This window comes from Aspergillus ochraceoroseus (genome assembly GCF_002846915.1).
Source record: "Aspergillus ochraceoroseus IBT 24754 chromosome Unknown P175scaffold_6, whole genome shotgun sequence".
Classification (NCBI taxonomy): domain Eukaryota; kingdom Fungi; phylum Ascomycota; class Eurotiomycetes; order Eurotiales; family Aspergillaceae; genus Aspergillus; species Aspergillus ochraceoroseus.
In genome coordinates, this window is record NW_024468481.1 from 19,512 (window position 1) to 259,990 (window position 240,479).

At 42.1% G+C, this 240,479-nt stretch overlaps 69 protein-coding genes across 69 annotated transcripts; 38 read left to right on the forward strand and 31 right to left on the reverse strand.

The window, feature by feature from the left end:
- The first annotated feature begins 21,289 nt into the window (after window positions 1-21,289).
- Window positions 21,290-22,552, forward strand: P175DRAFT_0502577 (uncharacterized protein). Its single transcript, XM_040897418.1, has one exon. It carries the CDS (start codon window positions 21,467-21,469, stop codon window positions 22,487-22,489), a length of 1,023 nt encoding a protein of 340 aa, XP_040750446.1. The 5' UTR covers window positions 21,290-21,466; the 3' UTR covers window positions 22,490-22,552.
- Window positions 22,553-22,663: 111 nt separating this feature from the next.
- Window positions 22,664-23,299, reverse strand: P175DRAFT_0461335 (LysM peptidoglycan-binding domain-containing protein). The gene is made up of 2 exons (XM_040894760.1): window positions 23,177-23,299; window positions 22,664-23,096 (listed from the first exon to the last, which is right to left on the reverse strand). The coding sequence occupies exons 1-2, from the start codon at window positions 23,285-23,287 to the stop codon at window positions 22,674-22,676; spliced, it is 534 nt and encodes a 177-aa protein (XP_040750447.1). The 5' UTR covers window positions 23,288-23,299; the 3' UTR covers window positions 22,664-22,673.
- Window positions 23,300-23,302: 3 nt separating this feature from the next.
- On the reverse strand, window positions 23,303-23,669 carry P175DRAFT_0440688 (uncharacterized protein; the record flags this gene model as incomplete). The annotated part of the gene is made up of 2 exons (XM_040894031.1): window positions 23,303-23,391; window positions 23,450-23,669. 2 exons carry the CDS (start codon window positions 23,667-23,669, stop codon window positions 23,303-23,305), a joined length of 309 nt encoding a protein of 102 aa, XP_040750448.1.
- A 111-nt stretch (window positions 23,670-23,780) lies between these two features.
- Window positions 23,781-23,984, forward strand: P175DRAFT_0441906 (uncharacterized protein; the record flags this gene model as incomplete). Its single annotated transcript, XM_040894092.1, has 1 exon — window positions 23,781-23,984. A coding segment is annotated over one exon (204 nt), but the record flags the coding sequence as incomplete, so codon positions are not given.
- A 7,101-nt stretch (window positions 23,985-31,085) lies between these two features.
- Window positions 31,086-31,555, reverse strand: P175DRAFT_0502579 (uncharacterized protein). Its single transcript, XM_040897419.1, has one exon. It carries the CDS (start codon window positions 31,469-31,471, stop codon window positions 31,217-31,219), a length of 255 nt encoding a protein of 84 aa, XP_040750450.1. The 5' UTR covers window positions 31,472-31,555; the 3' UTR covers window positions 31,086-31,216.
- Window positions 31,556-43,477: 11,922 nt separating this feature from the next.
- P175DRAFT_0481867 (uncharacterized protein) lies at window positions 43,478-44,472 on the reverse strand (the record flags this gene model as incomplete). Its single annotated transcript, XM_040895480.1, has 3 exons — window positions 44,009-44,472; window positions 43,722-43,947; window positions 43,478-43,669 (listed from the first exon to the last, which is right to left on the reverse strand). Exons 1-3 carry the CDS (start codon window positions 44,380-44,382, stop codon window positions 43,478-43,480), a joined length of 792 nt encoding a protein of 263 aa, XP_040750451.1. The 5' UTR covers window positions 44,383-44,472.
- Window positions 44,193-45,322, forward strand: P175DRAFT_0549059 (uncharacterized protein). Its single transcript, XM_040900425.1, has 5 exons — window positions 44,193-44,563; window positions 44,597-44,711; window positions 44,739-44,852; window positions 44,909-44,959; window positions 45,026-45,322. Exons 1-5 carry the CDS (start codon window positions 44,479-44,481, stop codon window positions 45,288-45,290), a joined length of 630 nt encoding a protein of 209 aa, XP_040750452.1. The 5' UTR covers window positions 44,193-44,478; the 3' UTR covers window positions 45,291-45,322.
- Window positions 45,323-45,403: 81 nt separating this feature from the next.
- On the forward strand, window positions 45,404-45,676 carry P175DRAFT_0440820 (uncharacterized protein; the record flags this gene model as incomplete). Its single annotated transcript, XM_040894042.1, has 1 exon — window positions 45,404-45,676. A coding segment is annotated over one exon (273 nt), but the record flags the coding sequence as incomplete, so codon positions are not given.
- A 1,191-nt stretch (window positions 45,677-46,867) lies between these two features.
- On the forward strand, window positions 46,868-48,767 carry P175DRAFT_0524674 (uncharacterized protein). Its single transcript, XM_040899383.1, has 5 exons — window positions 46,868-47,289; window positions 47,350-47,454; window positions 47,534-47,931; window positions 48,002-48,066; window positions 48,134-48,767. The coding sequence occupies exons 1-5, from the start codon at window positions 47,143-47,145 to the stop codon at window positions 48,538-48,540; spliced, it is 1,122 nt and encodes a 373-aa protein (XP_040750454.1). The 5' UTR covers window positions 46,868-47,142; the 3' UTR covers window positions 48,541-48,767.
- Window positions 48,768-49,396: 629 nt separating this feature from the next.
- On the reverse strand, window positions 49,397-50,423 carry P175DRAFT_0481874 (alpha/beta hydrolase; the record flags this gene model as incomplete). The annotated part of the gene is made up of 1 exon (XM_040895481.1): window positions 49,397-50,423. Exon 1 carries the CDS (start codon window positions 50,309-50,311, stop codon window positions 49,397-49,399), a length of 915 nt encoding a protein of 304 aa, XP_040750455.1. The 5' UTR covers window positions 50,312-50,423.
- Window positions 50,424-51,618: 1,195 nt separating this feature from the next.
- P175DRAFT_0502583 (uncharacterized protein) lies at window positions 51,619-53,984 on the forward strand. Its single transcript, XM_040897420.1, has one exon. It carries the CDS (start codon window positions 51,865-51,867, stop codon window positions 53,785-53,787), a length of 1,923 nt encoding a protein of 640 aa, XP_040750456.1. The 5' UTR covers window positions 51,619-51,864; the 3' UTR covers window positions 53,788-53,984.
- A 1,119-nt stretch (window positions 53,985-55,103) lies between these two features.
- Window positions 55,104-55,476, forward strand: P175DRAFT_0533483 (uncharacterized protein; the record flags this gene model as incomplete). The annotated part of the gene is made up of 2 exons (XM_040900060.1): window positions 55,104-55,232; window positions 55,285-55,476. 2 exons carry the CDS (start codon window positions 55,104-55,106, stop codon window positions 55,474-55,476), a joined length of 321 nt encoding a protein of 106 aa, XP_040750457.1.
- Window positions 55,477-57,404: 1,928 nt separating this feature from the next.
- P175DRAFT_0558640 (uncharacterized protein) lies at window positions 57,405-62,988 on the forward strand (the record flags this gene model as incomplete). The annotated part of the gene is made up of 6 exons (XM_040900856.1): window positions 57,405-57,480; window positions 57,549-57,876; window positions 57,955-59,902; window positions 62,114-62,284; window positions 62,346-62,594; window positions 62,656-62,988. 6 exons carry the CDS (start codon window positions 57,405-57,407, stop codon window positions 62,986-62,988), a joined length of 3,105 nt encoding a protein of 1,034 aa, XP_040750458.1.
- Window positions 62,989-63,688: 700 nt separating this feature from the next.
- On the reverse strand, window positions 63,689-65,609 carry P175DRAFT_0481883 (uncharacterized protein). Its single transcript, XM_040895482.1, has one exon. It carries the CDS (start codon window positions 65,475-65,477, stop codon window positions 63,846-63,848), a length of 1,632 nt encoding a protein of 543 aa, XP_040750459.1. The 5' UTR covers window positions 65,478-65,609; the 3' UTR covers window positions 63,689-63,845.
- A 207-nt stretch (window positions 65,610-65,816) lies between these two features.
- Window positions 65,817-67,002, forward strand: P175DRAFT_0502587 (uncharacterized protein). The gene is made up of 3 exons (XM_040897421.1): window positions 65,817-66,190; window positions 66,246-66,350; window positions 66,430-67,002. The coding sequence occupies exons 1-3, from the start codon at window positions 65,914-65,916 to the stop codon at window positions 66,588-66,590; spliced, it is 543 nt and encodes a 180-aa protein (XP_040750460.1). The 5' UTR covers window positions 65,817-65,913; the 3' UTR covers window positions 66,591-67,002.
- A 48-nt stretch (window positions 67,003-67,050) lies between these two features.
- On the reverse strand, window positions 67,051-69,569 carry P175DRAFT_0502588 (uncharacterized protein). The gene has a single exon (XM_040897422.1). It carries the CDS (start codon window positions 69,436-69,438, stop codon window positions 67,201-67,203), a length of 2,238 nt encoding a protein of 745 aa, XP_040750461.1. The 5' UTR covers window positions 69,439-69,569; the 3' UTR covers window positions 67,051-67,200.
- A 14,276-nt stretch (window positions 69,570-83,845) lies between these two features.
- Window positions 83,846-85,281, forward strand: P175DRAFT_0401515 (uncharacterized protein; the record flags this gene model as incomplete). Its single annotated transcript, XM_040892990.1, has 4 exons — window positions 83,846-84,454; window positions 84,524-84,742; window positions 84,797-85,105; window positions 85,156-85,281. Coding segments are annotated over 4 exons (1,263 nt in total), but the record flags the coding sequence as incomplete, so codon positions are not given.
- A 45-nt stretch (window positions 85,282-85,326) lies between these two features.
- P175DRAFT_0420266 (uncharacterized protein) lies at window positions 85,327-85,518 on the forward strand (the record flags this gene model as incomplete). Its single annotated transcript, XM_040893100.1, has 1 exon — window positions 85,327-85,518. A coding segment is annotated over one exon (192 nt), but the record flags the coding sequence as incomplete, so codon positions are not given.
- Window positions 85,519-86,955: 1,437 nt separating this feature from the next.
- On the forward strand, window positions 86,956-89,138 carry P175DRAFT_0524683 (Zn(II)2Cys6 transcription factor). Its single transcript, XM_040899384.1, has 4 exons — window positions 86,956-87,458; window positions 87,547-88,107; window positions 88,161-88,319; window positions 88,373-89,138. The coding sequence occupies exons 1-4, from the start codon at window positions 87,399-87,401 to the stop codon at window positions 89,114-89,116; spliced, it is 1,524 nt and encodes a 507-aa protein (XP_040750464.1). The 5' UTR covers window positions 86,956-87,398; the 3' UTR covers window positions 89,117-89,138.
- Window positions 89,139-95,757: 6,619 nt separating this feature from the next.
- Window positions 95,758-97,221, forward strand: P175DRAFT_0549094 (uncharacterized protein; the record flags this gene model as incomplete). Its single annotated transcript, XM_040900426.1, has 4 exons — window positions 95,758-95,788; window positions 95,822-95,888; window positions 95,964-96,661; window positions 96,699-97,221. 4 exons carry the CDS (start codon window positions 95,758-95,760, stop codon window positions 96,737-96,739), a joined length of 837 nt encoding a protein of 278 aa, XP_040750465.1. The 3' UTR covers window positions 96,740-97,221.
- On the forward strand, window positions 97,222-99,009 carry P175DRAFT_0285795 (uncharacterized protein). Its single transcript, XM_040892766.1, has one exon. The coding sequence runs from the start codon at window positions 97,488-97,490 to the stop codon at window positions 98,745-98,747; it is 1,260 nt and encodes a 419-aa protein (XP_040750466.1). The 5' UTR covers window positions 97,222-97,487; the 3' UTR covers window positions 98,748-99,009.
- On the forward strand, window positions 99,010-100,740 carry P175DRAFT_0285796 (cellulase family protein). Its single transcript, XM_040892767.1, has 2 exons — window positions 99,010-100,408; window positions 100,494-100,740. Exons 1-2 carry the CDS (start codon window positions 99,271-99,273, stop codon window positions 100,577-100,579), a joined length of 1,224 nt encoding a protein of 407 aa, XP_040750467.1. The 5' UTR covers window positions 99,010-99,270; the 3' UTR covers window positions 100,580-100,740.
- On the reverse strand, window positions 100,495-101,984 carry P175DRAFT_0502593 (uncharacterized protein). The gene has a single exon (XM_040897423.1). It carries the CDS (start codon window positions 101,937-101,939, stop codon window positions 100,902-100,904), a length of 1,038 nt encoding a protein of 345 aa, XP_040750468.1. The 5' UTR covers window positions 101,940-101,984; the 3' UTR covers window positions 100,495-100,901.
- Window positions 101,985-102,151: 167 nt separating this feature from the next.
- On the reverse strand, window positions 102,152-104,671 carry P175DRAFT_0558652 (inorganic phosphate transporter). Its single transcript, XM_040900857.1, has 3 exons — window positions 104,124-104,671; window positions 102,609-104,036; window positions 102,152-102,549 (listed from the first exon to the last, which is right to left on the reverse strand). Exons 1-3 carry the CDS (start codon window positions 104,200-104,202, stop codon window positions 102,260-102,262), a joined length of 1,797 nt encoding a protein of 598 aa, XP_040750469.1. The 5' UTR covers window positions 104,203-104,671; the 3' UTR covers window positions 102,152-102,259.
- A 3,447-nt stretch (window positions 104,672-108,118) lies between these two features.
- Window positions 108,119-110,240, forward strand: P175DRAFT_0517402 (MFS transporter). Its single transcript, XM_040898978.1, has 5 exons — window positions 108,119-108,550; window positions 108,615-108,728; window positions 108,785-108,917; window positions 108,973-109,399; window positions 109,461-110,240. The coding sequence occupies exons 1-5, from the start codon at window positions 108,211-108,213 to the stop codon at window positions 109,974-109,976; spliced, it is 1,530 nt and encodes a 509-aa protein (XP_040750470.1). The 5' UTR covers window positions 108,119-108,210; the 3' UTR covers window positions 109,977-110,240.
- A 339-nt stretch (window positions 110,241-110,579) lies between these two features.
- On the reverse strand, window positions 110,580-112,288 carry ayg1 (heptaketide hydrolyase ayg1; the record flags this gene model as incomplete). The annotated part of the gene is made up of 6 exons (XM_040898979.1): window positions 110,580-110,891; window positions 110,962-111,035; window positions 111,085-111,217; window positions 111,272-112,011; window positions 112,067-112,141; window positions 112,199-112,288. The coding sequence occupies 6 exons, from the start codon at window positions 112,286-112,288 to the stop codon at window positions 110,786-110,788; spliced, it is 1,218 nt and encodes a 405-aa protein (XP_040750471.1). The 3' UTR covers window positions 110,580-110,785.
- A 1,342-nt stretch (window positions 112,289-113,630) lies between these two features.
- abr1 (multicopper oxidase abr1) lies at window positions 113,631-115,344 on the forward strand (the record flags this gene model as incomplete). The annotated part of the gene is given in 3 exon segments (XM_040894045.1): window positions 113,631-113,966; window positions 114,042-115,140; window positions 115,157-115,344. 3 exon segments carry the CDS (start codon window positions 113,631-113,633, stop codon window positions 115,342-115,344), a joined length of 1,623 nt encoding a protein of 540 aa, XP_040750472.1.
- A 649-nt stretch (window positions 115,345-115,993) lies between these two features.
- ugd2 (putative UDP-glucose dehydrogenase Ugd1) lies at window positions 115,994-118,003 on the forward strand. Its single transcript, XM_040894761.1, has 4 exons — window positions 115,994-116,229; window positions 116,279-116,625; window positions 116,681-116,818; window positions 116,876-118,003. Exons 1-4 carry the CDS (start codon window positions 116,013-116,015, stop codon window positions 117,797-117,799), a joined length of 1,626 nt encoding a protein of 541 aa, XP_040750473.1. The 5' UTR covers window positions 115,994-116,012; the 3' UTR covers window positions 117,800-118,003.
- Window positions 117,878-118,687, reverse strand: P175DRAFT_0533502 (glycoside hydrolase family 75 protein; the record flags this gene model as incomplete). Its single annotated transcript, XM_040900061.1, has 3 exons — window positions 117,878-118,135; window positions 118,193-118,546; window positions 118,598-118,687. The coding sequence occupies 3 exons, from the start codon at window positions 118,685-118,687 to the stop codon at window positions 117,878-117,880; spliced, it is 702 nt and encodes a 233-aa protein (XP_040750474.1).
- An 891-nt stretch (window positions 118,688-119,578) lies between these two features.
- P175DRAFT_0481919 (putative rhamnogalacturonase) lies at window positions 119,579-121,446 on the reverse strand (the record flags this gene model as incomplete). The annotated part of the gene is made up of 3 exons (XM_040895483.1): window positions 119,579-120,544; window positions 120,596-121,173; window positions 121,239-121,446. 3 exons carry the CDS (start codon window positions 121,444-121,446, stop codon window positions 119,648-119,650), a joined length of 1,683 nt encoding a protein of 560 aa, XP_040750475.1. The 3' UTR covers window positions 119,579-119,647.
- Window positions 121,447-121,795: 349 nt separating this feature from the next.
- Window positions 121,796-122,371, forward strand: P175DRAFT_0533504 (uncharacterized protein; the record flags this gene model as incomplete). Its single annotated transcript, XM_040900062.1, has 2 exons — window positions 121,796-121,860; window positions 121,921-122,371. 2 exons carry the CDS (start codon window positions 121,796-121,798, stop codon window positions 122,369-122,371), a joined length of 516 nt encoding a protein of 171 aa, XP_040750476.1.
- Window positions 122,372-123,151: 780 nt separating this feature from the next.
- P175DRAFT_0549112 (putative amino acid transporter) lies at window positions 123,152-125,254 on the forward strand (the record flags this gene model as incomplete). The annotated part of the gene is made up of 4 exons (XM_040900427.1): window positions 123,152-123,559; window positions 123,623-123,803; window positions 123,861-124,324; window positions 124,379-125,254. 4 exons carry the CDS (start codon window positions 123,152-123,154, stop codon window positions 124,934-124,936), a joined length of 1,611 nt encoding a protein of 536 aa, XP_040750477.1. The 3' UTR covers window positions 124,937-125,254.
- Window positions 125,255-126,343: 1,089 nt separating this feature from the next.
- Window positions 126,344-129,840, forward strand: GbpA. The gene is made up of 4 exons (XM_040899385.1): window positions 126,344-127,161; window positions 127,233-128,129; window positions 128,184-128,864; window positions 128,916-129,840. The coding sequence occupies exons 1-4, from the start codon at window positions 126,789-126,791 to the stop codon at window positions 129,668-129,670; spliced, it is 2,706 nt and encodes a 901-aa protein (XP_040750478.1). The 5' UTR covers window positions 126,344-126,788; the 3' UTR covers window positions 129,671-129,840.
- A 243-nt stretch (window positions 129,841-130,083) lies between these two features.
- On the reverse strand, window positions 130,084-134,420 carry P175DRAFT_0558658 (uncharacterized protein; the record flags this gene model as incomplete). Its single annotated transcript, XM_040900858.1, has 4 exons — window positions 130,084-130,617; window positions 130,680-131,859; window positions 131,914-134,116; window positions 134,165-134,420. The coding sequence occupies 4 exons, from the start codon at window positions 134,418-134,420 to the stop codon at window positions 130,084-130,086; spliced, it is 4,173 nt and encodes a 1,390-aa protein (XP_040750479.1).
- Window positions 134,421-134,850: 430 nt separating this feature from the next.
- Window positions 134,851-135,707, forward strand: P175DRAFT_0533509 (uncharacterized protein; the record flags this gene model as incomplete). Its single annotated transcript, XM_040900063.1, has 2 exons — window positions 134,851-135,264; window positions 135,606-135,707. 2 exons carry the CDS (start codon window positions 134,851-134,853, stop codon window positions 135,705-135,707), a joined length of 516 nt encoding a protein of 171 aa, XP_040750480.1.
- A 169-nt stretch (window positions 135,708-135,876) lies between these two features.
- On the reverse strand, window positions 135,877-137,066 carry P175DRAFT_0441619 (uncharacterized protein; the record flags this gene model as incomplete). Its single annotated transcript, XM_040894080.1, has 2 exons — window positions 135,877-136,668; window positions 136,719-137,066. 2 exons carry the CDS (start codon window positions 137,064-137,066, stop codon window positions 135,877-135,879), a joined length of 1,140 nt encoding a protein of 379 aa, XP_040750481.1.
- Window positions 137,067-137,435: 369 nt separating this feature from the next.
- P175DRAFT_0502597 (HD domain-containing protein) lies at window positions 137,436-138,725 on the reverse strand. Its single transcript, XM_040897424.1, has one exon. It carries the CDS (start codon window positions 138,662-138,664, stop codon window positions 137,621-137,623), a length of 1,044 nt encoding a protein of 347 aa, XP_040750482.1. The 5' UTR covers window positions 138,665-138,725; the 3' UTR covers window positions 137,436-137,620.
- Window positions 138,726-138,805: 80 nt separating this feature from the next.
- On the reverse strand, window positions 138,806-141,200 carry P175DRAFT_0502598 (endonuclease/exonuclease/phosphatase family protein). The gene is made up of 4 exons (XM_040897425.1): window positions 140,489-141,200; window positions 140,064-140,432; window positions 139,559-140,004; window positions 138,806-139,486 (listed from the first exon to the last, which is right to left on the reverse strand). Exons 1-4 carry the CDS (start codon window positions 141,156-141,158, stop codon window positions 139,148-139,150), a joined length of 1,824 nt encoding a protein of 607 aa, XP_040750483.1. The 5' UTR covers window positions 141,159-141,200; the 3' UTR covers window positions 138,806-139,147.
- Window positions 141,201-141,890: 690 nt separating this feature from the next.
- P175DRAFT_0533513 (glutamine--tRNA ligase) lies at window positions 141,891-144,149 on the reverse strand (the record flags this gene model as incomplete). Its single annotated transcript, XM_040900064.1, has 7 exons — window positions 141,891-141,974; window positions 142,026-142,864; window positions 142,924-143,137; window positions 143,187-143,479; window positions 143,601-143,652; window positions 143,721-143,728; window positions 143,789-144,149. The coding sequence occupies 7 exons, from the start codon at window positions 144,147-144,149 to the stop codon at window positions 141,891-141,893; spliced, it is 1,851 nt and encodes a 616-aa protein (XP_040750484.1).
- A 774-nt stretch (window positions 144,150-144,923) lies between these two features.
- P175DRAFT_0502603 (uncharacterized protein) lies at window positions 144,924-145,886 on the forward strand. Its single transcript, XM_040897426.1, has 2 exons — window positions 144,924-145,489; window positions 145,572-145,886. Exons 1-2 carry the CDS (start codon window positions 145,000-145,002, stop codon window positions 145,796-145,798), a joined length of 717 nt encoding a protein of 238 aa, XP_040750485.1. The 5' UTR covers window positions 144,924-144,999; the 3' UTR covers window positions 145,799-145,886.
- A 3-nt stretch (window positions 145,887-145,889) lies between these two features.
- On the reverse strand, window positions 145,890-147,988 carry P175DRAFT_0558663 (Zn(II)2Cys6 transcription factor domain-containing protein). Its single transcript, XM_040900859.1, has 2 exons — window positions 147,763-147,988; window positions 145,890-147,695 (listed from the first exon to the last, which is right to left on the reverse strand). The coding sequence occupies exons 1-2, from the start codon at window positions 147,831-147,833 to the stop codon at window positions 146,108-146,110; spliced, it is 1,659 nt and encodes a 552-aa protein (XP_040750486.1). The 5' UTR covers window positions 147,834-147,988; the 3' UTR covers window positions 145,890-146,107.
- Window positions 147,989-148,568: 580 nt separating this feature from the next.
- On the forward strand, window positions 148,569-150,941 carry P175DRAFT_0502604 (cytochrome P450). The gene is made up of 4 exons (XM_040897427.1): window positions 148,569-149,616; window positions 149,675-149,796; window positions 149,875-150,275; window positions 150,346-150,941. The coding sequence occupies exons 1-4, from the start codon at window positions 148,711-148,713 to the stop codon at window positions 150,546-150,548; spliced, it is 1,632 nt and encodes a 543-aa protein (XP_040750487.1). The 5' UTR covers window positions 148,569-148,710; the 3' UTR covers window positions 150,549-150,941.
- A 214-nt stretch (window positions 150,942-151,155) lies between these two features.
- P175DRAFT_0510388 (putative nucleoside-diphosphate-sugar epimerase) lies at window positions 151,156-151,975 on the forward strand (the record flags this gene model as incomplete). The annotated part of the gene is made up of 3 exons (XM_040898506.1): window positions 151,156-151,376; window positions 151,458-151,668; window positions 151,736-151,975. 3 exons carry the CDS (start codon window positions 151,156-151,158, stop codon window positions 151,973-151,975), a joined length of 672 nt encoding a protein of 223 aa, XP_040750488.1.
- Window positions 151,976-152,016: 41 nt separating this feature from the next.
- Window positions 152,017-153,372, reverse strand: P175DRAFT_0510389 (uncharacterized protein; the record flags this gene model as incomplete). Its single annotated transcript, XM_040898507.1, has 1 exon — window positions 152,017-153,372. The coding sequence occupies one exon, from the start codon at window positions 153,370-153,372 to the stop codon at window positions 152,017-152,019; it is 1,356 nt and encodes a 451-aa protein (XP_040750489.1).
- A 367-nt stretch (window positions 153,373-153,739) lies between these two features.
- P175DRAFT_0441404 (uncharacterized protein) lies at window positions 153,740-154,957 on the reverse strand (the record flags this gene model as incomplete). The annotated part of the gene is made up of 1 exon (XM_040894071.1): window positions 153,740-154,957. The coding sequence occupies one exon, from the start codon at window positions 154,955-154,957 to the stop codon at window positions 153,740-153,742; it is 1,218 nt and encodes a 405-aa protein (XP_040750490.1).
- Window positions 154,958-155,889: 932 nt separating this feature from the next.
- P175DRAFT_0440547 (uncharacterized protein) lies at window positions 155,890-158,190 on the forward strand (the record flags this gene model as incomplete). The annotated part of the gene is made up of 1 exon (XM_040894024.1): window positions 155,890-158,190. The coding sequence occupies one exon, from the start codon at window positions 155,890-155,892 to the stop codon at window positions 158,188-158,190; it is 2,301 nt and encodes a 766-aa protein (XP_040750491.1).
- Window positions 158,191-159,770: 1,580 nt separating this feature from the next.
- P175DRAFT_0533522 (Zn(II)2Cys6 transcription factor) lies at window positions 159,771-161,403 on the reverse strand (the record flags this gene model as incomplete). Its single annotated transcript, XM_040900065.1, has 2 exons — window positions 159,771-161,286; window positions 161,351-161,403. 2 exons carry the CDS (start codon window positions 161,401-161,403, stop codon window positions 159,771-159,773), a joined length of 1,569 nt encoding a protein of 522 aa, XP_040750492.1.
- Window positions 161,404-161,864: 461 nt separating this feature from the next.
- Window positions 161,865-163,084, forward strand: P175DRAFT_0502613 (putative nucleoside-diphosphate-sugar epimerases). The gene is made up of 3 exons (XM_040897428.1): window positions 161,865-162,212; window positions 162,287-162,386; window positions 162,453-163,084. Exons 1-3 carry the CDS (start codon window positions 161,953-161,955, stop codon window positions 162,849-162,851), a joined length of 759 nt encoding a protein of 252 aa, XP_040750493.1. The 5' UTR covers window positions 161,865-161,952; the 3' UTR covers window positions 162,852-163,084.
- On the reverse strand, window positions 162,865-164,759 carry P175DRAFT_0524707 (LysM peptidoglycan-binding domain-containing protein; the record flags this gene model as incomplete). Its single annotated transcript, XM_040899386.1, has 5 exons — window positions 162,865-163,132; window positions 163,196-163,335; window positions 163,420-163,755; window positions 163,815-164,058; window positions 164,119-164,759. The coding sequence occupies 5 exons, from the start codon at window positions 164,757-164,759 to the stop codon at window positions 162,991-162,993; spliced, it is 1,503 nt and encodes a 500-aa protein (XP_040750494.1). The 3' UTR covers window positions 162,865-162,990.
- A 763-nt stretch (window positions 164,760-165,522) lies between these two features.
- Window positions 165,523-167,311, reverse strand: ste7 (MAP kinase kinase Ste7; the record flags this gene model as incomplete). The annotated part of the gene is made up of 4 exons (XM_040898508.1): window positions 165,523-166,134; window positions 166,186-166,723; window positions 166,793-166,950; window positions 167,024-167,311. 4 exons carry the CDS (start codon window positions 167,309-167,311, stop codon window positions 165,523-165,525), a joined length of 1,596 nt encoding a protein of 531 aa, XP_040750495.1.
- Window positions 167,312-168,296: 985 nt separating this feature from the next.
- Window positions 168,297-173,277, forward strand: spt6 (chromatin-remodeling histone chaperone SPT6). Its single transcript, XM_040897429.1, has 4 exons — window positions 168,297-168,675; window positions 168,751-168,930; window positions 169,002-172,659; window positions 172,717-173,277. Exons 1-4 carry the CDS (start codon window positions 168,493-168,495, stop codon window positions 172,965-172,967), a joined length of 4,272 nt encoding a protein of 1,423 aa, XP_040750496.1. The 5' UTR covers window positions 168,297-168,492; the 3' UTR covers window positions 172,968-173,277.
- A 318-nt stretch (window positions 173,278-173,595) lies between these two features.
- Window positions 173,596-176,707, forward strand: P175DRAFT_0502617 (oxysterol-binding protein related protein OSH3). Its single transcript, XM_040897430.1, has 2 exons — window positions 173,596-173,720; window positions 173,827-176,707. The coding sequence occupies exons 1-2, from the start codon at window positions 173,685-173,687 to the stop codon at window positions 176,629-176,631; spliced, it is 2,841 nt and encodes a 946-aa protein (XP_040750497.1). The 5' UTR covers window positions 173,596-173,684; the 3' UTR covers window positions 176,632-176,707.
- A 259-nt stretch (window positions 176,708-176,966) lies between these two features.
- On the reverse strand, window positions 176,967-179,163 carry P175DRAFT_0524711 (IFRD domain-containing protein). Its single transcript, XM_040899387.1, has 2 exons — window positions 178,565-179,163; window positions 176,967-178,495 (listed from the first exon to the last, which is right to left on the reverse strand). Exons 1-2 carry the CDS (start codon window positions 178,753-178,755, stop codon window positions 177,223-177,225), a joined length of 1,464 nt encoding a protein of 487 aa, XP_040750498.1. The 5' UTR covers window positions 178,756-179,163; the 3' UTR covers window positions 176,967-177,222.
- Window positions 179,164-179,463: 300 nt separating this feature from the next.
- P175DRAFT_0517424 (uncharacterized protein) lies at window positions 179,464-182,629 on the reverse strand. The gene is made up of 6 exons (XM_040898980.1): window positions 182,423-182,629; window positions 182,243-182,359; window positions 181,400-182,187; window positions 181,335-181,354; window positions 180,555-180,778; window positions 179,464-180,481 (listed from the first exon to the last, which is right to left on the reverse strand). The coding sequence occupies exons 1-6, from the start codon at window positions 182,518-182,520 to the stop codon at window positions 179,545-179,547; spliced, it is 2,184 nt and encodes a 727-aa protein (XP_040750499.1). The 5' UTR covers window positions 182,521-182,629; the 3' UTR covers window positions 179,464-179,544.
- Window positions 182,630-182,757: 128 nt separating this feature from the next.
- P175DRAFT_0502620 (putative RNA binding protein Rnp24) lies at window positions 182,758-184,261 on the forward strand. Its single transcript, XM_040897431.1, has one exon. The coding sequence runs from the start codon at window positions 182,865-182,867 to the stop codon at window positions 183,996-183,998; it is 1,134 nt and encodes a 377-aa protein (XP_040750500.1). The 5' UTR covers window positions 182,758-182,864; the 3' UTR covers window positions 183,999-184,261.
- A 479-nt stretch (window positions 184,262-184,740) lies between these two features.
- P175DRAFT_0461457 (uncharacterized protein) lies at window positions 184,741-191,599 on the forward strand. Its single transcript, XM_040894762.1, has 7 exons — window positions 184,741-185,820; window positions 185,956-187,283; window positions 188,337-188,548; window positions 188,803-188,949; window positions 189,142-189,943; window positions 190,007-190,218; window positions 190,272-191,599. Exons 1-7 carry the CDS (start codon window positions 185,162-185,164, stop codon window positions 191,529-191,531), a joined length of 4,620 nt encoding a protein of 1,539 aa, XP_040750501.1. The 5' UTR covers window positions 184,741-185,161; the 3' UTR covers window positions 191,532-191,599.
- A 469-nt stretch (window positions 191,600-192,068) lies between these two features.
- On the forward strand, window positions 192,069-193,710 carry P175DRAFT_0502625 (serum paraoxonase/arylesterase family protein). The gene is made up of 2 exons (XM_040897432.1): window positions 192,069-192,474; window positions 192,537-193,710. The coding sequence occupies exons 1-2, from the start codon at window positions 192,166-192,168 to the stop codon at window positions 193,500-193,502; spliced, it is 1,275 nt and encodes a 424-aa protein (XP_040750502.1). The 5' UTR covers window positions 192,069-192,165; the 3' UTR covers window positions 193,503-193,710.
- A 120-nt stretch (window positions 193,711-193,830) lies between these two features.
- Window positions 193,831-195,103, forward strand: P175DRAFT_0533533 (uncharacterized protein; the record flags this gene model as incomplete). Its single annotated transcript, XM_040900066.1, has 2 exons — window positions 193,831-194,922; window positions 195,092-195,103. 2 exons carry the CDS (start codon window positions 193,831-193,833, stop codon window positions 195,101-195,103), a joined length of 1,104 nt encoding a protein of 367 aa, XP_040750503.1.
- A 478-nt stretch (window positions 195,104-195,581) lies between these two features.
- Window positions 195,582-198,303, reverse strand: lreA (GATA transcription factor LreA; the record flags this gene model as incomplete). The annotated part of the gene is made up of 4 exons (XM_040898509.1): window positions 195,582-196,906; window positions 196,958-197,396; window positions 197,457-197,554; window positions 197,616-198,303. The coding sequence occupies 4 exons, from the start codon at window positions 198,301-198,303 to the stop codon at window positions 195,582-195,584; spliced, it is 2,550 nt and encodes an 849-aa protein (XP_040750504.1).
- A 1,373-nt stretch (window positions 198,304-199,676) lies between these two features.
- On the forward strand, window positions 199,677-200,982 carry P175DRAFT_0286597 (putative RAS small monomeric GTPase). The gene is made up of 5 exons (XM_040892769.1): window positions 199,677-199,687; window positions 199,719-199,900; window positions 200,004-200,052; window positions 200,105-200,121; window positions 200,187-200,982. Exons 2-5 carry the CDS (start codon window positions 199,846-199,848, stop codon window positions 200,804-200,806), a joined length of 741 nt encoding a protein of 246 aa, XP_040750505.1. The 5' UTR covers window positions 199,677-199,687; window positions 199,719-199,845; the 3' UTR covers window positions 200,807-200,982.
- A 215-nt stretch (window positions 200,983-201,197) lies between these two features.
- P175DRAFT_0533536 (uncharacterized protein) lies at window positions 201,198-201,555 on the reverse strand (the record flags this gene model as incomplete). The annotated part of the gene is made up of 2 exons (XM_040900067.1): window positions 201,198-201,299; window positions 201,433-201,555. The coding sequence occupies 2 exons, from the start codon at window positions 201,553-201,555 to the stop codon at window positions 201,198-201,200; spliced, it is 225 nt and encodes a 74-aa protein (XP_040750506.1).
- Window positions 201,556-204,342: 2,787 nt separating this feature from the next.
- On the forward strand, window positions 204,343-205,426 carry P175DRAFT_0510407 (Zn(II)2Cys6 transcription factor domain-containing protein; the record flags this gene model as incomplete). Its single annotated transcript, XM_040898510.1, has 3 exons — window positions 204,343-204,450; window positions 204,510-204,607; window positions 204,703-205,426. 3 exons carry the CDS (start codon window positions 204,343-204,345, stop codon window positions 205,424-205,426), a joined length of 930 nt encoding a protein of 309 aa, XP_040750507.1.
- A 1,863-nt stretch (window positions 205,427-207,289) lies between these two features.
- Window positions 207,290-208,399, forward strand: P175DRAFT_0440454 (uncharacterized protein; the record flags this gene model as incomplete). Its single annotated transcript, XM_040894021.1, has 2 exons — window positions 207,290-207,789; window positions 207,892-208,399. The coding sequence occupies 2 exons, from the start codon at window positions 207,290-207,292 to the stop codon at window positions 208,397-208,399; spliced, it is 1,008 nt and encodes a 335-aa protein (XP_040750508.1).
- Window positions 208,400-210,277: 1,878 nt separating this feature from the next.
- P175DRAFT_0286380 (nicotinate-nucleotide diphosphorylase (carboxylating)) lies at window positions 210,278-211,571 on the forward strand. Its single transcript, XM_040892768.1, has 3 exons — window positions 210,278-210,533; window positions 210,606-210,661; window positions 210,772-211,571. The coding sequence occupies exons 1-3, from the start codon at window positions 210,378-210,380 to the stop codon at window positions 211,514-211,516; spliced, it is 957 nt and encodes a 318-aa protein (XP_040750509.1). The 5' UTR covers window positions 210,278-210,377; the 3' UTR covers window positions 211,517-211,571.
- A 5,907-nt stretch (window positions 211,572-217,478) lies between these two features.
- On the reverse strand, window positions 217,479-221,982 carry P175DRAFT_0533541 (Sec7 domain protein; the record flags this gene model as incomplete). The annotated part of the gene is made up of 2 exons (XM_040900068.1): window positions 217,479-219,349; window positions 219,426-221,982. The coding sequence occupies 2 exons, from the start codon at window positions 221,980-221,982 to the stop codon at window positions 217,479-217,481; spliced, it is 4,428 nt and encodes a 1,475-aa protein (XP_040750510.1).
- Window positions 221,983-224,563: 2,581 nt separating this feature from the next.
- P175DRAFT_0517436 (unc-50 family protein) lies at window positions 224,564-226,128 on the forward strand. The gene is made up of 4 exons (XM_040898981.1): window positions 224,564-224,772; window positions 224,827-224,926; window positions 225,047-225,385; window positions 225,441-226,128. The coding sequence occupies exons 1-4, from the start codon at window positions 224,666-224,668 to the stop codon at window positions 225,750-225,752; spliced, it is 858 nt and encodes a 285-aa protein (XP_040750511.1). The 5' UTR covers window positions 224,564-224,665; the 3' UTR covers window positions 225,753-226,128.
- A 75-nt stretch (window positions 226,129-226,203) lies between these two features.
- P175DRAFT_0517438 (PDGFA associated 1 family protein) lies at window positions 226,204-227,672 on the reverse strand (the record flags this gene model as incomplete). The annotated part of the gene is made up of 5 exons (XM_040898982.1): window positions 227,537-227,672; window positions 227,213-227,403; window positions 227,081-227,148; window positions 226,521-226,959; window positions 226,204-226,478 (listed from the first exon to the last, which is right to left on the reverse strand). The coding sequence occupies exons 2-5, from the start codon at window positions 227,256-227,258 to the stop codon at window positions 226,204-226,206; spliced, it is 828 nt and encodes a 275-aa protein (XP_040750512.1). The 5' UTR covers window positions 227,259-227,403; window positions 227,537-227,672.
- A 374-nt stretch (window positions 227,673-228,046) lies between these two features.
- Window positions 228,047-229,510, reverse strand: P175DRAFT_0558691 (putative MFS monocarboxylate transporter; the record flags this gene model as incomplete). The annotated part of the gene is made up of 1 exon (XM_040900860.1): window positions 228,047-229,510. The coding sequence occupies one exon, from the start codon at window positions 229,508-229,510 to the stop codon at window positions 228,047-228,049; it is 1,464 nt and encodes a 487-aa protein (XP_040750513.1).
- Window positions 229,511-230,654: 1,144 nt separating this feature from the next.
- Window positions 230,655-233,944, reverse strand: orlA (putative alpha,alpha-trehalose-phosphate synthase subunit Tps2; the record flags this gene model as incomplete). The annotated part of the gene is made up of 3 exons (XM_040899388.1): window positions 230,655-231,158; window positions 231,223-233,452; window positions 233,477-233,944. The coding sequence occupies 3 exons, from the start codon at window positions 233,942-233,944 to the stop codon at window positions 230,992-230,994; spliced, it is 2,865 nt and encodes a 954-aa protein (XP_040750514.1). The 3' UTR covers window positions 230,655-230,991.
- Between the last annotated feature and the right edge of the window lie 6,535 nt (window positions 233,945-240,479).

The following is a 240,479-nucleotide window of genomic DNA, read 5'->3' on the forward strand; positions in this document are numbered from 1 at the left end:
AGTTATACTAGTATAATAGCCTGTTAATATAAATAAAAATAATAGGAACTAGTATATTTAGTATATAAGAAATATATAAATTATCTAGCTATTAAATAATCTTTACCTAGCTAGTTATTACTTAAGTAATAGGTTAATTATTCTATAATTTAAGAAAATATTTCTTCTATAGGTATATTATAACTTTCTTAAAATAAATATTATATTAGTACTAGTAATATATAATAATTTATAATATAAGAATCTTCTTAAATAGCTAATATTCTATAATAGAATATAGATAAGTAGTAGCTAGGTATAGATAAAAATATAATATTAGATAGGAAAATTAATAAAAATATTTAGAAAAATTAAAGTTTAATTAGGCTTTTTAGCTAGACTAGCCCTTAATTATTTAGTTTATTAATATAATTAATCTATTATTACTATATATAGCTATCTAAGTCTATCTCCTACTAAATCTTTAATAAAATCCTAATTAACTTTAATATACTACTATATATTTATCTAATATTTATAGGCTCTAAAACTTAGAAATCTATAATTTAAGTAGCTAATCTATATCTAGTAAAAATTTAAGCTATAATATATAATAGGTTCTATAAGTACTCTACTCCTAAAAATTAAGTCACCCTATAATAAGCTAACTAATCAGTGCTGGTCCTCCGCAAAACCCTAGAGCCACCCTAGTAGCCTTCCTCAACCCTTGTGGGATAGGAATAATAAAATTACTAAAAATAATAAAAGAAAGACTAATACTATTAATATAATTAAATTAATTATTTTATAAGAAAATATTTCTAGTATAGAAAAAATATTAAGGGGGTAAGGAAATTAAAAAATTAAAATTAATAATAATTAAATATTTTAGAATTCCTAGTACTTTACTAGAATAAAGAGATATTAATAAGATTTTTTTTAGTTACTATATCTATTCTAGTAGGCAAGAAATAGATTATAATAAGGGTACTTATAGATATTAGAGTAAATAAGGACTTTATTTTTTATTATTTCTTAGTTAAAGAAGGAATAAACTTTAATAAAATAAAGATAAAATAATCTATATATTTTATTAATAATTTAATAATATTATACTATATAAGATTTTAGGTAAAGAGCTAAATTATAAATAATTTTAATAAAATTAGAAAATTTAATATAGAATATTATATAATAAATTTAGAAAAAAAAAATATTAATTAATTTTAGGGTATAATTAGTTAAGTCTAGTTAATTTTAATATTTTCTTAATAGTAAATACCTAGTATTATTAAAAGAAAAAATTAAAGATTAAGATTAAGTTATTTAAGTAATTTAAGAGTATAATAAAGTAAGGACTTACTATACTAGTCTTAAATTTATTATATAATAATAATAATATAATAAGGATTCTCCCTAAATATTATAAAAAATAGAAATTAATATTTTTAAAGAAAGAGGTAAAGATATTCCCTTTTAAAAAAGCTAGTTATAATATATTATTAATTACTAGTATAATATTATTAATAAGCTAGCTATATAATATATTAAGAATAAAATTAATAATTTTAAGAAAATATATTAATTAAATATTAAAAAAAAAATAGATCTAGTCCTTAATAAATATAATAAATATACTAATACTTTTTATATAAAAAGCTAATAAATTATTATAGCTTTATATAGATTATAAGGGCCTAAATATAATTATTATTAAGAATTAATATTTTTTTCTATAAATTAATAAATTAATAAACTAACTAGTTAGAGTTAAATAATTTATTAAACTAGATTTATAAGATATTTATTACTAGATTTATATTTATTAGAATAATAAGTAAAAGATAATATTTTATATAAGATATAGATATTATAAATATTTAATTATATTTTTTAAATTATATAATATTTTAGCTATTTTTGTAAGCGTCTTGCTGGCAAGGCACTTGGGTATGGGTAGTATTAGTAAAGGAAGCAAAGCTACATGGAGTACAAGGATAGTAGGAAGGTATTAGAAGTAATAAAATAAAGTACTTGCCTCTTAGTACTTTAGGGGTTATTATATTACTATTTATATTATCTAGTTAAATTACTAGTATAGTATAGATAACTTAAATATTACTATTCTCTTAATTACTTTTAGTTACTAGGTATATAGTTTAATATATAGTTTAGCATGTGGTTGTATATTATATAATTACTATAATAATTACCTCTCTTTCCCTTAGTAGCACGTCCACGCACTACGTGTACTATATCTAATCTAGCTTAATATTCTACTAAGAAAGAGCTAGTCCTAGTTAATATAATATAATCTACTTTTTTATTTAATACTAGAAATAATAATAATATATATAATACTATCTTTATTAATTATACTTTATTAAATAAAATATAAATAGTATTATATTTTACTTTAAATAAAATAATAAATAGGAGTAAGTAATTTACTAGATATACTAATAATAAGTAAAGATATTATTATAATATAAATATTATAAGAAAATACTTCTTTATATATATTTCTTTTAATTTAATCTATATTCTAAAAAATCTCTCTTAATAAATTAATATATTATATTAAGTAGGTTATTATTATTTAAGTATTATAATAATAGCTAACTATATTATAGATCTTATAGCTTTCTTAAAGTATCCTTTATTAGGTACTATACTAGCTATATTTCTATAGAAAAGAGCCTATTTAGCTATTATTACTTCTTTTTTTATAAATATCTTTATTTTAGTAGTATAAATCTATTATATTAATTATTTATAAGCTTCTATAGTAAACCCCCCTATATCTATACTAATTATAGTATTTATAATTCTTATTACTACTAGTATATTTCTTATAATTCCTGCTATTATTACTTTATTATCTAGTAAGACTATATCCTTCTTATCCTCTATAGCTACTCCTAGTATTATAGTAACTCCTACTATCTCTTTCTTTACTTCTTTTACTATAGTAACTCTAGCTACTCCTACTACTATTATTATACTAGCTCCTATTATCACGCTAGCTCCTATTATTCCTACTATTATTATAGCTCTAGCTACTCTAACTATTCTAGTTACCTCTACTAGCCTAGCTACTATTATATAGATACTATACTACTTATATTATATTAAGTTTTAATAATATATAAATAATAGTCCTATAAAAGCTTATTCTTATATATATCTAAATCTAGAATAATAATATACTTAATATACCTACTTATATAAAAAGTACTTCTTTATTATCCTGCCTATATAAATTAGTCTTAGGAAAATTTAGGTAATATCTAGTAAGATAGCAGGTATAGTAGCCTGTGCCTGATAGGCCCATGCTACTAAGATTTTTATTTATTATCTTAAGACTAAGAACTAGATAAAAAGATTACTTTAGTTTATTAATTATAATATATTTTACCTACTTAATATATAGTATATTAGAGGCAGTATAATAGAGTTAGAGAATAGTAATAAAAAGATTTAGAATAATTATAATAATTAGGAGTTTACTAATATTATAATATAGATATTTTATTATTTTTATTTTTATATAATAAAATTAAGTTATTTTTTTAAGATTCTTTAATATCTATAGTATACTCCTATTAAATCTTAAAATCTAGTAGGAAAAAAAAAAAGAATAATATTATTAATATATTTTTATAATTTTTTTAATTCTTTAACTTTATTAATTTATTATTACTATATTTTATTATTTTATAATATTTTACTAGTATCTTATCTATATTTTATTTATATAGTAGAACTTATTTAGAATATTTTATATATTTTTTAAATCTTCTATTAATTATTAAGTATTCTTATATATTAGCTATCCTTTCTATTTAACTAGATATTAGTCTTTACTATATAATTTTTATTATATAATAATCTATTTTACCTCCTATTCTTTCTTATTATTAATAATAACTAGCTAGAATAGTACTAGTAAGTTACTATCTCTTATATTCTATTCCTTAAGAAGTAATATATAAAAGACTAGGTAGATTTTCCTATATAATCTAAATAATTATAGGTAGTATACTTATTAATCTATTATCTTAATTATTTTAAATAGCCCTTTATATTTAGTATCTAGCTTCTTACTAGGCCTCTATATATAGATATTTTTTATTAATAGTAGTATTTATTAGCCTATATAATATTTAATTAGATAATACCTCTTATTATAGCTCCTTACTTACTATTTAGTGGCATGGTATAGGCTCTTTTCTAGCTAATAATATTTTACTTATAATTAGTTAAATTATTCTCCTACTATTATAACTATGCTAGAGTCCCTAATATTAGCAAGCTTAAGTAATACTAGCTAATAATTATATTATACCTTATAAGAGGATATCTCTAATAATATATTTTTTATATTATTATATATAAATTCTATTATATCTAACTAGTTTATTTAATTAATTTATTAATAACTAATATAGGTTCTTAAATAGGTTTCTAATATCTAATTCTAATATTTTATTTAGTTATCTATCTATAGATAAAATATAGTACTTAATTATTCTTTAATTTAAAGCCCTTAGTATAGCTAGATCTAATATTTACTAGTAAAGAGTAAGCTATAATTACTTATTAGGTTTTTTAATACTCCTATTTTAAGTATAATCTCTTTTATAAATATATTAGCTAGCTTTTTAGTATTAATATTCTCTATTATTAGGAGGTATTTAGCTCTCTTAGTATATTAGTCTATAATTATTAAAATAGTATTATATATACGCCCTTTTTATATTAATAGTAATAAGCCTATAATAAAGTCTAGAATTAGGTCTTATTAAGGGTATTCTAGTATTAGGAGCTTTATAAGCTAGCCTGGTAAAAGCTATCTAGATACCTTTATTTTCTAGTAAATTAAATAGCTCTTTATATACTTCTTAATATTATATTATAGGATATTCTAGTAGAATTTTTATTTAATAAGATTTAATATCTTTTCTTAACTAAAATAACCTATATATAGGTTATTATAATATACCCTTAGTAATTTTTAATATATTATTTAATTAAAAGGGATATAAATAGCCTTATTATATTATACTAATCTTTTATTATTAATATATTATCTATTTTTATAAATTTATTTTTATTTAGTATTATTCTTAAGCTACTTTATTATTTCTTATTTAAGTAGTTTCTCTACTATTTAAGTATATTTCTAGCATACTAGATATTCCTTACTAGTATTACTTTAAATATAATTTATATAGGTATTCCTATATTATATCTCTTAAAGTAAGTCTTATAGAATAATTAATAATATCTTATAGACTTACTTATTACTAGTTACCCTTTATATTAATATTCTTTAGATTAAAAGTTCTAAATCTTTTAATTATATAATTAAGGTCTTTTAAGGAGCTATTATCCTATTCTTATCTTAATTATTCTATAAACTTTCTAACTTTACCTAAAGTATAGATAAGAGTCCCTTAGCTATATCTTATTAGGTAGGTTTATAATTCTTTTACCTTAAAAATATATTAGCTAGATTAAAGCTACTAGGCTAATATTTAATCTAGAAATTATATATTACTAGAAGCTTAGCCTATTTAGCCTAATATTAATTTAAAGTCTTAATAATATAAAAATATTTTAGATTTATATAATTTATTTATATATATATTATATATAGGTTATCTTTAAGGTAATAGTACTATATTTTAAAATATTTTATTATAACTAGTAATTCTTAATTATAGATTTTATATCTTCTCTTTATCTTAATTAACTTTCTTAAATAGAAGGCTATAAATTACTAAGTAGTATACTATATCTTTATAAACTAGATATTATTATATTATATTAGAATTCCTATAATTATAAAATCTAATATATTAATTACTAGAAATATCTTTTATTCTAAATTAAAATACTATAGTACTAGAAGTTTAGAGAATACCTACTTTAATATCTTAAAGATACTTTAATTATTCTCTATTATCTTAAAAAGGCTACTCTTTTTCCCCTTTACTATTCTTTTTAATATATTACTTAGTAGGGCAGTAATCTTAGAGTACTAGTAAATAAATTTTTAAAAATATCTTATAAATCCTAAGAATATTTAAATATTATAGAATAAGTATAATTCTAGCTAGTTACTTATAATATATACTTACTTAAAATCTATTTAAATTCCTTTAATTCTTATAATAAAATTAAGAAAATATACTTCTTTCTAGTAAAAGTTATATTTTAATAGTTTTATATAAAGATTATATTTCTAAAAATATAATAATACTTTACTAATATAATATTTATATTCTTTCTTTATTTATAAATAAATTAGAATATTATCTAAATATATTATATAAAATTTATCTAGGATCTTCTTTATTACTTTATTAATATATACTTAAAAAGTAGCCAGGGTATTATATAACTTAAAAAATATAATTAAATATTTATAATATCTATACCTTATATAAAATACTATCTTTTACTTATTACTCTAATAAATATAAATCTAGTAATAGGTATCTTATAAATCTAGTTTAATAAATTATTTAATTCTAACTAGTTAGTTTATTAGTTTATTAATTTATAGGAGGGAATATTAATTCTTAATAATAATTATATTTAGGCCCCTATAATCTATATAGAATTATAGTAACCTATCAGCCTTTTATATAAAAAGTACCAGCATACCTGCTATACTTATTAAGGGCTAGATCTATTCTTTTTCTAATATTTAATTAATATACTCCCTTAAGATTACTAACTCTATCCTTAATATACTATATAGCTAGCCTATTAATAGTATTATACTAATAACTAATAGTATATTATAACTAGCTTTTTTAGAGGGGAGTACTTCTATCTCTTTTTTTAAGAATATTAATTTCTATTCTTTATAATATTTAGGGAGAGCCCCTATTATACTACTATTATTATATAATTAGCTTAAGACTAGTATAATAAGTCCTTATCTTATTATACTCTTAAATTACTTAAATAATTTAATTTTAATTTTTAACTTTTTTTCTTAATAATGCTAGGTATTTGCTGCTAAAGAGATATTAAAATTAATTAGATTTAGTTAATTATACTTTAAAATTAGTTAATATTCTTTTTTTTTTAAATCTACTATATAATATTCTATATTAAATTTTCTAGTTTTATTAAGGCTATCTATAATTTAGCTCTTTATTTAGAATCTTATATAATATAGTATTATTAAGCTATTAGTAAAATATATAGATTACTTTATCTTTATTTTATTAAGATTTATTCTTTCTTTAGTTAAGAAGTAATAAGAAATAAAGTTCTTATTTACTCTAGTATCTATAAATACTTTTATTATGACTTATTTCTTGCCTATTAGGATAGTTATAATAACTAGAAAGGATCCTACTAGTATCTCTTTATTTTATTAGAGTACTAGGGATTCTAAAGTATTTAATTATTATTAATTCTAGTTTTCTAATTTTCCTGCCCCCTTAGTACCTTCTCTATACTAGAAATATTTCCTTATAATATAACTAGTTTAATTATACTAGTAATATTAATCTTTCTTTTATTAATTTTAATAATTCTACTACTCCTCCTTTAACTCTTTCTACTAGAATTTAGTTAGTTAGGAATTTATTACTTTATTATTATTTTTTTTTTTCTTTTTTAAGTTATCCTTTAATATATAAGACCCTAGGGATTAATTTAATTATATTTTATTTAGCCTTTTTTATTTCTCTTATTTCTAAAGTTTCTTGTATCTTACCCCTAGTTTAATAACTTTAGCTAGACTTTATAGTATTATTACATCTTACTAGATTTCCTTATATAATTCAGGCCAGGCTATTTAGATAGCTAGCTAGTAAAGAAATCTTTTAAAATTAGCTTTAATTATTAGAATAAACTCCTCTATCTAGGTTATTAAAATTTATATACTTTATTATAGTCCTTATCTTATATATAAGAGCTAGTAAGCTATTATCTACTTATAGTTTCTTTCTAGTTCTAGGAAGTTTTATAAGAATTTAGTAAATTTTATATAAGTAAGTTCTTTAAAATTTACTTTATACTTAGAGTACTATACCTACTTTATATTATTTTTTAGGTAATCTATAGTATAGCAGACCTTAATTATATTATTCTTATAGAATTTCCCTTATAATCTAAAGTAATCTTAAAAATCTTCTAGGAAAATACTAAGTTCCTTTAAGTTTTATATCTTAAAAAACTCAAGTTTAGGTACTTTCTCCTTATCTATCTATATAGCTTATACTATGTATTAGGCTATATACTATAGCTTATTATCTTCTATTAACTTAATAAGTTAGTACTAGAAAGTTACTAGTACTATTAAATCTTTCTTAATAATAGTTTCTAGTATTATAATTATAGATTCTATAGAGTTTAGATCTATTATTTCTTAGGAAGAGGAATAAGTAGTCCTTCTTATACTTATTATATTACTTTACTTAATTAAGAAAGTACTTTAAATTATAAGTATCTTACTAGTAAGGTACTTAGGTATAGATAGTATTAGTAAAGGAAGTAAAGCTATATAGAGTATAAGAGTAGTAGGAAGGTATTAGAAATAATAAAATAAAGTACTTATTTCTTAGTACTTTAAGAGTTATTATATTACTATTTATATTACTTAGTTAAGTTACTAGTATGGTATAAGTAACTTAAATGTTGCTATTCTCCTAATTATCCTTAGTTACTGGGTATGTGGTTCGGCATGTGGTTCGGCATGTGGTTGCATGTCACATGGTCGCCATGACAATTTTTTAAATATATATTAATAAAGTAATAAAGAAAATTCTAGATAAATTTTATATAATATATTTAAATAATATTTTAATTTACTTATAAATAAAGAAAGAGTATAAATATTATATTAATAAAATATTATTATATCTCTAGAAATATAATCTTTATATAAAATTATTAAAATATAACTTTTATTAGGAGAAAGTATATTTTCTTAACTTTATTATAAGAATTAAAGAAATCTAAATAAATTTTAAGTAAGTATATACTATAAGTAATTAGCTAGAATTATACTTATTCTATAATATTTAAGTATTTTTAGAATTTATAGAATATTTTTAAAAATTTATTTACTAGTACTCTATAATTACTACCTTATTAAGTAATATATTAAAAGAAATAATAAAGGAGAAAAAAAGTAGCCTTTTTAAAATAATAAAGAATAATTAAAATATTTTTAAAATATTAAAATAGGTATTCTCTAAATCTTTAGTATTATAATATTTTAATCTAAAATAAGAGATATTTCTAGTAACTAATATATTAGAATTTATAATTATAAGAATTTTAATATAATATAATAGTATCTAGTCTATAAAAATATAATATATTATTTAATAACTTATAGTCTTTTACTTAAAAAAATTAATTAAAGTAAAAAAGAAATATAAAACTTATAATTAAGAATTATTAATTATAATAAAATATTTTAAAGTATAATATTATTATTTTAAAAATAATTTATATATAATATATATATAAATAAATTATATAAATTTAAAATATTTCTATATTATTAAAATTTTAAATTAATACTAGACTAAATAGGCTAAATTTCTAGTAGTATATAATTTTTAGATTAAATATTAGTTTAATAGTCTTAATTTAATTAATATATCTTTAAGATAAAAGGATTATAAATCTATTTAATAAGATATAGTTAAGGGACTCTTATCTATATTTTAGGTAAAGTTAGGAGGTTTATAAAATAATTAAGATAAAAATAAGATAATAATTCTTTAAGAGATTCTAATTATATAATTAAAAGATCTAGAACTTTTAATCTAAAAAATATTAGTATAAAAGATAGCTAGTAATAAATAAGCCTATAAGATATTATTAACTACTCTATAAGACTTACTTTAGAAGATATAATATAGAAATACTTATATAAATTAAATTTAAAGTAATATTAGTAAAGAATATCTAGTATACTAGAGGTATACTTAACTAGTAAAGAAATTATCTAAATAAAAAATAATAAAGTAGCTTAAGAATAATATTAAATAAAGATAAATTTATAAGAATAAATAATATATTAATAATAATAAACTAGTATAATATAGTAAAATTATTTATATTTTTTTTAATTAAGTAATATATTAAGAATTAATATAAATATATTATAATAACCTATATATAGACTACTTTAGTTAAAAAAAAATATTAGATTTTATTAAATAAAAATTTTATTAAAATATCTTATAATATAATATTAAGAAGTATATAAAGAATTATCTAATTTATTAAAAAATAAAAATATCTAGATAATTTTTATAAGGCTAGCTTATAAAGCTTCTAGTACTAGAATATCCTTAATAAGATCTAACTTTAGACTTTATTATAAGCTTACTACTATTAATATAAAAGGGGCGTATATATAATATTATTTTAATAATTATAGATTAATATATTAAAAGAGTTAAATATCTTTTAATAATAAAGAATATTAATATTAAGGAACTAGCTAATATATTTATAGAAAAGATTATATTTAAAATAAAAATATTAAAGAACTTAATAAGTAACTATAGCTTATTTTTTACTAGTAAATATTAAATCTAGTTATACTAAGAGCTTTAAATTAAAGAATAACTAAGTATTATATTCTACCCCTAAATAGATAGCTAAATAAAATATTAAAACTAGATATTAAAGACTTATTTAAGGACCTATATTAATTATTAATAAATTAATTAAATAAACTAGCTAGATATAATAAAATTTATATATAATAATATAAAAAATATATTATTAAGAATATCCTCTTATAAAGTATAATATAATTATTAGCTAGTATTATTTAAGCTTACTAATATTAGAGACTCTAATATAGTTATAATAATAGAAGAATAACTTAATTAATTATAAATAAAATATTAATAATTAAAAGAGAGCCTATACTATACTACTAAATAATAAATAAAAAACTATAATAAAAGGTATTATTTAATTAAATATTATATAGATTAATAAATATTATTATTTATAAAGAATATTTATATATAAAGATCTAGTAAGAAACTAGATATTAAATATAAAGGGCTATTTAAAATAATAAAGATAATAAGCTAATAAATATATTATTTATAATTATTTAAATTATATAAAAAGATTTATCTAGTCTTTTATATATTACTCTTTAAAAAATAAAATATAAGAAATAGTAACTTATTAGTACTATTCTAGCTAGTTATTATTAATAATAAGAAAGAATAAGAAGTAAAATAGATTATTATATAATAAAAGTTATATAGTAAAGATTAATATTTAATTAAATAAAAAAAATAGCTAATATATAAGAATATATAATAATTAGTAAAGAACTTAGAAAATATATAAGATATTTTAAATAAGTTTTACTATAAAAATAAGATATAAGTAAAATATTAGTAAAATATTATAAATAAGTAAAATATAAAAATAATAAATTAATAAGATTAAAAAATTAAAAAAATTATAAAAATACTTTAATAATATTATTCTTTTTTTTTTCTTACTAAATTTTAAGATTTAATAGAGGTATTTTATAAGTATTAAAGAATCTTAAGAAAATAATTTAATTTTATTATATAAGAATAGAAATAGCAAGTACTAGTATTATAATATTAATAAATTTTTTAATTATTATAATTATCTTAAATCTTCTTATTATTATTCTTTAATTCTACTATACTACCCCTAACATGCTATATATTAAGTAGCTAAAATAAGTTATAATTAATAAATTATAATAACCTTTCTATCTAGTTCTTAATTTTAAGATAATAAATAAAAACCTAGATAATATAAATCTAGTAAGTATAAGTTATTATATCTACTATTTTACTAGATATTACTTAAATCTTATTAAGACTAATATATATAAATAAAATAATAAAAAAATATTTTTTATATAAGTAAGTATATTAAGTATATTATTATTTTAAATTTAAGTATATATAAGAATAAATTTTTATAAGGCTATTATTTATATATTATTAAGACTTAATATAATATAAGTAATATAGTATTTATATAATAGTAAATAAGTTATTAAAGATAACTAGAATAGCTAGAGTAGCTAGAGCTATAGTAGTAGTAAGAATAACAGGAGCTAGTATAATAATAGTAGTAGTAGTAGCTAGGGTTATAATAGCTAAAGAGATAGAAAGAGAGGTAGTAGAAGTTACTATAATACTAGGAGTAGTTATAATAATAAAAGATATAAGAGATATAATTCTACTAGATAATAAAGTAATAATAATAAGGACTATAAAAGATATACTAGTAATAATAGAAATTATAAATATTATAATTAATATAAATATAAAAGGATTTAGTATAAAAATTTATAAATAATTAATATAATAGATTTATATTACTAGAATAAAATTATTTATAAAGAAAAAAGTAATAATAGTAAGATAAGCTTTCTTTTATAGAGATATAGCTAGTATAATATTTAATAAAGAATATTTAAAAGAAGCTATAAAATTTATAAATAATTAATTATTATTATAATATTTAAATAATAATAATTTATTTAAAATAATATATTAATTTATTAAAAGAAACTTTTTAAAATATAGATTAAGTTAGAAAATATATATATAGAAGAGTATTCCTCTATAATATTTATATTATAATAATATCTTTATTTATTATTAATATATTTAATAAATTACTTACTTTTATTTATTATCTTATTTAAAGTAAAATATAATATTATTTATATTTTATTTAATAAAATATAATTAATAAAGATAATATTATATATATTATTATTATTTTTAATATTAAATAAAAAAGTAAGTTATATTATATTAACTAGGACTAGCTCTTTCTTAATAGGGTACTAATCTAGATTAGGTATAATATATATAGCGCGTGGATATATTATTAAGAGAAGGGGAAATAATTATTATAATAATTATATAATATATAACTATATACTAAACTATATATTAAGTAACTAAGAGTATTTAAAAGAATAGTAATAATTAATGTCATGGTGCGAAGCTGTAGTACCTATCTAGTTAGATTCTGCCTTGACTATCCACCCTTATTCCTATATTTAAGCCATATTATCCTTAATCCTATTATAGCTCTTTAAGCTATATCCTATTTATTACCTAATATCTATTATTCTACTATTTTATCTAGTTAGCTTCTAGTTAATAAATATCTAAATTTAATTCTACCCCCTGATATTATATAGCTTCTCTTTACTAGGAGTTAATTATTACTATTATGCCTGCCTTACTACTTATACTACCTAAAGATATAGAAACCCTCCTATATAATACTTCTAATAAATTAAAATAATATATTATTAAAATATACTAGTTTTTTATTACTATTATAAAAGAATTTTATAAATTATTTATTTTATATTTTATTATTACTAATTTTCTTAACTATATTTAATAAAAAAATAATATAATTAAGTACTAGAAGATATAAGTTAAAAAAATTTAATAAAAATTATTTAAAATACTTATTTAGAATAATATACTTTTTTAATTATTATTTTTTTTTAAAAAAGATACTAATATTATTATTCTTCTTATTATTATTATTATTTTTATTATATTTATTCTTACTATCTAAATTTCTAAATAACTTCCTAATCTTAATAAGTTTAATAATTAATAAAGTAATTTAAGATACTTTACTTTTTAAATCTACTAGAAAATAATTATAAATCTTAATTATTTTCTAACTCTAAATAATAAAATAACTTATATAATTAGTTATTTTAAAGAAATCTTATATATTTAAATCTTATTATATATTTAAGATAGAATTTATAAATTAAGTAATTATATTAAGATTTTAGAAATCTTAAAGAAAGTTTTTAAAAATTTAAATTTAAAAGTTAATATTTATATTAATTTATTTTATCTCTAATAAATTTATTATAAGTTTAATATTTTTTTTATTAAATTTTAATATCTTATATTAGAAAAGAATATAAATAAAGATATCTTACTTATAATTTTAAAATAGATTATTAGTTAAGAATTTTAAGAAATATTAATATACTTTAAAGCTTTATTATAATATTATAATTTTATTAATTATTTATAAAATCTAGAAAATTATTATTACTATTATATAAGTACTATCCTATCTCTATCTATAAAGAATTTCTAGCCTCCTTAACCTATCTTAAAGCTAACTCTTACTATTTAAATTCCTATAATTCCTATTAATCCTATTATTACTATTACTCTTACTAAAGACCTAATAAATCTATCTATTACTTATTATCTTGATTATTAAATCTAATACTTGTATTATTATTATAATAGTACTAACTACCTAGTAAGTAGCTACTTATACCCTAACTAAAGACTAACTAGTTATATCTCTATATTTACTATTAAACTAGACCTATACCCCCTATTAACTAGAATTCTACCTGCTAAATATTCTATATCCCCTAAATTAGAAAATAGAGTATCCCTAACCTAAGCTATAATTAGGTATACCTCTAGTACTCCTTCTACCTATTAAAGACTATAATAGCTAGAATAATAATAGAAGAGAAAAATTATTAATCTAAATTAATAATCTTATTTATTAATCTAGAAACCTTTAATAAGACTTTACTAATCTTTATTATAATTAACTTTAGAGCTAAGAATAAATATTTTATAAATTATAATTAGATTATAAATAACTAATTAAAGATATTATTATTAAGAAATCTTATTTTATTAAGGAGATTTAATAATACTCTAGTAAAATCTAGTTATATTATTTATTTTATTTATTTAATTTAAAGAATTTATAATTATATTAAAAAAAATATTATTTTTCTTATAATCTAATTTATATATTTTTTTATTATCTTTAGCTTATCTTAATTAAAGACTTATAATCTTTAGATTAGATTTATTAATTATACTATTTTATTTAAAAATTCTTATTATAAGAAATACTATAATATATTTCTAAAGTTTATAAAAATTTTAATATTATATAATATATTATTAAAAACTTTTTCTTAATATTTTAACTCCTATCCTAAATCTCTAAAGAATTAAGATATTACTAGAGTCTTAATTACTACCTATACTATATATACCTACTATAGATACTAGATATTTATTATTATTATTACTAATATTAAAGCTATTCTAAATCCTATTACTATTATTAAATCTAAGTTATAAGAGTAACTATCTCTTAAATTTACTAAATTTTATAATATATTCTTACTAAAGAAGGCTAAATATCTACTATTCTATTAATTTAATAATTATAAGATTAAATTATTACTTAAAAAAACTCTATTTTTTAAAAGTCTATATAGTATGTCCTAAGATAAATTAAAAATTTTAAAGGAATAAATTAAAAAAAATTTAAAAAAAGATTTTATTTACTTTAATTTCTTTCTTACTATATTCTTTATTTTATTTATAAAAAAACTTAAAAAAGGCCTATAATTTTATATAGATTATTAAGTCTTAAATATAATTATTATAAAAGATTATTATTTATTATTATTAATAAAAGAAATACTAAATAATCTAAAAAAAATAAGATATTTTTTAAAAATTAATATTATTTTTACTTTTAATAATCTATAGATTAAGAAAAAATAAGAATATCTTACTATTTTTTAAACTTAATTAGGCTTATTTAAATTCTTAATAATATTATTTAAGCTTACTAAAGCTTTAATATTATTTTAGAGATTTATTAATAAAATTTTATATAATTATTTAAATATTTTTTATATTATATATTTAAATAATATTCTAATTTATAGCTAAATCTATACTAAATATACTTATTATATCTAATAAGTATTAGAATACTTATAAGTAATAAAACTTTATACTAAATTTAGTAAATATAAATTCTTTATATATAAGATAAAGTTTTTAGAATTAATTATAGATAAAGATAATTTCTAAATAAACTCTAATAAAGTAAAAATAATTATTAAGTAAGAAATACTAATCTATTTAATTAATATTTAAGCCTTTATTAGCTTTAGGAATTTTTACTACTAATTTATTTATAATTTTTTAAAAATTATTAGATTATTAATTAACTTAATTAAGAAAAATATTAACTTTAACTAGATACTTGCCTACTAAAAAATATTTAAATAATTAAAAGCTACTTTTATAAATATCTTAATATTAAAATCTTTTAACTAGTTAAAAAATATAATTCTAGAAATTAATACCTTTAATTATATATTTATTAAAATATTATTATAATATAATAATAAAAATATATTATATTTTATTATATTTTTTTTTAAGAAATATTTTATAATAAAATATAATTATAAGATTTATAATAAAGAATTATTAGTTATTATTTATTACTTTAAAAAATAATATTCTAAATTAGAAAGAATTTTATTATTTATAAAGATTATTATAGATTACTAGAATCTAGAGTATTTTATATTAATTAAGCTATTAAATTATTAATAAGCCTACTAGTCTAAATTTTTATTAAGATTTAATTTCTAAATATATTATTATTCTAGGAAGTTAGATATTAAGCTTAATATATTAATTAGAAAATTAAAGAATTTATTTAAGAAGAAGAATAAATAATTTCTTTACTAGAGCTAGATTATTCTAAAATCTAAAAACTTACTACCTAAGACTACTACTAGTCTAAGATTAAATATTAATAACTAATATTAAGTATACTTTACTAAATAACTTACTACTAATAAATTAATCTCCCTGCTACTAATATTATAATTACTATTTAATAAAACTTATTTATAAGATAAAAGGCTCTAGTTTATTTTAAATATTTTAAAGAATAATTTACTAAAATATCCTAATATTATACTAGCTAACTATAGATATACTAATCTATATTTAAGATATTAAGACTAACTTTATATATCTAACTATAATAAGATAAAAATTAAAATACTAAGACTCTATTATAAAAATCCTATTATTAGATATTCTAGAAAAATTAAGATATATAAATTAATATTATATAAATATTTCTAGTCTAGAATTTATAAATATATTAATTAATAAGTCTAGAATTATTATTTCTATTATTAAATTATTTCTTTCTAAGAAATAAAGTAAGAAGTATTAAGATTTTTATTAATTTTTAAATATACTTAATAAAATATAAATATAAATTTTATTATATATTTATTATTAAGTAATAGTTATAATATTATTCTAGTTATAATTAATTATTTAATAAAGATAAAGTACTTCCTTTCCTATATTAGAATAATTAATATTAAAAGAATAATTAATCTATACTTTAAGTATATTTAGAAATTTTATAATATTCCTAAAATAATTATATTAAATTATAGAGTTTAATTTATTATTATTTTTTAAAAATATCTAATATCTTACTTAAAGATTTATAACTTACTATTTATTATTTATTACTCTAAAATTAATAGCTAAATTAAATATATTAATATTATTTTAGAATAATACTTATAAGTATATATATTATATTTATAAGATAATTAATTTAAATAATTATTAATAATTAAGTTTACTATTAATTTTATTTACTTTAAGTTTATAAAAGTATTATTATTTATAATTAATTATAAATTTTATTTAATATTAGAATTTAAATTAAGTTACTTTATTATTTATCTTACTAAAAAAATACTAAGAAGTTTATTAATATTATATATAAGATTTATAAATTTATTTATATTAAGATTTTATTTACTTAAATTTATTATAAAATATAAGTTAATTATTAAAAATAATTTATATATTATTATATTATAAAGTAAGAAATCTAATTAAATATCTATAATATTTAAATACTCTATCTATAAAAAAAATTAAATTAAAAAAATTTTAAATTATATTATATTAAGAAAATTATTAGCTTATATATTTATAAATTTAAATTATTTAAAAATATAAAAATCTATTTTATATTTAATATATTTTTATTCTATCTTACTATTAATAACTCTTTATCTAATTAATATCTTAATTTACTATTACTTATTAAAGTAAAAAAATTAAAAAAATAAAAAATTAAAAAAATTCTTAATTCTTAATAAATTTATTAAAATTATAATAAATCTAAATTATAATATATTATTAAGTAAATTAAATATAATAAATTAATTAAAGAATTTATTAAATATCTAGAAAATATTTATTAACTAGTAAATAATTATTATCTTTATTATCCTAAGAAACCCTAGCTAATTCCTCTCTAGTTTTAATAGAGCTTAACCTTAAAGAAGGGGGTACTATTATAGTGCAAAGCTATAGTACCTATCTAGTTAGATTCTACCTTAACTATCTATCCTTATTCCTATATTTAAGCTATATTATCCTTAATTCTATTATAGCTCTTTAAGCTACATCCTGTCTATTACCTGATACTTACTATTCTGCTATTCTGTCTGGTTAGCTCCTAGTCAATGAATATCTGAATCTGACTCTGCCCCCTGACAATTAACTTATCTATACTATACTAGTAACTTAACTAGGTAATATAAATAATAATATAATAACTTCCTAAAATACTAAGAGGCAAGTACTTTATTTTATTACTTCTAATACCTTCTTATTATCCTTATACTATGTATAGCTTTGCTTCCTTTACTAACACTATCTATACCCAAGCGCCTCGCCAGCGAGACACTTACAGTTAGAGGACCTGCCTAAAGAGGGGAATAAATAACTCCTTTACTAGAGCTAGACTATTCTAAAATCTAAAAACTTATTACCTAAGACTACTACTAATTTAAGACTAAATATTAATAACTAATACTAAATATACTTTATTAAATAACCTACTACTAATAAACTAATCTCCCTACTACTAATATTATAATTACTATTTAATAAAGCTTATTTATAAGATAAGAAGTTCTAGTCTATTCTAAATATCCTAAAGAATAATCTATTAAGATACCCTAATATTATACTAGCTAACTATAAATATACTAATTTATACTTAAGATATTAAGACTAACTTTATATATTTAATTATAATAAGATAAAAATTAAAATATTAAGACTTTATTATAAAAATCCTATTACTAGATATTCTAGAAAAATTAAGATATATAAACTAATATTATATAAATATTTCTAGTCTAGGATTTATAAGTATATTAATTAATAAGTCTAAAATTATTATTTTTATTATTAAATTACTCCTTCCTAAAAAGTAAAGTAAGAAATATTAAGATTTCTATTAATTTTTAAATATATCTAGTAAGATATAAATATAAACTTTATTATATACTTACTATTAAATAATAATTATAATACTATTTTAATTATAATTAATTATCTAATAAAGATAAAATACTTCCTCTCTTATACTAGAATAATTAATACTAAAGGAATAGCTAATTTATATCTTAAATATATTTAAAAACTCTATAATATCCTTAAAATAATTATATTAGATTATAGAATCTAGTTTATTACTATTTTTTAAAAATACTTAATATCTTACTTAAAAATTTATAATTTATTATTTATTACTTATTATTTTAAGACTAATAATTAAATTAAATATATTAATATTATTTTAGAATAATATTTATAAGTATATATATTATATTTATAAAATAATTAATTTAAATAATTATTAATAATTAAATTTATTATTAACTTTATTTATTTTAAGTTTATAAAAGTATTATTATTTATAGCTAATTATAGATTTTATCTAATATTAAGATTTAAATTAAATTATTTTACTATCTACTTTATTAAAAAAGATATTAAGAAGTTTACTAATATTATATATAAAATTTATAAATTTATTTATATTAAAATCTTATTTATTTAAGCTTATTATAAAATATAAGTTAATTACTAAAAATAACTTATATATTACTATATTATAAGATAAGAAATCTAGCTAGATACCTATAATATTTAAATACTTTATTTATAAAAGAAATTAGATTAAAAGAACTTTAAATTATATTATATTAAAAAAATTATTAACTTATATATTTATAAATTTAAATTATTTAAAAATATAAAAATTTATTTTATATTTAATATATTTTTACTTTATTTTATTATTAATAATCTTCTATTTAACTAATATCTTAATTTATTATTATTTATTAAAGTAGAAAAATTAAAAGAATAAAAAATTAAAAAAATTCTTAATTTCTAATAAATTTATTAAAATTATAATAAATCTAAGCTATAATATATTATTAAATAAATTAAATATAATAAATTAATTAAAGAATCTATTAAATATCTAGAGAATATTTATTAATTAATAAATAATTATTATTTTTATTATTTTAAGAAGCCCTAGCTAATTCCTCTCTAGTCTTAATAAAGTTTAATCCTAAGAAGGGGAGTATTATTATAGTATAAAGTTATAATACTTATTTAATTAAATTCTACCTTAACTATCTACTCTTATTCCTATATTTAAGCTATATTATTCCTAATCCTATTATAGCTCTTTAAGCTATATCCTATCTATTACCTGATACCTACTATTCTGCTATTCTATCTGGTTAGCTCCTAGTCAATGAATATCTAAATCCAACTCTGCACCCTGACAGGGGGGTACTATTATAGTATAAAGCTATAATATCTATCTAGTTAAATTCTGCCTTAATTATCTACTCTTATTCCTATATTTAAGCTATATTATTCCTAATCCTATTATAGCTCTTTGAGCTATGTCCTGTTTAATACCTGATACCTACTATTCTGCTGTTCTGTCTAGTTAGCTCCTAGTCAATGAATATCTGAATCCAACTCTGTACCCTGACATGATGCCTGCTAATACCTCCTTTAATATCTACTTTAATGCCTATTTTAATTCTAACTTCCATACTTACATTAATACAGTAGCTATCATACTATAATTAAGACTATACTATTAGTTTGCCATATGCCCCAACAAGCCGCCGAGTGTAGCGAGGATTTAAGGCTAGTTATACTATATCATTAGTAAGTAAAGGAAGGTTAAAACCCTATATTAAGGCCTTAGACAAGCACACAACCCCCCAGAAAATACACACGTCAATTCATTCGATCACCTGCTTCCATTGAGCTACCCCTGGGATCATTATATATCCGACAACTGTAGGGGTATAGCTGACTGACACGAACTTTTAGACCCACTGCTGCAACCTGCCTATTGTCTCCCACCTAAAAGGGGGGAACAAGCAAGCTCCACTACAACCAACTATAACTCATATGTACTTTCCTACATATAACTATTTAATTCATTCTTCCTCTTGTTTCTTCTATTAATTTAAATAATAAATATGTCCTTTCCGATCAATAATGGGGGATCCAACCCTCTTGACATCAACACAAACAGAATCCCTCTAACCCTTGACCAGTCAACACGCACCCTTTACAACCGTGCCATAACCAACCCCTCCTCACTAACAGATCAAGAACGGCGACTCATCACCCGCCGCCCCCCACCAGAGGAAGAAGACACCCTCTGTCGAAATGCCTGCGGGCTAAGCATGGCCGAGCTCATTGCTAAGGCTATTGATTTGAATGGCGGCCTGACGCATAAAGAAACCCACCTCCTATCAGCAGGTGTGGTCCCGGGTCAACCAGGCCGGCTCCTGAGCGAGGTGGTGCGACTCAGTCAGGAAGATCGCGACTTGACGGCTCGAGCTATGGCCGCGGCGACAACAGAAGACGTCAGGGCTGCCAGAGATATCGCATGGAGGATTGTGTCGCGATGGACGGCAGCGGAGCTGGCGGCGGCCGAGACGCTGAGTGATGACGATGCACGAAATATCAAGTATGGGATGCGGGTGCCGTGGCAGGAGTGGGGTTTGGCTTCATCAAGTTCAAGCTCAACCATGGACATCTCCTCAAGTGCAATGGGAGCTGGAACAGTAGACATGGGTTGCTTTGGTCTCGTGGTGTTCTACAATTTAGAAGATGCTCGTGTTCCAGATTTCAAAAAACAGATTGAAATGGCGGTTCACCATGGATTACACTATTTAGCGCACCGGGTTAAGGAGGAGACGTTTGACCAGTTCACCCTGTACTGGGTGGCTGTCCCGGGTGATAACTTGAATCCGAGTGCACTGCAGAATAGATTTAGCACCATGCTCCGGAGCCACGAAGTCCCGCTTGGCCTTCGACCGGATGCGTTTCTCTATGTGGATGAGGAGGCGTTATACTCGCGCGAGACAGCCAGGCCATATATCTGGTTAGCTGAACCTAAGTCTGAGACTGAGACTGAGACTGAGCCTAAGTCCAAGCCTGAACATGATGATAATACTGGGACTGGGACTGGGGTTGGACCTGAGGTTGAGGCTAAGGCTGGACAACCACTCAAGGTCGACATTAAGCATATCACCCCCGCGTTATTTGCGCGTTTGGTACAGCGCGATCTCGAGGGCGACGCGAAACGGAAGCCCTATCGGTATACCTCAGAGCTGATTATGTTGCATGCAGCTGCGGGACACTCGAGGGATGCACAGTGGGAAAGAGATTGGATCTGGCCGCCCCCTGCTCGATACATGTAATTATAACTATAGTAGATAGAGCTATCTTATTATCATAACTATGGTTATAGCATTTCATTCAAGATAAAAGAAAAAGAGTTTGTTTTGTTAACTAGCTCTATACTATTTACCTAGCTACTAAGTATCTAACTATTGCTATTTCAATATAGATCTATGCATGGACATGTATGTATCTATATAATGCTTACAACCCCACACAGATGTAGTAATCCGGCCACAACCCACTACAATCCCCATTGAGCGCCGGATTCCAGATATACAACTTGCCCAGGGCGATCCCATTATCTGCCGTGATGTCGTAGCAGTCGTCGCCGCTTTGGACAGAGTGGAAGGATGTACAGCCACTTACCATTCCTGATTGAGTTGGAATGGGCGTTGCAACCTCTCCTCTAGTTGGAGTCGTTGTTGTAGTGGTAGTGGTGGTTGTGTTACCGATCAGCCCGACACAAATATAATAGTTTGGGTATAACCCCGTACAGTCCCCGTTTAGTGCCGGATTCCAGATATATAATTTAACGATCGCGATACCGTATGACGCAGCAATATCGTAGCAGCTGTTGTTAGTTTTGACAAGATAGAAGGCACCGCAGCTGGTAGTCATTCCGTCCTAATTAGATTATATTAAGTTAGTTCTTGAAGGTGAATGATTTGCAACTAAAAAGAATAACAACTAGGGGATTTATATACCTGAATAGGGAGCGGAGTTAGCTGACCACTTAGAACCATGCTCGCGGCCTGTTCGCTAGCTGTTGTCCTGGATGCTGTTGTCGTCGTAGTGGGTGTAGCAGTGGGGACCATCGACTGGACACAGTACTAATATCCTAGTTTCAGTTGGCAGGTGTTGGGATCATTCTCGTTATAGGAGAGAGATAGATTCCATGAGACAAAGTCTGTCACGTCCGCTGTAACAAGGAAAGATGTTAGATAACCGGCTATAGAGATTTGTTTGACTATTCTCACTGTCATAAATGCTTGCCACGATATAGCACGAGTTGATTATCAAGGTATTCCGCACCGGCGCAATGTACTCCGTATAAGTTGAACAGTTGGACCAGGTCCTCGGAGCCAGCGGTAAAGGAGTCGGCTGGCGGGTATTAGTCGTGTAGGTTAGGAACGTCCAGGCAGAGTTAGTGGTTGTTACTGCGGTTGCTATGCAGCTAGATAGAAGAGGAATCAACATTACGCAGGGGTTGCTATATCCTCTGAAATTAGAATTGGGTTAGTGACCAAGAATAGAGTCAATCAAACAGGGGTATAGTAGGTAACACTGGAATTTAGCCAGTTTGTGGTTGTCTCTCAAGACCGGCATGAGATATACATCACATTTACAAAATTTGATGACAAGTATTTGGCATATCGCAGGGGAAATATCTTAGATCACTCAATTCCATCCTTCCTAAGAATGAAGGAATTCGGGCCGTGGAATACATTTAACAGGAAACATATCACTGATGTAAGTGCAATTTCATCTGCAATTACAATGCGTACATGGTAAGGGCTCAGTACATAATGGTTCGCTGTGAATAAATACATACATGGAGGTGGCGGCAGGTATACTCTATACATATAGTGTCAAAGCGAGGGGCCTAAGTATGAATAGCATCGCTGCCTCCTCGCATCCCATCGTCGTCTGCTCCAGCTTCAGCCCTTCTGTTCATCTCTCTTATCCCCAGAGCTTTAATTAGAATTTTGACGAGGGAATATGTCTTTGTCACTATTGAAAGTGAGGGAATGTGTAATTCAGGGGATAGGAGAAGGCCGCCCATTAACCAATTGCAGCCAAGCTGGATTGAGATACCTGTAATCCTTATTATACAGCATCAAACATTCCGTATTAGGTAGCAACAAGTACATACCTAGGTATTCACAACCCGGCGAATCATGCTTGAATGTACAGCTCGCCAGGTCGCCAGGTCGCCAGGTGGCTACCAAATTTGACAAGTTGGGACCAGGTAGGACTGGTAATGACCAAATTCTATTACTATATATAATAATACTAGTAGTAAGTCAGTAATATATTCTATAAAGCTGCAGGATTTAAAATCACCTATCTAATAGTACTAGTTATAACCAGTCATGCTTAATTTAAGTAGTAAAATACTACCTAGCAAGATAAGATTTAATATAGTATATTTTTTATAGTATAATATAGTATATTATTTCTAGTTAAGACTAGTTAAGACTAGTACTTACTTAAGTAAAATATATATCTAGATTAGATTATTATAATTATTTTTAAAAAAGAACTAATCTTATTAATAATTACTAGTAATAACTAGAATTTCTAATTTTATTAATATTTACTAATAATTACTAGAATCTTTAGTTACTACTATCTAGATAATAAGATATAGATTACTAGAAAAGATTAGTATATATTTATTTTTATTAATTATAATTAGAGGTTCTAGTAATTACTAGTAACTATTAATAAAATTAGAAATTCTAGTTATTACTAGTAATATCTAGTAATTATTAGAATCTCTAGTTACTACTATCTAGATAAAAGATATAGATTATTAGAAAAGATTAGTATATATTTATTTTTATTAATTATAATTAGAAGTTCTAGTACTACTAGTTATTACTAGTAAAATTAGAAATTCTAGTTATTACTAGTAATTGTCACGGCGACCACGTGACATGCAACCACATGCCGAACCACATGCCGAACCACATACCCAGTAACTAAGGGTAATTAGGAGAATAGTAATATTTAAGTTGCCTGTACCATGCTAGTAACTTAACTAAATAATATAAATAATAATATAATAACCCCTAAAGTACTAAGAGGCAAGTATTTTATTTTATTACTTTTAATATTTTTCTACTATTCTTATATTTTATATAGCTTTACTTTCTTTATTAATACTATCTATACTTAAGTATCTTACTAGTAAAATATTTATAATTTAAAGTACTTCCTTAATTAAGTAAAGTAATATAATAAGTATAAGAAGGATTATCTACTTTTTCTTTTAAAAAGTAATAAATTTAAATTCTATAAAATCTATAATTATAGTACTAAAAATTATTATTAAGGAAGATTTAATAGTACTAGTAATTCTTTAGTATTAATTTATTAAGTTAATAAAAGATAATAAGCTATAGTATATAACCTAATATATAGCACAAGTTATATAAATAGATAGGAAGAAGATATTTAAACTTAAGTTCTTTAAAGTATAAAATCTAAAAGAACTTAATATCTTCTTAAAAAATTTTTAAAATTACTTTAGATTATAGGGAAAACTTTATAAGAGTAATATAGTTAAAGTTTATTATATTATAAGTTATTTAAAAAATAATATAAAATAAATATAATACTTTAAATATAAAGTAAATCTTAAAGAACTTATTTATATAAAATTTATTAAATTTTTATAAAATTTTCTAGAATTAGAAAGAGATTATAAATAAATAATAGCTTACTAGCTCTTATATATAAGATAAGAATTATAATAAAGTATATAAATCTTAATAATCTAGATAGAGAAATTTATTCTAATAATTAAAGCTAATTTTAAAGGATTCCTCTACTAGCTAGCTATTTAAATAGCCTAATTTAAATTATATAAGGAAATCTAGCAAGATATAATAATATTATAAAGTCTAGCTAAAGTTACTAAACTAGAGACAAGGTATAAGAAACTTTAGAAATAAGAAAAATAGAAAAAGCTAAATAAAATATAATTAAATTAATTCCTAGAGTCTTATATATTAAAGGATAATTTAAAAAAAAGAAAAAAAAATAATAATAAAATAATAAACTCCTTGTCAGGGGGCAGAGTCGGATTCAGATATTCATTGACTAGGAGCTAACCAGACAGAACAGCAGAACAGTAGGTGTCAGGTAATAGACAGGACGTAGCTCGAAGAGCTACAACAGGATTAAGGACAACATGGCTTAAATATAGGAATAAGGGCGGACAGTCAAGGCAGAATCTAACTAGATAGGTACTACAGCTTCGCACCATGACAGTACCCCCCTCCTTAGGGTCGAGCTCCGTTGAGACTAGGGAGGAATCGGCCGGGGTTTCTCAGGATAACAGAGGTGGTAATTATTCACCAGTTGGCGGGCATTCTCCAGATACTCAGCAGGCTCTTCAGTTAGCTCATCATATCCAATCCACTTGACAGTGTATCGCAGCTTAGGTTCGCCACGGCCTCGACAAACCTATCAGGAATCAAGGACTTCCTTGACTTCCCATTCTTCTAATCCTTCTACTTTAACGGGCGGTGGCGGATCAGGGTATTGACCAGGCAGAGGATCATCAGCAGCAGGGCAGAGCAGAGACATGTTAAACACAGGATAGATTCTCATACTTTCAGGCAGTTCAAGTTCATAAGCATGCAGGCTAACAATCTTCTTAACACAGTACAGCCTGAAGTTCTTCCAGTCTAACTTCTTCTGCGGGCGGAGTATTCAGATATTACAGGCGTCTAGCCAGACTTCTTGCCCCACGGCATAGCAACGTGCGGGTTATCTTCAGCAGTTGGCTTGTACTTCGTAACAGGCTTGAGTGGACAGGATCTTAGTATGGATAAACTTGTAAATCTTATATATAGTATTGGCGAACTTCTCAGCATCTTTCTCAGCAAGGTGGACAGCAGGGCGGCTTGGTTCGAACCCTAATGTTGGGTGGAATCTGTAGTTAGCCATGAATGGTGATACTCCCATAGACTTGGAGTAGATAGAGTTGGCAGCAAACTTAGCTATTGGTAGCCATTCAGACCAATTATCTTGCAGGTACGATGTGTATGCTCGCAAGTATTGTCCTAAGATGGTATTGGCACGTTCAGTTTGGCCGTTGGTCTCAGGGTGATAAGTAGTGGACAGCAGGTTACAGATCTTTAGGCGGGATGTCAGGCATTTCTAGAAGGCAGCGACAAACTGGACTCTACAATCCAACATGATTGTTTTGGGGATACCATGGAGCTTCCAGATATGCTTAAGGAATAGGTTAGCTACCCCTTTAGCATTAATCATCCTGGCGCAGGGGAGGAAGTGCTTCATCTTTATTAGACAGTCAACTACAACCAGGATAGCATTATAGCTATTGCTTAGTGGTAAGTGCGTGATAAAGTCCATGCTTATATCTTGCCAGGCATGTTCAGGAATTGGCAGAGGCTTTAGTACTCCTTGCTTTGCTTCTCGGGAAGGGGTGATTTGGCGGTAGAGGTGACAGTTCTGGATCTATCAGTCAACATACTCATAGATCCCGGGCCAGAAGTATTTGTGTGATATCAGTTTGTATGTCTTAGTCCTTCTGGGATGTCCAGTGGCAGGATTTTCATGACAGAGTCTTAGTATTTTGGCTTTTGTCTTATCATAGTTAGGCATGTAAAGTTGGTCTTGGTATCTCAGGTATGGACCAACGCGTCCATAGTCAGCCAGTGTGATATTAGGGTGTCTTGGTAGACCATCCTTCAGGGTGTTCAGAATAGACTGGAGCTTCTTGTCTTGTGGATAAGCTCTATTAAATAGTGGTTGCAGTGTTGGCGGCAGGGAGATTAGTTTATCAGTGGCAGGTTGTTTAGTGAAGTGTACTTGGTGTTGGCTGTTAGCATTTAGTCTTAGATTAGCAGTAGTCTTAGGCAGCAGGTTTTTGGATTTCAGGACAGTCTAGCTCTGGTGAAGGAGTCATTCATCCCCCTCTTTAGGCAGGTCCTCTGACCTCCTGGTCAGTGCATCAGGCTTAGTACCTAACTTCCCGGGGCGGTAATATATTTGGAAGTTAAATCTTGATAGAAATTTGGACTAGCGGGCTTGTTAATAGTTTAGTAGCTTAGTCAACATAAAATACTCCAGGTTCTGGTGGTCTGTAATAACCTTCACGGGCGATGGAGTCCCTTCCAGTTCAGGGCGCTATTCTTTAAAGCAGCAAATAATGGCTAACAGTTCTTTATCATAAATCTTGTAATTATATTCCATCATAGAATGTTTCTTAGAGAAAAATGCAACAGGGTGTAATATGCCTTTATTATTATGTTATGATAGTACTCCAGCAGATATATAATCAGAGGCATTAGTTTCTAGAATTATATTTTTTGACTAGTCAAAAGGTTTCAGTATTGGGGCATTTATAAAAGCAGCTTTTAGTTGTTTAAATGCTTCTTGGCAGGCAGGTGTCCAGTTAAAGTTAACATCCTTCTTAGTCAGGTTAACTAATGGTCCAATGATTTTTGAAAAGTCATGGATAAATTGGTGGTAAAAGTTCCCAAAGCTAATAAAGGCTTGAACATCAGTCAGATAGGTTGGTGTTTCCCACTTGGTGATTGTTTTTACTTTGTCAGGGTCTATTTGGAAGCCATCTCCACCCATAATTAGTCCTAGGAACTTCGTCTCGCGCATGAAGAATTCGCATTTGCTAAATTTGGCATAAAGTCCTACTGCTCGTAGGTGTTCTAATACTTGTTGGACATGATAGGTATGTTTGGTATGGGTTTGGCTGTAAATCAGAATATCATCTAGATATGTAGTATAGAAGATATCTAGATAATCGTGCAGGGTTTTGTTAATAAATCTCTGGAATGATGCCGGGGCTCCAGTAAGCCCGAATAGCATTACTAAGGATTTAAACAGGCCTAACTGAGTTTAGAAGGCAGTGAGGTATTCTTGTCCTTTCTTAATCTGCAGATTATTAAAAGCAGAGATAATATTAATTTTTGAGAAATACCTTATCCCTTTCAGGTTATTTAGTGTCTCTTTTGTTAGTGGTAGCGGGTAATGATCTTTCACAGTGATTGTGTTCAGGGCTTGGTAGTTCACGCAGAATCACAGGCCTCCTCCAGGTTTCTTTACAAACAGGATAGGGGATGCAGCAGGGGAGGAACTAGGGTGAATAAAACCTTTCCTCAGGTTCTTTTTAATCTATTCCTTTAGAACTTTTAGTTTGTCTCGGGATATGCTATACAGGCTCCCAAAAGGTGGGGTTTTTCCAGGTAGCAGTTTGATCTCATAATTATTAGGTTGGTGGGGTGGCAGGCGCTCGGCCTCCTTTGGTGAGAACATATCATAGAACTTAGTAAACTCAGGGGGTAGTTGCTCTCGCAGCTCAGATTCAGTGACAGTAACAGGGTTCAGAGCGGCTTTAATATCAGCAACAGTGGCAGCAAACATCCAGTATCCACGGCGGGCATACGCGGCACAGGCAGCAACCAAGACTCTAGCAATATCTTGGTTCTTCAGAGGTTCAGGGCGGGGGTCAAGGCATCAGGGAGAAGCTTTCAGCAGTATATCATGTAACACTGAAATCTTCATAGGCTTTAGAGGCGTATTGTAGTGTTTCCTACAATAGGGGCTTTCAAACAGAACAGTATGATTGGCAAATCTAATCTAGGGGTTATGGGTCTTTAACCAAGGCAAGCCAAGGATAACAGGAAAGTGTGCAAGTTGGGTTACAAGGAAAGTAGTGTTCTTTTTGGCATGGTTATGGATTCTTTGGATTAAACAAACAAAATGAGTGATATTGCCAGACTCTGCTGGAGTACCATCAAATCCCCTTAGCAGGATGGGGTTCTTTAATAGTAGCATCTCTAGTTAGTTGTCCATGGCCCAATCGCGGTCTATGAAACATTTACCCTCGGCTCTAGAGTTAATCATAGTGAAGGTCAGCAGAGTCTTATCAGGGGTCTCCAGGTTAACAGGCAGGATTATTAGTTTAGATCAGCAACTTTCCTCCTCTACCGTTATTCTAGCTATCGCAGCCTTTGACAGGTAGAGGGAGCACCAGGGGTGTCCCTGATTGCGGCTTAGGTCAGGGACACTCTATTTTCTGATTCGGGGGACGCGGGGCGTTCGGCAGGCAGGGTTCTGGTTAATAGGGGGTACGGGTCCAGTTTGGCAGTAGATATAGAGGTACGGCTGGTTGGTCTTCGGTCAGGGTGCGGGCAGCTGCCTACTAGGTGGTCAGCGCCGCCGCAGCGGTAACACAGGCGTTGGGTTCGACGATCAAGGCGACGGGTGATAGACAGGTCCATCGGGTCTTCAGCGGGAGCAGCAGCAACAACGGGATTAACAGGGACCACAGGAATTTAGGCAGCGGGAGTTGGCTTTAAGATAGGTTAGGGAGGCTGGGAATTCTTTGTAGACAGGGGCAGGGCAGTACTCGTGTAATGGTAGTAGCAGTTTTCTAGATTTTGCAGGTGATTGGTAAAGTCATGGTATTGTGATGGGGCCTCAGAGTATATTAACATCTCTTGAAGTTCTTGGCTAATAGCCTGTTCCAGAATTGTAGGCAAGATATCTTCATTCATGTTCCCTTCTAATGCAAGGTATTGGAATTCAGCAAAAAAGATACTAAACTCGCGATGGGTTTGTTGGAGGCAGAACAGGTTGGCACGAGCATTAGCTTCTAGATTCAGGTCTCTAAAAGCTTTCTCCAGGATTTCCAAAATCTTAGTATAATTACTTAGTTCACAGATTCTGTCTCGGATATATGGCAAGATTTGGGCGTATGGGGTTCCTTCAAGGCGACTGGTCATGTAAGCTATTCTGCTATTTAGGGTTGGGAAATGGTTAAGGTTCATGGTCATCTTCTGGCGGATTTGAGAAGTGAAGCGTCTTAGGTTACTTTGTTGGCTATTAAACTTATTGGGGTCGGGAAGTCGTTTAGAGGTTTGAGTAGTAGGAATAGATGTGGTAAGAGCAGTAGCAGTAGTAGGGGGGGCAGTAACATTGGCATCTCTTTTGGAAGGAGATGGTGATTGAGAAGGCATGCTATTCTAAGTGAGTGCTTTAAATAGCTCCTGTTGGGTTTCTTTGGCTTGTATCTTCTGGTACTTAATCACACCATCTTTCTGTTGAATACAGTTGAGAAGGTTAGTAATAGTAGAGCATAGGGTAGATAATTCATGGAGTTCTTCCACAGCAGCAGTAGAGAACTGGTACATCTTGGTGATGTACTGTCTTAATTTATTGGGGGCATTATGCAGGAGGGTTTCCATGCTTTCGGGCAGCACGGGCAGCGAGGCAGGCATGATAGTAGCAATTAACTCCTAGTAGAGAGGAGCTACGTAATGTCAGGGGGCAGAGTCAGATTTAGATATTTATTGACTAGGAGCTAACCAGACAGAACAGCAGAACAGTAGGTGTCAGGTAATAGACAGGATGTAGCTCGAAGAGCTACAACAGGATCAAGGACAACGTGGCTTAAATACAGGAATAAGGGCGGACAGTCAAGGCAGAATCTAACTAGATAGGTACTACGGCTTCGCACCGTGACACTCCTAACTAACTAAATTTTAGTAGAAAGAATTAAAGAAAGAGTAGTAGAATTATTAGAATTAATAAAAAAAAGACTAATATTACTAGTATAATTAAACTAGTTATATTATAAGGAAATACCCCTAGTATAAAGAAAGTATTAAGGAGATAAGAAAATTAGAAAATTAGGATTAATAATAATTAAATATTCTAGAATCTCTAGTACTTTAATAAGATAAAAAGATATTAATAAGACTTTTTCTAGCTATTATAGTTATTTTAGTAAGTAAGAAATAAATTATAATAAAGATACTTATAAATATTAGAGTAAATAAGGATTTTATTTTTTATTATTTTTTAACTAAAGAAGGAATAAATTTTAATAAAATAAAAATAAAGTAATTTATATATTTTACTAATAATTTAATAGTACTATATTATATAAGATTCTAGATAAAGAGCTAAATTATAAATAGTCTTAATAAAATTAAAAAATTTAATATAGAATATTATATAATAAATTTAGAAAAAAAAAAATATTAATTAATTTTAAAATATAATTAATTAAGTCTAGTTAATCTTAATATCTTCTTAGTAATAAATATCTAGTACTATTAAAAAAAAAAGTTAAAGATTAAAATTAAATTACTTAAATAATTTAAAAATATAATAAGGTAAGGACTTACTATACTAGTCTTAAGCTAATTATATAATAATAGTAGTATAATAAGGGCTCTCCCTAAATATTATAAAGAATAAAAATTAATATTTTTAAAAAAAAAGATAGAAGTACTTTTCTTTAAAAAAGCTAGTTATAATATATTATTAATTACTAGTATAATATTATTAATAGGCTAGCTATATAATATATTAAGAATAGAGTTAGTAATCTTAAGGGAATATATTAATTAAATATTAAAAAAAGAATAGATCTAGCCCTTAATAAGTATAGTAGGCATGCTAGTACTTTTTATATAAAAGACTAATAAATTATTATAATTTTATATAGATTATAAAGGCCTGAATATAATTATTATTAAGAATTAATATTCTTTCCTATAAATTAATAAATTAATAGACTAATTAGTTAGAGCTAAATAATTTATTAAATTAGATTTATAAGATATTTATTATTAGATTTATATTTATTAAAATAATAAGTAAAAAATAATATTTTATATAAGATATAAATATTATAAATATTTAATTATATTTTTTAAATTATATAATACCCTAGCTATTTTTTAAGTATATATTAATAAAATAATAAAAAAGATTTTAGATAAATTTTATATAATATATTTAGATAATATTTTAATTTACTTATAAATAAAGAAAGAATATAAGTATTATATTAATAAAGTATTATTATATTTCTAGAAGTATAATCTTTATATAAAATTATTAAAATATAGTTTTTACTAGAAGGAAGTATATTTTCTTAACTTTATTATAAGAATTAAAGAAATTTAAATAAATCTTAAGTAAGTATATATTATAAATAACTAGCTAGAATTATATTTATTCTATAATATTTAAGTATTCCTAGGATTTATAGAATATTTTTAAAAATTTATTTACTAGTACTCTAAAATTACTACCCTATTAAATAATATATTAAAGAGAATAATAAAGGGGAAAAAAAGTAATCTCTTTAAAATAATAGAGAATAATTAAAGTATCTTTAAGGTACTAAAGTAGGTATTTTCTAGATTTCTAGTATTATAGTATTTTAACCTAGAATAAGAGATATTTCTAGTAATTAATATATTAGGTTTTATAATTATAAGAATCTTAATATAATATAATAATATCTAATTTATAAAGATATAGTATATTACTTAGTAATTTATAGCCTTTTATTTAAGGAAGTTAATTAAGGTAAAGAGGAAGTATAAAATCTATAATTAAGAATTACTAATTATAATAAAATACTTTAAAATATAATATTATTATTTTAAAGATAATTTATATATAATATATATATAAATAAATTATATAAATCTAAAATATTTTTATATTATTAAGATTTTAAATTAATATTAAGCTAGATAAGTTAAGCTCCTAATAATATATAATTTCTAGATTAAATATTAGCTTAGTAGTCTTAATCTAGCTAATATATTTTTAAGGTAAAAGAATTATAAACCTATCTAATAAAATATAGTTAAGGAACTCTTACTTATATTTTAGGTAAAGTTAGGAAATTTATAGAATAATTAAGGTAAAAATAAGATAATAGCTTTTTAAAAGATCTTAATTATATAGTTAAAAGATCTAGAACTTTTAATTTAAAAAATATTAATATAAAGGATAGCTAGTAATAAGTAAGCCTATAAGATACTATTAATTACTTTATAAAATTTACTTTAGAAAATATAATATAGGGATATCTATATAAGTTATATTTAAAGTAATACTAGTAAGAAATATCTAGTATACTAGAGGTATACTTAAATAGTAGAGAAATTACTTAAATAAGAAGTAATAAAGTAGCTTAAGAATAATATTAAATAAAGATAAATTTATAAGAATAAATAATATATTAATAGTAAGGGGCTAGTATAATATAATAAGATTATTTATATTTCTTTTAATTAAATAATATATTAAGAATTATTAAGAATATACTATAATAATTTATATATAAACTACTTTAATTAAGAAAAGATATTAAATTTTATTAAATAAAAATTCTATTAGGATATCCTATAATATAATATTAAAAAATATATAAAAAGTTATTTAATTTATTAAAAAATAAAGATATTTAAATAACTTTTATTAGGCTAGCTTATAAAGCTTCTAGTACTAGAATATCTTTAGTAGGACCTAACTCTAGACTTTATTATAGGCTTACTACTATTAATATAAAAAGGGCACGTGTATAATACTATCTTAGTAATTATAGATTAATATATTAAGAGAGCTAAATACTTTTTAATAATAAAAAATATTAATACTAAGGAGCTAGTTAATATATTTATAGAAAAGATTATATTTAAAATAAGAGTATTAAGAAGTCTAGTAAGTAATTATAGCTTATTCTTTACTAGTAAATATTAGATCTAGTTATATTAAGGACTTTAAATTAAAGAATAATTAAGTATTATATTCTATTTATAAATAAATAGCTAAATAAAATATTAGAATTAGATATTAAAGACTTATTTAAGGATCTATATTAATTACTAATAAATTAATTAAATAAACTAGCTAAGTATAATAGAATTTATATATAATAATATAAAAAATATATTATTAGGAATATTTCTTTATAAGATATAATATAATTACTAGCTAGTATTACTTAAGCTTACTAATATTAAGAACTTTAGTATAGTTATAGTAATAAGAAAATAATTTAATTAATTATAAGTAAAATATTATTAGCTAGAAAAGAATTTATACTATACTATTAAATAATAAGTAAGGAGCTATAATAAGAGGTATTACCTAATTAAATATTATATAGGCTAATAAATATTATTATTAATAAAAAATATTTATATATAAAGGCCTAGTAAGAAGCTAGATATTAAATATAAAGAATTATTTAAAATAGTTAAGATAATAAGTTAATAAGTATATTATCTATAATTATCTAAATTATATAAAAAAATCTATCTAGTCTTTTATATATTACTTCTTAAGAAATAAAATATAAGAAATAGTAATTTACTAGTATTATTCTAGCTAGTTATTATTAATAATAAGGAAGAATAAAAAGTAGAATAAATTATTATATAATAAAAATTATATAGTAAAGATTAATACTTAATTAAATAAAAAAAATAATTAATATATAAGAATACTTAGTAATTAATAAAAAATTTAAAAAATATATAAAATATTCTAAATAAATTTTATTATATAAATAAAATATAAGTAAGATACTAATAAAATATTATAAAATAATAAAATATAATAATAATAAATTAATAAGATTAAAAAATTAAAAAAAATTATAAAAATATATTAATAATATTATTTTTTTTTTTTTCTATTAAATTTTAAGATTTAATAAGAGTATATTATAGGTATTAAAAAATTTTAAGAAAATAACTTAATTTTATTATATAAAAATAAAAATAATAAAGTATTTATATTATAATATTAGTAAATTTTTAATTATTATAACTATCTTAAATCTTTTTATTATTATTTTTTAATTTTATTATACTACCCCTAATATACTATATATTAAGTAAGTAAAATATATTATAATTAATAAATTAAAATAATTTTTTTATCTAGTTCTTAATCTTAAGATAATAGATAAAAATCTTAATAATATAGATTTATTAAGTATAGGTTATTATACTTACTATCTTACTAGATATTACTTAAATTTCCCTAAGATTAATCTATATAAATAGGATAATAAAAAAGTACTTTTTATATAAATAAGTATATTAAGTATATTATTATTCTAGATTTAGATATATATAAGAATAGGCTTTTATAAGACTATTATTTATATACTATTAAGATTTAGTATAATATAAGTAGTATAGTATTTATATAATAATAGCTAGGCTAGTAAAGATAACTAGAATAGTTAGAGTAATTAGAGCTATAGTAATAGCAGGAATAATAGGAGCTAGTATAATAATAGGAGCTAGTATAATAATAGTAGCAGGAGTAGCTAGAGTTACTATAATAGAAGAAGTAGAGAGAAAAGTAGTAAGAATTACTATAATATTAGAAATAGTTATAGAAGATAAGAGGAATATAATCCTATTAAATAATAAAGTAATAATAGCAGGAACTATAAAAAATATATTAGTAATAATAGAGATTATAGATATTATAATTAGTATAGATATAAGAAGGTTTATTATAGGAGCCTATAAATAATTAATATAATAAACTTATATTACTAGAATAAAGATACTTATAAAAAAAAAAATAATAATAATTAAATAAGCTCTCTTTTATAAAGATATAGCTAGTATAATATTTAATAAAGGATATTTTAAGAGAGCTATAAGATTTATAATATAGTTAATTATTATTATAATATTTAAATAATAATAACCTACCTAATATAATATATTAATTTATTAGGAGGAACTTTTTAAAATATAAATTAAATTAAGAAAAATATATATAAAAAAATATTTTTTTATAATATTTATATTATAATAATATCTTTATTTATTATTAATATATCTAGTAAATTATTTATTTCTATTTATTATTTTATTTAAAGTAAAATATAATATTATTTATATTTTATTTAATAAAATATAATTAATAAAAATAATATTATATATATTATTATTATCTCTAGTATTAAATAAAAAAATAGATTATATTATATTAATTAGGACTAGCTCTTCTTTAGTAAAGTACTAAGCTAGATTAGGTATAATATATATAACGCGTGAATATGCTACTAAGAAAAGGAGAGGTAATTATTATAGTAATTATATAATATATAATTATATGTCGGATATATGATGATCCTAGGGGTAGCTTAATGGAAGCAGGTGATCGGATATATTGATGTGTGTGTCTCTTGGGGGGTTGTGTGCTTGCCTAAGGCCTTAATATAGGGTAATAACCCCCCCTTTACTTATTAAGTATATCATGAGATACCCCTTTAATTTAACACACCCTCTTAGGTTTAAAGGATTTTATCTAGTTTAAATCTATAATTATATAATTTAAGACGCCATTCTTATCCTAGATAGGTTTAAACTATATCTAGTAGTAAGTTATTTATTAACTTTAGTCTCTCTACTATCCCTAAATCCTTCATGAATGCCTCAAAACTTTAGTAGGGTAGTACCTTAGTTAACTTATTTATAATTATCTTGATAATAAGATAATATAATACTTTTATCCTTCCTTTCTGGGCTTCCTACCTAATCTAGTAGTTATAGATATCTATATAATATAGCTTTATATTTAGGTAGTTAATTTCCTTATTTACTAGTTAGATAGTTTATATATTATTATATTAAATATTAATAATTAGATTCTCTAACTCTACCTAGATTTTATCTAGTAGATACTTAGTAAAGATTCCTTCCTTTACTATATATAATAATACTAATAATTCTACTTTAATTATAGAAATTATTATGGTTGCCTACTTACTAGCTTTTTACTCTATTATACTTCTAAATAATTTTATAATATACCCCTGTAAGCTTCTCTAGTCCTGATTATCTGTAAATAAGGTATTATTATATAATAAGTAGTTATCTAAATCTTTAAGTTATAGGGCGAGTTTATTTGTTCTTTTTAAATATTATAGGCATTAATCTACTTTAGTATAGTATTCTTTGCTGGGATTTATAAGGTACTAGAATAGCTGGGATACTATAAATATAATATCTGGTTAAGTTATAACTATTATATATATTATAGATTCTACCTTTTATTAATATTATTAGATATATAAGCAAGATACTTTATCTTAATCTTTCTAGGGTACTATTTTTACTAATATAGGAGTAGTATCTAGACCTTTCTTTCTATCTACTAGGTTAGTAATCTTATTAATATATACTAACTAATCTAGCCAGATAAGCCTATTCTCTCTATCCTAGGTAATCTCTATTCCTAGAAACTATTATAAATTATTTCTTCCTATTATCTTAAACTAGTCCTAAAGCTCTTGTATAGTGGCCTGTATTTATGCTAATAATTTTTAGTAATAAGTAAATATAATATTATTTATATAAAAGAATATTAGGATCCTATCTCTAGTAATATAATATAATTTATATAGGATAGGTTTATATTCTAGTAATTTTAGGATTTTTTAGAGAGTTATCTATTATAAGTAAGGGGATTATTTAAGTTTATATAGTACTTTCTTTAGCTTTAATACTTTATCTAATTTTTAATATTCTAGAGGCATTTCTATATATATTTTTTTATTATTATCTATATTAATAAACATATTTATAATATTATATTACTTTAATTCTAGATTAAATTAGGCTATTACTACTAGGAAGGTTTAGAGGGATCTTATTACTAAAATTATAGTATATAGATTCTTTATTAAATCCTCTTATTAATCTTCTCTTACTACTAGGCGTGCTTTATATTTAATTAGGTTACTATCTTAATTACTTTTATATATATATACTTATTTATATTCTAGTACTTTTATATACTTAGGTCTATCTACTTCTACCTATATTTTTATTATTTTATGGCTGGCTAGATAGTCCTGCTCTGCCTTTATAAATTCTTTAGATAGTAGGTGGTTTTTGACTTGGTAGTGTGTCTTTAGAAGGGTTAGTAACTAATCTAGGTGGGTCCTAATTAGACTCTCTAGTTACCTATTCTATCTTTATATTTCTACCTTAGAGGCTAGTATTCTATCTTATTAGGTTAGTTATATTAACCTCCCTGCCATGAATGCTGATTTCTATGTAATTTAATAGCTTCTATTTAGCTTAGTTTCTTCTTTAGTTTTAGCTATCTTATATTAGTAAGCACCTGCTAATATTGCTGCTAACTATTCTAGGCTGCCGCCTGGTAGTGTTAGATAGGCTATTTACTTATTTATATTAGTATTCTTATCCTTATCCATAGCTTTAAGTACTAATCTTGATATTTAAACTAGATAATTAAGTAAGTTAAAATTATCTTCTAGAATATCCTCTATTATAGGGTGATCTATATTTAATACTTTTTAGGTTAGAATATAAGTTTTAACTTTAATATTCTTAATTATTTATTTAAATTTATTAATTTTAATTATTAAGAAGTTATCCTTTATTACTTAGATAAATATATTTCTATCTCCTGAGAAGAATTCTTTCTCATTAAATATAATATTTTTTATATAGATAATCTTCCTTTCCTTCTTTAGATTTTATATTTAATAGATATTAATAGATTTATATTCTATTATATATTCTATAAATATTCTTAGGTTAAACTACTTTCTATACTTTACTATTATAGTTACTTGTAGTTTAATTATTATAAATATCTTATAATTATATACCTTTAGGTAAGCTTCTTGGGGTTTCTTGTATTCTATTACTATTCTATTTTAGTAGGTAATATAGGTATAGAATTAATTAATTAGTATTTTTTATCCTGCCTGATATTTAGGTATTTAATTATATAGATATACTACTATATAGATATATTTAGGCTATAGAAATATAGGTAATTTTACTCCCTATTTTATTATATATGCCTTCTCTTTTATTATACCCCCTAAGTACTCTATACCTTTATTTTAGGCTAGTATATATAGAGTAAAATGGTTAAGTCTTGCTCCTTTAAATTATATAAAATCTTCTAACTATCTCTTTATCTTGCTATCTAATTTAATTACTTAAGGTTTGATATTATATTACCTCTCTAGGAGGGTAAATAAGTTAAGTAGGGTATTTTTAATTATCTCTATATATTAGTTTAAGAAGTAATAGTCCTATATAAAATCTAACTATTTATCTATAATTAATAGTAGGGCTTAGTAATTATCTATCCCTATTTTAAAGTTATAAAAGTTAATTACTAACTATAGATCTGGTTTTTCTGTAGTAATATAGTTTTTTTAGTTAATTCTTTACTTTATTTTTACTATACTACAGGCATTATATTCTATTATAGTGGGTCCTCTAATCCTTACCCCCTTAGTATTCTTAATTAGGTAATCTAATACCTGTAGTCCTAGATATCTAAGGCATAAATACTACTATTTTATATCTCTAATACTAGTAATAGTTTAGAATATTGCCTGGCCTATTATATTGTATAGTTTATTATTATATTTTATTATAAATTAGCTATATTTCTTATTAAGATAGGCTGCTACTACACCTTTAGAGGTATAGAGTAAGTTAGAGTTAGGATTATTCTTAAAATAGATATCTATTTAGTTTAATAATATAAGTAATACTAGATTATATACTATTTTTTTATAATAAGCTATATTTTTAAGAATTATATAATTATATTTTATATCTTTATTTTTTTAAGTTATAATCTATATACTAATATCTTTATATTCTATAATAAGTATTTTTAAGTCTCCTACCTATATATAGTTATCTTATATTAATTCTATATATTACTTAAATTAATATAAATTATTAAATATATAAATTAATAATCTTAAGTTAAGAATAATAGAGTATTATAATAGGTATAGTATAGTTTTAAATTAGATATTAAATAAAGCTTTAACTTTATCTCTATTCCTACCTTTTATTTAACCTACTTCTTGATTACTTCTTCCTTCTAGTTATTCTAAATCTTATTTATTTTATTCTTGCTCCTTTACTATCTTTTTGGCTAGGGCCTTATTTATCTTAAGTTATATATTAACTAGCTTTCTTATTATACTCTTTTTTTTAAAGTCCTTAGGTATCTTTTCTAGGAATAGATAAAAGTATTATATTTATTTATACCTTTAAAAATATATATTATATAATTAATATAAATCCTTAGAAGTACTTCTTTTAGAGTCTATTTTTCCTATACTATTATATCTATATTTATATTTTATTTTCTTATCCTATAGTAGGGATATTTCTTTATTACTAGTTATATCTATTATATCTTTAGTAGCAAATGTTAGTCTAAAAGCCCCTCTATTAGTCTTATTATACTGCTATAGGAATATATTAATGGTATTATAGAAGTTATTTACTATAGTATAGAATAATAGTATTCCTGCTAGTATCTTCTTCTTATGGTCTAACTAATAGGATATAGTCTAGAATGGAGCTAGGTAATATATTATATTTAGGAAGTCTTTTATCTAGTCTAGTAATAATATTATAACTCTAAAGTTTACTTTAATTACTTATTAAATAGTAAATTTCTAGTTATTTAACTAACTAACTATATTACCTTTTAGGGGTTAGATTACCTTTATATAAGTATTATAGGCTATATTTTAAATTTATCTCTAGTTAACTATTATATATTCTTTTAGTTTGAGGTACTACTTCTCTAGGGTTTCTATTAACTTGTAGTAGAAGTAATAGATTTTTAGAGAAATAGTATATTAGACCTAATTTTTTAGTTTCTTAAGTTCTATAACCTAATAGTTATACTTATTTATTTCTATTTTATAGAGTACTACTTTAGAGTTAAAGTCTTATAATAATACTATAGAACTCTTAGTATTATTTACTAGTAAAGTTTCTTTACTATCCCTAATTAATCTAGTAGGTTATTATAGATAACTCTTGCTACTTTCTATTATTTTTTATAGATTATTATCTCTCACCCGTACTTTAAATAAGGATTACTATATTAGCTAGTCTTCCTACTTAATAAGCCTTACTATATTATCTTTATTATTAGTAATTAGAGGTATTGCGCTCAGTATTTTACTAATTAGTAGGTTTAGTAGGGATTATTAGTATTTTAATAATTAGTAGGTTTTAGTAGGGGTTATTAGTATAGATTTACATGCTTTGAGTAAATATAAGACTCTTAATTATTAGATATATAATAATCCTAGGGGTAGCTTAATAGAAGTAGGTGATTGGATATATTGATATGTGTGTCTCTTGGGGGGTTGTGTACTTGCCTAAGGCCTTAATATAGGGTAATAACCCCCCCTTTGCTTACTAAGTACATCATGAGATACCCCTTCAATTCAACATTATATGCTAAACTATATATTAAACTATATATCTAGTAACTAAGAATAATTAGAAAAATAATAATATTTAAATTACCTATATTATACTAGTAACTTAATTAGGCAATATAAATAGTAATATAATAATCTCTAAAGTACTAAGAGGCAAGCACTTTATTTTATTATTTTTAATACCTTCCTACTACCCTCATACTCTGTGTAGCTTTGCTTCCTTTACCAACACTACCCATACCCAAGCACCTCACCAGTGAGACGCTTACAGTAATATCTAGAAGTTCTAGTACTACTAGCCCTACTAGTAATAACTAGAAATTCTAATTTTACTAGTAATTACTAGTAGTACTAGAACTTCTAGATATTACTAGTAATAACTAGATATATATTCTACTATAATATACCATAAAAAGTATACTATACTAAATCTTGTCTTGCTAGGTAGTATTTTACTACTTAACTTGGGCATAACTAGTCATAACTAGTATTACTAGATAGGTAATTTTAAATCCTGCAGCTTTATAAAATATATTACTAACTTACTACTAGTATTGTTACATATGGTAATGAAATTTGGTTATTACTGGTCTCAACTAGTCAAATTTGGTAGCCACCTGGCGACCTGGCGACCTGGCGAGCCGCAACCTCATCATGCTTTCCCCCCACAGAAATCTCCCCTTCCTGGCATGGAACCTACCATCATTGGTCGCATATACAATAATCCTTAGGGGTAGTGAATTACATAGAATTGCTTTGAGGTTTGAAGTATATGTTCTTGCTAGATCCTAACCCCAGGGCATATATATTGGCCACTTCGCTTACTATAGTAATTATTACAATATAAATATACTATATATACTGCAGGGATAGCTTCCTTTCGACATCATTTATAATTCCCTATGTTAGTAGATTCTACCCCCATTTACCCTGGTTACCCTGTTTACCCTCTTTTTCTCGTATCTCGACTACTAGAAAATTAAATACAGTGCAACCTGTTCATTAGCTATCAATCAACAAATTTGGTTTATATCCCACATGCACTTTCTATTACAGGTTTAAGTTAATGTCAAAACCATTTACTAGTCATCCAAGTTGTAGATGTTGTTTCCGGAACAACACTCGTCCATACATCCTAAGAGCCGCATCCCCATTATCAGACAGGACCATAGTATAATCCAGCCTAAACACCTGTTTCCATCAGAGTCTGGCCGCACGCGTCACCAAGCCAATACCGCGTCAGCAATTGTACAGTATCGGTGTTCTTTTGCGTGAAATCATAAAGCTTGGAAGCGCGGATGTTCAGAAACTTTCCGTCAAAATCAGCCTCCAGGACGCGACAATGGCGAGGACCCATGAGAGACACAACTAGCATCTACCAGAGCAAGGTTAGTAGATTATTTAGAATCCTCTATAGGGGGTCTTACTGGGGCAACTATATGCTGGCGCAGCGACTTGGTCTTCAGACGAGTAGCCATGATGTCGGTAATAGTCATGATTTCTCCGCGAAGCAGTCGATCATCCCCAATTGCTTCACTTTCCAAGATGGCCTTGAAGTGTGGGTAGTTTCCCAGGGGGTAATCAGTTACTGATACAGCATAGCAGTTGAACCCTATACACTCCAGGAGTTGGCCAAATTTGTAATCTCCAATTCTATCATTAACGGTCAGGAGGCCGACTTAAAAGGACAAGGCAGCTGTAAGAGATAACATACTCTCGATATATACCGGACAGCGGAGGGCTATGGGGGTACTTCTGCAATGCATATTCCCAGCAGTCATGAAAATAACGGGTGAAAAATATCTCCATATCACGAGTATCCCACATGATATGATCCGGATCGGGCTTAAATTTCAGCAACTTATCCTCTTTCTCCTTCTGCGGGAGAGGTAGTTCTCCTTGGTATGGTTTAAAGAAGCATGGATAATTTTGAGTATCCCCTTCAAGGGATAAAGGAAGGTGGCGGATACTGGCCGCCTTGAGGTCGTGGGATTCAACATGCTGATTCGGGGTTTGCTTGATCAAATTCTCAATCCTAGTTAACATACGGCGACGAGCAGCCCGCTCCTGTACGAGAGCCTCCTCCATCTTAAGTTTGAAGAGAAAAGATGAGAATATCAACCTTTTTAGATATTAGCAGAAAGTGAAGAGAGAGAATAGGGGATTAACAAGGTTGGTAGCTTGATGGGAGACGAGATGGGTTATCTGGATGAAGGCAGCAAGGGCAGGTTTTACTTGTTGCTTCAAGTTCTCTGGGTCTCAGTAACCGGTCGAGATCTTAGCCTAAAATAATTTGAACTAGAGACATGGAAACAGGAAGTGGATAAGCTACTTGCAACATTCCAATCCTGGACCAACTACCAACAAAGTTTCCGAAACGGCCCTATCCGTGAAGGGACATTTGCCTTAGCTAAAAGGTATTAGTTACAGGCTGCAGTATCCAGGGATGAGAACTTCAAATCAAATGTGGTATTCTCGCCCATTTCTAATCGCACACGTTCCAAGATGGGTAGCTTAGAGCAAAAACTGCGCGAAGCACAGCTTGAAACCCCAACAAAGTTAATAAGCAAACTGCCAGATTTATTAGAGATTGATGATACTCCAGATACTAGAGACTCGCCCTTTCATTCTCTAGGGCCTGCGGAGATTGCATACATCAGCTGATGTATCCATAAACAAAAGATGAGCAGATTGTCAACACTGCCCTAGTGGACTTCTTAAATGCGCTAAGCATGTACTTCCCCCAGGCAAGCGACTGGACCTTGCACCGCAAATCATTCAAGGCAGAGTTCAAACAGGCCTCTTTTGAAGCGCGAACAGATGGGTATCTTGAGGATGGGGGATCCTCAGAGAGGGTACGAGCATTGATTGAAGTAAAGCTAATGTTGAGGAGGAAGAAGCAGAATCCTATTCGCATGCAAGAGGCTGCACAGATGGTTGCGTGGCTAAAATCAGACCCTGATCCTACTGGCATTTTGAATCTCCCAGGCCAGTAAGTTGCATTTATTCCCCTTATCCTATGGAGTAGCTCTTATACTTTCCTATTTTTTATCTGGTTTTTTATTTTTGTCCTCAATTTACTTGGCTTTAATGCCTGGCTGTGTTACTTACGAGTTCTAGTCGTCTTCATGTGTCGCAGGACCGTCATCAGATATTCATCACCTTCGCGGAGTATGACTGTAATTATATTCAGTATCTTGACAATACACTCCCCCCGAATTCGCCCCGTCCATTTCTCAAGATGCATGAATTCGGACCTTGGAATACGATGATCAGAAGTGATATGGAAATTATTGGTAGCATTCTGCTGGCTATCTCCTTGCGCGCGTATTCTGATGCCAATCTGGGCAAACCATCCACCAGTGAGCAGCATAGTAGCTGAGCGCAGCAGTACAGCAGTTGTGATTGTAGCGGTGTTCCCAGCAGCTGCCATGAAATGCCTTCATTGCTAACACCTGAAAGCACATTTTCCTATTTTGTTTCGTCCCAGAAGATGATATTCACGTTCATTCTATCTGTAAACATGACCGCATTGTTATCTGTTGTGGTGTCCCTTTTTCATTTTTAGTCTACCAAGTCCTGTATACTCATTATCCTCAGTTGTATTCAACACTCATAATTGGTATTCACGAGGGGCATTAGGGTTGATTACAGCTGTTACAAGAGGCGGGAGGAGCACCATCATGGGAATATATGTTGAGGTGTTGACGCCTACATCCTGCCTATTCCATTCACTTCCAACCATCCAAACGCTGTCTAGCGACACATAGCCCACAGTATTTAATTCGTCAATTCGTTCTACGACTTCATGTTTCTTAGGCATCTTCATACCAATAGAATTTGCATGTCGTCATCAGAATTTGACGCCCATCAATATATTCTGCCGCGTACTAGTAGGTGTGAGACTGCTAGAGGGATACTGTAAACAAACTAGTACAATTTGACAAGACTAACAAGACTAAAGAGGGGAGAAAGAAAAACTAGATATACAGGGGCCTTGTCGCTGCCTAAATATCCTCCAAATGGCACGATGTCCCTCATGTAGAGCTCCCAGGCGGATAAGACTGTGAGTTCTATGCAGTTTATTTAGGTCATATAAGTAGTACATGTTATAGATATTCGATAACCCTAAGGGGTAGCTTAGTTGTAGAATCTAGTAATTAATCATATATATTATTATATATTAATAATAATAGCTTGCTTTGATCTTGGACTAAGCTCATGCAAAGAATATTCTGCTAGTGTTCTGTTACTAGGACTTCCAAGTTCCGACTCCGTAGATAGGTAGAAAACTAAGCAAGCTATTTAATAGTTATTATCTGCTAGTGCGTACATGAAAACTTTGTCGTTGCTGATTTGTCCTAAGGGTCTCCCGTAAATAGTACCTGTTAACTCTTTTCAGTTAGCCAGGGCGCTGTACGGCCTGTCATCGGTTGTACTTCCAACCAGAAGCCATGACCACCAGGTTTCCAGGGGATTTTAAATTAGGATCGTGCGACCAACTTGCGTTCCACGTGGTAGAAAGAACCCTCTAGGATCAGGACCTGGCAATGGGCTTCGTCTGTAATTACCGAGTTTTCGGTTATAGAACTTACTACTCCACCCAGGTACCTGGTAGGTGGTTCCCGGATAGCACGGTACGGCCAATCGGTGTATCCACGCGCGAAGCCTGTCGTCCAGATCTTGCCACTTTGTGCGATCGCAGACGGTCGTCAAATTTCTCTGGTTTTGGTCCCTTCTCTATGCCTGGGCTGAATTCCTCCCTGCTGAAGATGGAGTTTGTCACACTGCGTACTCTAGGTCAATAACCATCTCAGTTTGTGCGTCTCTGCCGAAGGCTTTGTTCTCATGGTGGTTGATCGCAGCCTCGCTGTCCGCACAGTCGCTGCCGTCTTCTTGTCCTTGGCCTGTAGTGCAGTCCTCCTTCGCTGCTATGTCCGAGTTCATGTTGTCAAGGCCTTTGGCTGGGACGATGGGATAATGGTGTTGGCAACAGTTGGTTTCCCTCGCGGCGAGTCAAGTATCGCATCCATCATTCACTAATTCCACTTTCAGGCATTTTATATCATGTTCTCTGCTTGTATGATAGGAGGCAGTCTCTGGGGCACGGGCAAGCATCTTACCTCGCTCACTGAACACCAGGCTATGGTTGCAATAAAGGTATGTCCAAATATCTATCCTTCCTCCCTCCTGCATTATCATCTCACAATCCACGCCGTTGCCACTAACGTGAACGCAGTACTGGTTTCTCTGCGACATTTCTTATGCAATCGCATCCATCCTGAGCAAGGTCTCCGTGTCCCTGCTTCTACTCCGAGTCTTGGTCGACCCAATCCACCGCGCGGTGATATACATAGTCGTCAGTTTGACCGTGATAGTCGGATTTGTCTTCTTCATCCTGTGTCTTATCCAGTGCTCCCCAGTATCGTACTTCTGGACTCGGCTCGAAGCCGAGTCAGCTGGGATGGGCTCATGTGGGTATGTAACAGCCATCAAGGTGATGCTTTATCTCTTTAGTGCATCATCTGCGTGTTTTGATTTTACCGTTGCATTGTTGCCGATCTTTGTGGTCCGCAAGTTGCAAATGAGCCTCGAGACGAAGATTAGCGCCGTGTGTCTTCTAGGGATGGCATGCATGTAAGATCCTCTTTTTTTTACTGTTCCTTTGAACTAGCCAGTCCTTCCTCTCAATGCTAACCCCTTACAGCGCTAGTGTTGCTGTGATTGTCCGAATTCCATTTGTCGAGACAATCTCGAGCCCCGACTTCCTTTGTAAGTACCTGTCTCGGACTTGTTCTTTTCATATCCTTGGTCTAACCCCACGGTTGCAACTTTTCAGATGCCACCGTCCAAATCGCTATCTGGTCGAACATTGAAACCGGGCTCTCAATCTTGGCGGGAAGTCTAGCAACCCTACGACCGCTCATTTCCAAGATCACCGGAAGTCAAGTCACTGGTCCCTTGCAATACAACTCAGCCTCAGCAAGGCTCGAATCATCGCGACCTTCACGCCTCCCATTTGGCAACCAGTCCAGCCACACGCAGCTCACCGATCTCGATTTCAACCGGGAAGGGGGCCCTGACGAGGTCTCTTCTGACCGACAGACCAGTGCAGCTTCTGTCCACAGCTTGGGGGAAGGCTCCGGTGACTGGAGCTGGAAGGATGGCGCGGATCCTAATTCTTCCATTCGGGTGTTCCAAAGCTGGAATGTATCGTCGTCGTACAGAAACAGCCACGGAGGTTAGATGTGAGCAAGAGCAGGGCCTTCTAGAACCAGAACCAGGACAGGAAGTAAGCCAAACCGGGGCGTATGGTATTAGAGTATTCGAATACCTCTGGATCCAATAGGACAAATCAGTTCAGGAAGTTGGTACCAGTAGATCTAGACATTGTTATCTAGTAGATCACCGAGGCGTTGGCTCTATTGGATCGTACGGAGTAAGAAATTTCTGCCTGTTCACATGCCCCTGGCGCTAACAAGGAATCGGCCTTTACCGGAGTTAGCGGCCGACCCCGAAAGGAATAATCGTAAATCCGACAGCCCGACAGTCATGACCCGTGACGTGTTAGAGGCTGCTGACGTAATGCATCCAAGGATCTCGCCGGAGCGGATTAACTAATGTCCGTCGATTACGTAACCCGTATCTCAGATAGTGAACCAATCAATAACAGGATTTGCAGATGCAGACCTTCAGAAGTCGATTTATGGTGTTGATTCTGTTGATTTTTGGGGGATCTTGTTAATTCTCGATTAGATATCATTCCGACTTAAATTGTATCGCCATTATGGCGGCAAATGCTCCCTCTGAAGGCTGTTTGGCTCCAACATACCAGCAGCCCCCAAGTGATATATGACTTCCATCTACCTTTCTTTACTCATGAAAAAGCAGCACACTTAGTTATAAGGCACCAGACATTTGTAAGAAGTCATAGAATATTTCTATTACTATTTCTTTATGTTACACAAGAAATAACAAGAAAGCAAGACAGGCTATATTTATTTCAAGTCATGACATTGAATAATCCACCGGCCGTATTCGTTTATCACAGCATATGTGAGAGGTAGATGCGATTCACTTTATTTAGGTCCGTGAATTTAACCTACAGCCACTGATCAAAATAACTAGAGAGACGCCTGACTGCAAGAGGGACATATTCCTCCTTGTCGTAAAGATCAACATGCGACGCACCCTCGATCCAGTAAAGCTCCTTTGGATTGCTTGCGTCTTTCATTCCGCGCTCAGCTATCCACTTTGTGGCTGCTTTCGTCCCCACGATAAATAAAATAGGGCGAGGTGAGATGGCGCCGAGGAAACTGAAGCTGTTAAAGCCAGCGAGCTTGTCCACGCTGTTCCACGGCATGGTTTTGCTTGAGCGTGGGTGAGAAGCTCGGGGAGTCATATAATATTCCCAACCTTCAAAATGATATTCGCCGAGCTCGCGAGCGGCAGGTTCGTTGGGTGGGTGTATAGGAAAGCCACCAATTTCACCGCCAGTTACAGCGGCCTCAGTCCGTGCTCTTGCAGCGTTTTCCAGCATCGCCTTCAAAACCGACGGGTCTTGCCTTCCATCATACCCTTCGCGGAAGAAGACACCCGTATCAACGCCACTGACAGTTGCGACAGCTTTGATTCTCATATCCGTTGCCGTCGCGACGACTGTATATCCTCCCGAAGCACATATCCCAAGGAGTCCGATCCGCTCTCGGTCCACTCTATCATGCAAGCTCAGCATTGTCACCGCATTTTTTATATCCTCGATACGATGTGCTGGATCTTCCAGGCCCCGAGGAGTGCCTTCACTTTCGCCATTGTATGCAGAGTCGTAAGCGAGGGTTATGAATCCTGCCTCACTTAGATAACGAGCATATATACCGGCCGTTTGCTCTTTCACGCCGCCGGCGGGATTGCTAATCACAATCGCTGGAAGGCGCTGTTCGGAAGTTGACTTCTCTGGAGTATAAAGATGGCCGACTATCCTCAGACCTTGACTGTCAAAGCTCACGTCTTGTTTCATGGTGCTTTCAATGCCAGTAGAACCATAATCCAGTATCAGAATATAAACAGTATAAAAGGGAGTTGGCTCCAAGGCACGATATCGAATTCTCTTAGGCTGTGTAGGTTGTACAGCAAGCAGTCTAGCCTTCTGCCTTTATATCCTGGACGATGTATTTGCACCCTTCGTGGTACCAAAGTATAGAAAATTCAATATCCGGATATAGTCGGACATGCTATGTTGATGATGACTCCGTGGCTTACAACGGGAACCCTCTCCTTGGCCGCTGCGGATGCTGACCCGCTAGTTTCTTTGCTTACAGGGCATTGCTGACAGTGTCAAATAAGTCTCTAAAATTCAACTAATCAATCTATATTCATCATACCTGTTTAAGTTTTAAAATTTTAGATGTGCACGTTGGAACATACCCTTACTAACAAGAGGGGGAGATTTAATACTATCATTGAACTACAACCCTACAGGAAAAGAGGTGCCTACCCCTGGAATTTGCGGTACTTGCTGGGGTCCTAATCATTAGTAAAATGAAGCTATTTGAAGATGGTTTTGCTTTCCAAATTCATGGATTATTCCTTACCTTTTTTATATTCATTACCTCCTAATCAGATTGAGTATCTCTTGAATGTGACAAACAAGATATTCCATCTATTGTCGTCTTATTCCTAGAAGCATCGCATAATTATATTCTTTTTAACCGTGGCCTGCAAGGTTTACTTAAATCAATTACGTGAATTACCAGGTGAATCTGGGATCTTTAGACCACGTACAGTGTAGACATATATTTTATACCCCATATGGTTTTTTACCCCCACTCACGGCACATTCGGTGGCTGTTAACTAGAGGCTACGCATGATTGAGACACGCGGCTTAAAAACAATTGAGTTAGCGATGCAAGCCAGGTCACAACTAGATAACTCAAGAAGCCTATTGTCTCTGATTTCCCAATATTGGGAGCAATATCCCTCTGCACTAGATATGTCCTATCAGGTAATCTACACGGTAACCATCAGCAATATATATCTGCAGAGATGCAACTTTTCACCATGAATTCAGTCCAAGCAGCTAGTCGGAGAGTACCTAGATACTGGTGTGAGTAGGGCCACGCCTTAAGACGAGCTCTGCGGAACAATGGAGAGATTCCAAGTGTTGAGAGCAGCTGAACGACGCTTTACTACAAGAGAATACCCTAACATGGAAAACCTTTGATTCCATCATGCTATCACACAATGCTGGGACGGGACTTATCCCTGTATGTCTGAAATTGAGAAGGACTTATGAATTCATACAGTATTTGATTGGTTTCTGAGATGTCTGGTCTCCCACAGCTGCATACCTGGACTCTAGGAATAACCAACTAAGCTACGAACACTGCAACTGCGTTCCACAAGAATGCAAAACCCATGATATCATTTCCCAGAATGATATCATACCCGAGTTAATCCACCATCTTTCCCTGGTTTATGAGGATGCGCTTTTCCCTCTCAATGTTACATCTTCTTTCAGCATCCCTCATAGTCTCTCTGCTCTAGTTCATAGAAAATCCCAATTGAGAAAGATGGTGGCCTACCACCTACCTGTCGACCTTGGGCAATTCAAGAAGCTTAAGCTCGACCCGAATAAGCCAAAACTATCAGACCACCAGCGGCAAGATCTACTGCACAATATTAATATTTTCCGAGATGCAATCGTCGCCTTCACAGCTACAGGTTCCGCTCGCGGACTTGCTGGTCACACGGGAGGTCCTTTCGACACCGCACCGGAAGTTTGTATATTGCTAGCCGTCATCAATGGGAACCCAGACGCTTTCGTCGACACTATTTATGATGAGGCGGGACATCGAGTGGCCACGCAGTACCTTCTCGCCGCTCTCGATGGCAAGATTCATCCCGATCACCTCCTCAACTATCGCGAGGCGAATTCCAAACTCCCCGGCCACCCTGAACTTGGTCTTACCCCTGGAGTCAAATTCAGCTCGGGTCGGCTAGGCCATATGTGGGGAATGGTGAACGGCATTGCCATGGCCAACAGAAAGAAGCATGTCGTCATGCTGGGCTCGGATGGATCTCAGCAGGAAGGAAACGATGCGGAAGCGGCCCGCATAGCCGTTGCCAACCAACTGAATGTCAAGTTATTCATTGATAACAACGATGTAACTATTGCCGGGCACCCTTCGCAGTATCTTCCAGGCTATAACCTAGAGCACACCCTGGCCGGCCATGGATTGAAGGTTGTTCGCGCTGAGGGAGAAAACTTGGATTCGTTATATGGAGCCATGTGCGAGGTTATCAACCACAGTGGACCAGCCGCTGCGGTAGTTTGCCGGAAAATGGCGCCCGGGATCAAAGAAATTGAGGGTGCTATTAAGGCTCATGATGCTATCCCCGTTGACTATGCGCGCAAGTACCTAACGAAGCGTGGTTATACTCACCAGCAGCTCGCGTTCTATGACGAACTAAAGGCATCCTCCAATCCTCACCAGTACATCGGTTCAACAAAGGAAAAAGGTGCTAATCGTGTCATCTTTGGAGAGGCCGTCAACTCAGTCCTAGATGGTCTCAGCACGGAGGAGGCGGTGCGTCGGGTCATGGTTATCGATTCTGATCTGGAGGGCTCCACCGGCCTCAAGGGAATCCATGCGACGCATCCGGAGGTGTTTGTTCCTTCCGGTGTGATGGAACGGGGGAACTTCTCTGCTGCTGCAGGCTTCTCATTCGGCAGTAACGGCGAGCGTCAAGGTGTCTTCTCTACCTTTTCAGCTTTCTTGGAAATGTGCATTTCCGAGATCACGATGGCTCGTTTGAACAAGTGCAGCGTACTCTCCCACTTCTCCCATAGCGGAGTTGACGAGATTGCTGACAATACATGTCATTTTGGTCTGAATAACTTTTTCGCTGACAATGGGTTGATGGATGCGGAGAGTAATAGTCTGTATTTCCCAGCGGATGGGGATCAGATGAAAGCTGTCGTTAAACGGATATTTTTTACCAAGGGACTACGATTCATCTTTTCTACTCGCTCCAAGGTCCCTTATATTCTCAAAGAGTCGTCTGAGGAACATCTCTTCGGCGGTGATTACACATTTACGCCTGGTAAGGACGAGTTCATTCGTCACGGTTCCGCTGGATACATTATTTCATACGGCGATATGCTCTACCGCTCCCTAGATGCGGTTGAACGACTGCGGAAGGATGGTCAAGATATCGGTCTAGTGAATAAGCCAACCCTGAATGTGATGGATGAGGACGCCATGAAGATCTATGGCGCATGTCCGTTTGTGATCGTTATCGAGCCGCTGGCTCAAAAGACGGGCCTTGGTTCTCGACTCGGCAGCTACCTTCTTGAGCGCAGGCTGGCTCCTCGATACCGCTCAATGGGTGCTTGTAAAGAGGGATGTGGTGGTCTCTATGAGCAAGTCAACGCCCAAGGCCTTTCGCCGGAAGATATACTTAGAGCTGTAAAGGAAATCACCAACACCTAATCCACGCATGCAACTGTTGCGGCGCCGGAGGAAAAGCAAAATTGGATTCAGTATCAAGCTCGCGTACATTGTAAATGTTTTATATAAAAAAAAAGGCGTATCCTAGATTTAACTGTATTGTTGAAAGTGTTATCGTTGCTGTACCGCTGCGTCTTCTCGAGAAAAACAAGGCTCTGGACAATGTAACCAAAGAGAAAATCTTGAGCAAAATCTGCATCTATCGCTATTGTTCTGATTCCCAACAAATAGACAGCACTCATAGCCGTGGTGATCGTGTTCGCGGGTGGTCGTCGTCACGCAACATCTATGATCCAAAGTTACCTTCTTGATTGGATATTCCCAATACGCCGGTTCTACCACAACCACGCAGTATATCCGCCAATTTTCCCTTCCTAGCTGAACATTCCCAATGACTTGTCAGCTTCCGCAGCAGACCGTATGTCCTGTGTCGGTTGTGTGGCACTGAGGGCTGTACGTTTATGGACCGCTGCCCGAAAGATCTTGCAGGCAGCCAAAGACAGCCTGCCACGATGCATTGTCGGAAGCTACCATGAGGGGAAACCACATGCCTATCTTTTCTTTCTTAGCCTTTCCTTGGGCTGTAGTCTTGCGAAATATGATCGCTGATTATGTTTAGAACCAACGGACCGTTAATAAGAAGAGTGGATATTATGGAGGATTAGGATGCCGTGCAACTGTCTGTCTTTGTTAAAAAAAAAAAAAAAGAAAAACAATTTTCGAGATACAACGGTCTCTCCGGCCCACAGGCTCCATTTCTACTGGATTACTGTGAGTTCGATTATAGGGGTGAACACACCTTCCCTTCGCGCAGAGTTTCTTCCTCGGGAAGCATTCAGGAACTCCTGTGCGTCCAGAAGGGATTAACCTCTTGGATCAAGTTGAGCGTGCTGTAACCCCTCGTGAAACCCGCCTAGTGGATCTCTTTTTTTTTTTGCATTGTTCCCCTTACGCACCCCGATGCGTTTCTGGGCCGAATTATATTTCAGACGGTAGCTCTTCTGGCTTTGCAGTAAGCGTCGGGCCCGGTAAAGTGTCCTTCTCTACTCGATCCCTGAACCATGCTCGGAGGCGTGGCAGGCAAGGAAAGGCTATGGTGAAAACGACACATACGCTCGACCTTTGCTGCTGCTGGTGCTACCTAACTTTCCAGCCTCAGTTCGATTCAGAATTCCATCGCGTGACCTGCTTTCTGTATTATCATCCCCCCTGTTCGAGTTATTTTCCCAGTGTGGCGAGGCATCCTCTGGTTCCAAACTAGACAGATTGATTATACCCCTTTGTAAACACCCAACGACATGCCATATGGAAGCTCAATCCTGATGCAACACCTTGTCGCATTTGACGTTTGCCTCCCAGACCATGGAACGAGGAAGTTGCATCCGGTCATCAAGGCTAATTTTGGGTCATCTGCAGGCTTTGACTTCGTGGGGGCATACTAGGATATCTTTGTCCTAGCAGGGTATAAATAAACGCCAGGCAGAGAAGCAGTTACAGCATAATATAGATGTTTTAATCGTTCCATTTACGGTATCTCATTTCGCACTAGGAGAGATTGAAGAAGGTCCCATTGCAAGGAATACGTCCATGGCAAGCTTCTCCCCTAGCCCTTCAAACTCTAGTATTGCATTGAGTATTTGCCGGGTCTCGAGTCCTTGGGAGCTGGCGTAGCGTGAACATGTTCGACTGCTCCTGCATTTTGCCAATCCCAGCAGTGGCGTGTTGACAAATAAGGTGATTCATTGAGTGTATATACTCCGCGTCGGATACTGAAATTAATCGTATAGAAAGCGGGGTCGGTTGTTTCTTCAGGGCAGGCAGCTGCGCTTCAATCATACCACTAAGCCTTCCTTCAATATGTGTCGGATCTGCTATGAAAAATTGTATCGCGTGGGGTACTTTAATATGAAAAGGACCAAGATAGGGCACCATCATTGACGCACCCACTAGGATCTGGTTAAGATGTCGAATGGATCGCTTAGTGAAATGCCTCGGAATCTACCCTTCTGGGATGAAGCTCTGATTCTCCTAATCCTAGTAAAAACTGCGGTGAAATATAGCGATATCCAGATCAGAATAGGGGTAAGACAGGGGTAAGATAGAGAAAAAGGAGTACAATCTAACTAATATAAGAAAGAGAAAAATGATGATGGGTTGACCAGGCTTATGGCTAGATCCCGAAGCCGTATCCACAGTTCGACAGAAGAATCGGACCTTCATTCAACCGCAGTTTACTATTCATCTCACTAAACGATACTCCGTACAGTCAATAATAGATTCTTCGCCCCTCCCTTGGTTCTGGTGATTTCCCTAGTACGGTGGGCGCAATGAAATAGAACTGATTCAAATGATCTCGGGCATGGCGATATCTCGCCTTCCAAAGGCCTCTCGAAATTCCACTTGCGTTACTTGACATGGCCGTTCAAGATGTAGGTTTCACCTATCAGCAGATTCCTGCACTGCTAGGGATCACCCACTATCAAGTTCAATATACCTATTCCCGCAGTCGGGCAACTCGTAAAGAGGCCTGTAGCCAGACTCCAAAGCTTTTTGAGGAAGATGTTAATAACAGTATTAACTTTATTATCTTCTTGAAGCAACTTGCTACCTTGCTTATGGCAAGGCTATCATACCAGAATCTGGATTACGAGAAAGGCAGGAAAAGTACTAGCTAAAGACCTGCCTTCATACGTCTCGCCCTGGAAGATATAGATAGATGGTGTTCTAGGCCACTTTTCATGGCCAAAATAAAGGTCCTTGCGTTTTTAAGGAGAACGGATACGGAACTGTTAATTTTGTTTTGAAAAAAAACTAGTTATAAAAGATTATTTCTGTCATTAATGGCTATCTTTGGCTTCTACGGCAACAGGATAGCTAGGATCAGCTAATGCAGGATACAGCACCTGGTCACGGAGGTTATTAAAGAGCTGCATGAGCGTGGTAACTATCTATCTAAATTTTTAGCCTGCTTTCTCTCCGGATCCTATTGCAGTAGAGAGAGGCTGTATCGAATGGGATAAAAAGCTAGATTCAAGAGAGTTCTTATGATAATCTTAGGGATGCAGTCCCAGAGACCTTTCTAAAGAATCTAATTGATATAATGCAGGCACAGGATGCTACCAGGCAGTAATGCAGCGTAGAAGTATTAAAGCATGCAGTTATATGCAGTGTATACTCCGTAGATATATATTTAATATGCATGGAAGAATTCGAACTAGCCAGACCCCACCGTTCAGTGCAGATTTGCGCGAACTCAGAACAGGTTCAGAGTAAATTTGCCCTATATGTATGATTATTGCTCCTTAAGGAAAGATATATACGAATACGGATGCAGAAGAGAATGTTTGCCTCGCATACCATCTGGGATTATTTGACGATGAGGTGATATGTGGATATTTCCAGGATTGCGTTGTTTTCTTGAATAATCTACTGACATTAGGCTGAAGATTGAAAGTTGGCTGATCAGCAGACAAGATGCTCCAGGCTTGGAGGTATAAGAATGAGGATGTATGCATGTTATTAGAGCTCTGTGCCTCTGTGCTATTCAAAAGCTAAAGCTAAAGGCCATGATGCTTTATCCTTCCGGAATTACTAAAGCCATGGCGTATTGGGCTTATATTGCGTATTGCAGTGTGCTTCTAGTCCCGCACGCCTACTCTGCAAGTGTTCCAACCGGTGTGTGAAACCATCTTTGTCCAACGTTGATTTGAGGTTATCACTTAGTACTAATCGCCCTAAATCAGGCCCAGGAATTGACCAGGCTGAATGGCTCGCGGCCAGGCATAAAGCTGAAGCTCTCATTGCGAAAATGAACGTTACGGAGAAGTCCATAATCGTCACTGGCACACTGTATGGTGGTGTCTGTAGTGGCAATATTGCCGCGATCCCACGCCTCAATTTTGGGGGCGTTTGTATTCAAGACGGCCCTGTGGGCGTCCGTTTGGCCGATTTAGCAAGTGTGTTCCCTGCAGGCTTGACAGTAGGGGCAAGTTGGGACAAGGACCTCATTTACGATCGAGGACGGGCCCTGGCCGAAGAGTTTCGTGCTAAAGGGAGTCACGTTCTGCTCGGGTATGGAAATGCTTGTCTCCCATAGCAGTGGGGTATCTATTCCACTGTTATCAAGAACTGTCAACTGACATAGCTTAGTCCTGTTCCTGGGCCTCTCGGAAGAAACCCACTTGGTGGCCGAAACTGGGAAGGATTTGGACCGGATCCGTATCTATCTGGTGTCGCGACTGCGCTCACCGTACGAGGCATTCAAGCCAAGGGTGTGCAGGCATGCACGAAACACTATATTGGGAACGAACAGGAGACACAGCGGTCAAATACTGTGATTGACGGGGAAAATGTTGAGGCTGTGTCAATCAATATGGATGACCGAACCCTACACGAACTATACCTTTGGCCATTCGCGGACGCGGTGAGAGCGGGCACAGCCTCCATCATGTGCAGCTATAACCGACTAAACGGAACCTACGCATGTGAGCACCCAGGCATTTTGAATGATATCTTGAAGAATGAGCTAGGGTTCGACGGCTATGTCATGTCTGATTGGTTCGCGACCCATTCGGGAGCGAAATCCATCAACGCAGGCCTAGACATGACACAGCCGGGCCCCCTCAATCTTTCAGACTCGACCGGAGATTACTTCGGACACAATCTGGTCAACTACGTACAGAATGGAACCGTCTCATCTGATCGAATTGATGATATGGTGCGGCGAATTTTGACACCATATTTCTATCTTCATCAGGACGAAGATTTCCCCACTGTTGATCCGTCAACCCTGTATATCATGTTAGCTGCCAATGATCTGCCAATGTCCTACCTCCCCTTACTGGGGGGTTCCCCAGACACCCCAGTTCCAGCAGCTCGTGATGTCAGAGGGGATCATGCAATTTTGATCAGAAAGCTTGCGGCAGCAGGAACTGTGCTACTGAAGAATGTGAATTCCACGCTTCCACTCAAAGCACCAAAGGCAATCGCTGTCTTCGGTAACGATGCCGCTGACGTCTCAGGCGGACTTGCGCCCTTCTTGAGAGGAGGTTCTCAAGTACAGATAGGGACCTTAGCCGTGGGCGGCGGATCGGGAGCCGGTCAGCTTAGCTATATCTCCTCGCCACTCGAAGCGCTCAAGATACGTGCCGAAAAATTGGGAACACGACTGGCGTATATTACCGACAATTATCAAGTATCCAATGGGGTGTTGACTGGGATATACCCTGCTCCGGATGTCTGTCTAGTTTTCCTCAAGACCTGGGCCCAAGAAGGCTTTGACCGTCTTAGCTACGAGGCAGATTGGAATTCCAGTGCGGTTGTGGAACAGGTTGCCTCGTACTGTCCCGGGAAGACGGTTGTTGTTACTCATTCCGGGGGTCTGAACACCATGCCCTGGGCCACGAACCCGAACGTTTCCGCTATTCTTGCAGCCCATTATCCTGGACAAGAGGCAGGGAATTCCATTGTGGATATCTTGTATGGTGACCTGGAGCCATCCGGCCGGCTCCCATATACTATTGCACGCAGTGAGGCGGATTATAATACCAGGATCACGAATATTACAGGACCGGAGGCAGTTGACTCCTCCGCATGGCAGTCAAATTTTACTGAAGGGCTTATGATCGATCACCGCCATTTCGATGCGAATAACATCACTCCACTATATGAATTCGGTTATGGACTGGGCTATAGCACCTTTGAAATCACCTCGGCGCCGCAGGTCCAGCCAGGATCTTCACTTTTGAGTCAGTTCCCTCCTGCGGTGGAAACCTTGCCCCCAGGTGGAAACCCGCATCTCTGGGACCCTCTGTTCAACCTGACCGTTACTGTGCGGAATTCTGGGGATGTTGAAGGCGCCACCGTAGTTCAACTCTACATTTCACTACCTCGGGATACAGCCCCGGATGGAACGCCCGTGAAAGTTCTTCGGGGCTTCGAGAAACTAACTCTGAAGCCTGGGGAACTCAAGGCAGTCTCATTGTCACTGTTGAGACGAGATTTGAGTTACTGGGATACTGGAGCTCAGGGTTGGCGACTCCCGAAAGGCAATCACAGCGTGGGCGTGGGGTTTAGTTCTAGGGATATCAGGCAAGAGGTATCACTCAGAGTACTTTAGACAGTTGGGAGCGCATGGTTGATTTTCAATTTTATTGTAAGAGGTGTGGTGAATTAGCGAGACACGCAATTGCGTACCTTTATATTGCGGTCTTAGGTTCCTGCACCAGGTGGTGAGAAGTAGCCCTTGCGTCGATGTATTAATTAGCTAGTTTGACCTCTGGTTTGCATATTCCTTCCCTTTATTGTGTGATTGCGACTTGACCAATATTAATAGTATCTGCCACTAAGTATCATGTAATTTCGTTGATGGACTGTTTAAGGATGATAGGAACGAGATCGGTTCTACTACGGTCTGTTGTATCCTGGCTGTAGAATCATAGAACGCTCGACGAGCAAGTAAATATAAGAACAGGATAAGTGCCTTAATAGCTTCTGAGGGCCTACCGAGAACCGTTTGGGCAGCCCTAATTCGAATACACATGGGAAATATATACTACCAGGCAAAAAGTCTGTGGATATGGGTGTCCGGGCAACCCTACCATGTTCAACCACCCACCCAATATATATATATATATATTGCAACTAAGAGCTATTCGAAAATTCCCAAAAAATTCCACAGAAGAGTAAATTGATATTGAAGTCTATACTAGCTCTAATACAATTATTATCGAACCATTCCTTGGCCTTTCAAGAGTATTTATTGCCTGGCATGAAAGTGCGGCTAGGATTATAAATAGCAGGCAGATCTTCCTCCAAACCAGCAAGATCTGATGCTGCACAGTAGCCATGCTTCTTTGCTACAAAGGTTCGCTCTAAACGGACCAAGTCAGACCTAGTCGACCCCCAGAATTAACTAGTTAGCGGCTTAGCAACCATTCCCGTCTGGCCATCCCAACTCTGGAAGCCCGAGAGGGTTCTCCACAACGGTCAAAACCCATGAAATGATCCCCGGCCCAACCTGTTTGGGTTTCAGCCAGGGCGGGTCATGGCTGACTTCTAGAGGAGGATATTTCCGACTCCAACGATGGACTTGGGAAGTGCACCCATGCCGTTGGTCATTTCCCTTTTTCAGGAAAGTGCTGGCGACTGTGCATGACGCTGGAATTTGTCGCACCTCCAGTACTCCGTATTCCACAGTGTAATTATAGTTCTTCGCACTAGCGGATTAGTGTGGGAAGTGACGTTCTAATGCTAAGGTAGGTGAAACCCGAGACATATTCCACGGGACCGTCCATAGCAAGACAAGCCACGATATCAGATACAATGATTCGCGGACCACGGCCGGTATTTCATTCTATCTTAGATTCGCGGACTCTCTGCGATTTCTAGTTATTCAAAATGAAATGGTTGATATGTCCGTTCACCCTGAATGCCATGATTATTGACACCTGCCGCCTCTATAGAACCGGGAGCTCTATTCAGTCACAATATGTCAAGCCAAGCGGAGTAAACGATTCAAAAATAAATATAGAAACCCTGCAATGTCCCGCTATTGCCCCTCCACATTTCCCGACCTCCCGTCCCCGACCAGTTGGTAGAATTTCGCCGTACACATGGAGCTAATGCGTTTACCGTCCTGCCGCCCAACTCTATCTGCCTCGGGGTCCATTTAAACGTTCGATCTTTCATCGAGCCTGTCGCTTATGTATCATATCGATTGGCTCGACTTCAGAGAGTTGAGATTAGGTAGGGTCTTATTATCCCTCTGCGGCCACTATTGTGCAGGAAGCCTTCTACTGATCCCCCACGTTTGAACAGAAACAAAATCTGAGTCGTCGAGGCCAATATATTATCATCGTGAGGGCCGCTTTTTCATCTTATACCGTATTTCCCAGAGAATAGCAAACCGCATCTTTAACATCTTTTTGAGATTTCCATGTATTTTCATGGGAGTAATTGGCTTTCAGATGACAGGGCCAAGCATCAAATGCAGTGTTCTCATCGTGGACCCATACTGTTGGTTTACTGAAGAATTCCGTACGATAAGCTGACCAGATGCTGGTACAAGCGGGCTTGTCCGCTAGGGCAATAAAAGGGCAATGCGCCTGGAAGCCAAATCCCCAAAATGCACCAATCTGCAGCAGTTCGAACGCCACACATTGCCTTTTCCGTCGTAGTCTAAGGGTTCGTTGGCCCACTGGCTCAGGATCCGCGATAGAGTTGAAATGATATTCTGGAACGCGGATTTAAGGCGAGCTGAGCATATATACATAAGGATGCGACTGGTGCTCTAACTTAAATCTTCCAGAACCCCCAAGATTCTTTCCCCGTTATTGTTGCCGCGGAAGAATTGAAAATGAATGTTGAGTGGAATCAGATGGTGCCATCCTATACCGACGTCCCATATTCCCCCGGAGCAATCGACCTTGAGGATAAAGAACGATGGCAAAGCTATTTCCCCGACCCATCCAATTTAGAGGTAAGTCTTATGATGGGCGGATTTCGTTCCTCTAGGACAGAATTTTGTTAATTAATGTTAGAAGACATCGTTATCGCACTGGGATCAAAGTCCTAAGAGTTCGCAAAGTCCCAGCACAACTAGCGATGAACATACATCAGTAGAATATTCGGACAGCGACTGGCGCGAACAATTAACAGAATGCAGCACAGAATGCAGCTCTGAAGCTCAGGGCCTTAAGCCGTCCGCGAAAAGTAGTTCACTATCTCGCCCAGTCCCTACGCTAAAGCCCCGAACTACCATCGAAGGAAACGTTGGTGATAGAAGCAAGGTATTGGAAGAACACCGGCTCAAGAAATTTACATTCATTCATTACTAACTATCCTATTCAGAAACGAAGAGAACAAAATCGGAACGCTCAACGAGCGTATCGTGAACGCAAGGAACAATACATCCAGGCTCTCCTGAACCACATCGAGGAAATGAATAGAAACCACATTCAACTATCGGAATCCTACGAAGCCTTGAAGCAAGAGGCCACTCGGCTTCAAATACAGGTTAACGGCCTCCAAACGAAACTGGACGTTTGGAACAAGGCCCAGCTAGTAATAGTAAAACTTCCAGAGGGGGTCGGGCCCAACGCGAACGCCCTAGGACTTGCACCAGGGCCATTAGTAGGAATGGAGCTTCAGCCAGACTCAGGTCCTTCTTACCCATTGGTATAATTTTGAATCTAATGGCATTGGCGTATGGTTACATGGAAGACACACGGCACTGGAAGCGGTCACTTTTTTGTACTTTATTTGATTTCAGGGTTATAGAATAGCGCCAGTACAGGCCATATCACTCAGCTCATTCCCGTGCGATAAAGCAATATGATATATAGCCTTTAAATCAAAGATTGAACATTGATTCTAATCAGGCGAAAACGGACCCATTGTCCAGAGTAGTCTGTCTGTATCTTCGCCGGGCCACAGACCACGGGGAGCGCATGCCTTCGCTTAGGAGTTCTAAATCTCTAATACACAATACCTTGTCAAAAGCGTCCGGCTTTTAACACAGGGCTGAAGAGTTTCCAGGGCTCTGGTTAATATACCACCGTTCCGTACGGTCTACCTAATTTGGCGCGTATCTTCACCTCTTGCCCCCATCGTTGAGCTTCGGAAACCAGCCGACGCTAAAATTCAGACAAGGATCGCCTGGACGGACCATAGTTTGCCTATCCCCATTCGAGTTGGAGTCTAGATGGGTGCGTCGGAGTTGCGTGCGTTGTCCGTATCAAAACGGGGAAATGGGTCAATTACAGCTAACTCCGTATACTCAGCTGTACACCACTGTATGGGTGGTGGATTATAAGTGTACGCTTAAAATATACTTCAAGTACGGGCCGTTGCAGTTCAAAGTTTCAGAAAACCAAATGTACCAATTCGGAATTAATATTTACAATGTAAATTAGTTCCTGTGATCGAGTATTTGAGTTCTAAACCCGAAATATACGCCCAGCCAACACTTATGCCGTTAATGCAAGAAGGTAAGCTGATCAGTCCCTAGATTTATTTGGCGGAGGGTTCACTCCGTGAAGTTACTCGTCATCATCGTCATCATCATCAGCATCATAGGTTTCCCAGGACCTATCACTGTGGGCATACTGCTGGAGGTGGGCAAAGTCTGGGTCTCGCAGAGCCCGCTGCATGACCAACTCGAAAAGTATATCCCGCATAATTCCCGATCCAGGACCATCACTCCCACCGATGAAGTCTTCCTCGTCATAATCAGGACCGTCAGAATCTAGATGAAGGTCGTCCTCGTCGTCCAGATCAGGTATCTTGTATGACAGGATCTGGAATTCAACCTTGGTTTCGCTGAAGAGATTTCTGAGGCTCAAAAAACATTGCTCGGGGGTTTTGCCGGGCGGGATACGCTGTCCGGGGAGCTTGATTGGTCTAGTAACATCGATTGCGACCACCGTCACCTCGGTCAGGTTGGGGTAGAGTCCGTTTTTACAGTCGGCTGCAATATTCGCGGCAATTTCCCGCAGGGACGAGTTGCAATCCGTGATTCTCAGTTGCTTCAAGGATGCTGGGAATTGTGGATGTGTTGGGAGCAAAGCGTGTTGCACGACAATGGTCTCCAGTGCTGTGAAGTCGCGCAAGGGACCGACTTTGACACGAGTGGAAACGTAGTTCTGGTATTCCTCGATACTCTTGATCACCCACGGCTCCCGCCAAAATTCAATGTGAAGAGATTCAAGGGTATTCTTATGGGGGAGGAGAGCCTCAAGCAGCTCAGTGGCAATGAACTCGCGCATTCCTGTCATCCTGGGCTTGTCCCTTTGGAGAAGGCTGAAATTCGCGTAAGTAAACGACTTTACATTTTTGCATGCCTGCATGAGCTTCATGATACTGGTTGGATCAATATAACAGAACATAAACATTAGTTCCTCTGCAGCTAGTGTGCCAGGCGCCCAGCTGGAAGGAAAAAGTCCCCCGACGAGGTCCCCGTATTCGAAGGTCGGTAGTCTTAGTTTAGGGAGATTCAGAATTTCCTCGTACGCTGATATGGAATAGCCGGAAAACCCTTCATTACTGTCCACCCATAGCGTTTCGAGGTTGGAGAGAAATGATGGGTTTACACTGAACATATGCTGCAGCGGGTTTGTGTAGATCAGACCGCCAGGAACAGCCAGGTGTCGAATATAGGGTGTCTTGCTAAGTAAGAGGGCTATAAACACGCTCAGATCGTTTGCGTCCAGCGCTTTAAACCAGGCTTTCTCCTCATCGCCTAATTGCAGTTTGCGAACGGCATCCCGAAAGAATTCGAGATTGTGGGGGGAGGAAGGTTTCTTTAAGGATATCGGAGCCGGGATGATGCGAACATAATGAACATATTCTCCCAGGCTCGGACGACGGTGAATACTCTTAGTGAGCAAAAGGGTTCTGCTCAAATCGCCCTCGTCGACGAAGGCGCGGAATATAAGGGGCTGAGCTAGTTCACGCAGCTTGCGGCAGGAGAGACAAAGGTTGCACAGGGCTCTGGTTTCCACGTCGTGGAACTCGTCATCATCATCATCATCATCATCATCATCATCATCATCGGCCTTGTTGGCCAATCTCCTAATCTTCTCTGGAACCCAGTCGTCGCCGTCGTCGGGCTCAGCAACAAAAGAAACGATTTGGCCCAGAAGCTCCGACGGGAGGCTCAGGAGGTCCATCATGGTTCCAAACTCAGGGGGACAAAATCAAAATTCGAAATATGCACCAAGATATACAAAAGTTCTGACAGCGTTGGAGTGAGAAAAGTGTCTCAATTACCTGAATTACGGGGGCCATTCAATACTTAACCTCGGTGGACGCTGGCGATAAAGCCAATTTATGCCTGAGCAAGAGAACATTAATGCCTGAGGAATTGCGGTCTAGCGCTTTGATTGGTCAGTGCTCAAAAGGGGGATCACATGATAGAAACCGTCCGGATAGGGAAATTAGGGCACGACGGGTAGGGCTAGCGCCTGATCCTCCATGACGTCAGTCGTATTCTAGCCGGGAAACCGACGGATGTTCGGAGGCTGCAACTTGATACATGGGAGAACTTCATCCTTCATCATCTGCCCTTGCTCCGCCTCAGTGGGAAACCAAAATCAGTTTCTACTCACAATGCCCGAATCATTTGCTGCAATCCGGAGTCGCCGGAGCAACGAGCTGGCCCAACTGGCGGATTACCACATCCAGCATGACTTGCAAGCCGACGATCGGGATATTTTGAAGTCTGCGTCCAAGAAAGCTTCCCTCTGGATGACCATTGGATCTGCTGTTGGAATTGGCCTCGGACTCTATGCAGCATTCCGCCTCCGGAGCTCGCGCAAGGCGTTTTTCGAGGTTTTTCGAGCCCAGGAGAAGCCTGTCAAGGTGGTCTTCTCGGACGGCCGGACAGGTAAGGAATCCGTATACTGACATGCACTGTGTACAGCTTGGCTGAAAGGACAAAGAATCTATTCCAGACATCACTCCTCTATTGAAACCGACAACGCTGGGGGATTTCGCCACGTATTTCTTTGCCTCGGCTGGCGGTCTGTTCCTGGGGGGTGAGCTCGGTATGACTTCGCCCGGGGCTCTCACGTCCTATCATTGGTTATCATTTCCCGCATATATTGACCATGCTTTCTGCTTTAGGGTTCCTAGCGGGGGCGTCGAGTGGTAGCCGTGATTTGCTCGGTGACCCTGAGAGGAAGAAGAGGGTTGAAAGTGCCTTTCGGAAATTCCGGGCCGAGATGCTGCGCAAACAAGCCGATGAGCTTGATCAAGGCGCTGAAGTTGCCCACGAGATGTTTTAATTTGCGTTTCTTGTAATAACCAAGACTGGTTACGGACGGTGATGTTTTCATGAGTGATTGCTACCGGCTTAGCCATGGGACAAAATGAATGGGCTTATAACATGGGTGGCGCCCTTTGCAGCTCTAGGTTTAGGATACCTCAAAACCGAATTTACCAAGTTGTTCATCAGTACACAGTTGCTCAAGGTAATGGCTTCACGATGGCCGTTTTTGAGCCGAGATTTTAGGACTGTTGGTTTAGTAGTAGTAGTGGAAGCAAGCACGAGGGCGCATCTGTGAAGAAATCAGCGATATTTACTTTAGGCTCTAACTGATGAAGTTCACCGACCGTCTTGACAATCGATGTCGCACGCTTTCTGTACCTTCGAATGGTGTTAGGTTTGTCCAAGGCATCTGACTGCATCACTACTAGATATACCCAAGAAACTTTGCAAATGGATGGTATAAGAAAGAAATGATCCTCTCGTAGATTGAATAGCTCGTCAACTGCCGCGATGAGGTTGCAAAATTATAAATTATTAACCGGTCTAAGTGGACCAAACTCCGATGAGATGCACGAAACATGGAGACGAAAAAGAGGCGGGAGATCTATACAAAGCACCATCCAACTCTACAATGAAAATAAGCCGCTCCTACGCTTTCCATGTGGATAAACAATCAACGCTGAAAGAAACAATCCAACAGTAATGCCAATCGCCGTCTGAATCATTCCGAATCCCAGACTCGTCAGTGAGCTGCCGGAAGCGCTGCCTGAGGTATCTGCCCTGCCACTCTTGACGGAGTCCGAGTATTCGATGGCTGACAAGATCGAACCCGAAGACGCCAGTCCGGATGGGACTAGAGTGAAGATACCGGGTATAGTGCTGCTGACGGCATTTCCATGCCACAGCCTCGAATAGAGATTTGCAAGAAACCCGATGGTGAACGCTCCGACTGTGTTGGCAACCTCGGAGGAGGAGCCCAGCTTTTGGGTACTGAAGTAGTTGGTCACATAGCCTGCTGTGCCAATCAGAACCATCATCGGAGTTTTCTTGAGGGTTGACTGGTTGATGAGCGCGGCAATCAGACAATAGACAGCGACAAATGGGAAGTGCTGGGTGTAAGAGCTGCCCCAAACACTCTCTCTTGCACAAGTGGTGTCCCTGGTTGCATTGGAGTCGATTGCCCCGTAGATTGTAGTCCCCACAGTCACTCCATAACCGAGGAATAATGAGTATAAAATGGTATAGACCAGACGGATCGAACCAGCGATGATCTGGTGGGATTGGAGTTCAAGGCTGCTCGTGAGGACCGAAAACCCGGGGAGGATCAGCGCAATGGAGGATTCTGTGATGGAGGCATAGCAGAAGATCGGATCAGTGTGCCCGGGGAGTCGAATACTGCCAAAGGCCCGTGCAAGGAAGGAGACAAGAATGGCAGCAGTCACTTCGAAGACGTTCGAGTACAAAGCCGAAAGAGGAGCAAGAACAAGCTGCATAAAGCCAACACAGCATCCTAGGATGAAGATGATGGGCAAATCGATTGGCCTAGCACTGAAACTAAAGGGCCCAACTGCGGCTGATCCGAGGCCGTAAAGGAGGATCACCAGCCAAACGGGATACCGTGGCTTTCGTTCCATCAACTCTGTTAATTCGCTGATGGCTGTCTGCATGTCCACCATGTCATGTGTCACTCGTTTATAGCAATGGTGAACTTCTTCCAAGCGACCCAAGTCCAACCCACTTTGCACGCGGATCAATTTGACTTCGGCAGTGCGGGTAATGCGGTCGTCAAAGGACATGATCATGCATGAAGGCAAGTAGAGAAACTGGGCATCAATGTCGAGAACTCGAGCGGTCATCTGCATGTATTCTTCAAGGCGATGCGAGGGGGCTCCATATTTCATCATCGCCCGACATAGCAACATAATATAACGTTGCCGCATGATAATATCGGCGATATGAATTGTCAATTTAATGTCCTTGTGAATCTTTTTGCCCTTCTTCTTCTTCTTATTGGCGTTGGGTAATTCTGCCTTTGGGACATTAGTATTCGCCCATGCGGAGGAAGAACCAATGTGGCCTAGGTTCATAGACGCCTGCACTAGGGACGCAGTCGAGGTATGGTTAGACTTCTTGTACCATTTTTGGAGCTTTTGCTTTGCGGGGGTGGGACTAGTCGGGGCATGAGGCATTCCCGGGGTGGGAGTTATAGTCCCAGAGAGTGGTAGGGAGGGTTGCGACGACTCATGATCGGATTCCGCTGCAGAATAGAGGCTATCGGTGCGGGAATGTTGCATTTGATTGGCCTGCAGCTGGAGTAGGGCAGATAGTACCCCCCCTGAGAACCCCGGCTGGGGGGTGTTTCCGATGGCTTCCACATCTGCTGGTGTGTGGTCGGCGAGGGTTGTGTTGTCAGATTCGGGGAACGAGGAATTGTCCTTCTCAGGCGTTGCTGGCGCATTCCGGTGACGGAGTCCACTAAGGCCTCGCATCAAGTTTTTGGCCTCTTCGTTTACCGCCATTTGATATCGACCTTCATTTGATGTGTCCTGTGAGCCGCTGCGAAAGATCGCTGCTAGTTTATCATCCTCTGTCGAGCCCAGCTCTTCCGGGTGCACAAGCGATGACCCTAGCCCATGCTCGCCATGGGACGCAGGGCGACCCAACTGCTCAGCTAGACGGCCAGTTTGTTCTCGGACAGACCTAGCTACTTCACGCCATCGCGCGCCACTAAAGAGGGAGGTTGATGTCGTGGAATTTGTATCTCTTGTTTCGACTTGGCTTTCAGGATCCCTCGTGTGCACTGTTTGGGTCTCAGACAGCTGACCGAACTCAGGCTTCTCGGTTTGGGAACTATCGACACTCATGATGCTTTGGTGACAGGGAACAATAAGGGCCAAGCAAGGATATGTACGTAGCTGGGAGAGTTAAAAAACGGGTGAAACAAAACCACGAGTGTTATAGGGTTAGCCCCGATAATTTTGCCCCAGCGCATACCTTGGAGTCTTCGGGAGAAAACCAAAAAAAAAAAAAAAAAAGGTCTGATGGCAAAAAGGAGGTTTTAATTGACGTTCTCCCCCCCCTACCCCCCTTAATGAATCAAGTAATGACACTTGGGCGGGGGACGGTGGGACCTACGAAGCCCCAAGCGCTAAGAAAACATCATGGGGACATGGGCCGGGCTAATCATGCCAGAAAATGGCCGTGAAACGAACTGACAGTGATGGCATTATGCATCCAGAACTTGCGTGTCCTGTGGGTCTCAGCAAAATCGGTTTAGCCACGTTCGCCGTCATTCACATCCATGGATCGGGGCCTCCCTTGAGACTGGGGTTTGAAGAGAAACACCCGGGATAACTATGCCTAGACGGTTCTTTCACAATCGGAGCCGTATTCACTATTGATTGAGCGTGTGTGGGATATAGCAGAACCGTTCGGGGGCCTCTCTGACCAAAGGCGTCCGGTGGCGTTTTCCTTCATCTCGTTATATGATGCTATTAACCCTATCCGGTTTCGGCGTTGTAGATCCTGAAAGCTTGGTCTACACGACGCCGATGGGCTTGTAATGGCGTGAAGCCACCGGATCAGAATATAAAGGATCGGACGAATTGTTCACCATGCAAAGTTCCAGCGTTGGAGATGATTCGAGGATCGAGACCTGCTTCTATACGATGTCGTTTCGTCCCCTGTCGCTACTCTCCAACCAGGAATCACCAGGTGTAAGACGCAGGATATGTCGAACTGTGGTTTGACTCCTTGTGCTCCACTTTTTACTCCGTCTTTACTAGTCCAATACCACAATATTCGGGTTTCCAGTGAGAGAACTAACTCGTTAACCCCGAAAAAACGGACGACACAAATTTGCACGGGGACGCCAGTCACATGATTCATCTTGTTATCACATGACGTCTTGAATTAGTAATCACTCCATCTCCCTAACTGCAAACTAACCAAATCCAGAGTATTGTTAACTATAAACTGATGAAGGTCGTCAAACTATGATGGTAGAAAGTTGACCGAAATGAATTTAATTGGATCTAACTAGGAAATAGAGAGAAGGAGAGATGCTTAGAAGAAGTATGGAGATCTGGAAGGAAATAGTAGCCTAAATATATAGAGTAGTTACATGTTACTATCTTCTTCTTTATGGTAATACTGCTTTATAGTAGTATTAGTTGTATTTACTAAGTATAGTACTCTAATACACCCCCTTTAGTAATATATTTATTATATAAAGCTATTTAGAGTCTATCTTTAACCTGCTAAAATCTAATCTCTTAATAAATTTATTAAATTTTATAGTTAATAATATCTTAGTTAATTTATTAGTAATATTATTTTTTTTACTTATTATTTATAATTAAATTCTATTATTTTTAATTATCTTTTTTATAAAAAAGTAGTAAATATTTATTTAGTAAAGTATAGATATATAATTTAGTTTTTTTATTAATATAATAATATTTATAGAATTAGTATATAAAGATATAATACTTTTTATAGATTATTCTAGTTTAATAATTATATATAGCTTTTATAATTATATAACTAGCTTTATTATTATATTCTATATAATAAATTTAATAATAATTAAATTTAGAGTAATTAGTAATTACTTTACTAATTTTTATATAATTAATATTTTAAATATAAAAAATATAAAGCCTTTTATTAATTTTTTATCTTTATAATCTATATAGGAGGTATTAATATATATATATAATAAATTATCTAAATAACTTAAGACTATTATATAGTTTAAGGTCTTCTTTAAATATTAGAAAACTTATTTAATTATATTATAGTTTAATTTACTAGGATTATAATTTCTCTATAATAGTTATATTATTATATATTAAATATTTAATTAAGTTTAAATAGTAATCTAATTTAATAATCTAGTTAGCTCCTAGTAATAGGTAATATTATCTTTATTTATAGAGGTATATATAGTATCTAGAATAATATTACTAGTATCTAGTATCTTTCTAGTTAATTTCTATTCTAGAGTTATTAATATATAATATAGCTAAAGATTATAAAAATTCTATTTATAGAGTATCTTTTAGATATATATATATTAAGATATTAATATTAAATTATTAAGTAATCTATAAATATTATATCCTAAGAATTATATAAGTTTATCTAATTACTTTAATTTAAAATATTTTTCTAGCTTATTTATAAATTATTAAATATTTACTTTATTAAGGCTAGTAATTATTATATTATTAATATAGATAATAAATATTAGTTACTAGTCTAGATTATAATAAAAGTATAGGTTTTTATTAATTACCTTTATACTAATTTTTACTAGAATATTATAGAATTTCTTATACTAAAGAAATATTAATTATTATAATTTATATAGGACTTAGAGTAGTAGATATACTATATTATCTTATTTATTAAAACTAGTTAATTAATATATATAGATTTTTTAATTTTTAATTATTATATTAAAATAGATAGTTATTATATTAAATTATACTTATTTTAAATTAAAATAAGTAACTATACTTAAAAATAGCTTTACTAAAGTATCTACTATTATTAAGAAGTAGACTTAATTAAAATTTATATCTAGTTTTTAGAAATTTTTATATATAACTTATTTTATATAAAATTATAATATATTATTATTTATATTTAATTTTAAATTATATACTTATTTTTCTAGTAAGATCTTTATATCTTTTAATAATAATATAAATTTATAAGTCTAAATAGCTTTAAGCTTATTAATTTAATTTTATATTACTTATATTTAGTAATCTTTTTATAATAACTTTATTACTTAAATATAGATTTATAAGATTTTAATTTTATAAGTTTTTATAGACTTAATCTCTAGTATAAAACTACTAGGATCTAGTAATACTATAATAATTATATTAGGTAATTTTTCTAGCTTTAGATAGGATTCTAGTAGATAAGGCATTTTTAGAAGTATTTTTAGAGGTAATATAAACTAGAATTAAGATTATTATTTTTATTTTACTTTCTTTTTCTATAATTACTTTACCTACTTATTTTTAAAGTAAATACTTTAGTATTAATTCTTTATAAATTTTAAAAATCTTTATAAAGTAATAATATTATTACTAGTATCCCTACTAGTAGGATTTTATATCTTTACCTAGTTAATTATTTTTACTTTCCTAATATTAAATTTAACCTGCTTTCTAATCTTTAAATACTTTCTTTTTAATATATCTAGAGTTATTAGAGTATAGTTATTTTTAGAAAGTTTTAAAACTAGTAAGACTTCCCTATATTAGGTAAATAATTTTAAAAGCCTTTATATTAGTTATAATACTAGTATTCTTTTAAAAATAGGTTAACTAGTATATAAATTATTTATAATAAAATAGTTAATTATTTTTTTATATTTATTTTACTTAGATTATTCCTTTATACTAGGTCTTACTATCTTCTCTATATTTTTACTAATTACTTAATTATTTTACTTGATAATAGTTTTAGAAATAGCCCTAGAGGCAGGCCAAGAGATAGGTGTCTACTCTAATATGATAAGCTTAGTAGTTTTAAAGATAGCCCTAGGGGCAGCCCTAGAGGCAGGTAGCCACTCAAGTATGATAAGTTCAATACCTGCCTCTAAGTTAGATAGGGTGGTTTTAGAGACAGCCCTAGAGGTAGGTAGGTGCAGATATATTAAGTTGGTACCTGCCTCTAGGTTAGATAGGCTTGATTTAGGTAGGGCTAGATTAGGTATTAATATTTAAATTCTTCCTGTAATAACTTTATTATTATTTATTAATAATAAGGTTTAGTAAGATATACTATTATGAATTATTCTTTTCCTTTTAATATTAATAAATATAGTTACTTTAGATAGACTATTATTATTTAGTTTTAATTTATTAGGAAGTTATAATTATATTCTATCTATTTTATTAGTATTATTTTTATTAAATATTATATCCCTTAACTAAATTATCTTTCCTATATCTAGATACTATATCTTATAGATATAATCTCTATTATATCTAACTAGTTAACTAATTTTTACTCTAGGTAATATTTTTATACTTTTAATCCTATCCTTATATAGAATATTTATAAATACCTTATATTCTTATATATAAATATATTATAAATTAATATCTTTAATTAAAATATTTAATTCTTTATAAAAAAGTTATATAGATAGCTTTTCTTTATTATTATCTTTTCTAACTAATTTATTTAAAATATAGACTACTATATCTATACTATATAGCTATATAATTAGTTCTATTTTTGCTTATATATATATTATGTGGGTAGTCTAGATTATATAGCTACTAAATTATTTAATAGTACTATTTTCCTTAGGGGTTTATGGTAGTATTAGTTTATATATAGTGCTAAAATCCTTGCTCTACCTAGTATACTTATTAAATTTAGGAATAGAGTTAAATCTAACCCTTTTAATATAGATACTAGTCATATTTAGCTAATTATTATATATTTCCTTTAATATCTTTAAAGATTTACTTTTTACCTTTAAATATTATATAAAAAGGTATCTAGAATAATTATCTAGAACTAGTAGGATATATCTAATATTATCTCTTTTAATTAGTTTGATTTCTTAGAGATCTATATATATAAATTATAATAGTTTTATTATATATAATTATAGTTTTTAGGATATCTTTTTCTTTAATTTTAATAATTAACATGCTTTATAGTATAGTTTAGTATTCTAATTAATAGTAGGCAAGTTATTAGTAACTAAATTATTATTATAAAATATTGCCTTATTATATTTTAATTATTTAATAAATAAATAACCTAATTATTAATATAATAAGTCTATTAGTATAGTAGGTATGATTACTATCTTATTTAGAACTAAAAATAGGATATTATTATTTAAGATAGTATATTTAATTACCTTATTTATTACTATCTTATAAATATATTAATTTTTTAAGTTAAAATAGATTTCTAATTCTACTTTTATTCTTTCTACTAATATTAGGTTATATAGTATATTTAAATTCTAAAGATATTTTATTTAATATAATATTAAAGTACTATTATCTAATTTAAATTAAATTATTACTTTTTTATAATCTTAGGAATATACTATCTTACTATTAAAAGTAATAAAACTATAATTCTTAAAATTATTTAGATCTTTAATTAAGTTATTAAAGAGATTATAATTATTATATACTATATAGCTTACTCTAGAGTTATATAGCTATTTATTCTTAAAAATAATTAATATTAAAGTTATTAGTATATTAACTCTAGATAGTTGTAAGCATCTCGCTGGCGAGGCGCTTGGGTATGGGTAGTGTTGGTAAAGGAAGCAAAGCTATATAGAGTACAAGGGTAGTAGGAAGGTATTAAAAGTAATAAAATAAAGTACTTGCCTCTTAGTACTTCAGGAATTATTATATTACTATTTATATTATTTAATTAAGTTACTAGTATAGTATAAGTAACTTAAATATTACTATTCTTCTAATTATTTTTAGTTATTAAATATATAGTTTAGTATATAGTTTAATATATAGTTATATATTATATAATTACTATAATAATTACCTCCCCTTCCCTTAGTAGCATATTCATATATTACATATACTATACTTAATCTAGCTTAGTACTCTACTAAGAAAGAGCTAGTCTTAGTTAGTATAATATAACCTGCTTTTTTATTTAATACTAGAAATAATAATAATATATATAATACTATCTTTATTAATTATACTTTATTAAATAAAATATAAATAGTATTATATTTTACTTTAAATAAAATAATAAATAAGAGTAAGTAATTTACTAAATATACTAGTAATAAGTAAAAGTATTATTATAATATAAATATTATAGGGGAATACTTCTTTATATATATTTTTTTTAATCTAATCTATATTTTAAAAAGTCCCTTTTAATAAATTAATATATTATACTAGGTAGGTTATTATTACTTAAGTATTATAGTAATAACTAACTATATTATAGATCTTATGGCTTCCTTAAAGTATTCTTTATTAGGTACTATACTAGCTATATTTTTATAGAAAAAAGCTTATTTAGCTACTACTACTTTTTTCTTTATAAGTATCTTTATTCTAGTAGTATAGGTTTATTATATTAACTATTTATAGGCTCCTATAATAAATCTTCTTATATCTATATTAATTATAGTACTTATAACTCCTATTATTACTAGTATATCTCTTATAATTTCTATTATTATTACTTTATTATTTAGCAGGACTATATCTTCCTTATCTTTTATAATTATTCCTAATATTATAGTAATTATTACTACCTCTCCCTCTACTTCTTCTACTATAGTAACTCTAGCTACTCCTACTACTATTATTATACTAGCTCCTATTATTATACTGGCTCTTATTATTCCTACTATTACTATAGCCCTAATTACTCTAACTATTCTAATTATCTCTACTAGCCTAGCTACTATTATATAGATACTATACTACCTATATTATACTAAATCTTAGTAATATATAAATAATAATTCTATAAAAGCCTATTTCTATATATACCTAAATTTAAAATAATAATATATTTAATATACTTACTTATATAAAAAGTACTTTCTTATTATCCTACTTATATAAGTTAGTCTTAGGAAAATTCAAGTAATATCTAGTAAGATAGCAGGCATAGTAGCCTATACTTAATAAGCTTATACTATTAAGATTTTTATCTATTATCTTAAGACTAAGAACTAGATAGAGAGATTACTTTAATCTATTAACTATAATATATTTTACCTACTTAATATATAGTATATTAGGGGTAGTATAATAGAGTTAGAGAATAATAATAAGAAGATTTAAAATAATTATAATAATTAAAGATTTATTAATATTATAGTATAAGTATTTTATTATTTTTATTTTTATATAATAAAATTAAGTTATTTTCTTAAGATTTCTTAATACCTATAGTATATCTCTATTAAATCTTAAAATTTAGTAAGAAAAAGAGAAAGAATAATACTATTAATATATTTTTATAATTTTTTTAATTTCTTAATCCTATTAACTTATTATTACTATATTTTATTATTTTATAATATTTTACTAGTACCTTATCTATATCTTATTTATATAATAAAACTTATTTAGAATATCTTATATATTTTTTAAATCTTCTACTAATTACTAAGTATTCTTATATATTAACTATCCTTTTTATTTAACTAAATATTAATCTTTACTATATAACTTTTATTATATAATAATCTATTTTATCTCTTATTCTTCCTTATTATTAATAATAACTAGCTAGAATAATATTAGTAAGTTACTATTTCTTATATTCTATTTTTTAAGGAATAATATATAAAAGACCAGGTAGATTTTTCTATATAACTTAAATAATTATAAGTAATATATTTATTAGCTTATTACTTTAACTATTTTAAATAGCTCTTTATATTTAATATCTAGCTTCTTACTAGGCCTCTATATATAGATATTCTTTATTAATAGTAATATCTATTAGCTTATATAGTATTTAATTAGGTAATACCTCTTATTATAGCTCCTTACTTACTATTTAATAGCATGGTATAGGCTTTCTTCTAGCTAATAATATTTTATTTATAATTAATCAAGTTATTCTCCTACTACTATAACTATACTAGAGTCCCTAATATTAGTAAGCTCAAGTAATACTAGCTAGTAATTATATTATACTTTATAAGAGGATATCCCTAATAATATATTTTTTATATTATTATATATAAATTCTACCATGCCTAGTTAATTTATTTAATTAATTTATTAGTAATTAATATAAATTCTTAAATAAGTTTCTAATATCTAGTTCTAATATTTTATTTAGCTATTTATCTATAGATAAAATATAATACTTAATTATTCTTTAACTTAAAGCTCTTAATATAGCTAGATCTAATATTTACTAGTAAAGAATAAGTTATAGTTATTTACTAGACTTCTTAGTACTCTTATTTTAAGTATAATCTTTTTTATAAATATATTAGCTAGCTCCTTAGTATTAATATCTCTTATTATTAAGAGATATTTAGCTCTCTTAATATATTAGTTTATAATTATTAAGATAGTATTATACACGCGCCCCTTTTATATTAATAATAATAAGCCTATAATAAAGTCTAGAATCAGGTCTTATTAAGAATATTCTAGTATTAGGAGCTTTATAAGCTAGCCTAGTAAAAGTTATTTAGATATTTTTATCTTCTAGTAAATTAAATAACTCTTTATATACTTCTTAATATTATATTATAGGGTATTCTAGTAAAATTTTTATTTAATAAGGTCTAATATCTTTTCTTAACTAAAGTAGCCTATATATAAATTATTATAATATATTCTTAGTAATTCTTAGTATACTACTTAATTAGAAAAAATATAAATAGCCTTATTATATTATACTAATCCCTTATTATTAATATACTATCTATCCTTATAAATTTATCTTTATTTAATATTATTTTTAAGCTACTTTATTACTTCTTATTTAAGTAATTTCTTTACTATTTAAGTATGCCTCTAGTATACTAGGCATTCCTTACTAGTATTACTCTAAATATAACTTATATAGGTATCCTTATATTATATCTTTTAAAGTAAGTCTTATAAAGTAGTTAATAGTATCTTATAGGCTTACTTATTACTAGCTACTTTTTATACTAGTATTTTTTAGGTTAAAAGTTCTAAATTTTTTAACTATATAATTAGAATCTTTTAAGGAGCTACTATCTTACTCCTATCTTAATTATTTTATAAACCTTCTAACTTTACCTAAAATATAGGTAAGAGTTTCTTAATTATATTTTATTAGGTAGGTTTATAATCCTTTTACCTTAAAGGTATATTAGCTAGGTTAAGGCTACTAGACTAATATTTAATCTAGAAATTATATACTACTAGGAGCTTAGCCTATCTAGTCTAGTATTAATTTAAAGTCTTAATAATATAAAAATATTTTAAATTTATATAATTTATTTATATATATATTATATATAAATTATCTTTAAAATAATAATACTATACTTTAAAGTATTCTACTATAGCTAGTAATTTTTAATTATAGGTTTTATACTTCCTCTCTATTTTAATTAACTTTCTTAAGTAAAAGACTATAGGTTATTAAATAATATATTATATCTTTATAAATTAGGCACTATTATATTATATTAGGATTCTTATAATTATAAAATCTAATATATTAATTATTAGAAGTATCTCTTATTCTAGATTAAAATACTATAGTACTAGGGGTCTAGAGAATATCTACTTTAATATTTTAAAGATACTTTAATTATTCTTTATTATCTTAAAGGGGCTACTCTTTTTCCCCTTTATTATTCTCTTTAATATATTACTTAATAGGGTAGTAATCTTAAAATATTAGTAAATAAATTTTTAAAAATATCTTATAAATTTTAAGAATACTTAAATATTATAGAATAAGTATAATTCTAGCTAGTTATCTATAATATATACTTACTTAAGATCTATTTAGATTTCTTTAATTTCTATAATAAAGCTAAGAAAATATACTTCCTCCTAATAAAAGCTATACTTTAATAATTTTATATAGAGATTATACTTCTAGAGATATAATAATACTTTATTAATATAGTATTTATATTTTTCCTCTATTTATAAATAAATTAAAATATTATCTAAATATATTATATAAAATTTATCTAGGATTCTCTTTATTACTTTATTAATATATATTTAAAAAGTAGCTAGGGTATTATATAATTTAAAAGGTATAACTAGATATTTATAATATTTATATCTTATATAAAATATTATCTTCTACTTATTACCTTAATAAATATAAATCTAGTAATAGGTATCTTATAAATCTAGTTTAATAAATTATTTAATTTTAACTAGTTAATTTATTAGTTTATTAATTTATAGGAGAGGATATTAGTTCTTAATAATAATTATATTTAGGCCCTTATAATTTATATAAAGCTATAGTAATTTATTAGCCTTTTATATAAAAAGTACTAGCATGCCTATTATACTTATTAAGAGCTAGATCTATTTTTTTTCTAATATTTAATTAATATACTTCCTTAAAATTACTAATTCTATCCTTAATATACTATATAGTCAGCCTATTAATAATATTATATTAGTAACTAATAATATATTATAACTAGCTTTTTTAAAAGGAAGTACTTTTATCTCTTTCTCTAAAAATATTAATTTTTATTTTTTATAATATTTAGGAAGAGCCTTTATTATATTACTATTATTATATAGTTAGCTTAAGACTAGTATAGTAAGTCCTTATCTTATTATACTCTTAAATTACTTAAGTAATTTAATTTTAATCTTTAATTTTTTTTCTTAATAGTACCAGGTATTTACTACTAAGAAGATATTAGGATTAATTAGACTTAGCTAGCTATATCTTAAGATTAGTTAATATTCTTTTTTTTCTAAATTTACTATATAGTATTCTATATTAAATTCTCTAATTTTATTAAGACTATCTATAATTTAATTTTTTATTTAAAATCTTGCATAATATAGTACTATTAAGCTATTAATAAAATATATAGATTACTTTATTTTTATCTTATTAAAATTTATTCCTTTTTTAACTAAGAAGTAATAAAAAATAAAGTCCTTATTTACTCTAGTATCTATAAATATCTTTATTATAACCTATTTCTTATTTACTAGGATAACTATAGTAGCTAGGAGGAATCCTACTAGTATCTCTTTATTTTATTAGAGTACTAGGAATTCTAGAGTATTTAACTATTATTAGTCTTAGTCTTTTAATTCTTCTACCCCCTTAATACCTTCTCTATACTAGGGGCATTTCCTTGTAATATAATTAATTTAATTATATTAATAATATTAGCCTTTTTTTTATTAATTCTAGTAATTCTACTACTCCTCCTTTAACTTTTTTTACTAGAATTTAATTAGTTAGAGATTTATTACTTTACTATTATCTTTCTTTCTCTTTCTTAAGTTATCCTTTAATATATAAGACTCTAGAGATTAGTTTAGTTATATTTTATTTAACCTTTCCTACTTCTTTTATTTCTGAAGTTTCTTATACCTTGCCCCTAGTTTAGTAACTTTAGCTAGACTTTATAGTATTATTATATCCTACTAGATTTTCTTGCATAATTTAGGCCAGATTATTTAAATAGTTAACTAGTAAAGGAATTCTTTAAGATTAGTTTTAATTATTAAGATAAACTTCTTTATCTAGATTATTAGGGTTTATATACTCTATTATAGTCCTTATCTTATATATAAGAGCTAGTAAGCTACTATCTACCTATAATCTCTTTTTAATTCTAGAAAATTTTATAGAAATTTAGTAAATTCTATATAAATAAGTTCTTTAGAATTTACTCTATACTTAAAGTACTATACTTACTTTATATTATCTTTTAGGTAACCTATAATATAGCAGACTTTAATTATATTATTCTTATAAAATTTCCCCTATAACCTAAAGTAGTCTTAAAAGTCTTCTAGAAAGATATTAAGTTCCTTTAGGTTTTATATCTTAAAGAACTTAGATTTAGATACCTTCTCCCTACCTATCTACATGACTTATACTATATATTAGGCTATATACTATAGCTTATTATCTTCTATTAATTTAATAGATTAATACTAAAGAGTTACTAGTACTATTAAACCTTCCTTAATAATAATTTCTAGTACTATAGTTATAGATTCTATAAAGTTTAGATTTACTATTTCTTAGAAGGAGGAGTAGGTAATCCTTCTTATACTTATTATATTACTTTACTTAGTTAAGGAAGTACTTTAAATTATAAGTATCTTACTAATAAGGTACTTAAGTATAAGTAGTATTAATAAAGGAAATAAAGCTATATAAAATATAAGAATAATAAGAAGATATTAAAAATAATAAAATAAAGTACTTATCTCTTAATACTTTAAGAGTTATTATATTACTATTTATATTACCTAGTTAAGTTACTAGCATGGTACAGATAACTTGAATATTGCTGTTCTCCTAATTACCCTTGGTTACTGGGTATGTGGTTCAGCATGTGGTTCGGCATGTGGTTGCATGTCATGTGGTCGCCGTGACAATAGTATAAAATTATTAATATCTAGAATAGTATTAGCTTATATAACTAGGGTAATAGCTTAATTTTAGATTAAATTATTCTTATTCTTTAACTTATATAGCTTAAAGTACTAAAGTATTAAAATTAGTCTCTACCCTTCCTTCTACTTATTAATTACTAAATATAGGTAGTCCTTAGTATCATGTTTTTCCTCCTTATAAAATAGGTATAGTATTCCAGGTTTTCTAGATTACTTTAACTAATAATTAATATAGCTTATAACTATTATATTCTATAGTAGTATATATTTCTATTATTGCTGCTGTCTTCTTCTATTTATTAATTAAGAACTTAGTATATTTATGGCAGGCATAATAGTATTAGATATAATATTTAATAGTAAATTCTCCTAAATTTTGTCCTTTACTATATTATATATAGTATAAAAATACTTCTATATTATTATTTTAATAAGATTATTATTTAAATTATTTAAAATTAAATTTATAAAACTTATATTATTTCTTTTAAATTTCTAAAATATTATAATAACTATTTAATAAAGTATAATAATTATTTTTAATTTATTAGAAATATTTATTTTCTAGATAAAATTTAATATAAATTTATTAATAATTATATAATTCTTATACTTAATCTTAATAATTTTTTTCTAGATCTAGTATATATATTTTTAATTATTATTAATAATTATTTTTTATAACTTTTATATAAAATTATTTATAAAAATATATAAAATAATATTTATTAATAATTTTTTTACTAATTTCTTACTTATTAAATATAATATTTAACTAGTTATTATTTATAAAAAAAGTTCCTATAATTTATATTTAAAATTATTAAATTATAGTCTAGAAATATTATTTTTAAAAAGCTTATTTATCTTATAAAGTCTTAACTTTATTTATATAAATAAAGCCTAAATTTTAAATTTTAAATTATTTTCTAATATTATTATCAGGCTTAAGTTAAATATATTATTCTTTAGCTTTATTACTTGATTTTAGCTATTAGTAAATGGAGTAGTAGCTATTAAAGGTAGATATAGTAAATTAGGGATATTAGGATATCTACTAGGGATAGATTTAGTTACTATTTTAATTAAATTATAGAAATTTTTTATATACTATTACCTAGGTAGAGTAATATAATAGTAGTAAATAATATTTTTACTAGAATCTCTATCTAATTAGGGAGTAGATCTCTAGTATAGGGGTATAATAAGAGTTTTTAGAGGTCTATAAAGTATAAAATAGAATCTTAAGGAGGGCTTATAACCTGATAAAGGTTGTTAAACTATAATGGTAGAAAGTTGACCAAAATGAATTTAATTAGGTCTAACTAGGAAATAGAGAGAAGGAGAGATACTTGGAAGAAGCATAGAGATCTGGAAGGAAATAGTGGCCTAAATATATAGAGTAGTCACGTGTCGCTATCTTCTTCTTTATAGTGATGCTGCTTTATGGTGGTGCTGGTTACATTCACTGAGTGCAGCACTCCAACATAAACTAACCTACGATGGAGTAAATCACTGGTTAATCACTAGTTAACTAACTATGGAGTAACTCACTAGTAAAAAGGGGTCAAATTCCCAAGAAGGCTCTCTGCCAGGTAACTATCCTGGATATACGGAGTATACGTGAAGCACTGATATCATCAGGTCATACTGGTTCAGGACTTTTGCCGGCACCCGAATACAGGCTATTGATAAGTATAGAGTACACTTGGAACCTCCTAATCTAGGAGTATACTGTAACTGTTACCCCAAATATAAAATCCCCTGGGTATTAGTTGGCTTCCTGATTTATTTTTAATCCTAGTTTGGCCCCAATGAGTCAGGACGGCTACTCCATACGAAACAGCCATTTCAACCTCTCCGGACTAATTTTGGCGCTAGGCTGATGGGAAGATCCCTCAAATTTTCACAACATTCAAAGGGATTGTCTTCAGCAAACAGGGCAGTGTACGGAGTAGTCCCGGGGTTTAAGCGGAAATCGCCCTAACCGTATATACATCAAGGCTGGGAAATAACGAGGAGCTATCATAAACCGAGTTTCTCTTTCCATTCCCTCCCACCGCTTCGCATCTCCTCTCTCACTTCTCAGTTGTGTCGCCTCCTTGCCTTGCAACAACGAATCATTCCCAAGGCAGCTAATATGGGGTTGCTTGTCAAACTTGTGGGCTCGGGTCTAGGGCTTGGTTCTGAAGCGATCCACGCCGCCCGTGAACATTCGTCCTCGAGTCGAGCTGCTACCGCCGTACCTCCTGGCTCCTCTGCGCCAAATGGCCCTGAGCATGCTGAGCTTGTGGATGACTCCACTGCCCACCGGCTGGTAGCGAATGGACAGGCGGAGTATGTGGTCGGCCAGAGTGGTCAAGCGCAGCAGAGCAATCCACTAGAGGGCGCCCCAGCCCTGGACTATTCCGATCGCTTTGATCATGATGAGGCTGCGTGGGAGCTTGACGATATGGTCGAGCACACCAGACCGCCCGTGTACGAAGAAGAGCCAATGGCCGCATCAGGTGCCGACTCAGATGATGCAAAGATGAAAATGAGGGAAGCGATGGTCCGCAAGCTGGTCACCATGGCGGGACCAGCCCCCCAGCCACAGCGGCGGCTTGCTTGTCCTGTTATCATTCCTCAGCGGCGGCCAAGAAAGAAGGAGCGCGGATTTGTGCGTGCCTACGCGCCCATCCTCGCGGACTGTGGTATCAGCGAAGAGGTGTTTGTACAATTCCTAGAGGATTTGGATAGGGCTAATAAGGTTCGGATCCATAACATGCCTGACCTTTGCGCCGTTAAGACCCCTTCACGTCGTTGACCGTAAACACAGGCTTCCCAATGGATCGAAGTTGTCTTCGTCGCCGCTGGCATTCTCGGCCTTGTTCCGGAACCCACAACTCAGATACTAAGCGCCGTAGTGCAGTTAATCGCAGGAACGGCCCGTGAGCTACAGACGCGTCGTCGCGAGAACACATTTCTCGACTGTGTTAACAAGGATCTGCTCATGCCACGCGGCCTATATGCCATGATCATGACCTTCAAGGATCAAGTTCCTGGACAACAGCAAGGCGTACTAAGCCCGCTCTCTAGTAAGCTGGGGCAGACTCTGTTCTCGAAGGAGAAACTTGATCTCAACCAGACAGTTGCGAAGTACAGCAACCCTGATCCAAACATTTCGCAATTCAACAAGGCCTTGCAGAGTATAAGACTTTCGAGTGGCAAGACTTGCGGGGAACTTGAGCTACCCGAGGCCGCAGAGCTGGTGTATCCCGATTTGGACCGGGTAGTCGCACAGGCTGTAGAGGGCAAAGGCTCCAGAGACCAACCCGCATCGACAGGAGGATTGAACAAGTTCAAGGGAGCTGGCAAATGGGTCCAAGACTATATGGATAGACGCGCGCATGCTTTCTATGTAATTAACGCATCCCCCCTTTCGTTCCAACACAACTAACAGTGAAATAGGAGGCAGAACATCCAGGGACGACCCTGACCGTACCTTCTACACATCGGGAACCCATGAAATCGCGGTTCAACGACCCTAATCACCCAGCAAACAGTGGTTCATTAACAGCGCTGCTGACTGGCGGCTTAGTTCCTGTCCCGGGAATTGAAACGATCGCCGCCACCAGGCGAGAGCAATTTGGGGTTAGGCGTTTGGCTCGAGGTCGGTCTGCTTCAAAGTCACGCGGTGGTCAGATAGCACGAGGCAGAGGAGAGCGCATAATTAAAAGAATAGTGCAGCAAGATGTCCTATATCTTTTGATAGTGAACTTGCCAAGTGAGGAAGAGGTCCAGGAGTCCATTTCCCAGCTTGAACATATGATGAATCCAGCTGGGCCTCCCGCTGCTTCGTTCTAGCCGCAGGTTTATGGTGCTGATGTTTATTTTGTCTCCCTTTCTATTAGCGGCGGGATTTACCAGGCTGTTTTGGCCGGCACGTGGCACTAGGTTATCTCTAGAATCGGAATGTATGATTCTGTTATTAGCAGTATTGAACCAAGCATTCTCGAGTGCTGTGACCGAGTAAGATAAGTCCGCAACGGTTTGTAGCAATACGTGCTAATGTAACTAGTTATCTGTTCCTTCTCTGCGTTAATAATCATTGCCTTTCGACCCCTACGGTCGAACTTGCGCCCTCTTAAATTAATACACAGACGCACTTTGAAAACTGGGAAGCCAGGACCTTATCGAAAAACCAAGGGGGTTAGCTACGGAGTACTCCGTACGACTGACAAGGATCCATGTAGAATCACTATTTCATCTCATTTGCTGCTCTCGAACACAGCCTCAAACCCGTTACCGAATTAGGACAATAGCGTCGCCCAGACGGTCAGGATAATCCGATTGGGTGGAGGTAAGCGTCTGCTTGTTCTATATATAACTTTAATATGCTATAGTATTAGTAGCTATCGAGTAGGTTCATTAACAGGGAAGTGTCAATTCCCCAGACAGTGCGTTCTATCTGGGGGTATCTTCAAGGCAGCGGTCTCCCGCAGGCCACCAACAGAAGAGGTTCTTGATATAAAAATTGATGTCAGTACCCAGACCTTTTCACTGCCTTCATGGAGGTGTTGCTGGTGCATACAGTGTTGTGATATCGGCAAATATAAAGCTCTGCCCTCCATAGCCAGTCCTTATGTATTTACTGCATGTTCTCCCGCCATAAAACCTATCTCTACTAGGGATTATTACTCCTGGGACAAGCCCGAAAAGGAAGACATAACAAACTAAAGAGATTTAATCCGAAGACGCCTAAGCCTAAATTTATTTTCCAACCCGCAAGAGGCATTGAATATCGCTGTCCTCTAGTCAATGATGCATGTCCGGCGGTTTCCAAAATTTCACGCCGACAGCCATGGATCTCACGGGTCGAAAGGCAGTAAAGGTACATTCCTAGACCTGTGCTATTATTGGCTATCATAGAATTCAGACAGGAAACAGATATCCCACCCATTCATGAATCCTCCGTGCTTATTTGACAAGCCAAGGACAGAGGGGGCAGAGGGTTAGGGATGGTAGACACCGGCTCTTCGCCAACAGTATTATAATCTCTCTTAATTAAATGGAAACCCTGTCTCGACTAGCACCTTTATTGGCTCCCAGTCTTCGTCTCCTCCAACGGGTTTCTCCGTTGGGGTAGTCTATACTATATTGATATACTCCGTACCTTACTTCTCACAAAACTGAAAAGGTTGGCTCGGCGGATCTTGGTTTATCTAAACGCGGATGGTTGACTCGAGTTCTCGGCTGCGAAGTGATTTAGTCAGAAACAATAGGATGATTTAAGCAACTAGCATTGCCTTACGATGCTATCCGATGTATTTCAACATGAGCCTCCTCCAGTGTGGTCATGCAAGGCCCCCCATCGATGCCGTACAACCTGCTATACTATTGGAGGACTTGTTCGGCCCCAACCACTTTGGCTGACGAGAGCGTGTGTACCCTATCTCTATTTGCTAGCGGACATGTCTAGCTACAGATGAACCGCTGAGCTTTAGATTATTTTTCTCCTGGAATATTTGTCGTGCGCCGATGCAAATTGATCGGCAGTTGCCTACGCGGCTGAATTCCCAGTTGATCTCTCGGTCATGAGATATATATGTAGATGGCTCCAAATTCACTTAATATGCTACAAGATTGACTTTGCGAGAATCTTTTAGTAGTTCTTATATCACTACCACCTGGCTCCACAGGATTCAAGCTTAATGCCAAATACGGGGAAACCGAGCCGTGCTTGCCACGCTTGTCGAGAGCGACGCGCTAAGGTGCTGACACCTAGGAGGATTATGTTCTGATGATTATATCGTGCCTGAGCTGTACAAGAAGTAACTAACCCACACGGGAAAATTGCAGTGCGACTTTGCGAGACCCGGATGTAGCCGCTGTCTACGAAGAGGTCATCCGTGCCCTGGTTATCGCGACGAGTTTGATCTTCGCTTTCGCACGGTAGCATTTGTAGATCGCGGTGCGAAGAAACCCCAAAAATCTCGGTTAAGCCGTGGCAAAGGGCATGGTCCCAGAGCCTCATCGCTGGCGCAGCATCGTCCCGAAGGCTCTCGATATCTCCCTCCATCGGAACCGCCTGTCCTGGCGAGGAGTCTGGTTCGAGAACCCTGGGATGCTCATTTCGTGCCTTTTGCCGTCTCGCAGTTTTCATTCGATCAGGTAAACAACATTTTCGGCTTCATTCCTCGATGCATTGCCACCACTGGAGAGGATTCCGCTCTCTTTCTGGCCTGCAGCGCTGTAGGCTGCGCTCATTTAGCACACCTGAGCGGGAGTGCTGGCTCAGTGTTCTATTCGGCAAGGATGTATGGTAGGGCAATCAGGGCCATCAACTCAGCCCTGGAAGATGCGGACGAGAGGATTAGCGATAGCACTTTATTGGGCGTCTGGCTGTTGGGGCTCTACGAGGTAGGTTGGACTCCCTCCTTGTCTCTCCAACGCGCATTGATGCCGTTGTCTAGTTTCTCTGGGGCCCCCAAGTTGACGTCCTTTCCGGGTCAGTCGCAGCTGCTTGGGACGTTCACTGTAATGGCATGCTGGAACTGATTCGACTCCGGGGCCCCCAGCAATTTACGACCCACGCCGGTCGTAGCCTGTTCTGGGTGGTATTCAATACTGTGGTAAGCTCTCGAGGGGAAGCTATTGTTTGGCTGTCCAGTAACATAAGCTCAAGCAATATCGAGACATAATTTGTCACCGGCCAAGTGACCGGGAAACACTCACCTGGTTCGATCAGCTTTTACAGCAGTCCAAGCCGTCAGAGTTAACTATTTTGCGGACGGCCATCTTTTCCTACCACTGTATACAGCTGAGCAGCCACATTCAAGGTCTTCTGAACAAAGATGATCCGGACAAACTGATAATGGTTGCGGGTTCACTCATGAAGGAAATGAACAAGATAGAGATGCTTCACCCGTACCCCCCGGAGCATCCTATTGCCAGGTTCAAGATCCAGGAACCCCTGATGCCATACTCCAACGCGGAAAATCCGAACACTCTTCAGATCGGAATTCGGAACTTTCAATGTTTTTTCCGCATGGGCGTGTGTAAAAGCATGCTACAACTATTGTTTCATGCACGCCGCTCGCCGCATTGTTCGTCCAAGCACAGAGAGACCTTTCTCGAATACCGCGAGAAGTGTATCCAGGAGCTGGAGGCCTTAGGGTACAAAATCATGTTCATGTTTGCCAAGTGGCTCGGCTTAGGGACGGACACCTGTGTCACTCAACTGAAGGGGTTTCGGCAGGGTAATACTTCTTCATCAGACTTTCATTGGAGTGATGCCGTCCGATTTATGTTACCACTGCGCTCTATCGCCGTTTGTCCATTTGCACAAGAGTGCCATAGACAGGCTGCGGGGAGAGTTCTTGGCTTGGTGAAGGAGGAGCTTGGATTTTTGCGAGAAATGGCTTTGTAATACAGGATAGTGAAAGCAATATAAGTCTTCTCGGAGCATGGGACCTTTGAAGCTTTATCTGTTGCGGTGGTGTCGTAATACTGATCGGACTTTGTCGTCATGGATACCTTATGATAAGAGGTCGTCAAACTATGACGGTAGAAAGTTGACCAAAATAAATTTAATTTGGTCTAACTAGGAAATAGAGAGATGCTTAGAGGAAGCATGGAGTTCTAGAAGGAAATAGTGGCCTTAAATACATAGAGTAGTCATGTATTACTATCTTCTTCTTTATAGTAATGCTACTTTATAGTAGTACTGGTTATATTTACTAAGTATAGCACTTTAATACACCCCCCTTAGTAACATATCTATTTCATGAAGCTATTTAGAGTCCATCTCTAACCTACTAAAACCTAATCTTTTAATAAATTTATTAAATTTTGTAATTAGTAATATCTTAATTAACCTATTAGCAATATTATCCTCTTCACTAACTATTTATAACTAAATTTTACTATTTTTAATTACCTCTTTAATAAAGAAGTAGTAAATATCTATCTAGTAAAGTATAGATATATAATTTAGCTTCTTTACTAAAGTAATAATATTTATAGAATTAGTATATAAAGGTATAGTACCTTTTATAGATTTTTCTAGTCTAATAGTTATATATAGTTTTTATAGCTATATAACTAGCTTTATTACTATATTCCATGTAATAAATTTAGTAATAATTAAATTTAAAGTAACTAGTAATTACTTTACTAATCTCTATATAATTAATACTCTAAATATAAAAAATATAAAGCCTTCTATTAATTTCTTATCTTTATAATCTATATAGGAGGCATTAATATATATATATAATAGATTATTTAAATAACCTAAAACTATTATATAGTCTAAAATCTTCTTTAAATATTAGAAAACTTATTTAACTATATTATAGTCTAACTTACTAGGATTATAATTCTTCTATAATAGTTATATTATTATATATTAAATATCTAGTTAGGTCTAAATAGTAATCTAATTTAATAATCTAGTTAGCTTTTAATAATAAGTAATATTATCTTCATCTATAGAGGCATATATAGTATCTAGAATAATATTACTAGTATCTAGTATCTCTCTAGTTAATTTCTATCCTAGAGTTATTAGTATATAATATAATTAAAAATTATAAAAATTCTATTTATAGAGTATCTTTTAGATATATATATATTAGAATATTAATATTAAATTACTAAGTAGTCTATAAATATTATATCCTAAGAATTATATAGGTTTACTTAATTACTTTAATTTAAAATATTTTTCTAGCTTATCCATAAATTATTAAATATTTACTTTATTAGGGCCAGTAATTATTATATTATTAATATAAATAATAAGTATTAGCTACTAATCTAGATTATAATAAAAGCATGGGTCTTTATTAATTATCTTTATACTAATTTTTACTAGAATATCATGGAATTCCTTATATTAAAGAAATACTAACTATTATAATCTATATAGGGCTTGGAGTAGTAGATATACTATATTATCTTACTTATTAAAACTAGTTAATTAGTATATATAGATCTTTTAATCCTTAATTATTATATTAAAATAGGTAATCACTATATTAAATTATACTTATTTTAAATTAAAACAAGCAACTATACTTAAAAATAGCTTTACTAAAGTATCTACTACTACTAGAAAGTAGACTTAGTTAAAATCTATATCTAGTTTTTAGAAATTTCTATATATAACCTATCTTATATAGAATTATAATATATTATTATTTATATTTAATTTTAAATTATATACTTATTTTCCTAGTAAGACCTTTATATCTTTTAATAATAATATAAATTTATAAGTTTAAATAGCTTTAAGCTTACTAATTTAACTTTATATTACTTATATCTAGTAATCCTTTTATAATAACTTTATTACTTAGATATAGGTCTATAAGATTCTAACTTTATAAGTCTTTATAAGCTTAATCTCTAGTATAAAATTACCAGAATCTAGTAATACTATAGTAATTATATTAGATAATTCTTCTAGCTTTAAATAGGATTCTAGTAGATAAGATATTTCTAGAAGTATTTTTAAAGGTAATATAGATTAAGATTAAGATTATTATTCTTATTTTATCTTCTCTTCCTATAATTACTTTGCCTACTTATCTTTAAAGTAAATACTTTAGTATTAATCCTTTATAAATCTTAAAAATCTTTATAGAGTAGTAATACTACTACTAATATTATTACTAGCAGGATTCTATACTTTTACCAGGTTAATTATTTCTATATTCTTAATATTAAATTTAACCTACTTTCTAGTCTTTAAATACTTCCTTTTTAGTATATCTAGAGTTATTAAAGTATAGTTATTTTTAAAAAGTTCTAAAACTAATAAGATCTCCCTATATTAAGTAAATAACTCTAGAAGCCTTTATATTAGTTATAATACTAGTATCCTTTTAAAAATAGGTTAACCAGTATATAGATTATTTATAATAAAATAATTAATTATCTCTTTATATCCACCCTACCTAGATTATTCCTCTATACTAGATCTTACTATCTCCTCCATATCCTTGCTAATCGCTCGATTATTTCACTTAGCAATAGTTTTAAAAACAGCCCCAGAAACAGGCCTAGAGGCAGGTATCCACTCTAGTATAATAAGCTCGGTAGTCTTGGAGATAGCCCTAGGAGCAGCCCCAGAGGCAGGTAGCCACTCTAGTATAATAAGTTCAATACCTGCCTCTAGGTCAGGTAAGCTTAGTTCAGGTAGGGCTAGATCAGGTATCAACATTTAAATTCTTCCTATAATAACCTTATTATCATTTACTAATAGTAAGGTTTAGTAAAATATACTATTATAGGTTATTCTTCCCCTTTTAGTATTAATAAATATAGTTACTCTAGATAGACTATTATTATTTAGTTTTAATCTATTAAGAAGTCATGGTTATATTCTATCTATTCTATTAATATTACCTTTATCAAATATTACATCTCTTAACCAAATTATTTTCCCTATATCTAGATACCACATCTTGTAGATATAATCTCTATTATATCTAACTAGTTAACTAATTTTTATTCTAGGCAATATTTTCATACTTTTAACCCTATCTTTATATAGGATATTCACAAATACCTTATATCCCTATATATAAATATATTATAGATTAATATCTCTAATTAAGATATTTAATTCTTTATAAAAAAGTTATATAAGTAGCTTTCTTTTATTATTACCTTCCCTAACTAACCTATTCAAAATATAGACCACTGTATCCACACTATATAGCCATATAATTAGCTCTATTTTTACTTGTATGCATATTATACAGGCAGTCTAGATCATATAGCTACTAAACTATTTAATAGCACTATTTTCCTCAGGGGTTTGTAGTAGTATTAATTTATATATAGTACTAAAATCCTTGCTCTACCTAGCATACTTATTAAATTTAAGAGCAGAGTTAAATCTAACCCTTCTAATATAAATACTAGTTATATTCAGCCAACTATTATATATTTCCTTTAATACCTTTAAAGATTCACTTTTTGCCTTCAAATATTATACAAAAAGGTATCTAGAATAATTATCTAAAATTAGTAAAATATACCTAATACTATCTCTTTTAATTAGTTTAATTTCTTAGAAATCTATATATATAAATTATAATAGTTTTATTATATATAATTATAATTTTTAGGATATCTTTTTCTTTAATTTTAATAATTAACATACTTTATAGTATAATTTAGTATTCTAATTAATAGCAGGCAAGTTATTAATAACTAAATTATTACTTTTATTATAAAGCATTACCTTGTTACACTTTAATTATTTAATAGATAGATAACCTAATTATTAATATAATAAGTCTATTAGTATAGTAGGCATGATCACCACCTTATTTAGAACTAAAAATAGGACATTATTATCCAAGATAATATATCTAATTACCTTATCTATTACTATCTTATAAATATATTAATTTTTTAAATTAAAATAGATTCCTAATTCTATCTTTATTCTTTCTACTAGTATTAGGTTATATAATATATTTAGATTCCAAAGATATTCTATTTAGTATAATATTAAAGTACTATTATCTAATTTAAATTAAATTATTACTTTTCCATAATCTTAGGAATATACTACCTTATTATTAGAGGTAATAAAACTATAATTCTTAAAGCTATTTAAATCTTTAATTAAGTTATTAAAGAGATTATAATTATTATATACTATATAACCTGCTCTAGAGTCATATAGTTACCTATTTCTAAAAATAATTAATATTAAAGCTATTAGTATATTAACTTTAGATAGTATAAAATTATTAGTATTTAGAATAGTATTAGCTTATATAGCTAGAGTAATAGCTTAATTTTAAATTAAATTATTCTTATTCTTTAACTTATATAACTTAAAGTACTAAAGTATTAAAGTTAGTCTTTACCCTTCCTTCTACTTATTAATTACTAAATATAAGTAGTTCTTAGTATTATATTTTTCCTTCTTATAAAATAGGTATAGTATTCCAGGTTTCTTAGATTACTTTAACTAATAGTTAATATAGCTAGTAATTATTATATTCTATAGTAATATATATTTCTACTATTACTATTACCTTCTTCTATTATTTATTATTTATTAAGAATTTAGTATATTTATAGCTAGCATTACAGTATTAGATATAATATTAGATAATAGATTCTCCTAAATCTTATCCTTCACTATATTATATATAGTATAAAAATACTTTTATATAATTATTTTAATAGAATTATTATCTAGATTATTTAAGATTAAATTTATAAAACTTATATTATTCCTTTTAAGCTCCTGAAGTATTATAATAACTACTTAATAGAATATAATAATTATTTTTAATCTATTAGAAGTATTTATCTTCTAGATAAAGTCTAATATAAACTTATTAATAATTATATAATTCTTATACTTAATTTTAATAACTTCTCTCTATATCTAGTATATATATCTTTAACTACTATTAATAACTATTCTTTATAATTTCTATATAAAATTATCTATAAAGATATATAGGGTAGTATTTATTAGTAGTTCCTCTACTAGTTTCTTACTTATTAAATATAGTATCTAACTAGCTACTATTTATAAAAGAAATTTCTATAATTTATACTTAAAATTATTAAGTTATAGTCTAGGAATATTACTTTTAAGAAGCTTATCTATCTTATAAAGTCTTAACTCTATTTATATAAATAATATCTAGATTTTAAATTTTAAATTATTTTCTAATACTATTATCAGGCTCAAGTTAAATATACTATTCTTCAGCTTTATTACTTAATTTTAGCTATTAGTAAATGGGGTAGTAGCTATTAAAGATAGGTATAGTAAGTTAAGAATATTAGGATATCTACTAGGAGTAGATTTAGTTACTATTTTAGTTAAATTATAGAGATTTTCCACATACTATTACCCAGGTAGAGTAATATAATAGCAGTACAGGTAGTATAATATAATAATAGTAAGTAATATTTCTACTAAGATCTCTTTCTAATTAGGGAGCAGATTACTATATAGGAATATAAGAGTATAATAAGAGTTTTAGAAATCTATAAAATATAAAATAGAATCTTAAGAAGGGCTCATAACCTAATAAAAGGTCATTAAACTATAATAGTAGAAAGTTAACTAAAATAAATTTAATTTAATCTAACTAAAAAATAAAGAGATACTTAGAGGAAGCATGGAGTTCTAGAAGAAAATAATAGCCTTAAATACACAGAGTAGTCACATGTCACTATCTTCTTCTTTATAGTGATGCTACTTTATGGTGGTGCTGGTTGCATTCACTGAGTGCAGCACTCCAACACCTTATACTCAGGAACTCTATGCTCATACCCTAGTATCATCACTCCTCTTTCTCTTGCATCAACGAATCCAACCTTGTCAGGCCTCACTCACGTCTAGGGATTTCTTCTTCCCCACTTAAACTCGATGAAGATAAAATGACGACCACCAGTTTGGTATCGAGCGCAGGAAAGCGTAAAAGCCCATGCTACACCGCGCCCACCACGCGCTCCAAAGTTACCAAGAAAGATATTCGGCACGATCCTTTGGCTTATTTCCACCTGGACGTTGTTAGTATCGTTCTCCAACATCTGGACCCTGCAGATTTAATCCGCTGTGAGCGCGTATCAACATCATGGCACGGCTTTCTGAAACTGTGGATGGTGAAAGTTGTGCGCTTCCCATACGTGGATTCAGAGCGCCCTAAATTGCACATGGCAAAATGGGATTATAGACAATTGAAGCAAGATGGTAGGCAGCAATTCGAGCCTCCATATTGGGAGACTATGACTCCCCTCGCCTCGGTTTCTGCTGACATGGCCTAACTAGCTCGTGAGCGGTATTTAATAAACACTGGTAGAGCAACCTCAGTGCGACGATACTCCAATACGGCTTATCTGTCGGTTGCGGGGAGGTTCGTTTCCTGGGCCTCGCCAATCCAGAGAAAACCCACCGTCGTCGCAAGGAGTACTAGTAGTACTAGTAGAGAGCCGACTGTAATTTCCTTGTACGAGCATCGCTTGTGTGACCGTGTGCATTGGCAGTGTATTGGCGGAAACGACACTCGTAGTAGCATGCCAGTCACCATCAAAGCAACGAGGCTTTGTAAGTCAGATGGGTATGAGATCCTCTGCGCAGGTATCTCAATGAACAGGAACGGAGATTTACTGCTGGTAGTCTTTCACTGGGGGACTGCATCAGGGGGGTAAGTTGTCAGGCGTATCGCACCGTGAGCAGGATCTGACACAATTAGGTTTGTTGTATACTCACCCTGTGAGAGCAAAATCCGCTGGCGACGTCGTTATCAAAGAATAGACGATCTTGATCTGCTTCCTTTGGCTATTGGGGAGTCTATGGTGTACTGCGGCGTTCGAAATCACCCTGACGACGGTTATGACTTGGCTGCCTTCGATCTTAAAAGTGGTAAAAAGCTGTATCGCTCTTCGGCGCTGGCCTCGAGCTGGCTTAGAGGATATGAGGCCATCCAAACTGAGAACACGTGGAGGAGATCACATAACCAATATGCTAAAGTCATTCGCACCGACCAAGGAGAAGAGTTACTTCTACAGCTTTCTGGCCGGAGTGGTGTCCTACCACGTACATGGGCCATGTCTGGTATCCAAATTATCCGCGGCAGCAATGGACACCTGATACAGACAATCGAATGCCCAAAGTCTCCGGTAGAGAACTTGATATACTACCCCCTCACTAATCAGGGCGTCCTTGTCCTTGAGGCTATTTTACCCATGACATTCTGGGACCAGCACGAGCAAATGTCACGATACCGAATCTTCTTAATGCGGTACTATCACTCCCAAACCGATGGCAGCTATGCTCTGGAATACACAGATGTCCTCCTCGTCGATGACAAAGATCCTGATCGCCTGAATCATGGCCCGCATTTATCTATACTTGTATCTCCCTTTCAGCAGGTTGCCCTACTAGCACCGGTCCAAAGCGATCCTGGCCCTGACCAGTGTAGTTGGAACATACTCGCTTGCTCTTTCGATTACAGGTGCCCCCCTTCCTTTTATGACCTCGCCTCCAAGGTCTTAAAACATGTATTCCCGAGAGAACCTCCACGGCTGCGTGAGTGTTTCTTGATTGGATCAGCAAATAAGGTAAGCTTGGCTCCCAATAGGAGCGGAAAGCAAAAAAGCGGACCATTCGGACTGCCCGCATCATGCCCGCGTGGGGGGACACAGCTGCTGGAGGGCTCTCGCGTTTTTATACATTGCATGGGCGAAAGCTATCTATTTGACTTTGCTTGAGGTTGTATTCATCTCCCTCTTTCGAAGACACCTGTCTCTTAAAGTGGTTTATCGGTGGCAGTTATTCTGCTTAGTGATTTCCCTCAGGATCGAGAGTGCAGTACTTGGAGCACACCCCAGAAGAAAGTGGAAAAGGTAACCGAGTTAGAGAGAACTTTCAGCTGCGCATGCCATATATTCATTCTCCGGTTATTACAGCGGACGCAAGCCGAAGAATGGACGTTCCAGGATACTTCCCCGCGAGTAATACTACACGTCAAAGAGAGGTGGTTAGGGAGATATACTCTGTGAAGACATGAACTTATACATGTTCAAAAGTTTCATAATTATATGTAATGAATCTCTAGCCTCGAAAGCCAGTCATTACAATATCCTTTTTAGCGAGGCGGTAGGCAGAAACCAGGCAACAATCCAGCAACAACCCGATCCAACCCCTAAAAATCCCATGCAAGAGAGCTTTAAAAACCGCCGTTTGGCACTTGCTTGCAGTACAGAGACATACATGCAAAGAGATTGCGAAGGAAAAAAAAAAAATGCCGCCAGTCAGGCGATCACGGCGAACTTTGCCATCTAACTCTGGGATAACCTCCAAAAACTCTTCCCTGACTACCCGCACAAGGGCCCTTCGCAGCAGTGCCCGCCTGGATCCGCAGCCCTCGATTTCAAACCCAGAGAAACCGGCTTCTACGCAAAGAAAAAAGAAGTCTCTGCCGTCATATTTTCAGCGACCACAGCGTGAAATCGCTCAGGATCCTAATCGATGCCTGCGTCTTTTCAGCCTGCCGCGTGAGATCTTTGATGAGATCGTCAGCCATCTGCCCCCTGATGCTGAGGCGTGTTTCACGTTGACCTGCAAAGAAGCTCTCAATTCCATTGGAACTGGATCTTGGGCCCATTTCCGGGGGAGAGCGCGCAGATATGGCTCTCATGGCTCGCTAGGCGAATTGCTCCAGCGGGACCTACCGGGCTATGAATACTGTCCTCGATGCGAGACACTCCACCCACCGATTAAGCCGCCATATGCCCACCGCGTGACCAGATTAACGAAGTTATGTCTTGGACAGGATGGAGTATTGGATATCTGGCCGCAATCTCAATCCGGAGGCTATAGTATTGTGTTTGCACATATTCGAGAAGCCTTTGCATCACAGCCTGCTTCAACGGCGACCAGTCCGCCAATAGACATATTTAGTGGCGAGTTTACACACCACACCGGCTCGATCAACTATATGCTCCGTTCCCAAGCACACTGGATTGACAAAAACCTGGTTATTATCCAAGAACATCGTTTACGCAGTGCAAAGCCGCAAGCTCTAGCGGCCGGAGATGTGATATCGCTTCCCTTTCGGGTTTGCGCGCATCTCTCGACGACCACAGATCCTCCGCCAAACCCCCATCGAGCACGGAAACCTAGCGTGGCAGCAAACGGACCACTCCTTCCTCATGCGATCACCACAGCGTTTCCGGCAGCACTGCGAAAAGGCATTCCGCGTGGAGGGATATTTCGAACCGCCTCACCGGCAGAGCAGGCCCAGATGAAAGCCGCGGACGCGGGTGAAGATGTTACGTGGCGCTGTCGGAGCTGTCCAACCAAATTTCGCATCACATACCAGCAATCCAATGGGGGGGAATGTATCGTGAAAGCATGGCATTGTTTCGGACGGGCGTTGTATAAAGCGGTGGATTTCTGGAAATTCTCCGTCAGACGTGAGGGGCCAACTTTAGGACACACAAAACGTAACAGTGAGTATTTAAGCCCCGTTCGGAGTCTACCGGACTTCAAAATCACATAGCCTATTATATCATAGACTATATATCATAGTCTTTATATGAACTAGAAATACGGAGGATGGCAAGCTGCCAGCGACATTTCGTTCCTCGGCAGATTGCTCGTGCTCTTCCGGTAGTTCTTCAAGCATCTTGCGTGAAATATGTCCTTCCATCCAGCCAAATCCTATCTCGGTATTCCTCAAACAACCCCGCATCGACGACGTGCATTAGTGCTATTACCCTGCAGAGTCATATTCCGGTGCAACAATCAGCGAATCTCTCGGGGATATCGGATGGATTCTATTCTATGGGGGGAGTTTGGGGTCTCTACTCCTCTATTGCACACGAATCGGATGTTGTCGTCCACAGTTTACCCCAGACTCCACATCTCGGTGTAATTCGACCGGATGCTAAGATTCGGAATGAGATTACTGATTCTGCGGGGGATCCAGCGTCTCCTTCAGTCTGTCGGTCAGGTTTAAATAGTAGACAGTAGACTCATGATTTCAGCCACCAGACCACGAATCAACCAAAACAAGTATCCAAATGAAGCTCACGGCGGTATTAATCAGTCTTATCCCCCAGTTGCTCTCCGCAGCCGCTCTCCATGCTCCCTTCAGTGTCTCCGGAAGGTGGATTCTGGACGCCAAAGGCTCCCCCGTTACGTATGCCGGCGTGAACTGGCCTGGGGCTGGGGAAGTCATGATCCCCGAAGGGATGCAGTACGCCTCAATCCAACACACGGTGTCCAAGATCAAGAGCCTAGGGATGAACGTGATCCGTCTTACCTTTCCCATCGAACTCATCGACGATATCATCGACAACCGCAGGGACACAACCGTCCAGGATTCCTTAATCAACGCCCTCGGGCAGACGAATGGAACGGCAGTGTTTAACCAAATCCAATCCGTCAACCCCCAAATCACACGCCACACCACAAGACTCCAGATTTACGACATGGTCGCCCAAGAGTGCAACAGACAGGGAATCTACGTCCATCTCGACAACCACATCTCCAAGGCAATGTGGTGCTGTTCAACCACGGACGGAAACGCCTGGTTCGGCGATACCTATTTCGACGTGGCCAAATGGAAGCGCGGTCTGGAATACATGGCTTCGCACGCAAAGGCGTGGCCGAATTTCGTTAGCATCGGTCTTCGAAACGAGCTGCGTCAACCCGCAACATCGACCCCGGAGTATCCCTATGGGTTCGAAACTTGGTATGCGGAGATGACCTCGGCCGCGAGGGCCGTCAACGCCGCGAACCCGGAGGCTTTGGTTTTCCTCTCCGGGCTGAACTACGATACTGAGCTTGGTCCTATTGCGACCGCGTCGGACCTGGGCCATGGAACGCGCTTTTATTTATCGGATTTCGACTTTGCGGATAGGCTTGTTCTGGAGCTGCACGACTACAACACCGGAGCTACCAGCTGCGACTCTTTGTCCGCGAGCCTGCGCAGTACCGGATTCGACGCGTTGGATGCTTCCGACTCCTCCATCGTGAACGTTATGCCCGTGGTCCTTAGCGAGTTTGGATTCAACCAAGACAACACGACATGGGAGGGTGTGTATGCAAGTTGTATTCGCCAGTGGATTCCCGAGCAGCACGTCGGTTGGATGGTTTGGACGATATCTGGAAGCTACTATATTCGGCAAGGCACTCAGGATATGGACGACACATGGGGTATGTTTCAATCCGTGTTTTTTTTTTTTTTTTTTGTTTTCTTCTTCTTCCTCTTCTTGGGGTAGACGGTTAATGACTGATTTAGGTATCTTGGATCATACATGGTCTGACTGGAGATCTCCCGAGGCTATTGATCAAGGACTCAAGAAGATGGTAGAGGCCTCGAGTTAACCATATATGACTGTCGAAAGTGAAACGATATGTATATATGCGCTTGCAGCAATCTCACATGAGGTATTTTGAATCTGTTTAAAGGGTAGCGAAAGCACAATTCATGAAATCCTAATTACTGCAACAAATAATCGCGCCCAGAGACAGAAAACGAAGACAGCATATGATCCGAACAAACTGGTGAAGATCATGAAACCATCAAATGTAGTGACATTTAGCTTGTATAGCTGATGAACAAGAAAAGCCATCTGTGTACAAAACAAGGCACATTCTTTTTGGAACGCCTTTAACGAGGATCTGCCAATGCCATGAGGCCCGCGACTCAGGCTTCGACTGCGAGCCCTAGCCGCCGGCGTCGATGGTTGCGCACTGCAGCTATAGCTTGCTCCACAGGTGTATCAAGCCGTATACCTACTGAACGCATATCACGCTCTCCAATGGTAATCCACGGAGTAGGTGGAGGGGTGACCTGTACAAAGTCTTGCGGCAGCGTGAGCTCCGGACGAGGCTTGGACCAGTCCACCTCAGGGCGCGAGTCAAGATGCCAGGTTACACTCGCGATGTAATAATCTAGCTGACCCGGGCGCGCCTCATACTTGATCCAGCGCGCTGAGCCCAACATGGAACTCCCCGTCCAGGTGGAAATTTTTATATCCGACCGCTTCGCCGTCAGCACGGCGCCATCGTCCCGCTGAAAGAACCACGATTCGGCTGCCAAAGTAGAAATTATATCAACTTCTGCCTTTCGGCGCTCCAGACTCTCAAAGTCCACCGTAAAGCTCGTCACACTATCAGGTAGGCGCATCACATTGACCCATTTGGAATCCACATAAAGTGGCGCATTTTCCTCCCAGTGCCAGAAGTCGGTATACCTCAAAGTCACAGTAATGCTTCTCGGGTGAAAATGCTTCATGTTCATGATATCGCCGATCTCTCCCCCAGGTTCCAGCACATAAAGCTGCGCAAAGATGCGAATACGTCCCGTCTCTACCTCGCCGTGATTATCATGGATGATCTTGAGGAACTGGGCAAAGCGGTCACGGGGCAGCTGTCCCGGCGCTCGATCGCGGGCCGTCAAATAAAAAGCATGTTCCGCGCAGGCGAAAGGCATAAACCATGATTCAAGATACACGCGTTTACAGGTGCGAAGAAGATCGGTGCAGGTTCTATGGGGAGCAGAATAGCCTGGCCTCGTCCAGTAGGTTTCCCGACTGTACAAGCGGCCGGTGTCCTCGAAGCCTGACAGGGCGTAGGTAAAGATTTCGCTGCGGATTTCCGCCGGAAGAATGGAGAATAAAGGACTTTGGGATTGATCCAGATACGAGGAGAAATCCGGAGGGTGGAGAGTTGGTTCTGCCATGATGAATGAAGAGATGCTGTGCTGTGGTTATGTAGGGTAGTGGTATATTTACTGATCTGGTCATTCGCGAGAGAGAAGTTCGGCTACTTATGTATAGAGGGGAAACATCCCGCGGTTGCCTGATTCCTGCCTAGATCGATCTCAGCCACACACATCTGAACAATAGACGCTCGCGAATCCATCTACAGGGTTATGATCTGAAGGGTAAGATGGGAATGATTGCATTGTGGAGACTTGGGTGCGCTTATTCACATTGCATGTCCATGAACATTCAAAAGATAGAGCAAACAAAAGAAAATACGATATCTATCAAGAGACACTTAGGACAAGAAGTGTGGAGCGTTGATGAAGAGACCCATCAGAATTCCTCCCAAGGTTCCAGCGATGGGGATGGTCATGAACCAGGCAAGGAGCAGCAGAGAGACTCGCTGCCAGTTCACAGCCTTGATGGTGCCGTTGCAGAGACCGACTCCGACCGTAGCGCCTGTGATGCACATCGAGGTCGACACGGGAAGGGAGAACTGAGAGAACACCAGCACGGTGATTGCAGCGCCCATCTCCATAGAGCAACCACGGCTAGGGGAGTGGTAGGTGATCTTGTTACCCATGACTGTTGCCGGAATCAGTATCGTTGTTCAAGAAAAGGATTAGGGATGGGGGTTATCTGACCTTTCATGATGTTGTAACCGTAGGTGATGAGACCAATCGAGATCATAGCAGAGAGAACCGCGAGTTGCCAGACTGGAACAGGGGCCTTGGAAGCAGCGGCATCCCCGGTGGACCAGGCAGAGTACAGCACAGCCCACGGACCCACAGAGTTACCGATATCATTAGCACCGTGAGCGAATGAGGCAGTGCAAGCCGTGAGAACCTGGATGAAGGAATAAGTGTGCTCGACCTCGTTGGGGTACTTCGTTGCATGGGAATAGACGCGGTCCATGCGATCTCCTTCAGGGGTACCGTGGATACCGCTCTGGGCGGCGTGGATATCGTAATGAAGACCGTAGAGCAGACCAGCGACGATGATGGCCGGGATGCGCTTGAGCATGATTTTGATGTTCCGAAACTCGTAGATCTCACCAGCCCCCATGGGGTTTTCGTGCAGTGTGCGCATCGCCCAGGCAAGAGGACCCCGTCCCTTGCGGAGCTTAGCATGGAAGCGGGCCTCGCCCTCCGCCATGAGCTTCTTGTAGTCAACCTGGGCCTCGACGACCTCGATTCCTTTCTCGTTGGCTTCCACAGCCTTGGGAAGGGGCTCTTCGGGGTCCACGCGGATGGTATCAGGGGAACCAAGGGGGGACATGTCGGAATCGTGCTGGATAACGGAGTAGTCGGGAACATTGGAAATATCGGAATCCGCAGGGGCAGGCCGTTTGAACAGGAGGGGACCCATAAAGACGTGGTACCACTTGATGGTATGGTCATTCTTAATCACCTTGGCGTGGGCCCAGGGGACAAAAAAGAGCGCGGAGAGGAGACAGACACCAGCACCAGTGCCCACTGTAACGGCAGCAATGTACCAGGAGGGCTTCTTGTTCAAACCAAGGCTGGGAGACCCCTTGTAAACGATGGACAAGGTACAGATGGTAGCCGCGACAAGGAAGAAGAAGGGGGCCGACCAAACAGCCCAGGGAACAGGATTCTTACGCATGTGGACCACAACCTTGATGAGCATGTAGATGATCGCTGCAAAGGCACCTGAGATCGCAGGCGCCATTCCCAGACCTGCAAAGATAGCCCCAAGACCCTTTCCGTCATTCCATCCCCACTGAACTTTGGAGGCTCCAACAGTGGCCACACCAACGCCAGCAACCGCCGAGATCAGAGAGTAAGTGGAAGAGACGTGAGCGGAGTGTCGGGTACACCACATCACCCAGGAAGAGGCAGCTGCGAGAGCACAGGTGAAGGCAAGCATTTGCACACCCGCATTGCCCTGGAAGGCTGAGTTGGGGATAATGCCGTTCTTGATGGTATCAGCAGTACGGGCGCCGACGGTGATGGCACCCAGCATCTCGAAGATTGTACCGAAGATCATAGCCTGTCTGTAGGAGATGGATCGAGATGACACACTAGTTGCCCAGGAGTTGGCCACATCATCTTATCGCCGCCATCCGTCAGCGTCTATGCTCGATTGCGAGGGTTGGGTTACGGGGGGAGGGAGAGAGAGAGGGAGAGAGAACTCACTTGCACCGTTGTTGTAGGCATCCAGCATGGCAAACAGAGTGCCAATGGCAAAGATGTAGTCGTACTGGTGGAGCGTCATCTTGACAAACTGTTGATCGGACACCAGAATCAGTCAATGATGATGGTAATGGTGATGGCCGAGGATGGCTCAGGGGTTGAAGATGAAACAGAGAAAAGGGAGGTTCTAGGAGCGAGAAAAGCGGCTTTTATGTGCGTTGCATTCTCCCATAATCTCCAGCAGCAAATATACAGCTGTACCCCACGTGCTTGATTGTCTTGCATCTGCTGGCCACCAGTGAATAGACGAGATTACCGAACAGCGGAGGGGGCGAGGGCTGTCGTGTCGCGTGCCAGAAGGAATAGTGGCGTTTGTGCACTTGCGTTAGTTCCAGATCAGCTGCGTATTTTGCTGATTTACTCCGAAGACGGCCGTGGCGTAGGCAAGGCTTCTGTTTTCTAGAATAATCCCCGAAGGCCCAGCCCAATCCAGCGCGCGTGTGTGATGCTGAGGATCTGCGTCTTGACTGCCATACCATGTCGTACACAGGCTGCATGTATGAGAGCCCATTCTCAATCCCTACAAAACCCCCGCCCTACAATAGTATCCCAGACATAAGGGCTCCCAGACAAAGCTTTCCGAAGTCGTCAAACGCCCACTCATATCCCTCATCTCGAGCAGCCATCATTCGACAATCCAACCTGTTTCTGTAAAGCGGTTCGGGAACCCGTGACTCGAGCACGAAAAGGCCAATACGAGCAAAGCCTAGGTAGCGCTGCAACAACATCGGGGCAATGTAATTCTCTTGAGATCAACAACACTGCACGTTTCCGCCCAGCTACTAGCCATTGGCCCTCTGGACACTCGACCCGAATTGCGTGGTTCACAGCTTGATTGAGCCCAGGCCTTTGCTCAGACCAGTCAACTTGGCACCCTTGGCGGCGCCTGGGCATGGGCACGTCGTTGCCTTTATACCTCTTCCCAAGAGTGATGCTCTCGTGTTGATTCGACGCTAGCCCGTTTGGGCGCATCTTGGCGGGACCTTGGCGGGACCTTGGCAGTCTTGGCTTCCTGGCCAATGGGAATAGAGATTTTCTTCACGTGTGTCTCTCTCCCCGTCTTTTTGGTGCCAGCCGTGCCAAGACTTTCCGCGAAAAATATCCGGATTCAGTCCAAGATGAAGTCGTGGGATGCACGCCGTATCTCACCACGCTCAGTCGCTGTTCCTATACGTGATTTAGCTTGACTAATAACAAGCATCCAAATCCTTCTCCGGGCAGGCACATTCATTCTGGGCAGACTCTTGGTACACTAGGCACAGTTATATCCCATGGTGGTCAGATGTCTCTGTCCCTGTCGGAGTGAATATCCTTATTCACCATGTAGATTTATTCCTTCGCCGCGTACTGCGTCCCTCGCTTTCTTACTTGGCAAATAATGTGTTACACTTATGCATCCAATGACAGTCCAACAATGTTCGCGTGGTGTAGTGGCAATATATTGCTTTCCTTTTTCCAAGCTGTGCCTCAACGACTCTCCTAAAGCTTGAACTCTGTGAAGGGAGACAGAATCCGGTACGGCATCTACGGAGCATCTATGCCGATGGTAGTTTACCATTACTATGTAAGGACGACAGCATATATGAATTCTCTGCATAAAGCAAAGTGTGAGTACCAGGATATATTTTCCCATTTTATTAACAAGGGACAAATCCAATCAGAGTCGATTGGGGTATTTGCTCACAGCTCAGGCACTTTAGATATGACTAAAGGATACGGATGGCTTATGTTCACCAGCGACTTAGGAACTCAGCATCATCATTCATTTCAATTAGGGATATTAAAGCTTTCTGAGCCAGTAGTATAACGCTCATCAGAAAGTGTGCGACCGCAATTAAATCGCCTTCGACGGACTAATAATTCCTTGCATATTCTTATTGTAGAAGTGGGACCGGATGTGTCGAACAATACCACGATTCGATTCGCTATGCGAATACCACGCATACCTCACTGGGATGTGAGATCGAGCTGGAGGGTCGACGCATTGGTAATTCTGCATGAAAATACCGAGTAGGATGGGGAGTGATTAATGCTTGAATGCGCTAACTATGTGGCTTTTCCTGGGATTTGGACCTTTCCAGACCATCGATGTCAAGTATAATCCTTACATAAGAGATGAAATTATGCAATACCTAAATACTTGCTATGTAGTGCGGTTTCAAATCGATTCTGGGTTTAATTGAACTGCGTCATCATGCCCCCATTCATCTGAATATACACCATATTCTCAGGAGAGGTGGCCCATCCGTACCTGGCCTAACTTAACCTACTGGAGATTCTGTCAAACCCCTGCAAGTCTCGAGGACAGGGAATCGAATATCCACCTGCAAAATAAGCCCAGGTCAGAGTTGGTACTATATCATCCATCCCCCAGCACTAACGTTGCCCCTGTTACCTTAAATCGACCAGATGTCTACAATGCAATTTACACTACTATTCCGCCGGGAATACATACAGCCGTGGAACAAGCAGATATCGACTGATGTTTCCATTGTATGATTCTTCAGGAAAATAGTAATGGATCCCTCGAAGATTACTACATGATAAAGCGTTCCTGGAATACTATTTAGACCTTTTCCACAGCCACAGACCAGCCGTTGCGCAGGTTCACAGAGCCCCATTACTAGAGCTAGCCACATGGCACTTGTATGTGATTTTGTTGTGACGGCTGAGAATGCGAAGATCTGCTATGCTCCGAGTCGAGGTTAGGATTGTAATACAACTGCTATGTGGGCGTACTGTGTCAAGGCAGAGAAGTGAAGATTACGGAGGAGGAGATGGTTCATTACAGGCCTGAACTGATGCCCCACGGATGTTCCCCTAGTATTGTACACAAATCGAGTTTAACGCGGAATAGCAATGAAGATTGAAGCTCCGTTGGTACCATGTTAGCCGTTTACGCCATATTTGACGCGGAAGAGTAGAAAGCACATTGGGGAACTCATTAATTTTACTCTGGATTGGGGAAAATCTCGTCCGGATATTGTATTCGTTGACCTCAATAATTCATGGATACTGTACACCAAAATTGTACGTTATGCTGTCAGATATTTGAGCTGGCAACGATTCTCCTAAAACCCCTCACTGGCGCATGTTAAACACGCACCGTTCATTCAAAAAAAAAGATCAATTTCTAGGACATGGCTCAAAGTGATAAGCCTCTGCTGTTTGATTTGTTGCATGGTAACCTGAAACATGTCTAAGACTGCAGCTAAAGTTCAGCTCAATTTAGGCGTCAACGATGTGGCTATTAAATCTCAGTAGTTAAAGGGAGACATATAGCCCTATACAAATTTCGCTATCAGGAGTAGACGGGCCGCGATACATGAAATACTCTCTGACATTATTCAAATGTGTATGTTTCGTACTCAACTGCCCCCGATGCTGGTGCTGTTATGCTTCTCGAGCAAGCCCTATATGTATGGGTCAAACGAAACAACTCACAGTACGATGGAAGATGCCGATCACACTCGGCATGCGGGTCTTGCGGGACAAGGGCAACCATGATTCTGGTAGATATAGCAAGGAGAAGCGTATCTAGCCTGAATTTTGTCTTCTGTGCGGGTCAGTCAAGTATGACCTTAGCGCTTTATTATTTGTTAGTCAAAACAAAGAGTGTAACTCTACTATCCACCTTACCCTAAAGACATAAGACAAGATATACATTAGTGGATTCGGACCAAGATAACATCTTCATTGTCCATTACTTGGCTTCCACAATAGCCTCCTTTCTGGCCCAATAGTGAAATCCTTGCGCCGTTCTTTTGCAGATTTTTCGTCCATCTTACTGGGCACCTAGCTCACTTCGGTGCGCCTAAGCAATGCCAGTAAGTTAACCCCTGAGCATGTGATTATCTAGGGACGTTGGACTAATAATATAAGCACAGCGCAGTCAGTTCTTTCTCTATCAATCTCTCCTCCGAAATCCTGGTGAAAAACCTTGCAATCCTAAATGTAACCCGCGGGAGCAGGGCTCTTCACCACAAAATTCCCTGGTCAGGCGAACAAATTATCAGTACATGTCTGCACAATGACAGACCCAACTCATGAACTTCGCACTCAAGATGAAAACACACCGCTGTTGAGCTCTGGAGATACCCCTCCGGCTTCTATATTAGGGCCCAAAAAACCTGGGAAGCTGCGGGTGCTGGTCATCACTTCGATCCTAGTGCTAGCGGTCGATTTTGGCTTATATTTGACAATCGTACCACAGACAGATATTTTCGAAAACATTATATGCCGTAATTACCTGGCTAATACCAATCAGCCCACCCCTGCGGTTCCTCCTGTGAATCTGTGCAAGTCCGAGCCGGTCCAGAGCGAACTAGCGTTGGTTAATGGATGGAAGGAGACTTTCGATGTGCTACCTGGTATGTTGAAGAGGGTCAAGCTAAAAATTGCAACTGTCACGGGCTGATCGCGAGTCGCTTTAAGGGATTGTTTTGTCAGTTCCCTACGGGATTTTGGCAGACAAATGGGGCCGTAAGCCCGTTATTACTCTTGGAATGCTAGGCATTATCCTGGGGGAATGCTGGGTTAGAATAATTTGTAAGGGATCTCGGGTGGTGAATAAAGATCACTTTAGCTAAGACATCGTCTGCCAGGTTTGTACTCGAATATCCTCCCACTGCGCTTAGTATGGGTTTCGGGAGTATGGAGAATCGTCGGCGGAGGAGATCTAACCCTCACCTCTATCGCCCTCGCAATGGTCGCAGATTTGTTCTCGGGGGATGAAATGTGCCATTCGCCAATCTTGCCCTACGAGTTAGCCCACTGACTGACGGTTTAACAGGGCAACCGCCTTATTTCGGCTAAACAGCGTAGCGATTCTCGCCGAGATTCTGGCCACGCCGGTCAGCGCATCGTTGATGAGATATAATGCATGGCTGCCATTCATGCTGGGACTGGGAATCTCCATTCTTGGCTCGTTTGCCGTCGTTTTTCTGCCAGAAAGTCTCGCTGATGCACAAGCAAATACCTGCTCTTCAGCCATCCTTGGTGAAGAAGAGGAGGGCTCCGAGCTGGTCTCTGCGAAACGCGACATGCCAAAATATCTAAAAAGCAAAGTTCGTGCAGTCCGGGACTCGAGCCGCTTTCTTTTCAATCCTCCGGGGATGATAAGCCCTCTCTTTGCGCTATTCATCACATCTCTGGGTAAACAATCTACCACTCTGCTTCTCCAGTACAGCTCGATGAAATTTGATTGGAGCCTTGCCAGCGTAAGAAACCTCGACTTATGAAGTTTTCACATCCAGAGTCTAAATTCTAATGGCTCTTCAGTCTAGCTTCCTGGTGTCGTTGCGAGGCGCCGTCACGATGGCAAGCTTTTTGTTTCTTATGCCAGGATTGTCTTCGTGGATTACGCATTATCTTCACCTCCATGGAAAGTGGAAAGACCTATGGTTATCCCAAGGGACCAGTCTCATCTCGGGCATTGGCTTTTTCATTGTAGCAATCACCACATCCCCGGTTATTCTCGTCATCGGGATGATCTTTCTTTCATTTGGCGCAGGTTTTCCGGTAACGTGTCGCAGCTTTGTCACATCCCTTGTGCCGCCAGATCACGTCGGAAGGCTGTATTCAGCTATTACAGCGGCAATGTCCGTTGGAGTAGTAGCCTCCGGTCCATTTCTGGCATACGCATTCAGTCTTGGCCTGCGCCTGGGTAGTTTATGGATTGGACTGCCTTTCCTGCTGGCATCTGTTGCATATTTTCTCGGTTATATTGCTCTTAGCCGTCTCCAGATTCCTTGGGGGGCTCATCCAGCAGAAGAGCAAGAACCGCTTGTGCCCTGACATGATTCATTGTTTCATGAGCAGCAAGTGTATGAATGACCAAAAATACCTTCTTGATAGCTCTTATTCGCTTGACAGCCTGTGGAATTTTGAATCCTGTCGATAGCAGAAGGAAGCTCCCTTTCCTTCTAGTCCAGGTCTCATTAACCCTCCAAATTGCATAAACTTGCATTAAAACACCTGTACAAATATATACGTAGGGTTTTGAGTGCGTCTTTCGACTTCGGGTTGACCCATGTCATGCTATTATTGCCATGACCTCGGAAATGGCTTATATTCATCCATTTACAAGACCTTAGGTTATACATCGAGTCGACAGTCAAGTTCAATCATGGCAACTCCCCTCAAGAGACGGCAGCAATAATGGCGAATTCTACGTAGCAATCCTGAATCATTCGCAAAGCATGAAATTTTTCAATAAGCGTAACCTAAAAATGACGACTCGCCGACTCATGCATGGCCATATATATAGAATTGTATGCAAGGCAATGGCTTGCACTTCCAGCTACGAAACATGGATTAGAGATACCCGACGTGATTGCCCCAATAGAAGGGCAGGGTATAAGATGCCATCTCCAGGTAAGACGGCTCTGGAATATAAACGCACAGTGTAAAAGACAATGGGATGGAAACACGATATGTAGAGTCATGGCAAATAATCTTCATCATCGGAAAAGAAAGACTTGGCTTGATAGACCACACGGTTGTTATAATGTGGTAGCATAAAGCAGCTGTGCGGTGCGGTTGGATGTCGTCTGTATCTGTCTGGGTTGCACTTTACGACGAATTGACCGCGACGAAACGTGCATTTACTTCTTGACGGAGCTCGGGGGTGATCCTAAAATGCCCTCCAACCATTTGTACGACGGGGAAAGACTATGGGGATAACCCATATGGGGAAGGCCCTGGAAGAATCTGTGTACCATCAGCAGCAGCTCGTCCTCTACTATTTGGAGCAGAGAAAACACCCAAGGCGTCTCCTTACCTTCCCTCTTTGGGACTGCCATAGTTGAAGAGAATAAGGCAGTCCTCAATTGGCACGACCCCGTCATCCACACCCTGTATGAAGAGTCAGCTGGGCTCTTCACGAAGGATGGATTTTCCTTACATTCAAAAGAAGAAGCCTACAGCTAGGCTGATCGACGATTTTTGTTTCAACCAACGAGAATTTTTGCTGTGCATTCTTGCAAAAGTCTTCTGGGTCATCGTAGCCATATTTTGTTGCCCACGCGCGTACAATCCTGCGCAAGAGAATCAATATCATAGCGCCTGAGCCGGGGTAGACAGTCACTCACTGAAATGGATATTCATGGTCTTCCACCCTGCGCAGCCACTCGGGGTCCAGGAAGTGATGCGATCCGGGACCATGGGCGATGCAGCCCGCCAATCTTTCACGATGTGTATGCGCCACACGGATTGCATAGAACCCACCCGCGCTGAGGCCCCACGCTGCGATTTTGGACATGTCAAAATCGGATCGGGAAGCCATGTAGTCCAGCACGCTGGACCAAAGGCGATCCGGAGCATCTGGGTCGGCCGGGTCGGCCGGGGAATCGGCTGTTCCTGGAATCTCACAGATGACAACCCCCCAGCCGCGACTGATAATCCCGTCGGAACGCTGGCTGTTATCGGGCCTGTAACCGTCCAGGCCCGTCATAATCAGTACCCCTGGCACTGGACTGTCACGGCTCGCTTCTTCTGGTACGCGAATGTAGATGGGAATATGTGAGCCGTCCAAGCCTGCTCGATGCGGGTGTGGGATTATAACCTCCTTGAGTTGTGGGCTCCAGACCGAGGCGGCTTTCAGGTACGCTTGCTTTTGCCGCTCGAATGCGCCTCTTTTGATCCCCGTCTCGTTTGGCGCAACATAAGGGAAACGAGAAATACGGTACACGACGGCGGCTCGGCGGAGCAGCGCGGCTGCTTTGTCGGAGTCGCCGCGGCTGAAGGCTGCAGATGCCTTCTGTTCCAGGGATTCAGCAAAAGGCAGAAACGTTTCAGTGTATGCATCGGAATATGCGTCATTGATGTTGTTCTAACGAGCTGTGAGCCCTTGACCTAGTTATTCAGTAATGGCTGGCATGGCCTACCGCGATTAATTTCTCGAATATTGGAGCGAAATCCTCGTACTTTCCATCGTGGAAAGGGTAAACCGATTTTTCACACTGTTTTGGTCAATCCAGTGAAGTTTTTTCGTGTGCCGGGACTGGTCCACGACGTACAGCAAATTTCCACTTTGTTTCCCACAGCGCCTTAATCGACCCTTTGTGTGGATAGACGGTGTCGAACTTCTCCCCCAGAATCCAATTCATTTTGCTGGCCATGTTGCTGATGGCTCGAGTATGGAGAGACTGAGGTGCGTGTTGTGTTGTATGTCCAGATTGGGAATTAGATGTTTTCAGCTACCAGAGAACTTGCGGCGGCAGGGGTTTAACCAGCTAAAGATAGGGATGAGACTTTCTCCACGGGGATGGACCTTAAATATAGCCCTCGCAGCAAGTCTCAAGCTTCGAGCTACCATGAGGGGGGGATTGTCGGGGAAATGAGACACGTCTGATTCTTACACTCTAGCTACGCCTGTCCAAGGGTTTCGTGCTACGTTCCTATCTGGCATAAAGCATGTCAACTAGGGCTTGGACAAGCCTGACTAGAGTGGAGCGTACATGGTATTCCCAAGTCCACCCTTTCATCCTTTGTCAAGTCTCGTTGAGAAGCCCAGTCGGCTCATGTCCTATAATCGCTAGTCATAAACTGGTTTATGACCATTCCAGAGGTGGTGCAAAACCAGTTATAGCAAGTTTATTGTGCAATGGCTGGCTATGGCGATAGACCTAAGAACCGGTATTCGGTGGCAACATTCCTCGTCTCCCTGCATGCAATGATTAATGCAAGGCAAATTGTTTATATTAGGAAGGGAGACGAGTACTCCGTATAGAAAAAAACTAACACGCTTCATTTGGCAAACGACACGTTGACCGGAGAATAAACAATTCAGTATTATACAAACATGTGCACCAAGAGTCTAGGAAACATTTCCGCATTTCCCTTGGTGGGATAGGGCCTAGGGTTTTGGCCATTGAAACATGGTATAGTAATTGGCTAACACGCGAAGTTTCGCTATGTATTGCTCATTGGACCTAGATATCACTTCCTGACAATCCTAATATCAAGCTCCTTATAAAGGGATTGGAAACTACTTCAGATAAACCTTCACGCAACGATTCCGGTTTGAAAAAAATCTAAGCGTTACGAAGTGCGGTAAGGGGCATTTGAGAGTATCCCTTGATTGATTCACTAAGGGAAATAGGAACAAGACCGAGTCTTGTCAAGGCACATACTATTGTCTGTATTTCCACGTTCCCCGTGGAATTGTGCCTGGATGAACGCAAATATACTGCGTATTGCTGTTTGGTTACTGAATTAGGACAGTACTCGTGTTCCGGATGTTGATTCAGAAGCCATGGTTCTTCGTGGGACCGGGTAGCCCTATGTCAGAGGACAAGGGATGTCTGATTACATTACACCATCCAAGCCACTTATTTAATTCTCCCGGACGAAGTATGTCAAGTAGCCTGTTGCATTTGCGCGTCCACAAACTTAACTTTTCGTCATTAAAATTGGTGGACTGCAGCCTGGCACCACCGGACTATACAGATGAACTGGCTGCTATTCGCCTTATGCCTACTGTGGCATTCAGAGCTGGTTTTCTGCAAAGATGTCTACTTGAATTGGAAACTCACTTGGGTCAATGCCGGACCCGATGGTTTCCAACGTCCAGTGATAGGCATTAATGGCGAATGGCCGTGTCCTCAGGTCGACCTTCACCTCGGTGATCGGCTGATTGCAGATGTGTATAACGGACTTGGAAATCAGTCGACCGGAATTCATTGGCATGGGATGCACCAGTTTGGTAGCCCCGAGATGGATGGTGCCAATGGTGTAACACAGTGCCCTATTGAACCAGGCCAACATATGCGTTACGACTTCCAGGTATATCCCACTGCCTTCCAATATTGAATACCCCATCTGAGTGGCATCAATGGCTAAGCTTACCGGAATGTCCAGGTGAATCAAACGGGGACTTTCTGGTATCACTCTCACCAGATGGGTCAGTATCCCGACGGACTTCGCGGTCCCCTGATATTGCATGATACGAAACCTCTGCCATTTCAATATGACGAAGAGATTACCGTTACTGTGTCGGACTGGTATCACAAGCAAATGGGGGAGCTGGTAGATGAGATGGAAGAAGTTGGAGTAGAGCCTACCCCGGATGCCATATTATTCAACGAGGCAACCAACACAAGACTGAAAGTCGATCCTGGAAAAACATATCTGATTCGCCTCATTTGCATGGGGAACTGGGCTGGACATTCAGTCACTTTCGAGGATCACGATATTACGATCGTTGAAGTTGACGGAGTTCTCACGAACCCGCATTACTTGCCGCCGCAGCTCATGCGAATAGCCCCCGGTCAACGCATGAGCGTACTTATCACCACCAAAGATGATACAAGTAGGAACTACGGGATCCTGGATGCAATGGATATCGTGGAAATGTTTGTGCATGAGAACCGATCAATCCCTGCCGGGTTTAATCCCAATGGGACAGCGTGGTTAGTATATGACGAGCAGAAGCCACTCCCTCCGGCTCCAACCATCCACGTCACCGATGCCAGCGTTGATTTCTTCAATGATCTGAACCTCGTCTCATATGAGCCTAAACGACGGCTGGAGCCAGTTGACCGCCAGATCATTTTGAATATCTCCCAGGCGTCTCAGGGCAGGATCGCCGCGTTTACAATTAATGACCAGGTATACGAAGAGCCCACAGTCCCAACGCTCTACACTGCTATGTTGGCAACTCCAGAGCAGGCACCGGACCCCTCGATCTACGGTTCTACGAATCCTTATGTTGTTAAATATGGCGAGGTAGTTGAAATCGTGATTAACAACTTCCACAGCAATCTACATGCATGGCACTTCCACGGCCATACTCCCCAAATTATACAGCGTGGGACGACATATGGCGGCTACTTTGAAGGATATTTTCCCAACATCTCGTCCACACCACTGCGTCGAGACACAATAATGGTGGAGCCTAAATCTCACCTCGTGTTCAGGTTCCGTGCGAAGAATATTGATAAGTGCTCCTTGCCTCCGTGTGAACATGAGATGAGATTCTGACTTGCTTCTACGCATCTGGCTGTTGCATTGCCACACAGAATTCCACGTTGCCGCACACCTCACTGCCACCATTATCGAGGCCCCCGAAAGGCTTCACCAATTCCGAGTACCGGAAGATCATTGGCGCATTTGTCCTTCATCTGTCCTAGGGGCTACTGGCAGCATAGGAGCCCTGAACTAGGCACCCTGAATCGGTTAATTTCTCGATATCTAATGTATTAGTATATATGTGTTGACTTCGCGTCCTTGCGTGGTGTTTATATACCCAATTATTTTTGGTACTTGATAGAGCGTGGAATATCACTGTCTCCTGCGTGGCTTATTCTGGTCGGGCTGGAAGAGACCCGGGAGACGGAATGGCAGTCAGAGAATGTACATTGATTATTCTTAGAACCTGGGAGCAAAAAGAAAACATTTATGATGGCAATGAAAGAGAACATCAGTTCCGTTTGTAAATGGCTCTTCTCTCTTCTTCCACATTGGACTGACTGACCACAAGCTCAATATCACAGCGAGTCAAGTTGGACACGTTTGAAGGTCCGATCTAAAAAAAGAACCCATTTCAGCCTGACTTGCGAATCTATAAGGCACTATCCAATCATATCAGCCAACGCAGACAAACCAACGTCAAAGCTTGCTGGCCACGTCGGCGCACTATGGATAACATCTTACGCCAACCCAAGCTCGTGAATTAGGACAAGCGGTCATGGTGATGTGGCTAAATAACAGGAAAGTAGACCGCCTTTTGGCATGTCCTTCTCCGCGTACTCTTTCGCTGTGACTTAACCCTCACAATGCGAGGAACCAAATGCCAAAGGAAGGGAAAGAATTAGGGAGAGGACCTTAGCCATGATGGCGTTCATTCCGTTCTTGCTCGTCCTCGCAGGCCTGACGCTGCTGTTTTCGCGGCGCCGTTATAAAGCTATCGAACAGAAGGAATTGCCCCGTGTTGTTGTAAAGGGACACACGTTTTCGGATAGTGTGGAAAATAGGCCAGCAGAAACCCAAAAAAGCTTCAAAGTCGAAAACGTCCGTCAATGCTGTATAGTCGGTGCTGGTCGAGTTGGTGAGTATCTCTTCACGTTGTAGGTTGGACGGCAGTTTATGGTTTCTAGGTGCGGTGACTGGTATTGTCCTCGCGTCTCAAAACCCCCATGTTCAGTTCTATCTGGTAGACGATGATGTTCGTCTCATCGATGGCTGGAAGTCCGATAAAATTCCCATTTTCGAACCGGGATTAGAAGGGCTGATGTTCGATGACGACCCTGTTGCCCTAGTGGAGCGAGAAAGCCAATGCACCGAAGACACTACTTCGGTTCAAGATCCGAGCCGTGGGCCACTAAGCGGTTCGCAGAAGCGACAGCGGAAACTAGCAAATCTGACCTTCTCGACTGACATCCATGCGGGTATAGCCCCTGCGGATCTCGTCTTTCTGTGTCTGGAGACCCAGACTGCACTCTTCGTAGGTTTCCACCCATCATCTTCCACCATCGCCAGGAGGCTAATTCTGTGTCGAGGATAATGAAACCACAAAGCCGGACCTGTCCCGGCTCGAATCTACCATCCAAGCCATTGCACATGTCTCGACGGGCCATAAAATCATAGTCCAAAAGACCACGGCACCCTGCGGTATCGTGCAGGAGATTAAGAAGCGGGTGAGTGGTGGATCCCATCCAGTAGTGAGTGTTATGGTCAAGTTCTAAGATCACCAGTTGCGGAACATTGCCTCTCCAACCGCCTCGTTTGATGTGCTCTCCAACCCCGAATTCATCGTCCCCGGAACAGCAGTCCAGGACTTCCTCTATCCTCCGCGGGTCATTATCGGTCATATATATTCCGAAGATATGTCCCCCCAAGCCTTGACTGCGTTGAAGCGCCTTTATATCCCCTGGGTTCCCGAAGATCGAATCATCACCATGGATGCATGGTCATCCGAGGTTGGTAAAATCGCGGCGAACGCCCTGATCGCACAACAGATCGCGAGCCTTAACTCGATAAGCGCGCTTTGCGAGTGTACAGGCGCCGATGTCCGACAGGTATCGGATATGGCGGGATTTCCGCCTCTCATGGGGTGCGGGAAGACGTGGTCGCTCACTGAGGTGCAATGCCTGGTGTACTTGGCGCGAGAACTGGGCCTGCAGCAGGTGGCAGAGTATTGGCGCTGCGTGCTCCGAATGGAAGAATTCCATCATCGACGGATTGCGGGTCGAGTCGTCGCCTGTCTCTCGGGGGATTTGAGTGAGCGGAAAATCGCTCTGCTGGGGATTACTACGGAACTTCCCACAGCATTAAGCTTCATTCGGGAGCTGCGACGCAGTGGCGTCACGGTGAATACATACGACGGCCGTGCCTCCAGCCAACAGATAGAATCCGGGCTCCGGCTGATTGACACGCAATGGGAGGGCATTACGGTGGCAGAGTCCCTGGAGACAGCGTGTGCCGGATGTAGTGCGGTAGTCGTGCACGCCGCGTGGGACGGATTTCCTGGCGACGATTCTCGATGGCAGGAGATTGCAAACAGCATGGAGGAGCCTAGAGTCTTCTTCGATCCTGCGGGGGCTGTGGATCGCTCGAAGATGCGGCAATTAGGGTTCGAGATGTTGCAGTCAGGAGTCAGGGTGCAGGAAGTGTTGTAACTGGGATGTTTGTAGTTCTATGGTATATATATAATAATGTTTTCCATGTCAATTCTAGAGGTGGTGTCCGCTTCCGATTTACGAGCTCAGGCTGCTAACCAGTTCATCACCCAACCCCTTGATGCTTTCCTCAAATGCTTGCGCGTTCTCAGCGGCCCAATCTGCATTGTTTCCGGGGACTGCATTGGAGCCAGTGAAGCCAAGGTACAAGACATCGTCATCGGTATGGCCATTATCCCCGCTGATGCCTTCGTCCGGGAAGCATAGCTTTGCGAGCGAGATAGATGCTTCTCCTGTCAGGTCTCCGCCGTTTGTATCCCCCCAGATGCCATAATGCTAAAGCCTATGTTAGTGTCGTCTTGTATGTCCCAAGCAAAGTGGCGTCGAGCTTACCAGCTGGCCGCCACAGACGACGGCCATAACGCTTAGAGGTTCCATCCCATATTCCTGCGGGTCGAAATTGGTGTTTCCAAACACGACATATGGATGCACCTTAGCGTTCAGGTCCGATATACCATAGTCGCCAAGTTGGGACTGGAACGAGGTTTGGCCCTGCCCAGAAGGGTCGTTGCCGCAGTCGCCCCCGGAGTCATCTGTACCATCGCAGTCTATATCCATGTCTGCAAATCCACCACTTGTGGAATGGAGGAAGATGGCACCACCAATGTCACCACAATACTGCTCATTCCCCCCGGCACCACCCCCGGGAGAGAATCCATCCGCAAGGACATGGCTGCATTCTTCGGTCTAAATGCGTCAGCAAGAGTAAATCAACGAAATTATCAGAAAAGGACGCACTTTATGTTGATTGTAGATTTCCTGTAGATTGTCGGGAATGTTATATCCAGAAACAAGCCCTACTGACAGCAAAAATGAGATCAAATGCATATTGATTGTGTAGAGCACTGAGGAAAGTAACTCCTTCAACAATGTAAAATATGCGCGGCTGGGGTCTTTTCTATCCTGCCACAGGGGCGGATTTTCTTACTCCACGGACTACAAACTATCACCTCTGTACAAAACAATGATGAATTGAGTATTCCAACCCATGGTGTCTCGAATCTAATCCATGATCTGTAAGCAAAACACAAGGATGACGCTTATATAAAGTCCCCAATTTCATAACTGGCTTCGTTGTAGGTTAAAGTTGCAGATATAGTTCTATACAATTTCGGTATGCACCTTGTGGGCTGAGAATCAACTACGGGAACTCCAAACCCTGGTAATTCCCAAGGCACAGAGTCCCTCTCAGGCCCCATCAACAATCACAGGCAGTCAGTGATAATCCATGATTACGGGCCAGACGACGACATTGTCTGGATCGTGTATCGGAGCCGCGACAATCTAGACCAAATGGGATATTGATCGAGGGGCGAAAATGACCTCACCACTCAGTAAATAGCGTATGCTTTCTTTGTTGCGCTAGATTAAAGCCAGTAATACTGTGGTTCGGAAGTAGGTAGTTGAACATTTCGACATGTTAGCTATATGAGATACCTTGATATCTGTCAATACTCGTCTAGACGACAAAGGTCCAAGGTGATATCGAGTCTCCACCAGCGTATTGACACCGGCAAGCTTACACTAATCAATAAACAAGAGGGAATTGGCCCCGTGTGGAAATGTGGGTAGGAAGCTCGAGTCCCACATATGAACCTGTATTCACAGCATAGTCTAGACTCGTAAATGCAATTACATAGGCTAATACATCTAAGATCATGTACTCCCGCTTCTGCTTTAATATTATCTCTTATAGTATTTTGAATTATTCCGCACATTCTCAAGGTATGCTCAGTATTTCATAGATGATAAATAAACACACTGTAGGGAGTTGGATTGGACACCCGCTTAGGCTTTCTCCAGGATTATACTATCCCACATGAACCCATGCCATCTGGAGGATTTTATTACCTGAACATCAACCGTATTCCATCCCTCTTGAAGGCGGCCCTGTGGAATATCAAATTCCAAGATTCTCCATTCTCCTGCAGTTGTTGCAGACCGGTATAAACATGGGTCATTAGGAAGTGTGGTCAAATTCCCAATCGGGCGATCACTATCACCATTCAGTAGAATCCGCGATGTGGTTCCGCTGGAATACCCGGCCAAGGAGACGGTCAGAATCCCAGCGGTCCCTGCTGTCGTCTCATCCACTAAAAAGCGAATGGACCATGTGCCTGCCGAGGCCTGGCCAAAGCACCAGTCGGAAGTCTTGTTCGTTCCAACGGTGTATGTCAAGTTGGCTGGGCAATTGTCCACCAGCGCATGCTGATGGGGCGCACCGCCGTATTGAAACCCAAGAGACTTGCGATCAAAGTCACCGAGTTGGAAAATCTTTTGCCGGGGCGAGATAGTCCAGCTCACTTTGCCAAGTTGCGTGCGTTGGCCTTTCTTCACTGTAACGTCGTTCTCAAGCAGTGTCGTCGAGACATCGGCAATCTGACCACCGTCGGACCACGCTTGCAAACCATAGTCGCCTGCCCGCACGTTCTGGAAAGTGAACCGACCGCGACTGTCGGCTTGCGTGGTATAATAGTAGTCCCTTCCCATGTCCAACGATGTCTGGTTTGGGTGGTTGTCGCCCAGGAATACGGATGCGCCCGCCGCCGTGCGTCCATCGGACAGAACCAGTTGGCCGGAGACAGAACCCCGAGTTTGATATGTCTCGTCGTCCAACCATTTATACGGCCAGCTACTAAATTCTTTTCTGGCGCGTGCGGCAGCATCAGACTTAGATCCATCATTCTAGTTGCGTTAGGGCATGATTCTATACAGCGTGCACGAGAGGTGCCTTACCAAATACCACAACCATGGACCCCATAGTTTCCCATCGGGAAACACATCGGCAGAAGAGACCTGGAAATGGGTTCCATGAAGCATGTTCAGCTGAACTGCATCCCCCGAGGAGCTTTCTCGATGTACCATCAACTCCTGCTTTACATGGTTACCATTATAGTAATCCTTGCCGGGGTTGATATACCAGGACCCGAATTCGTCGCCGTAAACACCGTAATAATCCTGATCCCTCACCCACGCCGCAAAATCGTACTTGGTAATATAAGTTCCGTCCGCGAGTTGCCAGGTCTCATCCTGCACCTTGGTCGAGGAAAGGATCGCCGAAAGTGGCGGGAGCGGTGCGTCCTTGATGTTCGTGCGGCCGTTGGGGAAGGTCGTATTGTCCAGGCGCCAGAGGGTTCGGAATTCACCCAAGGTAGGGAGCGCATGGTTTACAAAATACTGGTATGCTCCGGCCAGGTCCTCGAAAATCACCCAGTGGAAGTCGCCTTCCGCAGCCGTGAACTTGACATCCAGGTACTCGCGAGTCTTTTTGTAGACTTCGACCGACGTCCATTTTAGGTCAGAAGCCGCTCCGTCTGTTCATGTGTACCTATCGTTAGCCGGGGAATACGTACGTTGTACAAGGAAAGAAAGCACCCACTGTACGACACGTAATGTCCGACAGCGTTTGCCACAAGATCTTTATTCTTGTAGTAAAGCTTGACTCCGTACTGCAATCCAATGGTGACATTCCACAGGTCGTTCCCGATTACATGGGTTGTATCGTTCACTGTCTGGAGAAAGGGTCCCCTGGCCTGAACTCCTATAGCCAATGCCGCAAGTGCCGCCACAGCTCCTGGGACAAACATCGTGGGGTGTGCTGTACCAATTGATAAAGTCTGGATGTGGAAAATCAGTTCTCTGATTCTGCCTTCAGAAAGACACATATTTATAGTATGACTAGGATCAGTTCCTGAATGTCTTCCCCCCCCCCCCCCCCCCCATACCTCGGGGTAAAGATGCGACGAAACGCGGGGGCGCGGACTATGACTGGTGGAATTTCCTGGGGAATCGGAAAGGTTATATGATGTTCATTTATTTTCAGGCTTGGGATAGATGGGCTTGGTGTATCAAGTAGTGCACGATTTACAGTGCACACTGGAATCCCGTTGGGTTTGAAGTTGTAATAACCGGTAAGTTCATGCATGTCTTCTTGAAATGAGTAACTGGAGCTCAGACGTCGCACTCGCTGCGGAGTTGGAAATTATGCTTGAGTTGCGAAAGTGCGGAGTCGTCTCGGATAGAGGCTGGCACTTCCATTCAGGCTGATTTACTCCGGATAGCGCGGAGGTTTCCCCAGATTCGATATCGGAGAATCTCCCGCCTGTGGAAGATCTGCTCTTTTATTATCCCGAGATATTTGGGTTGGATTGGGTCGAGTTACAGCAGACACAAACTGGCCACGGCCGCTTGAACTGTGTGTTTCAACAAAGGTCCCGGTCATTATATATAAGAGCCTGGAAGGAGCTCAGGTTTTGCCACGTTTATGGAGACGTCGTTTTGATCTTCAGGCTCTTCCCTATCAATAGGGAAAGCAATCCGCATATAACTTTCTCTCCGTGTACCGAGATCGTGCACGACAACGGAAAAGATCCTTCATATCTTACCCAGAATACAATTGCAACCGTGCTGATCAGTGCGGATCGGTATCAACATGCTCAATACGAAGTAGATATGGATGTGACCCGTCAGATAAAACTCCTTGCATTGGCGTCGTCGAGACGTTGGTTATGACCATGCGCAATCAAATTCAACCATAGGAATCCCAGAGAAGTAAACCCCATTTCACAAGATCCCCGAGTTTTCCACAGCGAAGCAGTCCATGCTCGAAATAGACCAGAGCAAACATCGTAGTTCCGGACGGAGTCTACGGCGCTCTCTCTCCTGATCCACCTGGTAGCCAGGTGGTCGACAACCAGCTGGGACGCCTAGGAGAATTTCGAACGTGGGAAGGTTCTAGGGTAGTTTTTGATGAGGACACAGCTCTGTTCCCCATGTCTAGCAGAAATACATCGACAACAAGGTGCGAGGGTTTGTGGCAATCCTGTTGTCAATGTAAGGGGGTTTCAGCTAAACGCCTCATACGCTGTGTTATCAAATCTGCGGTCAACACAACCATTTGTCGCCTTGAGCTTAGTTTTAGGGTTCGATCATTCTGCCTATCCAGCACAATGCAACCCAGCATCTTAGACGGTATAGTCCGGTTGTTCGGTCTTTTCTCCAACAAACTTGCCCTACCCAATCGTCCTTATCAATGGTCGAATAAGGAAGGGATGAGTCGGAGGTTTGTCGCCATGTAAGCCTTGCCTCCTTTTCATCATTGAGTCTTGTACGACCAAACATTTCAGCCCGAGTCATGCTTGTTTGGGAGGAGGGGAGGGAGGGGGGGCTGTTGGGATCACAATATAATCTCCCCTGTTTTCCTTTCCCCTCAAGCATGAAGCAAAAATTCCGAGGTCGTGTGTTTCTTTCACTTATCTGCGTGCCGTTTGACACGGACGACTTCACTTCACTATGGATGTGCCTGCTTGCACTCCCAGTAGCCCGAACGATGAGGTAGAGAAGGCTACTAGTTCAGAGCTCCATAACATCGACCATGGAGCCGATACTGAGCTTCAGCGCATGCTGTCCACCCGTCACTTGACAATGATCGCCCTTGGTTCCTCGATTGGCATGGGCCTGTGGCTGGGGAGTGGCACATCTCTATCCAATGGAGGCCCAGCTGCAATGCTCATTGGGTATATACTGGCGGGAACAATGGTTTGGACAGTCAGTCACTCGATTGGCGAGATGGCTGTTTTGTATCCTCTTCCCTCGGCCTTTGTACAATGGGCATCAATCTTTATCAGTCCATCGGTCGGGTTCGCTGTCGGCTGGGCCTATTGGTTCTCATACTTCATCACGATTGCGAATGAATTGCAGGTAAGCGGCCGTTTAGCACCGATAGTCCTAGATTGAAGCACGGCACGTAGCTAAGTATATCAGGGGGTGGTTACAGTGCTTCAATTCTGGACTCATGCGGTGCCAACCGCAGCATGGATCACTATCTTCTGGGTAGTCATCATCTTCATAAACCTGTGGGCAGTCAGATTCTTCGGGGAGGTAGAAGTGGTCTCCTCGACCATCAAATTCTCCTGGATTTTTGTCGTGATTCTCTCATTGATTGGTTTGAGACCTACCCTTTTTTTTGACATTTTCCTGACCCTAACTCGTTCATGCGTAGTGATATCGGCTGGGGGCGCCCCAGACGAGGGACCTATCGGGTTTCGGTACTGGAACTCAGAGCCGTTTACGAACGGATTCAAGGGCTTTCTGAGCGTAATGCCCACCTGTATTTTCGCCATGTCGGGCTCCGAAAACGCAGCCATGGCGGCTGCAGAGACACGGAACCCTCGAAAGTCTGTACCTAGGGCTGTGGGCTCTATCTGGCTGCGGCTGTCCTTGTTTTACCTGCTCGGATCACTCGTCATCACCATCACCGTCTCCCCCCATGACCCCAATCTCTTTGGGGGGGATGGAGCGAACAATTCCCCCTTCGTCGTTGCATACCAGAATGCCGGCATTCCGGCTCTCGCACACATGATGAATGCCGTTATTTTCATCTCGGTGATTTCCACGGGGAGTATTTCCGCGTACGGTGGCTCACGGACACTAATGGGCTTGACACATCTTCGCATGGCGCCAAAGGTTCGTATCCCCAGTCCCGGATGGACGTGTTGCTTCGCTAACAACAAGCAATAGATCTTTGGCCGTGCAGACAAGACAGGCCGCCCTGTTGCAGGGCTGTTCGTTACCCTGCTGATTGGAGGAGGATTAGCATATCTCAACGTGAGCAGCCGCGGTGCGGACGTCTTTAGCTGGTTCTCCAATCTATCCTCCCTCTTTACGTTGTTTGGCTGGGGATGCATCTGTCTTTCGCATCTCCGCATGCGGTACGCGTGGAAGGCCCAGGGACGATCCGAGGAAGAATTGCCGTGGCGGACGTGGGCCTATCCTTACTCCTCGTATTGGGGGCTGGCCTGGTGCATCATTCTGATTATCGCAGAGTTCTATCTGAGTATATGGCCCCTTCATACTACTCCGAACGCAAAGGACTTTTTCGCCAATTACATCAGCGTCGTGGTCATTGTCTGTGTATACCTCGGAGCGCGGTGCTGGTACCGCGGGCCCTGGTGGGTGGATGCTCAGACAATTGATCTGGATGCGCTACGACGATTCTACGCGCCTGAAGATGAAGAGACGCAGCCAACGGGGGCAAAGAAACTCTTCTCGAGGGCCCTTGGTTGGGTGATTCAGTAGAAGACTCCATAGGGCAAACTCGGAGATTTCCTACTCACCCAAGGCATTGAAAATGATAAGCCGTGAATTAATTACATGTACCGCATACTTTTCCAGCAGAAATAGAGTTCAGTGGGCTCGTTTGTTACTATCCATGTTGTCGGAAAGATGATATGACCCTATCTCTACTAATATCAACAGACAGACCAAATGAGAGCCTCGGGACTTCATATCCCCAAGTAAGAAACGGGAGAAACCACTATATTTAAGCGAAAAACTAGCGATTTGAACTAGTGAAGCATGGTGCTGCACATGCTCTTTACATTCGAGTTCTACATATATATGAGAGTTGCAATGTTTCGGCAGGCAATCGTTCTACGGATGATATCGGCAACTCCTTTCGTCTGATTTCCTATTTCCAGTTAGCTCTTGCGAGTCACGAGCATGGCTATATGGATGATGAAAAGTTTGATAACTCAGAGAAAGTAACAAGGGAAGAAAAAATCGGTTCATGGCGATGGTTTTGACACCCACGAGGAGCCAGGATGAACTGATTGGCCATGATGATAAACAAAACAGTCCCGGTCAAATTGATGCCGGTTCACATCTAGCTTGAAATAGTTAGAGCTTCCGAGAAGATTAAGCCAAAATATGTCTTAATTTACACGTTGGGTTAAGGTGATCCACTTGCCTGTACACAAGAAACAAGAAACAAGAAACAATAAACAAAGCAGTAAACAGTAAACAGTAAACAGAAACAGTAACCCGCAAGAATGGCTTGAGGTGAGAGACTTCAAGTGATACTTGACAGAGACCGAGTCAAGGTGCCTAGATGGCCAGATTGAATCATAGAGTATGTATTTAAGTCTGAGAGAATGCAAGCATGGCATGGCGCTTGACCATGACTGATTTAATATCAGCCTCCACGCGAGAACCGCCTAATGTGCCTAATCCTGCGGCACTTGCATTCCCACGGCTCGTAATCTGTCAAAGCCGTCCCTCGTTCTCACATGAATATCAATTGTCGAGTGTGTTGGCATGGCCGCGACCTGGTCGAGCGGATACATATGAAATCGCCTAACACTAGCCCGCCCGGTTTAGAGGACGGACAACCACCGATCCCTGGATAACAATCAGGCTTTGCAAGGGTTCGCCTCGCTTTCTATTCAGGTTCTTGCTCTTTCTTGTCCATGATCAGAGGGCATCTTTGCACGAGCAGCCGTGTGGAAGCCTGATGTCATCCACAAAAGTACGCGGATATAAAATAGCAGGCTGGACAACGCAGTTCTTGCTTATGTATTGGCAACCGAGGCGAAGGCTGCAAGCCTCATGATTCCAGCCAATCAGCCATGGGATTTGCCAACATGGAACACATTGTCGCTCATAACGGGCACATTAGACATCGGTACCTAATGCCTAACCGCGACTGTTGGACCACTCGCAATGTGACCCTACGAAAATAGACAGCAACACCGTTTCAGAAATTCAGACAGAAAGGATAGACTAACATGAACCCTCCTCAAGTGTTATTACACGGTTCCACCGTCTGGTGCTCCGAAAAAAAAAGAAAACCCACTTGGGTAGATGAGAAAGAGTGGCAGGATGATGTGCCACATTGCAAGTAGCGGTGAATCGACTTCATCACCAACTGTCGCCTCATCATAGGCTTATCCAGCCTTCGAAAGGCTATTGAGCAGAAGATAGGAACATTTGGCCATGTCGTTGGCTCGGATTCGCGACAAACAAGATCTAGCAATCGGGGGGTTTTGTGGCGCCTTTGGACATGAGGATATCTGGATAAATACCATGGCATGGGCCAACGCAAATATTCCCCGTCCTCGATTCCACCCTCCAAACTTATCTTTTCCCGTTGATGTGTTTCTCTTTTCTACTCATCTTCTGGCGCACTCTCAGGATGGACTGCCCTGTTTCCCACTCTACCCGTTTCCCCTTCTTTTTTTCCTCTTGGTGGTCGTCGACTCGTCGTCCACTGCCACCGAGTTCAATATCCGTCTCCACACAGACAAGCCCGAGAACCGTGCATCCGCCGCCCGAGCTTCTGGTCGAGATGGACCGTGAGATCGCCGGGAGGGAGGCGAACGAGGAGATCGATAATCTCATCGGCCTGGACAATGTCAAACGCCAACTTCGCGGAGTCCAGACGTGGGTGCAAATATGTCGGCGTCATGGACGAGACCCCCGAAGCGAATGGTATAATATCGCGTTGCAAGGAAATTCCGGCATTGGTACGTAACTTACTAGGAACCCGCTTTGCCTTCATGGGTTGCAGTCGCCGTGCTAACGAATCCCCGGATAGGCAAAACCACAGTGGCGCGGATCTACGCAAAACTGCTGTTCTCCATGGACATCACCGACTCACGCCACATCAGGGAGACTACCGGTGCAGAGCTGGCCTCGACCGGGATTGCTTCCTTATTCCAGACCGGAGAGGAATCACGGTCCCTGTCGCAGCCATCGACGGTGATCATCGACCATCCCTACGACATGCGATCGAATCAACCCGTGGTTGAGGATCTCATGCAGCTGATGGAACTCCCCACAACCAATCGACTCATCGTGATCTTCACCGGCGATTCAGACGAGATGGACAAGTGGCTGCGGGAACAGCCTCGCCTCCGTCGACTCACCTGTAGCAGCATCCGGTTTCCGGATTTCGACCGCGATGACCTGTTGCACCTGCTCGGACGGTATATCAGCCAGGAGTATCACGGGCGCATGCAGGTAGAGGGCGGCCTTGAGGGTCAGTACATGCAGGTGGCGGCACGACGACTGGCTCATGACCGAACCAAGAAGGGACACAGCAATATCTACAGCGTGCGAGAGTTTGTCGCGGGAGTGGCTAGACGACAGGCGGAGTTTCTCACGGATCAGCAGGACCGGGGAATGGAAGATGTGGATCACTTCTTTTTCTCCAAGGAAGATCTCTTGGGACTCCGCCCGACGGAAGTCATAGCGAAGAGTGAAGCATGGGCCATGCTCCAGAAGATGGTTGGCCAGGGCCCTATCAAGACATTCGTGCGCGAAGTCCTGGATACGGCCGAAGAAAACTACTGGCGCGAGATCCAGGGCCAGAAGCGTCTCGCAATCCGACTCAACCGCACGTTTATTGGTCCTCCAGGGACCGGGAAGACTACAGCTGCCCGCCTCTATGTTCAAATCCTGGCAGATTTGGCCCTTCTTCGGAATCCCACAGGTATGTATTTTCGGTCCCGTCCGCTGCTGTCGAAACCAAGCCTAACAATCACAGTTGTCTTTCAGCGATTGTCCGATGAGGATGCCATCGCCACGATGCAGTCAAGTCCATGTCATAATTTGATTATCGATGTGGATGCTGAGGTGGAGGAAATCTCTCCACCTATGGTCGAAGCAGTGTCGCAGAGATTACTGATTCCACAGGATCAGACCTGCACCATCCTCTTAGGATCTACCAGTGCAATCGACCGGTTATTCTCTGATCCGCGGGGACCCAAGAGAGCACCCCCCATGGTTGTGCAGTTCGAAGCCTTGAGTTCCGAGGATATGAAAGAGCTGGTCGAGCTGAAACTGCAGGAGCAGGACGTGAGCGCAACTCCCGAAGCCCTGCAAGCCGCCTTGGAGATCCTGGAGCACGCACGTCTACGCAAAGACTTCGATTATGCTCGAGCTATCGACCATCTCCTTATTGCAGCACATCGCAATTTTACGGCCAGACAGACGGCCCCCGCCAATAACTACGAGGAGCGGATACTGGAGGCACAAGACTTCAGCATCGAGTTATCAAGTGTTCGCTCGGCGCTCTCGTTCCGCGAGGAACTTCGCCACACCATCGTGCCGGATGATATCATCGCAGTTCTCAAACGCTACCATAATGAGATGAGGGCTGCCTGGCTCGTAGGCCAGAATCCGATCGGGCGAATGCCGTCTGCCTTTGTCTTCAAAGGAGCATGTGGTATGTACACACTTCAGGATGCTTGAATTTCTTCTAGCTAAACATCGACAGGTACCGGAAAGCGAACCGTTGCGCGACAACTCGGCGCCCTGTACTATCGGATGGGAGTTCTGTCCAGTGAAGTTGTCGTTGAGTGCTCAGTAGCCGACCTGCTCGCGACCCAGGGGGCTCGTGAACAATTCGCACGCAGTCGAGGTCAGGTTCTCTACGTCGAGGACGCCCACCACCTGGCCGATTGCGAGATCGCCTCGAAAGTGGTGGACGAGCTCGTCTATCTCATTCCTCGGCAGGAGGACCAAACCGTGGTGATTCTGGCGGGCCAGACACCGGAAATGGATCAGCTCCTGGCCAACAGACCTCGTCTGTCGGCAATTTTCCAGGAGGAGATCGTGTTCCGCACCCCGACTCCGCGAGAGTGCCTGCGGCTCCTTGATCGACGACTAGAAGAGAAGGGGGTCACGGGGACGCGTCCCTATCTCTCGGATCCGCAGTGTCCCAGCCATCGCGAGTTCACTCGGGCTGTGCAGGTCTTGTCCATGTTCCCTTGCTGGGGTAATGCAAAGGATATCGAGGTGCTCGCACGATGGATGCTCTCTGCCGCTGTGCGCGTGACCCCTCTGGAGGGATCTGCGCTGGCAGACCTGCAGCTGTCGGAGGACCAAGCGATGACCTGCATGATCAAGCTATACAACTTGAAACGTGACAGGCTGCGCTATAACCAGGACCCGAAAGCGCGGACGTTGCCGAGGGTTCTGTCGCAGCCTCGATGTGCTACCGAACGCGCTGGCGTGAAGTTTCCTGTCTAACGATTGAATGTGAATATGAGAAGCATCTGTACAGGAGTTGGGATATTCATTGGCATGTTATGATTTTCATTTGTACAATTCAAATTGACTAGTCTATTCGTTACTTTTATGATAATGCATTCATCACGGCCGAGAAGCGACATGTTCGCATTCTTCGGGGTACATACCTCACTCAGCTTCGATCCACCTGTAATATCTTAGTATCACCAACACTCTATCTGTATGATCAGCTTAAATACTCACATCGAAACGATGGTCATATCCTTTGGGAGCTAGACCAGGATCCCGCCACGCAAGACACTCCCCTCCGGCGTACCATTTTGGATACTGGATACTGGTGAATTCTAAACCTCGTCATATGAATACCGTTTGCCTAGTGCTATGGGAAATAGCGGATGCGTATATTCCTATGTCTATGCCACCGCTACGAAGAAATCTCTCTCCTCTACTTGAGCCTCGACCTTCGTGCGTTCAACCAGGTCGTCTCCGACGGCAAGACGCAATTTCTCTGCTGTGGCGGGACTATCTAACACCAAGGCCTGGGTTATCCCTTGATCCTGGCGGGCACTTCTCAGCGCGTCTCTCAGCGCAAACAGAACCGTTGCGCCCAGGAACAATGGAGGTTCGCCAATGCCCTTGCTGGACTGGATCGATCGGAGCGTCTTCCACGAGACTCCCTGTAGAAGGCTCACATTGAATTCCTGCGGGATGTCGCCGAACCCGGGGATCTTGTAGCTGCCGGGCCCGCGAGTTGCGAGTTGTCCATCGCGGGTCCAGAGAGCCTCCTCCATCGTGAACATACCCTGGCCCTGCACGAAGGCACCCTCGATCTGGCCGTAGTCAATGGCCGGGTTAATTGACCGGCCCACGTCCATTTTGATATCCGTGCGAAGGACGGTGTGATGGCCTGTCAACAAGTCGAGCTCGACTTCCGTGCACGCGACGCCCTGGGACACTTCTCAGTTATGTGTCGTAGAAAGGTGAAAAGGAGGGCCCCGGGTTAAGTTACCTGAGTGAAGTAGAAATACATCGGCTTGACCGTGTCAGGATCATAATTGCCCCATTCATATCCTATCGTCGGCATTTTCCAGAACCCACTGGCCGCAAGATTAACACGATCTCGGTATGCGGCCTGCGCAATAGTTGCCATCGGCGCATCGGCGCCAAATTTCTCGCGGTACGGCCGCAACCGTTCGTTGAGCTGGTCGCAAGCGTGTTTGACAGCCATGCCGTTTAGGTCGCTCCCGGAGGAGGCAGCAGTGGGCGACGCATTGGCTGTCTGATACGAAGAGGTGTCTTGCGTGTGGACTTGATCGACTGGTACGCCGAGTTCCTGGGCCGCGATTTGCACCATCTTAGTATACAACCCCTGGCCCATCTCGGTTCCGCCGTGGTTCAGGAGGACGGAACCATCGGTGTACATTTTCACGGACGCCCCGGCTTGGTTGAGATGAAGCGCGGTGGCAAAGGAAATCCCGAACTTGGTTGGGATCAAGCAAATTCCTCGCTTCCGCCAGCGATGCTCTGCATTGAACTCATCCACGGCAGTGCGGCGCTCGTCGTATTGAGCCTCTGTCCTGACCTGCTCTAAAAGTATGGGGATATGCCAGTCTTCGTCGATGGTCTGGAGGAACGGAGTGCGTTGGCCAATCTCATACAGATTCCTGCGGCGCAGCTCATCCACCGGCATGTCGAGCTTCTCTGCAACGGCATTCATAATGCTCTCGGTAATAAACATGGCCTGGGGCGCACCGAAGCCGCGGAAAGCGGTATTGGAATGAGTATTGGTCCGACACACCCACCCTCTGATGTGGGTGTGAGGGATATAGTAGCAGTTCTCCAGATGTGTCAAACATCTATCCATGACTGCACAGCTCATGTCCACACTGTAGCCGGCATTGTTGTAGGCGTCTGCGTCCAAAACCATCAGCTTCCCGTCTCCGGTGAACCCGACTTTCCAGCGACATTGAATTGGATGTCTCTGTCCGCTAGTCATCATATCCTCATCGCGATTCAGCATGATCCGTACGGGCCGTCGCGTCTTCTTGGCCGCGACTGCGACGAGGCAAGCGATAGGGACACTGCGAGACTCCTTGCCACCGAATGCGCCGCCCATACGACGCACTTTGGCGTTAATCTTATGCCGCGAGACCCCAGTCACCTGGCTGACGAAGTCCTGGGTCTCCATTCTGCATTTGTCAGTAAGCCTTTCCCGAGGGAAGAAGGTAGAGCGGAGAACATACGTATTCTGCGTGGAAGACCAGATGTCCATCGTACCATCCTCGACATGTGGAATGGCGATAGCGGCATTTGTCTCGAGATAGAAATGCTCCTGTCCCCCGACTCTGGTAGTCCCAGACAAAACAAATTCACATTCTTTCAGAATCTCGGGGATTTCCGCCGGTGGTGCACCGTTACGCAACTCCTTTCCATGCGGGAAGAAGGACTTCGCCGCGATTGCTTCGTCGATGGTAAGAATGGCAGGGAGGTCCTCATACTCAACCTTCACGGCTTTTGCTGCCGCCTGAGCAGCCCTCGCTGTCTCCGCATATACAAGCCCAATCGGCTGGCCGTGGGAGTGTACTTCACCGGTTGCGAAGATGGGCTCGTCATGCACCACAGGGCCCCAGTGGTTGTTCTCCGGTGGAAGCGCAGTATGATCGACGTAACCGACTGCGAGACCCGGAGCGACGGCTGCACTCCAGTCAACGGACAGGATGCGTGCATGCGCACGTTGAGATAAAACCAATGCGCCGTATAGTTGTCGATGCATTGGGGGCATATCGTCCACATATTCAGCTTCGCCCGTGGCGTGCTTTAGACCCGATAGATGAGGAATCTGCTGGCCGACCACTCGCTGGGCGTGTGGGTTTTCATTGTCGCGTGTCCCTCTCGACAGGCCCCGCTGGATCTCGTCGACGAGATCCGAGTCCACAGGAAGATTGAGTTTATGCTGTACGTGGTACCAGAAGCGAACAAAGAGCGAGAGTGCAAGAGCCCGCCTGTATGAGGCCATGCCACCGGGAACGCCGTAGGAAAGGTTAAACTCGGAGCCCAGCGATCCCAGAACATGCGCCAGAACGGCTTCATCCCCCCAGCGCTTGCCAACCAAGACGGACGCGGTGTTTTTGGCGAGGACCGTAGTAGGTGCCATCCCACCATAGGCCAGAGAGATATTCTTCACGACATAATCCGAATCCATGCGCACTCGAAATGCGGCCGTCACAATTGCGATATCGTCATCCTTTCGCTTAGCTTGCTTATAGGCATTGGTGATTTCGATGGTGTCCGCTGGGGGCATGGGGATATCAATGCGCGTAATGATAGCTGCCGGCGGTATCGCGGTCTTCCTGTACCCTCTGAACATCGCTTCCATAGGAATTCCCTCGTCTCCTCTTGCCAGCGATTGCACATGGACAGTGGCGTTCACTGCTAACAGAACCGGATTCATATCCGAGATCGGTGACGCTGTCGCAATATTTCCGGCAAGGGAGGCTGCATTGCGGATTTGACGTCCCGCAAAATAGCGAAGCGTCTTTGCAATGGCGGACAGTGTTGAGGAGAACCCAGGATTTGACGCCGAGCTGCATCGCGGAATGCAACGCAGACATTCAGTCTCGAGGTCTGTAAGAGAGGCAACACCACCTACTTGTAGCATCGACTTGTCCTCACTCCAAGAGATTGATCGCAGCTCGGGAATATCCCCGATGAATACGCTGAGGGGCGGATTCAAGTCCTTGAAGCGGATATCGACCTGAACTTCACTGGCCCCAGCAACCAGTGTAGCTGAAGGGCAACGGGAGAGTATGTCAAGGGTTTCGTCGAGGGAAACGGGCCTCACCAAAGCCTGCCTGGAATCGCCATAACAGACCAATTGGGGCGTGTATTTGGAGAGACCAGGAGGGTAAATTAGCTCGGCATTGGGGGTATATGGAATAAAATCAACCTGTTTGGCTGGGGTGCCTGGAGGCGATGTGCTGGTAGCGAGGCTGGCATCCGAGGTGGACGCTCCACCACATGAAGAAGATCCCGGGTTATCTCGACAGCATCCTCCCGGACGACCGCAAGACCCGGAGGATGAGGCGGGATTTTCCGCCTCTGAAGACACCTCGTGTGCTTCGAAGAGACCCGAGGGCTCAATGGACGGAGTAACACCTAAATCCTCCGTGATAAACGTCCTGGCTGCCGAGAAGATCGGCTTATATCCAGTACACCGACAAAGATTCCCGTCCAGATGACCCTTACTTTCTATATCATCGGCCGACAGTTGGAAATTCCCACTGGCAGGGTCATATGCATTCCGGATCATGGCGTATATGGACATCACTATGCCAGGAGTACAGAATCCACATTGCGACGCATGCAGTTTGGCGATACGCTCCTGTAAGGGATGGGGATTCTCGACTGTCCCTAACCCTTCCACGGTGATTACATGTTTCCCAGCAACTATCCCTATCAGTCTCGAATCTAGAAGCATGGAGAATGGACACATACCCCCGATGAGTGGATATAAACATGCGTTCACAGCGGAGTGTCGAATACGACGAGAGCTTCTGTCTCTCGACTGCAGCACCACCGTGCAAGCGCCGCATCCGCCCTCACCACAACCCAGTTTCGTTCCCTTGAGTCCATCTTGAGAGCGAATGAAATCAAGCAGGGTCCACCGAGGATGCGGATTCTGCAAGTCGACCGGTGTACCGTTGAGATAAAAGGAGAGCGTAGACGACCCAGAGGCCAGTAATGTGTCCATTATGGTATGTGATGAAAATGGCATTATTACTCCAAGGAGGGGTGGCAGAATCAATGAAGAGCGAGAGACAATAACTATATAAAGGTTCCCCCATGACGATGGAAGTAATACATGCTTCAAGATTGGCAGAAATAGTCCGGCTGGTTGGAGCACGGAGTGGACATGTCAAAAGTGGCTGATGTGCTATAAAGTGCGGGTCTCAGTCGGTCAAGTTACAGCGCCGCCACCAGTGGATATAGAGGCCCGAAGATGTAATGGAACGCTTTGCTTGTCGGTCAAGACCTATTCGATCAAAACGACCAAGGTAGAACTCTGCAAATCCAACCGTCATCATGGGCTCCATCGCATCAATCGAACCGCTCTTTTCCAACCCCTCCATGTGGGAGGGTTTCCGCTATAGCATCGTGTCGTCCAGGCCCCTACCACGCGGATGCGCTCGACTAAGAAGTCCAACGGTATATGGGTACCCAATGACATCAATGTGCAGTACTACTCGCAGCGAGCTTCTCGTGGAGGCCTCATGCTAGCCGAAGCCAACCCATCAGCCGACCCCCTCGAGCTGATTCAGAAAGCCCGCTGGCTACCCTGGAGTCCCTGGAATTTTCACGCGGGGCCAAATCGCGGGACGGAAAAGAGTCATAGATATCTTCCACGCCAACGGTGCTTGTATCCTATGCTAGATGTGGCACGTTGGCCGTGCTACGACACCCGGTATACTCGGTGGACAGCCTGCCCTCTCTTCGACCAATATTCCTATGGAAGGAAAGGCTCTGGATGGCACCGAGTATGTATGCAGCGGTTCCCCAGAACCGATGACGAGGGAGCAAATCCAAGAGACAGTCCGGTAGGTGCGAAGAAACGGTACTATCTATGGCCAAAGCGCCTGCCATCCAGTCAAGATCAAGTTCTAGACTAGCTTACAGCTCTCGGGCTATTATATTGAATCCAATGCTGGGGGGGTTCTAGATAAGGGTGGGGGTCGGTCATAGCGCCTGATGTTGTCGAATGGTAGTGAATTATACCAGGATTACTCTGATATCGTGAGACTATAATAGTCTCGTAGTCAGGAGAGTGGACTGACGCCTTTTATATCTCTGTCAGTGTCTAGACCGAGAGCAGCGTGTTTTAGATGCCCTGCACAGTTAGAAGCCCAAACCGGGGTTCTGTGCGAATTCAGGCTCTTAGGGCTCTGAGAGCTTCGTTGTCGATGTAGAGAATAGACAGCAGCCTTTAGGAAGTTCAACTAGACAACAATCTGAAGCAGCCTGGGGACTCCTGTCCAACTGAATATGTATGACATGAGAAAGCTCGAGCCCATTGACGATCCCGAGATGCAGTTCTTGTGAACATTTACTTTGGCCGGTGCTGGACGGCATATGTATCAGCTCTTCCAGCTCTCTGTATATTACTATTCCCACTTTAATCTGATAATAATACCAAACAATGTAGACAGTAATCAGCTCGCCACTGCCTGGATAAACCCCACCAGACTCATCCCAGCTTCTACAGCTTCAACGCCCGAGTTATCTTTGTGCGGTGGATACCGGACTCTCACCATCCTGGCCAGCTGTGATGCCAAAAGATGCTCCCGAAAACACATATCAAGCCCATCCACGATGAAAATACTATAATCGGCGCCGTCCGAGGCCTTCTTCTGTCCCCAGCATAATCGCTCGCCCACAATCTCGTCCCCCATCTTGTCAGGCTGGTTATCCCCGTCCAACGCAGCTCGTTTGGTTTCGTACAATGTCTCCCACGTAAACGACTTGAGAAATCGACGTTCATCATCATTCTTCCAAACAAACCTTCTACCCCCGTAGTGGAATCTCCGCGGAGACCAGGTCTTCCGCTTGTTCGCTGCATCTGGGACTTCCGGGATTGTGCCCATATCTGGAACAGTGCTGGTCTCAAGTCCGAAGCTTCCAGTCGGGGTCTTGCGGATACGCACACTAACGGCACCCATTGAGGGGAGCAGCTCCCCTGCGCGTCTGAGAACCGCATCGACTATGGGGGCTGAGTTACTCCACACTGCTTGGAAGGCATATAAAAGATGGGTATTGGTAGCGTCCTTTACAAAGAACCAGTGAGAACGTGTGCCAACAGCAACCAGCTCGGAATCATGCGAAATCCGGTAAACTATTGGTGGTGTAGATGGAAGGCTCAAGCTTAGGAAGGGCACCCTGGGCGGGTCTGGAGCTGGTGTCTGTTTATCTTTGCTCTGGCTGTATTCGAAAAGGTCCTTTCGATCCTGGTCCGTGTCAGTGCAAATCACCACACGGCAGCCAGCACCGTACGTACACAGGACAAGGTGCGTTGCTCCCCCTCCGCCTTGAGCTCGTCCATAGCGTCCAATATAGTTGGCAGGTTCACGATATCCACAAAATCCCCCTTGCGTTGAAGGCTCTCCAAGTATGCGAGTCTGTCTTGGTGCACCTGGACCTGCCGTTCAAACATTTTGCGCACGATTTTCCGAACCTCCGAAGACTTTTTGAACTTTTGGATGGCTGTATTCAAGACCTCAATGGCCAGTTTGTACGCTTCGAGGGCCTGAACAAACTCGCCTTCTTTCTCGAGTGTGAACGGGCGAACAGAGACCCTATACAGGTCATTGTTCGTATCAACCGGGCCAATCGCCAGGCTTAGCATTTTTTTTTTTCTTTTTTTCCCGATATGAAGCGTTCGACCTCTGCTTCTGCTTCTGTATTCTGCTAGGGTCTTCAACGGTTTATATCCCTAGATAGCTAAGAGAACAAAAAGAATGAATCAGCCTTGGTTACGGCGCCGTGTGACTGACTTCGGGCAACCATTGCCATTACGAAAAAAGCAAAGCAAAACAAAAAAAAAACACTTGGCAATGAATGCAAGAGTCAGCTTTTCGCTTCAATTTACTCTCTAAGACGGGTGGAATGACTTGGCGTGATCGTTGATCGTTGTTCGGTTGGATACGAGGTCGGATATAGTTACTCCTACGAGGGTTCAACAAGTCTGCCTTGCTTGGGCAATGGTAGGCCAAGATTCTCGTCGAAAGACGCTGTTCTGCTTCTATTTGTCTATCCATGCTCTCAGTAATAGGCCAGATGTGATCTCAGGAAGCCATGGCCAGATTCATTGCTCTTGCTGTTAACGTCAACACATCGCCCGCCAGGCGTTTCTAGCCCCCGGTTATGTCACGAGATACATCTACCCTGTATTTCGCTCGCTCACACCATTGTTGCCTCCCGCCCTAGAATATACTGCTTCCGCTCGTCCCCCCACGAGGGGAGTATTACGGATAGAGGACGTGGCGTATCGGCATCCTGGGCCAAAACATCCGGGTCTATAGTTCGAATTTTGGCAGCCCGTGGAAGATCCAACCCCTCCTCCTGCGGAAGACCCTCGGTTTCCAGGCGCGTAAGTGCTTTCAGGCTTTCCGGGTCTGCTACCTTACGCAGGAGGGCCCAGAAGTCGTCATCCGACAGCTTCCACAACTGCTCTTCGTCAATACATCCTTGGTTGATGACCGTTGCAATGACCCGGCCAGTCCTTGCATACATATCGACATTGGCCCGATTCGACCAGACGTCTCGATCCATAGCCAAGTACGCTCTAGCAAGGGATAGAGCCAGCTCGGCGTCCTTCAAAACCAGCAAGCGGCCCGCATGCGAGACATCGGGAAACGCAACCAACGAGGCAAAGATCTCCCGAGCCCGTGGAAGAGGAAGCTTGTCGCATCCGACTGTATCCCGCAGGGCATAATCGAGGCGATCAGCACAGAGATGCGGAGCCGGTCGCTCGACCAGGGGGAAAAGGGTTTCGTCGAGCGGTTCGAGGCCGCCGAATCCATGCTTTGCGAGGATCGCCGGGAGGTTGGTCATTTTGATGTAGCGAGCTTTGTGCACTTCGTGAAAGCTTTCTTCCCCCGGTTTCGACATGGCCCAGTCGATAACGTGGCTGAGTGTCGTGTGGCTGATATCATGGAGGAGCGCGGCAATCTGCTCCGCCAAACTGGCCGCAACGCTGCGCACCAGCAGAAACGCACCCACCGAGTGTTCGAGCCGGGTAACACGAGGGCTGAGGCCGAGAAATCCGGTCACCCCGTGTTGACAGATGCCCTGTAGCCGGAGCACTGCGGGGGATTTGAGTAACTCGACCAACACAGGCTCCGTGACCAAGTGGTCTCCGTATAATTGGTCGTGGATGAGAACCTCATCTTTCGTGGGAAACTCCCATGTCTGAAAATATCCAGCCTTGAACGATGAAGACATTCTGTGAGAAAATGGGTGTCAGGATTCACGTCCGAGAATCAAAGCAAAATAAGTGGAAAGATGCAGTGTTTTGACAGAGGCTGGCCATAACAAGATGGCGATGCGCTTTGGAGACCAGAACGCGTGACACGTGATATAATTGTCGCAACAGTATTTACAAACTTAAGAAACTTGTTTTCTTTCTTTATTCTGTATAGAACATACTAGGGCTAACAGAAGCTGGACTGTTCTAAGAACAGAAGAATAGATGGACATGCCTACTTAAATGCTGAAGATAAGAGGCTGGGTGTGGCACTGGTTGGAGGTGACGGTAAACTGTTGGCTGAATATCAGGGATTGTGATCTCTAGAAATTCAAATGTTCTCTATTGATACACCAGGATAAAGAGTATATTGGCGACATGTTTTAGAATTGAATCATACCATTCTAGTAGAATGTACCAAAAGCCTGCTTTGCATTCCCTTGCTCTCTTCAAATTCCACCTTAGCATTTTCCAGAACAGATATTCAACAAGGCAACGCTGGGATCATGGTCTGATTGCTGATCGCCATACGACACCCAGGTGTTCATATGGATGTGTTCGATGTCGGCGCCATTGGTAAGACCCTGGCTAATAAACATATGGTCGAGTTGCTGGCAATTGGAGTCATAAAGATAGGTGTATCTCTCGGTAGCAGCCAAGCCAACAACATCTTCTATTTCCCGCAAGCCAGACTTCTCTGCAAAATTCTTAAGTGGCTGCGTGAACGAGAACTCATTGAAATCCCCCGTCACCAGGACCTTGGAATCGGAGTCCTTGGCCAGGATCTCAGAGACAAAAGCCTATATATATATATGCACAGTTAGAAAGATTCTTGACAGACACGGGTGGGTCAGATAATGGGGGAAACCTACAGCAACAAGTTCTGCCTGGGACTCGCGTTGACTCACGCCTCCGTTAACCGGTGGGCGGGGATCACCTTGCAGAGACGAGCCACCGCCCTTGCTAGTAAAATGCACGTTAATCGTGAAAAGGATGTTCTTGCCGTCAAGAGTCTCCCAGGCTGCTGCTAAGGGCTTGCGGCTGCTGTCCCAGGCAGCATTGGACGGAGCAATAAGACCAGGGTTGTATTTTAATGCCGGTCCCGATAGCACCTCGTTCGCATCCATGCTGGATCCCGGGTTGGGGTTATGTAATTTGACAACCGAGGGATTGTATAGATAGGCGACGCGGATATTACCGCCGGGTTGTCCGCCGTCCTGGCCGTCAACCGGGGGAATATCAATAAAGTTATAATTTGGACCACCAGCAGAAGCAATTAGACTTGCGAGGGTTGAAAGAGTCAAATTAGCGTCGATGACTACATCAATTAGCTATGCCCCTGTTCCCGTGGACTCGGTAGACAGTTGCCATACATACCTCCATTATTAGTAGCACCGTTATTATCTTGAATTTCCTGGAGGCAAACAATAGTAGGACTGCGGAGATAGTGAGTGATATGATCAGCAATACCAGTGATAGTCGAAGAGTTAGGCGTGAGGTTATTAACATTGTAGTCTCCAACAGTAATGGCACTACAGGTGCCATCCGAGGTCAGTACTGTTGGTAATGCGTTGGTAGAGTTAGACCCAGTGACTGTAATAGCTGTCAATGGGAGAACCATATACACTCCATAAGAATATTGAATAACACCAGTAATATCCTTGAGGGTATCGCCCAGCTTGGTATCTTTAGGATTACTGGTTCCATCCAAGGGTCCACCAATCTTAATAGCTTCAGGGTTAGAGTCTAGAACCATATCATGTCAGTATTTAAAACATAAGGCATAATCAGGGCACTCAAACCATTTGCCCTCATGGTGAGTCCGCCGCGTTCATTCCGGCCGGTTGAACTCCAATCCCCCAATACGAAAAACTCGCCATAGGAGTTGGGTTTTGTGATAGCAGTTAACCCAGTCAACGAAACCAATTCTCCGCTCAGACTTTCCCAAAAGTCCATCCCATACAGTTCTGGCTGCAGAGAGGGATTCGCAACAGAGATCTGGCTGGCATTATTTGGTAGCCCCAGGACGTCCCCGCCATCCAGAGAAGAGTACTGTACCGTTGGGGGAGAGCGATTCTGTCCGATTACAACCGGGGTCACATCGTTTCCACTCGACTTGATGGTAATGCTGGAAGGCGATGAGATCTCCGTCAAGTAAACATAGGACGACGAAGAACGGTACTCCGAGATCTTTCCACTCAGCGTGATAATATCTCCAACAGTAACCTTCGAGACTGAGCTGCTTCCGTACACATAGATTGACTCCGACGTAGCATCATCTGTGTCTGGGCTCGTAGATCGAAGGTAGAAGCCACTCTTTCCTTTAGCAGTCACCAAGCCCTCCACTCCGGTCACACTTTGACCCTTATAGGGCGAGATGTACGCATTGCCATTGATCTCACTGATGGTCACAGCCGCGACTGTGGAGGACAGGACCCATGCCAGAAAAGACCAAGAAGTGACAGACTTCATCCTGACCAGCCCCAGCAATTGTAGCTATAGTCCGGACCACAGACCCAACTGAACGCCCTTATAAAGGATAGGCTATCGGAAGAAAGCGCAGGGAAGCTGTCTTATCACCCTACTTGCGAGATGGATGATCCCCCATAAGATGGTGAGATATAAACCTTAAATAGCACTATCTGAAGGACGGGTATCTTGATAAGATGAGGGCACCGGAGGAGTCTACAGGATCAATTCGCCCCTGAGGAGTGGAAGTTACAGGAACCTGCAGCTCTCTTGGTGCTACCATGTTTACAACCAGTGAGAGCGGATTGCGATACCCACGTTGCAATGCCAAGCAGGAGCCAAGAATCTCCGACTCTTAGCGACGGGCATCGCCGACGATTCACGTTGAAGACCCGAGCCTTGTGTGCGGGAGACAGACAGCGTCAGGGTTGGATGAAGCAGGGCAAATCTATTCCTAATGACGAGACAAGACCACCAGGAAGGCATTCATAACACGAGAGATCCAATCAAGTAAAGAAACTAATCACTCCTCATGCTTTCTCTGCCCACGTGTACTCAATATGCACAAGAGATCTCGGGATAAAATATTATTCTCTATAAGCGGCTATGCAGCAAGCCAACCGAGGGATGGATTGTTTCGTCCTTGGGGCTTTGGGAGAAGAGGAGTTCTGATTCCGGAGCATGCCGGCGTTGGGCTATCTGATATTGAGATGAATGTGTCCACCAATCCCTCCCTCAGGCGCTCTTTCCGGTGTCCTGCTTCAGTGACACAATCCGATTCAGCACAACGTGATCCTCGGTGGAATCAGAATCCATTGCCTGCAAAAATCAGTTCATGTCACGTAAAAATCTCGGTCGGAAACAACTTACAAAGTATGCAACACGCATGCCCTGGAAACGAACGCTCTCGGGACCAGACTTGCTCTTTTCTCCCGCAGCTTCCGGCCAAGGAGCGCGGCGGTGGACCTCCTCAAAGCCTGGCTCGATCAATGCCTCCTTGTAAATAGTCTCGCTGTTGGCGTTAATATCCGCGAGGAACCCGCCTTCGACGGCAGTGGGGTCGTCTGACTTGAACAGCGCCTCGTGGATCCGGACTTCGACCTTCCGGGACCCTTCGGGCACCCAATGGATGTAGGTCTTGGGCTTTGGTCCATCTCTATCCAACACTGCGCGGACTTCTGTGACCTTTCCGCTGGCATCCTTTGTGAAGGTCGTAGCCTTGATGGGGTAAGGGCACTTCCACAGTCCAACATTCTTACCTGGCGCCAACCGGAAATAGCCCTTGCTGTCCTCCTCGCGGAAATCAGACTGGTCAATATACACGGTCTTGGTCAGGCGAACATGATGGGAACCCATGGCGGGATCTTTAGGGGAGAACGGAATGTCGAGGTCAAGCTGATCGGCCTCAAGGGTCTCAATGTCCTCGATAACGACCGGGAGAGGGTCAAGAACGAGCATGAGACGGGGCACACGCGGTTCAAGGTAGGTACGAACTGACTGTTCGAAGCGGGAAATCTGGATAACAGTCTTGGCAGTCGTCACGCCAAGCTCGTTGATAAAGGACAAAATCGCCTCGGGGGGGATACCACGACGGCGTAGAGCAATGACAGTGTATAGTCGTGGATCATCCCAGGCACGAACGTAACCACCATCAACCAGCTTCTTGAGTCCTCTCTTGCTCATGATTGTTCCGCTGACATTCAGACGACCTGCGAGAGGTCGGTTAAGACCGAATCACAAGATACATATAAACAAGGGGGTGACTTACCATACTCGCGCTGCATTGGCTCGTAAACCTCCAACGTTGAGTTCAGCCACTCATAGCTCTCTCTGGACAAGACAAACTCCGTTGTGCAGAGACTGTGTGTGATCCCCTCTAAGCTATCGCAAAGGCAGTGAGCGAAGTCGTACGTGGGGTAAATACACCACTGGTCCTTGGTCCGATGATGTTCTTTCTTCAATACGCGGTACGCAGCAAGATCCTGTCCATCGTCAGCAACATTCAAAAACTTTCCGGACAGGCGAAAATACCCAGTTCTGGGGGTTGGGTGATTCTATATTTTGGAACATCCGCAAAAATGCAGTCTGGGGTTCGTATTTTCCGTCCCGCATATCCCGGAATTTCTTCAGGTTCGTATCGATATCCTGCTCCGCATCCTTGCAACGGTATCTCGCGCCTCCCTTTTCACCTCCGCGCTGCAATTTAATCTCCGTGTCACTACAATGACAAACGTAAGCTTTCCCGATCTTGATGAGCTTCTCGGCAAGGTCGTAAAGTTTCTGGAAGTGGTCGCTCGAGTGAGTGATGGAGTGAGGTTTAAATCCTGCAACTTGTAAGTCACACAGAATACAGTATTGAACAGCGTTGATTGAAATGGACAAAATATGTCAAGAAAAATAGGGAACCACATAAAAAAAGAGGGCTCGGGGGAGCGAAAGGCATACCTAGCCACTGAATAATATCCTCGATTGCTGTAAAGTATTTCTCTTCCTCGGCCTCGGGGTTCGTATCGTCAAACCTAACAATTAGCTCTGTTTATACCCTCCACTGGTTGCAGTTGTTACCTCAAAATCTACCACACGTCAGCATTCCATATACCAAAAATGACTTCATGAACAACATGCCGTTTCACCGCCATGGTAGCGCGCAAATCCAAAGTTCACCGCAATCGCCTTACAATGACCAAGATGAAGGTATCCGTTAGGTTCAGGGGGGAATCGAGTAAGGACGGGCTTTGTAGGACGTTCGCGAAAGACATTCGCCAGGAAGCCCTGCTTGAACATCGCATCAGGATCAAGCGGGGCTTCCTCAGCAGGCTTGGGAGCTGCCTCGGTCTGGGGTTTCAGGGCAGCAGGCTTCTTGGGGTTCGCTTTAGCTGCCGCCTTCTTAGCGCGCTTTGCCAACCGCTTCTTCAGCTCGTTCTTGGAGACCATCTCGCCGGTCTCCTCGTCGAGCTGAAGCTTCGCGGTGTTTTCAACCAGCGCGTCCGCCATGGTGTCTAGCGAGGGGGGGGGAGGGATTGAGGGGTTTCGAGTATACACCAGAAATCAAAGTATAGTCAGTGAGATGGCTGTATATATGTAGAGTACTATAGAGAGGCTGAAGAATGAATCGTGTGAGTCACGACTTTCGCATCCCGAAAATCGAACAGCTCGTTATCAGCGGGGGAGGGGAGGGGATCTTTTTTTGTGCCGTTGGTGATTATGTCAGCCATGGCCAGCGGTGTGGGAGCTTATCTATCACGTGGTGATAAGCAGGAGCCAATATTTGACACCTCAGGCACTCGCAGAAAACATCCAAGTCTTCCTCAAACAAGAATATAGAAGACATTTTTACTGTTTATGTTGTATAGATGTGTATATGGCTAATATAATGTGCATTGGTCATTGTCTTCTTACAAGCAATGATGTCCCTTACTCAACTTGCCAAATCCCGTCATCACAACATATATTTACGTACATCCATACATCTCCCGCCAGGACCCGTGAATTCAGCCGCTTCCACAACTGTTGGGAAGGTTCGACATTAAGAGAAGAAAATTGCCAACCTATCGTGTAGATCCCAAGCTTGAATGCTCGGTTAGTGTAGATCTGATTCACTTACGAGAAGTAACAAATCAAGCCTGCGAGGCTGTACTCCGAGTAAACCAGTTAACTATGCGGGTCTAATCATTGCACCAATTCATGTGATTGCACCACTTCCCCTCTATTACTGTATCACTGTGTCTCTTTTTACCTAGAAGCGATTTTTTCCACCTGCAGACATTGCTCGAATCCCCATCTTCAAGGGTAATTTTTCTTACCTTCACTGCCCCCCCCCACCCCTCCATCGTACAAGAACAACATGAAATCCCTCCCCCGCATCGCCTGCTTCCACGGCGGCGGCTCAAAAGGAGACATCTTCGAAGTCCAATGCGCATTCCTCGCCCAGATCCTCGAAGACGACTTCCAATTTGAGTTCTTCGACGGTCCATTCGATAGCCCTGCGGGTCCTGGCATCCTCCCCGCTTTCGAGGGGTACGGTCCTTACAAGACTTGGTTCACCAAGGACGCTACGACGGGCGCGGAGCGGGCCGATGGGAGCGGGTACGACCAGATCGGACGCGACGGGGTCGAGCGCATATGGAAGATGATGGAGGTGCGATCGGGTTCCGGGGGGTCTGGGGACTGGGTTGGCGTGATGGGGTTTAGCCAGGGGACGCGCATGGCGGGCGGGTTGTTGCTGGATCAGCAGCGGAGGGAAGAACTAGGGGAGCCCGGTTCTCCGATTAAACTGAAGTTCGGGATTTTGTGTATGGGTGGTAAGGCACCGATGGAGTCGGAGATTGGACATAGTATGTTGTCTCTATTCATTTCTCTTTCCCTTTCTGTTGAGGTTTGGATGTTGCGTGTGTGCTGATCCCGTTGGCGGGGTAGGAGTGGCCCAGTCTGATACGGTTATTCGGATTCCCACGTTACATGTGCACGGATTGAAAGATGAGTTTTTGGCATGGGGACGCGATCAGTACGATACATATTATCATCCGGAGACCAGGACACTCCACGAAATCAATTACCATCATGCGATGCCGTGGGTGAGGGAGGAGGCGGAGGAGTTGGCGGATCGTATTCGGAAGCTATACAAGAATACCCAGACTTTATAAATACGGAAGATGATATAGTTGAATCCTACATGGATTCCTCTCTCCTTTTCTTTGTTTTTAAAAAAAAAATTCACGAGGTTTATCAAGATCTAAATTATTTTTTTTTTTTGTTTCGAATACGCTGGGGTAAAAACGGTCGATATTGTCGAAGGCTTGGATTCTTGACAAACACCAAAGATAAAGAATATCCACGGGCCCAGACATGACTTGGTGCTTTGTTTCAAGATAATTATTTGTTTTATATCGTAAACACTGCCATATACATTGGTGGATACGAGCTCCAGTGGATATCAAGAGGATTTGGCGCTGCTATAGAATCGTCAACTTCTTCCATGGCGAACTAGCCGGCAGCACTATCATTTCATCAATGACCGCCATCTTGCCATTAATACATTCTCTCCTCGAGTACTGTAGTGCAGTACACGTCTCCCCTCCCGCACTAGACCACGGCGCCGCCCGCAAAGCGAAAATCCGTTCACCATCTCGCGGGACCCGACCAACACGCTCCAACAAGCTGGCGACAGATAAATCTTCCTGGGAGCATGAAGGACCCCTTTCCTCAATAGCAACGACGAGAGCCAGCAGTCCTGCCGCTGAATGGCAAATGTACATCCCCTGTATCGCGGGAGCCTGGCCAAGCAGACGTAGTGCCTGGCGACGGATTGTCGGGGACCGGCACTTGAGAATTGTAATAAACAACGGCAGCCCAATGCCCATGTCAAACACGAACGGAGGTTGATAGCCATTATCAACAGCCGTAGAAGCTAGCGCAGCTGGTGCATGGGCGAGAATCTTTGCGAAATCCGTTTCGTGGGCGTCATAGACTGTTTCTGCGGGAGTAAGGGCTGTCCGGGTGAGGATGAGGGCGCTGAGATAGGTCATGAGGAGAATGGCAATGATTCCAGAGGGGGAGCCTGCATGGATTGCGGCTGCATCTTCTGACATGAGTGAGGAAGATTTGTTATATTGAACCACTGCATCCATTCCACAAAATCGTCGATGCCAGGCAAGAAGGCCCCCCTCAAGTGCTTGTTGTCGAGTTTGCAAGCGGCGGAGCGTGTCCGGGCTGATGAATGTTGTAGACTTTTGTTGATGCACGACAACGCTATCACAGTCAAATATCTTCCAATCAGTAACAAGTGAATAAAGGGTGATTCGGGCGTCCGGAAGCGAGCTAAATCGGGACTCCAAGGTGCGTGGACTTGGTAGCCGGTCCGGTAGGGGAGCAACCCCATCAAAAATCGTAACAAGAGTGCCCACGCGAACAAATACTGGCGCTAGCGTCGCCTTGAGTAATGATGTTTCACGGGTGTCGGCAGATGCTCCATTCATTAACTGAGCTCCTTGGTGATATAGCGCCAATGCGGCTTTGATATTGCCCTGAAGACTTTCAATACACATAAACAGCACACAACTCACAAGGACAACCGTCAGGTCGGCGATTCCTCGTTGAATCTGCTGCTGGATCTTTCTCAGGGAACGGGTATACCACGTCAAAGCATCTCGGTGGTTACGACTCTGAGGGGGGGGCAGCCTGTCTGTATGTTGTATTCGGTATAAACCAGGCCAGCCTACGGAGGGAGGGTGCTCGTAAAAGGTACTCAAGGCTGCAATTGCATCCCAGACCGCGGGCTCGTGGCCGCAGATTTGCAGAACCGTGCCACGCCAGAATCCCAGATCCAGAGCGTCGGAAAGAGAAGGAGCCGCATGAAAGAAGTAGTACTCAAACGCCCGCCGCTCTCTATGAACCGGGGATACTGTTGACAGTCCCCGGTGAACTCTTGGGGGTTGCCCGCGAGAGAGAGAAAGGTTTACGGTGGCATAGTCGCACTGTCGCCCCGTGCTGGCGCACCGCAGACACCGAGGTTTCTCTTCTCCACACTTAACGCGACGGATCCTATTGGACCGTGAGTTTGGAATGCACGACGAAACACACTTGAACCAAGATCTTGGAAGCTACTCACTTGCATGTCTTGCAGCCTGTTCTAGACTTGAGACTGCCAATGCGACCCTTTTGAATCATATCTGCTGACATCTTGAGAGTCAGGAGTCAGGAGTCAGGGCAGGGTTGGAATCGCCACGTTCTGTTCATCCCATGCCAATAGATGTGACATTGTCTATCGGATCCGACTGAGTAGTTGAGGATTACTTGGTTCATATTTCAACCCTGACAACTTCATCTATCCTTAGCTAGTTATCTGATGTTCAGCTTATGGATCCCAGAAGTTTCAAGGTGGAGATCTGGTTTCGATCTCGGGTTTTAATTGGCCTGTTCGGATCATGACGTCATAAAGCTAACCTATCTAGGCATAGTATGACCCTGAAACAGCTAGTGTGAACAGTGATACTAAATATAGATACATTTCCATATTAGGCAAGTACAGGTCTCGACTGTGCTACAGATATACTTGTACTTGGACGTATAACCATCCATTCAGGTACACGTAAATCAGGACGGATGGCTCAAGAACGTTATTTCAAGGCTCACAATTAGAGTGGGAAGGAGTCAGTTGTCCCTGTGCTCACCTTTATCCACCTTCTCACTATGCCAGATGCCAGATGCAATGCAGCTCGGGCTAAGGAAAGTAGACTAGAGAATAAGAAAAGAATAAAAGAATCAATGGTGGCTACTCCATACTCTTTCCTATGCTGTAATATTCGGATTCAATGTCTTGTTGACATGGTTCTCTGGCTAAGACTAGAAGTGTTCGGAGTATAGGGTATTGTCGGAGTATCATTGGGTGTGATGATTCTTGGAAACCAACCTCCCCCACCGCCACACCAACTGACATATCTCGAGATCGCAGCCTACGGAGTATACCCAGAATTATTTAAATTCTGCTGTATCCAACCTGAATAGTCTTTGAAGCTGAGTGGAACCGTCTCCCCCTAGTTCCATATTTCTCCACAATATGGAGGGTTGTGTCTACCTGACAGGCCTCGCCACGGGCATCATTACCCACATCGCCTACCTCCACCATGGAGAGCACCATAAGTACGGGTTGGCTTACTTACTGGCATTTCTTGCGGCAGTCACCTGCAGCGCCTACCTCCTGGTGTTCTTGTACGACCAGCTATTTCGCCATGCCCTATTCCAGAGTCTCCAATTCTACGCCGCCTACCTTGCGGGTCTTTACTCCAGTCTGCTCGTCTATCGCATCTTCCTGAACCCATTGAATAAATTTCCCAGCAGCTTAGGCACCCGAATCTCGCTCTGCTTTTTTTCATTGAGACTCAAGGACTTGGATAGTTTCCGACAGCTTCACAGACTGCACAAGAAACATGGCCACTTCGTTCGTTTGGGGCCCTCGGATGTGTCCATCACACACCCCGACGCCATTCTCGCTATCCATGGTCCTGGGTCGCGGTGCACCAAAGCAAGTCAATACGATATCGTGAGCTCATTCAAGTCTTTGCAGACACTACGGGATAAGGGCGAACACGCCCAACGCAGACGGTTGTGGAGTAGCGCATTTGGGGAAAAGGCACTGCGGGGATACGAGCATAGGATTCGGGGCCATCGACAACGATTCATGAACCGCATCATGGAAAAAAAGGGCAACCCCATCAATATCACCGACTGGTTCATGTGGTACAGCTTTGATGTGATGGGGGACTTGGCCTTTGGCCAGCACTTTGGTATGCTCGATAACGGCCAGCAACATTGGGCCATCCAACTGTTGTTTGATTCGATACATTATCTCGGATATAACCTCCCTTCGTGGATGTTTATCCTGCTGAATGATATCCCCGGGGTTAACAGGGACTGGTGGCGGTTTATTGGGTACTGCCAGCAAACCCTGGAGAAACGCTTACAGGTTGATCTTGTTTCTCGCAGGACGTGAGCCACGTTTCACTTCACTAACCCGTCACTAGCACTCCGCTACGGATCCAGATTTCTGCGCATCGTTTCTGGCGCCCCTGCAAGGGCGAAAGCCGAATACCTCCGAGATGAATTTGCTGGTCGGAGACACACAGCTACTGATTATAGCAGGAAGGTTGGTTGTATTCTGGAATCCATTCTTCTCCTCCATACCGTTGGATCACAATCTCACAATATTGATCCTGTTTCTCAGTGATACTGTGGCAATAGCTCTCACTAGTATTATTTACCTGCTCTGCCAGAATCGCGAGCACATCGAGCTCCTTCGCTACGAGTTAGCTCCTCTGATGACGGACCCGACGGGGGAAGTGCTCCACGAAAAAATCGCCCACCTGGACCACCTCAACGGGGTCATAAACGAAGGCCTCCGACTATATCCGCCCGTTCCTACCGGGTTCATCCGATTAACACCCCCGGAGGGAATCACTATCGGCGGCACTTATATTCCCGGGCACACCAGCGTACAATGTCCGCTCTACGTGATTGGGCGATGCGAAGAAATCTATCCGCAGGCTGAAACGTTCCTCCCTGAGCGGTGGTACAGATTTCCCGACATGGTGAAGTATAAGAATGCATTTGCGCCATTTGCTATTGGTGAGGAAGGGCCGAGCTTGCATGTCCAGTAACTACTACGTACCTGGATAACAGACTGACGAGGCGTTAGGTCCCTACAGCTGTATTGGAAAGCCCCTGGCGCTGATGAATATCCGCACTACGTTGGCACGAATGATCTACGAATTTGATTTTGGGTTCGCTCCGAGCGAGGACGGGACGCAGTTTGAGAAAAATGCTGTGGAGCATGTTACTTTCTCCATGGGGGAGTTGAAACTGGGGTTTACCCCCAGGAAGAACGCTGATCAATTTTGAGCTTGGTGATATTTTCCCCAGGTCGTCTGCGAGTTAGACCGAAGTTGGAAATAGAACGATGTGTATTATAATAATATCGGGATTGTCACATGTACATAATGGATATACACTAGATTTCTTCCCGGGAAGTAACACACCCCCCATTCCGAACTCCTTTCAAGGGGAGCCCCTACCTACCTGGTGGAGGAACGAGGGAAATTGATGGCAAGTTGCTGCGATCGGATTTGGGACGGGTAGTAGAACTCAGAGCAACGGTCTAATCTACTTGATCACAGGAAGAAGTGGCTTCCGGAACAGGTTGTACGAGACTCCGCGACAGGATGCCTACATAATTCGGAGCTGGCGTCACTAGGTTCTTGATATAGCATACGGAGCCACCTGGGTAGGAATATAAGTTCAAGCCAATGCATTCCGATCCTTCCTCCTATTGGCCTCTGTACCATAAGCCAACGCCTGCTCCGGTATATCCGCTTATGTCCACTGATCTCGCATCATAATCCAACAGATATCCATCCCTTATATAAATGCTGAATGCGGTTCTCTCTGCGTTGAAATTACCGTCACGGCAGACATCCAAGCCATTGATTCCTTCAATCGGTGAACAAACATGAAGGTGATCCTCACGGGATGTACTGGCTTCGTGGGAGGCGAAGTCCTGCGACAATGCATTCAGAACCCTTCCATATCATCGATTGTGGTACTTTCTCGCAGGCAGCTTTCCGGACCGATTGCGCAAAACCCCAAGGTTGCCGTGAAGATCATGCAAGACTTCCTCGTATATCCCGAGTCGCTGATGCAGGATCTCCACGGCGCAGAAGCATGTATTTGGCATGTCCCCCCCCCCCCTCTCCCGTTCTCCAACATTCACAGAGCTCTAGTGAACATTGCTTATGGATAAGGGTATTAAAGGGCACTAGGCAAGCCCAGCATGTTAGACCTGGACATGTATCGAAAAATCAACGTCGAGTACACCATGGCAGCGGTTGGAGCATTCAGCGAGTATCGCACGGCGACTGGAGCAAACGCCAAACCATTCCGGTTCATCTACTGCAGTGGTGTTGCGGCAGTGCGTGATCAGGAAACGACACTATGGCTTCTGCCAGGAATGAGACGCATCCGGGTACGTTGCTAAGCTGCCAAGCTATCAGATGTGCTGTGCTGCGAGGAAAGAAACTAAGCATGTATAGGGCCAAATCGAGAATGAACTGGTGGCGTATCAGGAGAATCATCCTGATACAATGCACACATATATTGTGCGCCCGGCGATGATTCTGTCTCCGAATACAACTCTTCACAGTTTGGTATTTGGGATGGTTGCGTCTATCAAGGTCAATGTCCTGGCGAAAGTCATGGTGGACCTCGCCTTGAATGGGAGTGAAGAGCAGATATGGGAGAACTCGGCCATGATCGCAACAGCTCAAAGGTAGCTTTCTAAGTAATTAAGTGTGGTTTTGGGGCTTGGATTGAATTAATGCGCGGAATACTTGTTTAGCGACTTATCAGTAGCACGGCGTGCAGTCCGCTTGAGGATGAAGTTAACCAGAGCCTTCCGCCCATCTACCTTGAGCGGTCCTTCAATGTGCATCGCTCCCGGTACATCTTTCCGCTCGAGATCTAGCTTTAAATCCTTTGCTTTTTGTTCTAATTGATCAGCCACCCACGGTGGAATCACCTCATCCTCCTTGGCCGACATCAAAAATATCGGAGGGAGAGCTCGAGAGCATGGCGCAGCGGACTGAGAACATAGAGAGCCTGCTTCACCATCCATGTGGTTTTCGCTCGGTGGATTGGCCGGTCGGTCCTGCCAATGGGCCATCTGCTCCAGGTAACTGGCGACGTCCCAGTTGTTCCATGAAAACGGCCATAAGTACCGGTAAGGCAGCCACTTTTGCGGATAGAGACTGATCAGCATATCTTTGATGCTGGAGATTGGAGCTTCGAGAACCAACCCCGCGATGGGGAGTTTTGATGTTTCACCGTTTGGGCTATCAGCACGGGAAAGATACGCGAGAGCAGCTTTGCTCGCCACAGCTGCGCCTAGGCTATGCCCCCAGAGAACAAGTTGGAGGTCTTTGTCGGGGGCGCTGAATGTCTGCGACACCCACTCTAGAAGCGCCTGCGCGTCTAGTTCGATACCGCGCTGCGTCGCACGACCCGAGGAAGTCCAGTACCCGCGATACGACAAGGCTACAACGGTATACTCCACGTCGAACTCACCAGGCGGCGACGACGACATATCCCTGATAGCCCGAAGGACGTGCGAGAGAAGCGGCAGCCGTAGCGGAGTCGACCCGCCATTCCCCTGGAAGTAGCAAATCACTACCGACTTTCTCTTTCGCGGGGGGTCTGCAGCAGCTTCGCGACCGCGGTCTCCCGGGGCAGGGATACGTCCCTCGCAGACAGTTAATCTAGTCCCGTCTAGACTGCGGATGGGACGCTCTGTCCAGTTGACTGGACGGCACTCCGCCTCATAGTTGGCTATGGTCTCGGAGCGCGAAAACGGGGGCAGCCAGGAGAGATACAGAAGCTTGTCCTGGAGCACAACGATCCAAAAGCATTTCCATGTCCAGAGGGTGATGAGCAATCCAGTGAAGATGGCGGGGGGGATAAGGATCGGTGGTATAGAAGAGGTAAATAAAGCGCGAGCACTGAGCTGATGGCCTGCTCGTAACAGACGTGGATGTGGTTTCGCGTGGATGCCTTGCCTTCTCAAGACCTGGGAGCGTGGAGAGCTCTGTTGGTGGAAAGATCGAGCTGTTCGCTGTAACCAGATGGCTTCAGGGGGACTGCGCCAGACGCGCCGTTGGGCCCATTGCGCCAGCATCAAGGAATGTAGCGCTGGATCTGACTCGATGAGGTGAATCAAATCTGTTCACCAAGAGATCCTTGAAGTGTTAAATCAATAATCAATAATTTCGAGATTCATCATGCACTGGTATTACTAAGCATCCATCTGCATTTCTTTTTCTTTTCTTCTCCTCCCGTTTGTCCTTGCAGGGACTACATACATAAATGAATAAATGAATTTAGAGAAACCATATGTCAATTGTTTACCTTGTCCTGAACTAGCTCCCTGGCTTGGTGGTTTGTGAGGCTGAGGGGTTGTATCCAAGATATATACTCCGTATACTGATATGAATGTCTCGCCTTCTTGCAGCAAAATATCACTTCGATTAAAGGGAAAGCTTCGGCTAGAAAGGGTATTCTTCGAATCTAAAATTCCACAGCCTTCTGGCCGAGTCATCAAACCCATATCCCTTCGAGCTCGTCGCGCCAATATGCTGAAGTAGCGATGGAACCACCGCCCACCGTGTCCAGCCCTCATGGTCGGCAATCTTCTCAACCATCATGTCGACTAGCCAATCCGTTGTCAAGTCCGTCCGCTCGAGCAAGTCGGGGATGATGGAGCGTGGATAAACCAGGCCCTGCGAGCAGCATCCATACTGGTTCATTTCGTGAACCCCAGCAGACATCGGCCACATCGTCTGTCGACCTGCCATGAAGTGGAGGGCTATAGCCGCGGGGATAAAGAGACAAGAGGTGATCCAAATGGCATTGTTTGGTAAAGACTTGAGCTCGGTCTGGAAGCGTCGTTTCGCGGCTACCATCGCCCCAGTGAGCAGCGCCCAGATCAACAGGGACCCGGCTAAATATCTGGGCCACTCCTCGGAATTCCAGCCCAGGAGGTCATCAACATAAAAGAGCCGTAAGTAAATCCAGTCTCGACCCCTCGATCGCTTTTGAACTGCGTTAAGAGCCTGGAAGGCGGATCGGAGCCAGCCCTTGACCGCCAACGTATCGTCCTCTATCATGGCCACATAATCGGCACCCGTGTCGTAGCAGTCCTTCATCAGATGCGTGTAATCGTAGATCGTCTTGTTCCGGTACCATCCGCCTTCCTCCCAGGCCTTTATTTGCTGAAAATCCGGGTTGTCCTCCGAGTACGTCAGTAGGCGGTCCGGTAGTGTTTCGACCCATTTTTCGGAGGCGATGGGATGTTGTGTGGGATCGGTATTCCCGACCAGGAGGTATAAGAGGAGATCCTTTCTCTCAGGCTCGCCGAGGCCGTCCAGAAGCGATGCCACGGTTAACCCGACGTATTGGTCTCCCCGTCGACGCACGGTTACTATCCCCACGCATATCTTCGGCGTCTCTCCCGGTAGCCTTGTGGGCGGCCTGACATCACCGGCCGCCCCTAGAAACGCGTCCGCCTCGGCGATTCTCTTCGCAGAATAATGTCTCTCGTAGGCGCGACTGGCGTCGAAGAAGAAGGAAGTCGGATCTCGATAGCTGGCGCCCCGGTAGTAACGGAGGGAGAGTAGGTAGAGGGCGGAGAAGGCGAGAACTATGATACCGGTTGCAGAGAGGGAAAATCTGCCGAAGCGAAAGGACCGCAAAGGGGGAGTCATTCCCGACTGTCTAGGAGAAACAAGACACCATGCGCAAATCGCGACGCCGCCTTCTCTCGCGAGTGTTGGATGATAGGACTTTTGTCGAACGGCACTGAGCGGCGTTGGGTAGTTAAAAGAGCATCAGCGCTAGAATGGTGCGACGCCTCACGTATCATGGATTAAGACATATGGACGTTGGCAAGCTGGCCGTGGTGAGTCGATTGAGGGCGGCTATGCAGATTCAGGGGATGGGAAGTAACAGGGCGTGCCTGTGGTCCCGTGCCCAATCAGTGGGCAGCTCCAGCCGCTCAGTGATTTCAGCCTTGCACAAGCTCAGATCCTGCCAACCTGCCAACCTCTCATCGTTTAGATAGGTAACGCCATTAATACCTTTTCCTTTTTTTTAGTATGTATTCTAATCTACATCTTAGTGGCTGAAACGACATTGAGAGACAACCTGCTTGGGCGAACTCAGTGCAACTAAAACACAGTTAGTTTATGCTGCAGCTCCGAAACCGATCTCACAAACGCTTCGCGCCAGGCCAATAGTGTCTGCATAGGGGTCAAGATGACTAGTATCGAACTAGAAATGGTGTGGCAGAAGCCCACCGCTACCTGTTCCGCTCGTATCTGGAGATAAAGGTGTTGGGTTGGCCCGACAGTTAGGGTGAGGGGATGCGTTTGCAAGTCATTTCCAGCTTGGCTAAAATTAGAAGATGCATTGGTTAAGAACTTGGACAGATCTCGTCCATTCCAGTGAGCGTGAGATGAAAAAAAGATTTTTCATTGCTGTCGGACATTTCTCTCGCACTTAGATATCGATTCATTTGCGGGGATCATATCCAGTTTCCCTATGAGCTCTGCCGTGTTACGCAGGAACAGTGAATTGAATGACCATGCTCTTCGGGAAATGGCTTAGGAAAGCACCCAGTAATGATAGCTCTTCTATCATGTCTGCATCCCCGTCTGGTCCACAAGAGCCGGAGAAAGTCATCATTACTAGCAAGTCTTGGTTCACCTCCCTTCAACAATGTGTGATCCACCTTGTTCCCATGTCGGCGTCGGTCATCATAATGACAGTAAACATCAGGCGCACGTATTTGAGTGCGGACTTGATGTCTCCAGTCAGATCGGAAACTATCAACCTTTTGTTTCTCCAAGTGGCCGCCAAAGCACACGAAATCATGATCGTCGCAAGCTTGAGCTTGGTTGTTCTACAGTTTGTACGGCACGAGCTGCTTTTCGGGGATGGATTACCCTTGGGCTTCATCGGGTCGGGAATTACTTTCAACAACTTTGAGTTCTTCTTCAAAAAGGAGTTTCGTGGGGCAATGAAATACATCTCGCTTCCCGGTAATAAACTTCGCAAGGTGGCATTTGTGAGTCTCATCATGATTGCGGGGTTCGTGGCAGCTCTCGCTGGCCCAGCCAGTGCTGTTCTGCTTGTGCCAAAGGATCAAGACTGGGAAGCGGGAGGTACCCAATTCTTCCTGAACGGCACGGAGAGTGAGCTTTGGCCCTCGGATTTGACAGGAGAATTATCTGAACTCCGCCAATTTTGCAGCCCAGATAACTCTACCAGTGTGGGAATCTGTCCGGCAGCTGGATTTCGCTCCTTATGGACCCACTGGGGAACCATGAACAGCACAGATTTTCGGACTCAAAATGTCCGATCCTATGCAAAGGAGGTATCCGGCTCTTCATTCTACTGGCCGGTTTCTAGCCCCTGGTCACTAATCCCACCCTTATATTCCCTTGGAGATAGCCAGCAAGGAACATCCCTGATACAGCCACATGCAGCCACCGTGGTAGTGTTACAGGAACTTGCAGAAGATTGGTGGAAAGCTCTTACGGCGGTAAAAAAGTTGTCATCCAACCAGGTCGACGACCGGGTTGTTTCCGCCAAGTTCAAGAACGCTATCACCGTCGTGCATTGTGGAGAACCGCAAAAGCTGCAGGCGTCAAATAGAACTGTCCGGTTCCCGTCCATCGACGGCCGGTTCAACTTTGCTGATAGCTTACCAGTAGATGTCGACAGTCTAAACGGTACTCGTACTGACCACATACGATTTCAGTGGATCCATCTCCCGGAAAGATTCGGTGCCACTAGCATTGGAGGATTGTTCGAAACAGCATGGGAGGGTGAAAGCCAGTCTGATGCTTCGCGAGCTGTAATTGGTTGTACTGTTCAGGCTGGATGGGTACCGGCAACGGTCTTTACAGACAAGTATACTTTTTGGACGGGATGGTACCCCTGGAATATTCAATTTGGTGATCGGACTCCCGCATGGAACGGGGCCTCAAAAAGCTCGACAAATGGCCGAATAGCATTCGGAGACGAGTGGTTGAGGCTTTTAACCCCCAAAGCTCCTCCTACTGCTTTCTATACTGAGTCTTGGCGTCCATCGACAATTGAAAGCATCTTTCTGAATGCAGGGCTGGCTGATTATGCCCAGTTTCGTAGCTGGCTAAGTAACAGCAATTCAACTCGGGCAAAAGTTTCGCTTCTTGAGGCTATCGTCTGCAGTGTTGTCCTTGATGGTCTGAGCCGAACAGGGAGTTACCGAGCATTTGACACGTCAGGTTCGAGTTCCGAATGGTCCATCGCAAACTACAATCTTCTTCCTAATTTCGAATCCCGGGTGTTAAAAAACGAGCAAGCTTTGCAAACTCCAGCTCTAGACCCTGACCAGTTTACAACCATCCAGGCGGAGATGAAAATTAGCGGATTTTCGTTTCAGACCTCGCTCGCCAGCTTTCTTGCCATGTCCGTCCTGCTCACACATATTCTACTTGCTACGGCCCATATTGGGTACATCCTATATAAGAGACAATCGTCCAGCAGCTGGAGTTCGGTCGCGGGACTCATTGCCTTAGCCCAAAACTCCCAGCCGGCATTTGGCTCTTTGGCGAACACGGGAGGGGGCATCGAATGCTCTCAAACATATGGACAAGTCGCGAAAATCAGGGCCAAGAACACGCCTGGTATTCCAAACCACAAGCACGTCGAACTGCTCTTCGAGGAACATTTCAGCTCCGAGGATATGGCAGTCGGCCATGAACCGAGTAGTTTCCGCTATAGGTGTCTGCGCCACCCAGCCACATGGCCGAACCGCAAAATCCAGGTGGTTTCGGGTGATAATGCAGAGATTCAAGGGTTGTCAAGCTCTACCGAGAGATTGGTCCCTGAGACAGCTATCGAGGCTGGAGAAGCGATGTGGCCTGTGTATGCGGGCCAGCCGTATGGTTAAGGACGGTCTGCGTTGTATATGAATTTGACAATGACGTGAAGGGATCTTATATAAAATGTATATACAATCATATTACCTTATACGGCTTCTGTAGCGACCAGTATATATATACCAATATGATGCAAATGACTGCAGATGATTGTATGACACTAATAAAGGAGGGATTTGTTTATTTGTAGAGGGATTTCTGAGGTAACATGCAGCTACATGTAATCCCACGATCAGGTCATCCCAACTATAGGGCTGATATGGCATCTCGCAACCGTGTGTTTGGGGATTGCGGGAATGGTTGCATGGGGTTGCCTGTGTCTGTAGATTGAATCTGTTATTCGTACCCGGGGATATTTGCTTTCCTGTTTGACATTTGATCTGGAGGAATTGTGGGCAGTTTAGTCCACCTGTATACTTTCAGAAAGTACGGTAATAAAGATATAAACATAGATCCTGTAACTAGTTACATGCGGGAGATCTAATCACTCAGCTGGCCGGTTCCCACGCATATCCCGATACGCGTTCCTCGGGTCCTGTTCCTCCTCCTCTGCAGACGGAATCGTCTTTCGCACTCTACACGGACTCCCCATGGCCACGGAGAACGGCGGGATATCCCTCGTCACGATGGACCCGGCTCCAATCGTGCATCCCTCACCGATCCGCACGCCGGGCAGCACAATCACATTGCCTCCAATCCAGCAGTCGTCGCCAATGAAGACGGGATGACCGAATTCCACGAATTTCCGCCGCGACAGGATACTCGTTTCATGGCCTGCCGTGAAGATACTGACATTGGGACCGAACTGCACGCGGTCGCCTATCACGATTAAACTTGTATCGAGTGCGGTGAAGCTATGTCGTGGCGTAGTCTGTAAGTGTATGGACTCAATAGTTCCAGCCAGCTCCCTAGCTAGCTCCCTAGCCAGGCAGGCTAGGTACGGAACGGAAACTCACTTGAAATTAATAAACGTCTCCCGTCCAATAATGATATTCCTCCCGTAATCCGGAGTAAACGGCGCCTCCACGTAGGTGCCCTCGCCAACCCTGCCGACGACCTTGCGAAGCAGCTCCAGACGCGTCTCGGTGGCTTCGTCGCAGGACAGCTTTCTCAGGTCCAGTTGGTTGAAATCCGCCGCGGCACAGCGACAGCGATGTCGCGCTTCCATCAGCTCCGGGGCAAGCGGATTGTACCTATATTGGATTGGTTCGATGTGGTTCTATGGCTGAGAGAGAGAGAGAGAGAGAGAGAGAGAGCCGGAAGGAATAGTTACAGCATGCCCGAGATCATCTTCTCGTATTCCTCGCTCATCGGCACACAATTGAGCCCTCGCGCGATTTCGATCAGATCCGGGCGTTTTTCTGTAGCGGCCGACATGATGGAATGCTGTGTTGGTGATGAATATACGCGGGGCGTGAGATGGCATCCAAGATCCGCATCTCGTTATATCAGCGGAAAGCTTTAGTATTGGTGGAAATCTACTTCAATTTATCCTGCAATAGTATGTATAGTATAGTATTCATCTATCCGTTTGGGAACCCGCTAAGTAAGGGGATGATATATATATATAATAGATATAAATCTATCTATACTACCACTTCAGTGATATACTGCGCGTTTCCCAGTCCCCCCCCTCCCCCTGTGGCTTCAGGAACAACAGCACGCGGCACGGATTCAGTTCCACCTCCTCCGGCTGGAACGCTTCGTACACCCGGGCTAACGAACCAATGTCTTGCTCGCTCTGCGGCGGAGAAGCGCAGCTACTTTCCTCGACCTCGATGACGAGCTTCGCAACCGCTTCGTACCGGCGGGCGTCCCACATGCCCTCCTTCTTGGAGTAATGCGAGAGGACATCCACGGCCCGTCGTCGAATGGCGGGATGGCGACACTTACAGGCGGCATAGTACAGCGGCGCGATGATTTCGCCTTCCAGGGAAAACACCGCATGTGCATCAAGAGAGGAGGAGGAGGAGGAGGAGGTGACCCGGCCGATTTCCTCAGAGTGCCGGATCATGGTCTCGAAGTCGGCAGTGAACCCGTCAAAGATGTCCTCGGTCCGTTCCAACGCACTGCGCACGCAGAGAACCGAAGTATGATAGTATATTCGGAGCGTGAGGGACGCACATGAATCCACCGGCGGGATTCGCGCGCCCAGTCGGAGCAGCAGGTCATCGTGCCAGAGACTCCACATCTCGAACCCGCGCAGCAGTTGCCGCTGCTCGGCGTCGAATTTCCGCTGCGACGCGGCGTCTCGCGCGGACCTTGTCATCCCGATCGAGCGAATGAAGACCAGGCCTTGGTTCATCAGCTGGTCGAGGACCTCTCGCGCGTGCGACATACTCGGAAACGCAACGCCTTGCCGCGCGGCGTCCCACGCCGGGAACTGCAGAGGAAACAACAGCCGCCCGAACAGCGAAGCCTGCACGTTCATCCGGGCAAACAGGGCTCGAATTTCCCGGAACAACGGGTTGCCAACGTTGGCCCCCCCCGTCCGGGTCTGATCGTGCCGGGATATGATCCTCAGCCCGGCCTCGATGTGGTCCAGTGCCTCCTTGCGGTTTTCGCGGAGGATCTCCAAACACACGAAGAGACAGCAGGTAGTCAGAATCAAGTCCGTGCTGTCGCTTTGTGTGGTCGAGAGCGCGCTCATCAGGTGGTGAATCGACTTGTTGTACTCTTCGAGCACGAACTGCATCGTGCTCGGGCATGACTCGCCCGGGAATACTGGCGGTTGGAGTCCCCTTGCACGCTCCACACTGGCATGGAGAGCCCCGATGGCCGTCATGGCATGTCGAATGCTCGGCTCGCGCTCGCTGAGCTGGGGTACCAGGAGAGACCAAAACAGGGAGTCAAAGTAGCCGGAAAAGGCCTGTGTTGTTCGACGGAAAAAGTACTCGACGTATTGGCGCTCTGTGGCGGTTTCGCGTCGAACAAGCATCTGGTGATCCGGGCTGATCGACGGCCTGGGGGGAGACGCCCGACGGCGTTCGTCTATCCGTCGACGAAGCTGCGACTGGGAAGCGCTATCGTACCCATCGCATTGCCGGCCCGACCGGTGGCATTGAAGACAGCCCGGTTTGCCTTCGTCACATTTGACATGACGGATCCTATACTTTGTATTCAGTCTCTGTACGATGCGGTTCCAAATCCACATCCAACTCGTCAACTCACTTGCAGGTAATACAGCCATTCCGAGAGCGAGGGCCACTGGCTCGCTTGGGCATTTTCCACTTTTTTCTGGGTAATGGTAAACTGGGTGAAGAAGAAGAGAAGAAGAAGAAGAGAAGAAGAATTCATCTGCCTGTTACTGGGCTGGCCAGTCGCCAACTCGTCTTAGGCAGAACCAAACCCTGCGGCTGAAAACATGTGGACCAAAAATAATACTTAATAACCACGTCTATTTAGTATTTTTATGCTATATCGGGGATATTTGACTTTGATTTATGCTTTAGATCCGTATCGGGGGGGGGAATGAGGCTATATACATACCCTAAACCCTACACTCATCATATTCAGCTGTGATTCTCTACTTAGACAACATTAAACACCACTTACACACCACTTAAATACAGCCTCTCGTCGAATCGGGTTGGAAAAGCCGCTGTGGCGCGAAGACGTCGATCTCTGGAAGCTGACAGGATTTACCGGATATATCTATAGCATTACCGCCGTTTCCATGTCAGCACCCAATCACTATATAATGCAACTGTCTCCATTATTTCCCAGCCATGTATTTTCAATCTGCCCACTCGAACTGTCCCGAGCCAGAAACAATGCGTCTCATCCTCACAGGCGCCACGGGCCTCGTCGGGTCCGCCACCCTCAACCACCTGCTGAATCTCCCCGCCGGCGAAATATCGCGGGTGTACATTCTCAGCCGCAGCCCGGTCCCCATGGCCGAAAACAAGCCCAACGTCACGGTTCTCGCGCACAGCAACTTCAACGAGTACTCGCCCGAGCTGCTGGAGAAACTCCAGGGCGCGGATGGGTGTATCTGGGCCCAAGGGATATCGCAGACCCAGGTTTCCAAGGAGTACGTACATACATACATACATACATACATACATACCAGGAGACTAAGGCAATATTGCTAACCCACACACCCAGGGAATATGTAAAAATCACCCGGGAGTACCCTCTCGCCGCCGCAAAGGCGTTTTCAACTCTCTCCGACTCGTTTAATTTCGTCTATGTCTCTGGAGAAGGCGTACGTTGACCCGCAACCTAGCCAGCCAGCCAGCCAGCCCGCCAGCCAGCCAACTAACCAACCCAGGCAACTCAATCCCCCGGACCCTTCACCCCCTTCTTCGGCCGCGTAAAAGGCGAATGCGAATCCGCCCTCTTCGCCCTCGCAGCGCAGCACCCCAGTCTCAAGCCCTACTCGGTCCGCCCGGCCTACGTGGACCCAGCACACGACCCGCTGGTCCTCCAAGCCGTCATGCAGCGACCGGACCAGCAATCCTTCACCAAGAAATCCCTGCACGCGGTCCTGGGCCCCGTCATGCGCGCCGTGATGGCCAACAGCGTCTCCCCGACGCAGGACCTGGGGAGGTTCTTGACCGATTTGGCCCGGGGGAATGGCACTCCTTTAACTGGGCGGGGGGAGGGCGTCACCGGGGACGGAAGGATTATTAATAATGTTGCGTTTCGGAGGGAGGTAGGGATTATATAACTCTTATAAAAGAAAGTGGCTTGTCAAATCAGGCGGAGTGAAAAATATCTACAGGTCGTTGTCCGTCGTCGAACTACTAGTTACAGAGTGGATTTGTCTCGAGATAACTACCCCATATTTTATCCTCATCTTATGAAAATCATTTAACCCCAACGCACACCTCATAATCCAGCTGCAGATTCTTGCACTCTCCCTCCGCCGTATTCACATCCGGATTCCACTGGTAGAACGCCTCCAGCGAGATCCCGTTCGCCACGGCGATGGAGTCGCACGTGTCGCCGCTACACACACACATAGTCAGAGACCGTGAAGGAAAAGTCGCATCCGACGGAAAATATACATACCTCGAGACAAACCACCAGCTGGCGCAGGAGCTGGTCGCATTCGGCTGGCGAGGCGTCTTGGTCGGGAAGATGTCGGTGGGAAGAGGCGCAGTTCGCGTCGGAGGCGTGTTCGGGTCTCTGACGCAATACCACGCGTCGTCCTGTTTCGAGAGAGAGAGAGAGAAATACCCATGAGTTCAATTTTACCCAGAGAAGGCTGCGGGGTTCGTTTCGTTTCGTCTTACCTTGATCCACGCACACGTTTTCCCCACCGAAGGGTTCCACGCCACAAAGTCCTGCTCCGAGAAGGTGCCAAACATGACTGCGATCCCCCAGCAGCTGTCGTCATGGTTGGTCTTGTACCATGCCGTGCAGTTCTGCGTGGTCCCCATCTGGGTTGGCGTTGGGGTTGCCGTCACGGTGGGTGGCATGGGGACATCGCCCGTGGAAAATGCCGCAACACAATAGTAGTAGCTGGCGTGAAGACCGGAACAGTCGGCTTTCAAATCCGGGTTCCACTGATGCAATTGCTTTTCGGTCAAGAAATCATATTCCGCAAGGATCCTAGAACACGAGTCGCCCTGGGTTCGGTCAGTCAAATCAATCAAGCTTTTTTTTCCTAAGTGGATAAATATCATACAGCGGTTGCATAGTGGAATCCCTGGCATCCAGACACGAGTCCCGACTGAGTCGGGGAAGCTGTAAATTCGGAGCCCGGGATACTGGTTGGCATGGGCGTGTGAATCGTTGGCTCTGGAATGATGACAGGCCCGCTGGTTGGATAGTCGAAGCTCAGAGAAGTCTGGGGCTGCGTTCCCACGCAAACCCACCAGCCCACAAACGGGAATTGGCAGTCCTCTGCAAGGCCAGGATTCCATTGGAGTCTGTCATGGATTCGCAGTCAGCCGTTGTCATCAATGTGTAAAGCGGATGCCAGCACGCACAACTCCTCGAAGCTGACCCATGCAACATATCGGGCTTGGATTGTATCACACGTGTCTCCAACCCGGACAAGATGCCATTTGTTGCATGTCGAGGGCTGTCCTGCCTGAGTCTTGGTAGGAGGCCATGCAGTGTCGGTGCTGGTCAGGGTAAGATTCCAGGAAGTGATCGGGTTGATGACCGAATATCCTGTGGTGGCATTGGCGGAACTTGTCGTCTGAGACGTAGTACTCGAACTCACGGTTGTAGTTTCGGTAGTGGTAGGAGGAGGAGGAGGAGGAGGAGGAGGAGGAGGAGGAGGAGGAGGAGGAGGAGGAGGAGGAGGAGGAGGAGGAGGAGCAGTGCCCACGCCAATGCAGTACGAGTAGTCAGGCCAAAACTTCTGCAGACAATCCTTCGAAACGGCAGGGTTCCAGTTGAAGAAATCATCTAGGCTGATGCCAAAGTTCTGCGCAGTCGCGTAGCAAGTGTCTCCGCGTTTGACCGTGTACCATCTGTTGCAGTTAGGAGCAATTCCAGGAAGCGTGGGATGGCTTGGAGAGGTTTCAGCAGGAGGCGCATCTTGAGGAATGATGGGATCCTGGCTGGATACGATCCCAGCAGCAGCGAGAATCACAGCCAACAGGTAGTGAAATCTCGCCATGGTGAGTTGGAAGGTGAGAATTTGGGATTTGAGAACTGGAGAGATGGAGATTGTCGATAAGGAACAGAAGAGACTTGAAAGATTCTAATAGCGAAGAAGAGAAGTAACTCTGATCGAAGGGGAATTAAACAGTGAATACTGGAGTGACTATATCCATTCACCAGTGTAACTGTCACATAATATGTTCTCCCCCAAAATCATCAACAGATATGGGGAATGTCTCTTGAACTTACTGCAATAGTGATAATCTTGTCGATAAAGGATTATAGACAGGTCATGGGATGTTGTATGCAAGTACTCAAGAGCTTCAAAGCCATCCTACCTACAGAAATTGTCAAGAAACGTGATGCTATTATATCACAAATAGCACAATAGATTAATGCATCCATAAAGTCACATGCTGGAAAAGTAGTATTGGAGTCGATAATGTATGTATACGGCAATTTGCAAGATCGCATATTCGCTCAAAAGAATTTGCATAGAAGGGCCAACCAACAATCTGGATACGCGAAGCCAATACAAGACAGATGCCAGAGTTCCAGCCTCCAGATCCGCACAGCATAAGAGACAGCTGGTATTGAAGCATCTTCATAACTGACAACACAAACTGCGTATCAACCTTGTATGGCCAACAGGAGAGGGGGGAGAAAAAGAAAGGTTACAAGTGACGAAATGCAAGATGAAAGAAAATTGGGAAAAGAATGGATACATGGTCGTCCAGTTGGATCAGTCCAAGCATGATTGCAGGAATAATGAACACGGTTTAAGCGGTGCTTGTCATATGGTCACCACGTATGGAATTCGGCTGACGCTGCCATGATCCTGGATTCGGGGACGGTGTACTGCCCGGTGGCGGAGCCGCGCGGAAAGGAAGGGCTGTGTTCTGCAGAGGCATCCGGGACCTGGTGTTATGTGAGCTAGCTGAGCGGGATGCCAGCGATGGGCGCAACGATGGGTCCAGGCTGGAGCTGGAATCGCCAAGGGGGGTTCGGGAGGGACGACGGGTGGGGCGGAATTCATCATCCTTCGATTCCAGGGAAAGATGTTCCAACGAGACAGGTGGTGGGGACCGTGTCGACCGCGCATTATGAGGGGATGGATTCGAGGGGACATGTTGATAGCGTTGGTGCGAGGAGACATCCTGGCTCATGTTAAGAGGAATCTCGCCGGACGAAGGAGGATAATGTGGTGTGTGGGTGGTGGGCTGGCTGGCTGCTGCAGGTTTCGGGAGGGGGGATGAGGTATCTTCCTTGAGGGATTTGGGCGCCGGAGGAGCCAGATACGACTTGCGGTTGTGCCGTTCCATCATACTGATGGCCCACTCCTGAAGGTCAACGGGAGTCCGCTTAGCCGCTTGTAGGAATGCATCTTTCTCCTAGATGCGAGGTTAGTAACTGACGAGCTGGATGCAAGTAGGGGCACGAACATATAAGTCTCGAGGGGTTGGTCGTTCTTCGGGTTTCTTCAGGAGACATTTCGCGACAAATTCGTGCAAAACGGGTGGGAATGCATCACTCTTTGGAAGCTTGGGCGCGGGCTCATGGACAATTTGTTGCAGCAGATCGAGGATGCCCATCGGGCCAGCACTAGCCCGGTCTCCGGCTGAGGAGTCTGAGGTATCAAAGGGGAACCGACCGACAGCCAATTCCATGACTGTCAAACCAACACTCCAAACGTCCGAGCGAACGGTATAGGCACCACCCTGAATTCGCTCGGGAGCCATGTAGGTTGAAGTCCCGACGAATGTATCGGCGATCGAGTTGACTGTTTCGGTCGCGACTCCAAAATCACAAAGTTTGATGTTTCCGCGCGAGTTGACAAGGATATTGGAGGGCTTGATATCTCGGTGCATAATACGATGGGCCTCATAGAGATACACCAAGCCTGCCAGAACCGACTCGGTGATTTTGCCCAACACATCAACGCGAACAGGTCCAAAATCTTTGGAAATGCGATCAAGAGAGCTATGGGCGTGCAAACGTAAGTTATCGAACAATCCCTAATCTTTCCATTCAAATAAAAGATGCACATACCCGCAATCCATGTACTCCATACACAACACAATGTCTCTTGCCTCGTTCTGGAAGGCACCATAAAAGGTCACGATGTGCGGGGAGTTGCAATCATGGCCAACCTGGAGCTCTCGTAAGATCTGCTTTCTCACATTCTCTTTGGCGTCGACACGGATGATCTAGCAAGTCGTCAGTCAAGTCTGTGAGGATGAAGACACCTCGTAGTGGTCCAGGAAGAGAGCTGCTGCGCACCTTTCGAGCCATTACAACCTTCGTAGAGGCATGCATGACCTTTGAAACAGTACCGCCATTTCCAGCACCCAACTCCTTCAAAGTGACCAAATCCTCACTGCGAAGATCCAATCGAAACTCCAACCCAATTTCCAGAGTATCGGTGCGATTACTTTCACTGTTCCCGGCAGCACTAGGAGCTTGAGCATTGCCATCGGACGGCTTGGAGGAGGGCTTCGGGGTCGAATTCAGTGCGAGGCCCTTGACATTTTTGCGCTTTAGCGTGCGAGATTTGAATTGATCGGCCATAGCTACGCGACTGGGGAGAGCTGCCGCGAGGAATGAGGGGTATGCGCGAGGGAAAAAAAAAAGTCGATGACGGAGGGAGGGACCAAAGGAGGAAGAATGGAACCCGTGAAACGGTAGCAAGTTGAAAGGTCCAAGTCAGTCAAACTATACCTTCACGGACTAGGTATGAAACAATGAGGCGGATGATATGTTGGGCGCTGAAACGCAGACAAGCGCTGTGAGTCCAAACCCGCGAGGTGGGGGGGGGGGGGGAGTCGCGACGGTCGATGTCGGATGACGTTTCTGTGGACAACAGAGATTCCACAAAGGTCGAGACAAGCGCAAGGATCAAGAGAGCTCTGAGTGAAGAATAGATGAGACCAAGGACGGAGAGAGATAGAGAGGGATGGCGGGATGGAGGGTGGATAGGAACGCAGACAAAACGTGGATGGTGGAGCTCGGGCGGAGATGGAAAGCAAGAAAAGAAACACAAAAAGCCCTGGTATCTTACTTTGATAAAGAACCTGTGATAGCAAACCATCCACAGTGCCTGAATAGAATAGAGATTTATTTGCTGGAGTAGAATAGATTTCAATACATCAATATCAATATCTGTCTAATATTTAGGACCCGATGCAGCTAATTTGAGGTACCAAGAGTTCTTTGGATTTGGTTCCGGGATGGGACCCGAGGTACGAGCAAGTAGCCTGGGCTTTTGAAATGAAGATATCTGGCATACTTGACTAAAGAGTTAATACTGTAACTAACTATTCTAACTTTGAATTATTCACTCTTCTGATGCAGTTAATCAGATTCACTATAGCCATCATTTGACAGATTGCGGATTTGGTTCTTATGGATGACCCTAGCACGTGATAGGTCACCAGCCACAGATATTTATGCTCAGCCACACTGTCAGGGCGGTGAACATAGCTGCGCCACTCCCAGGGCACCTGGAAAAGACTCCAGCCAAACCAGCCATCGATGAGCTACCTAAGGCTATTCATTTGTTCATTCTACCTCTTCCCGAAAAGTTTTCAGCCAAATCATCCTTTTGAACCCCGTTGTACAGCGTTCAATTGCTCGGTCTCCTTCTGAGCGTACTCTCTCTCTCGCTCCCTTCTCTCCCTTCTTATCCTTTTTAATAAACTTCCTCCCTGTATCATCCCGAGTCCTTTCGTTGCAAGGAAGCCTAGCACACGATGAGCGCCCGGGATTTGGTTCAGGGAGAGGCCGTCCTAGACGACGAGGAGAATGACGATGAACTAGTTGATGACTATGGCGGTGAAGGCGGCGAAGCCCAACATGCGGGTGTCGCGAACCACTATGACGACTCTAGCGAGGAAGACGACGATGAAGATGACGATGAAGAGGCGGCCCGCGCGGTATGTTGGAGCTCTACACCCTAGGGCGCTTTGTTTATCAATGCATTTCCCGTGCTAACCGGTCTCTGCATCTAGGTCCGGGAAGGTTTCATCGTTGATGAAGATGAGGAAGTGGAAGAACGTGCCGCACGACGACGAGAGAAGAGAAAGCGAAGACGCGAGGAACGCGAGCGTGATGATGAGAATTTAGATGAAGAAGACTTGGAGCTGATTGGGGAACTAAACCCAGAGCTCCAGTCTGTAACTGCAGCAGAAGTATGGCTTCTCTTTTCTCTCTCCCTCTTCGCCCCTCCCTAACCGGCTAAACCAATACTAACTAGCACCAGTCAAAGTTCAAGCGCCTAAAGCGTGGTAACAAAGATCGGGACATGCGACAAGCTTCGCAGGGCATCGATGACATGTTCAACTCTGACGAGGAAGATGAGCCCGCCGCAGAATACGGCCGACCCGGCCACCGAAGGCATATGAACGATGAGATGGATGACTTCATTGAGGAGGATGTGTTCTCAGACGACGAAATACAAAGGGAAAGAGAAGATCTGGAAGTTGCCCGTCCGAGGAAGTCGATCGGTGTTGGGGCTACAGATACGAGCGGGCTGGATGAGAATGCCCTCGAAGACATGCGCGCCGCGTTTGGAGATGGGAACGAATACTACTTCGCGCTGGCAATGGAGGATGAGGAGCAAGAGCAAGAACAAGATGTCGAAAAGCACCTGGATCTCAAAGATGTCTTCGAGCCTTCACAGCTGGCTGAAAAGATGTTGACGGAGGAAGATAATCAGATTCGTCTCCTCGATGAGCCTGAACGACATCAGATCGCCCGCAAACCCTACCGCAATGTTGTCTTGACAGAAGACCAATTCCGTGAAGAAGCTGTCTGGATCTCCAACCTTATGCTCCTGAAGAAGCGCATCGAACCCCAGCTCCGTGAGCCATTCCAGCGGTCAGTGGCCAAAGTCCTAGAATTCCTCGTGACAGATGACTGGGAAGTTCCGTTCATTTTCCAGCATCGCAAGGACTATATGATTCACACTGTCAAGGTCCCTGTGGATGAGGCCGGCCCGGATGCCGATGCAAGCTCTCAGTACACTATCAAGGCCGAGAAATTGCTGAACATGACTGATCTATGGGACATTTTTGACCATGATCTGAAATTCAAAGCCCTCGTCGACAAGCGGAACACGATACAGAAGACCTATGACAATGTCCGGAGTGTTTTCTCCGTCGATGATGCCATCGTGGAAGAAATGCTACCCGCGGCAGCTACCATGGAGGAACTCCAGGATATCCAGGATTATATTCATTTCCAATATGCTTCTCAGCTCAGGGATTTAAATATGATGAACGGTGATACCAATGGGGAATCCCAGCGCCGCAAAGCGACGACCAAGACCTTCTTTGAGCGCGTCCGCAACAGCAAGGCTTACAGTCTAGTGCGCGCTTTTGGTACCACAGCCGACGCATTTGCCCAGAATGCTCTCAAAGAGGGCCGCCGCCAATATACTGAAGACCCGGCAGAACGACCCGATGAGATGGCAGATGGGTTTGTGGACCGTGACTTTAACAACTCATCTCACGTTGTCAAGGCCGCTAAGACGATGTTTGCGGAGGAAATTGTGATGAGCCCCAAAATGCGCAAAGTTATTCGACAGGCATATTACATGAACGGCGCTGTCGACTGCTTCCGTACTGAAAAGGGTCTCCGCCGCATCGATGAGCACCATCCGTACTACGAGTTCAAATACCTCAGGGATCAACAGCTCAGCGATATCGCTCGTCGCCCGGAGCTTTTCCTCCGCATGCTCAAGGCAGAAGAAGAAGGATTGGTTGAGGTCAAGGTTCGCTTTGAGAACTTTGAACATTTCCGACAACGCCTATACCCTGATATCGAGTCCGACAACTACAGCGAACTAGCAGACGCTTGGAACCGTACTCGACGGGACGTTGTGGATTTAGCCCTAGGAAAGCTTGAGCGTGTCATCAACCGTAGCGTGAAAGAGAACATTCGCCAAGAATGTGAGAATCACGTTGCGAAAGAATGTCGCGAGGCCTTTTCCCAACGACTGGATCAGGCTCCGTACAAGCCTAAGGGCATGGTCCTAGGTACCGTCCCTCGTGTCTTGGCCTTGTCCACGGGCACTGGCACAGTCGGCCGGGAACCCATTCACTGGGCTTACGTTGAGGAAGACGGTCGAGTGCTTGAGAACGGAAAATTCGTAGACTTGTCCGTCGGGGACTCCGATCGTGCTATTGCCGATGGTAAGGATGTCGACGCTTTGTGTGAGCTCGTTGAACGTCGCCGTCCAGACGTGATCGGTGTATCGGGCATGTCTCCCGAGACTCGTCGACTTTACAAATTACTTACCGAGGTAGTGGAGAAGAAGAACCTGTGTGGTGCACCGTACACAAACGACCGCGATGCCGAGGTGACCGATCGTTTGGAGGTGGTCATTGTTAACGATGAAGTGGCCCGACTCTATCAACATAGCGAACGCGCCAAGAAGGATCATCCTAGCTTTGCCCCTCTTACACACTACTGTGTGGCATTGTCTAAATACCTCCAGAACCCTCTCAAGGAGTACGCATCCTTGGGACGCGACATCGTTTCGATCCAATTCAAGCCAGGACAGCAGCTCGTCTCCCAGGAGCTCTTACTGAAACAGCTGGAGACGGCACTGGTCGACATGGTCAACCTGGTGGGAGTCGATATGAACGACGCGGTCACAGACCAAGCGACGGCGAACCTCCTGCCATATGTCTGTGGGTTAGGCCCTCGCAAGGCGGCCCATCTCTTGAAGATCGTGAATATGAACGGAGGCGTTGTGAACAACCGGGTGGAACTTCTGGGAGTCAACGCCCAATACCCTGCTATGGGTGTCAAGGTTTGGAACAACTGCGCCAGTTTCTTGTTCGTCGACTTTGAAAATGCCGATCCTGACGCGGACCCTCTGGACAACACTCGAGTGCATCCGGAAGACTACGATATCGCGCGCAAGATGGCTGCCGATGCTTTGGAATTGGATGAGGAAGATATCAAAGCAGAGACAGACGAGAATGGTCCTGGCGCCATAGTGCGGAAGCTGTTCCGCGAGGAGGCGCAGGACCGAGTCAACGATCTGATTCTAGAGGAGTACGCCGAACAGCTAGAAAGAAACCTCAACCAGCGCAAGCGTGCCACTCTCGAAACCATCCGAGCCGAACTCCAACAGCCATACGAAGAATTGCGGAAGCAATTTGTCTTCCTCAGTACCGACGACATTTTCACCATGCTGACGGGCGAAACCACCGACACACTCTCGGAAGGCATGGTGGTTCCAATCTCCATCAAGCGCATCAGCGACGACCACATCGATGGCAAGCTGGACTGTGGCATCGATGCCCTGGTTGCAGAGTCTGAGCTGACGGATCGCTACGACATTCCCGTACGAGCCCTCTATGCGCCACACCAAACAGTACCGGCCAAAGTGCTGTTCCTCAACCGGAAGACTTTCACCTGCAATGTCTCCCTACGCGAAGAACAGGTCAGCCGACCAACCCGACCCGCCGCCGACCGGTTGCACTCGGGAGAATGGGACTCGCGACAGGAGCAGCAAGATCGGGAGGCGCTCGAGGCGAAGACCCAGAGCGGTGGACGCACGATGCGTGTCATCAAACACCCACTCTTCCGGCCCTTCAACTCGACGCAAGCAGAGGAGTTCCTGGGATCGCAAACCCGGGGCGACGTCGTGATCCGCCCATCTTCCAAGGGACCCGACCACTTGGCAGTCACCTGGAAGGTTGCCGATGGGATCTTCCAACATATCGATGTGCTGGAACTGGACAAGGAAAACGAGTTCTCCGTTGGACGGACCCTGAAGGTTGGCGGACGATACACGTACAGTGATCTGGACGATCTGATTTTCAACCATGTCAAGGCTATGGCCAAGAAGGTGGACGAGATGATGCTGCATGAGAAGTATCAAGACGGCAGCAAGGATGCCACCTGTACGTTGCTGCCCTCTATTATTCTTCTTATCATTTGGGATACTAACAGCGGGCTAGATTCCTGGCTAAACACATACACCAAGGCCAACCCGCGACGCTCAGCGTACGCCTTCTGCATTGACCCCAAACACGCGGGATACTTTTTCCTCTGCTTCAAGGCTGGAGAGCATGCCCAACTACACAGCTGGCCCGTCAAGGTGATTCCCCAGGGTTATGAACTGCAGCGCAACCCCTATCCTGACATGCGAGCACTCTGCAATGGCTTTAAGCTCTTGTTCACCAACATGCAGGCGGGCAAACGCCGCTAATCAGTGGAGATTCTTGTTACTTTCTGTTCTTTTATCACTACCCTTCTTCTGTATACTGTGTAATATTCCCGTCCTTTTCTTTTTTTATTTTATTTCTTATTTTTTTGGGGGCTCCGGCCGGTGTCAACATGATGATGCTTTTGCTTCAAGGGAGAGATTATTGCATACCGGGAGAAGAAAAGAAACGGGATAGTTGGTAGAAATCCAATCACGATATATATATCTATATATATTACCTCTATTATCCCGTTAAATTGAGCTGTAGTTGAAAATAAGATAAACACGAAGCAAAGCAAAGAATTCCATCCATGTGAAGTTGAGTCCATCCTCGGTTTTTGTCGGAGGCTCAAATCTGAAGATCTCCGCATTGAGTCGTTTTTCTTCTTCTTCTTTCTCACTTGCTCTTCTTTCCACTCTCTTCTTCCATCTCACATCCTACTCTCTCTCTCTCTCTCTCTCTCTATCTTTGGTTTTTTTTTTTTTTTCCCATTGCTTCGTTCATCATCATCTCGTTAAGCCTACCTAGGTAGCTTAGGTAGCTCTTTCATTTCTCTCTCCCCGCCTTACCAATGATCCGCTTCTGAACCCGTCCGTTTCCAACTGGCCCCCTGCTTTCTCACCTCTCATTCCCAGCTGCACCCCCATACCAATCTGAATTGCGTCCCCATCACTCGCATCGGACGATTTTTTGGTTTTTTTACTCTCCCTCGTGCAGCCATGGCAGCCATGGAGGAGCTCGAGATCCACAGCAAGGTAAGGGGGATCGCAGCGGCGCAAGTACCTCCGCAGCCCGAAATGCGACCAGAAACTCTGAACTCCAGGAAGCCATTGATTGCTAACTGTCGGGGTCGGTGTTTAGTCCTACTTTGTGCGATGGATTCCTGTCAAGTCTGGCCACACCGTTTCCTGGAGTATTCAGCCCCACAAGAAGTCGCTCAACTTCGGCATCTTCAAGCACCCGGGCCACTCTGGCGTGCTCAGCTCGCCCAATCTGTCGTCAACTGACACCCCGACCAATGAGTCCAGCGAGAACCTTGCGGCTGGCGGTTCGCGCCAGAGTACCTCGACTTCCGTCATTGACAAGCTGACTGCCATGGGGTTGAAGCAGATCTATTGGATCGGCAGATGCGAGGCTGACAAGATCGTCCAAGGCACCTACGACGTGCCTGCTGATGAAGGAGGGAACTACGCGCTCGTCTTTGACAACACGTTTTCCAAACAGATCTCCAAGACTGTGACGCTGGTACTGCTCACCTATCCGACTGCTCTCCCGCCCCAGGCTGTTCCCATTACCCATGCGGCCACTCAGCCGACAGCTGGGGGGGCTGAGCCTGGAGAGACCGCAAAACCAATCGCCTCGCGCAGACGAGGCAACAGTCTGATTATCAAACTACCACCTCAGATCAAACTTCAACCGGGGGAGACCCCTACTGTCTACACCGGGCTTCTGCTCAAACGCCGTCGTAAGCGTCATCAGGGATGGGCGCGGAGATACTTCTCGCTAGATTTCTCGACCTCCACGCTGTCTTACTTCCATGACCCGAATTCCGCGGCACTGCGTGGGTCGATCCCCCTGACATTAGCGGCTGTCGCCTGTAATGAAAAGTCGCGCGAGATCTCTATCGACTCGGGGACCGAGGTGTGGCATCTCCGCGCGCGTGACGATTCCGAGTTCGCAGAGTGGAAACGCGCTCTAGAAAAGGCCTCCTTCTCCAAGAAAGATGCAGACGATGACCACAATCACGCCCACAGGCACCTGCACCCTGATGCAGCACTGCGACTCCCTGCCCAGCGTTTCCTGACGAGCGCGGCTGAGGAACGCGAATGGCTGCAGGTCTCCAACCTAGTCAGCCGAGTCTCGGGATCCCGTGACGAGGTCCGGCGTCTAGCCAAGGACACGGATCCCAAGTATATGAGCTATGCCCCATCATCCCGTGGCCGGTCCGCACGATCTCCCAGCCCTCAGCCCGCTGGGGCGAACGGCGACGAAAGACGACCCTTCTGGAAACGTAAGGCATCGATGCCGTCGTCCAAATTATCCATCCCCATTGACTGTACTCCTGGAGATCGCAAACCCAGCAGCACAATGCCTGGAGCAGAAGGCAGCGACATCCATGAGAGCCTAATGGCTCTCCTCCGGGACCTGGATCAGGTCGTCAGCGAGTTCTCAGTCCTGATTGAAGAGAGCAAGCAGCGCCGACAGCCGTCGGAGCTCACCATGCAGTCGCGACGAAGCATGGAATCGGACAGATCCGACGAGTTCTTTGATGCCGTGGACGGCGGAGACTCGCCCCTACTCACCATCAAGGGTGACAGTGACGATGAGGGAGAAGCTACGGCTGATACGGCCTCCGCGGATACTACCGCAGACGACGCGCCCTCCGACAGCGATGACGATGTCTCGGAACCCTGCGCAAGCCCTGTCGCAGGCCAAGACAAATTCTCACCACTCTTCCCGGCACGGCCCAAGTCGCTCGCTCCGCTGCCACTCAGCGCTGTGTCTCGTCGCACCAACATCGGCGCGCCGACTGTCATGCCCCCGAGTCTGATCGGGTTCCTACGCAAGAACGTCGGCAAGGATCTCTCGCAGATCTCCATGCCGGTATCCTCGAACGAGCCGCTGTCCCTGCTCCAACGCGCCGCCGAAGTCATGGAGTACTCGTCCCTCCTTGACCGCGCGGTACAAACCACTGACCCCGTCGAACGCCTCCTGTACATCACAGCCTTCGCTCTCTCCCCACTCTCCAACAACCGGGTCCGCGAACGCGCCATCCGCAAACCCTTCAACCCCATGCTGGGCGAAACCTACGAGCTCGTCCGCGAGGATATGAACTTCCGCTTCATTGCTGAAAAGGTCTCTCACCGCCCCGTGCAACTTGCCTACCAAGCCGACAGCAAGGACTGGAGTCTCTCACAATCGCCCCGCCCCACGCAAAAATTCTGGGGAAAGTCCGCTGAAATCATCACAGACGGAAAACTCCGCATCACGCTTCACACAACCGGCGAACACTTCAGCTGGTCTCCCGCAACCTCGTTCCTGCGCAACATCATCGCCGGCGAAAAATACGTGGAGCCAGTCGGCGAAATGACCGTTGTCAACGAAACCACCGGCCACCGCACCATCTCCACCTTCAAAGCCGGCGGCATGTTCTCGGGCCGCTCCGAAGAAGTCCTCGCCAAGGCCCTTGACCAATCCGGGCGTGATCTCCCGCTGGGCCTGGCGGGAACCTGGACCTCCTCGTTACAATTAACCCGCAACGGCTCCGCAACCGGAACGACCCTCTGGAGCGCCGGCCCACTCGTCTCCAACGCACCCAAACACTACGGTCTCACAACTTTTGCGGCGGCACTGAACGAGATCACCGCCGTCGAGGAGAAGAGACTCCCTGCGACCGACTCCCGCCTGCGTCCGGACCAGCGCGCCCTGGAGGACGGCGACGTCGACCGCGCCGAGGAAGTGAAAGTGCAGCTCGAGGAAGGGCAGCGGGCCCGAAGAAGAGAGATGGAGGATGCCGGAGAAACCTGGCAGCCACGATGGTTTACACGGGTCGACGAGTCACCGGAGGGAGAACTAGTGTGGAGATTGAAGGGTGGAAAGGAAGGGTACTGGGAGGAGAGGACGAGGGGGACTTGGGCGAGTGTTGTCCCTGTTTTTGAGACTTGATTTCCTCTCTCTTCTTTCTTTCTTTCTTTCTTTCTCTTCACTCCTCTTCTCCTTTTTTCTCTCTTCCCCCCCCCCCTCCCCTCACTCTTATGACTTGCACTCACTCTTATATCTTGCTCTTGCGCTTGCTAGCGTTGATCTAGTCCATACTAGATCTTCTAGAGAAAGACAACAGCGAAAAAAAAAAAAAAATAGAGTAGAGTAGATATCTTCTCTTCTTGTGTTTTTATTTAATATTAGATATCGATGTGGATGTGGATGTGGATGTGGATGTGGATATGGATATGGATATGGACATAATGGATTACGAATGTACATACACTGTACTGTACTGTACATATATGGAGAGTAATATATTTGAATTGATTCTGAGATTCACTGACGCATACCAGGAAAAAAAAAAAAAAACACTAAAAGTGACAATGAGGAGCAAAGTAACACAAAAGTGTAAAAGTAACAGTACCAGACAGGACCTTTTATCACTAGATATGTGTATAGCCAAAACCAGAAAGAAGAAGTAAATGAGAATTAACACATAGCAAAATACAGTACGGTGCAGTGCGGTATGGTATAGAATAAATGAGAACGAAATCATAATTCATCATCGGAATACTCGTGGGCAGCCCAGCGTCGGTTATTTCGCATTCGCGCGCCTTTTTTGCCGGCGTTGCGGTCCGTCGGTGTGTCCATTGGGACCATCACCACGGGAAGACTGTCCAGGACGGCGCGGTTGCCTTGGAAGTAATGAACCGCAAATCCGCCCTGTAAAACGCGGCGAAGAGAGTTCAGTCGGATCCATTTCCACCAGCGATCAATGTGCATGACTCCCTGGCGGCCGATCTTAACGGTGAGTTTGCTACCGTAGTGTCGGTTGGTGTCTTGGTCGATAGCGGTGTTATACATTGGCCCGCGGCGCGGGTTGGCAACCGTGGTGCGGATAGAGGCAAAATTGCTGTGCAGGCTCTTTTTATCGCGTTTACTAATGCGCTTGTTGTGAATGGTTGCTAGGGACTGTAGCTGGCGTTCGAGTTCGGGGGTGTTGTGGTACGCATTGTAGCGTTTGATCAGCTTGGGGCCGGTTCTGAAGGACTCCTGGTCCGAGTCACTGTCCTGGCTGTGGCGCTCGTTATTGCCTTCATCCTCATCTTCCACGTCGTCGTCGTCGTCATCCTCCTGCGCGGTGTAGCTCTTCTCGTATAAGAGGGCGATGTTCTCCCCAGCGGCAACTTGTACAGCGGGGTCACCGCTATTCAGCTGGTCCATGAAGACCTGAATGCAGTCCTCGCTCTCACTCTCGAGATCTTCGATCTCAGTTGCCAAAACGCCCCATTCCACCAGGGCGGCAGTAACACAGCCTGAGTCATCCTGTGCATCAATAGATTGCCCGTCCGAGGCTACTATATCCAGAAAGAAAGTCATCTGATCCTGGATACCATCCTCTCCAGCACCACCAAACATGGTGCATGTGCCTAAGCAGTGAATTGCCGCGGCTTTAATGACAGTGGAGGTCGAATCGCGAATCGTACGGGTGAGGAACGGCTCCATATTCTCAAACACCGTGTGGTCGGCTGCCGTTATGGTGAGCAGTTCAAGAGCACGCAGAGCCAGTGTGGCCTCGCGCTCACTAGTTTCAACCTTGATGCTCCGAGTAAAGGCAGTCAACAGATCAGGAACACGGCGACGAATAGATTCTTCGACGTAGTGAAATTTAGACAGACGGCAGTAGGCAGCGTAGGTCTCCTCACGGCCGAGGACGCTACTGCGTTTGCGATCTAAAATGTCCTCGATGACATCAATGAGCTCTTGGGCCCAGTTGTTGTTATTGCTCTCGAGTTCCGGGTTGTCGTCATCCAAGGACCCCAGACTACAGAACAACCAAATTAGTACATATATACATCATGACATCACCACGCGGTTAGAGAGAGAAACCCACCTGATTGCAGTTTCGTCGCTAAGGCTGCCAGCGTCTTCATCGTCCGACGGCTGTCTACTTGCATTCCGGGATGAGTGGCGAGAGTTTTGAGCCGAGTTTGTGCGAGAGGTTCGTCGCGAACCTTCCCGAGAGGCTGCTTTGCGAGAAATGGTTTTCCCACTCTCCAGGACTTGACGGCGAAGATCCGGCATCGTGAAGACGCAGCGAAGATACACAAGGGAAGAAGAGGGGGTTTCAAGGAGAATAAGCAGGGATGTTCGGGTGATAAATGATGGCAAAAAGGATACAGATGGCGAGGTATATTGAATGCCAATAAGAAATCGAGAGGTTCCTGGAGAGACCTATTCGAAGGGTATGGAGTCTGAAGTAAATCGAAAAGATTTCTGGGAGATGAATGACATGGTAGAATCAAAGTCACTGTGAAACAAGATGGAACGATATGGATGGGAGCTGGGAGGAGTTGAGATGAATCCCTAGAGAGATGAAGGAGAGAAGAAAAAAAGAATAGAAAAGGTTCAGCAGGTTCCAAGCAACTGAGCCATGACGCTTGGTGTTCCTCAATCTCCCGATATGTACGCACAGGACAATCGATCTCGCTTCCTTTGTCTATTTATCGGTACGATTCTTGGATTCTTGTCAAAGCAACTCATGAGAGAGACCTCTTATTGTTTAATATTATTCCTCAATTTTACACTCTATGATCTGACGAATTGTTCTGCTTCATTTTCAAATCGAAAAAAAGGTGTTGTACAACCTCAGGCACCAATGATCGTTTATGTTATCTCCACGTGATGCGGGGTTGTCCTTATCGCAGCCTTTCCCAAAGAGGAAATTCTTCAAAAATTTGGTCAAATCTTCCGAATGCGAAAAAGAAGGACAAAGCGTTGTTTTAAATGGATATTACTACCGATATAGTCAGGATGCCGGGTCATCTAATAGAGTCATAGATTGAAATTCATATGGGTATCAAGTTCCAGCAGCTATCTTGATGATTGCTCCATCACCATCTCCAGGATCCTCCGGGCTTGACTGCCTTGCAAATATTCCCGTCCCTCCCCTCGTCGGCCATCGTCATCGTAGTCATCGTCGTCTCCTCGTTCCAGATCGACCTGTAAGCTAGCTTCGTAGGCTGCCATGACTGTCTCCTCGTCGACTCGGACGCCTCCCTGGACAAGGACCTGGATACATTGAGCTAAGCGTGCTATCTCCCGTCGGGTTGCAGGAGAGATCTCATCGTTCTGGCTCGAGTAAATAGAGCTGGACACCATCTCTTCCATGCGTGTAATCGACACATTCTCTGTGGTGGACGACGCAGCTGCCGTACCATCTGCGTGTTTCGAAATCCAGATATACCCGTTGACTCCCAGGATAACATCCACATCCCCGCCGCCATTGGCCGTGCTAACCGTCCACACCTGCCTGCGCGACCGAACCACTCCTCCAGCAGTTGACCCTGAGCCTGCTCCTCCCTTAACTGTCGAGCTCGAAGCACCGCTACCTCCAGTCCCCGTTACAGCCAAAAAGACGCCATTCCGGAGCTTGCCATATTTCAGAGACCGGGTGTGAAGCGACGCTGCGCCATCGGAGTGAACCGTCTGCACTTCAGCGACGACAAGATCACCCTCGCTGAAAAATGTCCGGATTTGAAGCTCGTCGGCGCTCGTTCGTCGACGCAGGATACCTCCGGGAAGGTTAATGGCAGAGAGAGGTAATTGGGCTAGGAGAGGAGCGGCGACATCGACTTTCCATCGTCTCGATTGAACCTCCACAATGCGCCCGACAACCAAGTCACCGATTTCCGGGGTATATCGGGCTCGAAGTGGCTGCACGGAGAGGAGTTTGTTGGTTTTTTGAACATTTCCAGCTACAGTCGCAATAATCGACGTCGAGAGGGGGTTCATATATGTGCCGTGTCCCCTAGGTAATTCGACCAGGTTAGTTGACTGGCTCCAGGCCGACTACACCGCACCGGTGCGGATGAACAACCTACCTCATCCATTGCGGATCATCTGTGACGACTTCTCCAGGGGTAATGATCCCTGCCCCAATACCTGTTCCTTCTAATAATCGGGGCCGTTTGGTGGGCCGTGATCGTTTCCCAGGCGTGAGGTCAACACCACCGTCCGAGTCAACGGACATGGCATCAATATCGGAGTCGGCGTATGAAGCGTCGACATCGTCCGCAACTGGGGGTAAAATAGTGATAGCCATCCTCTTTGGTCTTTAAAACGTAGTTACAGACCAAGTTGGACACACGGATAAACAAATTGGCTGAAATATGTTCTGAGGCAAGAAGACTTTCATGATTTTGCGATTTGGAGGAAAGACCTTCGGTCTGGAAAGCAAACAAGACAAACTTTTCGGCAACCACTGAGAAACGTCCGATAGCTTAGTATAACTGACTTCTTAACAACCTGTTTTAGAGAAACCATCCTGCCCTGTGTACGGCACTCTATCGAGACATCTAGCCAAATAAAGCATAATCATGGATCAGGTGCCGCATTGGAATTGAATTGGCTCGTTTGTTACATTTTATGGGGCAGAATAGTCGAGATTAAAAGCAGTGGATAATGGCAACATCAAATGAATTAAAATCCCCAATACCGAGTACACCTCGCAAATAACCATCGAGCTATTCAGCTCATGACATAATAAGATTCAGGCCATAAAGAGACCAGGCAATCTGGACTGAATAAGCATTTGACTTTCTCAGCTTTCGATTAGATGCGCCAGAAGAAGTCGTGATTAATACAAAATCGAAAAAAAATACATAATTATGCAGATAGGATCCTCATGCACCCACAGCCGACGATCTCTTCGAAGGGCGTTTTGCACTGGCTGGCGCGTCATCTTTCTTCTTCCGGGAACGACTACTACCACCTTTCGCACGAGGGGTACTCTCTTCGTCGCGCTTACGTTTGGCCTTTGAGCCTCCCGAGGTCGGGCCAGGATCCATCATGACACTATCTTCGTCGTGGGTGTCCTCTTCTTTCCGGGACGACTGAGTGGGACGCTTCGACGCGCGCAAATTCGACGGTCGTGACGCTGACTTCTCAGATGCGTTCTCGTTATCCTGTAGGAAAACAGTGGGGTGATTCTTGCGTAGCCAGTGGTGAACCGAAACAGGGCTCTTTAGAGCATATTCTCTTTCTCTTTCAGGTAAAGATGGCTTGTCAGGAGCCCGACTCAATTGAAGCGCCGAGGACAAGTCGCCCAGCCTGGCGTCTGTAGCCAGGTAGTACTCTGTCTCGTGTTCCGGAGTAAGAAACCCCAGGTTTTGTTCCATACCAGCATCTCCAAAGGAACTCTGTCCCTCTGGCATAGGTGCAGAGTGAGGAACCTTGGTCAAGGAGGAATAATTCAGCCCAGGTGGAAAGGCATTCCCTCTTTTGACGCGGTCCTGGAGTGATCGATAATTCGCGGCCGACATATCACCAGCTGCCAATTGGTCTTTGCCACTTTTCAACATTGTCATCGCTGTAAGAGGGTCCCTATGCGCGTGTGAAACCCCTTCTTCAGAAAGGGGAAGAACCCCATTATCTCCAGGGGCACTTAGATCATATCGAAACTTGGGAGGGACGTGGAGGCTGTCATTAAACTCGAGAAGTACTTCTAATAGTTGACTGAAGTGAAGTTAGTTTTCGAAGGGTTGTGCCAAACAAGAAGAGAAGGACGAACTCGTTCTGTTCCTGAATTCGCTTTGACAAATCTTCGATGCGCAATTCTTCGCGGATGAGCGACTCGCTCTCCCTCATACGAAGCTCGAATTGGATTTTCAATTTCGCGAACTTCTTCCTAATAAAATAGAGATTGAATTAGTTTTTCCTGATGATCCTGAGAGTCTGAAATCACACTGACTTGAAAGATCGATAGGTCTGCCTGGTAGGGGCATCAGCGTCCGGCAGACTCTCGGCCACTGAGCGCGTCTCGTCACCTTCCTGAGACATAATGATCATAAAATGTCAGGATAACGCAGTGAAAGCAATGGGACAAGATAAACTCCTCGATCGATGGAATTGCGTTCCCGATTGCGGCGCTGTTGATGGTGTATCGAGTGATAGCTTGGGCCGATCTGGACCGGGGCTTTGTTGCAGGTCGGGGAGCTGGAGGGCGGAGTGATTCTGCCTGTTAAAAGGGAAAAAAAAAAAAAAAAAATCAAGTCCCTAGTTCTGTCACAGGCGAAAGTCGTTGCACCGCGCACTCCTTCACTTGGAATTTTTTTTAATGATAATTTACTCCCAATAATCGGGAAATTTTATATTTCTTTTAAATTTAAATAAAGTTATTCAGAAAAAGAAAAATGGCAGGCATCGGGGAAGAAAATCACAAAAAGCGAAAGCTGCCACAGGTCTCCGAGATCGAAATTGATGTCTCTGCGCCTGAGCCTCCATCGAAGAAGGCTCTGCGTAAAGCTAAGAAAAAGGCAGCTGAACCCACTGAATCGGAGCCCAGCACCCAGGCCAAACCAGAAGCTCCAGCGGAGACCCCAACAGCCCCTCAAAAGCGCTCAGATTACGGCATTTGGATTGGAAACCTCGCATTCTCCGTGTCCAAGGATGACCTCCGCCGATTCTTCACAAGCAATTGCTCCTTTGCAGAAACGACAATAACCCGAGTCCACATGCCCAAGCCTTCCGACAAGAATCCAAGAATTCACAACAAGGGATTTGCTTACGTCGATTTCTCCAATCTCAATGCGGTCAAGGAGGCAATGGGGCTCAGCGAGCAGCTTCTTTCCGGACGCCGCGTGCTGATCAAGGATGCGAAGAACTATGAAGGTCGACCAGAGAAGTCACAGGGGGAGGGTCAGAACAATGGCTCTGCCTCATCAACAGCAGCGTCCGGTCGTCCCCCCTCCAAACGTGTATTTGTGGGTAACCTGGGCTTCGATGCGACCAAGGAAGTCATCGAAGAACATTTTGCCAAATGTGGAACAGTTACCAATGTGCACGTAGCGACTTTTCAAGACTCCGGAAAATGCAAGGGCTACGCTTGGGTGGAGTTTGAAGAGCTTGCAGCCGCAGAAGCAGCGGTGAGAGGGTTCAAAATGGTTGCGGAAGAGGAGGAGGAAGAGGAGGAAGGTGATTCAGATCAGGAGTCTAATAAGGCTAAGAAACCTCAAAAACCAAGGCAGAGAAGGGTATGGGTAAACCAACTTCTGGGTCGCCGAATGCGAATGGAATTCGCCGAAGACGCAACCACTCGGTATAAGAAGCGGTTCGGCAAGGATGGCGAGGGCAAGAAGGAGGTGTCGAGCGATGGTGTCGCTGAACCTGCAGCCATCGAAGAGGCTGGTGCTGAAGAAAAGCCTCACCATACGCGATCCAAGGCCAGGAATTCAAAGCCTGAGTACTCGAGATACGATGAAGGAACGGTGCAGAAGCTCAGTGGTGCCATTGTTGAGGCCCAGGGACAGAAGATCACCTTCGACTGAATGGGGATAAGAGGACAACAACTCGTGAAGTCAAGCTCTGCCTCGTGGAACTCCTACCGAAAGACATCCTGAACCCGTACCGCCAGGGAATTGACACACCAGGCCAAGTGGTAGTTATTCTTTCGCCTGATGGAAATCTAGTGCCGTGGGAGATGATGTTTGCTACCCCAGCCTGCAGGAATGAAACCGTCCATACCTAGTATGATACGAGAATTGACGTGGCATGACTCTCAGGCACTGATACCCAGTATATAAAGTATAGGCGTAGTTCTACATTCCACTAAAAAAATGACAGGTTGGAGAAATCTTTATATATCGCATGTATGTGCTATTGCTGGTCGATCCGGCATGCTTTGTAACCACTACAGTTCCCAAAACTGGCTTTTGTGAAGTCTGGTAGATTTGATCAGGCAGGTTGTAGATGCCCAAGCAAGAGACGAGATAGAGTTGTCAGAATGAAATCAGAGAGGAGGCAAGAACAACAAGAAGAAGACGACAAAGAAGAGGAAGAGTCGAACGCTGAGTAATCCGGAGCGGTTCGACACCCAACGTTGCCTGAGGCCCGTTCCAAACAGACAAGTCGAGATTCATTTAAAAAGATGTAAATGAGATAGAGAGAGGGGGGGGGGGTTCTGGAAAAGATTCATCGCCCTGGATATCAATTATAAATGATCGGTCCCTCTATTCAACATAACATAATATAAATCTCTCACTTCACCATCTTCAATCCCCTCCCCTCTCCCCCCATCATACATACATAGTTCTAGAATCGCTGAGGTGGTTTTAGCGGCGCTAACCGTATTGGGACGGTTGACATCTCTTTCGATGTCATGGCTCAATGTTGAAAACCATCAAATCTCCTCGACAAGTCCACCCTCCGTTCGACAACTCCTCTTCTCCTCCCTCCGACTCTTCGGGTGTTCCGCTCTCCCACCCTTCTCTCCCTACGTACGCCTCCACCTCGATCCCTCTCTGAAACCGGTTGTTATCCCTTCTTTTCGTCTGGTGTTCGTCATCCCGCCCCAGTCCTAGCAACCCGCCGTCTCTCCGCTGCTGGTCGGTGCTCCCCATACCTGGATCTCTTCTCCGGCGCCTGCGTAACCTCGTCTGTATTCAATCCAGCCTCCTTTATAATAATTTTATATACCCTTTTTTTTTCTGGAATGGCTCCCCGACGTCACAATATCGGTGCAAGCCGTCGAAGAAGGCGAGAAGATGAAGGCGAAGATGAGAGCTCGATGAATGGCGAACTAGAGGACGACTCCTTGAGTGAAGGCTCGGTCATCAGCCATCAGGATGACGATGATGCCGATGGGGAGGGCAGTGATGAGAGTGAGGATGATGCCGTGTCGATATCCCAACAGGCCAACAACCCAAGCGGACATCATCAGGTCAATGGTCGTGTGCCCGAAGGAACCCAAGGCCCGCGCCGTCGTCACTCGACTTCCCCCAGGAAACGGCTTCTAGTTCCAACCATGTCTGACACGACTTCAATGATGAATGGGATGAAGATATCAAACGAGACAAGCGAGCTGCCGGAGAGCCATTTGGAGCAGATGAAGGGGGATCTCACTCAGACCGGAAGAACACCATCTGCGCCTCCTACGGACCTGACAAGGGAATCGGCCACAGAAAAGAAGCGCCGTGAGAACGAAAAGTACACAACTGAGAAGGAAGAGGACCCAACTATTGTTCCTACCCGAGGCAGTTTCTTCCTCCACGACAAACGCTCAACGGAGCCTGGGACAAATGGACACAACAAACCCTTTAACAAGCCGAAGTCGAGACCATATGGCCTCATTGTGGATGGCAATGTTCGCAGGTATGCATTTCTTTTCGTTGTTTTTTTTTATGGTTGCGCCAATATACATTCCGTAAATGGAATTATAGTCTGTGTTTTCTTGTACGGGTTACCGCGCGAAATGCAGACAAGCTGACTCGTTCCTCCCAGACACAGTAAATCGGACGCTACCACTGAAGGGCAGTGGACACACGATCTTCACGATACTGTTGCTGGGGATGATCCACCTGCCCACAAGCCCTCTGCTTCTTCGACCGCCATCCCTCCCTTCGCCCCAAAGGTCGTACCTACAGCTCCCAGATCCTCTCCCCCCAACCGATCCTTCTCGAATACTATTGTTCTTGGAAATGTCCCTGTTGTTGTGGCCTTGCCCGGCATGTCGAACGCGATTCCATTCCCTGCCGTATTGAAGAAACAACACACCCGTCTACCTCAACATCGACCCCCCTTGCGCCGAGACAAACCCGTGAGAATCTCGCTTCCTGGACAAACACCAAGATACATATTCCCTGCCACCGAAAGATCCTTCATCTTCATTCCAAGGGCCTTACGGCCCAACCAGCAGGCATATCGTGGCCGCGGCCGCGGTGGGTTCTACGGAGGGCGGCGCCCTAGCATCTACGCAAGCTCCACATATACCCCAAGCGTCACCATGAGCCGCAGGTCATCATTTGGCAAGCCTCCGTCCCAAGAGGGTTATCACTCGCCTGCCGGCTCGGTTCTCTCCAGACAGACGATAGTTACGACGGAGAATGGCAAGCCGGTGGTTCGTCTGCCTCCACCTCCTCGACCCTCAGGAGCCAACCCACCGGTTGTTGCTCCGGGACCAGTTCCCGCCGCAATGCCACATCCCCCTCTCCCACAAACCCAGCAGCCTGTTTGGCGCGAGAGTCGCGCTGGCCCTATACCGATGCACCAGCCCCGCCCCCAGAAGACAGTCTCTGTTGCCGACATTGAAACTCCGGCAACATTCCCCGTTAACCCCCCTCAGCCACAGCAGGAACAGCCTTTCCACCATCAGGTGCCAATGTCCGGCAGTGGCCCTGTCTATGGACCAGACGCCGCCGGCACCCATCCTCCTCCCGCACATTCAGCTGCAACACCGTTGTCCCAGATACCCGAGCGGGCAATTCACGCTCAGCCATTCCAAGTGTACGGATACCAACCTCAAACATATTACCCTCCAGCCTATCCTCCTGGGCCTGTCTATTACCCTGTTTCCGGAACAGAGTATCCACCTTATAACAACCCCGGGGCGGCTCCAGGAGCATCTGTGGCCCCCTTCCCTCCGGGCCAGAACGTCCCGTATATGGTTTCGGGAGCACAACCCTCCGCTGAGCCTCCTGCACAACCAGGCACTGTTGCACATGAAGCAGGTGGCACGGTTTATTATTATGATGCGTCTCAAATGTACCCGGGCTCTCAGTTTGGGGTGCCTCCGGCCGGGGGCGTCGTGGGGATGGGTGGCATGATGACACCGCCTGGTACGACGTATTATTACCCCCAGCCCCAAGGCGTCTATTATACTTCGTAGTGGGGGAAAGAAAATACCAATCAAAAACAAAAGCAAAAACCCCCCCCCAGAATATAACAAAAAAGGGAGTGGGAGGGGATCAAAAAGAAAAATTCTTCCTTCGCCTTATTCACCTGTTTTTCTTCGTCTACTATGGCTTTTCAACTCCTTCGACCAATGTCACTTGAGGCTTTGCGCTCCCTTCTCTCTCTCTCTCTCTCTCCCCCCTTCTCTCTCTTTTCTCCTTTTTTGACTTCTACCATATACTTATTCTAAAACCTTTCATAAGTTCTCTATCCTTCATCCCCCATCACCTCCAACATCCCCTGTTGACTTGTTCATCTCCTGTCTTATTGCGCTACCTTTGCTTTGCGGGTTCGTTCACACCCGATTATACTCCGTCTGTCCGTCTTAGTCGAGGTTAGATTAGGCTTCCATGCATTTCTAGCGAACTGTTATGTTTTCATCGTGTTTGATTGCTTTGTGTCAGGGTCTTATCTCATTTTTATTTTCTGTTCTGTTGAATGATAATGATTTGGGATTTGGTGATGGCCTCCAGCCTGAGGTAGCTGTCTATCGTTGATCTGATGTTTCCACATACACACCTTCCTTTCTATTTCTCTCCCTCTCTCCCTCTCTCTGCCTGCCTGCCTGTTTCTCTGTCTGCCTGTCTATCTATCTATCTGTCGCTCTCTCCCACCTGCCAGGTGTCCCTACAATATCTAGGAAGGCAAACTTGCCCCCTAGTTGGATGTACCTTCGTGTATCCAGGGCCCTGGCGTTGCATTATTGCCTCTTTGCTTCCCCCCTTTCCCCGCGCCTTTTTTTTTTTTTTTTTTTTTTTATTTTTTCCTTTTTTGTGCCGTTACTTTTGCTCCTCTCATTATTCTTCCTTGATAGTATAGTCTTGTAGTTTCTCTCCTGGCGTGACGGTTTCTTAGGGTGATATATCCGAAAAGAACGAAGGGCTTTCTTTCCGTATATTATATATCTCCGCTTTTTTTTTTTCCAATTGTAAGACTAGTAGAAGGAGGTAGGAATCTCTGTAGATCTTTCTTCATTTCATTAGTTTCTTTTGCTGCAGGATTTCATCATGAAGTAAAACAGAGAGTACAGAATAGGGGACTGGGGAGTTACCTCATCCCGTCTGCTCCTCGTCACCGCCTCACCGCCTCGGTCCGGATGCAGCAGCAGCTGACCTCCTGTTTTGTAACCTCCCAGGCATCGCTTTATCTTGTCTTTTCCGCCTCTCCTTCGCCTCCTCTTCTTCATCCCCTTCTGCCTACTCTCTCTCTCCCTCCTTTTTATATTTCCACTTCCCATCCATCTCTCATTTCTACTTCATCTCCTCCACCTTTCTTGTCTTTCTCTTTCATACTCCCTCCATCTTTCTGTCGATTTTATCTCCCCCCCCCCCCCCCCGGGCCTCTTAGCGTCACCGTTGCCTTATCTTGTCCGCAGGGACCCGCCCACGAAACACTCAACTTTAGGGCTCCCTCTTCATCATGTCGTCCACCACCACGACGAACCAGGTCGGGCCTAGTACCTTGATCACTGTCAAGGTTCTCTTTAATGATCACACCCGACGCTTTAAGATCCCTCTTAAGGATCTAGGAGCTCGCACTTTACCCCAGAATGTAAGTTCCGTCTCCACCCCAGCTCCGACCGGAGGAGCTCCAGCCGCGTCGTCTCTCTAGCTTCACTTCACGTTCAACCTCCCGATTCGTGCTTCTCTCATTCTTCCGTTAAGAATACCCTATTCCTATAATTCCTCTCGCTAAAAGTTGGATATTATTCATGTCCTAATACTGACTTCTATTCTCTCTTAGCTCCGCCAACTTCTTGGCATCCCGGTAGATGGTAACGTCATCTTCGAACGCTATTCGGACAGCGCCGGATCCTATGTGATCCTCGACAGCAACAACCCAGCTGTCTTTAAACAGCTCTACCGTGCCGCAAAGGCCAAGCTGAAGCTCCGCATCAAGGCTACGTATCTTGCCGACGAGTCCGAACCCCAGCCTGGGGCGTCAGAGAACGTCCACGAACAACAAAACCCAGCAAGATACAGCTACCTTGAAACAGTCCTCAGCTCCCCGCTACCTGGTTCTCAGATCGAGATCAATGAGAACGCCCCCAGCTCTTCAATCATGCTACCAGAGAGCACCGAAAATTCCGCCGTCCCTCAGCCTGAGCCACAACCAAGCTCAGCAACAGAGTCCACTGAAGCAAAACCAAGCTTTCGTGAATTTGTCCTGGGGCCCGACAACCCGAATATCCCTATTTTGTCGCACTCCTCCCTTACTGGAATATTCTGTATCGACTGCAACCATTGTGGTCGCTCTATCCCCAACGAGCACTACCACTGCAGCATCTGTGCTGATGGCGACTACGATCTCTGCCCTCAGTGCGTCGACTCCGGAGTCACTTGCCCAAGCGAGGACCACTGGTTGATTAGACGATTCGTCAAGGACGGCATTGTCACCAATAGCACAACTGAGACCGTTGCCCCCCGCAAGATTCAAACCCACCAGGAGAAGAAGCCTTTGCCAGAGCAAGTCCCAGAAAGTGCGCCGGAACCCATTCCAGAGTTGCCTGTCGACCATGACCGAATTTGTAACGGTTGTCTCACAGGTACCACGACTCCATTTCACCATCAATTATCCTTACCTGTCGCAAAGCTAACTTTGTTCACAGCGCTTGATGGAGGTAGAATGGTTACCTGTGCCGACTGCGAAGACTATGACCTTTGTATCCCCTGCATCCTCGGGGACAAGCACGGCCATCATCCAGCACACACTTTTGTCGTGCTTGGTGATCCCGACTTTGCTTTGAGGAATGTGGTTTTGTCGCGTTGCAAACCTGGGCGTAGCTACCAGCATGCAGCTATTTGTGACGGGTGTGAAAGGGTAGGACTGACCCCAAAAATTAGACCGAGGATATGTACTAACGCCTGTCCTAGCATATTACTGGCGTGCGCCACAAATGTCTCACCTGTCCAGACTGGGATTATTGCTCCAACTGCCACCTAGACGCTTCCCGCACCCATCCAACACATCGATTTGCTGCACTTTATACCGCCATTTCCGAACCATTGCAGTCCCGTGAGGTACATTACGGCATCTACTGCGATGGGCCCCTATGCAAGGGCAAGCTAAGCCCCAGCTTTATTACTGGAACCCGGTACAAGTGCTCGGTTTGCGAAGATACCGACTTCTGCGCGAAATGCGAGGTCCACCCTTCCAATATGCACAATCGCACCCACCCTATGGTCATGCTCAAAACACCAGTGCGCAACGTCACGGTCAGCACTCTTCACGAGGGCCACACTGATGGTTCCGCCACTGCTCTGGGCGACCGTAGTCAGAGATCTGCTTCGACGCAAGTCACCGCTTTTCTCAATTCGGAAACCTTGTCGTCGGAAAGCACGATTAAGGAAGAATCGGAGCCTGTCGAGGAAATCAAGTCATCAGAGCCACTGAGCCCGATCCCGCAAGAGCAACCAGTTGCATCTAAGCCTGCTCCTGACTCCGACCTGACTTCAGAATACGAGGCCTACTTCACCCGCGACACCGTTCCTGATGGTTCCACAATGCATCCAAGTCAGGTCTTCCAGCAGACGTGGACTCTCTACAATCCTGGCCCCCTGGCGTGGCCTGCCGGAAGTAATGTCCGCTTTGTGGGCGGTGATTCAATGTTCAACGTCGACACCAACCATCCAACCAGTCTGTCCTCGATCGCAGCCGCCATGGAGAGCAACAAGCTGTCTGCACCTTTGGAGCCTGGCCAAAGTGCCGAGTTCACCGTTACTCTAAAAGCACCCAAGTCTGAGGGCACTTCAATCTCTTACTGGCGATTGAAGCTTGCAAATGGCATGGCCTTTGGTCACAGACTTTGGTGTGACATTCAGGTCGAAGATAAGCCCGTCATTCCTCGCAGTGATGATCAATTTGACGCGGATCACTCCGAGGTCTCTGGTAGCCAAATGGTTTTCCCTAAGCTTGAGAAGGAGTCGCCTGACGCAAGCACACACGAGGCAGCCAGTATGCCTCCTGCAGCTCCCTCCGTGTCCAACCCTTCTGAGCAAGACATCCTGGATGATGTGGCTAGTCTGTCTCTGGATGACGCTGATACCGAGTCCGGGTTCTTGACCGATGAAGAGTACGATATCTTGGACGCGAGTGACCAGGAATTCATGGATGCCAGCTCCTCTCGAAACTAATGGTTTTCAAAAAGAGTAAGAACTCACCGCAAGTAAGAATGGAGTTTTTTTTTTTTTTTTTTTTTTTTGCGGTTCATGATGAATAATTAGGATATTGTGGGATAACAGCGTGGCCAAGGAAAGGTGAAATTAAGTTGCTATGCTATTTTACGTCTGCATTTTCTCAGTCCCACATGCCGGCTTCAAAAGACGGTGTACAGCCGGTAATTGGGTATGATGTGAATTTGTATCTCTGCTCCGAGCTTCAAATTGGATACTGAAGGATATATATATATATATATATATATATACTTTTCTCCATGTTGTCCAGGTATTTCTTTCTTCCGTAGATAGGCTGAAGTGTAGGTACCAGCAGGCAGCGAGTTGGATCTACTTGGGAATATTATCATTATTATTATTATTTGGATTCTTGTTACACACGTCTAGGCTGTTCATTTATCACTCCTCTTCATGTGAAACCATGGTGTGTAGTTCTGTTACTGGTGGTGGGTGAGTTGAGTTCCCTATAGCCAGCCAATTCCGAGGTGCGGGGGAGAAGATCTCCCAACCCCAGCGAAGGGCCCCCTCCAGAAGAGGTCTGCCTGTGCATCCTCGGATTCCTCCTCCCACGCCCATGTTACGAAAAAGAGGAGCCATGCCAGCCCGTTTCATTGCTTTTCTCCTCTTGGCGATTTTGGGCCCATCTCTCTGGCGCCCAGTCCAGCGTCGCCTCACCGTCCTGGGGGTGCACAGGTACGCACCCTCCAACGAGACCTTCGTTCAGGGACTCCGCACAATACCTGATACAATTCAGTGTGAGGACATGCACTACTATAGCCCCGGGAACCTGATCTTTGCTGCATGTGAGGATTCACTGCTCCCCCGTTTTCGATGGTTCCCGCCGCTAGCTCATCTAGAGGGATACCCGGCATCAACAGGGTCTATACACATCATTGATCCCCAGGTAGGGTGGGATATCTATGAGAAATCCAAAAGTCCAGTGGTGCCCGTACTAATCTGCTCCAGACAATGCTCTCAACCCGTCTCATTTTTGAGAATTTCCAAGGCCCGTATATCTCGCACGGGATCGAAGTGCTCCAGGACCCCCACCAGCCAACCGCAGTGTATATTTTTGCCGTGAACCACCTGGCGAACCCCGAGTATGATCTGGGAAAGAAAGCTCCCAAGGCCCGGTCGCAACTCGAAATCTTCTATCATGTTCTGGGCTCGAATACAATCCGGCATCTCCGGTCTGTTCGCCATCCGCTCTTAACCACTCCGAATGATATATACGCGAGGAGTCCGTCCTCGTTCTACGTCACGAATGACCACTATTATCGCGAGGGCGCCATGCGTTTAGTCGAGGATATCGTGCCCTTGGCCAGGTGGTCGAATGTAGTTCATATCCAGCTGGACCGACTCGTTTTGGGAGAAGATGATGATGATGATGATGATGACGACGACGACGACGCAGGCGTTGATGCAATCGTTGCGTTAGCTAACATGCACAACTGCAACGGGTTCGGGCACGGGAAGTCCCAGGACGAAGTACTCCTGACAGACGCTGTCGGGGGAAGTTTGTATCGAGCCCAGGTGAACAACGACCACCGCACCCTGTCTATCGTGGAAGAAATCCCCATCGATAGCACAATCGACAACCCTAGCTATTACGAGGATCCTTACCGAACGCCTGGCCATGATGATGCCAGTGGCTACGTGCTGGCCGGATTACGCCGAGCTCTTAACTTCCCCGCCACGCACCCTGACCCTGCCGCTAAGGAGGCAGTCATGGTCTGGCATATCCGGCGCCAGAGTTCCACTGCGGACTGGGAAAAGCGCTTGATCTTTGAGGACGACGGAATCAACATCCGGTCTGCTAGTACGGCGGTGTTGGTTCCGATTGAGCCACAGGACGAGCATTCCAAGGAGGCATGGTTATTTGTGTCTGGGTTTATTTCTAGCGGTATCGTTACTGTTAAAGTGAAGCTATAATAATAATAATAATAATAATAGTAGTAGTAGTAGTAGTAGTAGTAATAATGTAGCAGGGCAGTGGGATACGAGAGGTTAACGGATAGAGACATGACTGAATTCGTTTATTTTATAGACAGAGAGAGATCGGTAATGTCTAGTATATTCTGATATTATCCGCTGAGATACTGTCGAATGTATAACTAAATAAATGCCAATGAGGAGGATCTCATGGCCACTGCTGCCTCAGGCAGGCATCAACACCTTTTCCCCGGAATAATCTCATCTTTGGCTTCATCTCATTCTTTCTCTCCTTCAATAATCCATCCGTTCGCTCGCTCAATTCATCATGCTGTATTCACAGAGGATGACATCGTCAATCTACACAAGGAGAGCCCTTTTGTCTCCCGCTCACACATCCTACTCCGCCACATCTCTCCTGCTCCAAGCACACTGCCAGGCTCGCCGGTTCGCCCATTCCCACCATTCGCAATCCCACTCGCATCCTCATCCCCATCCTCATTCCCTCAAATCTCACAATCGCCCCCCATCCTCCGCCCAACCAACACTAAGGGGCGCCACCCCCTCTACCTCAACAACCGCCACCACCTCACTCGCCAACGACGTCAACCCACCCCCAAGCACACGACCCGCGGACCTCAACCTCCCCGAGGCCCTGAGCGTCTCCGCGCCCCCAGTCGACAAGCTCAAGCGCTACATCGCGCTAGGACGCGCATACCTCTCGTTCTACAAAACCGGCCTCAAAAACGTATACCACAACTACCGTGCGTCGTTGCCGCTTCGTCGTTCCCTGGGACTAACCTCCTACCTACCAACATCACCTCCGCCGGCCCCAGCCCCAGCACCATCCACCGATGCGAAACGAGAACCCGGAAGCGCAGCAGGGAGCGCGTTCCGCGTGGCCCTGAAAACGCAGAACCTCAGCCGCTCCAACTTCCAACTCATCAGCCGCGCCGCCTACGACGTCCGCCGCATGATCCCCTTCACGCTGATCCTGATCATCTGCGGCGAATTGACTCCGCTCGCTGTGCTCGCGCTAGGCAATGCCGTCACACCATTCACGTGCCGCGTGCCGCGCCAGATCAGTAAAGAGCGCGCGAACCGCGTCGCGCGGAAACGCGCCGCGTTGGTCGCGCACTCCGCGGCTGTCCGGGGCTCCCTGACTCCCCTGGCTCCGGGGTCGGATCGGGAACTAGACCTTTTGGCCCTGGAGTTCGGAGACCGGGGCTGGGTTGAGAGTGCTAGTGACGCGGAGGTGCTGCGCGCCTGTACGGTGTTCGGCCTGGCAAAGTCGCATCGGCGTTCTGGGTTGTTGAAGGGGGTGTATCGTGGGCGGTTGAGGCGGTATGCGGAGTATTTGGATATCGATGATGGGTTGATCCGAAAGTGTGGGGGGGTAAAGGCGATGGAGGGGGTCGAGGTTAGTATTGCCGTTGAAGAGAGGGGGGGGGTGGGTGTTGCGGAAGGGAAGGAGGGCTGGGAGGGTGAGAGGGCGGAGAGAAGGTGGTTGGAAGGGTGGTTGGAGAGGAGGCATCTCTCTTCTTCTTCTTCTTCTTCTTCTTCTTCTCCATATGTTTAACTACCGATAGGGTCCTACTTAGCTATATGAGACAGGGGTCCTTGTATGCAAGTAGTACTTGTATATAGAGCGAGTGTATGATGATAGAATATGCTGGGCTGGACTTGGATAAATAAAATAAAAGCATCATTTTGACCACCTCAGTAACCCGGACATCATTGTAAAAAAAAAAAAAAAAAAAAAAAAAAACCCTCCATATGGGTATATATAGATGGATATATACGCTCTCATCCAATGCTAAAGAGGAGAAAAAGGAAAGAAAGAAACAACGAAAAAGAAAGCGGTCTCTTTAACACGGATGGATATGGATGGTATCACGCTAATCCAAGAAACCAAAAAACAACCAACCACACAGAACCGAACAGCAGATTAATAGATACAAGTTATACTGGGTAGGTAACTAAGAGCCTATACCAATTTAGAAAATCAAGAATTAAGAGAACTTGCACATTCAGCTCCAACCGAGTTGGAGAGGACCAAGAAAGAGAGAAGGGAATGAATCAATAAGCGACCGCATTATCAGAAGCCTGGGCTGCACTCCGCATCTGCTTCGCAAAGCGTAATCCACAACTGTTGCATAGATCTCTGTTTCCGCTGGGCCCGCGTCGCCACTCAGGCGTGGTCTTGGTCTGGCACCTGGCGCAGGTCTTCTCGATCAGGACGGCGCTTTGTTTGCGCTTGCGCTTCTTTCTGCGCGCCAGCAAGCGCTGGACTTCGTCGGATAGCGAGCGGTTCTGTTTCTCTAGCTCGCGCAGCTCGAATTGCCAGCTCGAGCCTCTAGTGGGGATTAATTCGGTGAATAGGGTTGCGTCGATGGAGGCGAGAGTTTCCTTGGGGATTTTTGTAGGGCCCATGATTAGTTCTATTGGCTTCGTGGCCCTGCTGCTGTCCCCTGCAAAAGTTGCCTCTGTAGGGACGGAGTCGCTCGAGCTTGATTCCTCGGTGCTGGACGTGCCATGTGGCGCTTTTGGGAAGCGGAATTGGGCAACTACGAAACTGGGCTTGACGCCTTCTTTGGTGTCGCCTGGGTAAAACGTAGTTTGGGCTGGGAGCATGTGTCCCTTCCGATGACGAACTTTGTGGCTCAATGTTTTCTGTTGTCCACTGCTGTGAGATGTCCCGAGGGCGTGCTGAATTTCCTGGCGGGAGTCGGTGCCAACGATGTCCTGAATACTTTTACCGACGAGATCGTCGGAGGCTCGACCAAGAACCGCGCGGGACTTTGACGACATGAAAAGGATAATGCCGGACAGGGATAGTTTGGCCCAGATGTCATTTTCTGCGAGTCCGCCGCGCTCCATCTTGGCGAGTTGGTCCAGGCAGTATACCGGGAATACCCTGCCAACTAGCACCATGAATTGCCGTCCGCGCTCCGAGATATGCCATGATCCATGGCTCTCGAACCATGCGTAGCCGCTGTGCTTTCTGCGGATGCGATATATCACACTGACTGGGTCACTCGTGGTGCAGGCGCGCAAGTCACGGATGACGGGACCGATATCGCTTGGATGCAATATTGTAGACAGGGTCTTGCCTACCAGGTCAATTGATTTGTATTCAAGAACTTTTCGGCAAGACGGCGATAAGTAAAGGAAGTCTCCTTCGAAGGATAATACCTGGATCACGTCATCCGTATTCTCAACAAGAATATGATCCAAGTGGTTCCTGACTGCTGGGTCGCCTCCACCAAGACCGTCTAGTAATGCCGCGACTTGGTCCGGTCGAAACTGGGTAGCGGGATCATGGTCGTCGCGGTACATGTCTGGAGAAGGCACCACGTAACTTGGGAGCTGACTCCGCTGATAGTTGATCAGGTAAGATCCGTCTGTCCCCATGTTAGTTCCTACGGGGGGTCACGAGTGAAAGAGTGCCGTACCTGGGTTTCGCCTCTTGACGGCGTCTGGCTTCTCCACTAGATCGACCTGGAATCCCACGAAAAACCGATAATCGTTGGAATCCCACCGCACGGGAATCATAGTAATCAAGTTCATGAATGGCTGTCCTCCCTTTCGGTAATTAATGATACTCGCTTGGATCTCAGTTCGCTCATCAATCGTAGTCCGCAGCCGAAAAGCAGTTTTCGTGTCGACAAACTTCCGAGGCACGCCTTGCTCAACGGCGCCATCCGGGCTTTGAAGGAAACGGCAATTTCTACCCACAATCTCCTTTTGGGGATAGCCCGTTAAGCGTTCGAAGGCCTGTGAAACGTAGACAATGGGCTGGTCTTCTAAAGTAATGTCGCAAAGGACAAAAGCACATGATAGATCAACCGCACCGATGTTGATTTTGGGATCAGGTCGCGACACCACCTCGGCCTAATGTGAATGGATTTGGTTAGTCCTGAGGAAGTTCTCCCTTGTATGTTAGGAACGTACCAGGATACCCATCATGTCAAACCCACTACTAGAGTATACGTTAGCATACGGGGAGCCTTCACCACTAGACTCTGCGGTCACAGTGGTTGAAGAAGAAGCTTTCAGGTAGCCCAAGTTAGTGATCAGTGGACTTTATATGTTTACATGATAGTAACCCACCCTTTGCTGGCCCTGTTCGTTTAGGCTGGATGAATCGATGGGGAAGGACCGACCCCGAGGAAGATTGGGAGGTAGATTGGGAGGTAGATTGGACATCTTGGCCTGAACGTGGAAGCGCTTGGTCCCGCCCAGGATCGGAAGGATGGGAGAAACCCGACTGGCGAGAGGACATGCCCTGCATTGAAGGACGAACATCCTCAGTGTCATGGGCCGGCCCCCAGAACATACTCGAGGATGATTCCTGGGGTTGGGCGGCAGAATATGCGGGGCCAGGGTCTAGTCTCGTGGCCTGTGATTGTGTGGAGGTAAAGTGAGTTGCTTGGCGATGGTCCAAGCTGTGATCTACGGCCATTGTTGAAGGCGGATAGGCCGGAGTATCGTATGCAAAGGTGCTTCCCGGGTCCAGCCCCATCGACATGGAGCTTCCCCCCGTGGGATCAAACGCAAGCAATGGATTTGACATACGCCCTCCTCCATTACTCACAGATGGTACAATCGCCGTTGAAACACTTCCCTCTAGTATATCGTTTCGATGGCTGGGGTAGGCGAAGCTCCCCACCTGCATCGGAGCCGACGTGTAGGGCATCATCTGGTCATGCTGCGTTTCCAAATGGCGATCTGATTGGGCTACCGAGAACTGCCCCTCATAAAAGACTTCATCGAAGTCTTCCATCCCTCGATTGGCCATGATGTAGGTTTTTTTCTCCCGATCGATCGATTCAAAGCCCCAAGCCAATGGACGAAGCGGATCGGGGAAATGGGATAAAAACATCCAAAACAAACGAGTGGTAGACCCTGGGACAACTAGTGGGCAAAAGTCTGGCCTATGCAATATAGCTGGTTTACTTGCCCAACCGCAAACTCACTTGAGAGGGGACAAAATAAAGAAGATCCCAAAGCCTGTGAGGCCAGGGGCATAAAAGGAAGATAAGCGGGGGGAACGAAGCCGCCTAGGATTTGACTCGGGGGCGGCAATATCCTGAATCAATCACGCTAATAAGCAAGACCGAGGGAAACAAGAGAGAAGAAAAGAAACTTTTTTAAAAAAAAAGGGACAGAAGAAAAGAAGAGGGGGGAAAAAAGAAAAAAAATAACAGAAAAGGCCCTTTCCAGATCACGAGTAACAGGTGCGTTGAGGATGTAAAGGTCCCATTCTCATCATTCATATACGAAGAAAAGAATGACGATCAACGACGCCTGCGAGGCGGGTCGGGAGAGGAATTGACTACCAATAAGAGAAGCGAAAAGGTGGGGGGGGAGGAGATGATGTGTCAGAAGGTACTTTTGTGATGGATCAATCTATGATCCCAGATTGAGGAGATGAAATTTAAAAGGGACGTGAAGAACCCGAGAATGTGGGATGATGAAGTTTGAAGTTTGAAGTTTGAAAAGTCGAAACCATTCAAGTCCGGTGATCTCACGTGGTTGGCCTTTTTCAACCTCATCACCAAACACCACCACTTTATAACCAGTTCATGAAGTTCATCATGTGAAGTTCCCTGAAAGTCAAACTACAGCTTCCTGCATTGACATTCCAGGTCTGATTGGATGCTCAGCAATGAGGCTACGGTGTTCCACCATGGATGTGTCCGACCAGACACAGCACATGTATGGCAACAGCTGCGTTGATTCCAACCTCTGGGACAACTAGAACACTTCCAGAAAAATACAGATATCTTGAGAGAGAGAGAGAGAGAGAGACAGATTATACTAGTCGATGTACATACTCTGGGGCTCGAATCATCTCAGGAGTTTTAGATTCAAAACTGAGCCTCCCGCAATCGGAAACTAAAGACTATCATCATCTCAAAATGGTTCCAGGGGGCGCGACCTTCTTTGTTCATTTTCCTCCTTTTTTTCTTTTCCCAGATACCCTCATTATGATAACCTTTTCTTACCACACTCGTTATTCTCGACATTGACTCTCTATTGTCTATTTGGCTGGCTTTCGCGTTTGCTTGCCTTGTTTCCCTCCCTTTTTGTACGCCTCCAGGTAGGAACTGCTGTAGTGCCGCAACGCTCTCGGCCGTCCCTTCTTCCCCCCCAAATTCGAAGTTCCAGTTCTTATATATATATATATATGTATAATACATATATATATACATATATACCTTGCCTTTTACACCCGCTCTTTAACACGTAGCCAACAACACCAACTGCTTTCCTTCTCGTGTTATCCAGGACCGTCGATCGCGTGCACAATTCGATCCACGCCTGTAAATAACACGTCATGGCAGACGCCCCAAACAAGATTTCGATCACCATCTGCGGGGATGGTGGATGTGGTATGCTTACACCAAAGGTCTATTCTATTGTTCGCGATCGCTCGTTTCTGAGCTGGAAGCGCTAGCAATGGCTCCTGAGAACCACATGGTTGACCGGACTTAGGGAAATCTTCCATTACACTCCGACTAGTTCGAAGCCAATGGATTCACGAGTATGTCTCTCTCTCTCTCATGTTTAACCTTTTCTTTTTTAATCGTGTTTAGATATGATCCTACAATAGGTATAGCGTTCATTCGAACCTCCCCCAAACCTACCATATTCTCTAATGGTATAATTCCCCGACAGAGGATTCATACTCCGTGACACGCGACATCGATGGCACACCGTATTTCTTATCCATTACCGATACTGCAGGCCAGGAGGAATATCGGGGACTATGGGCGGCATCGAACCTGAAATCCGATGCCTTTCTGCTCGTCTACGACATCACCAGCGCGTCCAGCCTTGGCGCGCTGGATTATTTTATGGATATGATTGATATGGAAACCGAACTGCGGGCCGAGGACAACCTGCGACTACTGAAGGAATTGGGCGATAGCGCGCGGGGACTGGAGGTTGGAATGGCGCCTCCGATTAAGATCGTAGCCGGTAACAAGTGCGATCTCAAGGATAATCGCGTCATCGGTGCGCGGGAAGGGTTGGAGTATGCGCGGAAACATGGCTCCGGGTTCATGGAGACAAGCGCGCGGGAGATGGTTAACATTGAGGAGACATTTGCTCGTATGCCTTTCCTCGTCCTTCCGTTGGGTCTAGCTGAGTCTAATGAGAATGGGATTAGTACTGGTCCGCCGGGTGGTGGAAGCACGTCAACAGCATCATCAAGACAACCTCGAGCTCATCCAACCGACTCGTCACGTGGGCTTTTCTCTCAAAAAGGCGCCAACAAACCCGATATCAAGGAATAACAGCGCAGCGGACCTCTCGAAGCCTGCTCCAAATCGCCAGAGCATATTCCGTGGGCTGATGGCGGGGAACCGACGGACCAATGAGGACGAGCTGTTGGAGAAAGAAAAGGAATCCAAGAGCCCGTCAGATGATGCCCCAGATAAGAAAACCCCCAGTCGATGGAAGCGACTGTGCTGTTGAAATAAGATGGTATTCACATAGGCTCTTTTTGCGTTGCATCACCACGAGCACCTAATTCCAGTATCTGAACAACCCTGTTTTGCCTGTCTGTCTGTGTATATATATATATGTGTGTGTATAATTGACCTTGGTGTTTGTTTTGAATGGTACGGCCCTGAAGTAAGAAAACCCATGAACGTTTCCATGGATATGTATACTCAAGGAACAATTCTAGCCCAGCACCAAGACCAGACGGGTGAACAGAGAAAGCAATTCCACAATGATCAGCACACACTCGAGTCCAACGGTGAAGTCATGCAGGCGTTTGGCCTCCTGTCTGCAAGTAAGCATTCGACAAGACAGGACATGACATGAAGTCTAGTCTAGTGTAGTCTAGTAGGACACGCCAAAGCGGGCAACACAGAGTTTACATACCCTGTTAAGCAAATACTGATTGCAAACCTACTTCCTTCCATTCACCCGAAGGGTGTGCGAGTGTAAGCAAGATCAGATGGCGTGAGAACCAGCGGAACCGGCAGGAAGGGTGTGGAACCGGGTCCAGGTCTGAAGATAGACGGAATGACGCCATCACCTTTGGGATTATCTTTAGTTCAGTGGCTCGAACAACTTTTGCAGAGGGAAAACAAGAGTCTAGAACGTTTGTACCGAGGGAGGAAGGACCCTTGGATGAAAGAAATTTGCCTAGCCAGGTTACTTGTAGATACAGTAGGTAGTGATAGTCTACCTACTCCGTACTAGTACTAGGGCCTAGTTAACTATAGTTAGTACATACCATCATCAGTATCCCTATTGCGGTATACTCTGTTATAGAGACTGAGAGAATGCAGGAATCTTTCATACGTAGAAAACACAGCATGAATCATTGATTGTCCGTTATCGTTACTCAAAGCTGAAGCTAAACTAGCGCCTTCTTCAGCTTTGCTCCATCTTCTGTCGTTTGTACAAAGGCAGTGGCGGTACATCTGATGGGGAGATCCAAGGGGTATCGTTTCTTTCCAGGTTTGGAGGGGGAAAAGCAAATCAATGGCTTCTGGAAAAGATCAAGATCCAATAATCTTCCTGGTTAGGAGGATATATTCTCAGATGTGTGAGCCCCGAGTGTTCTCCACGTCATGGATCATCATGCCGGAGAGAGGATCAGACGGCATCGTTTCCCACCGGCATCGGGAAGGGCGTCTATACTAGTAGTAATTTAGTAGGTGGGTACGGAGTACACGAATAGAGACAACTACCTAGCTAGGAAGTCTCTTTAGAACTTTCATGTTTCAGTAAGGATAGACGACGGGCGGACGGGCGGACGGATAGACCACAATAGACAGATGCGAGCAAGTGATGGAGTATCTACTTTGTAGTATAAAATCAAGGGGAAAATACAGCTAGTTAACGGATTTATCGTGCTGACAATGACATCAACTTAACTCTAGAACCATAGCCTATCCTATAGAGTACTCTAGACTAATCACTTGGCAAGGCTTTAACGCCAACATGGAGGTTAAGCTTTCACGAGGACTGAATCATTTGAACATCCCGATTCCAGAATCCTAGTAGTCTGTACCGAGAGATTATCGACAGATCACCGTCCGTCCACCTAGGTACCGCCTGTGGGACTGGTTTAGGGCCAATGATGATCATGAGGAATTTTGGGGGGACAAGACTATTCCCACCATGGATCTATAATCCCACTCCGATATACAACCGTTGACCCAGGTACGGAATACTTGCCAAGTAGACGATTTCGGCATAGACGTGCCGAAAGAGTGGACACAAGCGAATCCGATTATTGTGCCGTAAATCCGCCTTATGCAGTGGAGGAGGGGCATAGTATAGAATTTCCCGATTCAGCAGGATTCCTCCTTAACGAGGGTTCATTCTCCGACAAGGAACTCAGTCTGTATCCCCCCGTACAGAGGACCGGAAGGGGAATCCAGAGACTTTTAGACCTCCCTGGTGAGAGAGTGGATGGTCTACACACTTAGCTTGATATTATTCTCTTGATCGATCATCACCGTGTCTAGTACGGAGTACTATATCTACAAAATCGAGAGCTGGTGGAAGGCTACCGGATATACGGCTCTTATGTGAGAGACTTTTTTTTTTTTTTTTTTTCATCTCAAGGTGAGGGCATAAAATCTCTCAACCCCAGAAGGATGAGTGAATTGCTCCTTCGGGAAATTCATGAAATTGTCTCCGAGGACCGAGTCTAGCCCGGAAGGGAATAGTGGCTGGCACTAGATGAATAATAGTCGCCATGCAATCCATAACTAAACTATTCTAAAGTTATGCTTCCGTTATCCGTATGTTGTAACAAAAGAGGTTTACAGTTCCCTTTCTCGAAAAAAAAGAAAGAAAAAAAAAAACTTGTGATTCTAACCCACGTAGAGCTATTAAAAAAAAATCGATATGTTCCTAGCTCCAGTTACTACTAGAAGATTCCTCTTTAGGATATCGTGTCGAGGATTAGGCTTTGGATCGGAGATAGATCGGCGTGGTTTTAAGCTTCCAAGGTCGCAAAATTACGTCAATACGGTAAAACTTACTGGGTATGGTAACTTGGTAAGTAGAAACGGAGAACGGGTTACAATCTCCGTAATGTGTTGTTGGACATTGAATAATTCTTAGACAATTGTTGTCAAATAATCAATCTTTTTTTATTTTCTTTTTTTAAATTCTTATTTTTTAATTCTTCTTATTTTTTTTTTTTTACTTGAAAATAAATAATATTTCTTTAGCTTTAAACCCGTGTCAGCATTGTTCAGAAATAGTAATATAACTATACTTGTTCTCTCCCCTAACAGCAGCTGGAAAAGAATAATATTATAATCGCCAGTTCTCCTCCTTCAGAGTTCAGTCTCGAAGCTTTGCAGTTTTCCCTGGCTTCTCGAATCCTGTTTACTTTTTGGTTACCAAAGAACTTGGACCTTGGGACGCTACCCTACAACACACTGTTCTCGTTGCAACCTCGTCCACCTTGGTCATTACTCATTACCTCGCTGCCTCGAGCCTTGTATTGGGTCTTTAGATCCTGACTCTGGGAAACTTTTTTTTTCTATTATTATTCTCGTTCGTGGAATCATCGACTTACCCGGCTTGACGTATTGATTATCGATCTCGGATCATTATTGCAACACCGCTTCGAGAACACCATTAGAGCTGCAAGACGAGACTGAACTGAAGGGAATAAAAAGAGAAATAATCGACCAGTTTTAAAATAATTGTGTTTGGTTATTTTCTCTCTCTCTTGCTGGACTACCTCTCTATCGGCTGTCGATCAGTGGTCTCATAGTTACCACTACCCTTCCGCAATCTATACCTCCCCCCCCCCCACCCGTATATATATATATACTCACTATACACAATGACGGCACGACAACCATCTCCTATATCCGATAATTCGCATTCAGATGGCGGGGTTCGCAAAAGGGTGTGTAAGGCCTGCGATCGGTGTCGACTGAAGAAGTCCAAGGTAAGCACGGCCTCGGCCCAACTAGCATCAGCACCTACTGATGCACTGACCCGGTGCAGTGTGACGGAGCCAAACCATGCGGTCGGTGTAGAGCAGACAACACTCTATGTGTCTTTGGCGAGAGAAAGAAGGCCCATGATAAAGTGTACCCTAAGGGGTGAGCATGCACCTGGCATTTTTTTTTTGATTGGATTTTCGTTTCGCAAGTTTCATCCAGGGTAATTAATGGCTAACTGTCCTGGGGCTATTTAGATATGTTGAGATGCTCGAACAACAACAAACGTGGCTCGTATACGGTCTACAAGAATTATATCGACGCATAAACGAGGGCGAAGGCTGGCCCGGGGAACCGCTGAAATGCGAATCTAACGGCCACCCTCTCACGCACGATTTACTCACTCAACTCGGCGCTCTGGATCACAACAAGAATGAGCGTTTCGAAGAAAACACAGAAACCATGCAGCAGGAGTTGTGGAAGCAGAATGCCGGGCACATGCAGCGACAGGATTCGTCAGACGCCAGTTCCGACACCGCACAATCGCCCGTGATTCCATCTTATTTCTCCGATCCCTTTGCTGCCCGCACTCTCCCCCAGACCCCCACCAACACCATTAGCCCCGTAACATCACGGACCGAGATCCCCGCCATCAAGAGCGAGTCCCAATTAACGCCGAACAACCCTCCATTCGTCACGTCGATATCTTCGATGTCCATGCCTAGCGTGGTGAACCCGCTCGCCCTACAGAACCCCCAGCAATGGCCAAACCCAAGTTTCGGTGGCTTCGACGAGATGGATATGATGGGAGCCGTCGAGTACGGGGCCCTGACCTTCGACGAGCCCATGCCCTCGCCGCTCTTCAACCGACAACTGCCCCTGAGCTGTCTGATGACCGGGTCATATATGGACAACAAGAACGACTACGAGGATATTAACCAGTTTCTGAATGCCAATCCGCCGGAAATCACATCGACCTGAGCTCGCGATGCTGCTGTACGACGTTGAACGATTGTATACTACGCGGATTCCGTTCTGACCGCTCTTGACTTGTTACATATTTGATTTCTTACCGCGTTTTTTTTAAGACAGACAGCACTTTGGTTTCCGGAGGGATCGTTCAGTGTGTATGGGATTTGTTTTTTGACCTTTTTTTTTTTTTCTTTTTCTTTTTTTTTTTCTCTTCACGTGGGTGTTCACGGTGTTTGGCTTGGTGTTTGCGATTCGATAAAACATTCAGGAGTTAATTTTTTTCCATCTACCTAACTTTTCACACCGAGTCCCTCGCTCTCTCTCTTCCCATTCACGATCTCAACCCACGAGTCTGTCTGTCTGTATCAGGGGTTGTACATAGAGCAGACGAATATAATGAATCATCATATGGATATTTAACCTTGAAAGTCCTGTGCGCAATAAAGCTTTTTCAAGAAACTGATTAAAAATGGTGGTTCATGTGCGGAATGTCCCGAGGTGATTGGTTGTTGAAGATTGACCAGGAACGACACCTGTTAGTTATGTAGTTAGTTAGTTAGTTAGTTAACTTGATGACGTTGAGACCCGATGACTAAGACGCCAACTGGACCGACCGGGAGAACGTCATGAGTTCCGCTTCCGTCCTAGTACAGTCAGACTTATCTCCGTGAGCGACATCTAATAGTTATATTATAAATGATAAATAATCCTAACCTTTAGTACAGATAGTGGTAGTGGTACTTGAGATCAAAGTTAGAAATCGCTCAAGTTTCCCTCGTTCGTTCGTTCGTGAACTACTAGTAGTTAACTCCGGAGTAAACTGACTGGAATCAAATCTCTATACCCGAAATGCCGAGCGACCAGGTCGTCCAGTCGGCTGTATGGACGGAGTATAGGATGGGTAGTACTTTGCACCCCAGCCACGCTAGTCTGAGCTTTACTCGGATCACGGAGACTTTCTTCAGTGCGGACTAACTATAACTAGTTAACTACTAGTAGTAGTACAAGTAAGGTATTTGTCACTGTTATTATCAACTTGGCCTCCGCCCCCAACTTTTCTGGCTAGGTTTGAAAAAACATGCTTAGAATTGGGGTAGCTCTGTACAGTCTTGACTCAGTATCCCTATTTAACTAGTAAATTCGCCCGATGTTTTAGAAATACAACTTGATACTCGGTATTATATTTATATTTCTGGACGGTTATGCAAGTTACTATCTTTATACATGCTTGCTATCATGACAATTCTACCAACTACAAAGATGAAGAACCACAAGCTCTACTATACTAGATCATACGATCCAGCACTAGGCATGAGTAGAAACTATAGGTCCCTTAGTACTCGGATGCAAGGAAACAGGTTACTTATCAGATAAAATTGAGCCGTCTTGGCTTATTTACCGATCTGCGCAGTTGATATTGAATACTTTTACTTTTCTGTAGTACTTTACCTTACATCCAGACAGATATCAGTTGCTATTTATTTCTCTGCATATCTGGCAGTATCGCATAGCCTTCTGCTCTTTTACGGAGTAACATCCCATCCTGTGAGGGTTAGGTAGTCAACCGGAAGATTTACCGCCAGTTTAGGCTAATACGGAAGAGATCACGTTAATTTACCCGTGTTGCAGATGCAGACCCTACAAGAGCAAAAAAATAATGAAGTCGCACCTCTCAGAGCCCTCGTAGCTGTTTAGGCAATGTTTTGTTCATTCCGGTTGTTGAGTTGATTTGATTGCGGGGTAGACTAAATACCCCTCCCTATATCAACTCTCTGCTCCCGAGCTCAACCCTTTTTCTCATCTCTTGATATAACCCGATCAGAACCATTAATCGAATTGAACCGAATTGTACAAAAAAAAAAAGAAGAAGAAATGGGCGATCACACTTCAGTCAAATTCTCCTCCCTCGCCGCTATCATCCAGGAATTCAACGTCGACGGCCAGAACATCGTCCAGGGATTCACCAAGAAAGAATACTACGAGAAATACAACCTTCCCTGGTTTGGCGCCACCATTGGGCGATTCGCAAACCGAATCAAGGGCGGTGTTATCGAGAGCCTCAACGGGACAAAGTACCAGCTTGAGAAGAATAATGGATCCAACGCGCTGCACGGCGGTAGTAATGGATGGGGTCGCGTAGAATTCGAGGGTCCCACGGTCGTCAAGCGCGACGGTAAGGATGCACTTCTCTATACATATCTAAGCCCCCACAGGGACCAAGGATACCCGGGTGCAGTGGAGCTGAAGGTCTTCTACACGGTTAGCGAGGAGGTGGAGGGTGGTTTGCCCAGATCGATGCTCAGTATCGAGTATGAAGCCGAGCTGGTGGGAGACGAGGTCGAAGAGACTGTTATCAACGTGACGAACCACAGGTAATCAATCCTCCTCCAATAGCTATATGAGCATGAAACCTCAATGGCCTATCCTGTTAACACTAACCTTTTTGTTTTTGTTTTTGTTTTGTTTGGGAATAGCTACTTCAACCTCGGCAATACCGCCAGCGGCGCGGACGACGTAATCGCCAAACTTGCAACACGAGACTACCTCCCCCTTGAAAGCGGCATCCCCATCGGGCCTATCTCGCCGCATGAAATCGACGTCACGCAGCCATTCGAATTCGGGCCGGAAAAGGCTGTCTTTGATGACTGTTTCGTCATGCAGCGCGATCTCACCGGGGTGCCCGTCGACACACGCAGCCAGCCACTGAAGCTCCTCGCCGAGTTCCACCACACCGGCACCAAGATGAACCTGCAGGTCCATAGCACGGAGCCAGCCTTCCAGTTCTACACGGGCGAGCACATCAATGTACCCGAGGTAGATGGAAATCCGAAACGCGGGCCGTTTGCCGGGTTCTGCATTGAGCCTAGTCGATTCGTGAATGCGATCAATGAACCGGATTGGCGGCACACGGTGTTGTTGAAGAAGGGGGAAAAGTATGGCTGCAAGATTCTGTATAAGGCGTGGAGGGGGGCAGCGGCCTGAAGTACCTACCGATACATTTTAGTATTTCCCATGATACAACAACCCACTCAACTACCGAATCCCTACCGTACTATTCTTACCTTGGATCTCGGCCCAGCTTTCAAGCCAAGAGTAGACTACTCCAATTCTTTCCCCGGATGGTGTGCCGAATATCCTAGCATCGGCATCACATCCAGAGTGGGCCTGGTTTGTACAATATAACCCGAGCTACGGAGTACCTTACTCTGGAGTCTGTAGGAACTTGGATTACTGCATTAGTTCGCTCCACAGACGAAAATTTCAGAGACCAGGATAAAAAGCCTCACTGAGATGTGCAGATCATGTCTCTTCAACTGTCCACGTTCAAGTACAGGAATGGCAGTGGAGTAGGTTATCCAGTTCACCAACACTGACACTTACCTTCCCAGCTTAGAGGCCATAATCGCGTGCGTATATTCTCGGAATTACATATAGGAGATGAATGAGATGAATGTTCCGAGGGACAGGTCGGAGTGGGCACACTCGACGTCAGTGGCTTATTGTTCTATGCCCAGGCTTCTCGAATGTGTGCTCTGTATGGTTCTAGCGTCTTTATAATTAGGGAGGATTTAGCTTCCATAGAGTAGATAAATAGCAGCCCTCCCACTGCTACTGTTCATATAATAGAAGTAGAGTAGAGGAATGGCACAACGTACCCGGAATTGAGAATTACAATCTTACCAGGTGTAATGTAATACCATACCGTACCGAACACGGGCCGGCAACAATACGCCGGATCTGGGGCAACCGAGACTACCTAGGTAGTGTACTAATCAGAGTCCGCGGGGACGGCCTCGGACTTGCTGTTCGGAACGGAGACATCCAGGGTCCCGAAGGTTTAACAGCGTCCACTGGTGTTGCCAGTGGAGTTTCCTACGGCATTTGTTAGCGGGCCTTTCTGGTGCTGAGTTCTCTTGTTAATTCTTGATTACCCTCCGATCACAGCAACATATCCTACTACTAGGTACACTGCACTGCACTGCTATCTATAACCACACAAACAAACCCTTCTCGAAAAGAAACCGGTCTGCGTGAGTGAGTCGCAGTCTTCAACCCCGCGGACTCTTTACATATATCCGGTCTTAAATCCTTCCCTACCTGTACCTACTAGGTAGATGCCTAGGTAGATACCTAGGTAGTGAGTGATACACCACACCACACCACCCACGCCGGGGGACTAGAATTGACCCGATGCTACTTGTACATTCAAGTTCTGCATACGGAGTACGGAGTAGTCATTCCCAGATCCACCCATTTATGCAGAAGCAGCAGAACCCCTGAAAGTTGAAAATGCGTGTTGCTTGTACATACCCCGCACTGATAAGATCTTTTCTTTTTTTTTTTTCAACTGCTCTTACTTTCCTAAAACATACTAATGGTTATCTTGCAAAGTTGGCAGACTTGTACAGCCTCAATGGATGTTTGTTGGTGGTGTCACATGCATGCCCTTGGAAAGTTAGGATGAGGATCCGAAAAAAAACACAAACAAAGAAAGAAAGAAAGTTCCAGGCAGCATGCGAATTCGAACCCGAATGCGGTTTCCATCCATCTTGGCCGCAAGAACGAATAACTAGTTTGTAAATGATGCAGCCTAAACATGCAAGACGGAGGAGGAGGCACGTACCACCTCGTTATAGCTGATAGCCTAGGTTACGCTCGTTACTCTGGCTCTGTTGACGACCTAACTACTCTGTATTGTGTACCGCTTGGCTCAAGTCGTTTTCGTATTCGTCTACGAACCTCTTTCTCTGATTTCTGACATTCTTGTACAGTAGTTACCAGAGTCTGTAGAGGTTGAGTCTGTATGACAGTATGACTATAGTTAGCTAGCGGGATGTATAACACGTGACATCACCGGAACCTCCCGAGCCCCCGCGCGGGGAGTTCTCGGATACGAAATTATGCTGGGATTCTCACTTCATCATCACTATCTAGGTATCCGAAGACAACAAGAGAAGCAATGGCCTCGACCCACGGAGACCTCCGCCACCTCCTCCCAGGAAACTACAAACGGCTCGTGTCCGAATGGCTAGAAGAGGACTGTCCGAGTTTCGACTACGGCGGGTTCGTAGTGGGCGAGTCAGAGGGGGAGGCGCGATTACTGGGGAAGAGCAGCGTATGGATTCAATTCCACAAATACAGTGCAATGCAATGCAATGCAATAGCTAACAGGACATTAAACACACAGGGGATTATCGCCGGCGTGCCATTCTTCGACGAAGTGTTTTCCCAACTAGGCTGCACGTATGTTCCTATCATCCATCCACCCCATCATCTATTATTATTATTATTATTATTATTATTATGTCTATCCTCTTCCCCAGCTTAGACAGGAAAGACTGAATACAATATAGAGTCCAATGGCACCACGCAGAAGGCCACCACCTCCCCGCCGGCGCAAAAACCCACTGCGCAACGGTGCGCGGCCCCATCCGCAAGATCCTCCTGGGTGAGCGCGTGGCCCTGAACATTCTCGCGCGGTGTTCCGGAATCGCCACGAAATCAGCCGCGCTTGTCGAGATTCTCCGGCGCCAAGGCTGGCACGGTACGCTGGCCGGCACGCGAAAGACCACGCCGGGGTTCCGCATTGTCGAGAAATACGGGATGCTTGTGGGCGGCGCGGATCCGCACCGCCACGATCTGAGCTCCATGACCATGCTCAAGGATAATCATGTCTGGGCGTGTGCGAACAATGCGCGCAATTCGGCGGTGACGGCGACGGCGGCTGGGGAGATGTCGATTGAGAATATTGCGGCGGCGATTCCGCGCGCCGTGGCGGCTGCCAAGGCGGTCGGGGGCTTTGCGACCAAAGTTGAAGTCGAGTGTCGGAGTTTGGAGGAGGCGCGTGCCGCCATTGGCGCCGGCGCGGATGTGATCATGTTGGATAACTTTACGGCGGACGGCGTGCGGGAGGCCGCTCGGACGCTAAAGGAGGAGTGGAAGGGGAAAGGGAGGCTGTTTTTGATCGAGGTGAGTGGCGGGTTGAATGAGGAGAATGCCGCCCAGCATGTCTGTCCTGATGTGGATATTCTGTCGACGAGCTCGATCCATCAATCGGCCGGGATTGTGGATTTCTCCCTCAAGGTTTCGCTGCGATAGTACAGACAATTCTTGCACGATGAATCAATATACAGGAATCATGAACCATTATGAATAACTCTAGAAATACCTATTAACAAAAACAAGCATCACATCACTTCATGCCGCAATTAAGCAGAAAGCGTCGAGGGTATATGGAATAATACACAGGACAATGCAGAAACAACAGCGCTAACGATGCATGAGAATAACATAACGATAGAGCAGAATCCATCCACCAGTAAAATATGACTAAACTTCAATGTCAACCGTAATGACCTCGCCCTCACTCGAGCTGTGCTCGTCGTCACGGTGGCTTCGATAGTCCTCGTCCCCCGTAGCTGGGTCTGGACTTTGTCCTCGTCCCCCGTCGTCATCCGTCGAGGGTTCGGTCGAGATACCATAGCGCACGCGCTGTCGTTCTATTTGCGCACGGAGTCGTTTGTTTTCAGCTCCTTGTTCCTCAAGCCGCTTCCGTGCCCCACTACGATCTAACAGACGTGCCTCCCGCTCAGCCTTGAGCCTCTTTTCAAGCTCATGCAGGCGCTTGATCCAAACTTCGTGGTTTCCAGGATCCCCCGATTTGTGTCGAGGCCGGGACAATGCTCCTGCACTTTCAACCAATGTAGTAGTTGATGAAACCTGAGACGGCTGGGGAATGCCGGACCGCGCAAGACCCTTTGTGGAAGGTTGTTCAATTGCCGAATGGTGGCGGACTAACGGGCCGCGTTCTGCTTCCATGCCCGTTGGCGATTGCGGAGACGCTGCCATATCGGCTGTGACTGGGCCACGACTACGTGAATGCGACTGAAGGAGATTGAGCTCTGCGTTCAACAGTCGGTTCTCCCTCCTTAGTTTGGCCATTTCAGACGAGACGCCAGATTGGCCACGGTTCTGCATCTGAGCACGCATCTTCATCAACGATTCTTCCAAACGATCCAGCTTTTTGATGCGCAAGCTGAAGGCGTGCTCCACCGTTTGATATTGCTTGGTCAAGTCCCGCTCGACGTCCTTGATCTGCCCCTTGAAGCTCGTAATTGCACTTTCTAGGGTCTTAACAGCGAGCAAAAGATTTTTGCTGAACCCTGGCCAGAAGAGAATGTTACCAATAACCTCCTGGCTAGGTAGGTTACCGTTAATTAGACTGTTGGAATGCGCCCAGTCTGGACCACACATGGCCGAGAGACGCTTCCAGATGGTCAGCAGCATGGCATTCCGGTCATTGAGCTGTTCCCTGAACTGTTGCTCAAGACTCGTGTATCGCTTGCGATCCTGGGCTCGGGCACTCTCCAGTTCTGAAATACGGGAATTGTTCTGCGTGATTGTGCGAGATGCCTGATGATGGGATTTCAGCGATGACTCAAACGACTGCTTATCAGCACGACGGGCCTGGCGTTCCCGCTCAAGAAGTTCAGCTAGTTTGCGAGACTCTAGCCCGTGACTTTCCAACAATGCATCCCGATTCCGCAGCAGTGACTCTTTCTCATCTAGTGTAGATCGAGTGCTCTCAAGCTCCAGGGCAGTAGATTCGAGCTCTTTCTGCAATTTCATGATGTTCGAGATTAAACTAGACCGACTGCCGGTGAGATCGCCTAGGGTCTCTCGGAGGTTGTTCTCGAGGTCTGTAAGCCGCTCCCTCCAAGTAGCAGTCTCGATTTCCTGCGCAGACAAGCTCTTTTTTAGCTTACGAGCCTCTTCTTTGGCCGTAGAGGCTTCACGGTTCAGCTCATTCACAATTCGCTGCACTTCTTGTTTCTCCTTGCTTCCAACAACCTCCCGCTGGTGCCTCTCCTCGGCCAGACGCTCCTCCAGTTCACGCGTCTTCTCCTTCTCGCTTTGGAGACTTATCTGATAGGTCTTTAGCTCAGATTCCAGATCACCAATCTTGATCTTGTCACTATCTTGCTCTTCCCGTAGGAATGCAATTTCGTTATGGCTCGACTCGATTTGCACCATGAGGCGTTGGACCTTGGTGTTTGCCTCGTACAAGCTCTTCTCCAGCGACTCCATCTCTCGACTACATTCTTCAAGCTCTTGCTGCACGATCTTATACCGCTGTAGATTGTTTTGTGCATCTTCCTCGAGCCGGATAATACCTTCACCAGCCGAACGCATCTCTGCCTGCAGAGCTCTAAGGTTCTCATCCCGACTTCTAAGTTCTTCGCCTAGGCGCTGACACTCCTCGGCCTTCTGATCAAGCTCGTCTCCGAGAGCGTCCAGCTCCTCTTGCGCTTCAGCTCTCAGCTCCTGGAACGCTGCATCACGTTCATCGGCCATTTGGAGCGCCTGGTCACGTTCCTGTTGCAGGGTCTGGATCTCTTCCTCCGCCTGATCTACATCCGCCTGGTAGGCTTTGTCCAGAGATTCGAGTTCTCTAACGTAGTCTTCGAGTTGTGCCCTGATTGCCTGATTTTCCAGTTTAAGGGCCGAAACTTGATCCCGCAACTGTCCATTTCGAACTTCCAGGTCTTCGCGCTCAGCATCATCGATCGGAGACTGTCCAGTTTGGTCACTGGTCCGCGAGGAGGATCTTCCATGTGCTCTAGAAGCAGAGCGGTCAAGTATACTGTCACCAGTGATTGATCGTTCACGGCGTTGGCCAAGTTTTAGGTCCTCGATTTCCTGGTAAAGACGCTCCTTCTCGCGGTTCCGAGAGGTTAACATTGAAGTCTGCGCGCTGACCTCTTTCCTCAACTCTGCATTCTCCTGCTTCAGAAGCTCCAGCTCCATGACCAATGTCGAACTTGAAGAGCTATCTGCGGTAGTATTGCGGAGCAACTCTTTGTCAGAAGTTCCTGAATAGGATACCATAGAGCCAACGCGATCACGATGCCCCATTTGCACTGGCGCCATTGCAAAGCTCACTTCACTCTTTGCACGCATAACCTCCTCCCGTAGTCGTTTATTCTCGTCTTCAGCCTGCTCACGAGCCGCAGTTTCCGCCTCAAGCATGTCTTTCCACATATCCTATGAAACTTTTAGTGTGAATTCCCAAAATCCTGTCCTTCTTGTTCAGGGCTTACCCTCTCCTCCCGAGCTCCCACGTCTGACCCCATAAGTCTGCCGTCACTCAGAGACTTCACCATCTCCGCCAGTCTGCGCTTCTCACTTTCACGAGCGATGCTTTCTGATCGTAGCCGTTCGATTTCAAGCTCGTAAGTCTCAACTCTCTCGCGTAAGTACAACAATTCTTCGTCCTGAGCTGGGTCACGATCTTCTTCATCAGAGCCTTCAGGGTCGTGGTTAAGCATCGATTCCTTGTCCGACTGCTGGTCTTTGACTTGCTTCTCCAGATCACGGATCTTTCGTTTCAAGCCCTGGTTTTCTTTTTGCAGCTTCAGCTTATCCGATTTCAGCTCGACGTTCTCAGAAATCATCTCCTTAATGCCCTCTTCAGAACGCCGATTCAACGCTTCATTTAGGAAATGGATCCTCATCTTCAAGTCGAAGTTTTCTTTCGAAAGACGGTCAATTGTACTGCTTTGCTCCTTTAGGGTCATAGATCGACCACTCTTAGCAAAGCCTGGAGTCATACCCACACGTTTTTCGGGAGACAGCCCATGGCCCCCAAAGTCCTCTCGAAATTGCTTCACAAATGTGCTCGGAACTTGGATATCACGGACTCTCTCGGCTATAACCGTATCAGTTGGGAAAATGTGCTCATGAGACTTGGCTTTTGGAGTCATCGGCCCAGAAATGTCTTCAGGTGGTTGCTGTGGTTGTGGATCAGACGGCTGTGGTTGTTGCGATGAACCAGGACGTGAATGCGAAGGGCCTTCCTCCTCATCTAATGTATGTAAACCACTATCCGTCGTCCCGCTCGGATTCCGTTTATCCATGAAGGTTTCGTCGCTGTAGCCCGAAATTCCTGATGCCATGCTCCCCAGGCTTACTGACCTAGCCAAATTGTTGCGATGTCCCACTGCGCCCAGACTCGGGTTTCCAGGCACGGCGCCTCCCGATTGTAGCGCATAGTCAGCTCCTAAGGTCGCATCGCTATTAGTGGCTTCAGTTGCGTTGCTAGTAGCTGAAGAGTATGAGAGACGGTGTGCGGACTGGCGACTAGTTAAATACTTAGGTCGATTGCTCCTCTGGCTACTTGCGCGAGAGGCAGCATCCGTATCCGCAGTATTAGTGTCAGAAAAAATTCTAGGATGTGATGGAGATGGCAACGGTGCAGTTTGGATGTCCTGGTTTATCGATTGCACGGAATGGTGCCCGTCTGGTGCCAACGACTGGCCGAGGGAGAAGTCTTGGGAAAATGGACTGATATCATCAGCGCTTTCGTGTAGGTTCGACTGACTCCGACTTTCCAGTCGGGCAGCAGCCGCTGCGGCCGGTGAAGAAGGCATGGTTTCCAGCATTGTAGTATTGTCTCCGTAGCGCTCCCCCGAGGCCGAGGGTGTAGCATCGAGATTCAACGTGGAGTCCTCCGTAGGTCTCATGATAGGACTCTGAGGAATAGGCACACCGTCGTTCGTCGACGCAATATCGTGGCTAGACTCATCTGGCGCCACCCAAGATGGCTCTCTGAATTCTGGCAGTTCTCCCCTGGTTACCCCAACCACATAAGTATCATCGATGCCCGTAGTGCGATTCGCAGCGGCAACTTCGATCGTTGAGGGTTCGGGTAGAAAGCTAGATTCCATTTCCATCAGCTTCCGGCGCATCTCTCTCTCTTCCAGAAAGGTCTGGTTCTCCATGCGGTCACGGTCGCTGTGCTCTTCAAGACTGCTGTCATCGTGGTCGGGTAAAGGTGGTAAATTCAAGGACACAATCGAATCGTCCTGGTCAAAATCTTGATGGGTGAGCGCCGTCGTAATGGTTGGATTATCGTCGAAGCTCATGCTGGGGGTTGTTGCTGGCTCGGAAATATGGTGATTGTGATGATCGCCGTCCTCCGGAGCGGTCGCATCCATGTTGTTTGGGGGGAGTACTCCCCGCGTATCCTCCTCCTCCACAAAATCAAAAGGATCACAGAACTCGTCTTCCAAAGCCGAGAGATCAGCGGCCAGGTCGAAGCCACCGGGGAAGGAAAAAAGCGATAACCTGCGCAGCGCAAGCGCGTTGTCGTTGAGCGCGTCCAGGGTCGGAGATGGAGAAGAGGACGGTTGGGCGGAACCCGTCGACATGGTGACGGGTTCAGTTACAGTTGTGCTTTTTTCCTTTCTAGTCTGGAAACAGTTAGGCTGTCTGGCTGAAACTCTCGAGTTCTTTTTAGCACTCACTGTTCTTGATTTCTCCACATTCTCCCAGCAGTTCTGGGATGCCGAATGGACGATATGCCAACTGGTCATACCCACTTGGTGGGCAGCGGTAGCTCCAGCGTCCTATGGCAGGCCAGCGGCTAGCCAGACTTCGCCTTAAAAAAAAGGTGGTACGGATAGAGATCCGAAAAGTGACAACAGCTTTGATAAATAATAAGGGGAAAGGGAAGAAGAGATGACGATAATGAGGATGGGTGTGGTAGAAAGGATAGATGGAGCATTGAAGTGGGAGGTTGTTCCTGTACTGGTTTCTTGAACCCAGGGGGTAAGATTTCCTTCTCCAGCCAAACTGCTCCACGACGCTGCTGCAGATATGCACAGGTCGACTTGACTGATCAATTGAATTCAAGGGTAAAAATTCCTACTACTCTATAATTAAAAATAAATATATACGTGCTTATGTTAACCAACCATTTTGTACAGATCACAATCAATCGCTCATGGTCCCTATCACATAATCTCATCATAACCCAAAAATGAAGAAGTAGTAAACAAAAGAACAGGGAAACCCAGCTTAAAAACGCTTCAGAAGACATGAAATAAGAGGAGTATCCCAAATATAGGCTGTAAAGTGGAGTGGGACACCCTCTTTATGTGGTATAGGGAGATCACCGAGGCATTGATAAATACAAATACAAGACGGAAGTTGCGCCTAGTAACTCCCGAACCGCATAATAGAAAGAAAGAAAGAGAAATAAAAAGAATCCCGGGCAGCCTTATTCCTCAGAAGGTTGTGCTTCCTCCCGCGATGAGTAAATTTTGTTCTTCTGGTCGATGGCGTTTTGAAGGGAGTCAATGTAGGTTCGGAATTTCACAATCTCCCGGAGAAGGTATGACGACTTCTTCTCCCAGTTGGCCATAGCCTTTATAGCATTCGGGTGACGCGGTGAGAAGGCGAGGATCATAGCGGGGCGCAACTCATTGTGCCGTTGCAGTTCATCCTCAACATTCTTGACGTAGGTCTGCAGGCCCTTCAGCTGATCGGCCTCTCCCAAAGTGGCGGCCATCATGCTCTGTTGTGGTGGAGACCAATCACTGATATTCACTCGGTCGGCTGGCAGTCTGGGCCGTACACCCTGCTGATCCATAGAGCTGCGAATAGAGCTCTGGATACTAGGCCGTGCCCCAGATGAAGATGGGGGCGACCGATTTGCCTCTGGGGATATCAAGGCACTGTTGATAATGGCATCGCTCCATCCATATTCGATGTTGCTAACACCTCCAATCAAAGGTTCTTTGGATAACCTTGCACTCCAGTAATTCGCACTAGAAACGAACTCTCTAACAATTTCCGGGGTTCCCGCCTGGAAAAGATGTACCGCACCAGTGGGCAAACTCAGAGCCCAAACGTGCGGGCGCGACTTGGAGTATCCTGGAGGTGGGAGGGCGCTGGCGATCGACTGGCGCAAAAGGAATTTCCAAGTCTCCTCGGCGTTTTCTGTCCAGTTACCACCTCCCACCACAACCCCACCAGGATGACGCTGTTTCGACTTTTGACGGGCCGATTTGGCAGATGCATTGAACGAGAAGAGACGCATCCAACCTTGCTGAATGACAGCAAAGCATTCATTCCAGTTTCGGTCCTTGGCTCGTTTGTCGAGGGAATCTAGATGGTGCTTGTGCTTCAAGTTTCCTTCCTTGGCCCATGGTGCACCCGCAAGTTGCAGAGTTTCATCTTCAAGGAGAATCCCAGTCCTCTCCGCGTCCTCAGTGCTAGCAATGGAGTGGGCAGAGTCTTCACGAATAATTGCTTGGCTGAGCGCATTCGCGAAACCAATAGACTGTTGGTAATCCCCACGAGGATAATCAGACCCGAAGGAATCAACAGATACTGATGTCAGTTTCCCAAGAGAGTATTTGCTCCAAGTACTAGAACCAGATGGACTCCACAGGGATGACTGATCATCCAGGCTCGTCCGACTGCCCAGAGTGGAAGGAGGATAGAGTCTAGCTCGAGAACGAGGCTTTGAAGACCAGCGCGCTGTACCGTATCGGGAATCAGCGGACCGGCCTCGAGGATAAATATCCGAGCCACTTTTGCTGATAGTGCTTGGGCTTCTGCGAAGGCCACTCTGGCTGGGAACAAGCAATGCACTAGATGCCGGCCGAGAAGCTTCTCTCTCCGACTGAGCGCCGTGTAGCGGGAGCCGTTGCTTTTGAATTGAAGAGTAAAAATCGCGGAGCACCGACTCAACCTGCTGCTCCCAGCCCTTGATTGTTCCAGTAAAGGTAGCATTGACCAAGGGTCCGATCTCGTTGTCAGGATCTCCCATCATTTTCGCAGACAAGTCTGTTCGGGAGAGGCGGTTCGACAACCTTCCAGGTGGATTTGCAGGCTTATCCTCCACGTTCTTGTTATCGGGCTCTACGGGAAACGACAGAGATCGAGAAGGAGGGAGACCGGAATCCGCATTCCAAACCTTTACTTTGTTCCCAAATTCATCTGGGGACGCATCGATTGCCACTCGATGAATCGTGGGCATCGTGTTACGAACAAATTGAGCTTTTGTCATTTTCTGCTCAATATCTGCGAGATGCAAGTCCGTATTCAATAGGAGAATGGAGTAACAGATGGTGTGTACAACGTCTAATTGATGTCAGTTCGTAACCGTTAAGGACGAAAAGAAAATGACAAGGGGGGAAAAAAAATAGAATAAACTGACCTGCGGCTTTAAAGCCATGATGAGGGTTGCACCGGCACCATCTTGTAGAAAAGGCATCCAAAACGCGGTCAACTTGCTGCGTCTCTCCCTTTAACACCAACCGCATACATAGGCTCCGGAGAGCTGCAAGAATATTCATGCTAGACCAGTCAAATAGTTCCATATAGGCAGTTCGAATCTTGGCACGGTCAGGACCACCAAGCCAAGCAGCAGCCGGCTCATTTCCTACAAATTCATCGTGTCCATCAAACACCCTTTGCGCTTGCTCCCTGTCTGTACTGCTCGGCTCATCTGGAGAACTAGCTTCTGACAGTTCAACATTACCTTCCACGTCATCAGGAGGCACCAGTTCGGGCGCGTGCGCGACTATGGGAGTATTGGTCGCTGTATAGTAGTTGGAAACTTCTGACACTGAGGCCCGGGGAGAGTCTTGGTCTATGGCCGGAGTAGATAGCTTGCTAGGTCCGTCCGAATCGTCATTCCAGATGGGTCCATCGTACAGCACCTTGGTGTCTCTCGATTCCTTGGTGAGAGAAGTAAAACGCTCACCAGCAGGGTCAACGGGAGCTGCAGCCGGTAGGGAAGAGCGCTCAACGACTGGAGACACCGAGCGAGGGCAAATATTGTTCTGAGGCGTCGACTCAGTTTGCGACAATTCACCAATTTGCGTAGTCTCCACACTCTTTGCCTCGCTATCCTGTGTTTCAACAGCGTGCCCCATTCCACCACGCTCCTGTGGTCGACGGGTGAGCGGGGTAGCTTCCAGGTCGCTAGATTTGGCAGCTGACTCTTCATCACAACTGCTGGTTCCCAAAAAGGAAGTATCATGAGCATGGTTGCCAGTCGAACTGGCGGGGTATAGGCTATATCTGGTTTTCACGCCGCTGGGGGGAGACAGGGTGTTACTCTTCGGTTTCTGTGCTGGTCCATTCTCTGGCTTCCTGTTATCTGGATCATTGGCGACAGTGCTCCAGTCTGAGGATTCAGTTGAATAATCCACTGCCTGGTTGCTATTATTAGGGCTAGCATCAGCCAGATACGGATTCATAACTTTCCTCAAGCTGCTCACTGGGCTGGGTTCTGGCATCGCGATTTCCCTGGCCCTGGCTACGAGATCTTGGGGTAAAATAACCTGTGGGGTGTTTTCGGCCACGGACTTCTTCCGTCGGCGAAAGAACGACGACTTCTTATTCACAACTTGAGCACCCTCACGAGTAGTACTAGAACCACTCGCAGCGTTCTTCGCTGGCTGCCTTCTTCCTTTTACATTAGGGCTGATGCCATTCGTATCCACCAGATCGCGTTCCGGGGAGAATGGACTTTCTGATGGACTGCTATCCGATAGTAAGGGGATGGGGTTCTTCGAAGAACCAAACACACGACGAAAAAACCCAGGTCGCTCCTTGACAGGAGTCGGATCAGGTGGCGGAGGAAATATTGGCTTGTGAAACGATATCGTGGGGCTTGGTGCTGGTGGATCTAGAGAGGCCGATATGGTCGAAGGAGGGTCGAGACCTGTATCAACTAGAAGTGGAAGGTCATGATCCCGGGTCCGGATAGCTGTAGTACCGATATTTTCGGGGCGCTGCTGTCGACACTGTCCTGCTCGTGAGGACTTGATGCTATTTCTTCGCGAGGCTGCAGGCGTGCGAGCAGGCTGAGTGTTGAGCTGGCCAGCGTATTCACCTGGTGATGACGGATGGTACTTTCTTGGGCCAGCAGGGACACTGGGGGTGGGCGCTGCATCCATCCCTTCATACGACAACGGGTCGTAGTCTGTGGGAACATTGGGGAAGGTCATGAATGGCTTTCTGGAGGCATATTCGAAGCTCGAAGAGCGCCTCTCGCTACCCGTATCGGGCCGACGCCTGGAAAGAGACGGCCCGAAATCCATGTTGGAAGAGGTACTTCCCTTACTGCTTTTCCTCCCAGCACGGGTTGCAGGGGCGGTAGCACTGGTCCCAGCTCTATAATCATAGATCTGACCGCGAGAACCCATACCATCCCGGCTATGAGTGCTCTCGAATCTTCTCAGGCTAGAATGATAATTAGAGCTGCTATTGCTCCGGCGATCCCGCGCTGTTTGAACTCCATAGCGACCAGTCGCTTCGTCATAATTGTATTCAACATCGGAAGATACTGACGAAGAGAAGGTGTGGCCTCGATACCGTCGTGGAGCCATGGAATCTTGAGATGTGCGGGTATATTTGTCGGGCTCGAAGACAGTGTTGAAGAGGCGGTAATCATCCAGTAACGAAGTCCCGGACGAAAACTGATCTAGCGAAAGCAACATGTTATCCACGATCGAGGTGCGGGCAGCATGCTTGGGGGACAGCGACAGATCATGCGGATCCCGCTCGTCCCCAGACTCGTCGCTATGATTTGCATTATCGGTGGGATTCAGGTCATCTAAAAATGTCTCGCGCACGGAGGGTCGTCGATGACGTCCCCTCTTCACATTTTTGTAACTGGAGGCTTCGGGAGGGGTTCGGGGAGGCGAGTCATTCGAGTGTGGATCGGGATGCTGGGAAGTCGCTTTAACATTGCCTGGTCGCATTGTTCGATTCATATTCGATAAACTCAGACTTCCAGTTGCTGCAGCATTGAACCGCGACGTACACGATGGAAGTTGTAGATATATAAGAAAGAGGGTCGTAGAGTCCTGTATCGTTCGCGGGGTGAAGGCCCAGTTAAACGACTACCCAAATCAAACGAAATTGTCTCCAAAAGTACAGTTCAAGGGTGGTCTCCGTATCACCTGTTGGGCATGGCGTGAGGGGGTTCCGGGGGAGGGAGGAGTTCACGATGCAGCGCAGTGCAAGGGGCAAATAATCAAATTCCCAGACTGACGACCAAGGGTGGACTAATTTCCAATCAATTGGAAGGAACAGAGCGGTCTTTTGATGAGGATAGTGTACTGCGCTCCTCAACGTCAGACAAAAGGGGGGGGGAAAAGGATGAAATAAGGCGTCGTCGGCAGCAAAGAGCTGACAGGACAGCAAAAAAAGGCGAACCAGGGGAAGGACGGTGGTGGTGCGGTTAAACCAGGAACCAGGAACGAGGAAAGGAACGAGCAACGGTACTCCCGGAACTTATTATTAGAATTATCGTTTAGTTAATAAAAAAAAAAGATACAGTAAGAAAGGAGATTAGGGAAAAGGATGAGAAGTCAGTTCGTTAAGAAGAGAGAAGAGGTGGATAGAGAGTTAATAGTTTCAGTCTCAAGTTATTTAATTAATTAATTTTTGGACCTCACCTTTTTTTTCTCGTGCTACAATCATCGATCACTTGTTTTTAAGAAGACTCCAGCCATTATTAACAAACACATCATGATCAATTAAATTCCTAATGATCCTCTTCCTGATGAATTATCATTTCCCAATTCATTACTCCGGTAAGTCACAACCCAAATCTTCGGAGACAAGCGATGACAGGACTACTTAGTACTCTGTAGGTACATCAGCTAACTAGTGTCTGCTAGTTTGAAGTGGAAGGTGTACTCCTGGTACAGACAAGTACACTATTCAAGATTATTCTCAGACTCTTACTCCGTACGGAGTGCCAACTGCTCAACAAAGAAAGACCCCAATACACAATTATCCGCATAGCTCCTTCTAGTCTCTCCATCCAGCTGGCAACACTAGACCATCCCGGGTCTAGACATTCGACGGTCAGGGGCAAAGTGGAGGCCTGGCGGAATCTCTCATCCTCAGTCGACGTTTCTGTCGGGCCCAGAGTTGGAGGCGATGTTGAGGCATGCATGAATCATCGGGCGTTTAGTGTTCGAGAATCTGCGTGGTGGTGCTGGGGGGAATCCACCTTGGGAAATAATACACACTTACTATCTATCTACGTACCCTGGACTTCTGGAGATCATACGGACGCATATACTGGCCAACCCTCCACAGTCCGTTCTCGCAGCAAGATTATCCAGGCGCTTGAGCCTTGTCTAAGAATTTCCGATCGCCATGATCAAGTGGAGCTGATCCCCAGAAATGGTTTTGGATAACAGAGTGTAGGGATTCTTTTCCTTTCCTTAAAGTTATCCTCTCCCCTTCCGGTTTCCCCCCCCCCCCCCCCTCTTGGATCGGAATCATTGCTACTAGTCGCAAAAACTGACAGGTTCTAGTAAATCGTCCACAGTTGATGCTGACCACCACGGAGAATTATAGTGGAGACCCTTTCATGCGAAGTTTGGAACCTTCATCTGTGCGAGGCAAGGAAATCCATCTACAGACGCTGATTTGTTACCAGTTCCCTGACTACGAGCATTTGAATTCAGACTATTAATCTTGTTCTACCCCGTAGCTTGCCCTATCGGCAAAATCTCCCAGCATGAGTCTTGAGATTACGGAGTAATCGACGTGTCCCAATCTATCTACAAGGCGATCCATTCCAGGAATCCTATTCGTATGGCTGGGACCTATCAATTGCTAAATCCTTTATGGCTTGTCTAGGAAGAGATCTACTCACTATCTAGGTAAACTTTGGTAGTGTCCATCTTTCGGTTTCTCTTCGCTGTGCTTCCCCCTCTTCCAAAGACGACACTCAGGAGTATAGGATCAACAATCAGCATGAGAGAGATCATATGCAATGAAGAGACACAGAATGATACAGTCGACTCGAAGGTATAACACAGTACCACCGTTATGTCGAAGGCGGGGTTCTCTTGAAAGATCTCGTACCCACTGAGATTCTAAGCATCGCCTTGTCATAATTCTACGGAGAAGATTTTGGATTCCTAGTGTTTCTTGTAGGACGAAAAGAGTTATGCGATTTCTTGACAGTAAATCAACCCTCTGTGCAGCACGACCAGTGGACATCAAACGATATATTTACCTCGACACATGCAGTTCCCATTCACGTCAGAAAGACGCTTAACCCTCGACAACACTATTGCAAAATAATGTAAAAGGGATAGACATCTTTCAAGCCTCTACAGATTATATATGTGGAACGATCTCATTGAAACTCGAGTGTATCAGAATAAAGAGATGGAACGGCTCTACGTTAACCCGCGCCAGTTGGTGGATGACATAACCAATTGGACAGGATGGTTGTCAATTCCACTCTTCACAATCACAATGCCTAGGTAGTTTCCAGCTATTCTTAGACAGCGACAATAGTTACAACCTATTCCCCCCCCCCCCCCCTCCTCCGGTTGGTTGTATAAATACATGAAAATATCACCATCTTTGCCGATATCCTAAGCTTGGGACCTCCCCTCACCGTCATAGAAGATGAACCCTCATATATCCGTCCCACGTCAACATGGCAGCTCTCCCAACTTCGGTGGCACACCCGCAAACCGGGCGTCAAGTATACGGATGCCACGCTTTTTCAAGAGGTAGCGCCCCGAGATGGACTGCTCGGACACAGAACTTTACTAATTTTACTGCAGGATGTTCAAGTTTCCTCAAATGGACTTCGAGATGGCCATTTGGGAGATGACATCACTTTTGATCGCGCCGAAGAAGGTCTTCAAGTCGATATATTACCATGTGAGATCTTCTCCTGCCTTGTTCTGTTGCTTGATAATTGCTAATCCAAATATCTCCTTGTAGAAACGTATGCCACTTGCCCCTCCAAGTGCGAGCCCTGACATCACTAACTGGGTTATGATAGAGACCAAAAATACGTGGCATCGACCTGATCCCTCCTTCGCATACTTACTCTCATTCTTCCTCCTCCTCACAGCCCTCGCATGGGGCCTAGCATACGCCCCGTCATTTGGATCCATTGTCCGCCTTTCTTTATTGTTCATATTCGTTCATTTCATCGGGTCCTCGCTCCTAGTATCGACGATAGGATACTTCGTCATCGGCCGACTCTTCGGCCCTAACGGCGCAGCAGGCTCTCTTACCGGGCTACGGGTTCGGGGACGACGACGTGGTGCTGCTCAGGGCCTGTTTACGCAACCAGGTGAAAAGGACCAACTTGAATTTGGATATTGCTTCGATGTAAGCTGCCAGCCCCCGTTTCCTGCGATTAGGAGAAAGGCGCCTAACAAGATAGGTTTCAAACCGCGCATTCTTCCCCTTATACTTCCACCTCTACGTCATTCAATTCCTCCTCCTCCCGCTTCTTACCCGCAGCCCGAGCAACTTTCTCGCTACCTTCCTTGGCAATACGCTATATCTCTCTGCGTTGACCTACTACACGTACATCACTTTCCTCGGATATAACGCTCTCCCGTTCCTTCATAACACCGAGCTTCTGCTCCTCCCGATCCTCGTCTTTGCAGTCCTGTGGTTCGTGAGTCTCATTGCAGGATGGGGGATTGTTGCACAAGGACGCAGTGTGAAGGCACTATTTTGGGGAGTCTAACCCCTCCGACCTGGACCAACTGAGGCCCCTAGTAATGGGGACTCTTTGCCGAAGCTACATACAATAAACAGTTTTTGTGTAGATGTCCGGGCGTTGGTGCATAGTGATTGGGGTATGATTGATCATGGCTTGTTATGTCTCGTCTGCAGTTCAGCAGGTTGCACGGTGCATGGGGTCTTCTTCTTGGGTTGTGTTTGTTCGTTTTAAATGTTCGTGTACAGTATGCGGTATATAACTCTAGCATTTTCCTTCTATACCTGACGAGTTTATATTCTTCAAGTAGCATCCCAATGTCCAATGCATCTAGGGCTTGTAACCAGAGTTGCTGGTCCCGATTTTATATAACCAATATGTATCACGTTTCACATCCCAAGACAAAAAAAAAAAAAAAAAAAAAAAAAAAAAAAGCCAAAGGGAGAAGAAAACAAACAACCCACCAAACCAAATAAATCTATTTCTTTCCCTTCTTCCCTCCCTTCGCACTAAACTTGGCCTCCCTCTCCGCCACCTTCTTCTTCGCGAGCTCCAGCTTCTCCTCCTTCTCCGCCTCCTTCCTCAACCGATCCGCCTCCCTCTTCTCCCTGACGATCGCCAATCTCGCCAGATCCGCCCGCGCTTCATCTGTCTTCCCCTCTGCATGAAGCTTCAGGTACCTCTCGCGCGCCTGCTGCGCCTCAATCGCCTCCCTCTCCCTCCTGGACAACTGCGACATATCCCCCGTCGCCACTGCTGCCGCCGCCGTATCTCCATTCACCCCAGCACCCGCACCCGCACCCGCACCCGCACCCGCACCAGCACCAGAGGCAGCAGTCTGCGACCTCGACTTCGCCGTATGGTTGGGGTTCGCAGGTAAATCGTCCTCGTCGTCCTCGGCGTCCGAGTCCCGGTCTGAGCCCGAGGGCGGCAGATCCCCCGGCTGGGCGGCGACGGTGTTCTTGCGCGCCATGGCAGCTTGCTTTTTGGCTTTTGTGGCGGCGCGACGCTCTTCGCGGGTCATTTCGGCAGCAGCAGCGGCAGCGGCGGCGACGGCGCGTGTGCTGGAGGAGGAAGGAGGGGGAGGGGCGAATTTCACCCCGCTGGCTCCGGGGCGGGAGGAAGAGGAGGGCGAGGAATCGGACTCGGAGTCTGAGTCTGAGTTTGAGTCTTCATCTTCATCTTCATCTTGTGTCGATTCTTCGTCGTCGGAGGTGGAGAGGTGGTCTTCTTCCTGTGTGTGTTGTGCAGAAGGTTTGGATTAGCTTTTTCTTTTTCTTTCTCTTTTCGTTTTCTTCTTTCCTTGATATCTGGAAAGTAGAGGAATGAAGGTGATAATAGAGGGGATTATTTACCCTCCACATGCCAACGGGGTTGCCATCTTTATCGACGGGTTGTACGTCGCGACTGTAGTGTTTCCCACCTAAGCGAGTCCGTTAGGTTAACCTTAACCATAGCTTTGAATGGATATATATTCAGCAATATACCTCCTCGACTGGGTTTGGAGAATTTTCCACGACCGCGGGGCGCCATGATGCTTGATTGCTGGGGATATGAGTTGTCACGCGGGTTGACGTTGGTTGTTGCGGTCGGTTGGGGGTGCCCTTTTTTTTTTTTCGTTTTCTTCTAAGCTAAGGCGGAGGTGGAAATGGAGACTCTCGAGAGCAAGGGGGGGAGTCTATTCAAATACCACTTAGGTTAATATCGGCTGTGATAGGAAGGAAGAAGTGGTAGGTAGTTGTTGGCAGGGCGAACTGACGGCGCGTTTACATATGTATTGGAGGGGCAGACAGGGCGGGGAAGAAACTTACGTTGGTGGAGGGCACAGTGCACACACACTACCTTGGAATAGTAGAAAACTCCTCAAAATGAGAAGATGGACAGAGTAAAGACTGGATGGGTATCCTGCGAGGATTGCGACCTGGATATGAAGGGAAGAGATGTGGGTTGGCAAAGGTGGACTGGTTTAAATTTAGGTCGAGATGAGTCGAGTCAAGTCAATCCCAATCCAACACCTTCACTGTCTGTGGGATGAGCAACTATTATTATTATTACTATTACTGCAGCCGTAGGTAATCAGATAGAATTTGAATCGGGATCCAAATGTAAAAATATTCCAGTCATAGTTAATGGTATTGAGTATTATTATTAAAACTACCAATAACAAAGAGATGTCCACTTGGGTACTGGTGCAGATGTATATGTACCGTATAACCAACGCCAATGATCCCGAAATAATGCGTTTCGTCAAGTTCTCGTCAGTCCTGATCATTCCCCAACGATACCGTGACTTCTCTCCATCTTGTAGAGGGGGATTTTGTCTATGCGCGTTCCCATGAAAGTCCGAGTTTGGCAATCCTCGCTGCAACCAGGGTCAAAGTGCCAGCGACAATCACAGTGCCCATGAACATCTGAGCATACAGGTAATCCCCATTATCCTTTTGAACCAATGCACCTGCAATTGGAGATCCAATCAACGCTGCAACCCCCACCACACTGAGCACCATGCCCATCCGCACTCCCGTCTTCTTGAGGTCAGTGGTGAGCGTGCTCAGAGTCGCTGGGAAGAGAGACTGGATACCGGCGGCCGAGAGACCGTAAAATACGCTAAAGGCGTACACGCCGTTCAGATTATGCACCCCCGCCCAGCAGAACGCAACCAGTCCAGTTGCCAAGCTGAATGGGATTAACATGTTCAGCGGGCCAGTAAACCGGTCAGCCATGAGATTCGGGACCAGTCGGCCAAGTATGCCAACGCCGTTCATGAGCAGAAGAACGTCGATAGAGGTAGAGGTAGACACGCCGATGATATCACGGCTGAAGCTTCCGATATAAAAGAAGCCAATATAAAGACCCCAGAAGTTGAGGAACATGCCAATGGCAAAGAACGAATACGATGCCTCCTTGAACGCACCCCATTCTACGAGAGGTCCACTGCGTCGCGGAGGCAGACGCTGTTTCAGGAAGATCAAGGCGGGTAGCAGCGTAACCAACGAAATGAGACCCAGCGTGCGCATTGTCCATCCGTAGCCAACCCGGGGGAGCAAGCGCATCACAACAGCGGGAAAGACCAATCCTCCGGTCGCGGATCCAGACGCCACAATGCCGATAGCGATAGCGCGATTCTTTGTGAAGTAAGTCGGCATGAGTGCAATGGTAGGACAAAACATGAGTCCACACCCAATACCCTGTCCAACACCCTGCGCAAGGAACAGCTGCCAGTATTGGGTACACAAGGAGGCCATGAAGATGCTAAACAACTCCAGCAGCGCTCCAAGTGTCAGAGTAAGCCTAAAGTATCCAGCATCTGTTGCCCGGCCAGAGAAGGTACCGATGAAAAAGAGCAAGAAGATTTGAATACTTCCTACCCAAGAGATATCGGATGGAGACCGCCCCAAAGCTTCTGTATAGTAAGTTTGGAATACACCAAAGCTGTTGATGTATCCCCAGGTGTTGAAAATGACGAAATGAGCCAATGCCACCTGGGACCAAGCCAGGAATCCACCGTCTGGGGGTGGCCCGATATCCTTCCCCGACTCTCTAGTGCGGACGAGGGAAAGTGTCTTAGCAGCGAATGCACCAACATGGCTCACATTAGTAGGTGTTCTGGAAAGATCTTTCTTTTCCGTCTGGTCAATGCCTAGTTCCTCGTCACCGGGGATCTCCCTGATAGATAACGTATCGTCACTGGAGCTGTCCTCCGTAAGCTCCGTGGGATGAGGGTTCTCAATATTGCGAGGTACCCCATACGTCGGCTGAATGCCACTGCACTCCTCAACCGGCATCCCGTAATATTGGCCTGAATCCTGATATTTAGTTCAAGACACTTCCTCCACACTGCAATATACAGGACGGCAATTGATTTGGGTATGGAGTATCAGGCAAACCGCGAAGCAGGTACCGATAGTATAAGCCAGGCAGGACAGAAAACTCGATATTTCCAAGGTGATATAACAATGTATCATCCACCACAGACTGAGGTCGGGACAAAGTAGATAAGTCTTAGAAACCCCCCAGACGACAAGGATGTGAAGGACAAAAGTTTTTTAAGATATCGAAAGCCCTAAATTCAGAGACTTTCCGCCGGACCTTAGAATACCAAGCTCGGCAAGATCAACGCTAGGCGAATTGACTCTATGACTCAGAGAATTTCTTCTTCGCTAGTACTTGTCAAGACCTAGAAAAAGAAGCCAAAAGTCAGGGAAAGCGTCGTTCTTCAATTTCGGAAGCGACCGTAGTTGCGGGGGGAGATTAATAATTGTCGAAAAAGAAAAGAAAAGAAAATATAGCGCTGGGACCAAACCAGAGAAGAGTCATAATAATATCACTCGCACAGAAGGCCGAAAGCCAACAAGAGACCATCATGATTGACTCCGCACACCGGCGAGTTGGCTCCCCGAAGTTCGAAAGAGCTAGGTAATGGAATGGATAAATGCCGAGGGTGTCCAAGGCTGATGCAGCTGTCTTGATAATCTGGGTTTGAATATTCACCGGGCCATTGGAATCTCAGCTCTTCCACGGTAAATCTGTTCTGTTCTCCGTATGTATAGACAGTTCCTCAAGAGCCAGGGAACTCATTCTGGATCTGGGTCAGGCGTATTCGAGATACTAACTCCACTGGTAAGCAGGTGGTCCAAGGTAGAACGTGATAGAGCTCTTCCTCACCTCCAGAAGACGGACGCTCTTCCCTCATCTGATTAAGGTTCAATTCAAAAATCCGGCCCTTGTTGATTGGGCTGGGATTAAACGCCTCCGTTGGCGGGATTTGGAATGAAAAATAATTACCAGTTAAGTCATGCATAACTTCCCCGAAGATGCAGGAAATTATGCAAGTGAGAAGAGATTTGGATTTGAATTTCTACAGGCAGAAGAAGTTTGACCACGTGCTTTGATCAACCAAATCAGATTGAAGGAGAAAAAAAAAAAACAGTATTATTCCAATGCTATCAACTAGAAAAAAGGCCGTTGATGAATGTAAAAAGATTGTCTATTCTAGAATACACTCCCAAGGCAATCTATCCTAAGGGGTTATATAGTCTGGCATAACAAACTATGTAGAGCAACCTGGTGCTCTACTTCCGGCAAAATACGACATACCTCGCTAATAAACAATCAAACAGCAGGAGTCTAGGCCCAAGAATGAGCCTCGATACTATATATGGAATATATATATATAGCCTAAGCTTCATCGTGCAATTCTTTTGCACATCGCCTGTCTTTCGAGAAAGTCTCCCTCATCTACCAACACTGAAAAGCAAGTATGGATTTAGTACTCCTGACTGGATGAGCTATTAAGAATCGAAATTGCCTCGATAACGTCGCTAGGTTCAAGAAGATGCCAACTGGCCGCAGTCTGCTTGGAACTGGCTCCAACAGTGACCGAAAATACGTGATCTGGCGGAAGGTTGGAATTTTGCAGAGCTCGAAACATATCTATTTTTATGTTAGCAGCCTGAAGAGGAAAAACGTTCATATAGCAAAGGGATAAAAAGGTTACCTTCATCTGTGAAATCATCCCCTAAGCACAGAACAAATTCAGGGGCCTTGCCGTTCCCATACTCATTGACCAACCTAGTTGCGATGAATCCCTTGTTCACAAATGTTGGTCGAACTTCCAGATTGGCTTTCCCAGCCATGACTTCAACATCCCACTTCTTGCCGACAGTATTCTCGAGTTGCTTCCGGCATTCTCGCGCCTGAAACGCACCATATTCTGGATCCGCTCGGCGGTAATGCCACGTTAGAGCCACCCGCTTCCTTTCAATAAAGGAACCTTGAGTCCGCTCGGTAAAGTGCTGAAAGGTATCCATAACCTCCTTCTGCCAGGCCATATTACTTTGTTCTGCTAAATTTTCCCAATCGTCCGAGCGTGGCATCCGGATAAAACAGCCATGCTCAGCACTCAGACCCAATTCTGGTATATGTCCCATCCACTCATCCAGAAAGGCTTGGTCGCGTCCGCTGATAATCCAGACGGCATTCCGGGGATCTGCCGCCAAGCTTTTGAGGGTCCGTAATACCCTGTCTGAGGGGATGGCGGCCTGGGGGTCTTTCACAATGGGCGTGAGTGTCCCATCGTAATCGAACATGAAGAGCCTCTTCCTGGCTCTGCGATACTGCTTCACCAACTTGGCTTTATCCAGGGCTGGGGTAGCCACGGATTGATCAAACGACGACAAGTTTGTTACCAGACGATTAATGAATTGCTGGGACCAAGCTGAAACCGTATTCGTGGTGACATGTTTGTAGAGCATTAGATGCTGTGACTTTTTGTCCAGATAAGGCATTGTTAGCGCCTTATTTATTGCCATGGCCACGCCGACTGTGTCCCATGGGTTGATATGGATCGCACTAGACAAAGTTCCTGCTGTTCCAGAAAACTCAGAAAGGATCAGAGGGCTGTGGTTGTTTTGCTGGCAGATGATATACTCCAAACTTGTCGTGTTCATTCCATCTCGCACCGTTGTAATCAGACCAACATCGGCCACGCGTAGCAGCGCAAAATACTCGTGCTGGGAGAGATATTGAGGGTAGTACTTGACGGGAGAGAAACTCAGTGATCCAAACCGGCCGTTGATCGTGGAGACCAGGTTTGAGATCTGGCTCGCGATTTTATTCTCTTCCTTCTCTTCCTCGACACTAGTGGGACTGGTAACCTGGATCAGGACGACCTTGTCACGCCATTCCGGGAATCGTTCGAGGAACACCTCAAATGCCTGCAGCTTCTGGGCTACACCACGGACACTATCCAGGCGGTCGCGACCCACGATGATTTTCTTCCCCGCATAAAGCTTGCGTAGCCCAGCTACAGCTTTTTCGATGCCCGCACCTCCAAAGGCAATCCTTTGGATCGCGCTAGCATCAATACCTATTGGAAAGACATCAACGGCTACATGAGCACCGTACGCATCCACTCCAGCGGAGTTGGAATCAAACCCTAATACACGGGTACAGCAGGATGAAAAGTGTCGAGAGTAGGAGAAGGTCTGAAAGCCAATCATGTTCGCGCCAAGTACGCCTGTAAGCACTTCCTTGCGTTTAGCAAGGCATCGCATGAATTCGCTGCTAGGAAAAGGCGCGTGTAAGAAGAATCCAATATAGATGTTGGGGATTTGCTGCCGTAGCATGCTGGGCAGAAGAAACAAGTGATAGTCGTGGATCCACACGATATCACCATCGTTATATTCCCGGATAATACGGTCTGCAAACGATCGATTCATTCGGACGTAATCCGCCCAAGATTCACGCTCAAATCTACCATCTGTGGGTCCGTGCTGTTTATAATGCAGAAGGGGGTACAACTCTCTCTCGGCATATCGTCTCCACCTCCCCTGGTCCTCAAGCAAAATCGTCTCCTCGGGGGTCTCTGATTCGGCTGACAGCCAAACTGGAACAATCCTACCGTAACGGCTGGAGTTTAATTGCCCGTCAAGTTGTTGCCGGTCGTCTGGGCTTACAGTAACGCCCTCAGGGAAAGCATGGCTCGGATGTTGCTGACTGAGGTCAACAGGTACTGGGGAAGACCCCTTATTTAGAGGCCGCGACGTGCTGCCCAATGTGGGAGGTGAATTGGCCTGGGTATTTACCGGAAGTGGGACACTTTCCTCCAGGAGAGGCTCCACCTCTCCAGTCCAACCAACAAGTGTATGGGACCAAGTCGACTCATCGGAACCAAGATATGCAAATGAATCAAACAGGGCAGAGGTGCCGGGACGAGGTTTGAGCTCCTACAGGATCAATCAGCATGTTACTCTTCCATTTTCTCGGGCAGTGAATCCACGGAAACACAAAGTGGGATATACCCATTCACCACCTGGTCGGTAATAAAGCTTGTACGGAATGCAAGAGGCAGCACTTATAATGCGGCCGGTGAGGTTGAGATTTGGATGCTGTGCTCGAATATCGGATGCCCGGAGGGGAGGTGCTTGGCTTAAACTTAGACGACGCAGAAGATCGCTTCCTGATTTTGCATGATTGGCTGCCTGTGATGGAGTGGAAGGCGAAGCGGTATCAGACGCTCTTGATATCTCTTTGTCTCCGGCAACGAAGACGGGCGAATCGGGGAGCGCAGGCTCCCGCTCCTGGCTTCCGAGACCTAAAGGTATTCCCTGGATTGTCGTAGAGTCATCTTGAGCCACGGTTCGGGGATCCAGGTCAAACCGAACCTCTCCCGGTTGTTCCTTGGGGATACTGGCGGGGGGTTCTTGCTGCAACGACATGGCAGGCGATATTCAGGAGGCGTTCAACAACGGCGTAATTGGGCTTGACCAATGAGGTCGCTCTGAAAGTTCCAGCATTAATCAGTTATCTTGCTCATTCCCTTTTTCTCCAACAAGTTGGTTCAATTCAAAATCATACTTAATAGTCTCAACGCAGGCAATCCCTACTGGTAGCACCTTGGACTCTGCAGGAGACGAAACAAGCTCGGTGGGAGAAAGAGCTGACGAATCGGTGAGCTATTCCATGTAGGGGGGCGCCGGCAAACACCTGTAAGAATAGATCAAATGAAGTTGAAGGCTTCCCCGTAACAGAGAGAGGGAATCAAAGAGGTGAGGCTGGAGGTGGAAGGTCGATAACTAACTACTTCTTGGATATTGGTCATATAGTAGTCACAAAGAGGGGCAGAAAGCAGTTGGGAGGCGGTGAGAAAGGCCAAGTACTTTATGATGGATCGGTCCACCCTTTCGATCGACTTCCCAATAGACTCTCCGAGCAAAAAGAGGAGAGTTTCTACATAACTGAGTGATTATTGTTCAAATAATTTTAGAAGCGTTGCAGCTCTGGAGACCCCGGGAATTGTTGCTCCTGCATGTACGTCATGTTGTGATCCGCTGCAATCTTGATTTAATGTCCTAAGCTCGAAGTTCGCCTGCGACTCGAAGCTATTCCTATTCTATCGAAACTAGCCTATCCCCAAATAGGACATTCTACTATTCTACTATCCATGCCTTTCTGCCCACCTAAACCGCTACCCGCTTTAGGTGCGCCATACATTCTTCGCGATCACACATTCTTCGTGATTTTTAATATTTCAACTTATTTTTATTATTATTACAACATAATATACCTAAATCTCTAGATTTTAATAAATCTTACTTGCTTAAAGCTATTGCCATAGTTTAAAAGTAAAAAAAACCAAATATCACGAAGATTATATAAGAATTTAATGTACCTAACTCTATACTCTAAACATGTGTCACGGCGCGAAGCTGTAGTACCTATCTAGTTAGATTCTGCCTTGACTATCCACTCTTATTCCTGTATTTAAGCCATATTATCCTTAATCCTATTATAGTTCTTCAAGCTATATCCTGTCTATTACTTGATACCTATTATTCTACTATTCTATTTAGTTAGCTCCTAATTAATAAATATCTAAATCTAATTCTACCTCCTAATATTACATAGCTTCTCTCTACTAGAAGTTAATTATTATTATCATGCCTGCCTTGCTATTTATATTATCTAAAGATATAAAAATCCTTCTATATAATACCCCTAATAAATTAAGATAGTATATTATTAAGATATACTAGTTCTTTACTATTATTATAGAAGAATTCTATAAATTATTTATTTTATATTTTACTATTATTAATTTTTTTAACTATATTTAATAAAAAGATAGTATAATTAAGTACTAGAAAATATAAGCTAAAAAAATTTAATAAAAATTATTTAAAATACTTACTTAAAATAATATATTTTTTTAATTACTATTTTTTTTAAAAAAAAATACTAATATTACTACCTTTTTTATTATTATTATTATTCTTACTATATTTATTCTTATTATTTAAATCTCTAAATAACTTCCTAATCTTAATAAGTTTAATAATTAATAAAGTAACTTAAGATACTTTATTTCTTAAATTTATTAAAAAATAATTATAAATCTTAATTATTTTTTAACCTTAAATAATAAAATAACTTATATAATTAATTATTTTAAAGAAATCTTATATATTTAAATCTTATTATATATTTAAGATAAAATCTATAAATTAAATAATTATATTAAGATTTTAAAAATCTTAGAAAAAATTTTTAAAAATCTAAATCTAAAAATTAATATTTATACTAATTTATTCTATTTTTAATAAATTTATTATAAATTTAATATTTTTTTTACTAAATTTTAATATCTTATATTAGAAGAGAATATAAATAAAGATATCTTACTTATAATTTTAGAATAAACTATTAATTAAGAATTTTAAAAAATATTAATATACTTTAAGATTCTATTATAATATTATAATTTTACTAATTATTTATAAAATTTAGAAAATTACTACTACTATTATATAAATACTACTCTATCCTTATCTATAAAGAATTTCTAGCCTCCCTAACCTATCTTAAAGCTAACTCCTACTACCTAAATTCTTATAGTCCCTATTAATCCTATTATTACTATTACTCTTACTAAAGACCTAATAGACCTATTTATTACTTATTACCTTAATTATTAAATCTAATACCTATATTACTACTATAGCAGTACTAATTACCTAATAGGTAACTATTTATATCTTAATTAAAAACTAACCAGCTATATTTCTATATTTATTATTAAACTAGATCTATACCCTTTATTAATTAGAATCCTGCCTGCTAAATACCTTATATTCCCTAAATTAAAAAATAGAGTATCCCTAATCTAAATTATAATTAAGGATATCCCTAGTACTTCCTCTATCTATTAAAGATTATAATAGCTAGAATAATAGTAGAAAAGAAAAATTACTAATTTAAATTAATAATCCTACTTATTAACTTAGAAATTCTTAATAAAATTCTACTAATCTTTACTATAATTAACTCTAGAGCTAAAAATAAATATTTTATAGATTATAATTAAATTATAAATAATTAATTAAAGATACTATTATTAAAGAATCTTATTTTATTAAGAAGATTTAATAATACTTTAATAAAGTCTAATAATATTATTTATTTTATTTATTTAACTTAAAAAATTTATAATTATACTAAAAAAAATATTATTTTTCTTATAATTTAACTTATATACTTTCTTATTATTCTTAATTTATTTTAGTTAAAGACTTATAATCCTTAGATTAAATTTATTAATTATACTATTTTATTTAAAAGCCTTTATTATAAAAAATACTATAATATATTTTTAAAGTTTATAAAGATTTTAATATTATATAATATATTATTAAAAGTTTCTTTCTAATATTTTAATCTCTATCTTAAATCTTTAAAAAATTAAGATATTATTAAAGTCTTAATTACTACCTATATTATATATACCTACTATAAATACTAGATATTTACTATTATTATTACTAATATTAAAATTACTTTAAATCCTATTATTATTATTAAATCTAAGCTATAAGAATAACTACCCCCTAAATTTATTAAATTCTATAATATATTCTTACTAAAGAAGGCTAAGTATCTATTATTTTACTAATTTAATAATTATAAGATTAAATTATTATCTAGAAAAATCCTATTTTTTAAGAACCTATATAGTATATTCTAAGATAAATTAAAAGTTTTAAAAAAATAGATTAAAAAAAATTTAAAAAAAAATTTTATTTATTCTAATTTTTTTCTTACTATATTCTTTATTCTATTTATAAAAAAATCTAAAAAAAATTTATAATTTTATATAAATTATTAAGCCCTAAATATAATTATTATAAAAAATTATTACCTACTATTATTAATAAAAGAGATACTAAATAATCTAAAAAAAATAAGATATTTTTTAAAAATTAATATTATTTTTACTTTTAATAATCTATAAATTAAGAAAGAATAAGAATATCTTATTACTTTCTAAATTTAATTAAGCCTATTTAAATTTTTAATAATATTATTTAGACTTACTAGAACTCTAATATTATTCTAGAGATTTATTAATAAAGTCTTATATAATTATTTAGATATTTTCTATATTATATATTTAAATAATATTTTAATTTATAGCTAAATCTATACTAAATATATTTATTATATCTAATAAGTATTAGAATACCTATAAGTAATAAGACTTTATACTAAATTTAATAAATATAAATTCTTTATATATAAGATAAAGTTTCTAGAACTAATTATAAGTAAAAATAGCTTTTAAATAAACCTTAATAAAGTAAAAATAATTACTAAGTAAGAAATACTAATCTATTTAACTAATATTTAAGTCTTTATTAACTTTAGGAACTTTTATTACTAATTTATTTATAATTTTTTAAAAATTATTAAACTATTAGTTAATCTAATTAAAAAAAATATTAACTTTAACTAAATACTTACTTATTAAAAAATATTTAAATAATTAAAAGTTACTTTTATAAATATCCTAATATTAAAATCTTTTAACTAGTTAAAAAATATAATTCTAGAAATTAATATCTCTAATTATATATTTACTAGAGTATTATTATAATATAATAATAAAAATATATTATACTTTATTATATTTTTCTCTAAAAAATATTCTATAATAAAATATAATTATAAGATTTATAATAAAGAATTATTAATTATTATTTATTATTTTAAAAAATAATATTTTAAACTAGAAGAGACTTTATTATTTATAAAAATTATTATAAATTACTAGAATCTAGAATATTTTATATTAATTAAGTTATTAAATTATTAATAAGCCTACTAGTCTAAATTTTTATTAAAATTTAACTTTTAAATATATTACTACCCCAAGAAGTTAGATATTAAATCTAATATACTAATTAGAAGGTTAGAGAACCTATCTAAGAAGAGAGATAAATAACTTCTTTACTAGAGCTAGATTATCCTAAAATCTAAAAACCTGCTACCTAAGATTATTACTAATTTAAGACTAAATATTAATAATTAATATTAAATATACTTTATTAAATAACCTACTACTAATAAACTAATCTCCCTGCTATTAATATTATAATTACTATTTAATAAAACTTATTTATAAGATAAGAAGCTCTAATTTATTCTAAATATTTTAAAGAATAGTCTATTAAGATACCCTAATATTATACTAGCTAATTATAAATATACTAATTTATATTTAAGATATTAAGACTAACTTTATATATTTAATTATAATAAAATAAAAGTTAAAATATTAAGATTTTATTATAAAAATCTTGCTATTAAATATTCTAAAAGAATTAAAATATATAAATTAATATTATATAAATATTTCTAGCCTAGGATTTATAAATATATTAATTAATAAATCTAGAATTATTATCTCTACTATTAAATTACCCCTTTCTAAGAAATAAAGTAAGAAGTATTAAAGCCTTTATTAATTTTTAAATATATTTAATAAAATATAAATATAGATTTTATTATATATTTATTATTAAATAATAATTATAATATTATTCTAGTTATAATTAATTATTTAATAAAGATAAAGTACTTCCTTTCCTATACTAGAATAATTAATATTAAAGAAATAACTAATCTATATTTTAAGTATATTTAGAAGCTTTATAATATTTTTAAAATAATTATATTAGATTATAAAATCTAATTTATTATTATTTTTTAAAAATATTTAATATCTTACTTAAAGATTTATAATCTACTATTTATTATTTATTATTTTAAAATTAATAATTAAACTAAATATATTAATATTATCTTAGAATAATATTTATAAATATATATATTATATTTATAAAATAATTAGTTTAAATAATTATTAATAATTAAGTTTATTACTAACTTTATTTATTCTAAGTTTATAGGAGTATTATTATTTATAGTTAATTATAGATTTTACCTAATATTAAGATTTAAATTAAATTATTTTATTATTTATTTTATTAAAAAAAATACTAAAAAATTTATTAATATTATATATAAAATTTATAAATTTATTTATATTAAAATCTTATTTATTTAAGCTTATTATAAAATATAAACTAATTATTAAAGATAACTTATATATTATTATATTATAGGGTAAGAAGTTTAACTAGATATCTATAATATTTAAATACTCTACCTATAAAAAAAATTAGATTAAAAGAATTTTAGATTATATTATATTAAGAAAATTATTAATTTATATACTTATAAATTTAAATTATTTAAAAATATAAGAATTTATTTTATATTTAATATATTTTTATTTTATTTTATTACTAATAATCTTTTATCTAGTTAATACTCTAATCTACTATTACTTATTAAAGTAAAAAAATTAGAAAAATAAGAAATTAAGAAAATCCTTAATTTTTAATAAGTTTATTAAAGTTATAGTAAACTTAAACTATAATATATTATTAAATAAATTAAATATAATAAGCTAACTAAAGAGCCTGCTAAATATTTAGAAAATACTTATTAATTAATAAATAATTACTATCTTTATTATTCTAAGAAACTCTAGCTAATTTCTTCCTAGTCTTAATAGAGCTTAATTCTAAGGAGGGAGGTACTATTATAGTATAAAATTATAATATTTATTTAATTAGATTCTACCTTAATTATCTATCCTTATTCCTATATTTAAACTATATTATCCTTAATCCTATTATAGCTCTTCAAGCTATATCCTATCTATTACCTAATACCTACTATTCTGCTATTCTGTCTGGTTAGCTCCTAGTCAATGAATATCTGAATCCGACTCTGCCCCCTGACAACATGCCTTAAAAAACCAAAGATACTAGTAATACTAATAATAATAAATAAGAACCTTTTATAGCTATATTAGGAGAAGGCCTTAATTAACTAGATTATATAAATATA

What these genes read in the sequence shown, in the direction of transcription:
- P175DRAFT_0502577 (XM_040897418.1), top strand. Translation starts at nt 21,467, where the DNA reads ATGGCCGAGCTCATTGCTAAGGCTATTGATTTGAATGGCGGCCTGACG.
- P175DRAFT_0461335 (XM_040894760.1), bottom strand. Translation starts at nt 23,287, where the DNA reads ATGGTCCCCACTGCTACACCCACTACGACGACAACAGCATCCAGGACA. An exon ending in TAACTCCGCTCCCTATTCAG is followed by an intron (nt 23,097 to 23,176) that starts GTATATAAATCC and finishes TAATCTAATTAG; the next exon opens with GACGGAATGACTACCAGCTG.
- P175DRAFT_0502579 (XM_040897419.1), bottom strand. Translation starts at nt 31,471, where the DNA reads ATGCCTGCCTCGCTGCCCGTGCTGCCCGAAAGCATGGAAACCCTCCTG.
- P175DRAFT_0549059 (XM_040900425.1), top strand. Translation starts at nt 44,479, where the DNA reads ATGGGAGACGAGATGGGTTATCTGGATGAAGGCAGCAAGGGCAGGTTT. An exon ending in TCTCTGGGTCTCAGTAACCG is followed by an intron (nt 44,564 to 44,596) that starts GTCGAGATCTTA and finishes AATTTGAACTAG; the next exon opens with AGACATGGAAACAGGAAGTG. An exon ending in CAGCTTGAAACCCCAACAAA is followed by an intron (nt 44,853 to 44,908) that starts GTTAATAAGCAA and finishes CAGATACTAGAG; the next exon opens with ACTCGCCCTTTCATTCTCTA.
- P175DRAFT_0524674 (XM_040899383.1), top strand. Translation starts at nt 47,143, where the DNA reads ATGGTGGTTGATCGCAGCCTCGCTGTCCGCACAGTCGCTGCCGTCTTC. An exon ending in AGGCTATGGTTGCAATAAAG is followed by an intron (nt 47,455 to 47,533) that starts GTATGTCCAAAT and finishes ACGTGAACGCAG; the next exon opens with TACTGGTTTCTCTGCGACAT. An exon ending in CTCGAGCCCCGACTTCCTTT is followed by an intron (nt 48,067 to 48,133) that starts GTAAGTACCTGT and finishes GCAACTTTTCAG; the next exon opens with ATGCCACCGTCCAAATCGCT.
- P175DRAFT_0502583 (XM_040897420.1), top strand. Translation starts at nt 51,865, where the DNA reads ATGGTGGCCTACCACCTACCTGTCGACCTTGGGCAATTCAAGAAGCTT.
- P175DRAFT_0481883 (XM_040895482.1), bottom strand. Translation starts at nt 65,477, where the DNA reads ATGATGGACCTCCTGAGCCTCCCGTCGGAGCTTCTGGGCCAAATCGTT.
- P175DRAFT_0502587 (XM_040897421.1), top strand. Translation starts at nt 65,914, where the DNA reads ATGCCCGAATCATTTGCTGCAATCCGGAGTCGCCGGAGCAACGAGCTG. An exon ending in CTTCTCGGACGGCCGGACAG is followed by an intron (nt 66,191 to 66,245) that starts GTAAGGAATCCG and finishes GAAAGGACAAAG; the next exon opens with AATCTATTCCAGACATCACT. An exon ending in GTTCCTGGGGGGTGAGCTCG is followed by an intron (nt 66,351 to 66,429) that starts GTATGACTTCGC and finishes TTTCTGCTTTAG; the next exon opens with GGTTCCTAGCGGGGGCGTCG.
- P175DRAFT_0502588 (XM_040897422.1), bottom strand. Translation starts at nt 69,438, where the DNA reads ATGAGTGTCGATAGTTCCCAAACCGAGAAGCCTGAGTTCGGTCAGCTG.
- P175DRAFT_0524683 (XM_040899384.1), top strand. Translation starts at nt 87,399, where the DNA reads ATGCCAAATACGGGGAAACCGAGCCGTGCTTGCCACGCTTGTCGAGAG. An exon ending in GTCGAGAGCGACGCGCTAAG is followed by an intron (nt 87,459 to 87,546) that starts GTGCTGACACCT and finishes GGAAAATTGCAG; the next exon opens with TGCGACTTTGCGAGACCCGG. An exon ending in GGCTGTTGGGGCTCTACGAG is followed by an intron (nt 88,108 to 88,160) that starts GTAGGTTGGACT and finishes GCCGTTGTCTAG; the next exon opens with TTTCTCTGGGGCCCCCAAGT.
- P175DRAFT_0285795 (XM_040892766.1), top strand. Translation starts at nt 97,488, where the DNA reads ATGCCGCCAGTCAGGCGATCACGGCGAACTTTGCCATCTAACTCTGGG.
- P175DRAFT_0285796 (XM_040892767.1), top strand. Translation starts at nt 99,271, where the DNA reads ATGAAGCTCACGGCGGTATTAATCAGTCTTATCCCCCAGTTGCTCTCC. An exon ending in GGATATGGACGACACATGGG is followed by an intron (nt 100,409 to 100,493) that starts GTATGTTTCAAT and finishes TGACTGATTTAG; the next exon opens with GTATCTTGGATCATACATGG.
- P175DRAFT_0502593 (XM_040897423.1), bottom strand. Translation starts at nt 101,939, where the DNA reads ATGGCAGAACCAACTCTCCACCCTCCGGATTTCTCCTCGTATCTGGAT.
- P175DRAFT_0558652 (XM_040900857.1), bottom strand. Translation starts at nt 104,202, where the DNA reads ATGACGCTCCACCAGTACGACTACATCTTTGCCATTGGCACTCTGTTT. An exon ending in TGCCTACAACAACGGTGCAA is followed by an intron (nt 104,037 to 104,123) that starts GTGAGTTCTCTC and finishes GGCGGCGATAAG; the next exon opens with ATGATGTGGCCAACTCCTGG. An exon ending in CGGTTACAACATCATGAAAG is followed by an intron (nt 102,550 to 102,608) that starts GTCAGATAACCC and finishes TTCCGGCAACAG; the next exon opens with TCATGGGTAACAAGATCACC.
- P175DRAFT_0517402 (XM_040898978.1), top strand. Translation starts at nt 108,211, where the DNA reads ATGACAGACCCAACTCATGAACTTCGCACTCAAGATGAAAACACACCG. An exon ending in GACTTTCGATGTGCTACCTG is followed by an intron (nt 108,551 to 108,614) that starts GTATGTTGAAGA and finishes AGTCGCTTTAAG; the next exon opens with GGATTGTTTTGTCAGTTCCC. An exon ending in ATGCTGGGTTAGAATAATTT is followed by an intron (nt 108,729 to 108,784) that starts GTAAGGGATCTC and finishes ATCGTCTGCCAG; the next exon opens with GTTTGTACTCGAATATCCTC.
- ugd2 (XM_040894761.1), top strand. Translation starts at nt 116,013, where the DNA reads ATGATGGCGTTCATTCCGTTCTTGCTCGTCCTCGCAGGCCTGACGCTG. An exon ending in AGACCCAGACTGCACTCTTC is followed by an intron (nt 116,626 to 116,680) that starts GTAGGTTTCCAC and finishes TTCTGTGTCGAG; the next exon opens with GATAATGAAACCACAAAGCC. An exon ending in TGCAGGAGATTAAGAAGCGG is followed by an intron (nt 116,819 to 116,875) that starts GTGAGTGGTGGA and finishes TAAGATCACCAG; the next exon opens with TTGCGGAACATTGCCTCTCC.
- GbpA (XM_040899385.1), top strand. Translation starts at nt 126,789, where the DNA reads ATGTGTTTCTCTTTTCTACTCATCTTCTGGCGCACTCTCAGGATGGAC. An exon ending in GCAAGGAAATTCCGGCATTG is followed by an intron (nt 127,162 to 127,232) that starts GTACGTAACTTA and finishes ATCCCCGGATAG; the next exon opens with GCAAAACCACAGTGGCGCGG. An exon ending in TGTCTTCAAAGGAGCATGTG is followed by an intron (nt 128,865 to 128,915) that starts GTATGTACACAC and finishes AAACATCGACAG; the next exon opens with GTACCGGAAAGCGAACCGTT.
- P175DRAFT_0502597 (XM_040897424.1), bottom strand. Translation starts at nt 138,664, where the DNA reads ATGTCTTCATCGTTCAAGGCTGGATATTTTCAGACATGGGAGTTTCCC.
- P175DRAFT_0502598 (XM_040897425.1), bottom strand. Translation starts at nt 141,158, where the DNA reads ATGAAGTCTGTCACTTCTTGGTCTTTTCTGGCATGGGTCCTGTCCTCC. An exon ending in ACTCACCATGAGGGCAAATG is followed by an intron (nt 140,433 to 140,488) that starts GTTTGAGTGCCC and finishes ATATGGTTCTAG; the next exon opens with ACTCTAACCCTGAAGCTATT. An exon ending in CGGTGCTACTAATAATGGAG is followed by an intron (nt 140,005 to 140,063) that starts GTATGTATGGCA and finishes TAATTGATGTAG; the next exon opens with TCATCGACGCTAATTTGACT.
- P175DRAFT_0502603 (XM_040897426.1), top strand. Translation starts at nt 145,000, where the DNA reads ATGAAATCCCTCCCCCGCATCGCCTGCTTCCACGGCGGCGGCTCAAAA. An exon ending in GGAGTCGGAGATTGGACATA is followed by an intron (nt 145,490 to 145,571) that starts GTATGTTGTCTC and finishes TTGGCGGGGTAG; the next exon opens with GAGTGGCCCAGTCTGATACG.
- P175DRAFT_0558663 (XM_040900859.1), bottom strand. Translation starts at nt 147,833, where the DNA reads ATGTCAGCAGATATGATTCAAAAGGGTCGCATTGGCAGTCTCAAGTCT. An exon ending in ACAGGCTGCAAGACATGCAA is followed by an intron (nt 147,696 to 147,762) that starts GTGAGTAGCTTC and finishes ACGGTCCAATAG; the next exon opens with GATCCGTCGCGTTAAGTGTG.
- P175DRAFT_0502604 (XM_040897427.1), top strand. Translation starts at nt 148,711, where the DNA reads ATGGAGGGTTGTGTCTACCTGACAGGCCTCGCCACGGGCATCATTACC. An exon ending in CCCTGGAGAAACGCTTACAG is followed by an intron (nt 149,617 to 149,674) that starts GTTGATCTTGTT and finishes ACCCGTCACTAG; the next exon opens with CACTCCGCTACGGATCCAGA. An exon ending in CTACTGATTATAGCAGGAAG is followed by an intron (nt 149,797 to 149,874) that starts GTTGGTTGTATT and finishes CCTGTTTCTCAG; the next exon opens with TGATACTGTGGCAATAGCTC.
- P175DRAFT_0502613 (XM_040897428.1), top strand. Translation starts at nt 161,953, where the DNA reads ATGCGTCTCATCCTCACAGGCGCCACGGGCCTCGTCGGGTCCGCCACC. An exon ending in CAGACCCAGGTTTCCAAGGA is followed by an intron (nt 162,213 to 162,286) that starts GTACGTACATAC and finishes CCACACACCCAG; the next exon opens with GGAATATGTAAAAATCACCC. An exon ending in TCTATGTCTCTGGAGAAGGC is followed by an intron (nt 162,387 to 162,452) that starts GTACGTTGACCC and finishes TAACCAACCCAG; the next exon opens with GCAACTCAATCCCCCGGACC.
- spt6 (XM_040897429.1), top strand. Translation starts at nt 168,493, where the DNA reads ATGAGCGCCCGGGATTTGGTTCAGGGAGAGGCCGTCCTAGACGACGAG. An exon ending in ATGAAGAGGCGGCCCGCGCG is followed by an intron (nt 168,676 to 168,750) that starts GTATGTTGGAGC and finishes CTCTGCATCTAG; the next exon opens with GTCCGGGAAGGTTTCATCGT. An exon ending in CGGCAGCAAGGATGCCACCT is followed by an intron (nt 172,660 to 172,716) that starts GTACGTTGCTGC and finishes ACAGCGGGCTAG; the next exon opens with ATTCCTGGCTAAACACATAC.
- P175DRAFT_0502617 (XM_040897430.1), top strand. Translation starts at nt 173,685, where the DNA reads ATGGCAGCCATGGAGGAGCTCGAGATCCACAGCAAG. An exon ending in AGCTCGAGATCCACAGCAAG is followed by an intron (nt 173,721 to 173,826) that starts GTAAGGGGGATC and finishes GTCGGTGTTTAG; the next exon opens with TCCTACTTTGTGCGATGGAT.
- P175DRAFT_0524711 (XM_040899387.1), bottom strand. Translation starts at nt 178,755, where the DNA reads ATGCCGGATCTTCGCCGTCAAGTCCTGGAGAGTGGGAAAACCATTTCT. An exon ending in AGCGACGAAACTGCAATCAG is followed by an intron (nt 178,496 to 178,564) that starts GTGGGTTTCTCT and finishes GTTGTTCTGTAG; the next exon opens with TCTGGGGTCCTTGGATGACG.
- P175DRAFT_0517424 (XM_040898980.1), bottom strand. Translation starts at nt 182,520, where the DNA reads ATGATCATTATGTCTCAGGAAGGTGACGAGACGCGCTCAGTGGCCGAG. An exon ending in GATCCTATCTGCATAATTAT is followed by an intron (nt 180,779 to 181,334) that starts GTATTTTTTTTC and finishes TAAAGACCAAAG; the next exon opens with AGGATGGCTATCACTATTTT. An exon ending in GATGATCCGCAATGGATGAG is followed by an intron (nt 180,482 to 180,554) that starts GTAGGTTGTTCA and finishes CGAATTACCTAG; the next exon opens with GGGACACGGCACATATATGA.
- P175DRAFT_0502620 (XM_040897431.1), top strand. Translation starts at nt 182,865, where the DNA reads ATGGCAGGCATCGGGGAAGAAAATCACAAAAAGCGAAAGCTGCCACAG.
- P175DRAFT_0461457 (XM_040894762.1), top strand. Translation starts at nt 185,162, where the DNA reads ATGGCTCCCCGACGTCACAATATCGGTGCAAGCCGTCGAAGAAGGCGA. An exon ending in CTCGCACTTTACCCCAGAAT is followed by an intron (nt 188,950 to 189,141) that starts GTAAGTTCCGTC and finishes ATTCTCTCTTAG; the next exon opens with CTCCGCCAACTTCTTGGCAT. An exon ending in TTGTAACGGTTGTCTCACAG is followed by an intron (nt 189,944 to 190,006) that starts GTACCACGACTC and finishes CTTTGTTCACAG; the next exon opens with CGCTTGATGGAGGTAGAATG.
- P175DRAFT_0502625 (XM_040897432.1), top strand. Translation starts at nt 192,166, where the DNA reads ATGCCAGCCCGTTTCATTGCTTTTCTCCTCTTGGCGATTTTGGGCCCA. An exon ending in TACACATCATTGATCCCCAG is followed by an intron (nt 192,475 to 192,536) that starts GTAGGGTGGGAT and finishes AATCTGCTCCAG; the next exon opens with ACAATGCTCTCAACCCGTCT.
- P175DRAFT_0286597 (XM_040892769.1), top strand. Translation starts at nt 199,846, where the DNA reads ATGGCAGACGCCCCAAACAAGATTTCGATCACCATCTGCGGGGATGGT. An exon ending in CTGCGGGGATGGTGGATGTG is followed by an intron (nt 199,901 to 200,003) that starts GTATGCTTACAC and finishes GACCGGACTTAG; the next exon opens with GGAAATCTTCCATTACACTC.
- P175DRAFT_0286380 (XM_040892768.1), top strand. Translation starts at nt 210,378, where the DNA reads ATGGCCTCGACCCACGGAGACCTCCGCCACCTCCTCCCAGGAAACTAC. An exon ending in GATTACTGGGGAAGAGCAGC is followed by an intron (nt 210,534 to 210,605) that starts GTATGGATTCAA and finishes TTAAACACACAG; the next exon opens with GGGATTATCGCCGGCGTGCC. An exon ending in TTTTCCCAACTAGGCTGCAC is followed by an intron (nt 210,662 to 210,771) that starts GTATGTTCCTAT and finishes AATACAATATAG; the next exon opens with AGTCCAATGGCACCACGCAG.
- P175DRAFT_0517436 (XM_040898981.1), top strand. Translation starts at nt 224,666, where the DNA reads ATGAACCCTCATATATCCGTCCCACGTCAACATGGCAGCTCTCCCAAC. An exon ending in ATGCCACGCTTTTTCAAGAG is followed by an intron (nt 224,773 to 224,826) that starts GTAGCGCCCCGA and finishes ATTTTACTGCAG; the next exon opens with GATGTTCAAGTTTCCTCAAA. An exon ending in TCAAGTCGATATATTACCAT is followed by an intron (nt 224,927 to 225,046) that starts GTGAGATCTTCT and finishes AACTGGGTTATG; the next exon opens with ATAGAGACCAAAAATACGTG.